Here is a 264,310-nt window from a genome sequence, read left to right on the forward strand (position 1 = left end):
CCCTTGACCCATCCTGATTATGTTGCATGCTCAGCCCATAGGCTGGACAGTGTGAGAGGTCAGTCTGGAAGTTTTTAATGGGTTTATCCCTTTAAGCCTCAGCACGACTGCTTTTAGCCTGTCGTGAGGTGGGCAGCACTGATGCCCACCTGCCGGTCGCGTTCAGGTCCACGTGAGATGGCTTTTTAACAGTCTTTGTCTTGGACAGCACATAGAAACTTCACCATATTGACATGGCATAACATTCAGATGCCTTTCTTGAGAACTAAAAATGTTTTTCTATCACAATCTCTCAGTGTCCCTTATTGTCACTTATTATTAGTTTAAATTATAATATAAATATTGTTTCAAATGTTTTTTATTGTGAAGCACAGGGTAGGATTATACATTTGTTCATATACATGGATTGCTTCCTTTTTTTTCCAAAAACAAATAGACCAAAAAATGAAAAGAATACACTCAAACGTAAGCAAAAAACAAAGGGACCCCACCGCCTCCCTTCCCCAGAAGTGCTGCCCCAAATTACGTACGACACGGGTCATCCATAAGGATTAGCCTTTCAACCTTTGAGACAGGAGACTAAAGGCTTCCAAATCTTTTCAAAATATTTCAGTTTGTATTTGAGTATAAATCTGATTTAAATTATAATATAAATATAGTGAGGCAAAACAAAGTAGTTGTATAGTTCCTTTGTTCTTTCATTTGGGAATTATTTATAAAATGTTTTCGTAAAATATATAACTTTCCAAATAAATATTAGGTACAATGTGTATCATTGTTATATCACTGTGGACAGTGGATTTTGGGGGGGGAAACCAGCATAACAGACTAACAGACAGACAGATCACAGCGCAGATTTCACTCTTTAATTAAAATGGACTTACTTATAAGCAGCTGACACATTATAAGCTCTTTTTTATTTAGTGGATAGACTATCTATCGTTGAATGAGCCTGTATGGTCTTTGCACCATGCGTATTACGATCCGCACTATATGTAGTGATTTCTGGTCTCATGTATACGGTTACGGAGTCCAACTTTGAAACTCGGGTGACAGTTAGGTACTGTGTTTTTCATGAAAGGGCATCCCAAACGATTAAAAAACTGTTTCATATCAAAAGTGGCATTAAAGTACAAAGCATAGGTTTACATCAGCAAAGGTTTGACTCCCCCACTCACCCCCTCTTCCTTTCATCCATAAATTCCCACGCAGGTGAGCAGCTGATTTTACTACTACTCCGGACCAACGTATCACCACGTGACTTGAACCGCCATTGTGTGACCTATGATTCAATTGAAACCAATAAACAACCCATTCAACTATTACCTGTCACCTACGGGGCTCCGTACAAATCTATGTATATACAGTATAAAGATTCCCAATGTGCTATTTGCTATGGTACATGTATGGACTTTTTAAGTCATACATTTCAAGGGTCAATGTTACATAAGAGTAATATTATTTTGTTAATCTTATAATTAGTTTACTTTAGTTTTCAACCCTGGGGTGGTTTTTCACAGATATACTTGCTCTGTGCGACATCATTATCGTTATTCTCAGGGCAATATTTCTGTATGTATTTGAAATCAAAATTTGCATTACATTTGAGTATTTTGACATTTGTATTTCATTGGCCTAAAGCATTGCCCATGTAAGTTGTATAGAATGACAGTGAATAGGAAGTACAGTACTGTATGTCTCTTCCACAAGGAAGTTCTGGGCCCTACTTATGAAATGTATCCAGTTCACATCACCTGACAAGAGTTAGACATCCAGCTGAGTACATTGGGCACATGCATCAGTGGTGTAAATCTAGGGCAGTGGTTCTCAAATGTTCTTGTGTCCAGGACCCCCAAATTAATATGTATTTGGCTGCAGACCCCCATCTGAATATATGTTGTGCCAGGGACTCCCATACAAGATTAAATTGTTATATAACCCTAACCCTCTAAATGTACAACATTTTGTGCCCCCCGTGCCCTGCATGAACTAACATGGCGCTTCATTATATGGCACTGGTTTTCTATCCCCGCCAGGAGGCCGGAACGGCCAAAGGCAAGGGATTATGTTTTCACTCCTGTGAGTCTGTCTGTTCGTCCACCCATCAGTCTGCGTGCCTGTCTGTCTGTCTGTGAACAGCTTATCTCTGGCATTTTTTTTTTTGCACAACTTTGCCTGCACACTTCCAGTAAGCCGAGGAAGAACCTCTGACCCAATTTTTTCAAATTGGCATCATGGTGGTGCTGTAATAGGACAATTCACGTTTTGGCCTATATAGCTCTTGAACCTTAGGTCATACAATCAAAATCTTTTTCCCTTGGATTCCTTGGATCATGACGCAGCTCCAGCGATTTTTGCTGTACTACATTTTCAGCCATTTCACGTTATCTTCAAAACACACTTTTTGCCGCTACTCCCACAAGTGTTGTCCAAAACGTATACAAATCGGTACATATTATCTCTGGAGTCATGTGACCTAGATGTATCAGTCAGATTTTGCAGATTTACATTTCAATTGGTTATGATTGCCTTGCAAAGTTTGCAGGCCCTGGGTGGGTAACCCGGCTTGGCGTTGATCTTTGTCAGAGGAGCGCACTTTTCTAGTTGTATTTTATTTTCATACAATTGTGTTGAGGGTATTTTTATTTTGTACGCAATACATTTAGATGTATTTTTCCCCTTATATTCTCATTATGCACTGTGGGGAAACTACGCTATCCAGAATCTGCAATAGACCATTTTGGTGGATGTAACATCAGGACACACGTGACTTTTGGGGTTTGAATTTTATTCTTTAAAGTCATGATTAGTAATTATGTTCTTACTGTGGCGGATATAAGAAGGTATATAATACTGTATGGTCCTTTTTGAATCATGGGGTCAACAAAAGCCTATAGAGGAAGGCTTTAGGGGTAGGTTTCGAGAGCAGGACAATGCTGACACATGTAACTAAAGCAATACTGAACCTCCTCTCTAATAGGCTCCTGGTACCTTTAACAAAAAACAATCTTAAGGGCCTGTCATAGAGGTCTGACCGGATGGAGCATAGACCAACGGGATCATGATGTTCTCATTTTGATTCCATCTGGAGACCTGTTTGTGTTGTATGTTTTTATCTTTCTCTGTCCTCCTCTTCATGATGCCACATATATTTTGACACTGACACTGACACTGACACTACAAAGAAACATATTTAAACCTGCTGTAGTTACAGTGACATTCTGTGGACTAATGCTAATACTAACACATTTACTCAGATAAAGATATCACAGTGGTCTGATCTGATCTGATTTGAACTGAACTGAAGCGTAAACAAGGTTCTGGCTAGATAGATTGTAGGTCAATATGTCAATCTTTTCATGCCCATGACCCACCCCATTTCTGTCCACGTGCCAAAAGCTTTAATGCTTCCTAATGGGATTATAGCCGAGTCAGGCACTCAAGAGTCAACACTGGAAAAACTGCACTGGATGGATATGACCCGCTCTCCTACAGTATAAGACACTGTGTGTGCATGGATTCATGTAGGATTTATGTAGGAGCATCAAAGTGTGTGTGCGCGCGCGTGTGTGTGTGTGTGTGTGTGTGTGTGTGTGTGTGTGTGTGTGTGTGTGTGTGTGTGTGTGTGTGTGTGTGTGTGTGTGTGTGTGTGTGTGTGTGTGTGGTGTGTGTGTGTGTGTGTGTGTGTGTGTGTGTGTGACATCACGTATGTGCGTGTTTGCCTGTATGCCCACTGAATTTCACAAGCAATGTATTACTGCCCAGTATTTTTATATGAAGGTTTGCCAAGTATGACTTCAGAAGACAAATTAGCTCTTTCATGAGCCTCCTGAATTCCAGCCATTCCGTTTTTTCGTGGTGTGTCTGTATGTCTGTGCGTGTGTGTAGTTGTGTTTAGGTACAGTAGAGTACAGTAAAGGTTTTGTGCAAAGTCTATGCACTCTACAGTGCATGCATACATTTAACCTGTGAAATCCATGGAGGTATATCTATAGGCCTATCCCCAATCTCCATATAGCTCAAAGATTCAGCGAGTGAACTCTACAGAGGCTGTTTCCTAAGTGGCAGAGACTTTTTTGGTATTTAATTTATATTTATCTAGACTGGGCAAAGCCACAGTCTCTAGTGTAAATGTAGGCATATGTACATGTCTTGAAATTAGGGGATTCAGTTGAACATTAAACGTATATCTTTAGGTGCCAGACGTTCACAAAAACATCATTCATCATCCGCAAAAACTGGGGGTCCCTGGAACAAAAAAAAAGTAGATGGGGGTCCGTGGCCAAATACATAATTTTGGAGGTCCTTGACATGAAAAGGTTTGAGATAGCAATTTTATAGCAATTTTTCTGAAAACTGTTGGGATTTAGAAGACTTTTGTAGAATCGGCTTCAGTTCTTAATGGGTTAATTGGCAGCAGTGGCTCAGGAGGTAGAGTGGCTGCTTGGGAATCAGATGGTTCTCGGTTCGCTTCCCGGCTCCCCCTGGTTTAGTGTTAAAATGTGCTTGAGCAAGACACTGAGTCCCTAACTGCTCCCGATGAGCAGGTTGGTGCCTTGGATGGTTTCCTCCACTATCAGTGTTTGAACGTGTATGTGAATGGATGAATGTATGCACTTTGGATAAAGGTGTACAGTACTGTAAACGCACCATTTACCATTTATGAACGCAGAGAGAAACCTTAACAGGCAAGGTTGAATTAATATGTATTCTCCTACAACTCTGCTCTATTTAAATGAACAGGCTTTCAGGAAACTTGGAATGGAATGGAAAGCATTATTTCCAAATATCCCTCCTATTTCTCCAGGTAGATGAATAATGACAAGAATAATGAGCAAGATGCAAAGCTCTTGGCTGTATCTAAAGCACTGCAAAACAAGAAGGGGGCTCGCAACTTACTTTTAAAATACTCCAATTTTATTCTCAGTGCTTTTTATGCTACAGTGAATAAAATTAGAGTATTTTAAAAGTGAGTTGCTTCTTGTTTTGCATGACTCTGCTGTTTGTGCAGTTTGGGGAAGTTTTGGTGAAGTTTAATAAATCTAGCCAAATCATTATTTTCAGCTGTCAGTATGTAGGAAGAAACATGGTTGCCTCTTGCAATACCTACTCATGTGTCCATTGTTTGTGTTATACCAGGGATTCCCAAACTTAACTTCTAGCTGTGGCCCCCTTATACAGTAGTTGACTTTTTAGATAGAAAAAGGAAAAAAAATAGAAAAAGAAAATAGCAATTAATCTACAAGCTCACAACACTCTGCGACGTAATACATAGTGAGCTTCTAGATGTTTTTGTATGTTTAAAAAATATTTTCTAATATTTGACTATAATTACATGCCCAGAATGGGGACGCCGGGTTGAAAGTGGCTAAACGTTCACAATAATCGTATGAATTTGATTTGAAATACACGTCGTGTTTATACAATTATATAATTGTTTATACGCAACAAATATTTCACAAAAAAAAAAAAGAGAAAAAAAATAATCATAACGTATTATGTTAGGATTTTTTATTATCTTGATATGTTTTACCCATCTGCCCCCCCTGGTAACGCCCGTGGGGGCCATACCCCCCACTTTGAAATACAGTATATATATATATTGACAAGAGGCAGACTGCTCAGGATCAGACTGCATATTAGGTCAGATAATAGTGAACCTGCGTTGGCCTAGACAGTTGCAGATTGCAGTCAGAGAGAAGTAGTGTGTCAGATCACGTACAGTACAGCCTGCTTTAAACACACGTGTTCCTAATCCAATTAAATCACATGTTGACTGGGAATATCGACAGCATTAATGACCTGTAACCTGGGATTGAACATTAACATACTGAAGTGACACACTTCACAGAAAGGTCAGCACAGTGCTTCAACACCCCTCTCTCTCTCTTTCTCTCTCTCTCTCTCTCTCTCTCTCTCTCTCTCTCTCTCTCTCTGTCCCACACACAAACACATAGACAGAAAATACATACAAACATGTTGATATGTGCATATATTATATGATCTTAAATGTATGTAAAGCACTTTGTAAACTCTGTTAAAAAAGTGCTACATGCTGCAGTACAGTAGAATAATACAATTATTGCAGTACAATAAAGTTTATTATTACACACATGCATGTACAAAGGACAAGTCATGATGAATGGACTGTTGGATCGTAAACGAACATTTATTACATGAAAATCAGATGAAAAGGAAAATAATATACTGACTAATGAAAGCCCTTACAATCTGCTGTCCCTTTATTATTTCTATGTATCAACCTACAGTACCTTTATATGAATATTATTTTTCTAATATCAAGTCACTTAGTATTCATAGACACATGTTCACTCCTCACCCTCCCTAGATTGAAATTCCATGGCACGGCTCACAAAAGCACATTTCAAGACGCAACTAATGATTTTGTTGTTTACTCAAACACATTCCGCATGTCTCATTTCCTATTTGCCACGCTCCTTTTAGCTTTGAAGTGCCAACTCCTTGTACCCTTCATTCAGTCATCCAAAATGCTTGCTTACCTTGTAACAACTCCATTTTTTAATTCTGGGGACTTTGCCCCTGGTAATGTATTTTCAACCCATTTCATTAGCATTTTTTTAAGTGTAACAAAGCTTTTCTATTTAAATGCACTGCAATTCCTGACTCTGGTTTGATTGCTGTAGGGTAAGCATAATAATTGAGTTGTGTCCTGTTTTTTATGGTAACAAACTATGTATGTCCTTTTTTGTCTGATTACAATGCAATGATGTTTCACCAGGTTGTATTTTAAGAGGGTGTGCGACAGTAACATTTTTATATTTTTGGTAATGTCAAATTACCAAAAGCTGAAATATGATTTTGTCATCTCCTACCGCTACCTGTGTCTGCCATGTGTTAGTTACGGTATGTAAGACCTTAAGAAGTCAGTGCTAAAAGACCAACTGTTAGGTGACAACTCTGTGGAAATGTAGACACTCCTAAATCTTGTTTCAAAGGCCTATGCACATCATAGGTCATCATGGGGCACTTATGGAAGAAAATTATTTGTTCTTGTTAATCAACTGATCTAGAATCCCACACCATCCCTAACAGGCCCTTCACACAGGACGCGCATAGGCGACAAGTTCCATTAAAATCAATGAACAGTGATGTGCACTTGTTCTGCGCGGTGATCGCAGCACATCACCAAATTCTCCTTCAACCAAATTCAACTTTGACCCCTCCAGCCATTGACCTTTCAATGTGCTGCCAATACTAGAGAGTGGGTCGAACTGATTGGACCAACTATGTAAACGCACACACACATGATAAATGTGTGTACCAGTCAAATCAGGAGTCTGACTTCTGTGATTTAAATAGGCTAAATAGAAATTTGCACAGCGAGTCAGCGAAACATCTGTTTTGATTTGAGGCTCCCACGTTTGTAACAAATAAGCACTACTACATTGATCTACTTTACCAGGTGGTGCTAAATTGACACATTAGCCAGCCCAGGATGTTACTATAAACAAAGATGGTTGCCAATATTTATTTTCATGCCGCTATTTTCACATCCTGCAATTCCTTTACCGACTTCCAGTTGCTGCCAGAATCCAATTCAAAACACTTGTGATGACCTACAAGGAAATCATGGGCAAGGCAGGCCCCTATAGCCTATAATAAAGTTCTATACACCCCTCCCCGCACACTTAGATCAGCTAACACAGGACTTCTGTCCCTCCTTTCCATACAACACCCTGTACAATGCTCAAAGTGTCCCAAGATATGTAATGACCTCCACCTCAGGACTACAGACTTATTTCCCACTTTCTGCAGCAGTCTGAAAACTCACCTCTTCAGACTCCACCTCACCCCCTAGTACTCCTCATTTCCTTGTATGGAAGCACTTTAGATTAACTTTCCATTATAAGTAGTTAATTGATAATTCACAATCTGTTAGGTAATGCGTTATTAATGACTTGTTAAATGTTTGTTCGTAGTTGGTTAATATTTCAAACCTGTATCTTATAAATACTTAATAGATCATGAGCTATTAGTTACTACTTATACTTAAATACTGTAATTTTCAATAGTTGAATAACAAATTTCAGTATAAGTAAACTCTCTACAGTATGGCCACTCTTCTCATCAGAACTGGAAGGCATCAACAGAGCCCTCTTCCGTAGTAAATGAGAAATAGTTGCTTTAGAATTACATCCCAATAATGTTTTCAAACTATTGCTAATGGTCTTAACAAATGTATTCAGCAACCTTTAAATAATTATTTGTTACTCAAATTTTCTTAAACATTGATTCATTTTTGAGGCCAGCTGTAGGTGCAGGGTGCATGTTTATGTTACTGAATTTCCTATTTCTCACCTCAAATGCTTTCTGATACATATTTTAGTGTACTGTTTTATTCATAAGGAATTGCTGATGTAATCACACATTATGTTTTTGTTTGACAGGAAATAATTAAGGTTGGACTTTAAATACCAAAAATATATTTTTGGAGGATCTATTGTTAATTATACTGGATCTCCATCAGGATATTATCTCACTACTTCTTAAATGGTTGTTTATTTTGAAAATGTCTTGAATTATTTTGAAAGATGTTAGATTAACTTTTTTTTTTAAATCTTTTAAAATAAGAGGATGATCCTCATGATCCATTGAAATGGGTCAGTGACCCAAAAATGGGTCCCGACCCCAGTGTTTAAACACTGCTGTAGCAGTGCCTGACTAGAGAAGAGAGCTCGTGTTGCCTTTTCCAATACTGACAGAGCAGATGGAGTTTAGTGTTAACAACTGTTAACAATATTTAACATGAGTTAACTCATAGCTTCATGATCTAATACCTATATAAACTATACAAGGCATAGTTTTAAATCGCTGACCAGCTGTTAACAAACATTTAATGAGTAATTAATAACTCATTAACCAACAGTTTGTGAATGATCTATTATCTGTTTATAAGAGATAGTTATTCTAAAGTGTTACCGATGCGGGTTATGTTGTGCAGATGTATGTTGTTACTTGTTTACATATGTACGCTATTTAGGTAAGCATACAGTATATTGTTTGCTTGTACACAAATGCTGTGATCGCAATCATCGCATTTGATCTTTACCTGGTTAGTTTGATCTTTACCTGGTATCCTATTTATATTGTAGCACTAAATTGTTTTCTTTGCACATACCCTGTTATTTGTTTCCTGTACTCTGATCTTGCACCTGCTGTAAATGCCTAAATTGTCTGAAGAACACACCCCCTGAACAGTAAATACTATAGTAAGTAACTAGACATAACCATTGATAATTATGTCAAGTTAAAGTCCATTCTGTAAATCTGTTGATTTGTAGATTTGTCAACAAATTCTGTTTATGGGTGAATTCCATTCAATGTTCATTTTACAGTGGGTCTATTTTTACACTGAGGATTTTACTGTCCAGGCTGCATTGGTGTTAGAAAGGAAGACTCAATCTTGTAGAAGAGAGAAGAGAACCTCGTTGGCTAAGAATGAACACAGTGAAGCACCGGAAGCTCCAGAGAGATATGAACACAGAACTAAAGTCACACCATGACCGTGGCTTTGATGTTAGATCAGAAATGCTAACGTCAGAGAGGGAGAGAGGGATGGAGGAATGTTTCTTTTCATTTCATTTTTGAACACAGGAAACCTTGCATTTGAATTGTATTTCAGATCATGTTTTAGGCAAATGGTGCAGAACTAACAGCATACAGTTCTGTAGTAAGGCCACGTCAAACCCATTCACATCTATTTGCAAGCAACGATGTGGATGACTTGAGAGTCATACGAGGTGTAAGATCTGACAGAAAGAATGATTAGTTAATTCACAGGTAATAGAAAATGTGTCCAGCTGAGAACAAATACAGTAAAGCAGAGAAAAATTCTCAGAGAGATGGTGAGATGACAAGCATGAGAAATAAAGAGTCCTAAAATGACCCTGACATTGATGTTAGATGAATCACAAATGATTGATAGAGCAGAGTGAGAGACTGCTGGAGGAGAAGAATGTTTTATTTTGTAACACAGGGTACCCTGTTCTGTCAGCAAAATAAGTTTCATCACGTATTTCATATCGTTGCTGTCAGGTGGAAACCTTGTACAGTACAAACTGTATGTCCGAAGCCAGTTCAGGAAATGGATTCACTCACAATCTCTTAATACTTTTCATTGTAGTGAAAATATCTATGTTGTGAGCTTATTTAGATCGGCTATTTTTGATACTTTTGCGTGACACTCTTGTTGGATGGGGGGCATTAATCTGTGAAAAAGCATAAAAAGTTGTAATATGGAGATACAAGGTTTCTGCCCCACAGCAACAATATAAACTCTATTTCACTCAATTTCACAATTTTAGTTTTTACATCACAGGCCTAGTATTTGAAGAAGCAACATTCAAACACAACAAGATTAGTAGTAATAATAAGATAAGATAACCCTACCCATCTAAGAATTATAATCAGGCAAAAATAGATCGGAGAGGAACTAAAAGGAGAGGCTGGTTTGAATGCAACTGGAATAAAAAGATTCACTCACTATAGCTGAAAACTAGGCCAGTTCTACTACAGAGTTGACTATAAGGAATTATGCTCTCATACTTTACTTGGTTTTGGCTTAAAACCGTACCCCCTACAGATGCTCTCAAGTTTTACAGCCGAGAAACTGCTCCTTGTGATCTAAGATGTCCCCTCGGTAGTAAAGTATTCAAGTTTGCTGCCGAGAAATGAGCACAGAGAAGGTCAGAAGTACTGAGGGTCCAGGATGATGGACAGACAAAAGAACTAGGAGTGAGGTACAGTGGGCAGGGTCCCCACACACCTGGTTGATTTCTAAATGAAGCCTGTTTCATTGCAACCCTGAAGGTGTCTAGTAAACAAAAAATGTTGATGTTCCCAATGTGGAGAAAAGCTTTTGTGTGTGCTTGTTTCAATGTCTGTTAGTCTTGCTAAATAATGCGGTTGAACAATGATATCTAAATGAGGCTTAAGGCTTGGCTGGGTATTAAAGGAAGACAAGCGTTTTCTTCCTCAGCGTGTACAGACTAATTGGATAGGACCAATTAAGGGTATGATGTTACAAACAATGGAAAACACTGCCATTTATAGTCCCTCCCGGGTAAGCTAATGACACTAATGCTACCTAGCAAACAGACCTACACAAACCTGGGAGGACAAGAATGCTTACTGTAAATTGTATTATAAACAGACTGTATAAACGCATTAAAGTACATATACACTAAATGATTTAATGCAGGTATACGCATATTTGTTTACGCATTGGACTTATGTACAGTATGTATGTATGCACATGCATGCTTGCACTGTACAGACACAGATGAGCTATGCACTTGAAGAGGAATATGGGAAGGAACACTTTGCCTCTGTGATTTCTCAGAGTGTAATGTATGGAGGGAAGTGGACAGATATGCTTTAATTCAATCCCCTGGTCCCTCCACATAACACAGCGCTCAAGGTGAGCACAAACATCTCTTGGTCCAATCGCCTGGTGCAAATTCAGTTTACAGGCTGTACAAATACACAAAGACAGCCGAGAGAGAATGGCAAAGCCTTTCGTTTCAAGTTTTGTTTTTCAACAACAAAGTGATATTGTGCTTTATACGAAACATTCAGAGCAGTACGACAATGAGCAAAAGAAACACACTATAAAAGGACATTTGAACAATTATTAGAGAATAGAACATATGAAGCTATAAATAAAGCTGTGAAGTTTATGCAAGCAATGAATCAAAAGCCTCAATAAGAAAATTCTTCAGCTTTGATTTAAAATAACTGAGAGTTGTAGCAGAACTGCAGTTTGCTGGTAGTTTGTTCCAGATACAGTTATGTGGTGAATAAAAACTAAACACTGCTTCTTCATGTTTAGTTCTGACTCTGGAGACACAAAGCAGACCTGACCTGACCTGAGAGGTCTGCATGGATCATAACGTAGCTGAAGATCAGAGATGTATTTTGGCCCCAAACCATTCCGTGCTTTGATAAATTATCAGTAGTATTTTGAAATCGATACTTTGACAGACAGGAAGCCAGTGTAAAGATCTGAGAATTGCCGTGATATGATGATGAAAGAGTCAGTACCGGGGGCAAAGGGTAAGAGAGATAGAGATTGTGTGTGTGTGTGTGTGTGTGTGTGTGTGTGTGTGTGTGTGTGTGTGTGTGTGTGTGTGTGTGTGTGTGTGTGTGTGTGTGTGTGTGTGTGTGTGTGTGTGTGTGTGTGTGTGTGTGTGTGTGTGTGTGTGTGTATACTAGAGCCAGTCTGTGTCTATGCCTGCCTACTGCAAAAGATAAAACAGAAGATAGAGATACAGAGCAACATATTCTGAAAGAATAAGTGTTATTCTGTGGTGCACGTAACTCCAAGACACCCCTCAAAGACTTTGCACAGTAACATAATAAAACACAATCAAGCTGAAGAGAAATTGGTCCTCTGAGCTGATGTGTTGTGATTTTGCATTCTGCAGCATCAGGCTGTCTTATTTCATTTTTATATTGCATACACTGTGACTATACGCTAGGTTTCCTGCAGTCCCCCCATGGCTCTGAGTGTCTCCGTTCTGTCTAATTTCATACTGTACACGTTGTATTTTGCTCTAGACTGCAGACCTGATATATGCTGCATTCATTTCTGGATTGGAACAAGACACACACACACACACACACACACACACACACACACACACACACACACACACACACACACACACACACACACACACACACACACACACACACACACACACGTGAGAGAGAGGGCAGAGAGAGAGTGTGTGTGTGAGAGGGAGAGAGAGAGAAAGAGAAAGAAAGACTCTTTAAAGTGGCCAAGGTTATTCTTGAATTAAAACTTTTTTGAATTTCCCGAACCGAAAGTTTACGGAGTAATAAATAGCTTGAATAACCACTAATTTATAACAATTTCAAAAGAGGCAAACCATTGCGATATTTTGGTTCAGTTTAATCTCGATTCCGATTACCAATACCATATGTTGTGCATTACCATTAAATGATGTATTTAAGTGATTGCACATTTGACTCTCGTGTAGCCTACATCCAAAGATATTTTAATTGGACATCTGTGTAGTTTATACTGTAGCAATAGTGTGTTGTTGAAAATATTTACTACATACAGCTCTGACTCTCTCTCTCTGCCACTCGATTTCATTCTCTCTCCCTCTATCTTATGCTCTCTCTTTCTTGCTCTCTCCACCCGAGTCTTACACACACACAGACACAAACAAACACATAAATCTGTTTGGCTGGGCATTCAAATTTTACTGCAGTATATATTTCCCTCGTGCACCCACTCTGTGTGACATGGTTTTAATGAACGTAATAAAAGTGGTACTATATATTTGCAACCTTAGAGGGATGTTCACCTAAAAGAATAAACAAAACAGACCAGGCCCTTGTGTCAAAATACCTGATATGACTTCTCTGCATTTATTATTCTTTTGGATGGACGCCCTTTGCTAGCTAAATCTTCTATTGCCGTTTGGTTGTGCTCTTTAATCGCTTAACAGAGATATTGGTGCGTTTGTATGATGTCAGTTTCATAATGGTCATTAACCTGAGGCATATGTAGGCCATGTAATATTACATGTGATATGCTCTGGGTTACTGACAGCATGGTGAAAACACAATCAGTACAGCACTGTAAAACAGAATATGAGAGAAAAGAAAACGTGTGAACCACATTTAGATTCTGGCCTGCAATTATGTTTTTCTCCGAAAATTTCAAAGACCTTTTGATGAAATGTGAAAACCAGACGCCAAGTGACATTATCTTACATTTTATACTGTTGGCTGTATTGGACTCGCTAATTAATCATTACCTTTTAAAATCTTTTGCCGCTTTCTCCACAAATTGTCTGTAGTATAAATAACAGGGAGACTAATGGGCCTGTCCAAATGAAAAATAGATTTCCAAAAATCCATGTCTTTATGTTTTTAAATTGTAAAAGGTTATACAAACTATGTTGGACGTGATTTTCTATTTTCTGTCTTATTCTGCAGCAAACCCAAAATGGAATCCAAAATGACTTTAGCCATTGGGTAAGTTTGACATAGTTTATGTTACCTTATCTCACCCACAGTGACGTGATGAATATGCACTCCGACAGCCCACTGGATGGTGTGAGTAGCATACTGTATATAGTTCATATTGGCAGCCCCAAGACAGCTTCCTCCCTCCACCCAAAACCGGGCTGCGTGTGTGTGGAGTCAATGGTTTCACTTAAGTTACACACCCACTCAAACTGCAGAAATGTGCTGAGAAAACAAGAGAGAGAGAGAGGGACAGAGACAATGAGACAGAGGCAGAGAGAGCGAGAGGAAAGGTGGTATTTGAGTAAAGAACGCATGCCACAGTTCCCGGATGGCGTAAGAGGCTTCAGACGGCTCTGGATGATGAGAGGGAAGAGGAGGGAGTCTCTCCCTGGTTACTACTGTCAGGGCTAATAGCTCATTACTAGTCTTGGCTGTGGGCTCTCAGGCAGTCAGGCAGAGGTCAGGAAAGCTCCAGAGAGGCAGGCTAACAGGGAGACTCTCATACAGCTTAATAGCATAAAAGGGGAAAGGAATGAAGAGCCTCTGAGGAATGGCCTTGAAAGAGGTTTCATGGGCAGATCCTTTCAAAGTTCATCACTTTAATTGTGTGACCTGTATGCAATGCTCAAATTAATATGTACATTATGCAGTATCTACGCATGTTAATACAATGTGTTCAACTATCTCCGCGCTGCTGGGCAGAAACCCTGTATCTCCATATTTAATTCTTTTATGTTTATTCATAAATTAATGCCCATTTTATACTTAGTCATATGACAGTTTCGCACAAAAGTAGCGAAAATTGCCCATCTACAAGCTGTTGTGATCTTGTAGATCTGTAACTTCTTTTTTAATGATTAAAAACATGTTACCTATACGACATGTCCGTATAGGGTAATCAGGAATCAGGAAGTCTGTCTGGGTTTTTATAAATATGTAACTAATATAAAATATTAACAACACTTTGACTAAATAGTAATTACATTGGATCCATTGGAACACAGGTTATTTTTATATTTCCTGAAATGTAACCATTTTGGACATGCCCTTGGCCATCTGACAGCAATGATATGTACTGTCCAAGATGGAGCCTTATTGCCCAGCTGGCGTGTCTGTCTTACTTTAAGGCAAACATTTGGTATGTCATTTGCTTTGGCGTTTCGTGGGAAGACAGCATGTGCTGCCAAACTGCTTTGGCTGGAGATGGTGCTCAGGGAAGTGAGGAGAGGAGAGGAGAGGAGAGGATGGGGCTATCGGTATATTGATGGTAGAGGGTCTAATGGAGCCAATTGCTCAACTGGCAAGAGTGTGTAAAACTACAGGAACGGGAAAGAGGCAGAGCTGGCAAAAAGTAAAGCACGGCAATATGAACGGCAGAGAGAGTGGTAGAACGTTTATAGGACTCTGTCCATATAGACTGACACTGCATCCTATGTAGCAGTAAAATTATCACATTCATGTCTGTTTCATCAACCTGAATCCACCTTTCATGTGCTACTACAAAGCCATATCAATCCAAAATGCCTTTGCCCTTTAGGCTATATTAATAATGGAGTGGAAAAAGCAAGACAGATTTCTGCAGGCATTATAGTCAATAATGGCACCCCGGGTCTCATTAGCAACAGCAAGCTCTCATTTACACCTGCAGGGGGCAGACTCCATCCACTTAGCTGAGCACAGCGGTACTTGTTTGCTGCACTGCCACAGGTTGCCAACGTCTATTTAAGCTCTAATTCCATCACTGTGGCAGAGAGGGTAAAGGATGACAGATTAGCAGGATTTCAGTGCTCGGATCACATGTTAAACATGGAGCACACATCACACAGCATACGCCACGGCTATGAATAAAACAAAAGCTCTGTGGCTGCTTTTACAAGTGGCTTGTGGTCGCTGCTCTTTACATTGAGTGAGTGTGGATTTCCTGCATGTGGAACCGCACAATAAGGACTTGCAGTGGTGAGAGTTCCTCTGTTCCCTCAGCACTATGTTCCCTCAAAACTAACCCTAACCCCCTAACCCCATGCCTAACCCTAACCCTAAGCTAAGGGAACAAAGGGCTGAGGGAAAATAGGCATGACCCCATGCCAGTGTTGATTTTGTTTGATTTAGTTTTAGTCATAGTCTTTTGAATAAAATTCCATTTAGTTTTAGTCATATTTTAGTCATCTTAAATGTTTTAGATTTTGTCTAGTTTTAGTCGACTAAATATCATAAGATTGCAGTTGACTAAATCTACAGTTGATTTAGTCGACTAAAATGTATTTTGGTGGTGCCTTGATGGCGTCGTAATGCCTGATTTTGGACTTATTTGCATGCTGAAAATAGCCGATCTACAAGCTCACAAGCGTCGCAGCTTAGTTTTAATTTAGTTTTTGTCAGTGAAAAAAGGTAGTCAACCAACATTTTTCGTCATAGTTTTAGTCGACGAAATCAACACTGCCCCAAGCATTCACTGGATATCTCTCTCGATATGATCTGTCTGTATACATTTGTTTGGGTTTGCAGGAAAAACATCTCCATTATTTGGAGTGGAGGTTGCACTGCCGCTGTTATCTAGAGAACATCATGTGCACTCTGAGACAAAACAGTATAGAGGTCTTCTCAGTATAGGTTGTATAACGGTTGTTCAAAATGTTTTGGCTCTGTATTATATATACTCCATGAGTTGTATAAGTACAATATTGATTCAAAAATAACCAATACTGTATATTGTACTGATACTTGCAGAATGGACATACTTTGATAAGGTGTCACCACCTAATGTTTTAGTTAAATGTTGTGTTATTAGTATGCTATGAGTATTAAAGTATCTGTACCTAGAAATAAAAAACAAGAAATGACTAAAGTCATAATTTAGCCGCGAGCGGCAGGCTTTTTTTGCCCCAATCTGCCGTTGAGAAATTGAAATTTTAAAAAAAAATGAAAAAAAAAAAAACTTTTTGAAAAAACATAAAAAAAAAAAAAAAACTTAAAAAAAAAAATATATGTCCTTTTGAATATGATTTGACATTCATATTATTAGCAGCTGTATTGTGTGTGTGTCCCCCCCCCAACTACTCAAGTTAAAGTATCAATACTGCAATGTAGAAGAACTCTGCCAAAAAATGGCATACCTCAATATGACATTTTGCGGCTATATTATGACTTTGTCATGTCTTGTTTTTGTATAGTGCTGTAACATGTTATGGCCTAATCACTGTCATTCAAGCATAAATGTCTTAACATTAAAATAAAAATAAGTAACCGGTATAGGACTAGGCTACCTATTGTGGTACAAAACAAGTCCTTCTGCAGTGAATTACAACATTAGGATTGTGCAGAATTCAAGAAGCTTTATTTGTTACTGACTCATAAAGATACAAGCAGCGAAATGTTGTTGGAACTTGTACCACAGATGGTTCTACATATAATTGATATAATGAAGAAAAGAAAATATTAAGCAAGAAAATAAAATGGACAATAATAACTAAATAAAAATAGCCTACAGATATATACAGTTTTAGGAATACTCTGGGACTTGTCTTAGACAGGCATGTCATCAGTGGTGTAAAGTAACTACATGTACTCAAGTACTGTATTTAAGTACAATTTTGAGGTATTTTTCACTTTACTGTGGTATTTCCAGTTTTCAGTACTTGTACTTCTACTCCACTACATCTCAGAGGCAAATATTGTACTTTTGCTCCACTACAATTATTTGAAAACTTGAGTTACTAGTTACTTTGCAGATATAAATTATTACATTATAAAACATACATTAACCACTTTAGCCCTATTTTATACCAAGGCTATTTGAAAATAGCTGATCTACAAGCTCACAAAGTGTCGCATCGCGACACGTTGTGAGCTTGTAGATCTGCTATTTTCAAACATTTGTGTACTTTTACTTTTGGTACTTTAAATACATTTGGATACCAACACTTTTGTACTTTTACTCATGTAAATTTTGAATTGCGGACTTTTACTTGTAACAGAGTACTTCTACATTGCAGTATTAATACTTTTACTCAAGTAAAACATTTGAGTACTTCCACTGCTCCTCAGAGTTAAATCAACACTGAAGCCCTGCGGCTGTTGTAAGTCACAGATGATTAGAAGATTCTCCGCTGGCCGACTTTTTATGACTTAATGACTTTATGACTCTCAGCCTCTCACTCTGTCCTCTCACTATTACGGTTAGCATAGCATGTTGCTAACACATCAACAAAGCAACCACAAACTTTTCGCTGGAGCTGGTGTGTGTGTGTGAGAGAGAGAGAGAGAGAGAGAGAGAGAGAGAGAGAGAGAGAGAGAGAGAAAGAGAGCGTGCGCGCGCGTGTGTGTGTGTGTGAGAGAGAGAGAGAGAGAGAGGGACTTGGGAGAGGGACAGATGGAGACGGAGGGGGGGGGGGGGTGCTGCGAGGGGAGGCGGGTGCTGTGAATGACGGCCGTCCATTGGCCGTCCATGGGCCGTCCATGGGCTTTAAAGTAGTGTCTCCCCATTGGCTGTAAAGTAGTGAAGGACAGCCAGGACAGCCAATAGACAAATAGGTGTCCCGAAAACATGTCGAAAACATGTCGTGTCGCGAGTGACGATGTCTGAGGCTGTCTGTAGAGCCGCAGCGCTTTCAGCTCGCGGCTAAAAATATGACAAAGGTGCAATTTTATTGTACATGATGTATAAGATACCTGTAAATAAGACACATGGGGTTCATTAACCCATTCAATCTGGGAAAGTATCTGTGACATATTTTTATAGATCTGCTATCTTTGAAAAATCTTGAACATTTGTGCAAATCTTTGAATCATTTTAACTCAAATCTTTGCTTCTGGGGGGTCCCTGGAACAGCATATTTTGATGGGGTCGGCGGCCAAAAACATATAATTTTGGGGGGTCCTTGACAAGAAAAGGTTTGAGCACCACTGATATAGCAACAATAGTTTTTCAGAAAAATTAAGACATTTGTTGAGACATTTGACCGTTACAAATGTTCGCTTTAAAAAATATATATTATTATTTTTTTTTAAATAGCAGATCTACAAGCTTGTTGTGCCGCGCTATGAGCTTGTATATCTGCTATTTTTGAATAGACAAAGAAATCTAAAATGACAGAGATACATTCCTGGATTGAAAGGGTTAAGCACATGAAGCCTAGCGTCCCTGTTCTGGGCATGAATGGTAAATGGTGCATTTATATCGCACCTTTATCCAAAGCACTTTACAATGTGTATTAAATTCACCCATTCACACACAGATGGCGGAGGGAACCATGCAAGGCATCAATCAACCTGCTCATCGGGAGCATTTAAAGTTTCAGTGTCTCGCTCAAGGACACTTCGACACTAAATCTGCACAAGGTGCTTGTGTTTGACAGTGTGGAGCCAGCTAAGCTACCCACTTTATCCCTTCCACCAATCCACACGACAAGTTGGACATTAGATGTTTAAAAGGCATATACCTTGTGTTATGAGAATAGTTTCAAGATGTTGAGATGATGAATAAATACCTTTGACTCATTTGTGGCATCAATCAACCTGCTCATCGGGGGTACTTCGAGTTTCAGTGTCTTGCTCAAGGACACTTCGACACTAACTCTGGGGGGAGCTGGGGATCGAACCGGGAACTTTCTGTTTCCCAAGCGGCCGCTCTACCTCCTGAGGCACTGCCGTCCATAATAGGCATGTAATAATAGGTAAACATTCTGCAAACTTAGCTGATCTACAAACTCACAATGCGTCACAACACGACACATTGTGAGCCTGCCCTGTAGATATATGGCTATTTTGGGGTAAAAGATTTGATGTAGACTAGGGAAAAAGGACCCCTCCTTTTTCCCTAGTCTACATCAAATCTTACAGACCCCTGGTACAGACCCTGGGGGAGCCCGGTCTATGAAGTATATAGCATGTATACATTATACAGTTATAGTGATTAATTGTACTTTCTAATTTGATCCTACCTCTTACATTAACCATACCCATAGTCCCCCACCAAACGTCAACATGGTACTAAGGAATAACTGTGTCAGAGAAGAACTAGTCCTCATGACAAGGCTGTGTGTTTTTTCTTTCCTCTCGGGGTGAATAACATTAAAGTCCCTGAAACAAGCAGGCAGCTGGGTGAACAGAGAGGTGAGGAGAGTTGAGCGGGTTGTCGAGTGCATCTCCACAGGACTCAGTGGCTCTCTGTAATGTAAGTCTGGCTGCCTGCGTGTCACTTGTCAATGGCAGCCTGTGTGTTGGTTGGCTGCTTGGTCTGTTGTGTTTTTGCAACAGCACATGTGATTACGCTGACCACTTCTGAAAACCACAAAGGCTGTATGAGAGAGGGACAGAAAGGGAGATAAAAACTGTGTGTGTGTGTGTGTGTGTGTGTGTGTGTGTGTGTGTGTGTGTGTGTGTGTGTGTGTGTGTGTGTGTGTGTGTGTGTGTGTGTGTGTGTGTGTGTGTGTGTGTGTGTGTGTGTGTGTGTGTGTGTGTGTGTGTGTGCGCGTGTGCGCGTGCGTGTGTGTGTTTGCGCGGGTGTGAGAGAGAGAGAGAGAGAGAGAGAGAGAGAGAGAGAGATACAGTACAGAGGCTAGAACAGAGAGAGTTAGGAAGAGGTAGTATGATTGGAATTGTGATAGCAAGAGAGGGATAGGAGAGGAATACGAAAAGAGAAACTGAGAGAGAGAGACCTGCAGATTCTGAACGCAGATCTTCAATAAGCAGACAGTGGGTGGTGATCTAAACTTGTTAGATTAACACTCATGTTACACAGCCACTGATACGGAATGAAAATGTAAACAGACTTCCAACATGGATGAAAAGCTCAGGTTTCAGAAGCACGAAAGGCAGAGTGGATATGAGGTGCTGAGTTTACTGGAGGAGTGAAAGAAAAGTGTGAAATGACTGGCGGTTTAGGTAGCAGCATTACATTATAACAGTCTTAATAAACTCAGAAACACTAACATGGAGCTACAAACAGAGTTACATAATCATATGTTAAATCTTGTCCACGGTCAGCATGGAGGCCAGCTGTGAAGTTTATGTTTAGAATCCTAAAAAGAGACAACGAGGAGTTCAAGACTTGGTTTTGGATAATTAGTGGGAGTGAGTAGCCAAGAGGAAAGAAAGCAGAACCGCACTGTCGCATAAAGATGAGAAATTAAGGCAGAGACGACACAGGATAAAGAATGACTAGGGAGTGGGACAGATGTACACACAGATTGCCAGACTGATGGAGGAATAGGCAGAACTGATATGGAGTAACAAAACGAAAGACAGATTGTTGGAGAAAAGAATGATGGAGAGAGAGGGAAATATAGGCTGATGCTTATTTATAGATGAGCAGATTGTTGCAGTTAGTGTGTTTGTGGTGATGCATAACAATCAGTGTTGGCAACTTGGTTGAGGAATTTCCTCCACAACAGACTACAAACGGCAGAGATTTGCTATCACTGCACTCAATGCCCTTTTAACAAAGGCAGCCTGTTCATTACTTGTTTGTCCGTGTGTGCGCTGGTGTGTTTGTGCGTGCACATGTTTATGCTGTTGATGTATGGTTGTTTCTGTGTGTGTGTGTGTATGTGTGTGTGTGTGTGTGTGTGTGTGTGTGTGTGTGTGTGTGTGTGTGTGTGTGTGTGTGTGTGTGTGTGTGTGTGTGTGTGTGTGTGTGTGTGTGTGTGTGTGTGTGTGTGTGTGTGTGTGTGTGTGTGTGTGTCTGTGTGTGTCTGTGTGTGTGTGTGCATGCGTGCGTGCATGTGGTAGGGTGTTTATCTCACATTCCTGACTGTGTAGGTGAGAACTGGCAGTCCACCCTGTGGGTCAGTTTGTTAGAGTTGGCACCAGAGCCTATGTACAGGGATGGTGTAAAGAAGAACTGAGATCATGTCCCGCATGCTTTCAGAATTATACGCAGATTAAACTGAGTGTTGTAACTAAATGAGAGAAACGTATCCCGAAACGACCCCAATTATTCATGCAAAACACAGACACACACACACACTTGAATAATTTAGTCCATCCTTAAACTTTAACAGCTTGCACATACACACTACTAAAGGATGCAGGTTGCCAACATCATGCCCACGTCTCTGAACAGAAACAAGGCCCTGGGCAGCATGAAGCATAATTAAATCAAGATTAAAATACAGTCCCGACAAATGTTACAAATTACACAATAATCATATTAAAATGTTATGATACGATAAACATGGAGAGACACATAGTGGAACCTGTGCACAGAAGTTTAATAATTCTTTATTTGCTTTGGCTACAGAAAGAAATGTAGAGCAATCTTGCAATATCTCTCTCCCGCTGGAGATTAAAGCCAAAAATATGCAAGACTAAGTATGAGCACTTATGAGAGCTCACAATAATGACAGGTTGGTTGCTTGAGTGAAGCATATGGGGCAGGATTAAAAGACGGAGGCAATGGGGTGAGAGAATACAAGGTGCTTGTGTTTGACAGTGTGGAGCCAGCTAAGCTACCCACTTCATCCCTTCCACCAATCAACGCGACAAGTTGGACATAATTTGTTGTTTTTAAAAAAACTGCTAGGCTTTAGATGTTTAAAAGGCAGAGCCCTATACCGTATGTGTTATGAGAATAGTTTCAAGATGTTGAGATGAGGGAGTGAATAAATACCTTTGACTCGTTTGCGGTTCCAAAATGTAAGACCCATCTCTAAACAGTGAATCACAGGGCTTCCCGAACATGATAATATCAGTAATCCAAATATAAATACCCTGTTTCAAGCACGTGGAAAAAACACTGCTTGAGATATTGTTTTGTCAGTATATTTGCTCATGTTTGGCTTGGGCCATAAGATATTTTCAAATACTTGAAAGACAATGCCAGGTGCCAGAACATCCATTAAGCACATCCATTGACCACAGCTGCCGTCAGGCACAATCCAAATCTTAATCCTCCACTAAATTCCCTATATACAGTATGTTTGTATGTTATTTTGATTCCCAAAGCAATCAAAACAAATATCAAACCTGAAGACGGGACACCGATGTTATGCAACAGCCATAAATCTAGATGCCCATTAGTTGACGTTCAAATAACAAAATTCACAGTCACTTGTCCCGGGCAGCACCATCCACCACCACGACAGAGCCACCGGATTCTTAGATGAAAGGAGGGCCAGGCTTGAGTAATGTCTGCCTATCCCTCAGCCAGTCTGGTTCAGTCACCCACTCCAGCCCACATATAGGTGCAGCCAACACATGACCTTGACTTACATCATTGAATGTTTTCACTTGAATCTCTGAGTCACTCACAAAATGGGCTACAATCCTTAATGTGTCCACTGTTTGCAAATAGACCTCATAAAAATGATTCATGACTACTACTATTATGGAAATATGAAACTATGCCTTAAAAATAGCAGGAATAATATCGGGGCTAGCCAATTCAAAAAACAGATTCTCAAGGGCTTTATTCTAGCCCCCTCCTCTTTTTGCTCTACGCTAAATATCTTTGCTGAAAATAGCCAATCTACAAGATCACAATGCACCGTTGTTGTGAGCTTGTCAATCTGCTATCTTTGCCAAATGTTGCCCCCAGAATAGGCATGCTAGGGTTCAAGTGGTTACGCCTCGGTATGGGTGTGGAGGTGGCGTGGGGGGCATTATGAGTTGTTGTTGGATAGCAATTTGTCTGGATTATGTTTTCTCTGACCGACCAAGCCACAGAGCAGCCTCTGGTACACCTGTCTGACCAGTGGCTGAAAAGCAAGCCTGCTCAAACAGGTCAGAATATGACCACGTTGTTTTTGTAGAGATTGTTTCCATCGTTTCCAGGCTTGTGGTCACAACATTATTGAATTCATTCTCTCACACTGTCTTTTCCTTCATTTCTTCCTCCTGTCTGCACTTTAAAGTCCATTGTATCAATTTAAGTTAGATTGACTCTCCAGATTGTATTTCGCTCTCGCACTGTTTGAATACAGACTTTCCCCCCCCTTTTCTTGTTCTCTTCTTATTCACCCTCTCTTTATTTTCTCTACCAAATGTCCAATCCTTCCCTCTGTTTATCTCTGTACTCACTTACTTTACTTTATTTATTTATTATTTATGACGGGACAGTGCATATTAATGAACACTACAGGTGTAATACATATACACATCAGTAAGTGTAAACATGCCGAATTTAGCGAAAGCTCCATCCGTAGTCCCCAAAAACATGAGAACAAAGTTTGTTCTCATGTTTTCATGTTCATGAGATATGAGGGCCTTGAGGGCAAGGTATTTATGTTAAAGGTATTCACTGCTTCTGTTGACCTGATTACCTGATATGAACTGAAGATCTGTTTTCTTTCAAACCAGATGTCACTTAGGTCCGAGGGTGTGGCTTATTACTCTCATCATTCTTGACTGTTCTTGTTTGTTGGAGCCCCCCACACTCGGAGCCCCCCACCTCACGTCCAAAATACACTTTTTGCAAGGCTGCCAAAATTGCATTGCATTGTCAATGTCAACATTGCAAAATAAACATTCTATACACTTTCACTGGAAAGGGTTTACAACAAAGCTTTTTGTGTGAGTTTGATACTTTTATCAGGCTTGCTGTACTAGCATTGGACAACGATGGGTACAATTTCACCCATTAGACCACTTAAAGTAGGCCTACAGAAATTGATTTGATGACTGAATGTAAGACCCATCTTTAATAATAACCATTCATTACTTAAAAGGGAATATCTCTGTATGATTGCATGCACTGACAACAACCCCCAAGCGGGGGTCCTCCCGCAGAAACTTTTTAACATAGTAGATGTAATTTCCTGTGTTCTGGTGAATTCTGGGAGTGTGAGACCAAATCCAGGAGAAAAGCAGGATACATGCCAATCCAGGAGATTGTCAGGAGACGTGGTCATAATCCAGGCGACTCCTGCAGGATCCAGGAGTGTTGGCAGCCCTGTAACAAACCGACATCACAATATAACAACAATACAACATAAGTTAACAACAACACTCAGATACATCGACAAGAACTCTGTCATTTCTCTACTACTGGCTCAGGCACGTCTCTTCATCATGTGATCGATAGAGCCAATAGAAACTGACCCACTCATTTCACACAGTTCTCCTCTCATCTCCTATTCTGTACACTGTCACCTGTGTATTATTATGGCTGTGTCTTTAAATGGCCTTCCATTCCCCTTTTCTTTTCTGCTCCATTTAGTACCTGTGTCATCAGTCTGAGTCTCAGGTTCAGACATCAGGCAGGTGCACTCTGTTGGTGCCAACTGCTTGTTGTACTGTCTCTCCCATCCTGTTTTTTCCCTTTATCATTCATCTTCAGCCTTTGGCTCAATTTGTTCCCTCAAAAACATGCGATCTGGAGGTCTGAAACTCGTTCCAGAACATTACTCCTGAGTTCGGTTAGAATGTTTAGAGAGTGGCATACGGACTCTGGTTGACACAGGATATGAATTACATAAGAGCAAGTGGCACAGATGGACCGAAATAGGAAAAATACTGAGAGAGGGTAATAAAGTAAGAAAGGGTGAATGCAAGGCGGGCTGCAGTCTCATGATGAAGAGAGAGGAGAAACAAAAACGAATGAAAACAGCATACCAGTCATTATTTCCACAGCCCTCACTGTTTCCAACTTCTCTCTACCTTCCTTCCTTCCCCCGACTTTCTCCTCTTCCTCATATATGCAGCCAATTTTGAATAAAATATAAATCAGCTTATCTTTTCTTGGCTCCCATAGAAGGCTGTCGACTCCCAAACATCCTCAGTCAATATAAACAACTGCAGGGCCTAGGCAAAAATCCCCCCCCCCACATACACTCACTCATTCCCTACAGGCCTCCCTCATGTTCCCTTTCTCTCTCATTTTTCCTCTTTAGTTCTTCTTTGTTTTGTATTGGTGTTCATTTGTGGATATAGGACATTTAATATCTGTGTTGGCAGCAGAGCCTCTGGAAAAGCCTGGTGTGACCACATCACTGACTATACTTCTGCCGCCCCACTGCCAGACTTCTAAGAGGCTGACAACATGTGCTTTCTCTTTTGCCTCGATCCATCTGTATTTTGAGTGGTGCTCCCCATTGCTCTCTCTCTCTCTCTCTCTCTCTCTCTCTCTCTCTCTCTCTCTCTCTCTCTCTCTCTCTCTCTCTCTCTCCCCTTCCGTGAATTCCCCCTATTCTTATCTGCCTGCGGGGTTTATCTTCGTAGTTATGTCTCTCTCAGTGTTTATCTGTCTGTCTGACTCCCGGCCGGCTTGGCCCTCCTATTCTGGTTTATTTACTGTTTGGCTAGGCTCTGGTTTCAGACAGCTATTCACAGGTTCTGGTTGAAAGAAATCTGATGTTGCATATTGCGTAACACTGGGAAACATGCTATAAAGGTGCTGGGATATATACAGTAGCGTGTACAGTCACACTAAATCAAGTTGTATGACTTAAAACACACTTCAGGTGTAGCTGGTATACAACATCACACAAACTTTTCAAATACACACTTATAAAACGTATAACATAACATATAAAACGTACCTTGTAAAAGGTGTGTCAATGAAATCCTTCTCCTCACAAATTATTAGAGATTTGTTATTAAACCCTTCGAGGTGCTGTTCTGCATATTACCTATCAAAGTTACTGTGGTGTATACAAACTCTGACATACGATGTGTGGTGAAATATACCCCCCTCTTTAAAAATTTATGTAATATGAATAGTAACAGGTAAATATGAATTCATCCAAAAGATTATATATGCAACACAGCCCCTTGTATTACCTTAAGAACCCATTAAAACCGGGAAAACATCAGTGTCATTTTAGATTTTTTTGCGCTTGATATTCAAAAATAGCAGATATACAAGCTCACAGAGCGTCACTTAGTGCGAGAAGTGTGAGAACCACTGATTTAGAAGGCATTTGTAGAATCGGCCTCAGGTCTTAATGGGTTAATTAGTTGGTCAAAGCTCCTTAGTTAGGGGTCAAAGCTCAACGCATAGTTGAGCTTTGACTAAAAGCATGACAAATGATCCTAAAACGACTTTTGCACAAAATGACAGGTGCATCAGAGAAGACCAAGGACTGATCAGTGCATAAGAAAAGCTCCCACAAGTGCAAAAATAAAGTTTTAATAGGAAACACAATGTTTCGGTCCAGAGACCTTCATATTATCTTACGTTGTGTTTACCATTAAAACTTTATTTTTGCTTTTGAAGGCAGTGTGCAGGAGTTTTTTTTTTATCTGAGATAACCTGATGAAGAAGGTCTCCGGACCAAAACCTTGTGTTTCCCATTAAAACTGTATTTTTTTTGCCTTTGAAGATACGGTGCAGGAGCTTTTATGAAATTATCATCCTACAAATTCCAGAGCAAATGCTACAGTTGGCCATAACCACTGGTAGTGGGTAACTTGGGGTACAGTACATAAGATTATCAACATTACCTACACCAGTTAAAGTTAGTACAGTTCAGCTATATATAAAATAAAATGACGTTTTTATGGGGAAATATGCAAGATACTCCCCTCATACCGTGCTGCCATTTGCCGATCAGACAAGCAATAAATATGTCATGTAGTTGCTATGGTGCAGGTATACAGTAGACCTCCAGCACAGGCTTTCGCCTCTCTGACCCATTCTTCTCTGTCTCTCTCTGTTTACCCCCTGCCTGTTTTTCTACGTTCCTGTCTCTTCCCCTCGTCTGTTTTTCATAGAGCGTGTCTAGGTGTGTGTGCCTGATGTGAATTTGTGTGTGACTTCGTGTGTGTGTGTGTGTGTGTGTGTGTGTGTGTGTGTGTGTGTGTGTGTGTGTGTGTGTGTGTGTGTGTGTGTGTGTGTGTGTGTGTGTGTGTGTGTGTGTGTGTGTGTGTGTGTGTGTGTGCGCACGCAGAGGACTCGGGGAGAGAGTGAGCTAATAGTTTGGTAAGATTGAATGGGTGGAAACGGCTGATAGCAAAAGAAGGGAGGAGAGTGGGCGAGGGCTGAGAGGAAGAGAGAGAGTTGGGGGGAAAATGGGTGGGTGGGGGGAAGAGAGGTGAGTATAAAAGCCTTGCAGTAAGGAATTAAGAAATATTCCCTGGGAGAAAATACATAGAGAGATATTTCCAAGACTCTTCACACAGTAATCATCCTCTTTGGGTAAGTGCATTCAACATACTATTCTTTATGTTTATAACCTGACAAATGTTTAGACTAGGACATGGTCTCTCCATTATGATCATAGTTATTCTACATTTCAGTCTCCGTCAAAACTGCCAAAAGAGTCTGGGCGTCAGAAAAAGACAATACAAACAACTAAATCTGTTTTTTAGTTTAATCCAACTCCAACTTGCATGGGAAGTCCTTGTTTAATATTTTGTACTGTACACTATTGCTATCTGTTACTGACAAAAAAGTTAAAGTTTAGCTTCAGGCTGACTAAGTGGCATCCTGCTGGGGCTTTTTCCAGTGAGGTGGGCACATTTGGTATGGAGATGCTGGCAGGGGGGATGTTGAACCTGCTGTGAACCTGGGACCCCTACTAAGGCTCAGACGGGAATAAAACTCTAGACACTGTTGTCAGCATCCAACCAGAATTCACACACAGTTACTCTCTCTCTCGCTCTTTCTCACTCTCTCATTTGCTCACTTACTCACACAGATTTCTTTTTGTCCTTGTAAACCCAATATGTAAGACCTTTTAGTGGTTAGAAACATTGCACCCTGGGCCTTAGGCCTAATGTTCCTGTACCGGCAGAGTGCTGAGTATGTGTCTGACACTGCTGCCAAATTGTGCTTAAAGCACTGAAGTTATGAGCTTCCTGAGTGCACGGGTACATGTGCGCGCACATGTGTGTTCTTTGATGAAAGGTGCTATTGACTGTGGCGAGGAGGCCTGCTGAAACAGAATCCCATCCAAATCCTACAAACAGAGGATTGGCATGAGAGCTTTTCTGTGGTGATGGCACACGAATGTGTGTGTGTGTGTGTGTGTGTGTGTGTGTGTGTGTGTGTGTGTGTGTGCGTGCGTGCGTGCGTGCGTGCGTGCGTGCGTGCGTGCGTGCCTGTCTCTGTGTGTGTGTGTGTGTGTGTGTGTGTGTGTGTGTGAGAGCTTTTCTGTGGTGATGGCACACGAACGTGTGTGTGTGTGTGTGTGTGTGGGTGTGTGTGTGTGTGTGTGTGTGTGTGTGTGTACACATGAGCATGTGTGAGTGTCTGTATTGATTTCCTGAAGACATCTGGGACTGCTGTTTGTACAAGTGTCTTACACCTGAATTCAGAGGATTGGCACGACAGCATTTCTGTGGTGATGGAACGTGAATGTGTGTGTGTGTGTGTGTGTGTGTGTGTGTGTGTGTGTGTGTGTGTGTGTGTGTGCGTGTGTGTGTGTGTGCGTGCGTGCGTGCGTGCGTGCGTGCGTGCGTGCGTGCGTGCGTGCGTGCGTGCGTGCGTGCGTGCGTGCGTGCGTGCGTGCGTGTGCGTGTGTTCGTGAATGCGTGAATGCGTGTCTGTGTCTGTCTATCTGAGTGTGAGTGTGTGTATGTGTGCCCGAAGATGTGAGTTTGTGTGCATATCTGCATACTTAACCATATATATTATACCTGCTGCATTACAATTAACAGGCATCCATCTTCCTGCACTAAGTTCAAGTTCATTAGACAGAGGATTAGCTCTTGCGTGGGCTGTGTGTAGTTCCTCAGGAACTTCTCTGAAAAGAGAGTCACTCAAAACACACTAAAAAATAAACAAACACCACCAACAACAACTAAAAACAACAACGTGTGCCCACTTGACATGTTTACCACATGCAAGATCGGTTTTAAATAGAAAGTTGCCTTGGTGTGTTTGCCGTCTCATCTAGAAATATCTCAGTAGCCCTGCGCCATGTATGGATGTGCGTTGCTGCCTTGACAGTAATATGTGTTCAGTGGATAACTTGTATGACTGAACTTGTGTGACTGGTGCTGCATATGCATGAAACCACAGACACACATATAGAAATGCTGCCACTTCTAAACTTCTATCTCTAGTTACGGTTCTTTCCTGTCTGCCCACAGACTCATAATCAGACCTCTCTCTGTGGCTCGCTGCCCCAAATACTCTCTCTTCTCTGTCTTTTTGGCTCTCTCTCTCTCTGGCTCTAAAGCTCCCTCTGTCTTTTTCTCATTAAATGTAATCCTTTCTCCCTTCTCTCCTTTCTTAGGATTTGAGACTTTATTAGGGAGATTCACAGGGGGAACAGTCACTGTGTCCTTGACACTTCATGTTTCACTAGGCAGAACCAACCTCTCACAGTAGTGATCAGGTGGCTCCCTGAATTACCTGTCTCCTTGTCTCTTGCAGACAGAGTGACAGACTGACGGACGAGAGCCAAGATGAGGAATTTCCTGCAGTGTGTGGCACTCTGTGCCTTTGTCTCTCTCTGTGTTTGCTATGGTACAGTTCCTCTCGCATTCCTCCACCTCCAACCATTCCAACATTTCAGTGACCATTTCCCACTCATAAGCTGTAATATATACTAAGTCCTAGACAGCCACTCATGCTTCATTCATGCTTAACCCCATTTCATGTTTTTCCCATAGATTCAAATGAAAGCTCAGAATCCGCTGAAGGTGATTGAAATGCAATTTATCTTTCATGGAAAAACATGCATCCCATAACGCAATATAGTATATCAGATATACTATTATATCTCAACCATTCATTTAACTTCTACCTAGCTTTACATGTTGCTTTAAAAGAGTCATATTGGTGTGCTAAATAGGTATACTGTAGCTACTGTGTCTTTATCCATTATAACATTTTTCATGTGGCCACAGATGTGTTTGTGAGTCCACACCAAGCCAACTCCTTCATCCCACCACAAAGGGGCAGCGCATACAACCCAGTACGAGGGTACCCCTACAGCAGGTTCACCTACACAAGGTAAGATACAGACACATACACACAAAACACACACTGTCGCTCTCTATTGCTCTCTCTATCTCTCTTTCTCACATATACCTGTACACAATACATACGTACACACACACCCCTACATTCAGACCACCTGCATGAGCCAAACTATAGTATGTAAGCACAGATGTGGGCACAACCTATACATGTATGCACGCACACACACACACCCACCCCCACACACGCACACACACACACACACACACACACACACACACACACACACACACACACACACGCACACACACACACACACACACACACACACACACGTGCACACACACGCACACACGCACACGCACACGCACACGCACACGCACACGCACACGCACACGCACACGCACAAAATCGGTTGGAGTAGTGATGAAATACAAAGAAATGCAACAAAAACTAAATCTGCCTGTCATTTTCCCGCTCCTCTACTCTTTTGACTGCCCTCCCCCCCAAACACACACACACACACACACACACACACATTACCCCTCTTTCCAGGCCAGTGAAGTCTCCAGCTGAGAGACGTGCGGAGACATGTGAGGACTACGCTCCCTGCCGCCACTATGCTTATCGCCACGGTTACCAGCAGGCCTATTCGAGGTACTACGGAGCCCGGATTCCAGTTGTAAACCAGAACCCAGCTGTGGGCCGCCGTGTCTAAACAAAGTCTGCCTGCTGCGAAAGTGATTATTATCTTGCGCTCATTCATTCAATGCACCACGGCGTAATTTATGTTTTGCTTTGATGGCCTTACACAATGTGACAGCGCCAGAGAAAACTTTTTCTAGGTACTGTAGGCTCAAGGTGTTAAACATTATAAAGTGTGCGTGGTATACATAACATAAAGACAAATGCAATTTAATCATTCCACATAAATATTGAAGCACTGTGCAACATCACTCATGCATATATGTAGAAATGTATGTCTCATTTCTCGTGTAACCTCAGTAGTAACACTTTTCCACTATTATTAATCTTTGCAATATTTATAAGCTTAATGTGATCTGTGTGAATAAAGATAACTGTTTCTCACACTACCCTATTCATTTTTATAGTATCTGCCTCTCTCATTAACTTGTCCAACACTATTTGCTTTGTCTATCTCCATGTCTTTGAGAAGACAATACATTGTATTGTTGTTGATGTTTTTTGTTTTTGTTATATTACTCTTGTGTAAAGTTTGTATTGTAGAAGTCCCAATAGGTTGGTTGACTGGGGAATCAAGTATTTTGATTTAGTTTCCCCAATTCCAACAGTGCTCTCCAGCTAAACGCCTGTTTTGATTATATCCAGCAGCAGATGTCAAATTCCTATGACCTGGCAGAGTACACTACCAAAAGTGACAAGCCGATGTAAAACACAAACAAGGAAAGGCTAACCCAAGTTATGCAAAGAGGTATAGGCTATTTATATCTTGTTTGTTCAATGTAGTTAACCACTTTCAACCTGACATTCCTATTTTAGTCATGTGACAAAGGTTTCAGACATCTTTGAATATGCACTTTAATTTTCAAGTGCATAGAAATGATTTAATTACATACAGTATATAAGGGAAACCTTTAACTGAGATTAAATACATTGCTGAAAAGTACAAACAAGCTATAAAAAAAAAACAGAAAAAGAAAACAGGTACAGACCTTGCTAATAGTAATGACTGTGGTCAGAACACCATTCTGTGTTTACACAGAAACCATCTGTACAAAATGGCACATTGGTTTCATCTCAGGACATTGGATCTTTGTCACAGAAGGGCAGTCGTGTTGAATGTACTTTTTTTTATATGACCACAAGACCAAAACTGTGCACAATTAAAGTTGTCCTGGGATGAATTCCTGAAGTCTGTCCTGTGGACCGAGACGCGGCACCAGCAGCAGTGACCCAGACTGTGAAATTACACCCCATGTAATACCGTTAAGACCCATCCAACATCTTGGTGTCCAGTGCTCCAGTCTACAGAGACACCAAGGAAAGCAGAAGACAAAAATAAAACAAGAATGACCTTACATTTTATATGCTAAAATAATATCAATGAGGGGGATGAGAGCTATAGAATACCTTTGGCTCCACACAGGTGTTCAGCGCAGTAATACAGGATTATTTTTGATAAGTAATCTTCAAATAAACCAAAACAAACAACTAGAGCAAGCACGCACAAAGAAAATAAATTCTGTACAACAAGTAGCTTCCAAAGTGGTTCACTTTATTGCGTTAATGTCCCCCTTGAAATAAACCAAATCAGAAAAGTTAGAAGTTCATTTGTGGTTGTTTTGATTTAAATTACATACACCATTATAGGTACACTGCCACATTCAGCATATAGGTGCCATACCCATATGTTCTTATGCCTAAAATATTTATTATGGCCCGGCCTATACCACAACTCCTTCATTTATTCTTAAATGTTGCTTTCTCTTTCTTTAGGTAGAAGGAAATCACTGTGGTTTGTAATAAACTACAAAAGCCTCTTATTAAAACCTTGTCACATAATGTGGGACAGTGGTTTCTCCTCTTGTTCAATTAGCATCATATGGGTTTCCCCCAACATGTATTTTGTGGCCAGAATGGCTTGGTGTGTGGGCACACTGTAAAACGCTGACCTCTCCAGGTTGGCTGCAGGTATTGCACACCCACAAAGCCATTTAATGAAACTCTTATCCCCTCTGAAAGGCATTGGTAAATCTGATAGCAAATGTTACGTTGTAATTAAATTTGATACAATCAAATGAAATCATATAGTTCTTGCCTAACACTGGTGGTATGCTGGGCATACCTCTCGTACTTAACAATGTGATCAGTTCTTTCTATCATCTTTCGCTCTGCGTATACTGTGTCATGTGTCTGCATGAGAGGGAAGAAGGAAAAAAGTATTTGAAAAGAAGAGATTATGTCTGACATGGCAACTCGCCCAATTGATGACATCAGCATGCATGTCAACTGAGCCAGAAGCTCAGGAGGATGTGGAAATGCAAACACTATCCCACATTATATGAGCCAGGTGCATTTCACACCTGCTTATCCAATCAGGGCTGGATCAACCTGAGCAACAGGCCAGTTCTGAACACACCGGACATGGACAACTATTTCCAAACAGTTGTCCTTGAGGCTGTGAATCACCCGACCCATGCCTGTTTTCATATCACATAAGGTTAAAAACAAATATCAACCCTTTGGAGTGAATGGACGTTCCCTCTCTCTGTTCATGTTTTTGTATGTGTACGTGTGTGTGTGTGTGTGTGTGTGTGTGTGTGTGTGTGTGTGTGTGTGTGTGTGCACGCGTGCGTGCTTGCGTCCTTTCCTTGCATATCGCCACATGCATTTTTATGGAGGTGTGTATTTCTGCATCTTTGTGGGTGTATGATACATGATGCCCTAACCAATCAAATACTGAAGCCATGGTGAGGGCCACATCTATAAACCCGGTGTGCGTGAGTGTGACACAAAAAGAGCCAGAGCACTGCAAGACTCCAGTCCTTGTTCTGAAGACAGTGAAGAAAGAAGCTGAAATGATGAAGACCTTGGCCATCCTGGTTCTCTGCTGCCTGGCAGCAGTGTGTCTGACCTCAGGTAAGAACACAGATACAGAGACACTATACACAGGCTTACAATATACTGCATGTCCTGTACACAGTAAAATCCTCACTGTGATAACTTAAGTCTGAGAGTGTACACATTTATGTAATACATGGGGTGTTACAAATGGATTACACTAAGGATTTTACTGGAAGTACAGGCAAAAAGATTGAAAAGCTGCTTTTACAAATTTGAATCCTATAGTGGATGTCATTCAAAATAGATGTATAGCCTATCAACGTTTATGCAATATGCCCATGAAATCAAGGTTCAAATCTATAGTATGCTTTTAAAACCAATACATTTAAAGCTGCAATCTGGAACTTATTTTAATAAATAAAATATAATTTGAACCAATGTGTATGGTAGAGTATGTTAACTAGCACATCTGCAGTGGTTAGATGTGATATCCTTACTCCATTGAACAATGTAGATCCCAGTGTTGGGTAAGACACTTACTGGTTAACACGTCGCACTGCCTGAAGCTCATAAGCCCAAAATCTAATATATAAGCCAAGTGGGGAGTCTGTCTTGAATCGGCTGTAAATATTTGTCTCACATGCAGCAGACCGGAGTTCGAATCCTGGTGAGGACACTAAACTTAGGGATTGCAGCTTTAAATAACAGTTTCATTTTCCACTGTAGCCTACTGAATCGATTCTCATGCACAATGTATCAATGTTTGACTAATAGAATACACATGGTTATACTACGTGGCAGTATTAAAATTCATGGTTCAACCTACCAGATTGAATGACTGCTGCTCAATTCAGATTTCAAAAGAAACTAAAAATAATTTACAGTAATTTTGGGGTGAGCGGATTAAAGAATTAGGCTTACCTTTCCAGAGAATAAAGTAAATGATTATGATATAATATTTGTTTGTCCTGTATTCACCAGATGCCTCTACCTCCACCGGCTCACAGCCTGCGGGTGACAACCCTGCTCAGGAGGGTAAGATTAAGATAGTTTCATATAACTTGGTTCTGTTTTCTGTATGTATTGTATATTGATATGCAGAATAAATCTATTAAAAGCGTAATGCGTTTGGCTCAAACCTAATTGAACTGAATTGAATACTGCAACAGGTGCAGGAAATCATTTGTTGTTCTTCAATTGTACAAGCTCGCAACTCACTTTTAAATGCTCAAATTTCATTCACAGCAGCAAGCAGTTCACAGTGTGAATAAAATTGGAGCATTTAAAATTAAGTTGCAAGCCCCCGGAGGAAGTGGTGTTAATTTTTCTTTGAATCTTCTTGAATTGTACATCACAAAAATATACTTTTCAGCTTTACATTAACATTTCTAGGCAACATTATGCAATTCTGTGATATAGATTTGATCAATGATCACTTGTAAATCTGGTACCAATCAGAACTAATTATTGAACAGGGAGCCATTGTATAAATGCAGATGATAAATGATGATACGTGTACATACAGGTGTGTTTGTGGAGAGGGGAGAGGCCTCTACAGTGGTGCGACAGAAGAGAGCTGGAACTGCTCCTGGAGACTTGACGCTGACCCAGCTGGAAAGGTGACCTGTTGTACAGTTATACTGGACTGCTAAACACTAATGTTCTACTTTCTCATTACCCTTTAAAATGCAGAAGCATATTGGAATCCAATGCAATAACCTGTTTATGAGGACAAACACGGAGAACAATATATATTGATCTTTGTTGTTGTGTTGCTTTTTAGCCACTTACACTAATGGTTTGCATGGGTGACCCTGGAGAACTCTAAAGTGAAGGCAGTGGTGTGTAACAGGATATTAGGGTGATACATGCATAGTATTAGAGACAATATTACAGGGGAAAAGAGAATATTACAACCTCAGAATTGCTATCAAGATTATCTGGTAATTATTCTCATCACATCCTCCTGACGATACCGTCTGTTATCAGTAGGCTACCATCTGGGACAATGACACATTATACTTTCTCTCTCTCTCTCTCTCTCTCTCTCTCTCTCTCTCTCTCTCTCTCTCTCTCTCTCTCTCTCTCTCTCTTCAGTCTGAGAGAGGTGTGTGAGGCTAACATGGGCTGTGAGGACATGATGGATACAGCTGGAATCATTGCTGCCTACACTGCCTACTATGGACCAATCCCCTACTAAATGTCAAACCACTTAAGCCAAAGTTGATAATGATGATTAAATGTTCTTTTCATTGAGTCTGACATTGTTTTACAATTAACGTTATAAGCACGCAAATACAAAGGTTTTCAAATGTTTTGCAATGTATTGAAGTCATTAAACAAGTGGCAAAGTGAGAAGGTTAAAGAAGGGACAAAGGAGCAATATGGAGATTATTACTATTATCTCCTCTATAATTTCTGATATTCAGTAGTGTAGTGGGTTGAAACAAAATAAAGACAAACAAAACTCTGCCTTTGTGTTTTATTTAGTCATTAGGAGGAGTGGCTTTACAGAAAGGGGCACGCAACCTTTTTTCTTTTATATCACACAACAAATAAATAAGACATTATAAATGATTTAAAAAATCATACATTACAGACATGAAGGAACAACTCTTCTCTCTTTTTTTTGCAATTCTTTATTTAGGAAAAGTGCGTACATCCTACCTCATAGTTTCATCAATAGTGAACATTATACAAAAACCTTGGTAACCCTTCCAAAAAAAAAAGTTAATATATACATTCTGAGACCAAAAAACAACCACGCATCTTAGTGAGGCAGGAGATATTCCACTTTTTAGTATGATACTATAAAAGAGATTATGGTAAAGGGACCCAATGACTTTCCACTAACCCTGAAGGAACAACTCTTTTCAGACCTTTGTGAAAGCAACCAATTGTGTCCCTGTGCGTTAGCCTGATAAAGCCCCTCCCTCCGGAAAATCTCATTTCACACCTGAAATAAATTACAAATGAGATTTCCGGCGAGGAGGGTTTACCAGGCTACCCGTGCGGGGCAGAGATGTGTAGGACCCGAGCGCAGACAGTGAAGCGGAGACAGAACGATTCAGATGCAGGGGGGTTTATTACTTAAACAGGGAATATAAAGACAGCAGGTAACTGACAGAACGAAGTGACAGCATTAATGAACCAACACAGACTGGAAACAGAGAGGCATATAAATGGACAGGGACTAACTAGGCACAGGTGAGAACAAAGGACAATTAACACATGATTGGCTGTAACAGAACAAGACACAGGTGAACTACATACTGGTGAGACAAGACCGGCAACACCAAGACAACACTATAAAATAAGGTGCACAGAGAACAGGGAACAAAACAACAGAAAGAGTGGCCTAAACAGGCCTAAAGGGTCCAATACCATAAAAGGTCAGTGAAGGGCTAAATAATAAAGTCACAGTCAACAGTCCGAGGAGCGGACCGTGGACAATATGAGACAATATGGCAAATCAGGAGTCCATTATTATATATTAAGGGCTACGCCTATGTGATTCTGGTAATATTACTTTTTTTAAAAGCACATTTTGCTATTTTCACAGAATTGAGGCAGATATTAGCAATCATTTCTTGTAGCTGTCTTGTTGACGATTGTGTGTACATGGTACCATGTGTAATAGGCCTACTAAAAATCTCCTGCAACTCATGTAATGAGCATGTTACTTTACGAGTCACCACAGTCATTCAAACGCATTTTCATATGTTTCTTCATTATAATGAACCGGTCAGATGACTTATGATATCCAATGAAATCCGACAGGAAGTGGAAAACACACAGCCAAGAAACAGGTGGATAGGCCACGGCCCACGGACATAGACATGTCTTGCCACGGACATGTTTATGACCCCTGCCCCTGACCCTAAATTAATGCTCCGGCCCCACCGTGGAGGTAATTTATGCACATAAACGTGCACGTTCGGTGCGCATTTGTAATGTATTTTAGTATGACTTTTGACTGTAGTGTAGGCCTACTACTTGTAGGCCTACTGTTAATAATCTTGTTAATGTAGAATTCAATCAATCACATTTACAGTACCTAATGAGATAGGTAACTATGTACTATTTGTTATCATTTTTAGATTGAAATTCATTGTTACAAATTGGTGTAAAGTAACTTTACATTTACTTAAGTTCTGTAGCCTACTTAAGTTCACTTTTGAGGATTTTTTACTTTACTGGAGTATTTCCCATTTTCAACACATTTTATTGAATACTTGTGTCGTTTTGTACAATAGTTCATGAATATAGCCTCCAGTGAATCTAGAAAACTATAAAGATAGTGTTGTGTTGTGTGAACTTGTGTTCTGTTCTCTCCAGAACTCCAACTTGGTGGAACCTGGTCCGACCAGCAGATGTCAATTTTGATCCTCCTGATCCGTGGCTTCTGCCTTCCTTACCTGAGCGGGTAATTATCCTGGTTCTTAGGATATTATATTTGAAATCTGAACGTTTATGTAGATGTACAGACCAAAAAGGGAGAAAGGTCAAACACTATGTTGAAGTTCATCCATGACGACCGTTGTCTTGTGATCCATGGCTATGAATGCTTATGACTTTGTTTGCTAATACATTATTAATAAGCCATTGTTGAGTTTCAGGCTTGCATCTCGTCTCTGTCTATACAGTGGATGGCTCACTAGCAATAATAATAATAATAATAATAATAATAAACCTGGAGAGGAGAGTATGGGTCTTTCCTATAGCAACCACAGCAACATAAAACCAATGTCTGCTCCACAACCTAAAGTTATACCTTAACCCTCACCTTAAATTATGCCTAACCGTTAGCTCTGGTCCATAGCGTTAGAAGGAGTTATCCTTAACTCCTTCTAACTCTATGGACCAGAGCTATACCTAACCGTTAACTCACACTAAAGTAATATGTGTCGGTATCCACATGGTTTGGATAAATACAATAAAAAAAAAAGCTGCAAAAAAGTTAACTGCAAGATTCAAGCTTGTTATAACAGGTGTAAGAGCCAAGCGGTTTAATGCACCGACACTGTAGACGCTTTGAAATGTCATTATATTACTGTACCAGATTGAGGAGTTAAAATACACATTTGTCCCTGGAAATATTATCAAAACGCATAATAATGCCAACAAAATAGGACCCTCAAGGACCCCTTAGCTGAGATTCAGAATCAGATTCAGATTCACTGTATTGTCACTTAGATGCACTGTTTAGGTACATACATGTGAAAAACGTACGCTCGGAACTTCCAATACAATAAAACCATAAAAACATGATAAAACAACTTAAAAACTCATAGTGCAGAGTATAGGTATAGTATATTGCACATCGCTTTTCCCTGTAAAGCAAAGCAAAGTTTTTTGTTTACCCAGGGTGTCGGACTAAGTACGAAACTTGTTTCCAGCCGGACCCTGCATGGAAGCCTTGCTCAAGGGCTATTCAGCGGTGATTCATGATCGATGTGATGAATTGGGGAATCGAACTAGGGACCTTCCGGTATCAAGGCCGCCCCTCTAACCACTAGGCCACCGCTGCCACTTAAGTCTGACTGTCATTTAAGTCTGAAAAAAACGGTTCCTCAGCCTGCTAGTGCGCGCTGAGAGGATCTTGTATCCTTTTACCCTTTTGGACTTGAGTGGGGAAAATTGCTTTTTATGGGGGTGGGTGGGGTCTTTTATGATCCTCAGGGATTTGTTGAGGCAGCGCTGGGTGTAGAGGTCCTCCAGACTGGGCAGCTCATGATGTTGATGTTGAATAATGTTGATTATTGCTCAATAATAATAAAACAAGAAGTTAGAATGATAATACAAATATTTCATACAGGTTCATGCAGGCCCTGCGGGAGGACAGGAGGGTGCCACAGAACCAGGTTGAGTATCATATCGGCAGCCAGTTGGAGAGGGCACACTGGCACTACATCGACAGGTTGAAGAAGGATCAGCAGAACCTTCCAACCTGTCTACGTGATGACTTTGCAAGAGTTGATATCCTTTGATGTGAATGAGTGAGTGAATGAGGAGGGTTGTCACCAGAGTTAATTTCGTTGACTATGATGAAAAATGTTCGTCGACTACCTTTTTTCACTGACAAAAACTAAATGAAAACTTAAAAGGAATAGTTCACCCCCAAAATGACTTTTTTTTTCTATCAATCACACACCCCATGGAGACTTGAATTCATGGAGATTTTTTAGTTTTTGCCACATTCCAAAGCCAATAATTTCATGACTGGCGGTGGCTCCGGTAGGAGACAAAGTGTCAACTTTGAGTCCCCTACCAGGTTCAAAGTGTTCACAGTGTAATAGTCAAGTAAATGCATTTCCTTATTGTCCACCACTGGTTAGTGTTGTTCTTGACAGCAATATACTCTGTGGTGTCAATCATCTTTTCATGCATCGTCCGGACCTTAGTAACATCGACGCGGTCATGAAAAAGTATGACGACATCACAGTGCAACTCCCCACCTACGGCGCTGTCATATTGAATGACAAACTGACACATGTGAGTAATTGCATTTTAGCGCTGGCTCTCAGTGGTTTCCGGGACCCCCTGAAAAGGTTATGGAATGTTCTCGGTTACCCTTTGTAGTCGAGAAGAGCCATATGATGTCACTCCTACTAACGTCACTCCATTTTAGGTCGTGCTGGTCAAGGAAGGGAGGACACAGACTTGGGGATTCCCCAAGGGGAAAAAGGATGAGATGCCTAGTGCATGCGTCATAAGAGAGGTGAGTCAATACACTCCTGATAATATGAATCCTTCATGGCATGGCACTGGTAAAAGAAATTTAGACAGGAGTGAAGAAGTCCATCTCTGTGTCAGTTTATTGTACGGATCAATCCGAGGAGTTCTCCAAAGAACATTGGCAATACAGGGGTTTATAATTTATATGCTTTCCTCACACAACATTGGTCAGCTCAGCCAGTCACACAGGATTATATGTATTCATCTGGGGTCAACATGTGGTATCAATTACAGGCCAACCTTTACCGAACCTAGGTCATATAAACATTCTATGCAACTAACTGGACAATGAATATCCTAAACTAGACATGGCACATATATAAAGTTTGCATACTAACAACTCCTCTATAAACCCAGTAAGACCTGAGGCCGATTCTACAAATGTCTTCTAAATCATAATAGTTTTCTGAAAAACGTATGTTGCTAAATCAGTGGTTCTCAGACTTTTTCATGTCAAGGACCACCAAAATGTATTTGGCCGCGGACCCCTATTTATATATCTACACACACAGATTGCTAATATTGTATTGTGAAGTATGATGCACTGCTATGCATAAATGTATTGCATTGTCTCTCCTGACAATAATAACAATACATACACACACACACAGTATTCAAAGATTTGCACACATTTTCAAGATTAAAAACAAAAAAATAGCAGATCTACAAGCTCATAGCACGGCACGAAGTGATGCGCTATAAGCTTGTATATCTTGAATTGCCAAAGTATGAAATAATGGTTAAAGAGGTTACACACGTGTGTATAACAACTGAATTCCATTTCGTCTGTCTATCGGGGGAAAACCTCATATGTCCAAAACAGCTACTTTTCAAGATTCAAATTCAAAAGTAGCTCAAAACTCAAAACTGCTTTTGTGTGACGCTGTAGTATGACAGTAGTAATAGTAGTCAATGTAGAGAGAATAATCGCACATCCACTGTTACTTATTTCAGGTGCGTTGGATAGTAGATAATTTGAATCAAACAAGAAGTCCCGCACACTGTATCTTGCTGTGGCAACTCACTTTTTTTAATGACAAACGTTTCGGTCCGTCTGGACCTTCCTCAATAGTGTCTTACAATACTGTTCACTATGTGATCTTATATACAAACACTCCATCTGGTTCACAGGTGTGAGACAATCACACTCCCAATGGGAGTGTCACTCAATGATTGTCTCTAGTGTGTGAGCTTGTCGATTTGCCCAGACTCAACATATATACATCCATTATTTACAAATATTCACAAATGTTTATACAGAAACAAACTTAAGATATGAAAACATCGGCCTTGCGGCTTTCATAAGTCACTCTTAACTTTGCATTAGAGCTTGGTTTTGCCCAGACAATTAATATATATAGTATTACAGAGTTTCCAAATGCATAGTCCCACAATGAATTACAACATCACATGCCATGGAATTTCATCATTCAACCCTTTTGGGAATAATGTTTGTAGTAGTAATAGTAGGACATTAGTTTACAAAAAAACACAAAAAGAATATGGAGATAAAAGGTTTCTGCCCGACAACAACCATTTCTCTGTGACTTCGACCATGCACTTAACAGGTTGAGGAGGAGACTGGGATGGACATCAAAGGTCTTATCGATCCGACTATTAAGGTTCACCTTAATCTTTCCCTACATAAGGTGAGAGTCCTTCGCTTATCCACTCCACTGAATTCCATATTGTCTCTGTCTATCGGGTGGAAATTTTCCTTATTGTCCACCACTGGTTAGTGTTGTTCTTGACAGCAATATACTCTGTGGTGTCAATCATCTTTTCATGCATCGTCCAGACCTTAGAAACATCAACGCGGTCATGAAAAAGTATGACGACATCACAGTGCAACTCCCCACCTACGGCGCTGTCATATTGAATGACAAACTGACACATGTGAGTAATTGCATTTTAGCGCTGGCTCTCAGTGGTTTCCGGGACCCCCTTAAAAGGTTATGGAATGCTCTCGGTTACCCTTAGTCGATAGTCTACCAAAACAGTTACTTTTCAGGATTCAAATTCAAAAATAGCAGATCTACAAGCTCAAAACTACTTTTGATGCTTTTGTGTGACGCTGTAGTATGATTAAGTAGGACATTAGTTTACAAAAAAACACAAAAAGTTAGAATATGGAGATAAAAGGTTTCTCTGTGACTTTGACCGCCAGGTTAAGGAAGAGACCGATATGGACATCAAGTCTTTACTTGTGGAGATGCAAGCAAATGCGAGCTTCCCGCTAAAGATGATAACCAGACCAGTGAATTCTGATGACCGAAAATGTTCGTTGTACCTCGCGTATGACTCATATGGAAAGTACAACTATTCATCCGGATGGGAATTCACGTGCCCTTCAAATGAGATCGAGGTACATACCCACGTCTTCCCATCATTCATCCTCTTGTAGAACATTGAGTGGTTCTCAACATTCATTGTGTTGATGTTTTTCTCTTGTAGGAAGCAAAGTGGTACCCCATTGCTGCCCGCCAACAACCATTTCTCGGTGACTTTGACCATGCACTTAACAGGTTGGGGAGGAGACTGGGATGGACATCCACGGTCTTATCGATCCGGATATACACTGCGACAAGGAATTCAACTTGGAGGGTCTCCCGTTAAGCCTGCTGCTGCCTGCATGTCAACAAAGCAGACACGACTCCAGAACAGTGTAAATAAAGAAAACAAGAAAAAAGTACAATATATGACAGTTGGAGTAGACAAGAAAAAAGGAATGGAAAATGGACAAGTAAAAATAAACATTGTACTGCGTACCCTTCTGACATGGTGCTTCATCAATTCATTTTGTTGCCGTTGCTACAAGTGGTCACTAGATACCAATTTATGAATAAAGGTGCTGCTGACTGACTGACTGACTGATTGGTTGATGTACTTGACTACTTTGCAGTGTTGACCTTCTCTGCGGGGAGGTGGTGGTTAGGGCCGAGGAGGGCAGCGTGCCAGCCGTGTGTCACCTCTTTAGAATATTCACGTGGTAAATCTGGTGGCCTTTGCGCCGGCCCGGCTGCCTCACCCGATAATCGACTGGTCCTACTTTCGCCACCACCTCGTAGGGCCCTTTCCACTGGGTCAAGAACTTGCAGTCGGAGGTGGGGACCAGCACCACCTTCTCCCGGACCTGGAACTCCCGGAGCGTGTCAGCGTGGCCCCCTGGTTATAGGTGCAGCACTGGTCCCTCTGCGCTTGTTCAATGTGCTGGCGGACCAGTGGCCAGACGTTTTACTTTCAACCATTTATATAACAGTGTCATGACTCGGGACATAAAAGGCAAAGCACGTGTCCTGGGGCTAAACAGCATGAAGAGTTTGTGCGCAGATATGGCGACACAATGTCACTCACCCCCTCACATCTCGAGCTCTGTCAGTCTACGGCCACGACTCGCTGCCGGGCCATTTCACGGGTGGTTCGGGGAGTGGGAAGTCATGGGAACTCGGCGTCTGCGTCTGGCTCTGGAGTGGTCTCCGCCAGGGCGTGGGGCACTCTCTCCTCTTCACCTGCCACTGTCTCCTCCCGTGGAGTCGCCGCTTGGGGAGGCGTCGCTGGGGGCTCCGAAGGCGGGGCAGGCCGGACGGGGCTCGGTCGGACTGGGCCGGGAGGTCCGTCGATGCCGGCTTCGGAGCGGCGGTCGCGTCAGACCGGGCTCCCAGTACCGGGTGAAGTTTGGTGAAAACATTTTAAATCAACAAGCTTTTCACCCCTTCGGGGCTCTGTGTCATTAATTGTCCATGCGTTTCTCCTTCACGCCCTCTGGTGGGATTCCAGTCCATGACCCGACACTAGTTTAAACAGTGTCGGGTCCTATGTTACCTAGAACAGAAATATAGTTAGACTCCGAGTCATATAACACCAAGCAATGAGGAGGAGAATAAGTGGAGGCTTGCTTACCGCATGTGCACCTGTCTGGTCAACGTGGAGAGTCAGGCCATACTGAGGCAGACGGGGCTTTTGGTCTGTCTGTGCGCTCCCCAGCTGGGCAACGCAGGTGCGTCACTTCAGGTTGATTCCACAGATTGATAGATTGGCAGTTAGCGCCCAGAGCCTTCTAATACAGTGGTTCTCAAACATTTTCATGTCAAGGACCCCCAAATTGACTCTTATTAGCCCACGGACCCCCATTTGAAAAGATATACCAGGGACCCTAGCTGTAGTATACAACCCTCGTAGACGTATTTATGATTCTGACTTTTTCAATCTCGTCAGAATCATAAATACGTCTACGAGGGTTGTATTCTACAGCTACCAGGGACCCCAATAAGAGATGATTTTTACGGCTCTAGTGATTCTCAACCCTTTTAATTTTAAGGACCCCCAGTTTGACATGCATTAGGCTACAGACCCCCATTTAATGGCATTTCTATCTCTGGGACGCCGTTTTATATTGTAAAACCAATGTTAATTTAACTCTGAGAGTGTACAAATGGAACCAAATGGACCCTAACGGGTCCATTTGGTTCCATTTGTACACTCAGAGTTACAGAGGTGCTTACCTGACAGGCGGTTGCCTATCGAGACTCCACAGTTAGATTTTTTTTATAGTATAGTTTGTTGATTACTTTTGTCGCCGAAATGGTGCAATTTTATTTATTTTTTAATTCAATTTTATTTTAATGGTATAAAAAAGTTCTTAAAAGACCTTAGAAATGTGCAAAGATATAGCCTGTACATTATTATATACTTTATGTTGGTTTGTTTACTGTTGCGTAAGATGAAAACAATGTTGCACATAAGCTAATCATCTGGGGACCCCCAAAAAAATCAATTGGGGTTGGGGACCTCCCTGGGAGTCCCGGCCCATAGGTTGAGAACCATTGTTGTAGACCAGTGGTTCTCAACCTTTTCAGGCTGTGACCCCTCGGTTCCACAGATAAATATTGTGAAAATAGCAGATCTACAAGCTCACAATTTTCTAAATGTTTGCCTCTTTCTTATATAATTTGACCATTTGGCCAATATTTGACCAGTTTTTATAGATTGTTGATTACTTTTGATGCAGTAATGGTCTTTCTTTATTCTTTTCTTTCTTTCTTGAGGTATTACAATTATAAAATAATGTATTATAAAATAAGTCCCTAAATAAGTCTCTAAATTGTCGTCGTCCCCTGGGGGTGTGGACCCCCAGGCTTTTCGCAGATGAGTGAGGCTGGGACCGAGGTTAACCCCCAGGACGGGTTGAGAACCACTATTGTAGACAAGCACCAATCACCATGGATCGGTATCGGTACTATCGTCACATCGGGGTACCGATACTGGAGGTGGCCACTGGGGGCACAATAACATTTTCGGTGTCGTCGGTCTCTTCCGGTGTTGCTCGCGGCAAAGTAAACATGGCGAACCACTAGCTAGGTGCAGTGTGTTCTTTCATTCTCATGAAGATTTGGAAGCGTTGTATTCACAGATAGCAGAAGGTATTACATTTTGTTATCTCTCGCACGGAGAAGTGCAGGGGCAGGGCATTGTGCTCTACATTTTCCTCTTGATAAAAGGTAAGTGAACTCATGACACAGGTCTGTCTCTTCTCTGGAGCGTTGCTTGCTAACAGTTAGCTGCAGTGTACAAACAGTGTTGCCATATTCTGTGAGAGAAATACGCAACCAGGTCTAGGAAAACAAGCCCAAAAGAAACAACTATAGGCCACATGAGCACTTTAAACCTATATGAATTCGACGCGTTGTGAGCTTGTAGATTGGCTGTTTTAAAAAACTCTTGAAATAAAATGTGGAATATTTTTTGAAACATTCTAACAATCACTGGTTTAATTTGTATCTATTTATTTAGAAGTAAGCCTAAATAAGCTAGTACACTTTAGAAACAAGGCCAAAAAACGCAACCCGCTACTACCAATTCCGTACAAGCAACTTTACCGAAAAATAAGCCCAAAGTCGATTATAATAAGCCGACATGGCAACACTGTTGCTGTCACTAGCTAACGTTACCAAGGCTAGCGGTTCAGTCAAAGTGTACAGTGAGCTCACGATCCTGGCTAACCCAGAAGACCACCATAAACAGTACCTAACTCTTACTGGTAAAATGGCACCGTTTTTAGAACTTAACTTAAGTGATTATTACATGGCCAGTTATTTTGTTGCCTAAGCATGCATCGCTGCGATAGCTGTTAGCTTGCATTATGTACATGGATTGTTGTCTTGCATAAGTGATGAAGATGAACTCAAACATCATAATTGGACTGGTATATAAAATACATTTACAAGTCAGGCGTAGAGGGACTGGGAGTGAGTCGCATAATCTCTTTACCCACTTAAACCCCATATGGTTGGCCTGAGGCCCTCAGGGCTCTATACTAGTGTCTTTTCAGTTTCCTTTTATTGTGGGCAAAGCTTTCTCTGAAAAAAGCCGATCGACAAGCTTGTTGATCTGCTGTTTTCTGCTCACTGCTCCATATAGTCATAGCTACCATCTCATCCCTTGTTGTGTAGGTGATGATATCATTTATCTCATAAATAACATGCATCCAGCTGCTGCTAATTTCATTTGTTCATCATCAGGGTGAAGGAGCCGCACAGTCACCATGGGGCGACGTTCGACCTCTTCCACCAAGAGTGGAAAGTTCATGAACCCCACCGACCAGGCCAGTAAGTACAAGCACTCTTTAAGGCACTGTAAACGTAATCTTGACTTCTTATTGAGAGTGACCTGACTAGTAGCACATCTCATATTAATGCCATTGTAATTGACAGACATGTTTTGCAACACTTTCGTATAGACATTTACAAGTAATCAATCAATTTGGGCATGCATTCAATATGAAGGTGCATTGGTTCTATGGTATCACTATCCATAAATGAAATTAACGTCATCAGCCACCTCAGCAAAGTAAGCTGGTTGTGAATATGGAAGTTAGTTAGTTTATTTATTTCGGTCATGATTTCTTTTTACAACAAAACATTTGTACATACAGTACATCTTAGTCAACATGGTGACTATGACCTATCCATACTCGCATATCTATGATAATAGCTAATACATTGTGTTTATTCTCCAGGGAAGGAGGCCAGGAAGAGGGAGTTGAAAAAGGTATTTCTTGATGAATGGGAATTATGAAAGTTTTAGACAGGCTAAGGCGATTTGCCATCATATTACTTGAAGAGACACTGATGCTGTTGCCCTTCATTATTGTCCTTGTTGTCTTTTTTCACCCACAACCAGAACAAAAAGCAAAGGATGATGGTACGAGCAGCTGTGCTGAAAATGAAGGATCCGAGGCAGATCATCAAAGACATGGAGAAGCTGGATGAGATGGGTGAGGATTCATCATGTTCATCACCATTGATAGAGTTTACAATTATGACTAAAATAATGATCCAAATTATTTTAACTTCAAGGACAACTTCACCCATTTTCAACCTATCTTCATATAATTAGTCCTCACTAATCCTCATCATAAGATGGCACCTATTTCGATTCCTTGAAAGTTAGCATGCTATAATAGAAGCCATTGTTCTCGCATTAATACAAAAAATTGAAATCTTGTTTGAAATGACCAAACCTGCCTACCGATGATGTCACTAGTAGGCAGGTTTCTGCACTGACCACAGTCGTCCTCTGAGACACAGACTAGACAAAAATAGTGCCATGTTATAATGAGCATTAGTGAGGACCAATTATATGAAGCTTCAAGAAAATAGATGAAGATGTGAAAACGCTTTTTATATATATTTTTAAGACTTTGTTGCTCATTGTGCACATATTATTATTATTATATTATATTATTATTATTCAAATTATCTTCAGCCAAATGGTATGAAATGACCTCTGTGATTTCATTGCATCTCTGTGAGCCTGTTGCGTGGGGGAAGTGGTCCGAGTACAGTTGCAACGCCGGTCCGTTTAAGTAGTTAAAACAACTTGTGTTTTATTTTCTCTTTTCCCCTGTGTCAGAGTTCAACCCGGTACAGCAGCCCCTGCTGAACGAGAAGGTGTTGAGGGACAAGAGGAAGAAGCTACGGGAGACATTTGAACGCATCGTCCGTCTCTATGAGAGAGAGAACCCTGACACCTACAAGGAGCTCCGCAAACTGGAGCTGGACTATGAGACCAAACGAGGGCAGCTGTCTCTCTACTTTGACTCGGTCAAGGTGTGTTTGTATGGCCGGCAGACATTGTTTCTTTTCTTTCTGTGTATTTGCTTGTGCATGTCCATGTGTGATGTTTGTTATCCTACATTTCTAGGATATGTAAAGGCTAAATCTATGCACATCCCGTATTGAACTTGGTGAAGAAATGGCATGCTTAATCCGTCTGTAGATTAAAATCGTACTTTTAAGTGTGTAGATGATACAAGAGAGGGTATTTCATTTTTTACATAAGCACGTTCAGTTGTGTCTTCTACATTAGGTTTGGGAGGGCGCGTATGCGTTATTATTATTATTCTATCATCCCATCTGTTTTTGTTGGAGGGGCTTAATTTACGCATCCATGATAGTCTTTCAAGAGCAAAATGTCATTATATAGGTTCTGTGTGCCGAGTATATAACTAGGGCAGAACTCTGTTGAGAGAGAATTAGAGTTGGGTGCTGTTGTAAATGTTTTAATACAACGTGCCCAATTCAGTCACGAAAGAGCACATGTCACGTTGCGTGAGTACAGCATTATAATTAACTAAAACTAAGCGAGGGACACAGCACTGCGCATATTGGCAAAACGCACACTTGGACCCGGAAGTTGTTATGACGGGGTGCATACGTCACGGCTTAACAACTGAATGGAAAATACAGCAGCGAATGCTGGCTGCCGTAAAACTCCAAAGGAGAAAAACATGCTTTGATGTGATAGTGTAGTATGCAGGCAAATTAGATTTTCTGAAAATGGCTAAAGCTGTAGAAAGAAAGTGTCACAGTCGTATATGGCACTACTTTGACTACAATCCCATAGTAGATAGTAGTCGTGACGAAGAGCGATGGTGATATTTGTGGAGGATTGCTAAAATGGAAAAATCACACCTAAAAAAAAGTCCACCTCAGAAGCTGTTACAGAGCAGCATAGGAAAATATCCAGTCGAGGGAGCAGGAGACTTGATGACGTAAGCTCACAGTCAGACAAACAGACTGGAGTGAGCAAGGCTCATGGTTCAATATGTGACCTTTAATAACAATAATATGTTTTGTAAATCATATTTGATGTCATGCAGTCTTTCATCCTACGTACCCTTTTCATTTTCTATAAATCAAGACCTCATAATACATGGAAAACTTAGACTAATATAAAACTAAACTGAAATCAAACTGAAAAAGTAAATACAAACAAAATTTTACTTTTTTCAGTATTATAAGTAAAGAGAATTTTCAAATCGAGTGAACCGGTTATATTTTTAGGATGCCCGACATAAATAAATACCTCCATTTGAGTGTAGTTTATTTAAAGGAGGAGGCACAGCCTATATTAGTGAGGTTCTGACCACAGCAAGGGCATGTGGTCCTTAGCCTAGTTTGACCAAATAGACATAAACATTTCAGCTTCTCTAAACAGCAGGTATAAATGGTCTAACAAAGATGAGAAAATACCATTTTCTACCTTGCAATGTTTCTAATTCTGAGAAAGGAACAAAAGCACATCCACATGTTCAGGGGATAGGCGTTTGAGGAGCTTGTTTGTTGACCACCAGCTACACTAGAACTCAGGTTACGGCATCACCAGGTACTGCTTAGCATGTCCTCTTCTAACTATGGGTTTCCATCTGGTGAAATGCATAGCTCATTTAGCAAAAGGTTAGCTGCTCTCCCCTGAGTAGATCATTGGTTGCTGAGAAGCTCATGATCAGTAGCATTAATACCACAAAGTCTTACCGGAAACTTGTGGTCGGTATCTGTCCCACATCAGCTATTTGAAGAGTTGACATTTCATATAGTGGAGTGGACCCTGAGCGGACATCCGCACTGGATGTCCCACATTGTATTTGTTAGGACCTGTCCATGCTACCTGTACGCTCGACTATGAATGACGAAAGACATTCTGGAATGTATCTATTCCCTGTTTACTCTGCTAGAGCCTGGAAGTCTAACCAAATCCTGACCGCAGGCTACAGAAATAAAATGGCATGCTTTGTTTAGGAGGGAATTAAGATTAACCCATGCATTTTTTAAACTCTTTATTTTCAGGTTTACAACACTCTTAATGCTACACAATGTGTAGTTCGCAGATAGATTCCATCTATCGTCGAACTCTGACTGTGTCATCCATCATCCCACCCTTATTGAACTGTACTACTTTTGCAGTAGTGTTAGTCAGAAATAATCCAAATAAAAGCAGCAGATAACATTTTAAAATGTGTAGGATGTAGGAACACATTGCATATACACTGCATATTACCACCTTTATAGCATAGCAGCAGTGACATAAAATAGATTCACTCGTCTTCTTTGTTCAATAGTGTTTCTACATGCTTGGTTGTCTCTCTGTTTCTCTTCTCTTACATACTGTTTTATAATGTTGTTTTTGTTCTTGTTTTTCAGAATGCAGAGTCAGTGGAGGTAGACAGTATCCCATTGCCAGAGATGCCCCATGCCCCTTCCAGTATTCTTGTCCAAGATATCCCTCTTCCAGGCGCTCAGCCTCCCTCCATACTGAAGAAAAGCGCTACATTTGGGTGGGCATTAACTTGTACTGTTTTCTGTGATTTAACTAGCCTAATATAATGCTGTTTGAGTATAACCCATAGTACTACGCATTATTTGTTCTGTCATTCACTACGTAGTTCTTCTTTTAGATGCGTACATCTTTAAATATCCTTTATAACGATTCTGATGATGCGTCATAATTGGTGAACATTCTGCAAAAATACCCGGTCTACAAGCTCATGGTTAGGGGTGGGGTACAGGGGGGGCCGGTCAATTTAATATGTAGGGTTTAAGTGGTTACCTTACCGTTTCTACATTTCTCTGCTACTCTATCCCTTTTCCCCTCATTTTCTCCCCCTCTCTCAGTAAGGGACCCCTGTCATCATCTGGGCCAGTGTCTGCAGCAGTGGCAGGCGTCCCTCGTTTGCCTCCAGGAAAGAAGCCCCCCGGCCCCCCACCAGGCCCCCCTCCACCACAGGTCCTGGCTCTCTACGGCATCCCAGCTCGACGTGCTCATGGCACTGACACAGGTAGCACAAACATCATCAGTTTGACTTGGTTGGTTGCTCTCTAGGTTCACAATACAACGAACATAAAGACAAAATATAGCTGCAAGCAGCGATAATATGGGGCCAGGAGAGAGAAAGAGAAATGATAATTCCTTTAACAGGTCAGTTCATGAAAGTCCTTGCGGTCTTGTTTCCAATGAGGGCCTGTGAGCAATTAGGGGTTAAGAGTCTTGCTCAGGGACAAAGGCGGGCTCACTAACCACTCAGCTATGGCCGACCCTCAGAGAGAGAGAGAGAGAGAGAGAGAGAGAGAGAGAGAGAGAGAGAGAGAGAGAGAGAGAGAGAGAGAGAGAGAGAGAGAGAGAGAGAGAGAGAGAGAGAGAGAGAGAGAGAGAGAGAGAGAGAGAGAGAGAGAGAGAGAGAGAGAGAGAGAGAGAGAGAGAGAGAGAGAGAGAGAGAGAGAGAGAGAGAGAGAGAGGATTGAAGAGACAGAAACATTGAAACGGAATAGATTGAAGATAGAAACGGAATAGATTGAAGAGAGAGAGAGAGCCATGGAAACGGAATAGATTGAAGATAGAAACGGAATAGATTGGAGAGAGAGAGAGCCATGGAAACGGAATAGATTGAGTCATGTTTTTTGCAATTCAACTTAAATGAGTCTGCATCAAGTGAGGCTTGAACCGGCAACCTTGCGATCATGAGGCACTCTTAGGTAGCTGCAACACTACCTATAGTGCTATAGCTTTGTCCAGGCTGATATCGTCTGTTGAGGATCACAAACTCTTGCCTTCTGTCATGACCCAAGCCCCTGTTTCACTAACACAAAGATCACTCGTTCACAAACCATTTACCAATGAAGAAATTGTACATCTCCTCAGAACCAAAACTAGTGAAAGTAGCCGATCTACAAGCTCACAAACCATTAAAAGTTGTCAGATTGTACATCGGCTATTTTCACAATGAAGTATGTTATACATTGAAAAAACATACTCTCATTGCTATCTGAAAAGTTGTGAGATTGTAGATCAGCTATTTTCACAATGAAGTATGTAAAAAACACTCAATTAAGTATTTCATGTTATCTTTAACAATTGCAAATGTATTCATTGATAGTCATGTTGTGTGAAATGCAACTTAGATGAAGTATGCACCAAGTGAGGCTTGAACCTGTGACCTTGAGGTTGTGAGACATACACTTAAGCGGGACGCTATTGGACCAAGAGACAAACCTCTGAAAAAAGAGATCACACTGATCATACAGTTTCACGCAAATAGCTGAAAAATCCTGGGTTTAAGTGTTTTTCAAACTGCTCAAGATTGCGGACAACCTAAGGGCGGTGCTTACTGGTCAACGTGATAGATGTGTTCCTCATTAGTCAAGGCACATGTGTAAGCAGGTCTAATGGCTGTCGGCCAAAAGAGGCATGACTTTTGCCTGTTTAAAGTTTCAATTTTCAAAAAATTGCTATAGCGCCCCCGTTTGACCAATTGGAGTAAGATTGGTTTCAGTGATATTTGGAATGGCCCTTTACATTTCTGCAAAGTTTCAAAGAATGGTAAGTCTGCATGTATGAGTTAGGGGCAGATGAATAATTGTCATAAAACTGCAATATTCATTGGCTCATTAAAGCTTCATTTTTTCACTTATGGAAGATATTTTGCAAACGTTTTTTGGTATAGGTCCAAAGTTCATGTGTAAAAAGTTTCGTGCAGATTACTCAAAAATCCCAGGAGGAGATAGGTTTTAACTGTTTTTCATATAATTCAAAATGGTGGGAGATATAAAGGTCAGAGGTCAAAAGTCAGAGTGTGAAAGTTGTTCAGCATGAGGAGACGCATGTGTGCATCGAAGTTTCATGGCTGTAGGTGAAACAGGGCATGAGTTGTACCTGATCAAAGTTGGCATTTTTCAATTGAGTGCTATAGCGCCACCTTTTGACGAAAGATTGTGAGAATTATTTCTTGATCGTTTTTCATGACCATCTATCATATGGCCGAGTTTCATAAAAAGCGACTGCACGGTTCAGCCAGAACTGCCAAAAGTGGCAGAAGAAGAAACGGAATAATGCGAATAACAATATGGGTCCATGCTGGAAGCCTGGCCCCATAATGAATAAATACAGATCTAATATAGAAACGAAGAAATTAATTGAAAGAATATAATAACAAACAAAACGGGCAAAACCAACACTTTAGTGAGGCTTAAGGTTGCATCATCTTGTTAACACATTGAACAGTGTTTGTTCATTTTAATCAGAGTTTTAATTGAGTTTTCATTTTAATAGAACGGTCAGGAATTATAATTTAGTTCACCCTTGTGTTTCTTATCTAAAGCCTGAACTAAAGTCTTTCTCTTGTCACTCTGTCTCTGCTGCCTGGCCAGAACCCTCTGTTCCTGGATTAGATTCCGTCATGGACCTGGGAAGAGAGAGGGACAGCGGTAGTGAGAGCGAGGTGGACGATGGGGAGGAAGACGACAGCGACTCGGAGGAGGACAGCGAGGGAGAGAGGGAAGCGGGAGGAGACGGAGACAGGAGGATGATTGTGGACAGGCAGGACGACGAGAGGGCAAGAGAGGAGGAGAGAGAAAGAGCCGACAGAGGTGAGTGTTGTGCTCACATCATCATGGAAACTTGGAGAGCTGAATTTAAAAATCCTCATCTGTAAATTTAAAACATTTAAAAAATAACTTTGATGTATTATTCAGACTGGCTGTCACTGTTGGGACAAGAGTTGTAACATATATCACAAACTTCCTGATTAGATCCCAGCTGATAGATGTGTGAATTGCAAGTCCTCAACTTAACCGAAAGAACATAATATTAAAAAACATAGACACTGGATATTGTGCTGTGTCATAAAGTATTAAGTTGTACGTGTATTGCAGTAGATAGCTATTCATGCAAATCTCACACTTCGGGTTTTCAAGTGCTATGAATCGGTATATTGTTTCTGGTGGCATGTCAACAAAAAAAGGTTTCTGTTCTGCAATGACATTTCCATTTGATCAATGTTATTTTCTCTTGCAGGCCGCAGCGTACGTTTTGCAGACATGCCCCCACCAGCACCCCAGGGCCCAGAAGGAAGGAAGAAGAAGAAGAGGATTGTGAAGAAGACAAAGGCTATCACTCCTCTACAGGCCATGATGCTTAGGATGGCAGGTACTGTGGTTCACTTCTGTGTTCACCGGATAGTAATCAGATTATTTGCCAGACCCAAGGGGTCGGCCTACAGGAGGCTTTGTCGGTCGGTCGGCCTGTCCCTCTTTTCCTCTGTCTGTCCCTCTTTTCCTCTGCACACACGTCATGCGAAGTCCGGCCATTCAGATTTCAACCACTAGGGGTCTGGCAGTGCTCCGAGGAGCACTTTTTCTAGTTATTAACCAACTTTGCTAAAACTTCTATAAAAATGTTTTTCAAGAAGAAAAAAAAGAAAAGGAAGGTATTTGTACTCTTGACATTGTATTAGTATAACAAAATAGTTTGTAACCATTGAAATCCTATTTACTTTGCTGACAGTGGTCTATACTACTTCCTCCTTTTTTCCTGCTACACTAAATATCTTCGCTGGGAATAGCCGATCTACAAGCTCACAACGGGTCACAAAATGACACATTCTGAGCTTGTAGAATGGCTATTTTTTCACAGAATGTTCACCCCAGAATGAGGACGCTAAGTTTCATTTGGTCTGGAGGACTTGATAATAATACATCCACTTTATATAGCACTTTTCTGGATACTAAAAGTCGCTTTACAAAACAACAAATAAAAACAACTTTATAACTTGACACAACCTCATTCCAGTTAGATTAGTTAGAAGATTACCACATTATCAGTCATAAACACACCCTTGTTCATAAACACAATTCATGATTTTTTAAATGTTGTCTTTCAGGTCAGTCCATTCCAGAAGAGGACGAGGAAGAAGAGGAGGTGGAAGAAGAGTATACAGATGAATCGGACAACTCGGACATCGAGGACAGAGGACCTCCAGGGGATAACCAGTCTCATCTGATGCCTAATCAGCGTCTCGCACCTCCCGCTGGTCAAATGGGAGGGCCGCAAGGACCTCCACATTTACAAGGTCCACCAATGGCATTGGCAGGCCCTCCGCCACCACTGGGACCACCTCCAGCTCCTCCAATGAGACCTCCAGGTCCACCTTCTGGCCCGCCTCCTGGCCCCCCACCTGGTTAGTAATACATCCAGCGTCCGTACCTCCTTCTAGCTTCACAGTGGCTACAGACGCAGACATTGCAACTGAGCGCCTATATATAAATTTCAGCAGTCTGTGTGTGTCTGTACTCTGTACCGGTCATAACTCTGGCACTGTCTGACCGATTGACTTCAAACATGGCGTGTGTGTCGCCAATGACCCAAGTGGGAGGTCGGTCAGACTGCTGGTCATCCAGAACCGAAAAAATCACACCCTGTGTGAAGGTAGCGGCGCCTTTGATACATTTTGTCATCGATATGTGTTTATAGCCATGTGTCACGTGAAGCTTGACCAATCACTTTGTTGACGGGTCTGACCAATCAGAACGTTGACGGGTCTGACCAATCAGAACGTTGACGGTGAACGCGGACAAAGTCAGGTATAGAGCAGGATCCGCTAGCGCCGCTAAAAACACAAATATCTGTATCTGTCTGTCCGGGTCTGTAGAGGACACACTGAATCTGTGTCGGCCAACCCAACGCATCGGCTTCACGGATTGGCCGAGCTTTGCGTCACGCTTGTGCTGATGCACACAATAGAACTCTGATAATAAGTACGACTACAACGGGTATTGCATAAACGGGTGGGGCATGCATTCCCAACTTGCATCGTACCCCAGTAGGCTGGTGCTCATTTATAAATAACCCATTGATTGTAATATCTAATGTTATTAGGTCATCAAAACACTATTATATTGGCATATATGCTATGTATTGTTTTGTTTTGTTATGTGTTTATATATTTCCCTATCATACTCAGGTGCTCCGCCGTTCTTGAGACCTCCTGGTATGCCTGGTGGTCTTAGGGGTCCGATGCCACGTCTTCTTCCCCCTGGACCCCCACCAGGTCGGCCCCCAGGCCCTCCTCCTGGTCCCCCTCCTGGCCTCCCGCCTGGCCCCCCACCACGAGGACCCCCTCCCAGGCTACCGCCCCCGGCACCACCAGGTATTATACACGTGTGTGTGTGTGTGTGTGTGTGTGGTGTACAGGCCATTCGTTTATTTACAGTGTGTGCATGCATTCATCTATTATGTGTGTTATTAACGCATGTATATGAATGCGTGTGTGTCTCTGTGTGTATTCTGCATTTGGTGGAGAACATGACCTCAGTGTTCTCTTTGTCAGATGTTGGACCATAGGCAAAACATACACTTATTTTACCCAAAATGTTGCTTAGTCACAGCTGAACCCAAACTAACACTGTAAAAAATATACTATACATCAAACACAAGGCCACATTATGTTTGAACTCCATGGAAGGTTTTTCCAGTTATGACGCAACATACATTCAATCCCAAATGTCATCTGTGTTGCATCTTTTTACAGGCCTCCCCCCTCCTCCTCCAAGAGCTGGAGGACCCCCGCGCCCCATGGCCCCACCTCTCACCCTTTTCCCCCCACCCCTCAACGCCAACGTGCTCAGTGCACCCCCCAGCATAGTACAGCGGCAGAAAGGTTCGGGCGCCGCCCAGGAGGGCTCCCAGGCCAGCATGCCCCCGCCCGCCATGCAGATGCCCATGCGTCCCGGGGTCATGCAGATGCCCCCGCCCCCAGGGACCACCGCCCCCACGCCGGGTGCAAATCCCGGCGGCAACCCCCCCAGCCACCACCACGCGGCCACCATCGAGAAGCGAGCCAGCATCACCTCAGTGGCAGCCGGGGGAGGGGCCGGTCTGGCGGCGGGAGCCGGGGCAGGGGGAGCCACCATCTCTGCAAAACCTCAGATCATCAACCCCAAGGCGGAGGTCACCCGCTTTGTGCCCACGGCACTGAGGGTGCGTAGGGACAAGAGCGGGCCGGGGCCTGCGGATAAAGCAGGGGGAGGACGCAAGGGGGATGAAGGCCTGGGGCAGAAGCAGCATGCAGCAGCTGCTGCTGCTATGCCCACACAGATGGGCGCTGTGCCTCAGTCCAACATGAAGACTAAGGATCAAATGTATGAAGCCTTTATGAGGGAGATGGAGGGACTCCTGTGAGACTGGAGAGAGGAGAGCATGGGGTAGGCTGTGTTTGAGAGGAACACAAAAGGCGGAATGGCAGCACCCTGTAAAGCAGTAATATTCATTCTCAGTTTGTCACACCACAGAATAATTTGTTATAAACCACCCAGCCAAATGAGTCAAGTATATAAAATTCGTTTTCAAAATCATACAAAAACAAGCAGTATTTCCTCTACTCACTCTGCTCTGAATGCTAGGGGCGTGTCCGCTGAAGGCACTGAAACAGGCAAAATTCAGATGGTATCGTCACCAATCTGATCTGTTTTCTATCAAATGAAAATTGGAGCTACAGAGCTGTTGGTTATAAGTGTGTGTGTGTTTGTGTAAGAAAATGCTGGTGTGTCCTACTGATCACTCACTGGATAATTACTCCAGTATGTTATCGAGTCATGATTTAACCCTGTCCCCAAAAATACAAACTGAGCAATAGCGATAAACAGTTTAAATGCGTTAACTTCACAATTCAATACATAGTTCACAGACTTTTTACATGCTCTCTCTGTAATTACTTTTTAACATGTATAATGGGTTTAGAACCAAATAATTGAGTTTCCTTTACAGGGTCATCTAAATTACACATTTTCTGTGTTGAATATTGTAAATGAGCTATTTGGTTAGCCTTGAGGCCAAGGTTCAGATCGATCACATTCTCCTCATGGAAGGTTTGCAAGAAAAAGGATTTTGTTCAGTTTGAGTCAGATGGATAGATGTTAAGACAAGAGGGTCTTGAACAGCATTTGTTTGTTTGTTTGTGGATAGCATTTGTTAAATCTGAGATGTGTGCTATCGGAACACATTAATAGGCTTTTACATCAAGCAGCTAAAGGAGAAAAATTCTAATGCTGTAAAAACAGGAACTGTAATTAGAAATAACGATGCCCCCCTCCCTCCATGTTTTTATATTTGTTTCTTCCTATAAAAGTAGAATGTTCTTTTTTTCCAACCAACTGTATATGTACATTGATTTGGCTTTACCTGACGGCAATTCTTTTTTTTTATGACAGTCAAAATGTTTCTTGTATTGTTGATACCTGAAAGCGCTTCGACTTCAAACAAAGATGTGGAATGTGTGTCAATGTGGAATGAGACCGCACAAATATACATGTCTGAAGCTGTTTGGTGTGAAACTAAATAAATACTTGAAAAACAAAGGCCTATCTTTATTTCAAAGTGAATCAGACAACAAGTGGAAATCGGGTCATTATTGCAGCCAGTAGCAGGGTTAGTTGCAAAATACTTAACCTAACTATGTTTTATCTAAATGCACAGATGTGTTAAATAGAAAACAAACATTTCAAAACTGTTGCTCTCAATTGGGGATGAAAGTAGCAGAAACAAATACAGCTGCTTAAGCAAAGTGGTACAAACAGGTCCAAGAATAATCAGAAGATATACAGTACATTTAACAGTATGGCAAATATAGTTATGATCACAAATAAATGCCCACAAGTGTAGCAGCAGTAGTAGTACAGTTTATGGAAGTACGAATATGCATTTTACTAGCCTTGTATCAAGACGGTCATAATAGGCTTAGCATTGTACAGTACTTTATTAAATGCCAATAAGTTTACATTTCCAGCATTGCTGGGCCGTCGATGGCTGAGGCAGACACTACATATAGTACTAATTACTAAATGTTATAATGAAATACATACAAACTGTTTCACTTAACTATATTCTTTTGAATATTCTATTTCTTTGTCTTTGGCGAAAAAGTCTCTGATATGCCGCAATACTAAATCCGAAACTTCAAGTTCCACAATCCTTTGCGTTTGTTTGCGATATACATTTACGCTAGTTTCCGCATTTGCGCAGAGGGAAGTAGATTACACGCGTTGGAATAATACATCAAGCATGGCGGACGAACAGGAGCTCAGTGCTACGACGATAACAAATGAAACACTCGGAGGTTCGAGTAGTGATGATGATAGCAGTAACGATAGTAGCGGTGAAACTGATGAGCAAGTGAAGACCTTCAAGGACTTGGTAGGTGTTTCTGCCATGCAATAAAGGATCATTTTATTTTGACTTTTCATGGACGGCTAACGTTAGCTGCTGCGGAAAAAGAAGTCGGCTAATTTATCTGTGGGGAAACTCGTCTCCCTGACACCTTAAAAACAAACAAATTATAGCAACAACACTTGTACTGTATCAAGCAAATTGTCTTATCATTTGTGTTGTGTTTGGATTGACATCAGTGTTGCCATGTCTGCTTGCTATAAGCGACTTTCCTGTAAGGTCGCTTACATCGGTTATTTTCAAATAGGTTTAAAGGGCTCATGTAGCAGTCGCTTCTTTTGGGATTGTTTTCATAGACCTGGTTGCTTGTTTCTCTCGCTAAACCTGGCAACACTGATTGGCATTACTGTTCTAATGATATTTGCTCAATCAACAGGGAGTCACAGAAGTGCTCTGCGAAGCCTGTGATCAGCTGGGATGGAAGACACCCACCAAGATTCAGATAGAAGCCATTCCAGTGGCCCTGGAAGGTGAGGCAATATGCTGCAAAACATGATCTGTAAGGTGAATGCCAAATGATTTACTTACCCATCCAGCAAATCTCTCATTGTTCCTTCTGTCCTGTCCTCTCCATCCTCGTCTTGTCCAAACTCAGGGAGAGATGTTATTGGTCTGGCAGAGACGGGTTCAGGGAAGACTGGTGCCTTTGCGCTGCCTATCCTCCAGTCTCTACTTTCCTCAGCACAGAGGCTTCATACACTGGTTCTCACCCCCACCAGAGAGCTGGCGTTTCAGATTTCTGAGCAGTTTGAGGCCCTGGGCTCCAGCATTGGCGTCAAGTGTGGTACGTACATGTGTGTACAGTACAGCATCCTTCAGTGACTCTGTGCGGATACAGACGGTGCTGTCAATATATTAAAAAAAATACAGCTGAAAGTATAATCTAAAGATAAAATAAAAAAGTATAATGTAGCAGCATTTGATTTTATGTTTTTAATTGTATGTGGATCAACTGTGTAGTTGTGTGTAAAGAGCTAACCTCCTTTATGTTCATTCCAGCTGTCATAGTAGGAGGAATTGATATGATGTCCCAGTCCTTGGTGCTTGCTAAAAAACCACACATTGTCATTGGTAAGACAACACCTTGCAATGCTATAACTCTCATATCAACGCAGTGATGAAAAGAGTCTTTTGATAACAAATTCATGGTCTGCATTGGGTTTGTTTGTGTGTTTGTCTGCAGCCACCCCAGGGCGGTTGATAGACCACCTGGAGAACACCAAGGGTTTCTCCCTACGAGCCCTGAAGTTCCTGGTGATGGACGAGGCTGACAGAATCCTCAACATGGACTTTGAGACAGAGGTGGGTATTGTAACACTGCTAGAAGAGTTCCCACTATTAACCCGGGTGGGCTACTCGGCTACATTCAATCCCTTTTGCATGGGAAACCAAACATCTAATGCTTCTTGGCCAAGGGAGATTTTAGGCTTCAAGTAGCAGTGTTGTGCAAGTTCACAGTTCACACTTCACAAGAGCTAGCTTGCAGAATAAAATGAACTAGTTCATGTTCATAGTTCACAATTATGAATTTTGAACTAAGTTTGCAAAAAAAATAACTAGTTCACGTTAAGTTCTTACACTTAACACTTTAAAAAAATGCAATCTTTGTGTATTCATGCATAACACTCAAAGCAGAAACACAAATGAGAACACTTAGTCCGTTCAGAACTTGCTGGGTGCACGGCTCAAGAAGCCGGGAAGAAAAGCCAGCCAGCACTCCAAAGTCCTTCTGGTACTTTTTATTTATTTATAAATTATTAAGGCACGGGCAGCATACAGGTTTATGCGTGACTTAATAAATTTAAAAAAGTACCAGAAGGACTTCGGAGTGCTGGCTATTCTTCCCATTTCATGCATAACACTGTCAGGCAGGGCAGAGAAAATACTCCTGTAATAACCTCTGAATATTCCTGCCCACGCTTGATCAATATATCTACGTAGTTAATGTTTCCTTCCTCATTCTTTTCATCCAGGTGGATAAAATACTCAAGGTGATCCCCAGAGACAGACGCACCTACCTCTTTTCTGCCACCATGACCAAAAAGGTACAGACTTCTTGATAGTAATATTAATTTAGGTCTACCTCATGGATCAAATGCTGCTTATTCTTATCAGCCATTCTATGTTTTCAGTCGACTATAACTAAGATTGCATTATACTCTCATTATAATGTATAAGCATGCATCCCGCAGTTGAGCAAACCCAACTAAGCTAAACTGCTCAAAAAAAGTTCGGAAACTTAACTTTGGTCAATTATATCTCCACTTTAATAAAACCAATTGGTATTGTGTTTTATATCATTTTTATCGTTGATTAGTCACCTTTACAAGGAGGTACAGCTTGTAAGGATCGGGCATTCGTGGCATGAGCAACACAGCTAAACGTGTGGGTAGCGCCTCCAAAAAAAATGCCAAAATCACCCAATATGCTTCTGTTGGTAATCGCTCTTGTTTTGAGCAACCTGCCAGCACACACCTGCTGAGAGGTGTGTGCCAGTAGTCACAGGTGTGTGACTGCCTCACAGGTGAGTGACTGGCACCTGAACATGGGTTTTGCAACTTTGTTAAGTTGGAGTGTGTAGCTCCAAGCAGCAACACTGCCCCCATGGAAAGATGCCACGTTTGTCCCTTCAGGATGAGGCCTGTGCAATAGGGCAAGTGAATCAGAGTGACAGCATTATTTGGTGTCAGCCCAGGTACCATTTGCAAACTTAGGACCAAGTTCTGTGAGACTGGTGAAGTCAACAAGGAAGACAACAACCCAAGACCCCTTTCTTAACTGAGGAACCATAGATTTACCGGCCAGATTTGCACAACGGAACCAAAGACAGACGTCAAAGTTGCAGGACCCATGCTCAGGTGCCAGTCACACACCTGCCTGCAAATGGTACCAGTGCTGACATCAAATAATGCGTAATCTGCGTAACAGAACATCAGCTTCACTTGCCCTATTGCACGGGCCTTATCCTGAAGGGACAAACGTGGCATCTTTCCATGGGGGCAGTGTTGCTGCTTGGAGCATACACACTCCAACTCAACAAAGTTGCAGAACCCATGTTCAGGTGCCAGTCACTCACCTGTGAGGCAGTCACACACCTGTGACTACTGGCACACACCTCTCAGCAGGTGTGTGCTGGCAGGTTGCTCAAAACAAGAGCGATTACCAACAGAAGCATATTGGGTGATTTTGGCACATTTTTTGGAGGCGCTACCCACACGTTTAGCTGTGTTGCTCATGCCTCAAATGCCCGATCCTTACAAGCTGTACCTCCTTGTAAAGGTGACTAATCAACGATAAAAAGGATATAAAACACAATACCAATTGGTATTATTAAAGGGGAGATATAATTGGCCGAAGTTAAGTTTCCGAACTTTTTTTGAGCAGTTTAGATGTGAAATGTGCTATTCACTAATTATTATTTTTTTTCTTTACATTTCTAAGTATTATGTAGGCTATTAACTAAACAAACATGGCCGCCTTGTGATGTAATTATTTAATTTTGACTCAGTTTACATCTATTTTAGAACTGTCTTTTTGTTTTTTGTATTCATCTTTCAACGTATTCTGCCACAGGTCCAGAAACTGCAGAGAGCAGCTTTGAAAGATCCCGTGAAATGTGCTGTAAATACCAAATATTCCACCGTAGAAAAACTGCAGCAATACTATGTCTTCATACCTTCCAAATACAAGGTAGTATACAACATTTTATGTAATTAAGGTTGAAAAAATATTGTCTCTCTTATGATAGTAATTGTCCCATCAAATGACTTTGCTTAAATTGCAGTATGCGTTTATAACTTTGTGTGGTTGTGTTTTGGCAGGACTGTTACCTGGTGTCCATTCTGAACGAATTGGCGGGGAACTCATTCATCATTTTCTGCACCACATGTCACAGTGCCCAGCGGGTGGCGCTATTGCTAAGGAACCTGGGAATCACTGCTATCCCACTGCATGGCCAGTTGAGTCAGGTAAAGATCAGGGCACCTTGGAGTCACATACACATAAACACTCTTAAATGCTTTAGATGGTGGATGGATGGAACAACTTAATTACGTTTATTTTTCAATTTCATACACCTCAGGTGTTAATGTAAAATACTGACTGGCAATACATGCAACAAGGAAGTTTAACAAGCAGACACCCACAAACAGTTTGCACACATTTCAGAACATTATGTCTGTGGAGATGAATGCCTTCTGCTGACTAGTATTGCATTAGTAAAAAACATTCAGCCACTGCTATGGCTGGTGTGGAGTAGTCTACTGCATTGCCAGTACTGTAAAAAATGGTGCAGTGTTCCAGTTTTACACTGCTTTCTCATATGGGGCAACCTTTAATGTGGTGTGTAAGCAGTGCCAAAACAATTGAGTAGCACACAAAACAATTTGTTGGAAATAGTTATTTTCTTTTTCTTTTGTTTCTCTGAGTTAGTTTGCCCAGCGGCCATTATTTGCATAAATAAACATGTTTGAGAATTGCCCACACATTTTTCAGCATTACAAACTACCTATGACTGCTTTCGGGAAAACGGTTCTATAACAACCTAAAAGACCTTCTTTAACGTTGTCGGCCCCCAAAAACAATTGCCTCTCTGTCTCTTTCTGTCTGACCTGTCAGAATAAACGTCTAGGAGCACTGAACAAATTCAAGTCCAAGTCTCGGTCGGTGCTCCTGGCAACTGACGTGGCATCCCGAGGTCTGGACATTCCACACGTCGACTGTGTGATCAACTACGACATCCCCACTCACTCCAAGGTACCCGAGTGTTGACGTACACATTATTACCCTGTGTACTGTTCTTTCTCTCTCTCCCCTCGCTCGCTCTCAATACTTCACTAAAAGAAAATGACAGGTCACCGCGCCTAACTATTTGTGTGTCTGTCCATCTCAGGACTACATCCACAGAGTGGGGCGAACAGCCAGAGCAGGGCGGTCTGGGAAATCCATTACGTTTGTCACTCAGTAAGAACCATTTCTTTAATTTAAGTGGTGTCACTGACTGTCCAACATAACTTCTTTCATATTTTCCTGGCTTCCCTTGTATATCCTCATCAATGTCACATGGTTTTTATAGTGGCTGATGTAATTAATGAGCATCTACTTACCCTAGGTATGATGTGGAGCTCTTCCAGCGCATCGAAACCCTGATTGGAAAGAAACTTCCTGCCTTCCCTACCCATGAAGACGAAGTGATGATGCTGGTGGAGAGAGTCAGTGAGGCCCAGAGATTTGCCAGATTAGTAAGTCCTAAAAAAGTAAACTTTAAAGTTATCTACTAGAAGCGTGCCGGTAGCTGACCGTAGTAGACTTGTTGTAACAACCAAAAAAAATACTTCATCTTGAAAAGTGGACTTTCTGGAGATTTTTGAGCGGTGAAGCCGCTCCTATAAGTGGGTTTGGGACCCATCCGTGGCGAAAGTTTTTCTTTCCGTCGCGAAAATGTGTCTTTCGCTGTACTGTGATTGGCTGATTGGCTGTGACGTACTGTGATTGGCTAGCGAGACGCATGATGAAATTAATAACTCATAAATAGCACCACTCACTTAAAAAAAAAATCTTTTTTTTTAAGTGAGCTTCCATCACTGTGATGACCACTGTTATATATACAAGTGTCATAGCAAAGGGTCTGAATACTTATCTTTGCAGGACGTGCTGTGATTGGCTAGCGAGACACATGATGACATTAACTTAAAACTTCGCTCATAAATAGCACCGCTCACTTCACACTGGGTGTGATTGTGTTATAGGTATAATGCATAGTTTTCTATGCATTTTCAGGGGTTTTGGGGGGTTTGAAAAATAATCATATTGGAACTGGGGACCCCCCAAAATAATCATATTTGAACTGGGGAGCCCCCAATATAATCATATTTGAACTGGGGACCCCCCACCCTGACAAGCACTTGGAATTGTAGGAGTTGAAGCCTTCATTTAGTTTTACTTGGTTCCAGAGATAAAGATTTTGAAAATAGCCGATCTTCAAGCTCACAACGCCTCGCAACATTTTGAATTCCAGACTTTTACTTGTAGTATTTCTGTATTGCAGTATCGATACTTTTACTTGAGTAAAAAAAACGTGGTACTTTTTCCACCACTGGCTCACAACACTAGTTGTTTGTCATGGCTGCCAGTTCCCACCTGATGTTGTGTGGGAGTTCAGACTGCTCCAGACCGGACTGAATAACTGCTAGCTTACATAGTGTCTTAAGACTAGGACTTAAGTCTAAGATGTAAAGGTCATCAGAGGTTGTGTAGAAGGGTGTGTAGACTCCTTGTTTGGATCCTACAAAGATGATGATACGATCTCCCATCATGCAACAGCACATACCATTCATTGGACATGGGCCTTCCCCCTTGGGCTCAACCTTCTTCCAGGAGAAGGTCTTTGGACTGAATCTCCACAGATCACTGAAGCTCTGGTTATTGTTGTAACCACCAAATATGTACAGCTCTCCATGGTGGGCAAAAGCTGAATGACTCCTGCGTCCTTTTGGAAGAGGCTGTGCATGTGTGTTCAGCCAGCAGTTGGTCTCTGTGTCAAACACTCTGATGGTGTTGTAGTATTCCGACAGGTACTCATCATATCCCTTTAATACAAACATCTTTGTCCCGATGATGGTGGCAGAGTGACCTGCTGAAGCAGGTGGTGGAGTTCCTCTGGTGTTAATTAAGGACCAGACCATTGTGGTGGTGTCCAACTTGTAGATGTCATTAGTGCGTACAGTCAGCTGGGTGTTTCCTCCATAGATAAACATGACCTTCTCCAACACACAGGCTGAGTGGTGGTACCTCCCCTTTGGAACAGTCCCAGAAACCGTGGGTTTCAACCATCTGTGGGCGTCAACATCAAATGCATAAAGCACATTTCCGAACTCCTCTCCCCAGGAGAGTTGTCCTCCCCAGACGTAGACTTTATCTTCTACCAGCACAGCAGTGCGGCCCCGCCGCTTGGAGGGAACCTTAAGGTGACGTTCTCCTCTTCCAGGTGTTACCGGAGGCAACTTCACCCAGCACAAAGACTCTGTGTTGAAGACATGCACCTCAGTCGGATACAGGTTTTTGTAGGTCCATCCCTCACAGTAGCCTCCAAAGAAATACACCTTGTGCTCCACTGTAACAGCAGCATAACCGGGTCCCCCTGGTCCTCCATTCAGATGTAGTACCGTCCAGCAGAACATGTCTCTCACACCGTAGATCAAACTGGATGGGTCATGTCTTGCTCTGTAAAAGTATAGTATATGAGTCCTGTCGTGGGCGCTTACCACTTATTGGTTCGGTGCCACAAATGTCACGCAAATGTTTGACAAATCCACAAAGCCGATAAGTTGGTTGTTTAGCCAATCAAGGAAGCCGGTGACTTTTTTCCAATATAGCAGATTGAACACTATCCCAATCGCAGCCAAGGCAGTCTGATCCAATGTTGACAAAGTATTTCCAGGGGAAGTCACTAAGTGCAGCCGGATTCGTTGGTAAAGGTTGCTTAAATGACGTTGTATTTATTTGAAGACGCAGTTTTAAAGGACACGGTCGTGATGACGACATTGTGATGTCGTTGCGTGATGATGTCACTACTCGGATTACCCAATGACGTTACTGCAACTGATTGCCGCTGTTAAACACTTCAACCACATTGAAGCCCATCCGGTCAAACTGGTTTTAATTTTTGAGCGGTGTAACTGCTCCTATAAGAGGTTTTAGGACCATCCGTGGCGAAAGTTTTTCTTTCCGTCGTGAAAATGTGTCTTTCGCTGTGACGCCATGCTGTGGAAAACACGCCCATAGGCTAAGCTTTGCAGGACGTGCTGTGATTGGCTAGCGAGACACATGATGAAACTAGAAAATGTGCTCCTTGGAGCACAGGTCTCCGCCAGGCGAGGTGGTAAAAGAAAGTACTGTTCCTGATTAATCCTGTCTTACCTATTTCTATTACATATTGTGATGTCACGTGAAGCTTGACCAATGTTAGCTGTGAGCGGACGGACACACGGACGGACAGAGGGTAAAACATACTCTCCACCATGCCTTCGGCCTGGGGGACACAATTAACTTCAAACTTCGCAGACGCGCTGTGATTGGCTAGCGAGATGCATGATGAAATGAATAATGATGTAAAAAATGTAAGCACGTCACTTCGCAGGACGTGCTGTGATTGGCTACCGAGATGCATGATGAAATTAATAACTCATAAATAGCACCGCTCACTTCACACTGGGTGTGATTTTTTTGTTTTGTTTTTATCTGAATGCAACATGTTTATGTTAATTGGTTTCGCTGTCTTGCTTATTAATGGTTTAAATTCCTTCCTCAGGAAATGAAGGAGCACAGCGACAAGAAGAAGAGGCAGAGAGGGGGAGATGGAGAGGCAGATGACACAGAACAAGCCAGTGGAGTCAGGAAGAAGGTTAAAGGAGGGCCAGGAGGTGGTGCGAGGGGAAAGAACAAGGGGGGCCCAGCATTCCGAGGAGGACGCTAACCTCACCAATGTAATAAAACTGTACATACTGCTTCATACAATGTGACCATATTACAACTCTTGCTCTTACTTCCTACTCGGGGATGGTCAGCTGTTTTGTGTATGAAGTTAGAGCAACATGGCCACCATGTGAATACTATCAATGCCTTTTCTTTTTCATGTAAAATGTGCTAATGGATAGAAACAACTATTTAATTATAGACTATGTTCACCCACCACCCACCTGCCCCCACTGACATATATCCGTTTGTAATAATAAAAAGTTCGCTATAAAACCAAAGCAGAATACTTTGAAATGTTGCCATATTTATGTTGAATTGCATTCAGTTTACTATTATTTGGAGTTAGAGAAAATCAGAAGAAGGCCTACAAATGATCTGGTATTGCTTCATTATAAAGCTAATGTCATAAATTACATTTAGCAATCGCTTAAATTGACTACCTGGTGTTATAGCCTAAGCAACATCATTCATATCGATTATTGATGCGTACATTAATGCATATAAACAAGGTAAATCCAGTCCTCTTTGGGCTTGATGTATTCCAGTAGTTCTCAACCTTTTCAAGCCACGACCCCCCCAAAATAATCATATTTGAAATGGTGACCCCCCCACCCTGACAAGCACTTTAAATTTTAGGAGTTGAGGCATTACATTTAGTTTGACTGTTCCACAGATAAATATTGTAAAATAGCAGATCTACAAGCTCACAACACCTATCCAAATAGTGTCGAGAGGGGAAGAGAGACCGCAGCAATTGTCTCGCTGTCGTATCAACTGTTTGAAATAGATAAGTCTAACCCTAACCCTGGTGCAAATTCTTAATATAATTTGCAGATGTAAGTACATGACATCTTACGTCAGCTTTCACACTGTAGCCTACATTTGCGCCATAATCACAGACCGATACGATCTTTTTTATTTTATTTAATCAATGTCCTATGTCTGCATGCCCTGTCGTAGGCGGGAGCAACAGTGGTCAAGTCTGCATGGTTTAGGAGAGGCCCAATGCAGTGTTGCCATGTTCGCTTATTATAAGCGACTTTGGGCTTGTGATATTGGTAGGCGCGGGTTGCGTTTCTTTTTAGCTTGTTTCTAAAGTGTAGTTGCTCCTTTTGGGCTTGCTTCCTAATTTTGTTTAAACCAGTGGCTCTAAAATGTTTTCATGTCAAGGACCCTCAAAGTAATTATATGTAATTATCCATGAACCCCCCCATCTGAAAACATTTTATACCAGGGACCCCGCCCATACAATATTTGTGTTGTTAAAATGTAATTTTTTTAAATCAACATTTTTCACAAATGTTTTTTCATTTTTTGGGGGGCAAAATAGCAGATCTACAAGCTCATGACGCATTGTGAGCTTGTAGAGTGGCTATTTTCAAATGTGTGAAGGTCTCATGTGGCCTTGTTTTCATAGACCTGGTTGCTTGTTTCTCTTTCAAAACTTGGCACCGCTTAGCCCTGAAACATGACCGCTGGTCAAGTCACTTCTTCGTAGCCTCGCCCAGTGCAGGGCTTCTTTCGCCAAACCCAAACTATTCAAGTCTGACGTCACAAACTCCAGGTTGGTCTATAGAGCTCCATATATGGAGCCGGCAGAGATATCTAGAGCTGACATCATGCCAATGTAAAACTCCATATATGGATATAGCTAACTTTCATCAGTGAGATGTCACGAGCATCCAGCCAACTAAGCACTACTGTATATAAAGGGTGGTCACACTGAGTTCAGTTCAGATGCAAGCAGTATTTACTCCACTCCTCGGTTATCTCTGTGGCACGACTTCTCATTACTATATTCACATCCAACCTTCAAGTCTCTTGACCAGCTCTCACCCGGAGAGACTCCAGCGCCTTCCGTACAAGTCAGGATATTTGGCCTTACAACCAAGATATCTCTGCATTTTACAGGGATCCTCCGATCCACTCTTCTTAATCATCAGGGTTAAACATCTAGGTTAAGTTCTGACCGGACACCACTGCGGCGGGTCCTAGACTCGGACAACCAGTCACTTTGAGCAGTATTTTATACTCTTGTTAGTTTACAGAGCAACAATTGATTAAGCCTGTTTGAACTATTTGTATCAATTAGAAATGTTGCTCTGGACCGTGCATCTATCTTGTCAGTGACTTCTTGGATAACATTGTCAGTTTATCCGCAGGAATGACAAAAACCAGAACATGAATTTTGTTCTCGGTTTCGGGGCGAAGGTTGTAGTAGAGAGGATTGTCATCTGACAACGGTGTATCAGGATTGAACTGAACAAAACTGTTTTTTTTTAAATATTATGGTACAGATTATGACCTTATTTGTCATTAAATATGGTTTGAAATAATGTGCATTAATGATCACATATTAGGGTACGTGCGATCGTCGTTGTACCAGATAACCATCCTTTACACAGCCTTTCATAGCCAATTTAACGTTGTCTTCATTAACTCCATTCGTTTCCTCCAGACCCATGATGTCAATGAACACAAAGTTGTAGTTTTGTTCTTTGGCGTTTCATTTTTTGATTTTATGGGGTTGTTACTGTAAAAAACATGAAGTGAGTGATTGTCGTGCAAATCAAATGTCGCCAATTCAGGCCTCTAGGAACCTTATTATATCAGAGTATTATCATAATTAATGTTATGATATTCACACAAAGGAAACTTCACAGAAACACATCTTAGATAGACACATCTATTATTCAAATATTTTCATAGATTATTTTCGAGAAAGGTACACATACAAACACATAACAAACTACAATAAGACACCACAGACACTAGTACTCAATACCCAATGAAACAAATACACATACTATCCAATTACTAATTGACCGAAAATGCAAGGACATTTTAGTACAATACATTGGCATGAAAAGCGGTATTAAAATCACAAAATTAATAAAGTCAATAAGAGAAAAGAGAATAAACAAATAAATGCAATTAATGTCGTGAAATGTAATGTAATCAAATGCAAAGTTAAAAATTTGTAAAACAAATAAATCAACTATAACTGGGAGGAAGAGGGAATGGGAAGAGGGGGAAAGAATGGCAATTGGCTACATTGCAACAGTAGAAAACACCTCAAAGAATGACAGAAACAGTTAGATAGACACATCTTAGGTAGATAGTTGCAAAGCAAGAATTGTCTAAATGTCAATGTACATGAATGAATGTTTTATGCAAGTGCAATTTCAATATACAATTGTGTAGATCTTCTTTTACGAGTGCTAAAATCAACTCTACAAAATCTCATATTTTGCAACGCACTGTACTAGGAGAGACCAGAATAAGGACCTGCAACGGACCAACGGTGCCAATGCCATTGTATAGTGCCATGTACACTAGACTAGAGTGCATCTAGTAAAATGGTTCAGGTTCAGCCTGAACCTGAACCATTTTACTAGATGCACTCTAGTCTAGTGTTCAGGTGTTGATTTGTTGTTTCTCATATAGCTACAGAGTAAGATGATCATTGATTAGATAAGTATGTTTCACACAATGTACATAAAGTACCTACAACAGTGGTTCCCAAAGTGGGGTTCAGGGACCATCAGGCATCCTTGAGGGGGTTTCAGGGGGTCCCCAGCAAAATGAGGAACAGTTTAAACACTTAAGCCCTATTTATTTTTTTATTTTTTTTAGTCTTTGGGTCGTTTGACTCATTTCTAGCGTTGCTATTTGCGTAAATGTGTACATTTCCACCTTTAGTCGATGCTTGGCAGTGGCCTTAAGGTCAGAGGAGCATGCCTGTTACCGAATGGTTCCCGGTTTGATTTCCCGGACCGCCGGGACCGGTAGGACTTATCTGGGTGGGGGCGGTGAATGGCAGCACACACTCTGCCCTTGTACCTTAGCACCTCCTCCACCACATTAGCACCACCCACCTGTCCTAGTATCTCCTCATCCTCATGCCCACACCTGTTGTGTGAGGGGGAGGGTATATTTTTACTGTCATTAAATGGCTGTTTTTCTATTGGCACGTTTGACCCTCAAGGTTTCAGCCTCTAGGAAGAAAGTGTGTGCGTGTGTGTGTGTGTGTGTGTGTGTGTGTGTGTGTAACTGTGTATAATTAGTGTACTGGTTGCAGCTTTGTGTTGCAATGAGCCGCAGCTGTGCTCAAGCGGACAGACCCACACACAAAGTCAGTCCTTCCTTGGAGTGGCTAGCAACACTCAAAAAATAAGTTCGAAAATATTTCATTTAAAAATATTCAGTATTGATAAAATACTGGATGTAATGCAGGTACATGGATGATAGGCCCTTGGACAAGAGGGTTGATGCTTGTGAACTCTTCTACCATTTGGGCGACAAGCTCCAGGAAGCCCACTGGCATTACATAGACACGATCAGGGGAAGGAAGACCCGACCCTTCCTGAGTGTGATGACCTTCAAGACTTCGGAAAAGCTGATATCCTTCCATATGAATGAGAGTGAGTGAGGAGCGTTGTCACAAGTGTTAATTTCGTTGACTAGAACTATGATGAAAAAAAATGAAAAGTAACTATCAAAGGCAGTTGTCCACCACTGGTTGTGATCTGCCCTCTTCCATTGTCCTTGTTGTCCAGTATTGCTACTGGTGTTCTCCTTGACAGCAATATACATAATACTCCTTGGCACAGGTCAGTTCATGATGAGAGATGTACTTCGACTAAGAGATAGAAATATCAATGTGAACATCCCTGTCCATGTCTCGCAAGTATTGAGGGAATGGAAGAAAAATAAAAATTCACATTAAACTCCCAACCTACGGCGCCATGATCCTGGATCAAAAACTGGAGCAAGTGAGTCATTGCATTATTTACAGCACTGGCTCTCAATGTGGTGTGTAGCTCCTCTCACAACATTGATGACACAGGTCGGGTTCTTTATAAACGGGCATGTAGGCCTATTGCTTCAGGCAGTCTCCTCATCCCTCAGTCATGCCGTGAGAACTATGTTGACACAAAAAGAATAACCATACAATCAAGACCTTGCACAGTAAATAACAGACAAAAGCATACATAAACGAAAATACAATGACATGTAGAAATGCGCATCGCGCAGATTCAATGTGTCCATCAAACACAATGGCAACATCAAAGCGAGATCAAAACATAGAATACCTCGTTGGCCGCTTGTTGTGGAAAAGAGGTTCTTCGTGCTTTGGTTTGTTAAAGTCCTTAGAATGTCCTTTTGACCGTCTGTCCTTGGTTTCAGGCGTCTTTTAATAACTTTAGCAGCGCAATATCACATAAACTGCAAGTTTTACAGAGCTTTAGTCGACCAGTTTTGTTTGCACCACCTGTCAGCAGCCTGTCAGTAATGACATGCAATCAATGCATCAATCAGTAATGGTCCGGTGTGCGCTACAGTTTGTTCCGCCCCAGAAGTTTTAATCACATCATGTTTACATTTTTAACCTACATGAAATCAACTATGACCCAAAACATTTATTTATATCTTGAAATTAGGAATTATACCTTATGAACTTAGTGACCATTCATTTTCTGTATTTTAGCAATTTTAGTATTTTAGTTTGCATTTTAATAACGGCACTTACATGGTGTTTGGGACCCCCAGGGGTTCTCAGCTAAATGATTGATGGTTATGACCTGTATGGGTCTGTAACTCTTGAGACACAAGTGTACAAATGGCACCTAATTAACCATTTCCACCCAAATGGCCAATTTAGTTTGTTCTAGTTATAATGGAAACCTAAACAAAACATGTTTACAGTTTACAGTTTAGGCATTTAGCAGACACTCTTAATCCAGAGCGATTTACAGTAAGCCAGGACACAAGATAATACATCATAATACACATAATACATCAGATGCAAAAAAAAATAGTCATCTAATTGTCACTCCTACTAACTATGATGTCACTCCATTCACTCTACTTTAGTGTGTGCTGGTGAAGAACAAGAGGAACGGGTGGTCATTCCCTAAGCGAAAGAAGGAGATTAATGAGACACCTGAGAAATGCGGCAGGCGAGAGGTGAGTCAAACAGAATGCAGCTGCATGCAGACAGGCTTGGTCTTCAACCAGCCAAAATTTTCACATGTCACCCCCCTTCTCTGCTCCCTCCATTGGCTCCCAGTTACTGCTCGCACAGAGTACAAAACACTGATGTTGGCCTACAAAGCAACCAATGGTATGGCACCTCCGTATCTTCAAAGCCTGATCCAAGCCTACAACCCCTCCTGCTCTCTCAGGGAAGCTGTCAGAACCTTTGCTAAAACATCCAGGACAACGCTCCACACGTCCTAGACTCTTCTCCCTTCTGGCTCCCAAACTATGGAATGAACTCCCCTTAGCAATTAGAACTGCAGACTCTCCCAATCTTCTGCCTTAATCTGAAGACTCAACTCTTCAGACTCCACCTCAACCCGTAGCACTTGCCCTAGCCTTGACGACCTTGCAGGATTATGCAAAGGGTAAAATGTAACTTAGATGGCATGTTATGTGTAGACAGATGCCAGATCATTGTTGACCTGGCATACTATAGTGTGTATAGTTTCAAATGTAGGCTGATGATAGGTTATTGGTTTACATGTATCAGTTATTATTAGATTGTTGGTTTACTTATGTATTACTTTATTATTAGATTACTATTTCTATGCATCTGATGTATTATTGATGTATTATCTTGTGTCCTTGCTTACTGTAAATCGCTCTGGATTAAGAGCGTCTGCTAAATGCCTAAACTGTAAACACTCCTCTATTAACCCAGTAAGATCTGAGGCCGATTCTACATACGTCTTCTAAATCCTAACTGAAAAACGAACTGAGAAACGTATGTTCCTATATCAGACTTTTTCATGTCAAGGATTTATATATATAAATATATATATATATATTTAAAAAAAAGCTAAAAAAAGAAAACCTTCAAAAGAAGGGACTGCACAGTCCTCAGGACTGATTTTGCTTTTTTATTTGTTTGCACAAGGCGTTTCGCTTCCGCTTCCTCGGGGTCCAACAAGATGTGCACGAGTCTTATTTAGTTGATGCAAAGTGATGCACTATGAGCCGTATATCTTGAATAGCCAAAGTATAAAATAATGGTTAAAGAGGTTACACACGTGTGTGTGTATAACTCAACTGAATTCCATTTCGTCTGTGTATCGGGGGAAAACCTCATATGTCCAAAACAGTTACTTTTCAAGATTCAAATTCAAAAGTAGCAGATCTACAAGTTCAAAACTGCTTTTGTATGACGCTGTAGTATGATTAAGTAGGACATTAGTTTACAAAAAAACACAAAAAGTTAGAATATGGAGATAAAAGGTTTCTCTGTGACTTTGACCGCCAGGTTAAGGAAGAGACGGGGCTGGACATCAGCTCTCTGCTTGTGGGGATGCAAGCGAGTGGGACTTTAAGGCAAAAAATCCTAACCGACCACGTAGTCCGCGTGGCCGAAATGGTTCCTTGTACATCATGCATGATGCAGAAGGAAAGTTCAGCCCTGTATCCTGCTACGTCTTCAAGTGCCCTTCAACTGAGATCAAGGTACATACCCACGTCTTCGAGTAGTTCCCATCATTCATCCTCTTGTAGAACATTGAGTGGTTCTCAACATTCATTGTGTTGATGTTTTTCTTTTGTAGGAAGCAAAGTGGTACCCCATTGCTGCCCGCCAACAACCATTTCTCGGTGACTTTGACCATGCACTTAACAGGTTGGGGAGGAGACTGGGATGGACATCCACGGTCTTATCGATCCGGATTTACACTGCGACAAGGAATTCAACTTGGAGCGTCGAAAATGCCGCCTCTTCTTCTTACATGACAGAGCGGGACGTTTCGACGTTAACAACACCGTATTCCGGTTTCATAAATATGAGATCGTGGTACATACCCATCATTCATTGTGTTTTTCCTCTTGCAGAACCTTGAGTGGTTCCCCATCATAATCTTTTGTTGATGTTTGATGAGGACGCCCGGTGGTTTCAGATCGATACGCTGCCTGAGCAAAAGAATATGTCTGATAACGTCTTAGGAGAAAGGTTCGCCTTAATCTTTCCCTACATAAGGTGAGAGTCCTTCGCTTATCCCTGTCAATGAGACGTATTTGGTTTAAGTGGTTGAAATGGTATTTTGCTAAGAGTGACGTATGATTTGCGGTTTGGTAAGCGAACAACAACCGCCACCACTGTTTCATTACCTATGTGCACAGTATTGTTTTAAGTAACAGAAATAATTTCAGGTCATTTTCAACGTTTCAAAACGTATCAGAAACGTGAAAGGTGTGTTCAGCCTAATAACTGTCAAACTGATTTTCATCATTTCACCTAGACAATCATCCACAGCTGGCTGAGAGAAAGACAAAAGAAAAAGCAGTAAGAACAACAGGATGGAGGCCTGGGTGAACCAATCAGTTCAAGTTCTGCAGTTCAAGCAGTTCTCTTTTTTTCACTTATATTTTAACATCACATACAGATGAAAAGTGTATATTTTTTGATTTACCCCCAATGTAACCACATTGATTCAAACCTGCATCTTTTGCATGGGAAACCAAACATCTAATGTTTCTTGGCCAAGGGAGATTTTAAGCTTCAAGTAGCAGTGTTGTGCAAGTTCACACTTCACAAGAGCCCGCTCAGTTCAGATGACAGAATAAAATGGTTCAATTTTGAACTAAGTTCACAGTCGCAAAAAAAATCACTAGTTCATGTTTATCTTTCACTTAACACTTAAAATGAATGCAATCTTTGTGTGTTCATGCATAACACTAAAAGCAGAAACAAAAACAAGCACACTCAGTCAGGGCTCAAAAAACCTTTTACTTGGTAGCACCGGTGCTCCCACTTAAAGAATGTAGTAGCACCAGAGCACCACAAAAGATTAAGGAGCACTGTTACATCCCATGGTATATACTGTGTGTAATGTGTCCAATATGTTATTATGATTTATTTTATTAATAAAAACAACAATATAACAGTGTTTACAAGTAAGTGGTGAAAAGAAACTGAGCAAAAAAAATGGTGAAAGTATACTAGCCTTGATTGATTGATTGATTGATGTACTTTATTTAGTAAGACATGAGAACAACAGTACATGGAAGTACAAATTCACAATACAAGGTCTACTAAACTGGAAGACTCATAAAAGCACAGAGCTTGTTTCAAATGAGTTCCCCATGCACACAAATCATGATGACATATAAGAGACAGACAGATATACACAACTACTATAGAATGTCATACAATCAGTTTACAGGTTACTGGTATGAAGGAGTGAGAAATATGTACAAAAGGAGAAGGAGAGAGGGGGGGGGGGGTAGGGGGGTAGGTTAGGTTAGGACTTAGACAGGGGCCATTTTCCAATTGCGGCCTCCTGAAGGTGTATCTTTAGGGCAGTTTTGAAAGAGAGTAGGGTTTTACACTCCTTTACTCCTTTTGGTAGGGCGTTCCACATTTTTGATGAATAGCATGAGAACGAGTTACTTCCCTTTGTTGAGCCAAAAAAGGGTTGGACAAGGTTTGTGGAGCTGCCTCTGGTATTGTGATCGTGGACATCATTAACATTTTGGAAGTATTTTGACAAATACAGGGGGATCCCAATGTTGTGATATATCTTGAAGACCAGGCCCATAGCAAGTTGCTGTACTCTGTCCGCAACCCTAAGCCATCCAATCCTATCAAAATGATCAGGGGTTAGATGGATTTTGTAGTTGAGGCCAAGAAGTAGCCTTACAAGTTTGTTTTGGGATGTTTGGAGCCTTGTTTTTAAGGCCTTGGTGGTGTTGTGATACCATGAAGTACATGCATAATCGTAATGACCTTGTATGAGGGCCACTGCAAGAGTCTTCAGAGTCTTCTTACTGACTTTACGATCAATACTCCGCAAATAGCGTGTTTTTTTGTGGACCGTTTTGATCGTTTTTTCAGCATTTTTGTCACCAGAGAGGTCAGCCTCCAAGATAGAGCCCAGGTAGGTAATTTCGTTTTTTCTTTTGATGATATCATCACCCGCTTTGATCGTGAAGCTCTCTGCCTTTCTGAGGTTAGGAGTGGACCCAAAGAGGATGCATTCCGTTTTGCCCAGGTGTAATGAGAGCTTGTTGTCGGAGAGCCAGATGCAGATCTTGTTGAGTTCAGAGCTGAGAGTTTTCTCAACCTGCAGCCTGTCCCTGTCCGAGACTAGCAGGGCCGAGTCATCTGCGAACAGGAACAGGTTGCAGTCGCAGGCTGACGACATGTCATTCACATATATCAGGAACAGTAAGGGTCCTAGTATACTTCCTTGGGGAACACCACAAGTCACTGGGAGGGGGGGGGACTGGGTGCCGTTTACTTCCACCACTTGCTCCCTCCCTTCCAGGTAGGATCTCATCCAGTACACTGACGTGTCATCAAAACCTATTGCTCTGAGCTTATTGATCATAATCGGGTGATTAACGGTGTCAAAAGCCTTCTGGAGGTCCAGCATGACCATGCCGCAATATTTGCCCTTTTCAATCTCTTGTTTGATAGAGTCGTTCAAATAGAGAAGGCATGTGTCAGTGGAGTGGTTTGTTCTGAAGCCAGATTGGAATTTGTAGATTAGATTTTTCTCGGCAAGATACTTGTCGACCTGTTCATAGACTATTTTTTCCATGACTTTCGAGATGGAGCTTAGAATAGAAATAGGGCGGTAGTTGCCAGGGTCTAATTGGTTTCCTTTTTTGAACAGAGGGGTCACCCTTGCTTTTTTGAAGTCGTTGGGGACCTGTCCCTGTGTGGTGGAGAGGTTGAATATGTGGGTAATGATTGGAGCAATGGAGGCGGCTGAGTCTTTTAGAAATTTGGGGGGGATATTGTCGAGGCCTGTGGCTCTGTGTTGATGAAGAGCACTCAATTTTTTAAACACCTCTTCTGTTTTCACAGGGGAGAGTTTAAAGTCATCTTTGCAAACACCCTGTTTTTCGTAAAATGAGACAACATACTCCTCACCATATCTCCCAGAGTGTGGAGGAAGTTTTTCAACCAAATCTGAGGCTACGGCCTTAAAAACACATGGTAGGCCACTGGGACTTTATGCAACCAACCCACCTGCCCCCACTGACATATATTCGTTTGTAATAATAAAAAGGTCGCTATAAAACCAAGGCTTGTGTAGTGTTTTTTTGTTTGTTGGATGAGCCACTAAGCATGGCATGATGCAATGTCACTTTCAGACACAAGAGGGAGATGTTTGCGTTTACAACAGTGCAGTCTGAAATACCTGCTAGCTAGAGAATACTTCGAAATGTTAGCATATTTATGTGCCGCTGCTTTTAATTGAATTGCGTTCAGTTTACTTAAGAATTAATCATCAAAATAATCATATTTGAAATGGTGACCCACCCTGACAGGCACTTGGAATTGTAGGATTTGAGGCATTACATTTAGATTGACTGTTCCACAGATGAATATTGTGAAAATAGGAGATTGGAAGGCATTGTGAGATAGTAGATCGGCTATTTTCACAATTTTGCCTCCTATTGACAATTTGACCAATGTTTGACCAGTTTATATTGTATAGTTTGATTACTTTTGATGCAGGAATGGTCTTTTTTGAAAGGTCTTAAAAGTCCTTAAATTGTCATTTTAGTGTCATTTGACCCCCCCCCCCCACCTGGGGTCCCCCACATTCCATCCAATAGTGTCGGGTTGGATTCCATCCAATAGTGTCGAGACGAGAGGGGAAGAGAGAGACCGTCACCGCAGCGATTGTCTCGCAGTCGCATCTAGTGCGTGTCTGGTCTGCAATGCGTAGATATTTTTAAAATAGATAAGTCAGGCGGCCCTGCATTGTGCGTTTGGGTAATTCTTAATATTTGCAGATGTAAGTATTTGAAAACGTATGTCAGCTTTCACGCTGTAGCCTACATGTGTGCAATAATCACAGAGCGATACGATCTGATGAATGCATCTTTTTTATTTATTTTATTTGATCAATGTCCTGTTTCTGCAATGCATGCACTGTCGTAGGCGGGAGCAACAGTGGTCAAGTACGGTTTAGGAGGGGGCCCAATGCAGTGTTGCCATGTCCGCTTATTATAAGCGACTTTTTTTCCCTGTAAAGTCGCTTGTAAATATTGGTGGTTGTGTTTTTTGGGGGCTTGTTTCTAAAGTAATTGCGTATTTTGGGCTAGCTTCCAAATGTTGCTTAAGCTTAAACCAGTGGCTCTAAAATATTTTCATGTCAAGGACCCCCAAAGTAGGCTAATATGTTATTATCCAAGAAACCCCCCCCATCTGCAAACATTTTACACCAGGGACCCCATACAAGATTTGTGTTGTTAAAGTGCTGTTTTTTAATTCACATTTTCTTCCATATTTTTGTTTTAAATAGCCGATCTACGTTGAATAGCCGATGCATATAGGTTGAAGGTCTCATGTGGCTTGTAGTCGCTTCTTTTGGGCTTGTTTTCATAGACCTGCTTGCTTTGTTTCTCTCTCAAAACCTGGCAACACTAGCCAAGTCTGCACGGTTTAGGAGGGGCCCCAATGTAGGGGCTGTGACTGTGTCGTTGGTGCATACCAAAGCCCCAATACATGCCTGCATTTAACACTGTGGAGCAGCAGCCAGTTGTACAAAGCCTGCTTTGGGGGGTCGATCGGAATACTTGACGTGACCATTGATTCGCCCATCGTTTCTTCCCCGAGCAAACCAGGTGAGTTGATGAATGAATGAATGAATGAATGAATGAATGAGCAGCATGTTCACTCACAGTCTGCTAGAATGAATCCACTGACCGGGGAAGGGATGGATGGAGGTCACTTGAAAACTTTGGGTACTCATGTGGCTTATTAAAATTAACGTTTCTAATGACGAGTTGAATTAGAATATTTTTAGTACATATATTTATCACTACGGGTCATTTAGTTGAGTCAATATCGCAACTGCAAACACGACTTTTGGAGCAAGTTTGTCTTCTCCTGTCTTGTGTTGAAGTGTTCGCTGGGCTGCTAAACCAGCCAACTCATTCATTGCGCTTGTTTTACTGCAGTCACGCTGGCCGCTCTTCAGAAAGAGTCGGTCGCACTAGCCGTGCTTCAAAAATGATTGCGCAGCTACGTGGCTTTTTACGGTTAGGCGAACTGATGGTGCGTTCAATGAAATCGTAAATCCCAGTTACTTCAATATATACATGTAAAAATGTAATAAAACAATCTAAAAACATTGTTTGTGTCTAATGTTCTCGTCTGTAATTATTACCGAAATGTTTTACTGCACAAATTATTAATAATAAAATATTGAAATATTACAGAATCCAGTACAGTTCAATGTAATTTTTTGGAAAATCATAAAAAAATCTAAAAACTGAGTTATCACCCTGCAACTAAATGTTATTGTGCCCATGTGTGTCCTTTACAATATGTGAATATTACCAATATATTTTACTGTACCGATTATTAATAATAAAATATTGAAATATTACAGAATCCCATCAAATTCAATGTAATTTTTGGAAAATCATAGAAAATTCTAAAAACAGAGTTATCAACCAGCAACTAAATATTATTGTGCCCAAGTGTCTCCTTTACAATATGTAATTATTACCAATATGTTTTACTGCACCGATTATTAATAATAAAATATTTAAATATTACAGAATCCCATCTATTTCAATGTACATTTTAGGAAAATCATTCAGAAAAACATAGTTATCACACAACGACTAAATGTTAATGTGCCCCATGGTCTCCTGCAAACCATGGATGATTATAAATATGTTTTACTGTAGCAATTATTACTAATAAAATATTGAAATATTACAGAATCCCATCCATTTCAATGTAATTTTTCAAAAAATCATTAAAAAAATCAAGAAACATAGTTATCACCCAACAAATATATATTAATGTGCCCCATGGTCTCCTGTACACCTGTGATGATTATCAATATGTTTTACAGCAGCAATTATGAATAATAAATTATTGAGATATTACAGAATCCCTTCCATTTCAATGTAATTTTTCAAAAAATCATAAAAACTTAAAAGAACATAGTTATCACCCAACAACTATATATTAATGTGCCCCATGGTCTCCTGTACACCTCTGATGATTACCAATATGTTTTAGAGTAGCAATTATTAATAATAAAATATTGAAATATTACAGAATCCCATCCTTTTCAATGTAATTTTCCAAAAAATAATAAAAACTTCAAAGAACATAGTTATCACCCAACAACTATATATTAATGTGCCCCATGGTCTCTTGTACACCTGTGATGATTACCGATATGTTTTACAGTAGCAATTATTAATAATAAATTATTGAAATATTACAGAATCCCATCCATTTCAATATAATTTTTCAAAAAATCATAAAAACTTCAAAGAACATAGTTATCACCCAACAAGTATATATTAATGTGCCCCATGGTCTCGTGTACACCTGTGATGATTATCAATATGTTTTACAGTAGCAATTATTAATAATAAATTATTGAAATATTACAGAATCCCATCCATTTCAATGTCATTTTTCAAAAAACCATAAAAACTTCAAAGAACATAGTTATCACCCAACAACTATATATTAATGTGCCCCATGGTCTCTTGTACACCTGTGATGATTATCAATATGATTTACAGCAGCAATTATTAATAAAAAATTATTGAAATATTACAGAATCCTATCCATTTCAATGTAATCTTTAGAAAAATCATAAGTAATCCAAAAAACATAGTTATCGCCCAACAACTATATATTAATGTGCCCCATGGTCTCTTGTACACCTGTGATGATTATCAATATGATTTACAGCAGCAATTATTAATAATAAATGATTGAAATATTACAGAATCCTATCCATTTCAATGTAATTTTTCAAAAAATCATGGAAAATTCAAAAAACATAGTTATCGCCCAACAACTATATATTAATGTGCCCCATGGTCTCTTGTACACCTGTGATGATTATCAATATGTTTTAAAGCAGCAATTATTAATAATAAATTATTGAAATATTACAGAATCCCATCCATTTCAATGTAATTTTTCAAAAAATCATGGAAAATTCAAAAAACATAGTTATCACCCAACAACTATATATTAATGTTCCCCATGGTCTCTTGTACACCTGTGATGATTATCAATATGTTTTACAGCAGCAATTATTAATAATAAATTATTGAAATATTACAGAATCCCATCCGTTTCAATGTAATCTTTAGAAAAATCATAAGAAATCCAAAAAACATAGTTATCACCCAACAACTATATATTAATGTGCCCCTAGGTCTCTTGTACACCTGTGATGATTATCAATATTTTTTACAGCAGCAATTATTAATAATAAAATATTGAAATATTACAGAATCCCATCCATTTCAATGCAATTCTTTAAAAAATCATAAACATTTCAAAAAACATAGTTATCACCCAACAACTATATATTAATGTGCCCCATGGTCTCTTGTACACCTGTGATGATTATCAATATGATTTACAGCAGCAATTATTAATAATAAATTATTGAAATATTACAGAATCCTTTCCATTTCAATGTAATCTTTAGAAAAATCATAAGTAATCCAAAAAACATAGTTATCGCCCAACAACTATATATTAATGTGCCCCATGGTCTCTTGTACACCTGTGATGATTATCAATATGATTTACAGCAGCAATTATTAATAATAAATTATTGAAATATTACAGAATCCTATCCATTTCAATGTAATCCTTAGAAAAATCATAAGAAATCCAAAAAACATAGTTATCACCCAACAACTATATATTAATGTGCCCCTAGGTCTCTTGTACACCTGTGATGATTATCAATATGTTTTACAGCAGCAATTATTAATAATAAATTATTGAAATATTACAGAATCCCATCCGTTTCAATGTAATCTTTAGAAAAATCATAAGAAATCCAAAAAACATAGTTATCACCCAACAACTATATATTAATGTGCCCTTAGGTCTCTTGTACACCTGTGATGATTATCAATATGTTTTACAGCAGCAATTATTAATAATACATTATTGAAATATTACAGAATCCCATCCATTTCAATGTAATTTTTCAAAAAATCATGGAAAATTCAAAAAACATAGTTATCACCCAACAACTATATATTAATGTTCCCCATGGTCTCTTGTACACCTGTGATGATTATCAATATGTTTTACAGCAGCAATTATTAATAATAAATTATTGAAATATTACAGAATCCCATCCGTTTCAATGTAATCTTTAGAAAAATCATAACAAATCCAAAAAACATAGTTATCACCCAACAACTATATATTAATGTGCCCCTAGGTCTCTTGTACACCTGTGATGATTATCAATATGTTTTACAGCAGCAATTATTAATAATAAAATATTGAAATATTACAGAATCCCATCCATTTCAATGCAATTCTTTAAAAAATCATAAACATTTCAAAAAACATAGTTATCACCCAACAATTATATATTAATGTGCCCCATGGTCTCTTGTACACCTGTGATGATTATCAATATGATTTACAGCAGCAATTATTAATAATAAATTATTGAAATATTACAGAATCCTATCCATTTCAATATAATCTTTAGAAAAATCATAAGTAATCCAAAAAACATAGTTATCGCCCAACAACTATATATTAATGTGCCCCATGGTCTCTTGTACACCTGTGATGATTATCAATATGATTTACAGCAGCAATTATTAATAATAAATTATTGAAATATTACAGAATCCTATCCATTTCAATGTAATCCTTAGAAAAATCATAAGAAATCCAAAAAACATAGTTATCACCCAACAACTATATATTAATGTGCCCCTAGGTCTCTTGTACACCTGTGATGATTATCAATATGTTTTACAGCAGCAATTATTAATAATAAATTATTGAAATATTACAGAATCCCATCCGTTTCAATGTAATCTTTAGAAAAATCATAAGAAATCCAAATAACATAGTTATCACCCAACAACTATATATTAATGTGCCCCATGGTCTCTTGTACACCTGTGATGATTATCAATATGATTTACAGCAGCAATTATTAATAATAAATGATTGAAATATTACAGAATCCTATCCATTTCAATGTAATTTTTCAAAAAATCATGGAAAATTCAAAAAACATAGTTATCGCCCAACAACTATATATTAATGTGCCCCATGGTCTCTTGTACATCTGTGATGATTATCAATATGTTTTAAAGCAGCAATTATTAATAATAAATTATTGAAATATTACAGAATCCCATCCATTTTTATGTAATTTTTCAAAAAATCATGGAAAATTCAAAGAACATAGTTATCACCCAACAACTATATATTAATGTTCCCCATGGTCTCTTGTACACCTGTGATGATTATCAATATGTTTTACAGCAGCAATTATTAATAATAAAATATTGAAATATTACAGAATCCCATCCATTTCAATGCAATTCTTTAAAAAATCATAAACATTTCAAAAAACATAGTTATCACCCAACAACTATATATTAATGTGCCCCATGGTCTCTTGTACACCTGTGATGATTATCAATATGATTTACAGCAGCAATTATTAATAATAAATTATTGAAATATTACAGAATCCTATCCATTTCAATGTAATCTTTAGAAAAATCATAAGTAATCCAAAAAACATAGTTATCGCCCAACAACTATATATTAATGTGCCCCATGGTCTCGTGTACACCTGTGATGATTATCAATATGTTTTACAGCAGCAATTATTAATAATACATTATTGAAATATTACAGAATCCCATCCATTTCAATGTAATTTTTCAAAAAATCATGGAAAATTAAAAAAACATAGTTATCGCCCAACAACTATATATTAATGTTCCCCATGGTCTCTTGTACACCTGTGATGATTATCAATATGTTTTACAGCAGCAATTATTAATAATAAATTATTGAAATATTACAGAATCCCATCCGTTTCAATGTAATCTTTAGAAAAATCATAACAAATCCAAAAAACATAGTTATCGCCCAACAACTATATATTAATGTGCCCCATGGTCTCTTGTACACCTGTGATGATTATCAATATGATTTACAGCAGCAATTATTAATAATAAATTATTGAAATATTACAGAATCCTATCCATTTCAATGTAATCTTTAGAAAAATCATAAGTAATCCAAAAAACATAGTTATCGCCCAACAACTATATATTAATGTGCCCCATGGTCTCGTGTACACCTGTGATGATTATCAATATGTTTTACAGCAGCAATTATTAATAATACATTATTGAAATATTACAGAATCCCATCCATTTCAATGTAATTTTTCAAAAAATCATGGAAAATTAAAAAAACATAGTTATCGCCCAACAACTATATATTAATGTTCCCCATGGTCTCTTGTACACCTGTGATGATTATCAATATGTTTTACAGCAGCAATTATTAATAATAAATTATTGAAATATTACAGAATCCCATCCGTTTCAATGTAATCTTTAGAAAAATCATAAGAAATCCAAAAAACATAGTTATCACCCAACAACTATATATTAATGTGCCCCTAGGTCTCTTGTACACCTGTGATGATTATCAATATGTTTTACAGCAGCAATTATTAATAATAAAATATTGAAATATTACAGAATCCCATCCATTTCAATGCAATTCTTTAAAAAATCATAAACATTTCAAAAAACATAGTTATCACCCAACAACTATATATTAATGTGCCCCATGGTCTCTTGTACACCTGTGATGATTATCAATATGTTTTACAGCAGCAATTATTAATAATAAATTATTGAAATATTACAGAATCCTATCCATTTCAATGTAATCTTTAGAAAAATCATAAGAAATCCAAATAACATAGTTATCACCCAACAACTATATATTAATGTGCCCCATGGTCTCTTGTACACCTGTGATGATTATCAATATGATTTACAGCAGCAATTATTAATAATAAATGATTGAAATATTACAGAATCCTATCCATTTCAATGTAATTTTTCAAAAAATCATGGAAAATTCAAAAAACATAGTTATCGCCCAACAACTATATATTAATGTGCCCCATGGTCTCTTGTACACCTGTGATGATTATCAATATGTTTTAAAGCAGCAATTATTAATAATAAATTATTGAAATATTACAGAATCCCATCCATTTCAATGTAATTTTTCAAAAAATCATGGAAAATTCTAAAAACATAGTTATCACCCAACAACTATATATTAATGTTCCCCATGGTCTCTTGTACACCTGTGATGATTATCAATATGTTTTACAGCAGCAATTATTAATAATAAATTATTGAAATATTACAGAATCCCATCCGTTTCAATGTAATCTTTAGAAAAATCATAAGAAATCCAAAAAACATAGTTATCACCCAACAACTATATATTAATGTGCCCCTAGGTCTCTTGTACACCTGTGATGATTATCAATATGTTTTACAGCAGCAATTATTAATAATAAAATATTGAAATATTACAGAATCCCATCCATTTCAATGCAATTCTTTAAAAAATCATAAACATTTCAAAAAACATAGTTATCACCCAACAACTATATATTAATGTGCCCCATGGTCTCTTGTACACCTGTGATGATTATCAATATGATTTACAGCAGCAATTATTAATAATAAATTATTGAAATATTACAGAATCCTATCCATTTCAATGTAATCTTTAGAAAAATCATAAGTAATCCAAAAAACATAGTTATCGCCCAACAACTATATATTAATGTGCCCCATGGTCTCGTGTACACCTGTGATGATTATCAATATGTTTTACAGCAGCAATTATTAATAATACATTATTGAAATATTACAGAATCCCATCCATTTCAATGTCATTTTTCAAAAAATCATGGAAAATTAAAAAAACATAGTTATCGCCCAACAACTATATATTAATGTGCCCCATGGTCTCTTGTACACCTGTGATGATTATCAATATGTTTTAAAGCAGCAATTATTAATAATAAATTATTGAAATATTACAGAATCCCATCCATGTCAATGTAATTTTTCAAAACATCATGGAAAATTCAAAAAACATAGTTATCACCCAACAACTATATATTAATGTTCCCCATGGTCTCTTGTACACCTGTGATGATTATCAATATGTTTTACAGCAGCAATTATTAATAATAAATTATTGAAATATTACAGAATCCCATCCGTTTCAATGCAATTCTTTAGAAAAATCATAAGAAATCCAAAAAACATAGTTATCACCCAACAACTATATATTAAGGTGCCCCTAGGTCTCTTGTACACCTGTGATGATTATCAATATGTTTTACAGCAGCAATTATTAATAATAAAATATTGAAATATTACAGAATCCCATCCATTTCAATGCAATTCTTTAAAAAATCATAAACATTTCAAAAAACATAGTTATCACCCAACAACTATATATTAATGTGCCCCATGGTCTCTTGTACACCTGTGATGATTATCAATATGATTTACAGCAGCAATTATTAATAATAAATTATTGAAATATTACAGAATCCTATCCATTTCAATGTAATCTTTAGAAAAATCTTAAGTAATCCAAAAAACATAGTTATCGCCCAACAACTATATATTAATGTGCCCCATGGTCTCGTGTACACCTGTGATGATTATCAATATGTTTTACAGCAGCAATTATTAATAATACATTATTGAAATATTACAGAATCCCATCCATTTCAATGTAATTTTTCAAAAAATCATGGAAAATTAAAAAAACATAGTTATCGCCCAACAACTATATATTAATGTTCCCCATGGTCTCTTGTACACCTGTGATGATTATCAATATGTTTTACAGCAGCAATTATTAATAATAAATTATTGAAATATTACAGAATCCCATCCGTTTCAATGTAATCTTTAGAAAAATCATAACAAATCCAAAAAACATAGTTATCGCCCAACAACTATATATTAATGTGCCCCATGGTCTCTTGTACACCTGTGATGATTATCAATATGATTTACAGCAGCAATTATTAATAATAAATTATTGAAATATTACAGAATCCTATCCATTTCAATGTAATCTTTAGAAAAATCATAAGTAATCCAAAAAACATAGTTATCGCCCAACAACTATATATTAATGTGCCCCATGGTCTCGTGTACACCTGTGATGATTATCAATATGTTTTACAGCAGCAATTATTAATAATACATTATTGAAATATTACAGAATCCCATCCATTTCAATGTAATTTTTCAAAAAATCATGGAAAATTAAAAAAACATAGTTATCGCCCAACAACTATATATTAATGTTCCCCATGGTCTCTTGTACACCTGTGATGATTATCAATATGTTTTACAGCAGCAATTATTAATAATAAATTATTGAAATATTACAGAATCCCATCCGTTTCAATGTAATCTTTAGAAAAATCATAAGAAATCCAAAAAACATAGTTATCGCCCAACAACTATATATTAATGTGCCCCATGGTCTCTTGTACACCTGTGATGATTATCAATATGTTTTACAGCAGCATTTATTAATAATAAATTATTGAGATATTACAGAATCCCATCCATTTCAATGTAATCCTTAGAAAAATCATAACAAATCCAAAAAACATAGTTATCACCCAACAACTATATATTAATGTTCCCCGTGGTCTCTTGTACACCTGTGATGATTATCAATATGTTTTACAGCAGCATTTATTAATAATAAATGATTGAAATATTACAGAATCCCATCCATTTCAATGTAATCTTTAGAAAAATCATAAAAAATCCCAAAAACATAGTTATCACCCAACAACTATATATCAATGTGTCCCATGGTCTCTTGTACACCTGTGATGATTATCAATATGTTTTACAGCAGTATTTATTAATAATAAATTATTGAAATATTACAGAATCCTATCCATTTCAATGTAATCTTTAGAAAAATCATAACAAATCCAAAAAACATAGTTATCACCCAACAACTATATATTAATGTGCCCCTAGGTCTCTTGTACACCTGTGATGATTATCAATATGTTTTACAGCAGCAATTATTAATAATAAATTATTTAAATATTACAGAATCCCATCCATTTCAATATAATCTTTAGAAAAATCGGGAAAAAAAACAAAAAACACAGTTATCACCCAACAACTATATATTAATGTGCCCCATGGTCTCTTGTACACCTGTGATGATTACCAATATGTTTTACAGTAGCAAGTATTAATAATAAATTATTGAAATATTACAGAATCCCATCCATTTCAATGTAATTTTTCAAAAAAATCATAAAAGATTAAAAAAACATAGTTATTATAGCGTAGCTTTAAGCAACTGCTTACTATGGGACACATACACCCCAGAGCCCCCAGTTGTGACAACCCTTACCCACACGCTTGCCCAAGGCCTCAGGACCTGCCCCCGGCAGGACCCTGACCTACAGGCACCCCAGACCCCTCGGGTCGGGACGCGCAGGACTGAAAAGGCAAAACCTTGACGGACATAAATCCTGTCCGTCACCAATACTGGATAAAACCTAGATTATCCAACCAGTGACAGAGAAACCAAGGCCTCCTCCTCCCTGGACCATGCCTAGCCGGTCCCAGGAGGGCAAGGAAGGCCAGCCAGGTAGGAAGAGAAGCATGCCCCCGGGCACCCCTCGCATTCCCTACCATGAAACTGGCCACTGCAAACTTACAGGGAGAAGAAACATGCCCCAAGGCAAGTTTACACTCCCCCACCAGTAAGAAAGGTGCAAAAAGGTTGAGAAACGACCAATTAAACCGTGACGGGGAGAGAGAGAGCACGCCTCGCAGACCCCGTCGGAACCCGGCTGCTGCACTCACACAAGGAGAAAAGACATGCCCCAAGGCATGTCCAGACTCTTCTACCCGGAGTCAGCTCCCACACCCAAGACTGTAAGCGCCATCGTAGATGCCGCCACGTCAAGGCTGAAAGAAGATGCAAAGGTCGAGGGAGATGACCAGTCAGCCGCGGAGCAGATCACCTGCATTGACACCCCTTTGTAAAGGGCCCAAGATGCAGCTCCGAGCAGAGAGGGCCCTCAGTCCCAGTGGAATAGGGACCCCTCTACTCTCGTACGCCAACCGAATCGGGAGGCATGCGTTAATCCGACAGACCTTTTCTCCGACTATGTGGCATCCGCGTGCGGTTAGGGAATGGTTAGGGTTGGACTTCAGTGCTAAGCCTTTTTAGAAAGGTCCCCCTTTCAGAAAAAGGCAGAGCAAGGAATTTTTGCTCTCGCCATCTTACCTTTGAAAGAAAGTATTTTTGGGATCCTGTTACTCTTTAATTTTAAGGTCTTTATGATTTCACATTCTGTTTAACTAAGTCTTTACATTCTAAATCTTTGCCATAAGTTCTTTTTGGCTGTTTCCCCTTTCCTAGAGGGGGGGGGGGGGGGGGGGGGGGGATTCCCAATTAGGGTTAACCATTTAACCTTTCTTTAAGGTTTAGGTTTTTAGGCATGTTTACAAACTATAAAATAAAATAAAATTGCCAGTGAACTTTGTGAGAAGTGCTCACTGGGGACTTTGCATGGCAGGTAAGTCCAGTCATCCTGAGTCCCACCTGGACCGCATACCAAAAAATCATCCATAATCTCATTATAAGAATGGTACAGGATTAGGACTCAATAAAAGATTTAAGAAAACAAATATAGTTTTGGACCATGACGGAGGCGCGCCGACTCAACAGACCTTGAGGCTGAGGAGTCGCGCCCGAGCGCCTCCAGGCGCGAGTGCCCGCGACGACCAGCCGATGGGCTGCAAGTCGACTCAGCGCCGTCCGAGTTATGTACCGATAGGCACAGAATCGTAAATGATGTTTGTGGGGACTGCGTTTGCCCCAACTGACCTTCCCAGTGACTGCTGAGGGCAGGATTGTCCAGATTCCTGAGTCTTTTCTATATTAGACCGCATACCAAATGGTCCTATTTTAACTGGCTAAGTTTTCACATTTGCAAAAACATATTCCAACTCTCATGTTGATCCTATTTTAAATGGCTAAGTTTTCACATTTGCAAAAATATTTTATTATTATTATTATCATCCTCTCACCTCTGGGTGTGGAGTTCCTGTTTACAGGGAGGGACTTTTGAAGTACTCTCTCCCCTCTGGGTGTGAAATTTCAGTTGCTCTAATTTCTCACCCCCTTCCTCCCTTTGAAGGGCTGAGTGGGCTGTTTTTTAAGGAAGGGAGTGCCTTCACACCTCACACCTGTGGGTGTGAAGTTCTGTTTTAGGTCTGTTTTCTGGGTTAGGGTGCGGGTTTGGTTCGGGTTTAGTATTGGAAACGTCGGAGCGCTGCGCTGTCGGAGAAATGCGCTGTCGGACTAACGTACTGCACCCAACCGAATCGCCTCCACAATCCACCTGGACAGGGTCGGTTTAGCCATCGCCTACCTCTGACCTCGGCCAAAGGCGACGAAAGGCTGAGACGACCTACGGCCCATAGCTGTCCTCTAACAGTAGAGCTTCAGAGCCCTCACTGGACAGAGACAAAGTAACCGTTCATCCTTTGCCGAAAAGAACGGCGGAGGATGAAAAGCCCCCAGTCCCCGCAACTGCGCCGGTGTGGGACACAAAGGCCAAGTTGGGTTTCAACAAAACCCTCCTGCCGTCGTCCGAAAACAACATGCAGCCCCACTCACCGAGAGCACCTGCATGTCACAGACGCGTCATGCCGTAAAAAGGGCCACCAGGAGCACCGTTTTGAGGCTTCAAGGTGGAGAAGGCCAAGTCGTGGTCCAGCCTGCCCAGCAGGTAGATCAGAACGCTTCTCCCGGGTGCCTGAAAAGCAATCACCGGAGGTGACTACTCCAGGCACCATGTTTCGAACATATTCCACCAGATATCGTACCGACCTCCGGTGGATTCTGCTCTCGCCCCCTGAAAGGTGGCCACCACGTCAGGGGGGCAGCCCTTGCGGGCCCAGACTCGACTCTTCGAGGGGTAAACCCACAGGTCTAGTCCCTGGGGGTCCTCGTGGAACACCTCGTCCCCACCCTGTCTCAGGAGGATCCTGAACCGGGGGAGAGGCCATGGCTCATCACAGAGGAGGGGAGTGATCTCCGACCTCCAAGAGCCCCACGCTGGTACCACCAGCAGGACCACTCCGCCCTGGATCCTGATCCTTTCCAGTGTTGGACGAATCAGGTCTAGGGGTGGAGACACATTTTGCAGAGTAGCATGCCCGGCCAACCCGTGTGCCAAGGCGTCTACTCCTAAGGTGATCGATCGAGAAGAACCGCGAGCACTCCGCGTTCTTCTTGGAGCCACCAGGCCGACTTGGGCCCGGCCGAACCGGGCCCAGATCAGGCCCAACGTCCTCGGGCATAGTGGCCAGTCCCCGTACCGGAGCCCTGGTTTTGGACAACCGGTCTGCACCGCTGTCTCAGGAGGCCCGGTACATGAGTGGCGCGTAGTGAAGCCGAATGTTGTACGCTCCAAGGCGTCAGCACGCGCGCTAATCAGACCAAAACAAGAGACCCCAAGCCTCCTTGTTTGTAGGCAGAACACATCGTTGTGACATTCTCCGTTCTGACCAGGACATGGCACCCCACGATGTGGCTCTTGAAACCCTCGAGAGCGAGGAAGACTCCCAGCAACTCCAGGTATCCTCACCTGAGAAGCTGGCGTCCATGGTAATCACCTTCCAGGACACTACTGTGCCTACCCTTATCCTGACCCCTCTGGATAGGAAGGCCGTGTGTGTTCATGGTTCGAGTGACGACACAAACTGTGATGTCACTACCACTTTCCGTCTGCGGTATCCTCAGAGACCGCATCCATCGCTGGAAAGGTCTCTCGTGGAATCTGCCCAACCGGGTCAGGCGTATGGCCGAAGCCATGAGACCCGCGGCTTGCATGCATGTCCTGCACATGACCCGGCGCCCCAGGCGCAGGGAGCGCACACATGTCAAAGAGCTCGCCGTCCTGTCCTGAGACAGGCGCGCAACCATCGTGGTGGAATCCAAAATTCCCACGAAGGTGGCTAGCTGGGAAGAATCAGAGCGCACTCCTGAGCGTCGATTGTGAAGCCCAGGGACTGCAGGTGCGTAATGGCCACCTCCGTGTGCCGTGCCACCTCCACCCTGAAGTCCGCTGCCAGCAGCCAGTTGTCTACATATGTCGCCAGACGCAGACCCTGCTGCCGCAGCGGGGCTATCGCCGCCTCCGTGCACAGTCACGAAAAAAACCCTGTGGCTTAGTGACATGCCGGACGGGAGTACCGCATGCTCGCACGTCTCGCCTTTGTAACCGAAGCGCAGGGACTTTGCGGTGCGGCGGTTAGATTGGGACGTAAAGATAGGTATCCTTGATATCTATACCCGTCCACCAATTGCTTTTTCGTATCGTCTTCAACAGCGTCGCTGTTGTGAGCATACGAAGTTTAATATAAAAACCTTCAGAATTCTGTTCAAACCCTTCAGGTTCAGAATAGGTCTTACGCACCCCTCTTCTTTTCACCAGGAAAAACTCCGAATAATAACCCAGTCGGTTCTGATCCGGAGATAAATCACTGATTGCACCCTTGCTCAGGAGAGCTGAAACATCTTCCCTCAGCGTTATGGCCGCTTGGCCCGACGCGTGGGAGAACACTATCTTGCCCGATAGTGGAGGTTTGCTCGAAAATTGCAACCTGTATCCTGTTAACATGGTGCGCAGCACCCAAGGATTCGGTTTGCATGCTTTCCATTCGGAAAAGCATCGAGCGAGAGGGTTCGTGGGGATGGTGGGGGCTGCTGACGTCACCTGCCACGTCGGGCTCTGACCGATCGACGGTGGGGAAAGCCCGTGACGTAGACGGGGAATCCCACACACCGTAGACATCCGCCCTGTAGCATTGCTCGGTAGCGCTAGCTGGGCTAATGTCGGTCTCGTCACAGAGCGCGCGCCCGTTCCCATGGGGATACGAGACGCTGTCGGCTCTCCAGACGTAGTCTCGGAACCTTGCCCCGGTGTAGTACTTACCCAGCTTTCTTGTCGTCCTTACGCCTTACGTCCTGGAAACCAAGAGAGCTATCGGGTCGCTCCCAGGAACTAGCTCTGGTGGAGGACGCCCTGGATGCACCACGCTGACGTCCAGAGGTACGTCTGCCGCCCGCAGCCCCTTGCTGTTGAGGCCTGGCCACAGCGGGGGTTACGGGGGTTGAGAGGAGGCCTGTGGTTGTCTCCTCGAGCTGCTTCTCCGCCGCCTTGGTCTTGATGATCCAGTCGGCAGCGGTGTCGAAGAGGTTGTCCGGTTTGAGCGAGAGGCTTTTCAGACCCGAGGTCAAGATGGCCTTGCAACCAGAGGCGAGCTCGAGCCACTGTAGTCTCTCTAAGTCGGCTGTGAGAGCCATGTTGGGCCTACATCCTCCTCCTCGTCCACCACCACGATGAATTCCTCGTCCTCGCCGTCCGAGTCGCTGAATTCCGTGGCATTGTCTCCCCATGCGGCGATGGAGGTGGTGGGGGAGAAGGAGGGGAGGCCCGACAGCCTCGGCAGCGACCTCTCGGTCGGGGGATGAGGGAGCGGCCCTCGAGGCCTGCTCATCCCGGACCTTGCTGATGGCTCCACTGGCGCGTGGGGCCGAGTGGAGCGGAGGGCCCAAGGCCCCCGGGCTAGTGCGAGCTTCCTCGGTGCCTTTGCTGGGGGAGCTTCGGGGCTAGCACCGCCGCTTGTCGAGGCCGCTAGGTCCATAACCCTTTGCAGGCGCCGGTCTAGCTGGGCCTCGGAGAACATCCCGCATGGCCCGCAGCCGCCTTTGTCCTGAACCCGCTCGCAAGTGAGCCAGCCATGGCTCGGGCCAAGGCAGGAGATGCAGAGGCAGCGGTCGTCGTCCGCAGCGACCAGGAAACCGCATCCTCGGAACGCGCAGTGACGAGGTGCCTCCATCTTTTCCCTCTTCCGTCGAGACACGAGACGAACAAAAGGCTAGGCTGCTAGCCTTCGTTGGCTCCGTGTGCTTCGCGTTGGCAGAGAAGAAGAAGCGCTATGTGACGCAGTGGTATTTATACCACTACCGGTTTCCGGTTTGCGTCATACGGCCCTTATCCAATGGACATTGGAGTTCCGTGAGTCCTGTTGTTGCTCTGTGCGATCGCCAGGGGGCGATGATATCCCATAGTAAGCAGTTGCTTAAAGCTACGCTATAATTTTTGAAAAATGACATTGAAATGGATGGGATTCTGTAATGTTTCAATAATTTATTATTAATAATTGCTGCTGTAAAACATATTGATAATCATCACAGGTGTTCAGGAGACCATGGGGCACATTAATATATAGTTGTTGGGTGATAACTATGTTTTTTGAATTTTCCATGATTTTTTGAAAAATTACATTGGAATGGATGGGATTCTGTAATATTTCAATAATTTATTATTAATAATTGCTGCTGTAAAACATATTGATAATCATCACAGGTGTACAAGAGACCTAGGGGCACATTAATATATAGTTGTTGGGTGATAACTATGTTTCTTGGATTTCTTATGATTTTTCTAAGGATTACATTGAAATGGATAAGATTCTGTAATATTTCAATAATTTATTATTAATAATTGCTGATGTAAATCATATTGATAATCATCACAGGTGTACAAGAGACCATGGGGCACATTAATATATAGTTGTTGGGCGATAACTATGTTTTTTGGATTACTTATGATTTTTCTAAAGATTACATTGAAATGGATAGGATTCTGTAATATTTCAATAATTTATTATTAATAATTGCTGCTGTAAATCATATTGATAATCATCAGAGGTGTACAAGAGACCATGGGGCACATTAATATATAGTTGTTGGGTGATAACTATGTTTTTTGAAATGTTTATGATTTTTTAAAGAATTGCATTGAAATGGATGGGATTCTGTAATATTTCAATATTTTATTATTAATAATTGCTGCTGTAAAACATATTGATAATCATCACAGGTGTACAAGAGACCTAGGGGCACATTAATATATAGTTGTTGGGTGATAACTATGTTTTTTGGATTTGTTATGATTTTTCTAAAGATTACATTGAAACGGATGGGATTCTGTAATATTTCAATAATTTATCATTAATAATTGCTGCTGTAAAACATATTGATAATCATCACAGGTGTACAAGAGACCATGGGGAACATTAATATATAGTTGTTGGGTGATAACTATGTTTTTTGAATTTTCCATGATTTTTTGAAAAATTACATTGAAATGGATGGGATTCTGTAATATTTCAATAATGTATAATTTATAATTGCTGCTGTAAAACATATTGATAATCATCACAGGTGTACAAGAGACCTAGGGGCACATTAATATATAGTTGTTGGGTGATAACTATGTTTTTTGGATTTCTTATGATTTTTCTAAAGATTACATTGAAACGGATAGGATTCTGTAATATTTCAATATTTTATTATTAATAATTGCTGCTGTAAAACATATTGATAATCATCAGAGGTGTACAAGAGACCTAGGGGCACATTAATATATAGTTGTTGGGTGATAACTAAGTTTTTTGGATTTGTTATGATTTTTCTAAAGATTACATTGAAACGGATGGGATTCTGTAATATTTCAATAATTTATTATTAATAATTGCTGCTGTAAAACATATTGATAATCATCACAGGTGTACAAGAGACCATGGGGCACATTAATATATAGTTGTTGGGCGATAATTATGTTTTTTGGATTACTTAAGATTTTTCTAAAGATTACATTGAAATGGATAGGATTCTGTAATATTTCAATAATTTATTATTAATAATTGCTGCTGTAAAACATATTGATAATCATCACAGGTGTACAAGAGACCTAGGGGCACATTAATATATAGTTGTTGGGTGATAACTATGTTTTTTGGATTTGTTATGATTCTTCTAAAGATTACATTGAAACGGATGGGATTCTGTAATATTTCAATAATTTATTATTAATAATTGCTGCTGTAAAACATATTGATAATCATCACAGGTGTACAAGAGACCTAGGGGCACATTAATATATAGTTGTTGGGTGATAACTATGTTTTTTGGATTTGTTATGATTTTTCTAAAGATTACATTGAAACGGATGGGATTCTGTAATATTTCAATAATGTATTATTAATAATTGCTGCTGTAAAACATATTGATAATCATCACAGGTGTACAAGAGACCATGGGGCACATTAATATATAGTTGTTGGGCGATAATTATGTTTTTTGGATTACTTAAGATTTTTCTAAAGATTACATTGAAATGGATAGGATTCTGTAATATTTCAATAATTTATTATTAATAATTGCTGCTGTAAAACATATTGATAATCATCACAGGTGTACAAGAGACCTAGGGGCACATTAATATATAGTTGTTGGGTGATAACTATGTTTTTTGGATTTGTTATGATTCTTCTAAAGATTACATTGAAACGGATGGGATTCTGTAATATTTCAATAATTTATTATTAATAATTGCTGCTGTAAAACATATTGATAATCATCACAGGTGTACAAGAGACCTAGGGGCACATTAATATATAGTTGTTGGGTGATAACTATGTTTTTTGGATTTGTTATGATTTTTCTAAAGATTACATTGAAACGGATGGGATTCTGTAATATTTCAATAATTTATTATTAATAATTGCTGCTGTAAAACATATTGATAATCATCACAGGTGTACAAGAGACCATGGGGCACATTAATATATAGTTGTTGGGCGATAACTATGTTTTTTGGATTACTTAAGATTTTTCTAAAGATTACATTGAAATGGATAGGATTCTGTAATATTTCAATAATTTATTATTAATAATTGCTGCTGTAAAACATATTGATAATCATCACAGGTGTACAAGAGACCTAGGGGCACATTCATATATAGTTGTTGGGTGATAACTATGTTTTTTGGATTTGTTATGATTTTTCTAAAGATTACATTGAAACGGATGGGATTCTGTAATATTTCAATAATTTATTATTAATAATTGCTGCTGTAAAACATATTGATAATCATCACAGGTGTACAAGAGACCATGGGGCACATTAATATATAGTTGTTGGGCGATAATTATGTTTTTTGGATTACTTAAGATTTTTCTAAAGATTACATTGAAATGGATAGGATTCTGTAATATTTCAATAATTTATTATTAATAATTGCTGCTGTAAAACATATTGATAATCATCACAGGTGTACAAGAGACCTAGGGGCACATTAATATATAGTTGTTGGGTGATAACTATGTTTTTTGGATTTGTTATGATTCTTCTAAAGATTACATTGAAACGGATGGGATTCTGTAATATTTCAATAATTTATTATTAATAATTGCTGCTGTAAAACATATTGATAATCATCACAGGTGTACAAGAGACCTAGGGGCACATTAATATATAGTTGTTGGGTGATAACTATGTTTTTTGGATTTGTTATGATTTTTCTAAAGATTACATTGAAACGGATGGGATTCTGTAATATTTCAATAATTTATTATTAATAATTGCTGCTGTAAAACATATTGATAATCATCACAGGTGTACAAGAGACCATGGGGCACATTAATATATAGTTGTTGGGCGATAATTATGTTTTTTGGATTACTTAAGATTTTTCTAAAGATTACATTGAAATGGATAGGATTCTGTAATATTTCAATAATTTATTATTAATAATTGCTGCTGTAAAACATATTGATAATCATCACAGGTGTACAAGAGACCTAGGGGCACATTAATATATAGTTGTTGGGTGATAACTATGTTTTTTGGATTTGTTATGATTCTTCTAAAGATTACATTGAAACGGATGGGATTCTGTAATATTTCAATAATTTATTATTAATAATTGCTGCTGTAAAACATATTGATAATCATCACAGGTGTACAAGAGACCTAGGGGCACATTAATATATAGTTGTTGGGTGATAACTATGTTTTTTGGATTTGTTATGATTTTTCTAAAGATTACATTGAAACGGATGGGATTCTGTAATATTTCAATAATTTATTATTAATAATTGCTGCTGTAAAACATATTGATAATCATCACAGGTGTACAAGAGACCATGGGGCACATTAATATATAGTTGTTGGGCGATAACTATGTTTTTTGGATTACTTAAGATTTTTCTAAAGATTACATTGAAATGGATAGGATTCTGTAATATTTCAATAATTTATTATTAATAATTGCTGCTGTAAAACATATTGATAATCATCACAGGTGTACAAGAGACCTAGGGGCACATTCATATATAGTTGTTGGGTGATAACTATGTTTTTTGGATTTGTTATGATTTTTCTAAAGATTACATTGAAACGGATGGGATTCTGTAATATTTCAATAATTTATTATTAATAATTGCTGCTGTAAAACATATTGATAATCATCACAGGTGTACAAGAGACCATGGGGCACATTAATATATAGTTGTTGGGCGATAACTATGTTTTTTGGATTTGTTATGATTTTTCTAAAGATTACATTGAAATGGATAGGATTCTGTAATATTTCAATAATTTATTATTAATAATTGCTGCTGTAAAACATATTGATAATCATCACAGGTGTACAAGAGACCTAGGGGCACATTAATATGTAGTTGTTGGGTGATAACTATGTTTTTTGGATTTGTTATGATTCTTCTAAAGATTACATTGAAACGGATGGGATTCTGTAATATTTCAATAATTTATTATTAATAATTGCTGCTGTAAATCATATTGATAATCATCACAGGTGTACAAGAGACCATGGGGCACATTAATATATAGTTGTTGGGTGATAACTATGTTTTTTTTTAAATGTTTATGATTTTTTAAAGAATGGCATTGAAATGGATGGGATTCTGTAATATTTCAATATTTTATTATTAATACTTGCTGCTGTAAAACATTTTGATAATCATCACAGGTGTACAAGAGACCTAGGGGCACATTAATATATAGTTGTTGGGTGATAACTATGTTTTTTGGATTTGTTATGATTTTTCTAAAGATTACATTGAAACGGATGGGATTCTGTAATATTTCAATAATTTATTATTAATAATTGCTGCTGTAAAACATATTGATAATCATCACAGGTGTACAAGAGACCATGGGGAACATTAATATATAGTTGTTAGGTGATAACTATGTTTTTTGAATTTTCCATGATTTTTTGAAAAAATACATTGAAATGGATGGGATTCTGTAATATTTCAATAATTTGTATTAATAATTGCTGCTGTAAAACATATTGACAGTCATCACAGGTGTACAAGAGACCTAGGGGCACATTAATATATAGTTGTTGGGTGATAACTATATTTTTTGGATTTCTTATGATTTTTCTAAAGATTACATTGAAACGGATGGGATTCTGTAATATTTCAATAATTTATTATTAATAATTGCTGCTTTAAAACATATTGATAATCATCACAGGTGTACAAGAGACCATGGGGAACATTAATATATAGTTGTTGGGCGATAACTATGTTTTTTGGATTCCTTATGATTTTTCTAAGGATTACATTGAAATGGATAGGATTCTGTAATATTTCAATAATTTATTATTAATAATTGCTGCTGTAAATCATATTGATAATCATCACAGGTGTACAAGAGACCATGGGGCACATTAATATATAGTTGTTGGGCGATAACTATGTTTTTTGGATTACTTATGATTTTTCTAAAGATTACATTGAAATGGATAGGATTCTGTAATATTTCAATAATTTTTTTATTAATAATTGCTGCTGTAAATGATATTGATAATCATCACAGGTGTACAAGAGACCATGGGGAACATTAATATAGTTGTTGGGTGATAACTATGTTCTTTGAAGTTTTTATGATTTTTTGAAAAATGACATTGAAATGGATGGGATTCTGTAATATTTCAATAATTTATTATTATTAATAATTGCTACTGTAAAACATATTGATAATCATCAGAGGTGTACACGAGACCATGGGGCACATTAATATATAGTTGTTGGGTGATAACTATGTTCTTTGAAGTTTTTATGGTTTTTTGAAAAATTACATTGAAATGGATGGGATTCTGTAATATTTCAATAATTTATTATTAATAATTGCTACTGTAAAACATATTGATAATCATCAGAGGTGTACACGAGACCATGGGGCACATTAATATATAGTTGTTGGGTGATAACTATGTTCTTTGAAGTTTTTATGATTTTTTGAAAAATTATATTGAAATGGATGGGATTCTGTAATATTTCAATAATTTATTATTAATAATTGCTACTGTAAAACATATTGATAATCATCACAGGTGTACAAGAGACCATGGGGCACATTAATATATAGTTGTTGGGTGATAACTATGTTTTTTGAAGTTTTTATGGTTTTTTGAAAAATGACATTGAAATGGATGGGGATTCTGTAATATTTCAATATTTTATTATTAATACTTGCTACTGTAAAACATATTGGTAATCATCACAGGTGTACAAGAGACCATGGGGCACATTAATATATAGTTGTTGGTTGATAACTATGTTTTTTGAATTTTCTATGGTTTTTTGAACAATGACATTGAAATGGATGGGATTCTGTAATATTTCAATAATTTATTATTAATAATTGCAGCTGTAAAACATATTGATAATCATCACAGGTGTACAAGAGACCATGGGGCACATTAATATATAGTTGTTGGGTGATAACTATGTTTTTTGGATTTCTTATGATTTTTCTAAAGATTACATTGAAACGGATGGGATTCTGTAATATTTCAATAATTTATTATTAATAGTTGCTGCTGTAAAACATATTGATAATCATCACAGGTGTACAAGAGACCTAGGGGCACATTAATATATAGTTGTTGGGTGATAACTATGTTTTTTGGATTTCTTATGATTTTTCTAAAGATTACATTGAAACGGATAGGATTCTGTAATATTTCAATATTTTATTATTAATAATTGCTGCTGTAAAACATATTGATAATCATCAGAGGTGTACAAGAGACCTAGGGGCACATTAATATATAGTTGTTGGGTGATAACTATGTTTTTTGGATTTGTTATGATTTTTCTAAAGATTACATTGAAACGGATGGGATTCTGTAATATTTCAATAATTTATTATTAATAATTGCTGCTGTAAAACATATTGATAATCATCACCGGTGTACAAGAGACCATGGGGCACATTAATATATAGTTGTTGGGCGATAATTATGTTTTTTGGATTACTTAAGATTTTTCTAAAGATTACATTGAAATGGATAGGATTCTGTAATATTTCAATAATTTATTATTAATAATTGCTGCTGTAAAACATATTGATAATCATCACAGGTGTACAAGAGACCTAGGGGCACATTAATATATAGTTGTTGGGTGATAACTATGTTTTTTGGATTTGTTATGATTCTTCTAAAGATTACATTGAAACGGATGGGATTCTGTAATATTTCAATAATTTATTATTAATAATTGCTGCTGTAAAACATATTGATAATCATCACAGGTGTACAAGAGACCTAGGGGCACATTAATATATAGTTGTTGGGTGATAACTATGTTTTTTGGATTTGTTATGATTCTTCTAAAGATTACATTGAAACGGATGGGATTCTGTAATATTTCAATAATTTATTATTAATAATTGCTGCTGTAAAACATATTGATAATCATCACAGGTGTACAAGAGACCTAGGGGCACATTAATATATAGTTGTTGGGTGATAACTATGTTTTTTGGATTTGTTATGATTCTTCTAAAGATTACATTGAAACGGATGGGATTCTGTAATATTTCAATAATTTTTTATTAATAATTGCTGCTGTAAAACATATTGATAATCATCACAGGTGTACAAGAGACCTAGGGGCACATTAATATATAGTTGTTGGGTGATAACTATGTTTTTTGGATTTGTTATGATTCTTCTAAAGATTACATTGAAACGGATGGGATTCTGTAATATTTCAATAATTTATTATTAATAATTGCTGCTGTAAAACATATTGATAATCATCACAGGTGTACAAGAGACCTAGGGGCACATTAATATATAGTTGTTGGGTGATAACTATGTTTTTTGGATTTGTTATGATTTTTCTAAAGATTACATTGAAACGGATGGGATTCTGTAATATTTCAATAAATTATTATTAATAATTGCTGCTGTAAAACATATTGATAATCATCACAGGTGTACAAGAGACCATGGGGCACATTAATATATAGTTGTTGGGCGATAACTATGTTTTTTGGATTACTTAAGATTTTTCTAAAGATTACATTGAAATGGATAGGATTCTGTAATATTTCAATAATTTATTATTAATAATTGCTGCTGTAAAACATATTGATAATCATCACAGGTGTACAAGAGACCTAGGGGCACATTCATATATAGTTGTTGGGTGATAACTATGTTTTTTGGATTTGTTATGATTTTTCTAAAGATTACATTGAAACGGATGGGATTCTGTAATATTTCAATAATTTATTATTAATAATTGCTGCTGTAAAACATATTGATAATCATCACAGGTGTACAAGAGACCATGGGGCACATTAATATATAGTTGTTGGGCGATAACTATGTTTTTTGGATTACTTAAGATTTTTCTAAAGATTACATTGAAATGGATAGGATTCTGTAATATTTCAATAATTTATTATTAATAATTGCTGCTGTAAAACATATTGATAATCATCACAGGTGTACAAGAGACCTAGGGGCACATTAATATATAGTTGTTGGGTGATAACTATGTTTTTTGGATTTGTTATGATTCTTCTAAAGATTACATTGAAACGGATGGGATTCTGTAATATTTCAATAATTTATTATTAATAATTGCTGCTGTAAAACATATTGATAATCATCACAGGTGTACAAGAGACCATGGGGAACATTAATATATAGTTGTTGGGTGATAACTATGTTTTTTGAATTTTCCATGATTTTTTGAAAAATTACATTGAAATGGAAGGGATTCTGTAATATTTCAATAATGTATTATTAATAATTGCTGCTGTAAAACATATTGATAATCATCACAGGTGTACAAGAGACCTAGGGGCACATTAATATATAGTTGTTGGGTGATAACTATGTTTTTTGGATTTGTTATGATTTTTCTAAAGATTACATTGAAACGGATGGGATTCTGTAATATTTCAATAATTTATTATTAATAATTGCTGCTGTAAAACATATTGATAATCATCACAGGTGTACAAGAGACCTAGGGGCACATTAATATATAGTTGTTGGGTGATAACTATGTTTCTTGGATTTCTTATGATTTTTCTAAGGTTTACATTGAAATGGATAGGATTCTGTAATATTTCAATAATTTATTATTAATAATTGCTGCTGTAAATCATATTGATAATCATCACAGGTGTACAAGAGACCATGGGGCACATTAATATATAGTTGTTGGGCGATAACTATGTTTTTTGGATTACTTATGATTTTTCTAAAGATTACATTGAAATGGATAGGATTCTGTAATATTTCAATAATTTATTATTAATAATTGCTGCTGTAAATCATATTGATAATCATCACAGGTGTACAAGGGACCATGGGGCACATTAATATATAGTTGTTGGGCGATAACTATGTTTTTTGGATTACTTATGATTTTTCTAAAGATTACATTGAAATGGATAGGATTCTGTAATATTTCAATAATTTATTATTAATAATTACTGCTGTAAAACATATTGATAATCATCACAGGTGTACAAGAGACCTAGGGGCACATTAATATATAGTTGTTGGGTGATAACTATGTTTTTTGGATTTCTTATGATTTTTCTAAAGATTACATTGAAATGGATGGGATTCTGTAATATTTCAATAATTTATTATTAATAATTGCTGATGTAAAATATATTGATAATCATCACAGGTGTACAAGAGACCATGGGGAACATTAATATATAGTTGTTGGGCGATAACTATGTTTTTTGGATTCCTTATGATTTTTCTAAGGATTACATTGAAATGGATAGGATTCTGTAATATTTCAATAATTTATTATTAATAATTGCTGCTGTAAATCATATTGATAATCATCACAGGTGTACAAGAGACCATGGGGCACATTAATATATAGTTGTTGGGCGATAACTATGTTTTTTGGATTCCTTATGATTTTTCTAAGGATTACATTGAAATGGATAGGATTCTGTAATATTTCAATAATTTATTATTAATAATTGCTGCTGTAAATCATATTGATAATCATCACAGGTGTACAAGAGACCATGGGGCACATTAATATATAGTTGTTGGGCGATAACTATGTTTTTTGGATTACTTATGATTTTTCTAAAGATTACATTGAAATGGATAGGATTCTGTAATATTTCAATAATTTTTTTATTAATAATTGCTGCTGTAAATCATATTGATAATCATCACAGGTGTACAAGAGACCATGGGGAACATTAATATAGTTGTTGGGTGATAACTATGTTCTTTGAAATTTTTATGATTTTTTGAAAAATGACATTGAAATGGATGGGATTCTGTAATATTTCAATAATTTATTATTATTAATAATTGCTACTGTAAAACATATTGATAATCATCAGAGGTGTACACGAGACCATGGGGCACATTAATATATAGTTGTTGGGTGATAACTAAGTTCTTTGAAGTTTTTATGGTTTTTTGAAAAATTACATTGAAATGGATGGGATTCTGTAATATTTCAATAATTTATTATTAATAATTGCTACTGTAAAACATATTGATAATCATCACAGGTGTACACGAGACCATGGGGCAGATTAATATATACTTGTTGGCTGATAACTATGTTCTTTGAAGTTTTTATGATTTTTTGAAAAATTATATTGAAATGGATGGGATTCTGTAATATTTCAATATTTTTTTATTAATAATTGCTACTGTAAAACATATTGATAATCATCAGAGGTGTACACGAGACCATGGGGCACATTAATATATAGTTGTTGGGTGATAACTATGTTCTTTGAAGTTTTTATGATTTTTTGAAAAATTATATTGAAATGGATGGGATTCTGTAATATTTCAATAATTTATTATTAATAATTGCTACTGTAAAACATATTGATAATCATCACAGGTGTACAAGAGACCATGGGGCACATTAATATATAGTTGTTGGGTGATAACTATGTTTTTTGAAGTTTTTATGATTTTTTGAAAAATGACATTGAAATGGATGGGATTCTGTAATATTTCAATAATTTATTATTAATAATTGCTACTGTAAAACATATTGATAATCATCACAGGTGTACAAGAGACCATGGGGCACATTAATATATAGTTGTTGGGTGATAACTATGTTCTTTGAAGTTTTTATGGTTTTTTGAAAAATGACATTGAAATGGATGGGGATTCTGTAATATTTCAATATTTTATTATTAATACTTGCTACTGTAAAACATATTGGTAATCATCACAGGTGTACAAGAGACCATGGGGCACATTAATATATAGTTGTTGGTTGATAACTATGTTTTTTGAATTTTCTATGGTTTTTTGAACAATGACATTGAAATGGATGGGATTCTGTAATATTTCAATAATTTATTATTAATAATTGCAGCTGTAAAACATATTGATAATCATCACAGGTGTACAAGAGACCATGGGGCACATTAATATATAGTTGTTGGGTGATAACTATGTTCTTTGAAGTTTTTATTATTTTTTGGAAAATTACATTGAAAAGGATGGGATTCTGTAATATTTCAATATTTTATTATTAATAATTGCTACTCTAAAACATATTGGTAATCATCAGAGGTGTACAGGAGACCATGGGGCACATTAATATATAGTTGTTGGGTGATAACTATGTTCTTTGAAGTTTTTATGATTTTTTGAAAAATTACATTGAAATGGAAGGGATTCTGTAATATCTCAATAATTTATTATTCATAATTGCTGCTGTAAAACATATTGATAATCATCACAGGTGTACAGGAGACCATGGGGCACATTAATATATAGTTGTTGGGTGATAACTATGTTTCTTGATTTTTTTAATGATTTTTTGAAAAATTACATTGAAATGGATGGGATTCTGTAATATTTCAATATTTTATTAGTAATAATTGCTACAGTAAAACATATTTATAATCATCCATGGTTTGCAGGAGACCATGGGGCACATTAATATATAGTTGTTGGGTGATAACTATGTTTCTTGATTTTTTTTATGATTTTTTGAAAAATTACATTGAAATGGATGGGATTCTGTAATATTTCAATATTTTATTAGTAATAATTGCTACAGTAAAACATATTTATAATCATCCATGGTTTGCAGGAGACCATGGGTCACATTAACATTTAGTCGTTGTGTGATAACTATGTTTTTCTGAATGATTTTCCTAAAATGTACATTGAAATAGATGGGATTCTGTAATATTTAAATATTTTATTATTAATAATCGGTGCAGTAAAACATATTGGTAATAATTACATATTGTAAAGGAGACACTTGGGCACAATAATATTTAGTTGCTGGTTGATAACTCTGTTTTTAGAATTTTCTATGATTTTCCAAAAATGACATTGAATTTGATGGGATTCTGTAATATTTCAATATTTTATTATTAATAATCGGTACAGTAAAATATATTGGTAATATTCACATATTGTAAAGGACACACATGGGCACAATAACATTTAGTTGCAGGGTGATAACTCTGTTTTTAGATTTTTTTTATGATTTTCCAAAAAATTACATTGAACTGTACTGGATTCTGTAATATTTCAATATTTTATTATTAATAATTTGTGCAGTAAAACATTTCGGTAATAATTACAGACGAGAACATTAGACACAAACAATGTTTTTAGATTGTTTTATTACATTTTTACATGTATATATTGAAGTAACTGGGATTTACGATTTCATTGAACGCACCATCAGTTCGCCTAACCGTAAAAAGCCACGTAGCTGCGCAATCATTTTTGAAGCACGGCTGGTGCGACCGACTCTCTCTGAAGAGCGGCCAGCGTGACCGCAGTCTTGTTTTGGGTTCTCGCCAATGCAGTGTCATGTGATTCAGTATGATATTCAGTAGCTATATACATGCCTCATTTAATTCAGAGATATGACCTGGACAAATTGGACAATATCATTTTGCTTTGCGGATATGTACAAATAGTAGCCCACTCCGAAGTGTTGCGACGCCGAATGGGTCTTGAATTTCGAGCCATTCACAGCCGTTCATATACGTCTGTTATGTATTGGCTAGTGCGCAGGGGTTCTCAGTGTTGTTGTATACGCACTATGCGCATTAATGTTTAGAGATCATTTATTCAATCACTCTAGTCCAGGATCATTTGTTTTTTGAGGGTTGATCAACAGAAATTCTTTGCTTTTACTTTTCAACAATGGCACACATGACATACCCATACAAATCATACTCTGTTTGGTGGTAATATAGGCTACATAGACTATAGAATATGTGTGCTTATTCTAAATACTGGTAGTTTTGTGTATGATAAGATTAGTCAAATGTTTTTCATCCTGTCCTCGATTTTCTTCTTGGGAGAAATAGCCCATAGACTAATGTTACCATTTTGGAATACATGATCTAACTCAGTGGTTCTCAAAGTGGGGTCTGGGGACCCTCAGGGGTTCCATAAGGTGTCCCCAGCCAAATTAGTTAATATAGCATCAAAATCATTTATAACACTTTAACCTAAATATACATTCAATATTTGAGGGGCCATTGACATGAACAAGTTTGAGAACCACTAATTTAATTGATAACTTGATCATTTGATCTTTTGCTTAACTATAATAATAATAATAATAATAATAATAATAATAAGTCATATAACTGGCATTAAACTGTTTAAACAAGCACCTTTGTTATTTTGTCAAAATTGTTTAACTCAAGCAAAGAAATAACTAATAAGTCATATAAACTCTTATGCTATATTTGTCCTATCTGCCCCATGCAGGCGGCATCGTTGCCCTGGTAACCCCAAGTAAAGATGTCTCATCGGAGTGGGCAGGAGGACCCAGAGCGGTACCTGTTTGTGGACCGGGCTGTGGTCTACAACCCAGCCTCGCAGGCTGACTGGACCGCCAAGAAGCTGGTATGGATCCCCTCCGAGCGGCATGGCTTTGAAGCTGCCAGCATCAGGGAGGAGCGCGGAGAGGAGGTCTCGGTGGAGCTGGCGGAGAATGGGAAGAAGGCTGTGGTCAACAAAGATGACATCCAGAAGATGAACCCTCCCAAGTTCAGCAAGGTGGAGGACATGGCAGAGCTCACATGCCTTAATGAGGCGTCCGTGCTCCACAACCTGAAGGACCGGTACTACTCTGGGCTCATCTACGTGAGTAATTAGATTTGGAGTCATTTGGTGGCTCTCTGTTTTTTAAGGTACCAATAATAGCAAAAACATCCACTCAGGATGGGAGTAAGAACCCAAAAGATCCTCTGGTTATATTATATTGGTTTATCCGTATATTGTATACTATACACATACAGTATAGTAAGTAAGTAGGTACATTTTATTTATATAGCATTTCTCACAGAGAGATCTCACAAAGTGCTTTACATACAGTGAGATTAAAAACAAAACAAGGTATTAAAGAAGAAAAAAGCCTGTACAATTCACACAACAAGCATGGAAATACAATCATGTAACATCTGCAAACGCTTGTTCAAATAGTAGCGTTTAAAGGTTGTCCTTAAAGATTTCCACAGCGGCTGCAGCTCTCAAGACCTGTGGATGAGCATTCCAAAGTTTGGGAGGCTTTGTCACTTTTTGTTTTTAGTTTAGTATGGGGAACTTCTAACAGACCGTGTTCAGCAGACCTTAAGGCCCTGCTGGGCACATAATGTGTGCCCATACATTGTATTAACAGGAAGCCAGTGCAAAGAGGCCAGGACTGGAGTGATGTGGCACCTTCTGCTGGACCTGGTTAACAATCTGGCAGCAGCATTTTGAAATAGTTGGAGGCGGTCCATGGTTGTTTTAGGGAGGCAGGTGAAAAGTGTATTGCAATAGTCCAAGCATGAGGAGACAAAGGCATGGATGATCATCTCTAACGGGTATGAGACAATTGACTTAAGTTTTGCAATATTCCTAAGGTGGAAGAAACATGTACGGGTTACTGATTTCATGTGTGTGACAAGGTGCATGGACTGATCAAAATGAACGCCAAGGTTTCTGAGATTGGAGCGCACATTAGCTTTGAGGGACCCAATACAGTCAACCACCTTAGGAACAATGCTGTCAGGGGCAACAATAAGCACCTCAGTTTTAGCCTTGTTTAGCTGGAGGAAGTTATTTGACATCCAGGCCTTAATGGCTGACATACACTCCTGTAATACATTAAAATTAAAATCAGCAGGGCTGTCAGTGTTAAAAGAATGATACAATTGGATATCATCCACATAAAAATGGTAAGATTGGTCTTCTTCTTCTCAATACAGTGGTACAGTGTAGCAAAGTAGCAAAATATTAAGAAAGACAAAAACATTTAAGACAAAATACAGACAAGATAGATGCAACAATATCAAAACCTCTTTAGTTTTTAACTGTATCTTGAGTCTTCTGTGTGTTCTATCTTGATCTTCTTACATCAAATGTGAGACCTGTGGTTAACCTATGGGGACCCTCATGTTAGGGAAAAGGCTGTAGTGATATCTGAATGAACACTGAGTGACTCCACAACACACTGAGTGAGTGACAGATCACTCCAGTCTTCTAACCATTACCAGACATTCATCTCCACTGGGTCCTCTCTGCCCAGTGCCTCTGGCGTCCCTCTCACCTCAGCCGGGCTCAGGCCTCTTCCATAAACACTGCCGGCTCCAGTTTGTTTGTCCTGCTCCAATCACCTCCTTCCAGCAGGCCTTGTTTGATCCCAGAGATGGGTGAACCAACTCTACTACTCTAGGCCTTTCACATCTCTACGGGGGTCCCTCTGTGTGTAAACCTGAACACGTTTTGGACCAAGCTGTAAAGAAAGAGTGAAACAGTTTCACCTTGTCTAAAATCTCGAATTGTGTTAATCTACTGTAGTTTGGAAATTCTGATGCTTTCTGTCTGGATTTATTGTGAGTCGTGACTTGGGTTTATGGTTGACGGTTTTGCTGTAACAACCCACTCTGCGTTATAATCCTATTTGACTACAGATGGGGCTCCTTAGCTTTGTCCTACTTGTGATCTTGACCCATTTAGAGACATGCATTCCAGGAATAGAATGTGGGCCGGTTATCACCTGAGAGACTGTGGTGCAGGGATGCTGGCGGAATTGTGTCACTTTTGATTTATCCTCCTTACAAGACAAAGACATAATGGAAGATCACCATTGGCTGTAAGATGTATCCTCTTTTGGCCCAGGTCATTTCAGTCATATGGAGTAAAAGTAAATCTGAGAAACAATTTAAGGTTAGGAAATAAAAGGCTTACCATCTTAGCACCATGGATGTTGGCCTCGTAGTTACTAATTTTCCACTCTCATATTGTGGTGTCACGTTATGTTATGTTTTTTTCCTTTTCTTTTTTTTTTTCCTTGATGCTTCAAAATTGGATTTGGAGCTCATTACTTTCCCCCTTCTGGACAGAGAAATTGAAAACATGTGTCTGTGGTGCTTTGCCAGCACTAGAGGAAGAAATCCACTATGATCCACACTCACCTACATGGATCTGACCAGTTCAGCTTAGCCCATCCAAGTCATGTCATGATACCGGGTGTCTCTCTTAAGGTACACTATAGACTAAAAACCTTTGAATAAAACACAGCCTGTTTATCAGAGGTAGTGATGTATTCATCCCCACTGTGGCCACTGTACTAATAATTTTTATAACCTTGATTTATTCAGGGATTTGGCTGAGCAAGCATGCTCTTTTTCAGCACTGTCTACAGCAGTGGTTCTCAAACCTTTTCATGTGAAGGACCCCCAAATGAATATGTATTTGCGACGCAATGTGAGCTTGTAGATCGGCTATTTTCAAATAGCCACTGTATATAGGGTTTAAAGTGGTAATTTTGATGTTATATTAACATATTTTGAGAACCAATGGCCTGCAGTACCATACAACTTTTATAGCCAGGATCTGCAGAGTCATATTGGCCAACGCAGAAGCACCTGCTGCTGGAGAAATTGAGTTAAAGTGATTATATTTACAACTTTGAATATAGGGCATGATATCAAGTTACCAATGTATTAGTTGTTGTTGGGGTATTATTCGTCACTATGTCTATATATTTGCACATACATTACATACATGGCGTGTGTCCTCTGCATTTACCCGTTCTAAGTAGGAGCAGTGGGCACTATTAATACAGTGCCCAGGGAGCAGTTAGGGGTTAATTAATGCATATACTGTAGAAATGGATTCACCAAGATTCTTTGCCTCTGTGACAAAGAGTCTGTGTTTGGATTTTATCTCCCCATTCACTTGCAATCAACAAGCTATAAACTTACATAAGACAAGTTTCAAATCTGAAGTTTACAACATACTCTGATATTTATACATTCAATAATAAGAGGGTCTGCTTCTGTTAGTTATTTAATGTCTCTGCCAGGCCGAAGGTCTGGCCGAGACTATGTTTTCGGACCTGTCCGTCCGGCCGTATGTGCGTCCGTCTTTCTGTCTGTCTGTGAACAACTAATCTCCAGCACTGTTGGAAAGATTGGTGTGAAACTGTGCACTCCCTGGAGGTCATGTACAGAGCTGGCATACGTAATGCTTGCATGAAATATACAGGTCCAAACTAGTAACATTTTGGGTAAAAATCTGCCTGAAAAATGTTTAAAGCAAACACCTGGTTTTGGATAGGTTCTAAGTGTACAAATCATATATCCTGCAATTTTCATAGATGTAATGCAAATGAAAAAGGAGGCCAAATACAATCACCTCCTCTTTTTCACAGAGCCATGGAATCTTAGTGAATCAATTTTGTCTGTATTAATAGTAACTTGATATCAAGCCCTAAAGATTTTTGAAAAAAGTGCCTTGCAATAGTGAGCGTTGGAGTGCCATCATTTATTTAATTTAATTTAATTATTTTATCCCACGATTTTTGTAAGCCCTATTTTTCAGCCAGTGCCAATGCCTCAGCTTGTAATCCTGGGTGCTACTCTCCCTCTGCCAGCCTGGGGAGAGCCCCGAACGGACCTCATGCTTCGAGTTAGCAGACCGCTTCTTATCACCTGACGGGGGAGTTTCCCCAGTAGGACGTAGCGTGTGGAAGGAACACGTTATTCCAAACAGTTCCTTTCCCCTCCATCAGGCGCCCCGGCTGACCAGGGGGAGACCAGGATTACTGCATGTTTTTTTGTGAGAGTACCTACCCTAGGGGACACAGGGAGAACATGCAAACTCCACACAGAAAGGCCCTTTCGCCAACCCCACCTAGGGTATGGGTACTGATGACGCGGAGGAGAGAACACGCCCATAGCGTTCCCGGCGGGAGTCTGCAACTCTAACCTTTAAGCCTAACTTATACTTTGTCACACAATGGAATCTCTGGACTCACCAAAAATCTGTTATTTGACAAAGTATAAATGAGGCTTTAGGTTCTCAATGACCATTTAAGCCTCTGGCCTATGTGTGGCTATGTCTGTGGCTCCTTGCCCATCTGACGGCTCCATCTATGTGAAGTCATGTCAGCCAGTTGTACCAACTCATTCATTGTAGCAGCTTGCTATCTCTTGGAGCGAGTGAGTCACCGCCAGATAACTGCAGTGCTACATGCTAGGCTGCACTATGCTAGCAGGGCTACAAGCAGGCCTTTGTATCGTTAGATAAGCCTCAGCTGTCAGAAAGCCTCAGCATTCTTGTATGGCGAAAAAACGTCTGTCCGTCTGCCTTTCTCTCATCGCCCACTGCCCCATTGCTGCTGCTGTGTGTCTGTCCTGTTTTTGCCGACAGCTCTTGTTCTTCCCCACTGTCGTTCTTTCTTTCTCCTCTTTACTGGACTCTGGAGAATAATGACATATACTTACTCATCATCTCTTTCTCTCTCTTTTACCCCCTTCATCTTTATTCCACATTTCTTCTTTTCCTGGAAATTACATTTACCTTCCCTCATAGGTCGTTAGGAGTATTGAACATTTAATTCAATCAAAGGAAACTAGTCCTGTCTCATTTTGTGTTGGCTTGAGCAGAGTTGCTGTCAGCCTGTTTGGATAACAGGTTAAACAACTTAAAAAACAAAGCTAACAAATGAGGGACTCGTTACTTTCCTGTCGAAGAGACATTGCGTTTCATTTATAATTTCCTTTTCAGTTATCATTCAGGTCCTTCAATTCACTTTATTTTTGTGTGAATAAATTCACACATTAGTCCTTTCTGCTTCCAGGGAACAATACATTTTACTTGCCTTGTTGCCATGGTTTTTATCATTGGACTGTTTTGAATTCTGTTTGCTTTGACAGTGACCGTGGTTTTGGCAAACACAGATATGCATTGCACCCTGCACTCTCCTGAAACCTGTTGAATATAGATTACTGCCATTTGCTGCAGTTAAATGCCTCTGATGTTTGGTTATGCTCCCAATTTAACTTTGGTTTAAGTATTACCATGTTATTGCAAGTCCATAAAAGAACGGAACCAGTTTTGTACCACCATGCTTATAAACGTAAAACTCCCTTTGCCTTTGAATGCTTGGCATCTCTGTATCAGTCACGTTTCAAGGCCTGGTCTGAAAGTGTTGATTGGTTTTGTTATTAACAACGCCCTCTTTTGGACTTGCATTGTCACGTTGTGAGCTTGTAGATCTGCTAGTTTTGCTATTCATCATACAACAAAGTTTATAAGGCTTAAGTGGTTAAATCACTAGAGCACTGTCAAGGGAATGGTTAAGGTCTAGTCTCTCAAAAGCCTGCTTCTGCCCTGACTGTGTCGTTCCCTCCCAATGTAGTGGCGAGCAACCTAAACACACACACACACACACACACACACACACACACACACACACACACACACACACACACACACACACACACACACACACACACTGACTGACTGATCAGGGATGGCAGATGGGGTCGGCTGTTGTGTCTGCCGTTGCCTGTACGTTGCTCAGCTGTTACTAGGCCATGGCATCCCCTCCCTTGGATCTGGTTTCACAGTGGAAATATCCCCTTCTGCCCTTCTGGACTGGGCCAGGCACAGCGGTTTGGCTCGCCCTGTTGAGTAGGCCTATTAGGCTCAACCTGAGCCTGCCAACTGTCAGCTACAATGCTGCCTGGGTGGCTGGATGCAGTGGTAAATAATTTCCCTCCACCTTTGCAGGGCTTTCAGAATGCCCACACTTGATGATGGAGTGTTATTGGGACTTCCACAGTGGCTGTTTCTGTGTCCTCAGGGACTTTCAAAGGGAGAAAGAAAGAGAGCTTTCCACATTACCCTGTAAGAAATTAATATCCAGTTAAAAGCTGTCAAATACAACCAGATCAGTCATTGCTGTTGCTTTATGCTCCACTCACACGAAACAAATGTAATCAAGTAAGCCTAAAGTTGATACACTACTATCTGATCTACTTCAGTTCTATTCGAGATGAGACCTTTTCTGGGTCTGTGTATTTGCACAGGAGTATGGAGTCAAGCATTATTATATTACAGAAAACCATACGGAAACTTTCGGTTGTAGCCTCTACCTGCACCTTTAGTGATCTCAGGCATCCCTCTGCAGCCTCACCACCTGCCACAGTACTGGATGTCACAGAACAGGACGGGCACCCAGTGTATTTATAGCAGCTCCAGCTTACAGATAAGAGGTAATCAATTTTTCATTTGCACCAAAATGGAGAGTGCGGTTAGAGTTACAGTAGCGTCTCTCTCTCTCTCTCTCTCTCTCTCTCTCTCTCTCTCTCTCTATCGCTCCACAGCCTTCAGGTAGGGAGTATTTTACAGGCAGCATTTCTGAGTGTGTGTCAGAGTTTTACGCCTCCACTTCTCACTTGGATTGTACCTCAGGAGCCCCTGTCAGCTTGATTTCTGGCCTAGACCTCATATCTGTCTTGGACCTTCTCTTTCCCTCCGTTATCCCTCCCCCTGTTCCTCTGTCTTTCTGTGGCTATCTCCCTCTCTTTTATTATGATATGCCCCCCCCCCCCCTCTCTCTCTCTCTCGCTCTCGCTCTCGCTCTCGCTCTCGCTCTCGCTCTCTCTCTCTCTCTCTCTCTCTCTCTCTCTCTCTCTCCCCCCTCCAACTTCTCCCATGTGTCTAGTAGGCAGGCAGCACAGGCCACTACTACACTAGCCTTTGTCAGAGGGCTGACGGAGGGCCCCTACTTCAGCTGTTACATAATGGCTACAGTACACTCTGCTCGCTTGGGGCCCCCCATCGATGACCTACAGCTGCTGAGTCACTCATGTCACAGCGCCCCTCTCTGTGCCGGTTTCGTAATTGACTGCTGTCTTGACATTATTACTACTATACAGTCTTTGATCTTGGGAGACTGACTGACATTGATGATGATGTCTTTTGGTCTGTCCATCACTTTGGCTCGAAACAACATATCTCGAAAACTACCGTCAGGATTGACATGGAATTTGCTGTCCACCTTGCTCCTCATATAGTGATATGAAATAGATTTATTTTGGTATCCTTCCATGGCCTTTCCTCCAGCACCACCATTAGGCCACTAGCACACAACATATCCCAAAATCTAATGGGTGGACTGCCATCAAAGTTGTACAGAGTACATTAATGCACCATGGAGGATAAACTGTACCTATTCTAGTGACCCCATGACCTTTCGTCTAGCGCCACCCTCTGGCCAAAATGTCAAATTTACACACAAGATTTCTCATGATCTAAGTGATTGCAGTATTGCAGGATAAACCCTAAGGAGCTAAGGAGCTGCATGCAGGCTTTTAGACTCTCAAGGCATTTCCACAATAAATCAACCAATGTCGTCCGTCAATGTTATTTTAGTATTTGATGTGTTTTCTTTTGCATTCCCTTACTAGATATTTTAGCTTGGCATACCTATACAGTCGGTTACTTAAACAATTGAAGGTTTTCTACATTTTTCGGTAACAAAAACAGACATGGATTTGGATTTCTATTAGCAATAGAGCAAATGTTCTACTGATGCTTTTATGTCAAGTCGGCTGGACTATTATTTACTGGTCTCCCCAAGAAATCCTTACAGAGACTGCAATTAATGCAGAACTCTGTCTCTGCAGCTAGACTGCTAACAAGAACCAGAAGACGTGAGCATATCACCCCAGTCTTGGCTACTTTACATTGGCTCCCTGTTTCATTTAGAGTCGACTTAACATTTTTGCTTCTTGTTTTTAAAGCACTACATGGTATGGGCCCAGCCCTATCTTAAAAATATTTAGGCCCCCGAGAGTACTTAGATCTTCGGCCGGTCTATTAGAGATTACAGTTTATACCCAGAAGAAAATTCGTGATGCTGCATTCATCAGTTACGCCCCTAATCTGTGGAACACATTACCTCAAGAAATCAGGGAGGCAAGCACAGTGAACATCTTTAAGCGTCAACTGAAAACCCACCTTTTTAGCTTTTAACTAGCATCTTATGAGATGTATTGCCCAGCACCTAGATGTTGCTGCTGTTTTGTTGTTTTAATCTGTTAATCTGTACAGCACTTTGAGCTGCATTTTGAAAAGTGCTATTGTATATAAATAAAGGCTCATTATCAGATGTGTTTTCCTATTACCAGCGTATGATGACTTTCCGTCACACTATGGGTTTTCCTAACCCTCTCCTCATCCCTGTGTGTGTGTGTGTGTGTGTGTGTGTGTGTGTGTGTGTGTGTGTGTGTGTGTGTGTGTGTGTGTGTGTGTGTGTGTGTGTGTGTGTGTGTGTGTGTGTGTGTGTGTGTGTGTGTGTGTGTGTGTGTGTGTGTGTGTGTGTGTGTGTGTGAATTTAATTGATAGCATCGCACAGATACAATAAAAACAATTGCATGCTTGATATGAAATTGGATAATGGTCAACATTGCTATGCATAAATACTTCACAGACCAATCTGCTAAAGCAGGCAGTCATGTATGAAATAGTTTTCTGGTATTTATATTTGAATATAAGATAACCAGTTTTATTCAAAGCAGGCCATATTCTCTTACCTTCAACAAAATAAGATTTATTAAATATTTTATTTTTTATTTAATTTAGGCCCCCGAGAGTACTTAGATCTTCGGCCGGTCTATTAGAGATTACAGTTTATACCCAGAAGAAAATTCGTGATGCTGCATTCATCAGTTACGCCCCTAATCTGTGGAACACATTACCTCAAGAAATCAGGGAGGCAAGCACAGTGAACATCTTTAAGCGTCAACTGAAAACCCACCTTTTTAGCTTTTAACTAGCATCTTATGAGATGTATTGCCCAGCACCTAGATGTTGCTGCTGTTTTGTTGTTTTAATCTGTTAATCTGTACAGCACTTTGAGCTGCATTTTGAAAAGTGCTATTGTATATAAATAAAGGCTCATTATCAGATGTGTTTTCCTATTACCAGCGTATGATGACTTTCCGTCACACTATGGGTTTTCCTAACCCTCTCCTCATCCCTGTGTGTGTGTGTGTGTGTGTGTGTGTGTGTGTGTGTGTGTGTGTGTGTGTGTGTGTGTGTGTGTGTGTGTGTGTGTGTGTGTGTGTGTGTGTGTGTGTGAATTTAATTGATAGCATCGCACAGATACAATAAAAACAATTGCATGCTTGATATGAAATTGGATAATGGTCAACATTGCTATGCATAAATACTTCACAGACCAATCTGCTAAAGCAGGCAGTCATGTATGAAATAGTTTTCTGGTATTTATATTTGAATATAAGATAACCAGTTTTATTCAAAGCAGGCCATATTCTCTTACCTTCAACAAAATAAGATTTATTAAATATTTTATTTTTTATTTAATCACAAATGAATAGCAAAATCTCATTGTTGCTGCTGCTTGAACTTAGTGAGTCCATTTGGTAATGGACATTCAGCCATCAATGGCATTAGTAAAGGAAACAGCAGCAGGAGAACGAGATAGAACAAGTAGAATGACAATATATCGCATTGCACTTGGTGTGCAAATATTCATATATCTGTATCAGATTTTCATGATGGAGCCGGTGTGCAGTAAGCTAAGTGGTGTATTTTAACGATGAAGGGTAACCTAATTAAAGGGGTTAGAGTTGTGGACTCACTTGTTTTGAAGGAAGGGACCCACAGAGACGCAGGTCAAAGGAGCAGTGTTGAGACTGTGGCTTTTTGTAGACATCACATCTGTGCATTGTGGCTGTACCCTCTTTGGCCCTTTCACTGGCCCAGTGCTGGCCCATGGGTGTAACAGAACAGGGAGCTCTTGAAACAATTAAAGCCTTTTAAAACAGAGGCTCAGTCATTCTTTATAGACTGCAGGTCTAGAGAGACAGAGAATGTCTGATGTCGTTTTTATGAACTTTAGCTCCAGGGTGCAAAGATGGCAGTAAAGAGAAACCTGGCAAGTTGTTTTTACATGAATGTACACATGACGTGTTTGGAATTATGTGTGCACAGAATAATGATGGAGGTTTTCAGTGTAACAGGTAAACTGATGGTTTTAGAGTTTAGACTAGTTTACTTCATAACCTTCCATTTTGTTCTTAACAGCTCATTTTCACAATTTCCACATCTTGGCTAGCCTATATGATGCAATGATTTGTCCACTGACTAACGTGGACAAAAAAACAACTCCATAAAAGTGGGCTGGATATTACAATAGAATAGGCCCTGTAAATGATAGAGCCGACTGATATATCCGCATACCACTTTAAACCTGGCGTCCCTATTTTAAGTATGTCATTATAGGCACACATTTTCAAAAAGGTTTTAAAAAAATCAAAATTTTCTCCTACATTAGCAGACCGCTTTGCGACACACTGTGCGCTTATAGGTAGCCTTTTTAATTTTGGGCTTAATTGGTTAAAGAAAATGAAGTTCAGTTTATGTGTGTATTTTATATTTACTTTGTTTGCTTCTTCATTGGATAATGAAAGTTAAATGTTAGTTTCATATATTTAAGATATTGAAGCTTAATATATATACTTCTAAAATCCAGAAGTTATTTATCTGTTTGCTTATTTATAGAAACTTAAATCAAGTTTTTCAAATTGTTTTCAAACATTTGCCCTCTTCTATTTCTTTTCTTTTTTCTTTTTTTTGTTTTACAAATCAGTGGTCTAAGACTTTCCAAAATCGGGATTGGCATCAGACCCAAAAATCTGGCAGCGGTCAGGCCCTACTAAATGATGCAGACCACATACCAAAATGTGGTGATCAGAATTCCATCAGCGTTTTGTTTGTGCTGTATTCTACCATTTGGTCTAGATCTCTCTCACTCATTTCACTAGTTGGCAATGCCAAGAAAACGGAAAAAAAGTAGCACATGTCCAACAGAGTTTAGAAAAATAGCCACGGGCATTTTCAATCATTTCACAGTTCTTGCTCTTAAATTTCCTTTCTTGTTTTCCTACATTTTCCAAGCGGAGCATTGTTCAGGTCCTGCTCAGAGGAGAGTGGCTGCAGGGTCTCAGAGGGACGGTGGACAAACAAACATGGCTGTCACTCTGACCTTGGAGCAGGCCGTCTCCAATCCCCCAGGCCCCCTGCCAGACATGCTTGACTGCTTCTTAATTTGTGTGTGCGTGTGCGTGTGTGTGTGTGTGCGTGCGTCTTTCTGTTAGTGTTAAGTCTACATGGTATATGTTTCTCTGTATCATGTTTCTCATTTTCCCTCCATTTTATGCCTCATTCCTTTATTTGATCAATCTTCCTGGTAAGCTAAACATGTACAGCTGTGTGTAAAGACATATAGTAGTCACTGTGTGTGTGTGTGTGTGTGTGTGTGTGTGTGTGTGTGTGTGTGTGTGTGTGTGTGTGTGTGTGTGTGTGTGTGTGTGTGTGTGTGTGTGTGTGTGTGTGTGTGTGTGTGTGTGTGTGTGTGTGTGTGTGCGTGCGTGCGTGCGTGCGTGCGTGCGTGCGTGCGTGCGTGCGTGCGTGCGTGTGTGTGCGTGTGCGTTTCTGGTAGTATGTTGTGGGTGCTCACAGCCTCACACATTTTGGACATAAAGTTGACTGAGGATGGCATATCGAATTGATGTCCCCAATCAGAGTTTTTCTTGCTGTGTCATAAGGGCCATGGTTAGATTGTTTCTTATGATTAGGGTTAGGGTCTGTTGGTGTGTGTGTGTGTGTGTGTGTGTGTGTATGTGTGTGTGTGTGTGTGTGTGTGTGTGTGTGTGTGTGTGTGTGTGTGTGTGTGTGTGTGTGTGTGTGTGTGTGTGTGTGTGTGTGTGTGTGTGTGTGTGTGTGTGTTTGCACGCATGCGTACATGGACCACCACCCTTGCAGTCCTGGCGTTGTGAGATCTACAAGCTCACAACGCGTCGCATCAAGAGCTTGTATCAGCTATTTCCGTTATTTGTCATACATGACAAAGTATATAGGGCGTAAGTGGTTATGGTAGCAAGATGGAGGCGTGTGTACAGTATGTGTGGGTGCGTGTGTACTGTGTGTAGGCTCATGTGCTTAATGTAACATACTAGTGATGAATGTCATGGTGTCATGGTGGTAAGCAGAGACCAGCCCTTACTGTATCCACTGCAGTGGGAATGCCAAACCCCTACAGCATCTGTAGAATGAGGGAGAGACCATGCCCCACCAGGGCCTCTCTCTCATTCCACAGTGCCTTTCAGCCTGATGGATTCAGCCCACAGCATAGCTGGGAAGCATTCATATACCGCACACGCACACACACACACACACACACACACACACACACACACACACACACACGCGCACACACGCACACAGGCACACAGACACACAGACACACACACACACACACACAGACACACACACACACAGACACACACACACACACACACACACACACACACACACACACACACACACACACACACACACACACACACACACACACACACACACACACACACACACACACACACACACACACACACACACACACACACACACACTTCTGGCTGGTTACACTTCCAAATGTAACACCATCAGAGCGAAAGCAGGGAGAACGTCTGCTGCGTAAACAGTTTTCTGCATTGTGATTCTTTACAACGTTATCCTTCTTTTTATTGACTTTTCATAATGCCATTTTAGATCGAAACTAAATGCAATTGGCCCATGGCTCTTTGGCTGCAGCAGGTTAGACACTGGGACTGTACAAGTCCTTAATTATATTACTATAGAGGTTACAGCTTTGTGTTAGAGACAGTTATGTTTTACTAGAGATGTGGTCAGCATTAGTAAACAACAATTATTATTCTTGATTAAAGATTCAAGAAGTTTTATTTGTCATTAACTCATAGATTTATTTGTAGTGAAATGTCTGTGTGAAATGTCAAATGTGACTGACTGGCATTCTCAAAGAATAAATGTTTGTATATGTCAGAGTTCTTGGATTATTATCAGTTGTGGAAACTAAATCATAAGCAATTAATTGTACAGGCCCATTCTCCTAACAGTCTCCTGTTTATCTCTTTGTTGCATGCTGACTACGGTGACATACGGTCCAGAATTGTGGGTAATGACAGGTCCTGCTGCACAGACATAATGCAGACAGGGGTAATTGGAGCCAGGGCTAGATAATGATGGATTTTGTAACGTTCTTGTAGACTGTAGGTTATTTCAACTCAACATATTGTGCTTGTGCTGTTGTGTCTGTACTTTTACTGCTTGTCCCAGGAGAGGCCCTCCTTTACACTTAAGTATACTGTATGTCTACTGCATTCTGTGTTGTTTAGATGGAAGACCAGCCCTCTCTAGGCCTGTCCAGCTCAGTCATTTGTGTCATTTCCATTAGTAAAAATGTCTGCATGATACAGTGGATTTGCAGGATTCTCATGAATCTGTTGAAATGTTCTCAGATCTACAAAATAAAATTTCAATCCACTTCATGAATTGCCATTTAACAAATTCATCAATTAAAATAATCAGGAAAAATCATCAACAAATCATACACACCTTACACAAACAATACAAATTATGGTGGTACTAGTGACGTTGTGTGCTGGGCCTTGCCCGTATTTGGTAGTCGGTAATATTGCTTTGTGTCTCCACTACAGACGTACTCTGGGCTGTTCTGCGTGGTGATCAACCCTTACAAGAACCTGCCCATCTACTCAGAGAACATCATCGAGATGTATAGAGGCAAGAAGAGGCACGAGATGCCTCCGCACATCTACGCCATCTCTGAGGCAGCATACCGCTGCATGCTCCAAGGTGAGACATCATCATTTGCCACATCAGCACATTCTCCTCACGTTGGCTACAGTAGCTCATCGCCAAGGGGTCATTCAGACCGCTGCCCGTTTGTCTCTGTGACGTCCTCATGCTTAATTTATGGTCCGTCATATGGCGGTGTCGCACCCCAAAAATAGCCGATCTACTGAATGCGACGCGTTGTGAGCTTGTTGATCAGCTATTTTTGGTGTGCGACATTGTCGTTCGACCAGGTATAAATCAGGCTTAGAACGTTTTTTGTCTCTGCGCAAATCTTTTGTCTGAACTAGGCTGAACTCTACTGAGCTTTCCTGGACATTATTATTGACATGTTATGATTGTCTCCAGTGTGCAGTTGAGCATTGCGTGTGCCGCTTGCCCAATAGTTGTCAAATGGGATCAATCACAGAGGGTATTCAGTGGGTTTCTGTGGGTTTTTCGAAGCAACATTGTGGCTGAGGCAGATTATTGGGATTGTTTTGTGCGAGTGTGCTTGCTTGTGTTTTGGTCTCTCCTGGCAGGGAGTTTAGCTCGCTGGTAGACGGCGTGGGGTTTCTGCTGCATATTTCAGGAGATTAGTGTGCAGAGGAGGCGTGAGAAGTGTGCGAAAGGTCAGTAGGTCATGGTGGAAGTGACATCACTGATTATGTCTGAGTGGTGGCCCTCTTGCCTCAGACAGTCACGCCAAGGGGTCATGTGGATGATGACCTGCGGAGACGGACTTTTGAACTGTACCAACAATCTTGTTTTGTTCATTGACAACCCTGTCTGAACATATTAACAGTGAGAGGCCGGCTTGTTGGAGCAGAGGCCGTTGTACAGTGGGTTTTAGAGAACAAATAGAAGAAAACAAACCAAGGGAAGGCATGATGGAAGGACCCTAATTCAATCAATTCAATTTAGTTTAGTTGGGTTGCAGAACTGAAAACAGCAACAAGAAAAAGAAACAATAAGTACATTGTTAACCCATTAAAACCGGGAAAGCATCTGTCTAATTTTAGATTTTACCGTTGACTATTCAAAAATAGCAGATATACAATCTCACAGCGTGTCGTACATCTGCTATTTTTTTACATGTTTGAAAAATCTTGAAAATGTGAGAACTACTGATTTAGAAGGGATTTGTGGAATCGGCCTAAGGTCTTAATGGGTTAAAGTACATTAAAACAACAACATCACAAATCCCTGCATCACTACATCACAGACTAGTATGCCTAATTTATACTTAAGTGAAAATAGCAGATCTACTACAAGCACGCAAACTCACAAGTTGTGAGCTTTTAGATCAGTTATTTTCAGCACGGGACACCATTGTATGACTAAGGAGTTAAATGAGGCCTGCTGGTTCACAGACATCAATGCAGACATGCAAGGCAAACCCTGGCTGCTGGTTGCCAGTTGCCACGGGAACAGTGTTCCCATAGTTAAAAGAAAGCCTGTGTGATAAGCAGGCTCTTCATTTAGACCTATCAGTGTTTTAACAGTGTGTGTGTGTGTGTGTGTGTGTGTGTGTGTGTGTGTGTGTGTGTGTGTGTGTGTGTGTGTGTGTGTGTGTGTGTGTGTGTGTGTGTGTGTGTGTGTGTGTGTGTGTGTGTGTGTGTGTGTGTGTTGTGTGCTGTGGAAGAACCTGTTTTGGAGAACAGATTTGGTCTGACTGACATTCTCCACTTTCTGCCTCTCCTGAATGTTTTCCAGACTTTAGTTTCCACTGACTATAAGGCCAGTGTGCATTTATCTTAGATTTTACTCCACCACATGTAAGCTTTATTACAGCAGCAGTGCTGTCAGTCTGTGTACAGTATCTGTGTACAGTATGTATGCGCCCATGTGTGTGTGTGTGTGTGTGTGTGTGTGTGTGTGTGTGTGTGTGTGTGTGTGTGTGTGTGTGTGTGTGTGTGTGTGTGTGTGTGTGTGTGTGTGTGTGTGTGTGTGTGTGTGTGTGTGTGTGTGTGTGTGTGTGTGTGTGTGCGTGCGTGCGTGTGTGTGTCTAGTTGGCCTGCTCTTTACTGAGGAAGCTATAAAGCTTAGATGTTTCTCTATGAGTGTTTAATTGACCGAAAGAATGAGACCGCGGATACAAGCGGCAGAAATGGTTTGTTCAGTGTGGCTTGCGTCTTCCTTTAGGTGAGAATCTCAGTCATCCGTGAAGGACTCTTGGAGTAGAGTCGCTGCTCCTTTGCGTAGAAAGGATCCATTTGAGGTGGTTCAGGCATCTAGTAAGGATGCCTCCTGGGCGCCTCCACAGCGATGTTTTTCAGGCATATCTACGACCTGGTGGAGGAATTACGCTGGGGTGGGAACACCTTGGGATACCCAAGACAGCTGGGTAACGTAGCCAGGGAAAGGGAAGTCTGAGGTTCTCTCCTGGAAGTGCTACCTCTACTTCAGATAAGCGGTTGAACATGGATTGTTGGATGGATGGATGGACGGACGGACGGACAGATTTTTAATTGACCATATTCACATTCGCAATTTTGGTCTTATATCATACTCGAGGGGTGGTAAACCCCGGTCCTGAGTTAAGAGCAAAATGACCACCATGTGAATATGGTCGGTGGCCTGGAGGCTTTGTGTCATGACATTTGCTCAAGAGTCAGGCTGGTCACCTGCTCCCAGTCCCAAGGCACTAGATGTATCCATTAACATTTGCCTGTACAACGCAGCCTGTTGCCAGTTTTCATCACTATGGTGACAGCATGTTGGCAACTGGAGGTTCTTTGTGCAGCAGCAGTGGAAATGTGGATATCCAAGTTCCAACTCCCCAGCAGTCAACTTTGCCATTCAGGAGTGACGTAAAACTAGCGCCAAGTTTGTAGTAAGCTTTGTCAGAGGTCAGAGTCAGAGGTAAATGTTTTGAACAGGAGCCAATGCTAGCGCAGCTGTTGGTTCATTGCGGCAGTGCTCTGTAACGGCAGCCTACACTGGAGGTGCGTTTGTGTGTTTTGCAATTGAAGACACATCCCCTGCTCTCAGCAGGCTGGATCTAACCACACAGCTGAGGCCTGGACTCCAGCCCTAACCCATAGAATGTTGGGAAATGTTACAGTGTGGTGTTTTTCAAAGGCTGGGTCAGAGCCCAATGTTGGCTCAGTAAAATGGGTAAAGTTGGTCCCCAAATTCTGGTGAAATCCACAGCTATTCACTGTGTAGATTCAAAATGGATCTGAGGATGGTAGAATCTGCTAATCCTCTAGCTTTTAGCTTGCTCGGCAACTCTCAAAATACATTTTGAGAGTAAATTGAGAAATAAATTGACCACTTTCGTGGACCATTTTCACACTCAGAGTTTAATTTGCACTGAGAATTGACTGTGTATTATCACAATGCAGTATGTTGTTTTGACATGAGGCTCCTCTCCTGTGCCCCCATTCCCGCCCTCCACATCCCTTTCACTAAAGATAGGGCTCATTCTTTACGCACGGGGGGGCGGGGGTGTTGAGCTCAGTAGGCAAAGGAATGAGGTCATCTCATCGCTGTCCCAGGATTCCACACCATGTCATGCTAAATTCTCCCAGCTGAGTCATAAAGGTGTCATGGCTGCCAGCACTACCCTGCCATCCGTCGCTAGGGTCTAATGAGTCACCATGGATACCTGTGTGTGTGTGTGTGTGTGTGTGTGTGTGTGTGTGTGTGTGTGTGTGTGTGTGTGTGTGTGTGTGTGTGTGTGTGTGTGTGTGTGTGTGTGTGTGTGTGTGTGTGTGTGTGTGTGTGTGTGTGTGTGTGTGTGTGTGTGTGTGTGTGTGTGTGCGCGCGCGTGTGTGTGTGATAAATGTTACACACATCTACCAAGAAAGGGGTCGATGGATGTGCAAGAAGTTCAGAGGGCTCACAACTCTTGCTCCATACAACATTTTATTGCAATATAATGTTTGGATCCCTCTTGGATCTTGTGAATGTACACAACCCAAAAAAAATAGCTCTCAGTCTGGCATATTAAACAGGGCTGTGGTTCTCCAATCCAGTTCTGGAAACCCAGAATAGCTGGTTTTCATTCCAGCAATCTAAACAGGGTTTAACGGCTTTCAAACTGGCTATTTTGGGCATACCATTTTAGGAAGATAATATATTTCAAAATATTGTGGAAATACCAGATCTACAAGCTCATAACACATCACATCATGATGCACTGTGAGCTTATAGATGGGCTATATCTGTTATTCGTCATACGACAAAATATACAGCTTGGGGTTCAAGCGTTTAGACCCAGGGCACCTGATGAGTGCAACATTGAAATGAGTCTGAGTCAGAGTCTCCACAACTTGAGAAACAATGAACTGTGAAGCAGAATAGAACACCAGCACTACCACGGGGTCCTCAGGACTCAAATAGAGGGCCACTTAAATAAAGATTTCCCAAACTAACTGGGACCTTTGTGAATCTTATTAACCAAATGTCCTCCTTAGTAGTGTGTCTAACATGGATTATGTCCCATTCAGGGTCAAAGAGCCTGTCTCTTCAGATGTTCCAAAGCCATCGTAGACTGTTTAGGATTGCCTGCTGGTTCATAATTGCTCTCTTTCTTCTTCGTCTCAAAAAACGGAGCGAGCTCCTTCTCATTTCCTCTCTTTTTCCTCTCCTTTCAACCTCTCTCTAGTTTGTTCAGTATTTTGTTCTCTTCTCCTTTCTCCATTCTTCCTCTTGACCAGAATGTTCTGGCTTGGACGAAGTTGAAGGGGAAAATTCCCCTTCATCCTACGAAAGGCTTCCTCGGTCCTCTTTCACTTAACATGAAAAATACGAGCGCGGCATCACTGGAGGGTTTTGTGGTGACTTCTTTTCTCCTGCTGCCCGGTTCCTTCCTTCTCCTCCTTTGTGAAGGGAAGGGAACACAGGAGGACAAGTGCGTGGAATGTCCATCTTTTCCTCCTCGCTCCCTCGGCCATCTCAGAATATAGTCGTGCATGGGGGGGGGGGGGGGGGGTTGCCATGGCGAGACCCCCGTTTAACTGACAATGTCTCTCCGTTCTCTGTGCTTCCCCCAGTCTCAACCAGTCAGACCACAACGCTGCAACTCCTGCTGGCACCTTTCCACCTGTGTGTGTGTGTGTGTGTGTGTGTGTGTGTGTGTGTGTGTGTGTGTGTGTGTGTGTGTGTGTGTGTGTGTGTTTGTGGTCGTTCATTTCCATTCATCCTCTCCGCTCTCCATTAATTTATAGTCACCATGTGGGTCTGTGGCTCAGTCCTCTTGTTACTCAGGAAGACTTAGATTAGACTGAATGAAACTCAGGTTTCCTTGCCAACAGCACTTGACTGTAGCCTCACTGTAGCAGTCCAGCTGTCAGCAGCAGGAACGCGTCCTTAGACTGGACTGTTAATACTGGAGTGAGTTGTTATTCGTTGCCTTTTTTAACCACTTAAACCAGGGGTTCTCAAACTTTTTGATTTCAAAGAACCCATAACAAATTGAACCAAATAGACCCTTAAGGGTCCATTTGTACACTCTCGGTGTTACAGACCTGTAATGGTCCATTTGGAACCCCCTCAAGAAACCCTGAGGTTCCCTGGACCCCACTTTGAGAACCACTGACTTGAACCCTCTATCTATATACTTAGGAAACTTGACCTGTGTTGTCTCTGTGCTTGGTCCTCTCGTTTCTCCCTCTATACCGAATCTCTTCCCCGAAAATAGCTGATTGAGGCGTTGTGACCTTGATCAATTTTCGGCGTATATTTCCCAGAGAATAATAAGGATGTTAGGGTTCAAGTGGTTAAATTTAGACAGCGCTATATACTGTATCTTGTATAGTATTGTCATCTATGCATCAAGCATCAGTACACAGTAAGTGTTAATTTGATAACAACTGTCGTACAACTGTGTTTGTAGGCATTATACTCAGTTGTACAATGGCTCTCTGCGTCAAAAATAGTTTATCTACAAGCACTACATGTTGCAACAGTTTGTTAGCTCGTAGATCAGCTATTTTCGGGATAGGACATCATTGTGTGACAGAGTATAAATTCAGCGTAATGTGCTGCTGGTTGTGATCCAGTATGAAACATCTTCCTTGGCTAGAACTCCCTGAAGCTTTTCTGGGACATGTTTTGCAACTTGTTTTCACTGATGTTTAACCACTTAAACCCTCTATACTTTGTAAAACAGACCTGAGTTGTGCTTGTAGATCGGCTGTTCCCCCCAGAATAGGAGGTGCTGGTGGTTCAAGTGGTTAAAGATAGGAAAGTAGGAGTGGTTGATGTGTTTGGTCACCTTTGACTGTGCAGAATGCTGTGACTATGGTTGATAGACCAGGCTTGGGGTTGCCATGGAGAGCAGAGACCAGTGCTCATTACACATTTAGACACGGCCTATCCTCTTCTCTCTGCAATAAGAGGAGCGGTTCAGTTCTGGAGGCCACGCTGTCTGGGACTGAATGGGAAACAGAGAGAGAGAGGCAAGGCAGCCCCCGCCCCCCTAGACCTACCTCCAGCGTCAGTTAGCTTACCAAGTAAATTGCTTTTTAGAAGTGAAACAGAGCAACTGAACAAAGTGTTGGCTCCCTGCCAAAGCAAATGATGGAGGTAAATTTATCTCAGATGACAGCCAATATTGATCTGTACTACTGTGCAAATGGGTGGGGGGGGGGGCAAGCTTGCCACCCAAAAATGAAACTAAAGAAACAACAACAAAATACAAATAAATCATAAAAAAAGATGAATATGGCGGAGACAAATGATTGTTTGACTGTTATTCTCCAGTGATCATTTCAACAGCCCTCAGACAGAGCAGAGGAATGGCTTCTGTGGAACTGCTGCTGACGTGGAGCCGTTGAGGCCAACACATTCTTACTAGAAGATGTAGAGAGGAAGGAGGGGTGGCAAACAGAGGCAGATATATTGGACAAAATTGTTTGAGCGTGTTCAAGGAGGTTTGCAGAGGCAGAGGCAGGGGGGGCGGGGGGGGGGGGAGAGAGAGAGAGAGAGAGAGAGAGATAGATGGGGGTAGCATCAACTGAGGAGGGATACGAGAAGAAGAATGGCAGAGAGGAGGATAGGTTGAACCAGAAGGGGTAAAAATGGAATGGAGAGTGGGAATAAATGATAGGAAGAGAGGAGAGGGAGGCGAGAGGGGAAAGGCAAAGGGGGCGGCCAGCATTGTGCCTCACAATGGGTGCTTTGTGCGATCTGACGAAGGGGGCCGTGGCCAGGGTGCTGTGTGTGTGTGTGTGTGTGTGTGGGGGGGGCAGAGTGGGGAGGCCTGGAAGCATAGCTCTTCCCAGAGAAAGGAGGCCTCACAGGGCTGTGAGGGGAAAGAGAGGGTCTCACTCACTCACTCTGAGTGACACAAGACAGGTGAGAGGACGGTCAGTGGGTATAGGGACCCGGAGTTCCCCAACACGCGTGTGTGTGTGTGTGTGTGTGTGTGTGTGTGTGAGTGTGAGTGTGAGTGTGAGACCCCCTCTTGTTCATTAAAAGGACCCTCTGTGTTCAGTGCATGTTCAAGGGATGAGTGGATAGCGTGAACACACACACACACACACACACACACACACACACACACACACACACACACACACACACACACACACACACACACACACACACACACACACACACACACACTCCCTTCCGTACATGTTGGCAGATGTGTCCTTAATGGCAGGCAGCTGTGGAGTTCATAAAGGATAAAATCATATTTCTGTTAGCGGGCTTATAGATCAGAGTTTTGATGTATGATGACTCCCTGCATGCACACACACACACACACGCGCGCACGCACACACACGCGTATGCATACACACATACTGTATGTTCTCCTTACGTTCCTCTCATACTGGGTGGGGTGATGATTGGTTGAGTTGTTCATTTTTCTTGGAGTGTGTGTTGCACTAGTATGCTTGGCATGCATGTGTGAAAGAAAGAGGATTCTTCCCTGTGTTATTCTAGTGGGAAGTTTCTTATGATTTCAGATGAAGTTCTGTGTGTGTGTGTGTGTGTGTGTGTGTGTGTGTGTGTGTGCGTGTGCGTGAGCTTGTGTGAGAGAGAGGAGGTTCACGGTCAGTGCAGTAAAAAGGGCAGTAAAATCCAGTAGAGTCATAAAGAGCAGACTAGTGAGATCTTGTCAGCCAATAGCTGCCAACGGGAAGATGAGCACAGACCAACTAACACATGAGAGATGACACATACCAAGGGTCTTCATCAGAATGAGTCCCCAAGAGGAGTGGTTCTCACAAACTTTTTTATGTCAAGGACCCCCAAAATGATATGTACTTGGCTGCTGTCGCCCAATCTTAAAAAATATTTTGTGCCATGGATTCTTTTTTAAATAGCAGATCTACAAGCTCATAGTGCGGCACTCGTGCCGCGCTATGAGCTTGTATATCTGCCGAAAAGGTTGCAATGCTTGCAATGTAGCTTATAGATCGGCTATTTTCAAATAACAAAATGATTTAATAGGGCTTAAACTGTTCCTCATTTAGCTGGGGGACCCCCAAGGGTTCTGGAGGGGATTCCAGGGGGTCCCAGACCCCACTTTGAGAACCAATGCCATTAGATGCTTCCCATATTGTGTGTGCGCGTGTGTGTGCTCGTACGTGCGTATAGTAAAATCCTCATTGCTAATTTAACTCTGAGAGTGCACAACTCTAACGAAATGGAGTTACAAATGGTTGAATACGCCGCTGATTTTACTGTGTGTGTGTGTGTGCGCGCGACAGCGCGTGTGCGTGTGTGCGTGCTTGCGCGAGTACATGCACAAGGATATGAATAACCCAGACACACCACACAGACAGAGCTGCGGGTGGGTGGGTGATTTAAGGGACACTGTCATGTCATGTCATCTGTCCAGGAGAGTGTTGTCATTAGTCACACATAGCAGGGATAGCAACGGCTACATCGGGACAGATCCTGTTACCTGACTCATTACTACAGCTAGTGCTTCTCCAATATTAAAATAAGTCCATACAAACATGGGACCATTTTTACACTCTGAGTTACATTAACACTCAGGACTCAGGATTGCGTTCAGCAGGTGTATGCAGTGTATGGACTATGCATTGTCCTCTTCTCGCACAGGAAACAGTGATTCAGTCACACGTCATTCCGTTGATATTCCCTCAATCGCCCTATTTGTGTCGATTCCTGTGGGCCTCCAGAGCTATTAGCACTGTGATATTGGAGGTCCTGTCACAAGCAGAAACTCTCTTCACACACACACACACACACACACACACACACACACACACACACACACACACACACACACACACACGCAGAGCTTCATCCTGTAGGATTACGACAGGGCCAGCCATCACAAAGAACCACTGTGGACCAAACAAGCCGACCGACGGCTGCCATCTGCAATCGATTATATCGCCAAATACTTTTCGCCATGTCTCCTACTCTGTCACGGAGGCAACACCCAGTGGGGCAACACGGGGCTAATTTTACATTCCCCTTGATTGGGCTGTTGTGAGTGTGTGAGCGCCTTTTTCGTTCACGCCTACGTGTGTATGCGTACTGAATGCGCCTCGACAAATTCCTATAGTAATTTCTGTCTGGCATATCAGCCGTCTTACAACAGCGTTGGTGCATCCAGGGCACTGCTGGCTGGGGACCAGAGAACTACATCTCAGCTGTTTTACACTCAGCAGTGTGGAGAGTGAGACGAGCTACTGACAGAGATGATTTGTATTGCATTTCCATGAGGAACTTCAAATGCAGAGGGTATCTGGAGAGTGACAGAGCATGGAGAATTGGTCGATGTGATAAATAGTGACAGTAGCAGAAGTTTCAGGGAGCAGAGGCACAGTTGAGGATGTCAGGAAGGGAGGTGGTAGAGAAAAGATCATTATCGATGTAGTCTATTTTCTGCAGATACAGAAAGTGTCAGTTGGCTGCTGGATTTATGGCTTGACTCTTGGGCGTCGTGGAGGTGTCATGGGCCTAATTAAATAAAACTGTGGCGATTACGGTAAACACTCCACATGGGTCCTGTATGTTCCAAGTACATTCCATCCACATTTTGACATAAGGGATCGCAAGGGGATTACATCACATCCTCTATGTTGGTGAAACATGTAATCTTTCTTTTTATGATGCCAGAATCCTGAGTCTGGATAAAATACTGCGTTATTAATTTCTTTAGGGTTCGGATCGTTAGCACACAAAAACATTTTAAGACCCCTGGGCACATTCTGCGTTAGGCTACTTAGTACTTAACAAATTAAGACTTTGGGATAAACAAATATAATGGCATTTTGCAGAGCCTGTTTATTATGGATAGTCACCTTGTCCAGAAGACTACGGACAAGGAAAGGACAGCCTGGCGACAGTAGAAACTGAACATTATGATGGGTTAATGAGCAAAGTGTCATGATGGAATGCATGCCAGTATTTTTACACTAGGCCAAGGAACAATGGTGCATCTAAATAAACAGGGAAAATGTAACCCCCCCCTCTCTCTCTGTCTCTGTCTCTTGTGGGTGATGAGAATATGAGTGTGTTTTTGTGTTTTGTGTTCTATTTCGACGCTGCTAGTGGTGTGTTTAGCACCACTAGCATGGCCAATGTGCTCAGTGAACCAAAAGGAACATTGCATTTTGCAGTTGCCCTGTCTGGCCCTGCATAACTGTGTGGCCTGCTACGTGCATGATTTTGTGTGTGTGTGTGTGTGCGTGTGTGTGTGTGTGTGTGTGTGTGTGTGTGTGTGTGTGTGTGTGTGTGTGTGCGTGTGCGTGCGCGCGCCAATAGCTACCAATGGTAAAATGAGCACAGACCAACTAACACATCAGAGATGTGAGATTTTGTTTTACTCTGTAGTGTGTCTGTACATATATTACTGTATTGATCCTACTGTCTTTGTAGTGGCTGGACTTGGGAGCTAGCTGCATGGGGCACAACTTTTGCTGTCCATCTCTCTTTTCTCTCTGTCTCTCTCTCCATCACACTTGTCTCTTTAACTCTGCTATTAGCAGGGCTCTAATGTTGTCCGTCGGTTGATCGGTTAATCAGTCTGTCATTAAATCTGTCCATCCACCACTTGGTCCCAAACAATGTACTGTATCTCGAAAACTGTACTGACTGGATTTGCTATGATCCTTGCTAAGTGAATTCAAGTTCCCCAGAGGAAGAACCCTAACCATTTGAGTGACTACTTGACCTTTCCTCTAGCACTCCACTCAGGCCAAAAAGATGAATGCATCTCATAATCTAATTGGCACATTGAACCTTACTGATTTTTGTGACTCTATGGCCTTTTCTCTAGCACCACCCTTTCAGCCAAAATGTCAGTTTGTGTGTACGGAGCAACACAGCCTCAAGGGGCACTTATCTATGTTTAATACAAAATCTTGCACCATTTTAGTGCACCTCTTTCTCAGTTCAAAACTATGAGATTATTACTTATCAGACCCCATCCACACCAAGTCTCCCGGAGGCAATCATAAGGTCCCACTTGCTGCCTTTGAAGTTGAGGAGCTTTAGCTTTCCATTCCACAGACCACACCCACAAACTGCCTGCTATGCTAGTCTGGTACAATTCAGGGCACCAGATATGGATTACACTTAAGGCAGTGGAATATAGACATATTACAAAAAGTCCGGCAATGTTTACATTAGTCTACAGTACCACCTCTACATAAGAAACATGTGGGACATAGTTCTTCACACCAAAGGTCTCTCGCTGTTCTCTTTTTCTCTTTCAATCCCCCTTTCCCTCACAGACTTTTTATTTTATTTCACCCCTGCTTCAGAAGCATTCAAAAAATATGTAGGACTTGAGAAAGGAAAGCCTCGTCTAGAAGAATCTTGCCTGAATGTTCTCCGAGGGCTCAGTAAGCATGCCGCACAGAATAACTCCACTAAATAAGAAAGTGATGACTTATGACCAGTTGCTTTAATGGATAATAAATATCGCTGAGAAAATGACTTCTCAGCCATATGACTGGTAATTATCCTACAGTAGATGACCAGACTTGGCACAAAGCATTCTACAATGCAAAAAAATATAACTAGATCAGACAAATCACATCAAACACAATTCAAGATAATTCATAAACTGCATGTGACTCCTGAAATGCATAGTAAATATGATGATTTATGTGCTGCAGCTTGAAGGAAATGCCAAAAATAGTCTGCCACATATTTAGTGTGGTTGCCCAGACTATTGTACTCTACATACTTTATTCTAGATAAACTTTTTTGTTATTCGCTACTCCTCCCACAGTCTATTTTTCCCAATTTTGTGCCATATGTCATAATGACCGGCTTCACCGGGAATCGACTGCTTGTACCTTGCTAAGAGATTGGTTGCATAGTTTTATTGATATTGATGTATTAGTGCATTACATTTCCCCATCCACTTTAATTGAAAAGTGAAAAAACTCAAATTCAAGTATTTTTTTCTCAGAAACCGTAAGAGCTAGAGTTACCAGATTTGGATGGGAGGTTCATAGTTTATTGCCAAATTATTGAAACTAATATTACACCATTCGGCCTCATGGTGGTGCTATAACAGCCCACTTTACGTTTTGGCCTATAACTCTTGAACCGTAGGTCGTAAAATCTAAATTTCTGTCTGTACTCAAGTACTGGGGTCGAGTACTTTGTCCACCTCTGTGTACATCTATCTATGGAGTATGAAAACGATCAATTATTCCTTGCCAAATGCACAAAATCTCTGCATGTGTGCATGTGTGGGTGAGTGAGTGTCCCCCCTGCATATCTCGAGAACCGCCCACCGCTCGACGTTGAGAAGGCAGTATACCGTTTGTATAGATAGATAATATGTGTATGCTGTTACTGATATGGCCTGTGTTGGTGTTTAAACAAAAAGAAAAAAAGAATACCACCAGCCTTTAACAGCTCACAGGCCTAGTTTGTGATGGAAGTGCAACCCAGCAAGTTAATACTGAGCTCAGCATACAGCCCCTTGTGAAGAGAATCTAGCAACCATATGCGTGTGACCCTCTTCAACCCAGTTAATTAAGCCTGCTGCCTAATGGCATTGCAATGGTCTCACCAACATCGTCCAAAACCATCTTAGCAGAATATAAAGTAATTCAAGCGAGGAATTCATGTGGATGAGACATTCGCATAAAGAATGATCCAATAATGAAAGAGGTCTATAAGCTGGTTATGTAGAGCTGTTTTCTAACCTCTGTGTCTTTCTCTCCCTGAGCCTCAGTCCAATGGGAACCACATGGTCATCCACAAACTCTTGTCTCAACCACCCCCTCCTCCACCCCCATCCCCTTGACTCTCTCTCTCTCTCTCTCTCTCTCTCTCTCTCTCTCTCTCTCTCTCTCTCTCTCTCTCTCTGTCTCTGTGGGCAATTAAATAGGTTCCCAATGTGAAAAGTCTCCCAAGAGAGGGGTGAGAACGACCATTAACCCAGAGATTCTCACCCCTTTAAATCAACGTGTGTGTGCGCCATAGTGTGTGTGTGTGTGTGTGTGTGTGTGTGTGTGTGTGTGTGTGTGTGTGTGTGTGTGTGTGTGTGTGTGTGTGTGTGTGTGTGTGTGTGTGTGTGTGTGTGTGTGTGTGTGTGTGCGTGCGTGCGTGCGTGCGTGCGTGCGTGCGTGCGTGCGTGCGTGATATGAATGAGGGTAACGGTGGTGGAGACTGAAACGCTGAAGGCTAATTTATGACTCGTCGAACAACATAAAAAAGCTACATATTTTCAACTGAAAAGTGTTGACGCGAAACACAAGACTTGTTTTTGTTATATGAGGCAGTCATGAGAGGAAGACATTTCATGTCCTACCTAGCATTTTAACCTTTACTTGGGTCACCCAAGTACCAAAGAGCACCTGTCTGCAATTTGCAACTGGACCTAGACAAGTCTTCTAGCTTGCCAAAATAAATATTATCCCCCACTGTTTTAGTATTGCTCCTAGTATTGATGATTTCTTGTATAGTATTGTCTTTATATGTCCTGATGAATTGTGTGTGTGTGTGTGTGTGTGTGTGTGTGTGTGTGTGTGTGTGTGTGTGTGTGTGTGTGTGTGTGTGTGTGTGTGTGTGTGTGTGTGTGTGTGTGTGTGTGTGTGTGTGTGTGTGCGTGCGTGCGTGCGTGCGTGCGTGCGTGCGTGCGTGCGTGCGTGCGTGCGTGCGTGCGTGGATGGCTTGACTCACCCAGGTACACATTTGGCTCCATTTGTACACTCTTTGGAGTTTTTGATTGATTGATTGATTGATTGAATACCTTATTAGAAGTTTGCAGAAAAAATCACATGTAAGTACAGTTCAATACAAGGTCAGCAAGTAGGAGGTAAACCTACACTAAGGATTTTACTGTGTGGTCTCTGGTCACCTCACACTCATCACACAGTGCTGTCATCTCTGATAAATTAGACACACACACACACACACACACACACACACACACACACACACACACACACACACACACACACACACACACACACACACACACACACATCGTGACAATCTATTTCTGACTATGATCTCAGCTGTCAACTATCATTTGCTGCCCTGAAATCGAATCAGAAGCACTTAAACATCCATAGGATTGCATCTGCAAGTGCAACAGCGGTCATTATTTTTAGTTGTGAAGCTCCTTTTTTCCATCACAGTTCCAATTTCCTGCTCTTATCTCTGTCTCTCTGGCTGTAGTCTCGCGTAGGCCGCTAGGCCTGTCGCAATTATTACATAATCGCCTAATCGCAATTATTTGAGATAATCCGATTATTAATCGTTTACATGTTGATACATTTCAAACATTTTCCAAAAATAGCAGAAATAGCATATCTACAAGGCTCACAACGTGTTGTGCTATTTCCACCATTTTCTATAATATTTTGAAAGTATGCAATTATTCATATATATTTATTTATATTTGTAAGTTATTTGTCATATCTGCCCTGTGCAGTTTTGGTTTGCAAAGCCTAAAAAGGCTAAGTATGTTCCAATGTTCAATGCCAAAACTACTGAACTACTCCTTTAAGCGGCACAGAATGCATACTGTAGATCTCTCTCACTCTATGACAAGCCCTCCCACATGAAATCCGCTCCCACCTTTACCCTCGCCACTGTCTCCACCCTGCACCGTGTTTCCAATTATCCGCAGGCTGCACTATCAAGCCTAAGCCCTATAGTTCAGTGGTTCTCAAAGTGGGGTCTGGGACCCCCAGGGGTCCCTGGGGCGGGGTCCCAGGGGGTCCCCAGCAAAATGTGTCCATACAGCATCACAATCATTTTAACCACTTCCATATTGTATACGTTGGCTATTCGAAAATAGCAGATAGAGTCCCTGGCACAAACTATATTTTCAAATGGGGGTCCACTAGGCCTCTGCCACCTTACCTCCCCCATGCATCCCCTCTCTGCTGCTGCTACCAGCTGCTGCCATGTGCCCAGACGCCGGGGCCTCCTGCTGTGACATCATCAGTGGAATGTTCCACACCCCAGGGGCCCCCACGGTTGGCGGGGCTGGGTACCAGGGGCATCCGAATTCCAACACGCATGCACACACACATGCACGTGCGCAGGCACACAACACATATTTGTCCTTTCAGTGGAACTATGTCTGTATAGGTTCTTGCCTCCCTGGCAGCTGGTTCAGACAGATCTGGAGAGAATATTAGTCTTGTCATTGTCTCCGCCAGGCCGAAAGGCATGGCCGAGACTATGTTTTGCACCCTGTGGGCCTGTTATAGTGCCACCAGGAGGCAGATTTTTGCTAAACTAATTTTTTGACAGTACTCTTACAGATTTTGTCCAAACATCATGCAGATCGGTACACAGTATCTCTACAGTCATTAAACGGAACTGGTCTTTCAGATTTTTCAGATTTCATCCTGATTGGCTAAGATTGGCTTCCAATGTTTGCAAGAGTGCTCCGTTTTGAACAAAATGCCTCAAATCACACAGCGTGCAATGTCTGTGAAATTTTGCACGGACATTCCCACTCGGCCGAGGAAGAAATGCCACTTGAACTTTTTCAAATCAGCCTCATGGTGGCGCTATAACAGGCCGATTGCGTTTTTAACTATAACTGCACCGATCTGCGTAAAACGTTGTTTGTGCAATCCCTAGAGGCCAAGGAAGAACCTTTGCCCTTCATTTTTCACATCTGCCTTTTATAGCCACCAGGAGGCCGACTTATGTAAAACAATTCTTTTCACATTACTCCTTCATTTTATCCAAATTTCACGCAAATCGGTACACATGATCTCTATAGTCAAGTGATCAAGACGAATCTGTTTGATTTGTCATATTCCATCCTGATTGGCTAAGATTGACATCTAAAGTTTGCAAAATCATGAATGCAGCCTCCGATTGCAGTGAAACTTTGCACGCACATCCCTACTATAGCGTCACCAGGAGGCAGATATTTGCACAATTTCTTTTTTTATATTCCTCCTACAAATTGTGTCCAAACATCATGCAAATCTGTACACATTATTTCTATAGTCAAGTGATCAAGACCGTCCGATTTTCCATATTCCTGATTGGTGAAATCCGAGCATTGCTGGCCAACAATAACCTACCTGACCTGGCGGAGACTTTTTTTCTAGTTCAGTTTCTGTGCCTACTAATTGTATACACAGGTATAATTATCCTACAATAAACCATAGTTGCTAATCTTCATCAGATAAAGGTTTTTGTAATTATAGTGAACAGCTTCCAGAGTTTTCACAGTTATATTTCCCCAGATGATTTTATAAACGGGCCTGTTGATTAAATAGCAGAGTCTTTATCTCGTAAGCCGTTCTTCATCATTAGGGCACTGGCACTAAATAGTTCATTATAAATGACCACGGAGCCCATTTTAGACTTGATGAGGAACAGAGGTCTAGGCTGGTGTGCCTGTTGTAATCAGAAATGTGATTCTTATTTTATTTCCCTTTTTTAAGCACAAAATTCCAGTTCATTTTATAGGGAAGACATTAAGTTGCATGCATGTTCCTGTATTCCCAGCCCATTAATGTGTTATGCAAACAACATCTCCATGAGCATTAGAGAAGGTTAGAGCTACCCTCTGTCACTTTGCTGTTCTACCCCGGATTCTAACCAGGATATCCTGCAAATTTAAGTAGAATGTGTGAATTTCAGACCACGGTGGACTGTTGGAGTGTAAATGGACCCTCACTGCTAACTGGCAGAGAGAATCTGTTCAGGGAAACTGAATGAGGAGACACTCCTCAGTACCACCAACCCCAATGAATGTTCTTGTCTGTCTTATCATTATTACTATTTACTAGACCATACCCGGTGAAGGGCGCAGGCGAAAGTAGTTGCAAAGTTGGGGTTAATGCACGTCCTGTCGCGCGGTTTCTCCCCCGTCGTGGCGCCCCCCTATTTTTAAGTATTTTTACTGTTTTTCTCAACTTTTAGGTATTTTTAGTGTTTTTATCAATCTTTAAGTATTTTTACTCTTTTTTTCAACTTTGAAGTATTTTCACTCATTTTCAGTACTTTTAAGTATTTGTACTCATTTTGAGTACTGTGAAGTATTTTTACTCAAGGTATTTGAGTATTGTCTCCGTCCCTCTCTCTCTCTCTCTCTCTCTCTCCATCTCCCTATTTTCACAACGCATCGCGAGGCGTTGTGAGCTTGTAGATCAGCTATTTTCACAACGCATGGCGACGCGTTGTGAGCGTGATGATCTGCTATTTTCAGTAGGGGAATATGAGCACCCAAAATGTGCAGTTTGGCTTATGCGCCGAGAACAGACAGTTTATCAGGGATCGAAAGTGAGTTTGTACTGTGTAGTGCAGTGGTTCTCAAACGTTTTTATGTCAAGGACCCCCAAATTGACACTTGTTAGCCCGCGGACCCCCATTTGATAGATATGCCAGGGACCCCTCCCCCCCCACCCACAGCACGGAGAATGGTGTAGGCATGTTACTCGCCCGGCCCGGGTCCCGTGGCAAACTTATTTATTCAGGCTATTTAGTCAGCCTGTGGCCATGTTTCCCATTCAACCCGAAAAACCCCCCTACGTCCGCTGCCAGTACTGCTCCCGGTTTGGCTCCAATGGGAAACATGGCCACAGGCTGACTAAATAAGCGATTTAAACGGGTAGTTTCGCTGGCGACCTAAAATATTATGCAGCCGACCAAACCTTAAACATCCGTGCGGTTTAGAATCTACCATTAGTTTTGGGATACGATGTATACAAAAGGGTAAACAGCGGAGCCTTGGCGGACGTTCGCCCGATCCTGGAAGAGAACGACATAGAACCTCATCTCGCAGCGGAGTGAGAGGTTCTTTATGGAGCTAATGTGCAGCGTGTGTGCGAAAAGAATCTGGAGTGTTTAGTGGGCGGGGTCTATGGTGTAGCGTCGGCGTCGGTGTTGCCATGTCCGCCGATTGTAAGCGCTGTAGTGGTAATATTGGTGGTGTTGTATTTTGGCGTTGGTTGTGAAAGTGCAGGTGGGTGTGGGGACGCGTTGTGAGCTTGTAGATCGGCTGTTTTCCAATAGGCAAGGTATATGTGTGAAGGCGCTTCGTTTGGCCTTCTTTTCATAGACCTCGTTGCTTGTAGGGTTCGTTTGGTTTGGCCTTGTTTACTGCTTGTTTCTCTCGCGAAACCTGGCAACGTTGAGTCCCCCCAACCAAAACCAACCAAGACTCCACCACCGTGAGGTTACTAGAATTATAGTAGGATGGACATATAACTATCCCTCATTCCCACCCTGTGTCCAGGAGGCCTCTGTCTTATTGCCATTGTCTGATGATGTACAACAGTCCCTATGTTTCCTACAAGCCTAGTGGGTCTTATAATCATTCTCATCTGGTCTACCAGTCTATTATAATCATTGGTCAAAGATGTATATTACTCTCCCTCCGCAGCTGGTCCATTCTCCACGCTGTGTTTGTGTGTCTTATGATAATCATTGTTGAAGGATGTATAACAATCCATGTGCTCCGGACCTCATCCGTCCTTGTGCTCCGTTAGTCTTATCAGAATCATTACTGGAGGATGCATGACTCCTCCCTTGGGCTGCGGTCCTCAGCCCTCCACAAGTGTATTTGTGGGCTTATCATAAGCGTTCGGAAGCTCTTTAGGTGACAGTTACACACTGCAGGTACCAACAGACCAAGAAACCTCGCCAGAACTCAAGAGACTGTTTACCGCATCCCCGTGTCTGGGAATGTGAATGAGCCCACACGCACGCACACACGCACACGTGTGCGCGCTCGCACACACACACACACACACACACACACACACACACACACACACACACACACACACACACACACACACACACACACACAGAGCTTTGTTCCGTTGGGTTTAAGTGGCCCTGGAATCCGTCCCGTCTACTGTGCTTTAGGTCTGTATCAGTAAACAGACCACAGTTCTTTGTATTGCCTCTTTAATAAGCTGTGCTAATATATTTTCCATGCCTCTACACACTATGACTAAGTGTGTGTAGTTGTATAATACATTGTATATTGTAAATTACATTTCATTATTACTATACTTGTGAGGTCCAGATGTCCCCCAAAGTATAGTAGAATTTGAGAAATAGACATTGTGATGACCATCACAAGGAAAATGGTTGTTTTATCATTAAAACATATTTTTAGAGAGGTTGTGTCTAGGGTTAAGATTAGACGTTTAGAGGTGAGGTTTGGGGTTAGAGTTTCCCCTATTTCAAAAAATTGTGTGGTGATATCACACACAATTGTCCAGCTATTTGCAGCTATTTTCAATGGCGTCTTAAAATTGTGATGTCCTCTAAAGTATAGCAATACAAACCTGTGTGTGTGTGTGTGTGTGTGTGTGTGTGTGTGTGTGTGTGTGTGTGTGTGTGTGTGTGTGTGTGTGTGTGTGTGTGTGTGTGTGTGTGTGTGTGTGTGTGTGTGTGTGTGTGTGCGTGGTTTGTGAATGTGTGTAGTCTTAAGCAGCTAACCCCACATACAGTAGATTTTTATGAGAACAGCTCACTGGCGATCACTCAGGAGTTCTGATGTGTGTCAAGTGGTTGCCATAGCGGTATTTTACTGGTAGTTTGCTAGCATTTTACGACGTCTTTTATTAAGCTAATTTCAAGAGCTTTAGTAGCAATGTGGAAAAAACGTGTTACATCCAGTAATCAGGCTGTTTGGGAGGGGGGTTCCCGTCATCCCGTGAGGTTGAGAAAATGTATTTTCGTACCAGCCGACATCCGTTTTTCTGTGTTTCTCACTGCACTCCTGAAGTATAGGATAGGATAGGTTAGTGCTAAGGCATAAAGTGATGAGTGGTTTTGTTTAGTTAATGTTGGGGTATTCCAGGAATAGTACATTTGCATATACCTGGAATTTGCCGTCTGATTTATTTACCCATCTTAACTGTTAGGAGCAGTGGATGCCATTAATATGTGTCTTGCTTATAGGGACACTTCGACACCTAGACTGGGCAAGCTGGGGGTCGAACCAGTGACCTTCCAGTTCCCATGCATAGATATTAGACGAGTTTCACTTATCCTAACCCCTGGACCTTGTGTTGTAGCAACCAGAATGAAATTATTGACCAAGACAGTTCCGTAAACAGAAAGGGATTTTGGGGAATGCAGTATTTGGTATATAGGACAAAATTACGTCAATGTGAAAATAAATTATAAAACATATGACAGACATACATACTACTGTAGATATTCTGAAGTTCAGGCAAAGCAGTGAACTTTAGGTTCAGATGCTTTTGATAGTGGATAGTGGATACTATTCTACATTGCGTGTATGCATGCATGCGTGTATGGATATGAAAGAGGGTGGCATGCTGTTGAAAGTCAGGAGGAAAAGGGGTTGAGTCAGTGTGGGGGTAAATGGGTCAATAATTATGGGTTATGGTTGCGATCAGTGCTCTGTGGATGAGGAGGGAGATGGGGGGAGGACTCTGGAATGTGAGGAATGAGGTGTTTTTTATTCTTGCGTGGGAGATAAATTATTAGTGGCAAAGCAAAGGGAACCCACTGTGAAGGATTGGCCTGTGTCCTACCACAGCCACAGAGAGGTATGTGTATATAGATATGTGTTTAAGAAAGTTTTAGAAAGATAGTGTGTGCAAGACAGAGAGAGAGGGAGAGAGTGTGTGTGTGTGTGTGTGTGTGTGTGTGTGTGTGTGTGTGTGTGTGTGTGTGTGTGTGTGTGTGTGTGTGTGTGTGTGTGTGTGTGTGTGTGTGTGTGTGTGTGTGTGTGTGTGTGTGTGTGTGTGTGCGCTTGCGTGTGCGGTGCGTGTGCGCACAAGGGAAGATAGAACCTGGAGATGGATGGATCCACTCCAGCCTTGAATTGTGATTCAGGGAGATTGATCTGAAGATTACAAGGTTATTCAGCTCCTCTTGTTCATGGGACCATATGGACTCTGTGCAACACAGATGGACAAGTCCAAGTGCATAGCAACAATCCCCTGGCTAACCTGCATAGATGCAGAGGTTTATCACTCTGGTCAGATATGTGTCCCTCTCCTGTTATTTTGTGTCCCCAGACGGCTTATGGGGATGGACACTGTACTCTGTGTGTGCTGTGTGCTGGGGAATCACGTGAATGTAATTATTAGTTCATTTTTGTTCTCCTAGGATCGTGGCAAGTCGACTCCAATCCGTATTTATATTACCTTTAATGGAGTTAAGACAGCTGAGAGGGATAGAAGGCAAGGGGAGGAGTAGCAGGGGTTCTCAGGTGGGACTTGATCCAAGGCCAGCAGAGGGATGTGTGGATCAAGAGACTTGTGTCTTGGCCAATATGAATGAATTTAGACTTTGATGGAACCTTTGATGAACAAGTGAACAAATTAAGAGCGTAGTTTGGGGAAACAGATTTAGGTTGAAAAATGACACTCACACTTTATTGCTAAGTAATAATATCTCTAAGTAATAATATTGCTGTTATTGCTCTGGAATCTGTGTCTTTCATAGAGGGGGGAAAGCAGGAATATGGGGAAAAGAGAGAGAGAGAGAGAGAGAGAGAGAGAGAGGGGGGGGGTAAAGAGAGAGAGAGAAAAAGAGGAGACTTGAGCCTGATTTAAGCTTTAAAGACAAAGTGACGTGACGCAAAGTGTTGCTTGACAAAAATAACATAATTTTCAACTGAAAACCATTGGGGGCTCATCTGTCATTTGGCCGCCCGTGTCGCTAAAGCATAGGGCCGTTGTTTTATCGCGTTGCTATTCGACAATCTTTCCGCTCAGTCAACGCATGCGGCTCACTGTAATACACGGGAAAACATTTTCCGCATTGCAAATGCCAGTGTGAACGCCCTCTCAACCAGGCAGTAATACGCTGTTGGAAAGGAACATAGATTGTTCACTTTGATTAGCTCACCTACAGCACGCAGAGTCAGCATGAAGAGTAAATATATATCCAGGCAGTTAGTTGCCATGACAATGTACTGTACGGTAGGAAGCAGTCATCTGCCAAGGACAGTGGAGGGCCAGGGCTAGGGTGCGAGGGTAGGAACAGATGGATGCACTCACCCACACATTCACACTGACCCGTTATGTTCTTTCAGTGACCTCAAGTCAAGTCGATTATTTTGTTCCTGCCCTCAGGTAGCAGCGAGTACCAAGGCAATTCCCATTTCATTTTTGCTGGTCTTACAGAACAAGTTAACAATGAGCTAAAGATGAGGTTTGTTATGGAATGAGCCGAGTCTGTCCATCTTGGTGGAAGTAAGTTCAGAAAAAGGGATGTAAGGTTGATTGAGGAGGTATAAAAACACATTGCAGATAAGTAGGGGAAATGGAGTTTTGATGAACAGAGAATAAGTTGAGGAGGTGGGAACGTGTGTGTGTGTGCGTGCGTGCGCGCGTGCGTGCGTGCGTGCGTCTTTGCTCTCCTGTTTGTTTTGGTCACCCTTTCACATTGTCAGCAGCCTCCAATTATCTTTTCATCATTGACTGATGACCCAGATGTCAATCACCTCTATAAAGATAGACGTACACACACATACACACACACACACACACACACACACACACACAAACCCTCCACATGCAGTCTTACGGTATGTAGTCAGCATCCTGTCATGCATACTCTCACCTGCACAAGTCCATCAAGCCACCCATCCATCTCTCCTTATAAGGGCAGTGGAAGTGAGATGCTATTTACATCAGTGAATGGTTCGATGAATCGATGACTGATGCGGTCATCTGGATCTCCCCCTGGCCCTGACCCCATGTTATCATCAGATGCCTTTTTTTTTTTACAAATAGCATCAGCTCACTGATGGAGGTCTATTTGAAGAAGTATTAACCTGTGCTTAGTTGCCATCGCAGTGCTTAAATAACCTATGTATATTATTTGCATAGGGTTATCACTGTCTAAACAATAAGTGCTTCAACAGTCTGTTTTACCTGATGTTCAGAGTAGACAGCTTTAGAAAATGCCATTCAATACTTCATCCTCTAGCTCAGGGCTTCCCAAACCTTTCCATGCTAAGGACTCCCAAATAGCTATAGCCTCTGGCTGCGGTCAGAAAACAACCAAAACGAATAGCGAAAATAGACAATTTACAGACTCACAACTCGCCGCACTGCTATATTCACTAAATTTGTTGACGTTTTTTGAAAGACTTCGACAATAATGACATGCCCAAAATAGGCACGTCAGGCTTAAAGTGGTTAAACTAGCATAATAATCTTGATCTGATTTTTGTTTATTTATTTATCTATGAATCAATTCCTTTCCTTTCCAAATGGCCCACCTGGCGCCCCCTGGTAGCTAAGGGCTGCAAACCCACTTTGAAAACTTGATGCCATCACTTGTATCACAGGTTCACTATAGATAATGATCAGGGACTAATTTCAGAAACATAATGAGGTCATGGATATAAGCTGTCTCTCTCTCATCATGAGTTGTTCGCTCAGAGTTTCCATATTGTGGGATCAGAGTCATGGCAGTTTGGTTAGTGTTGCTGAACAGTGCTTCATGGGGGGGCTGTCAGAGTTAGAAAGAAATATGTAAATCAGCACTAGATGATAGGCTGGCTGGACAATATGGACAAAATCAAATGCCACAATATGTTTTACCAAATACCACAACGCATTATGAACTTTTAGATCTGCCATTGTTGAAAATTCTTGAAAGTAGAACATATCCCAAATCTCAGAGGATATCACGTTATTGCTATAATATCAGTATATTGCCCTAACCCTAATAGATGAATCGGATCTTCATCAGCGTGATCTAAAAGGTTGGTGCTGTGAAGAACACACACACACACACACTAGGGCTGGTAACTTTCCTCAGAAATTATATTTGAATATTGGTCTTAAAAATTGGCAGATATTTGAATATATTCGAATACTATTATTATTATTATTTAAAAAAATATTTAAAAAAAAAATATATATATATATACATATAAATTTGTTTATGTTTATTTGACAGGGACAATACAAAAAACAATATATCAAGTGCCCGGATCCAATAATACATTGTTTCAGTTTTCGTGTGTGTGTGTGTGTGTGTGTGTGTGTGTGTGTGTGTGTGTGTGTGTGTGTGTGTGTGTGTGTGTGTGTGTGTGTGTGTGTGTGTGTGTGTGTGTGTGTGTGTGTGTGTGTGTGTGTGTGTGTGTGCTTGTGCACCTTTATTTAAGTTCCTTTTTGTGTTGGATAAGTTTGGTCTGCCATATATTCATCATTTTTTGACAAGAGGAAAATGTGTGACGTTCTTGTTGGCAGGAGAAAAGAGGACATCTTGTGAATGACATCATCTCACTTTCTATCTGTCGTTTTACTCACTCACTCGCACATGTACGCACACACACACACACACACACACACACACACACACACACACACACACACACACACACACACACACACACACACACACACACACACACACACACACACACACACACACACGTCTGTATTACTATACTACAGTAGTACAAGTACACACACACACACACACACACACACACACACACACACACACACACACACACACACACACACACACACACACACACACACACACACACACACACACACACATGGGCATTTGTCACAGACTCCTGACGCCAGGAGGCAGTTCACACTGTAGTGGCAGAACAAAAGGTCATTTCTATAGAGAAAGATAACACCTCGTAGACACTCTACGGCAGTGAGCCCTTTGTGAAAGCTGACCCACATGAACTAGTGAGAGTTCATGAGTTGTGCGTGTGCATGTGTGTGCGTGCGTGTGTATGGGGGTGTTGTCCATGCTTTGGAGCTGGATGTGATGTTCTGTCAGAGTCCCATCCAAACGTGCGGTCTGAGTGTGAGAGATGCACTTTGACAACGTGCATCGTTGGGGAATGATAGATAGCAGGTTAATGAATAATAGAATAGAATGCAATGATTCCATCCATTAATGGGGGGATGACAAGATTGTAGTGGTGAACGGAGGGATAGATTAATGAATGATAAATAGTCTTCTTGCATTGGTTTGGTCAAAGCATAACAGTGAATGAAAATGAAGGGTTTGGGTTGGCTGACCGAGGACCTTAGACTTTGTGGAGTTGCTCATGTGTGTCCCTCTTGCTTTTGGAGCCAACATCCTCCTCCTATCTAGTCTAGTTATAATCTAGTTAATCTCGGTACTTAACCTAGTTAATACTTCTGCTATTCTTTGATGACTCGTTGTAGATTCTTTGTTGTTTGTTGTATGTTGATTAACATTGTTATAATTGTTACTCGTACACAAGATTTAACAATAAAGAAACTTTGAACCTTGATCCTTACACCTTGTACAGATGGTTCACTTCTCACTCATAGGGCTAAATGTAAAGCATTGCTAAGATTCAGTGTTCTCATGGAAAAGGAGTCCATGAGAGTCTGTTAAGAAAGAGTCAGATAATCTGTTAAAAGAGAGATAAGGTCATTGTTTGCTGTAATGCTTAGTTTACTTTGTATACCTTGTTGCGTGCTGGTGTAGCGTGCCGAAAACAGCAGATCTACAAGCTCACACACATTGCATCGTGACACGTGAGCTTGCAGATTGGCTATTTTCGGCACGCAACCAATTATGAATCAGGCTTAACTCCTCTCTACGCCCCTAGTCGCAGCTTGTAGTATAATGATTAATGGTAGGAACATCAGCAGCCGGTGAATTTCTACTATAGAAGCCATATAGACAAAGAAATCATACAGTATGTTTAGAAACCTGGATACGTACTGTACGTATATCAAACAAGCACAACCTCAATCTGAACCTCAGTTAAACTAAACTGTGGAATCAGCGGCCACATGAAGAGCTGCTCAATTGATAATAATAATAATAATAATGTTTTCCACTATTATTTACATCCTCTTCAGTGTTTTGCACACTGAAGAACACATTCTGTATCTGTCCAGTGTCTACATGTATCACAATACCAATACTCAGCTAAATCATGACTTTTGTGGCAGTATGGTGCAGCCTGGGTCTCATGACAGCCCACTGGGTTACTGGCTTCCTCCAAACCTCACTCTCCTTGTCTCCTGACAACCCTCAGCCATAATATGAATTATAGTCCTCTGAACCAGACATGGTGTAATATGTCAAACTATTAGGCTAGTTCCTGTTCCCTTGCTGTCTTCAGTGTAGCTTACCATACATCAAATATGAACTCTTTCAGGTCTGTTTTTACACTCTCAGAGTTAAATGAACACTCAGGATTTAACCGAACTGGGGATGATCCAGAACACATGGAGGATGGAGCCATTTAAAGACAGGATACAGATGTGGACCAAGGTGTGTGTGTGTGTGTGTGTGTGTGTGTGTGTGTGTGTGTGTGTGTGTGTGTGTGTGTGTGTGTGTGTGTGTTTGTGTGTGTGTTCGCGTGCGCGTGCGGTTACATTTCACAATGGGTGGAATTCATTCAATTTCTTTTTTTCATTGAGCTGCAGGAATGTTGAGGTGTTTTTAGATGTTGTTTTCTTCAGGAAATGAAAATCTCCAGACTTCCTGCATCAGCAAAGTACAGAGTTACTTAAAGACGCTAGAGAGATTTGCTCTGCAAATAGTACAGTTGTGATGTCACTAGACATCTTCTGTCTTCACAATCAGTACTACTGACTGCATGACCAGGATCAATATTGCATGTACAGTACACTTCTACATGTGCAGTGATTTGTGTATTGTATGAATGAGCATTAAAATACTACAGAAAATGTAAATACATTTTATTCCGACTTCTACTACAGTATCAGTTGCTTCTTGCTTATACTGTTGACCCCAACTGGGTTTCAGAGACTCATGCCAAAATCTAGCGATAAAATATTTTCTCAATGAAATCTTATATAAAAACAAATACTGTTGTAGCAACAGTGATCCATTGTAATGTTGTACTGTCAGTGGCTTTATCTGTGAGTGTGACAAAACGTTTCCACCTCAGCACAATGAACAGAACCTATTCCCAGGCAGCAGAGTCATGTGCTCAAATATTTTGTCACAGAGCCATAGCCCCCTAGCCTGGAATCCAGACTGATTCGCAAAAGAAACGCTGAACGTTGCAATCAGTCTGGATTCCGGGCTAATAGCCCCCTCAACTCACCTCTAATGTTCTAGACCGCTCTCTCCCTTGTTGTTGACACTTGTGACAGTGTGTTATGTCAGCTATGTCACCTATGCACTAAAGGTGATGTCATAGTTCATATTTCACATGGCATACATTGAAATGGTTGTGGAATGTTCTGTCACAGCTAAAACTGTGCTTTGAATGTTCAGATACAGTACACTGAACCACCAACACATAAACATTTCTAAGCCATTGTTCATTCAGGACATTCTCATCAAGAAAGAAATATACATTTATTGCAATGATATTGCATTGTATTTGGTGGTGGGGCTCTGCTCCCGTATAGCTCCAGAACAAATCTGTGCAAACATGACACAGACAGGAGTTTGCCAGCTCACAGATGAGCTGGCAATAGATGTAGCGAGAGATACTCTGAGCTTGCAGGAGTCGGTCTGTACATTACATGAAACAAGCTCTCCAGTATAGCTCAAGTTCAACAGCAGACATTTCAGCGCTCTTGTGGGGGACCTAGCTTCGGATCCCAAGTAAGATATGATATGAACATTACAGATTGCAGCTTTAAGATGGGGGGAGTATGTGATTGGATGGTGAATAAGCGTGGGACTCGTTCGACTGCGTAGTTGAACTATTAGATTGTGGGTGTTTGTGATTGGAGGGTGGATGAATGAGCATGGGTGATTCGACTTCTGTGCCAGCCTGAACTACTGCTCTGACAGGCCTGCAGACAGAGTACAGTTTCAGTGCAAGCTAATTTTAAACCACTAACAGTGTATGGCATGGGCTAGAACCTTCACTACTGCAGGGCTTTTTCATCAGATTGCTCCATCTGACATTGACTAATGGCCCATTTGATAGGCCTGGCTGTATCCATCCATCATAAAACATCAAGTGTTCTGTTAGAGCCAATGTACAGAAGAGTTGACTCAAGTGTCTTTCACCCCACGTAACAGTCTTGCATTTGGATAGTGTGGTTGGAGAAAGATAAATGAAGTGATTAATTCGCACGCACGCACGCACGCACGCACGCACGCACGCACGCACGCACGCACACACACACACACACACACACACACACACACACACACACACACACACACACACACACACACACACACACACACACACACACACACACACACACACCTTTTTACAGTAGAAAAATAAGAAAAGCATTTACTTTGTAGGGAGGAGACTTGAAGGATAATGAGTTACACTATGTTATACAGAAGTGATCATTATGGATCATTTTGTTCTATTTGACCTAAGCTAACATAGTGAAATATTGTGGAAACGCACACACGCCGCAGACACACTCACGCGCGCGCACACACACACACACACACACACACACACACACACACACACACACACACACACACACACACACACACACACACACACACACACACACACACACACACACACACACACACACACACACACATTTCTATGCACACTGTTATGACCTGTATAACCCCATTATTTTCCTGTGTGCTATTTTGGGATGCTGTGGTTGCAATAGAGTGTTACAGGAAAGTAGCCCAGAGTTTCTGTTGACTGATAAGCAGGTCAGTTCCCTGTGGATGATGGTCTTTGTAGTTATATGTAGTTCACAGCAAGATGCTGAGAGGTCAAATGTCACGTCACCTCAGTGGGCATAACTAATCTGGTTGGCTGGACCAGGGCCTAAATTCCTCTGGGATGAAAGGTATATAGAGTATAGTCAGACTCTCAGCCAGCTTGTGTGTTTGTGTGTCCATCATACTGCATGCCTCTTCAAGGTAGTAGTAGTAGACTGAAATAATTATACCAGCATATCTTGCTGTATTCGGCAGCTTTTATATGAAATTGGGTCTTTTTTTAAATGTTACTAGTTGAAATTTCAGCCTACATTGAGTTAAATTTGTTCTGGTGTTTGTCTGGTTGTTTGTGCCCTGAAGCAGCAAAAACAGTGATTAAAGTTATGTGGAAATGCATGCATTGATGGCATGTATTAGATAGTGCAGCAGCTGCAAATTTGTAAATATTGTCCTTGTGATAAAGACGACAAAATGAGAAATGACTGACTCTTTGTTCCTGATTTCTCTCCACAGATCGTGAGGACCAATCAATTCTTTGCACGTGAGTACTTTACTGTGGACACACATGCACACTTTCACTCATCGTCTTTATTACTCTCCACATGTAATCTCTCAAGAACAGATTCTGACCTGCGGTGGAATCTGTCGGAGCGGTTCGTCATAACGTGTGCGCATTGGCTACAAGTGGGCGTGCCTTCAGATCAGGAAGCGGGCCGCGCTTTACCCAATCAAATGTAGTGGGCGGGATTCACATGTTCATCCACCCTTCCCCCCTCGAAACTAGCCGAAACTAATTTAACAATAGCGTCCTCGGAGCGGACAAAACCACGGAAAGATATTCACATTTTAAATTACTCTTTCATCATAGAAACAAGTGGGCTTATAACCAAAACCATCCATGTTCTCTGGGAGAAGTGGTGTTAGTGTTCCGTGTAGAAATATTGTTATAGTGGGAATGAAAATGTAGTCGCACCAACCGGAAGTGATGCGCTGAAGGCAGACATGAAACCGGTATTTCCCTGCGCACTAGTCTTCCATTATCCTCCGGCCAGACCCCACAGACAATATCAGAAACAGAGGTTTCATTTTCTGTGGGGTCTGGCTACGCGAGACTACTCTCCATGCAATCACTCAAGTGGACACACACACACACACACACACACACACACACACACACACACACACACACACACACACACACACACACACACACACACACACACACACACACACACACACACACACACTAACGTCTAACATAGAAGGGTATACTATAGAAATTCACGATTGGACCGCTCGCATGCAACTTTGCATGCCTGGAGGCCAAGTAAAAACCTCTGCCCCAAATTTTTGATATAGCGCCACCAGGAGGCAGATTTTTGCTAAACATTTTTTTTATATTACTCCTACAGATTTTGTCCAAACATCACGCAAATCACTACACAGTATCTCTATAGTCATGTGATCAAGACGAATTTATCTGATTCTTCATATTCCATCCTGATCCTAAGATTGCCTTCCAAAGTTTGCAGGAACCATAGGTCGTACAATCAACCTCTTTTTTCCCTGGATTCCATTTCCTTGGATCATTCATTACGTAACTTATAGGCCCTGTTTGTGCCAGATTACATTTTCTACCATAGACCAAAACTCACACAAATCGGTACACATTATCTCTGGATCTCAAGATGTGTGAGTTTGATTTTTCAAATCCCTTTCCAAGTGGCTATGACCAAAGTTCTCTTCTCTTCTCTTCTCTTCTCTTCTCTTCTCTTCTCTTCTCTTCTCTTCTCTTCTCTTCTCTTCTCTTCTCTTCTCTTCTCTTCTCTTCTCTTCTCTTCTCTTCTCTTTTCTTCTCTTCTCCTCCGTGGAGGCCATCACTGCTGGAACAGATAGCTGCTCTGTTCTCTTTAAGGTGATTCAGATGATGTACAGTAGCTGCTACATAGACTGGAAAATGAACCTGTATTTAGAGGAAGACATACAGGTTCTATCTTCATAGAGGTATTAGCGGGTATGGATTTATACTTCTTTGTACGGTGGAGTCGCATGCCGGACAAAGCCAATCTAGCCGATCAACGTTTCCCCCCGGCATTGTGGGCTTTTCGATTAGGTTCCAAGTATATATAGGGCTTTACAGCCTAGATCTACTCTCGTCCTTGATTTCTCTTTCCTTTCAAATGCACCTGATACTGAACAAGAAGTGTGTTGAGCTCACTTTATTCAGATTAAACATCTCTACAATCATCCTCATTTGAACTGTCTCAGATTAGCTTGTTTGAGGTTGTTTTGCCACAGTGAGCCACCCTTAATCCTGAGACAGCCTGTTATTTCTGCTCTTTCTAGCCTTCATGTTTCTCCTTACTCTGACTCGCTTGGCAGGCTCCTCTCATCCTGCCGAGTGGCACTTAAAGACTTGTTTCAAAAAGCTTCTTGTGGAAGTCAGGCTTTGCGGCGACTTGAACCAGTGCTGTGGGAGTTATGAGTGTGGTTTGGTGCCATGCCTAAAGTCCTCCATGGCAGTGAGTAATTAAGTAGTACTCGCTTTCTGAGCCTGTCTGAACTGAAGTTTGCTGTAACCAGTGAATAGAGGTGTTGCATAATCTTCCACACATTTCAGAAATCTTCAGAAAACTACGCCCCCTGTTGGTTTGCAGGGGTGCCACATTACCACATATTTTGTTGTTACTGAGTAGGTGTTGAAGGTCATGTTGTCTTAGTGGTTCTCAAAGTGGGGTCCGGGGACCCCCAGGGATCCTTGAGGGGGTTCCAGGGGGTCCCCAGCAATCACCGTCACTTTGTGCCGCGCGCTCTGGGGGCACCTGGCACAAAACATTTACAGATGGGCGTCCTCGGCCAAATACCGTACATATCAATTTGGGGGTCCTTGACCTGAAAACGTTTTAGAAACAGTGGTGTAGGAGGAGCCAACATGAGCAGCGTTCTTATCACTCTGATAAGAACGCTTCCTTTCAGTCTTTTGGTATATTGTGGTAAGACAGAATCAGGAAGATCTCCGGTTGGTTGCTTAGCTGCTGTCCATTCAGGCAGACAGTCAAACAGCATCTAAGGGTGTCACGTAAAGGTCTTGGCTGAGAAAAGAACAGGGAGTGGCGTGCTAGACGGCAAACCTGTAGAATCTCTCAGTAGAGAGTCAAAAACCACAAAGTGGACACTGATACAAGATACACACATACATAGTGAGATACTAGAACTAGCTAGAGGGATGAGAAAATGACAGGACCCCAGAAGGAAACACTGAGTAGGAGTTGAAGGTCATGTTGTCTAGAGCAGTGGTTCTCAGGGGGTCCTTGAGGGGGTTCCAGGGGGTCCCCAGCTAAATTTGTTAATATACCATCAACATGAGTTCAATCACTTTAACCCTAGCACACTACAGTACATCAGCTATTTGAAATTAGCTGATCTACAAGCTTTCAACCCATCAAGATGCGACACGTTTTAGCTTGTAGATCTGCTACTTAAAAAAAAGAAATGTGGCCAAATAATACAACATACATTTGCGGGTCCTTGACATGAAATTGTTTTAGAACTACTGCCCTATATAAGAATTACTAGATAGAAGTACGAGACTTGTTCCAATGTTCTATTCTCCATGCTTGTACTAAGCTACATTATGAAGACATCAAAGCTACACTAGAATAAGCGAAGTTGTCAACTAACAGAAATGACCTACTATACTACACAGACCCAGGTCCAGTGTTCCTCAACAGTCCCATAGAGTGCTAGAGCCGGACCTAAAACAGCCTTGCAATATGTGCAGTGGTGCTAATAGCCAGCTAGTCTAAAGCCACTGGTATGCGTCTGTGTGTGTCGCTGGATGGCTCTGTATCCCAAGCCGCCAGGCTGCTGGCTTCTGGGTTCTGGGACCTGACTGTGGGACATGCGGACAGCCCTGCCTGAACAGAACTATCATTAGAGCTGATCCAAAAGCAGAGTCTGGAAACCCTGGAGACATGCCCAGCAAACCACAGGGCCCTGCAGTTAAAAAAGCCTTGACGGACAAATAGATGGATGGAGAAAACAAACAACAGCAAATAGGCTGATCCTAACTTTCTCTAACTAGCTTGCTTGCTTGCCTCCCCTGGTTTTCCGTCTTTGTCCATTGTTCCCCAGAGGTTCCGTAAAACACTCTGAAACTGACCTGATGACATGATGGTTTGTCTAAAAGCTATTTTGGTTAGGGCTTTCACAGTTTTTATTATAGTAGTTTTGCTGTGCTTGTGCGTTGCAAACATTGTGGGTGTTCAATTCCTGAAATGCTGGCTGCGCCTGGCAACTGACTGAAGGCTGGTGATTTATGATTGTAGATGTTGATTTGTGTAATTATTCCCTGGAAATGATGAGCAAAGCAGAACTGATATGATTGTATGATGCTGTGTTGGGAGTAGTGTAGAGGACTTGTTTGTTTTCACTCCCTCCCTCTCTACAGCTCTCTGACTCTCACTTTTGTCACTTGCTCCCTCAGTCATTCACAGACACACTCACACTCACACACAAATGACTTAGACAACCTAGACATGCTCTCTCAGTCATTCAAACACAGAAACATAGCAAACACACACACAAATGATCAACACAAAACAACGTAGTTGTTGATACACATGGCCCATCGCCTTTCACTTGAATGGTTTAGTAGTTTAGATTGTTTTGGCATTTTCACTCACTCACTCACTCACTCACTCACTCACTCACTCACTCACTCACTCACTCACTCACTCAGTGACACACTCAGTGACACACTCAGTGTTTGTGTCATTACTGTCTCTCTATCCTTTCAGAGGTGAATCAGGAGCTGGCAAGACAGAGAACACCAAAAAGGTCATCCAGTACCTGGCCCACGTCGCCTCCTCTCACAAAGGACGCAAAGACCACAACATTCCTGTGAGCACTCCCTCTGTAACACTCTCCTCTCTTCTCCTTTCTTCAACCACAGATTTATTTATTGAAAAGAAAAACACCTTATACGTTCTGTTTCTTCTCCCGTTTGACAATTTATGAAGTTGATTCCTTGGACCTGTATCTGTTTCCCTCCAAGTGATTTCACATTATCTTAATGTTCATATTTAGTTATTAAAGGCCTGTTGTAAACAAATACTTGTATGATCCAGCAGAACTAAGGCCATACCAAACTTTTGTAATCAGTGTTAATATAACACAATCACTGCTCTCTTCCAAAGTCACATGTTGCCCATTCTATGATGGCATTATGCTAGCAGGCTAACGTTAGACTAATGTTAGCTATTGGACTGCTTGTTGCTTGTGTCTGACACAAGCGCTTCAAGTTCTAACACTTGCATTTGTTTATCCATAACAAACAGCCCGAATCTCCAAAAGCATTCAAGCTACAGGCAAGTGTTTCTCCAAACAACATCAATGTTCACCATGTTTCTGTTGTGTTTGTACGTGTGTGTGTGTGTGTGTGTGTGTGTGTGTGTGTGTGTGTGTGTGTGTGTGTGTGTGTGTGTGTGTGTGTGTGTGTGTGTGTGCATGCGTGCATGCATTTGTGTGTGTGTGTGTGTGTGTGTGTGTGTGTGTGTGTGTGTGTGTGTGTGTGTGTGTGTGTGTGTGTGTGTGTGTGTGTGTGTGTGTGTGTGCGTGCGTGCGTGCGTGCGTGCGTGCGTGCGTGCGTGCGTGCGCGCGCGTGTTCTTGCATGACCCACCCATTGTAATTCTACACTGCAACCATAATGATGCTTCTAAAAAACAATCTTTGCTATTTTAATGAGGGGTTTGTTTATTCTTACAATGGCATTTTTGTCCACTTATTTGGTATTGACTTATTGAGTTGGTTCAGGCTTATTGATAAAAGAGCAGGGAATTGTCAACAATGTAAAAACCATCAGATACAACTACAAACATACAGTAATAGTCATTAAACACAACAGCGTTTCTTATTCATTATCAACAAGTAACAACAAGTGGTATTAATTAAAGTACAGTATCAGTGAAATACTGTATATCCATTTGTAACTCTTGAGAGACTCAGAGTTACATTACTGACCACGCATGGGCTGCATGTGGTTGCCTGTCTACAGCCTCCATCACCTGAGAATACACCCATTGTTTGGGGGAGAGGAGGGACTGTGAAATCAGTGTGAAAACCCATCAAACCATAGCGGTACAGAACATCTCTCCCCAGCTGTAGTCGTTTTCTTTTACGGAGGCAAAAATTAAATCTAATTGAAAAGGGCTGATGCTGTACTTATATAACAACTATAACTTTCTGCAGGCTCATTACATTATCCAGCTAAATTGAAATCAAATCTGTGGCAGTTTAACAAGCTCTTCATCTGTGCATGCTTTCCATTCGTGTGGTGGTGAGAGATAACCACTTGCATGCTGTAGTTTTAGGAACCCTTTCTGATGTGTCCCCCTCGGACATTATTACTACTAATAAGGAGCAATTCCTTGTCCTTCAATCTGTGTGTGGCAAGGCAATAACATGACACTGGGGAGTGGGGATGATGTATGCATGTACAGTATGGGGTTTCTTTAGAGACTTAGCCAGCCTGTCCTCACCTGGTTTCTGAGAATTGAATCCATAGTGAGTATGAGAATTACAGATGACCATCAATAACACATGACTTCTCCACTACACGACTATGAAGGTCAGCTTCATAGGAGTTATTCCCTGCTCAGCCTTCTGCTGCTGGGGGTTCTAAGGAATAAAGTCCTGATATTTTCGGGTCTTCCCGGTTTTCTGCTTGATTTATCTGACAGCAATTTTTCTCTCCTCCTCCTAAACCTGTGCCCAATGTGTCTGTGTCCTTTAGCCACTTAAACCCTATACAGTATACTACATTGACCGAGGTTTCCCAGGGCTCTATACTAGGCCTCCTACTTTTCTCCCTCTATAACAAAGGGACAAATGCTCACAACGCATCACATTGTGATGTGTTGTGAGACACTATGGTTAAAACGGATGCTTTATAGAAGCACACTGAGGATTTTACTGTGCAGATAGATAGATTAAACAACGGTAGGTTGGCTCATTGGTATTTTGCTTAGTTTGACTATTCTACTGTGTAGAGGTTCTGCTATCAAACATGGACCAATTTCTACACAGAGTTCAGTTAGAATGTCTGTGCATATCGGACAGAGAAATGCCTGAATGTGGAGTGAGAGAGATATATAGGTATATCGATATGGAGGAGAGGAGGTAGGGCCGGGGAGGGGAGGAGAGGGCAAGAGAGGGAAAACTAGTGGCTAAGGCAAAGAAGTAAAGCAGATGAGCGGAGCCCGGACATTCATTAGTCTGGAGCACAGTCTATGGTCTGGAGCCCCTGTGCAGGGAGGGTTATGTGTCTCATGGGGACAAAACACAGACAGGAATGTATGTTTATCCCACAGGATACCCAGATCTGTGTATTACATTCTGCATTATTTGCCTAGAGGGAGAGATGAGATGTTATGACAGAGAGGGACCTACAGTACAAGATACGTTGAGGAAGATAAACGAGTCGTGGAGAGATTGTTCCCAGGCCACGTCTCATTCTCTCCCAGGGGATATGGGTTTAACTGAAGGTCTCTCGTTCATCCACCCAGACAGACAGGACAATTATGGACATTATAATGATGAAGCTCACCTCATCACCTGTGCAGAAAGAGCATGGGAATAACATTTATGTTGGCAATCGCTGACTCTGTTACTATTACTGTAAGCACCTTGATTTGGGAGGTAGAGCTAGGTTTGCTGAATGATGGCTATGTCAAGCACCAGTTAGTATCCCCAGCCAAACTTACTGCTTTTTAGCTGGTGGTTGGGTGTGAATTTCCCACCCTTTTTTCCAATCCCATATATACTGTATAACCGACAAAATGCATGGATGTTTAACCAACAATACTTCTCTCCAGACAAAATAAATGTAATCATATTCACTTCAGTGTGATCTGGTATGGCTGGCCATCTACAGTATAAAGCCTCAGTGATTGAAACTGCTGGAGCAGCTAACATGGCTTTACACCCTTGCCGCTTAACACCGTTACAATAATGCTATATATATATTTAACTCCGATTGTATAAATTGACCCATATGGACCCTATTTGGGTCAATTTGTACACTCAGGTTTTTGCAGTGTAGGCTATGTAGGACTGAGGCTGTCCCATATTTCTGTGGTGCTGGCCAGGCACTGACTACCCCAGAGCCTCATCCATCCATCCATGGATCCAGCCAGCCAGCCAGCCAGCCAGAAATCAGAGAGTAGAGAAGTGTTCTGTCTCCCTGGGGGCCCACAGAGCCCAGGCCCCAGTGGACAATCCTGGAGTCAAACCAGGGTGGAGTTCTGCAGTGTCGTGGGTGGTGGCAGCAACACCAGGGGCTATTTCTGTACCGTTGGTACCCTGCCAGCCCAGCCCTGTGCCCTGGAAAGAGATTATGTGTGTGTGTGTGTGTGTGTGTGTGTGTGTGTGTGTGTGTAGAGGGGTGGGAAGTTGCACAGGCCCACTGGAATTTCCCGACCACTCGACAGGGTTTGAAATTTTGGGAAGCAGCTACCACCCTTGTCACAGTGGCAGGTTTTTTTGTTTTCCGGAAGTGTAGGGTGTATCATCTCCACCACAGGAATGTGTAGGCTAGGGGAAGAGCCTCTCGCTCATCACCTGCAAACGTCCCACTTACAACAGCACAAACCGGGATGTGTTGAAACCCCTTTGCTGTGCCTCATTAGTGGCTTCACAAACTTGCAACTTGTCAAACGTTTCAAAAAACAAAGCAAAAAAGACATTATTCTGTGCTTCAAGTGTACAATGTAAATGAACAGAACCATGATTAACCATTCTCCACCTGCATGATTGGTTCAGTGTCTTGGCCACGATTGTCTCTGTCCATTGTGGAGAATGCTTTCAACTTGTCAGATTGTGTATGTTTTGGCAAGGATGGACAGATCCGTCATAAGTAGTTGGTATAATAACTGTTTTGATATCTTAGCTCTGTCTGTCTCCCTCCACAGGGTGAGTTGGAACGCCAGCTCCTACAAGCCAATCCTATCCTTGAGTCCTTTGGCAATGCCAAAACGGTGAAAAATGACAACTCGTCTCGCTTTGTGAGTTTACTCTTCTGTTTAAATGATTATGGTCTTGTCTTGGTTTACATAGGCAGAGATAATGCTGAGTAGGGGCTCCCGTTCCCCTCCACTTCAAACCAAGTAACAGTGTAAATTACATTTCCTTGACCTTTACAAGACGTGTATACAGACAAGTACATTGATGATGACACAATACAAACTTGAACCACCTTTTGACGCTATTGCCTCTCAGATTTTAAACACTGCAGAGAAGATGCCCTTACTTTTTCCCTGCACTGTATCTAATCTATGGCTGTCTGTGTATGCAACAGGCCAGAGGCAGGGATCAAAGGTTTCTCGATTTGTCGAACAGGACCCAAAAGGTGGAATTGCAAAAAAATTATTAACTATTACAGTGTTACTTGAGGCTGCACTGGAGAGTTTTTACTCATTATGTACAATGGCAGCCCCAAGTGGCAGCGACTAGTAACTGTTTTGATACTTGTGCTACTGGTTGTACTATACCACTACCACTACTATACCACTGCTCATTGTGATCCAGCATTTTAATCAGGGATGATAAGCTGATATTATAGGTTTGCGATTCTTTATGTGACTTAGAATGATAAAACATTGTGCAGCGTGCATAGTGCTAATGCCTACTGGCTATTTATTATGTGTTCTGTCATGTACTAGTTTATGTTTCCACTGGCCAACTAAACTGAAATGACAATCAGTATGCCTGAAAGTAAATTAACACTAAATTAAATGATTACATTTAAATGAACATTATGTTAGTTTGATTTGCAAAAACATATAGTTGCAGAAACCTTGTATCTCCATATTTCACCTTTTCAATGTTTTTTTGTAAATCAATGCCATACTTCATCATACAAGAATGTTACACAAAATGTTTAAAAATAATAATAAAAAGGAACGGTTTTGGACATACAAGGTTTCCACCCGACAGTAAAAAAGAAAAAAACATATATATATATATAAAAGTCTTTATTAAACCAGCATGGCAAAAACAGACTGCAAAATCAATTCAAAACTGCAACAGGATATGCACAAAGAAAGAAAAATGTGCACCCGCTCACAAAACCTTTCTGTTTCCCTTGAGCCTATTCCATTGCCTTCAAATTGTCTTGATTTTCATACCAGTCATTTCCTGCCATGCTGATTTAATACATGTTTTTAATATATTTGTATCAGCAAAAAAGGATAGGTCTTTTATTTCTTCAATTGTCAGGTTCCTTTTCTTTAAATTTGACACTTTTTCTTAAACCAGTGGATTATTTCCAAAGTCTTTTGTACTCGTGGATACGTGCCCCAAAGGGTATTTGTTTCAAATGTCATCCAAGCCTTTTCTTCTAGTACTGTGATAGCTTGAACTGTTTCTCTTATGTTTGGCCAGTGAGGAGTTATAGAAGAATCTATGTGATTCTCTTTTTTATTTTAAGGGTTTAGGTTGTCATTGTTTGCTATGATTGTTTGCAGTGGTGGACAAAGTACTCAACCCCGGTACTTGAGTCAAAGAATAGATACACCTGTAAAATATTACTCAACAACTAAGTGAAAGTTGCTCAGTCAAATTTGTACTTGAGTTAAAGTACTGGAGTACTTGCTTTTACAAAATGTAAATGCTTTAAACTTTTTTACAATGTACATTTTCTTTTTAATCAATGCATTGCTGTATTACAATTTAGACATTTTCCAAAAATATCAGTAAGAGTGATAATAGCAGGTCTATAATAGCAGGTCTATCGCAAAGCATTGTGAGCTTGCAGATCTGCTATTTGCTATCTAAAATGCACTCAAGTACAGTACTCAATAAATATACTTAAGCACAGTACTCAAGTCAATGTACTTAAGCACAGTACTCAAGTAAATTTACTTAAGCACAGTACTCAATTAAATGTACTTAAGCACATTACTCAAGTAAATGTACTTAGGGTTAGGGTTACTGTCCACCACTGGTCATACTGTATGTATCATAAATCATTGTGTCACTGAAGAATAAAATAAAGAAGACCAGTGTATTAGAATACAACACACACACGTCACACACACACACACACACACACACGCACACGCACACGCACACGCACACGCACACACGCGCACACACGCACACACACAGGAAACCACATGCATGCCTGGGATACTTTCTGACCCGTAACCTCATGTGGGCAACTTCTTAATATAGGCATTTCCCTGAATACAGTACTTCTGTTTGATCAATCAGGGGGGGAAAAGCTTTTTTTCCAAAGTTCACAGGCATGTCTTGAGAATAAACAGATAGGTGACAGATAGACTCAAACGTGGACATACTCGCTGTAGTATGACATTTTAGTCCACCTGTAAAATTTCACATACGGCAGACTTTAGATCTCAGTATGACCGGAAGAAAAAGTAAATAATTGCCTTGAAGTTGCTATCCTCTCCCATGACATGTCCTTTTCATTGTTGTCTACAGGGGAAGTTCATTAGAATCAACTTTGACGTGACCGGCTACATCGTCGGGGCCAACATCGAGACCTGTATCCTCGATAGCAGGACAGCCCGCGGGAGCTGATAGACAGAAAGGATTGTTTCCAAAAAATGAGGACGGGTGGGAGGAGTGAAAAGGATGGGGAATGTGTTGAGTTTGGAGCTTAAGAACTTAGAGAGCCGTGGTTTTGGCTCTAGGGTTCTGCAGAGCTTTACGCTTTACCACAAAAATGCATTTTTGTACTTTGCGTTCCCCTGATAGGCTGAGACTCGGGGGATTGGACCACTCAAAGAGTCACGCATTCATAGTCATGCTTAGTGTTTGTCCATGTTTATTTATGTCCTGAGAGTAGAGCCATGAGGCTGCTTTCAGGGGGCCAATTAACTTTCTTTTATAATGCTTGTAAGAGGAAAAAGTACAGAATTGATTCCTCACGATTTGGGTGTTTTTATTTCCCTTTCCAATAAGATTGATTGGTTCTGTACTTCATGAGAATTCTTGTCTGAAATATGGTCGTTGCTAAGGTTTCTGGAAAGATTGTACTGAATTGCAAAATTCTTTGTTCCCTCTCAAACTCAGCCAGCGATCACAAAAATAATCTGCTTTCTTTTTTTATCCTTCGAAGTAGAAGTTTTGAGTAGGAATGTTTTTTTTACAGTGTTTTTATACAGTATACGAGTACAATGGTGAAAAGTAATTGTGTTTTAACCACTTGAACCCTAGCGTCTATTCTGGGCATGTCATAATAAGCAAACATTCTGCGAAAATAGCGACATGTTGTGAGCTTTTAGATCGCCTATTTCCGGCAAGGAGATTTGGTGTAGAGGGGAAAAAAGGAGTGGGCCAAGGATACACCCCTGGGGGACCCCGGTCAAGCTTATAGGGTCAAGTGGTTAAGAACAGTAGCATCAGTGGTTACAGTACTGTAGTTGCAGTTGCTTTGTCCCACATCATGCAATATCTTGGTCAGACCTTAATGCCTACTCTCAGACCTTCTGGAGAAGTCGAGGGCCATCAGACAGGCCAAAGATGAGAGAACCTTCCATATCTTCTACCAGCTGCTGGCAGGAGCTGGGGAGCACCTGAAATGTGAGTGTCCTCTCTCATGTTCTATATGGTGTCTTCAGGCATGGGGAGACTTTGAACCTTCCTGTTAATGACCTAGTAGAGATTATGTAGATGAATTTGGACTCATTATTTTACATCCTATGGGCGTCGCAGAGCTGTTCTGCCTAATGTCTCTCCCTCACCAGTAAACGGACAGTATAGTCTGTTCTGTTATTACAGATCTAATGGTAGTGACCTGCATGGATTTATGTCACTTTTCTGTTCTATTACAGTATAAAGTAGCTCACTCACTCGCTCACTGTTTCACTTGCTTGCTTGCTTTCTCGCTTGCTCGCTCACACACACACACACACAGACAGACAGACAGACAGACAGACAGACAGACAGACAGACAGACAGACAGACAGACAGACAGACAGACAGACAGACAGACAGACAGACAGACACACAGACTCACTTAATTACTAAGTCTAGTGTAAATGGATGAATTGTCACTTCTAATGTACAACAGTAGTAGGATGATGTTTCTGTCTCTTGTTGTTCCTCTCTGTCAGCTGACCTTCTGCTGGAGGGTTTTAGCAGCTACCGGTTCCTGTCCAACGGGAACGTTACCATCCCTGGCCAGCAGGACAAAGACAACTTCCAGGAGACCATGGACGCCATGCACATCATGAGCTTCTCCCATGAAGAGATTGTCTGTGAGTCGGCACGGACAGACACATTCAGAAACAGTATACACAGCCAAATCCTGTGTCCATTTAGCTCTGAGAGTGTTAATATGGTCATATTTACACTCTCAGAAGTTGCTTGATTACAATACACTGCGGACGTAGCATGCAAGCGTATGACTTATTTTGGTTCTAAACCTTTTCTATTCTGGTTGCCATGGCAGGTATGTTGAAGGTGGTCTCCGCTGTGCTGCAGTTTGGAAACATTGTCTTCAAGAAGGAGAGGAACACAGACCAGGCCTCCATGCCTGAAAACACATGTAAAGACAATCCATAAACTTAACCACTAGTCTGTACTTCAGCTGTGGCCAGTATGTTCGTCTACGGGTCCGCCACTTTGATAACACGCTACTCTGAGGTCATTTAACTCTGAATATGTATTTTGATGTCAAAACAATGAAAGTGGCCGGTGAATTTTGAGATGTATAGTATTGTTGATGACTAGAATTAAAAAAAAGCTTAGATTCCTGCCCTAAATTCTACAATAGCAGTGCCACTGTAATAAGCCATATAAATACATTTTATCATAATGAACACCTATACACGGTTTCAGGCGTGCTGTGAAGTACCTTTATGAATTTAAATGAGTCTGATGCTGAAAAAGAGTATGCTTGCTCAGCGATACCTTTCCTAGATAAATAAAGTTAAAAAAAACAAACCAACGTGTATCGGTGGGAAGTCTGTTTTGTAATGAGGTACCCCCTGTGTTCCTTCTGGTCCTAACAGCGGCCCAGAAGCTGTGCCATCTGTTGGGACTGAATGTAATGGAGTTCACCAGAGCCATCCTGTCCCCCAGGATCAAAGTGGGACGAGACTATGTGCAGAAGGCACAGACCAAAGAACAGGTGAGATGCTGTCTCATGATAGAAAAGCTGCATGTGGCACACGAGATACACAGTAAATTGACCCTTACGGGTTCATTTTTACACTCTCAGAGTTAAATTAACTCTCCAGATTTTACTGTGTGTACAATGGAGACTCACTGGCCTTTTTTGCTGGTGTAAAATTAGTATACGTATAGAATGAAAATCAACAAAAGAGTACAGAGAAATTTGTCTCTGGCTTTGCTGTGATTGAAGTGATGCTGTCTCATGATGTGTTTGCTATCAGACTCTTGGTTTTTCTAAGCTTTAGCCAGTATTTTAACATCATAACAGGAAAAGTCAGTATCACCCATGGTTTTACGTTCTCATATCTGCTGCCATTAGACTTATGGCCATATGGGTCACATGGTTATTATCTATTATTCATGTCATCGGTCTCTCCTGGTCTCTCTCCCTGGACTTTGAAGTGTCTCTGTCTCTCCCCAGGCGGACTTTGCCATTGAAGCTCTGGCTAAAGCAACATACGAGCGTCTGTTCCGCTGGCTGGTCCATCGCATAAACAAGGCTCTGGACAGGACAAAGCGCCAGGGGGCCTCCTTCATTGGTATCCTGGACATCGCTGGGTTTGAGATCTTTGAGGTGCTTACATCACTGCATTGTGCTTGCAAACACAAACACTCCAACACTGAAACATGAGTTTAGTTTTAACCACATGAACCCTAGCATCCCTATTCTGGGGTGTTACACTAGCAGATCTGACAAGCTTGTAGATCTGCTCTTTTTGGCAACGAGATTTGGTGTAGAAGGAAAAAGGAGCGGACCCCTGTCTACTAAGTATATACTGTAGGGTTTAAGTGAATTTTCTGTCAAAATAAAATTGTAAAATTGTCCTCATTCATCTTTGAATAAGATATAACACATGGGGTTGGACTTATCTGATCACTTGTTTGAATATTTCAAACAATATTATGTACATTATTATTATTATTATTATTATTATATAATATTATGTTATCTCTGCCAGGCCAAAGGCAAGGGGTGAGATTATGTTTTCGCTGCCAGCAGAGTCTGCGGTAGGAAACTTAATTGAGTGTCCTACTGACCAGCCATCCGGTCATCAAATTATTGTCTCAGGAATGTGACCAAAATGTAAAAATCTCCATGAATTCAAGGCGTCATGGGGTGTGTAATTGATAGATGGCCTCAAAGCCAGGAAAAGACAACACTTATGCCATATCACGATATTACAATATTCAAAACCCAGACGATAGATATCTAGTCAATACATTGCCCAGCCCTACTCACTTATTTGACAATGTGACTGAGGGATACATTGATAGTTTGAATAATACCACATTTAACAATACATTAAGCAAACAAAACGACACCCTGATTCCTCTTGTTTCGTCCTTCTCTCTGTCCCTCCAGCTGAACTCGTTTGAGCAGCTGTGTATCAACTACACCAACGAGAAGCTGCAGCAGCTGTTCAACCACACCATGTTCATCCTGGAGCAGGAGGAGTACCAGAGAGAGGGCATCGAGTGGAGCTTCATCGACTTCGGCCTCGACCTGCAGCCTTGCATCGACCTCATTGAGAGACCGGTTAGTGGTGTGTATGTGTGTGTGTGTGTGTGTGTGTGTGTGTGTGTGTGTGTGTGCGTGCGTGCGATGGCGGAAGGTCTAACATGAAGTGAACGTGAACGTCAATTGTTTATTATAATCTAAGGAACCACACCTCACATTATAAGTAAGATAAGATAAGACCTTTATCGATCCCACGAGGGAAATTCAGTCACCAAAGAGCACAGGAGTTAAGATACAGGTTACAGGGCAAGACAAAGTACTGTAGATACAGCATGATAGAAAGACATCACAATTACCATTGTTAATGCAATAGACGCAAAGATGCATTAGCAACTTCTGTGTAGTGTGTGTGGTGCAGCCAGGTACTGTGTGCATTTCTCCATGTACAGTATGCTTGTATATTGTGCAGGTACTGTATGAGTGTTTATAAGTATGCATGTTTGCGTGCATGTAACAAAATTTCCCTGTTGTCCCTGCCTGTGGCTGCAGACCAACCCCCCTGGTATCCTGGCTTTGCTGGACGAGGAGTGCTGGTTCCCCAAGGCTACAGACAAGACCTTTGTGGACAAGGTGCTACAGGAGCAGGGCACGCACACCAAGTTCCAGAAACCACGTCAACTCAAGGACAAAGCTGACTTCTGCATTATCCACTATGCAGGAAAGGTATGTACAGGAGTGACTCTCAACTGTTTTAATTAAAAGGACCCCCCATTTGATACCATTTAATATGTCTTGGACCACAATTTACACTGTACACTCCTGCTTCTATCATTTTTATGGCATGATTCCTATTGGGCGAGCCGTCTATAAGATGGTCTGTCTGTCTGTCTGTCTGTCTGTCTGTCTGTCTGTCTGTCTGTCTGTCTGTCTGTCTGTCTGTCCGTCCGTCCGTCCGTCCGTCCGTCCGTCCGTCCGTCCGTCCAAATATCTTGTGCACACTACCAGTAGGCCAAGGAAGTAAATCCACAAATATGTTTCACATTTGTTTTTATACTTTTTGACATTTGTTATTTCATACTGAAAGTCAATGGAGGTCGGATTAGACTGAAACTTTGCCCAAATACAGAGATGACTGACATCATAGTAGTGACATCATAGATGACCGCCGCCATAGACATGCCACGTGAAATACGAGGAAGGAACAGTGAGGTTCGTTTCTCTGCACAGTAGCTGCTGCTGATGGCGGACTGTGATGAGACGGAGAGTATGAAGATCGATCCCGACACCAATCGTTATCCGTACTGTATCGTGTGGACGCCTATCCCTGTACTGTCGTGGCTGTTTCCATTCATTGGACATATGGGAATCTGCACTTCCACAGGTGTCATCCGTGACTTTGCTGGACCTTACTTTGTCTCAGAAGACAACATGGCCTTTGGGAGACCAGCAAAGTACTGGATGCTTGATGTGAGCAAAGTGTATGCTAATGGCCCCAACGCCTGGGACACAGCAGTTCTCGATGCGTCCGAGGAGTATAAACACAGGATGCACAACCTCTGCTGTGACAACTGTCACTCTCACGTAGCCATGGCCCTGAATCTAATGCGCTATGAAAGTAGTACCTCGTGGAACATGGTCAAGCTCTGCCTGCTCGTTCTCATACACGGCAAACATGTCAGCTGGGCCGGATTCTTAAAAACCTGGCTGCCTTTTCTGATGCTGACAGGGGTCATCCTTACAGTGGCCCTGACACTCAATTTGCGGTGACCACGGCGGCACGGGGGAAGAAGAGGGAACTGCAGTCGGATGCAGGGCTTGACCATTCTAAGCGACATGGGAGTCGTCACTCTGCGTTCTGCTCATTGAAGTTGGGAAGGGGGAGGGGAGGTTGTAAATGAGGACCATACTCACCCAGATATCCAACCAGGAGACGAAGATCACAAAGAAGACGAATGCCAACCGCCTTCAGTCCACACAGTAAACGCCTGCTCTGTTCTCGGGAGGAGGGTAACCCATTAACAGGCACGTAACCTGGTAGCCAGATTATTTGAGGAGAGCGAATAGATTTTAGTGAAGTTTAGTGAACCTTTTAATGAATTGTGAGTTTAGTTCCTTAAAAAAAAGAAAATCGAAAACATGAAGTCCGAGATCCACATGGAAGCCATGCCGTTATTTGACCTCGTTGACCCTTTCAATGATACTTTTTTAAATCGAGGCGTACAAAACAGAGCGTAAGCTTCTTTCTTGTCACTGCTTCTGTTAAATTCACTTTTCTCAAATTAAGCTTACACCACAGACTAATTTGTGCTTTATCACAGAGTGATGTCGCTCGCTGAAAAAGATTTTTGCCATTTAATTTTGGCGAGGGCCACCATCGTGCAACAAAGCATAAATTAGACTTGTAGCACTTGCGTTTCTTCTACAGGACCAGTCCCCCGTTATTACTTCACTAATAGGACATGTATTTCTTAGCTCGAGAGTAATTGGCCAGGTGAAATATTCATTTTTAAACCATTACTCCTATTCAAGTCCACTTATAGCCTCAGATCTTTCCATGTTCGCTGTGTTTTTCTTACTGAAGCGACTCTTGTTTCTGGCCAGTGTTTTTTTGTGGTCCCCTTCCTTGGAGGCAGCAGACCTTCGCTCCTCTGAAAGCGTAATTAACCAGGTCATTGCTTCAACACAAAAGCCCGGTTGTCTTGCTGCTGCAGGAAACCCACATCTGGTTCGCATTGGTGTGACTGTGACTCCACGCTGCCTGGTGGTTACATAACGGAGGCTATTCAACCTTCACCTTGGCATGGTGGTCTGCCATCTGGAGAGAGGAGACACATATTTCAGAACATTCCAGAGGAGGCTCTCCGTCAATCTCCACATGAAAGCTAATATCGACCCCAGAATGATGGTTTAATTAGATTTACCCCTTTTCTCTCCCTCGCACGTACGCACGCGCATGCACGCACACACACACACACACACACACACACACACACACACACACACACACACACACACCCTGACACAGATACACATGTGTACAATGTAAAACCACCAACCTCATTTCTGGACGTGAACCTTATCATGACGAGCAGGGGAAAACCTCATAATCGTCCAGATGCTAAACCTCATCCAATATTCACTTCTGGATCCAGCATTACATTTCAACTAGATCAAATAAATGCTGCAGGACAGAGCAATGTTGAAGTGGAAAATGAGTGTAAACATAGTGGATTATCCATTCCCATGCAATTTGATCAAATCCATATGGAGGACTTTGTAGCCCTCTTATCTTAAATCTTACCTGTTCAGCCGATACAATGAACTCTGCTTTTTAGAGTTCTTGTCAGATGTTTCACATGCACTAAATCAGAATCACAAACACTTGAACTTAGAAATAAATCCATAAAAATGCCACAGAAACTGGTGCCAAAAATGTACTGAAGCTTAGATTCTTTTCAATTTGTTATACTTTATTGTCCCCGTGGGGAAATTTGTCCTCTGCATTTGACCCATGCTAAGGAGCAGTTAGCAGCCACTGTGCATCGCTCAGGACCAGTGTTGCATTGGTGAATCTGTCTCTGGTGAGACTCTTATTTAAAGACGTCACATGCATGTCGCTTTACACCTACTCTACAGGTCACTCAATGGACAATTGATATGCATCTAGGCTCATTCCTATGTTAATTCACCTGGTGTGACACCCGGCAGTCGGCACCCTTTGTAAACTTTGTTGAGGTGTGAACTTAAGCGTTGTTTTTAATCGATGCATGTGGGTGCGCGTGCTCCTGCTCAAAGGACTGCGTGTAACCATGTGCAATGACGTGCAAATCGGCTATTTTCGTCAAAGAGATTTGGTGTAGAGGGAAAATGGAGGGGGCCAAGTATTATAGACCCCTGGGGGATACCGGTCAGCTAAGTATATATGGTTCAAGTGGTTAAGCATAGGTCTTCTGCCTCCTCAGGTGGACTACAAGGCTGATGAATGGCTGATGAAGAACATGGACCCACTGAATGATAACGTGGCCACACTGCTGCACCAGTCAGCTGACAAGTTTGTGGCTGAGCTCTGGAAAGATGGTGAGTCCCATAACGCTGTATATATATATATATATATATATATATATGTATATATGTATGTATGTATGTATGTATGTATGTATGTATGTATGTATGTATGTATGTATGTATGTATGTATGTATGTATGTATGTATGTATCCTATCCTATCCTATCCTATAATAAGATTGGCTACTGGGAGTGCGAGTGGGTGGGTGGGCACGTCACTCTGACACAGCCATAACCATATAAGGAGTTTCCAATGCAGCTACGCCCAAATATGGAGTGTGTTCTCTAAACTCAAGGTGTCGTCATGGCATCAGCCAGAAACAAATAAGTCTGCTCCATATATGGGCACAAAAGGGGGGTATGCCCATATATGGGCATTTACTGATGACATCAGCGATCTCCACATATATGGGCATAAAAGGGACAAGGACTGACAGATACAGAGATCCGGTTGTCCAGAGCCACAGTTCCGACCGCTATGCCCATAATGGTCATGTACATTACACGCACGCACAAACACTACACACACACACACACACACACACACACACACACACACACACACACACACACACACACACACACACACACACACACACACACACACACACACACACACACACACACACTATATAATGTACAGTGTTGTCATAAATATGGACTGTAAATCTACAGAGTAAAAAAGGGAATGTACAGTCTTAACTACAGTAAAACATTAAGGGCAGTTGCCTGAGCAGGCCTCTAAAGTGATGCCAGTGACGAACCCAGTAGTCAAGAGCAAAAACCACCAGAGTCGTGAGTGTCTGTAAGTGTTGCCAAACTAAACAGTGTATTGTAAGAGAGGTAATCCAGAGCCAGATTATTATCTGTCATACCCAAAAGAATGATTGATCAATTATTTTTTCCACTATAGTTGAGCACACAATGTTTTTGTTTTGAAATTAGATGGAAAATGGAAAGGAAGTGATTAAGTGACTGTTTTTGGACTAACCTGTGTCCTAATTAATAACCAGCTATGATAACCCAATGTCAGCCTGAAATATATATATATATAGGTAGTATCTTCTCCCTCACTGTCCTGTCTTCTCTTTCTTGTGTCTCTGCCTACGCGTCTATAGACATTCAGACGTTTCAGAGAGTGTCTTTCTATGACAATGTCTCTGGGCTCCATGAGGCTCCAGGTGAATGTTAAGAAGGCTTCTCTTTGTGTAACACTGGCTTCTCCTCTCTATGTAACACTGGCTTCTCCTCTCTATGTAACACTGGCTTCTCCTTTCTATGTAACACTGGCTTCTCCTCTCTATGTAACACTGGCTTCTCCTTTCTATGTAACACTGGCTTCTCCTCTCTATGTAACACTGGCTTCTCCTTTCTATGTAACACTGGCTTCTCCTCTCTATGTAACACTGGCTTCTCCTCTCTATGTAACACTGGCTTCTCCTCTCTATGTGGCTGCACTGTTAGGCCTCATCGGTTCCCTGCTCTCTCATAGCTGCACTTTGTTCCTCACAAAACCTCCCCTCTGGCTTTGCATGGCTGGACTGTCTTTGTACTGGTACTGATGCTGAAAATATCAGTTCATACAGCTCAGCTACAACAACAGCACAGCTTATAGTACATTGCATTGTAGGAATCAGTGGACCCATGTGAACATTTCGATATATAAAATACAGATATACAATTGCAGGAAAGTTTACGATAATGTGTGAAAGTTTTTGGAATTCTATCTGGCTCCACTCTAGCAACACCATAAGTGTGTATTCTAAAAACTGAAAAGACTATAAAATCCAAACTTAAATTGTGATAGCACAGAAAAGAATAAATTGAATAGATCCCATAGATTCCAAACATAAATTATCATTTTAAAGTTTGAATTACGTTTGTAGGTGAAATATGACCGACTAGACTGGGTGAGGCTGGGTTAAACTAAAGGATTGCTTTCAATTGTGAGGCACATAATAAGGTGACATTTCATCCTATGAAGAGGATTCATGCAAAACAAACAACAATGGTCTTTGTTATGGCATTCTTGTCTTTGAAACACAACTCTCCATTTAAACTGTCTGGCTACCACACACAGAGGATATGCCAGCCAGCCTTAAATGTCAAAATGCTGCTACTAATGCTGTAAGCAGTAATCTTAGATAAGTGCGCTGCTTCATCCTGTTTAAGGACAGTTTGCTATAGGACTAATGTGTCCTATATCTTCTTAAAGCATACGTATCCAAACTGACCCTGAGCGTGCCTGAGTAGACTGCAGGGAGACGGATTGGTGCCGCTGTACTTAAACAACCATTGTTGAATCTAAAGATTATTTAAGTTCCTGCTTACTTTTAGTAACCTGCAGAAGACCGGATATCTGATCCAGCTCCCTGTCATTCATCTTCTTTTATTAAACATGATTGAACAAACAAACAAACAGGAGGACGTAGCATTTCTGTCACCGGCTTTCAATTTAATTGAACTATTGAGGACCAATGTCCTTGACTTGAGCAGGACCTATCTAGTTAAAGTGGTTTAAGAGATATCTCTCTGCAAACAATAACAATTAAGGGATATAGTGGATGCCAATTAAAACTATAAAAACAAATATGAAGTTGCATTGTCCATTGTCCTCACGTTTTTGAAGTGAGTGAAAGACACAGGAAATATTCTTTACAGTAAGTACTCTTCTCACCAGGAAACGGTGACATTTAATGAACTAGCCGAAGTAAATATTAAATACACACATAAACTGTAGCCTACTTTATTTTTTATTTAAAGTGGCACCATGTCATTTTTTTTATGAATAAATTGTAATATTGTCCAATCTGTATTTTAGAGTTTGTTAATATAATATAACTTATACAATTGGGGTGGTTGTATTTTGTCTCCCTGCTCTTCTATTGAGACATTTAGATTGTGTCAAAGGTCATGTCTCACCTAGACACATGATCTGACATGAATTTTGACCTGATGGTCAAGATTCAATTTATCCCCTGAGCAATCAGGGCAGGCAGGCTCTAATTAGCTCAATGGTAAAAATGTCAGCACTTGTGCAGGAAACTGGGTTCAAATGCGGGGTAGAAGAGGAAAGTTACATAGTGGAGCTTTAATAATTTAAGCCCTATTCACATTTTTTCAAAAATAGCCAATCTACAATATCTGGTATTTTTGAAACCTTTTACAAATCGGGAACTCGGGACACATCGGCTGCATAATTGCCAATACCGATGTCGTCAAAAAAGCAAGTAATGGACGATATATTGTCCAAACCGATATCGGCCTGGCTCTAGTCAGGTACAGTATTTGGCATCCAACGTCCTCCATCATGACAGCCATTCTGTTAGATGTTAAAGGTGTATGATGATCTGTCCTAGCTGTGCTCTGGTTTCCAGTTCTGCTTGACTGGAGAGCTTGCTATGGACTCTTCACCTGCAAAAGAGATGGACCCCTGGTTTAACCCATTTAGACCTGAGGCCGATTCTATAAATGCGTTCTAAATCAGTAGTACTCACACTTTCAAGATCTTTCAAAAATGTTCAAAAATAGCAGATGTACAAGCTCACAGCACGGCACGAAGTGACGTGCTGTGAGCTTATATATCTGATATTTTTCTTAATAGCCAACACTGGGTAACTAATGGGTTAAAATTGTTAGTGTGAGAGAAGCAAGCCTCGCACGGATAGTACTGCTGTAGCCCAGAACTACATGAAGGACCACCATCAACTGTCTTTTGACTGAAACAGTAAAAACTGCATCCTTGAAACTTCACATTTCATTGACAACATTCTCTGATGAATATCCATCTTAGATCAAAATGTTGTCAGAAATGGGTATATAAATTGAGTATCAAGGCTTTGCCCTTTTCTACTGTGATTTATTCAAATCCAACATCTTACCTTTAGTGATGTATATTCCAGTCAAGTAGTATCACACTAGTTCCTATTAATCACCACTGTGTCCACTTCACTAACGTTACTCCATCTCTCTCTATCCCTCCAACCCTAGTTGATCGTATCGTGGGTCTGGACCAGGTGGCAGGCATGAACGAGACAGCATTCGGTGCGTCCTACAAGACTAAAAAGGGCATGTTCCGTACTGTGGGCCAGTTGTACAAGGAGCAGCTGTCCAAGCTCATGGCCACACTGAGAAACACCAACCCCAACTTCGTCCGCTGCATCATACCCAACCATGAGAAGAGGGTGAGTGTCATCTTGGTACTCAGACCAGTCATATGTCAGTTACACCATACATTTTATGGTGTTTTGTTAACGGTAACATTGTTAAAAGGGAGAGAAAGTAAATCCATATAGGGCTTATACAAGGTTCTCACCCAAAATAATAAACAAGTAGTAAGTGAAACAGTAATCAAACATAAGACACGACGTCCAACGTGTAGTAGTACCAAGGTGTCTATTTTCAAAGCATACAGAACTGACCGACCCGACTTAGATAACCATATGGAGTGTTATTACTGGGTTTTTTTTCTCCCTTCTTTTTTTTAATTATTAATGGAATATTTAGAAGAGGGTGGGTGTAATTTGTTTTTATCCAACTAGTCTCAAGTCAGCTATTAATCTAACTTTTATTAGACTTTCTTTTCAAAGCTTACAGCCTAAATCTATCACTTACAAATCTTCACAGGTCAAGGAAAGTCCCACTTATTTTCAAATGAAAGAACGGTATTATGATACCATCCAAAAAAACAAGAGACTGAAGTCAAAAGAGAGAATAAAAATCACATTCGAGACAAAATCAAACAATAGCGGAAGAGACAATTGTTGGGGTCTGTGGGCTTCCTCAGTGATTTCTAAACAAAGTATGATGGGGGGGGATTGACTATGGGCGCTTGTTTCTGCAGTGACCACAAATAAGTGTTAGTAACACAGGTATGCTAAAGAAGAGGACAGGCACGCTGCAGGGCTTGTCATGGACACCCCCCAGAGTCATGAATGCAAGTGTCAGCTATTCCAGAGAAAAATAGAAATCGGAAATTCTGGGAAAGTGTCAATAACTTGTGGTTGGTTTGGAAGGAATTTGCCCAAAGTTATCCCACTATAAAATGAACAAAGCTCTGTCAGTCCTTCCATTGGTCCTCATCCATTTTTCACCTCAGTGGGTTGACCAATTGATCTGGACTTACACATGGGCATTGACCATTGGGATATGCAAGGAGTGAAGAAGTCAATTTTGAACTTTTCCCAAATTTAAGCTGTGTATTAGCTTTTTTCCTCAGGCTATGGGATCTGTAATCGCGGTCCCATAGCTCTGCCGGGTGGTGGGTGGAAATTCAGGTGTGGACTAGTACAGTGTTTCTCAAATGGGGGTACTTTGGGGTACTTTGGGGTGATCCTAGAGGTACTCAGAAAGCTTCTTCTTTCTTTTTTTTTTACCAATTGCCAATGAGCCTGCAAGCTTGTTGCATAATGTTTTGACTGGACTAGTACTAATTATGACTAAAGTATTGCACTCAGGCTGAGTGTACTGACTAAACTTTCTTCTCCTAAGAGCTTCGTTATTTGTTCATCCTCGTCTTGTTCCAAATTTGGCTCCTTCTTCTCATCCTCGTCACCCCCCCCCCCCCTCTTCCTCTGTCTCCCCCAGGCAGGTAAATTGGACCCCCACCTGGTTCTGGACCAGCTGAGGTGTAATGGAGTTCTGGAGGGCATCCGTATCTGTAGACAAGGCTTCCCCAACCGCATTGTCTTCCAGGAGTTCAGACAGAGGTACTGTCACACGTTTTTGTCTACGTAGTGATGTCTTCGGTTCTATTCCATTTTATTTTATACTATTCTATAGCATTCTATTTTCTATTCTGTTCTGTCCTATATGGTGTTTTGGAGAAGAAGGGAAGTCCGCACACTGTTCTGTAGCTCCCAGTAGAAAAAGTTTTTATTTTAATTTAATGGACAACGTGTGGACCTGTGTGGGTCTTCATCAGACTTCTACAGGGAGCTACAGAACAGTGTGCGGACTTCGCTTCTTCTCCATTGTATGTATTTTTGTTCAGCACCTGTGGAATTTCTATTGAGATGTGCACGCTTCCCTTCTGGACTATTTCTATATGGTATTTTCCCATCTCCCACTGAGCTGAAAGTATCACTCTGTTCCACTCTTACTGGATATGTCATGATGTATGCGTGTGTGATCCTTAACAGTGACTCCATGTACTTTGATGATGGATGAAAGATAGTTGATGTTTGATCTCCACACTGTCACTGACTGAATAGACAGACCTGTTTGGAGAGGCCTCTTTCTTTCCCTCTCACCCTCTCACCCTCTCTCTATCTCTCTCCCTCTCACCTTCTCTCTCTCTCTCTCTCTCTCTCTCTCTCTCTCTCTCTCTCTCTCTCTCTAAACTTGGATTCTCTCTCTCTCTCAACTTGGAAGTACAGTGAAATGCTTACACTGTGGCTTTTAGCCATCAAACTCTATCTCTCTCTGTTCTTCGGGCAGGTATGAAATCCTCACTCCCAATGCCATTCCCAAGGGTTTCATGGACGGCAAGCAGGCCTGTGAGAGAATGGTAAAGATCTGGATCTCTTGTAATTACAAAAGACAAGTAATATTGTGCTTTGATTACCACTGTAAGACGTAACAAGGACCTAGATAAGTTTATGTTAGTATTCAGGAATATCATATGTCCACCATTCTGAAATCAATAGGATTTTACCAATAAGGATGTGGGATAGATTAGTTATAGTTATTGTAACACAAGCTCCATATTAACACATCCACCCCCCCCCCATCCATCAATCCACCCTTTGTAGATCCGCGCTCTGGAGCTGGACCTCAACTTGTTCCGTATCGGCCAGAGTAAGATCTTCTTCAGGGCCGGTGTTCTGGCCCACCTGGAGGAGGAGCGAGACCTGAAGATCACTGACATCATCATCTACTTCCAGGCCGTCTGCCGGGGATACCTGGCACGCAAGTGAGTCCACAAACATCTGGTAGTGGTTGGTATTGTTTTGTTTTGTTTAGTTTTTGGACAATTTACATGGGTCGCCTGGTGCGGCATGAGATTTTTAATCACAGTCTTGTTTCCTTTTGACATATTGATCTGATATTGAATGAACTGTTATTCAGTTGTGGCGAGGTATTGAACTTTGGAATTGTCACGCACAGCCACGCAATCTTTCAGACTCACATTGTGAATCTGGTGCTGTAAATCTTCAAATCTGCACTCCTGAACTTTTGTTTAATGAATAAAACAAAAATGTTTATGTATTATTTGAGTATGTTAACACAATATAGTCTCCCTGCACCTCTATTGAGAAAATTAGACCCAGTGTTTGGATTGGAACACTGTTGACAAGGTATTGCCTGAAGCTTAAAACGCAATATCTCCCCTGACCAAACGGGCTCAGTGAGTCTCCCACGTGGGAGACCTGGGTTCGAATCCCGGGACATACATTTTACGGATTGCATCTTTAACTTAAAGCTGCAATCTACAAGGTTCTGAGTAGCTTTAAGATAGCAAAAAGGCTAGAGTTAACACACACAGTGTTCTTTCCTGCTCCTGTCTGGCTGCAGAGCCTTCGCTAAGAAGCAGCAGCAGCTCAGTGCCCTGAAGGTTCTGCAGAGGAACTGTGCTGCTTACCTGAAGCTACGCCACTGGCAGTGGTGGAGACTCTTCACTAAGGTAGGTGGGTGTGGGTGTGTGCGTGTGCGTGCGTGCGTGCGAGGCAAGGCACACTTTGCTCCGATCCGCACCAAACTTGCCATAAACACTGGTCAGGGATCTGCCAATCAGAATAGCCACACCAGGGGTCACTGTGTGTCAAGCTCATTTCTATCCGTAGTCCCACATACAAATACACCACAGTGATAACATGAAAAAAAGAGAAAAAACAACAACATACAACTGCTTACAAATAAAAAAATAAAAATACCATACATAATTTAAGCCTAACCAACAAACAACCTAAATACCTACTGTATAGTCTAATACTGTACCTAGCCAATTGAAAATCAAAACCTATTTTGACACATCTAAGATTTAAATGTATCAATAGTCACATGATTGAGAAATGTTCAACCATTGTTTTAGTTGTATTTTAAAATTGGGGCTTTCCCTTAGAGTGACAATAGTCTCACGACTATTCCATCGTAGGCTTCCCTTGATGAAGAGGACATTCTGTCCAAAAGTGGTCTGCCTACGATGGACCTCACAGTCCCCTCTGTTGTCTGACCTAGTGCCACGTCCAGTGTCTCTCTTCCTGTGGATAAAATCACACACTGGAGGAGGTGCTATAGTTCTGAAAATGTATTGCCATGGATGGATTTTAAAAGGATAAAATGGATTTAAAAGGATATTTTTCAAATATAATACTACTACTACTACTGCTGATAATAATAATAATAACAATAATAATAATAAAGTTCCTCTTTGTGTGTTATCCTAGGTCAAGCCCCTGCTGCAGGTCACCCGGCAGGAGGAGGAGATGCAAGCCAAAGACGAGGAGCTGGTCAAAGTCAAGGAGAAGCAAAGCAAGGTGGAGGGAGAGCTGGTGGAGATGGAGAGGAAACAAAAGCAGGTCAGTCCCAGCCACACCCAACCTCATTATAGGTCACTTTATCCAGGCAAATATTTAGCTGTGTTATTGGGTGCTTGAGTTGATTGAGTTTAATTCCCTTGTCGATGTCCATGGGGGGGGGGGGGGGGGTAGCCATGTTCCATATATATTTTTAGTAGTTCATTGATCAGACGCCAGTTGGATAAATGGGTTGCAGTTATTGAACTGCAAATGGAACAAGGGAGCTGTAACACATGCATGCATGCACTCCCGCACGCTCTCTCTCTCTCTCACACAAACACGCACTCACACAAACACGCACTCACACAAACACGCACGCATGCACGCACACACGCACACGCGCGCGCACGCACGCACACACACACACACACACACTGGGACCGTTGTATTCTGACTTGACGCCTGCTCCTCTAGCTGGTGGAGGAGAAGAACATCCTGGCGGAGCAGCTCCAGGCAGAGACGGAGCTGTTTGCCGAGGCCGAGGAGATGAGGGCCCGTCTGGCCGCCAAGAAACAGGAGCTGGAGGAGATTCTCCATGACCTGGAGTCCAGGGTGGAGGAGGAGGAGGAGAGGAACCAGAGCCTGCAGAACGAGAAGAAGAAGATGCAGTCACATATTCAGGTGCTGTGATGGAGCCGCGAGAGGGATGGAGGACGGAGTGGCGTGCTGGAAGTAGTCATGCAGTATATAGTGTCTGGCAAGACGTTACTTGGACCTAAATAACAGTAAAATGCATATTACAAATTATCAAATATTTAAAGGTAGGGTAAGTGATATTTTTGGGTTAAAACAAAAAGTATTTTGTTAAAAGGTTAAAGCACTATATTCTGATAGTAATCATTGCTATAGAGTGTTTGTTCAGTAACAGGAGTCTCCCCGTCTCTCCGGCTCTTTAATAAACAGAAAATACATTTTCCGGTAGGTGTCAAAATCTCAGCCAATCAGGAGAAAGTACCCATTTTAAGCTTCATTTTTATAGTGTTCCAGTTCCAATTTTGCCTGCTCATTTCTTAGTGTCATCACTTCCAATTTCACTTGTTTAATCTGTATCCTGATTGAGTTCTCTATCCTGACTGGATGAAATTGGAAATGAAACTGAAACTGAAAGGAAAATGCATTTTCTGTTTTATAAAGAGCTGGAGAAACAAGGAGACTCCTTTTACTGAACAAACACTCTATAGCAATGAGTACTATCAGAATATAGAGCTATGTAACACTTATTTTAACCAAAGAAAATCACTTACCCTACCTTTAAGTACCCTGTTTGCAAAACAATCTTTAATTTACTGGCGTGTTTTTTTGTATTATTTAGATATGCTCCTAATTCACATTTTAGGATGTTTAATGAAATACTTAGGTATACTTAAAGGTGCTGTAAGGGTTACATTTTTGTTCAAATAAGTGTTTAATAGCTTTATATTCTGATAGTAATCATAACTTGTTTTTGGGCTTTTATGCCTTTAATGGTAGGACAGTAGACTGACAGGAAATGGGGAGAGAGATGGGGAGTGACGCAGCAAAGGTCGAAGGGATTGGGATTCGAACCCACGACACGCTGTCAGGCTGGCATTGCAGCCTAGGGTGCCTGGACCGCTACGCGGCAGCCCAGGCCAATAGTAATCATTACTATAGAGTGTTTGTTTAATGACAGGGGTCTCCCGTCTCTCCATTTCTTTAGTAAACAGAAAATACATTTTCAGGTTGGAATAGCAATTTCATCCTTTCAGGATAGCGAGAACTCATACATTATATAAACAATATAAACAAGCGGAATTGGAAGTGATGAAACAAAGAAATGAGCAGACAAAGTTGGAACTGGAACACTATCAAATTGAAGGTGATGGGTTCTCCAGACGCGTCGCTAGGTCTCTACTAGGTCGGGGGCTTAGCCCCGCAGGCAACGGGCATGTGCCCCTCCTCCCGCGCGCGCGCGTTTTTTTTCCGCGGATTTCGCGGATTAGGGTGCTTTTTTCCCCGTTTTTTGTTACTTTATTTCGGTTTTAGGGTTAGGGGTAGGGTTAGGTTAGGGTGATAGATATATAATTAAAAAAAAACATTTTTTTTTAATTATTATTTTTTTTTTATTGGTGGCTTTGGACAAAACATTGGTGGCTATAGCCACCGAAGCCCACCCCTAACGACGCCACTGGGGTTCTCTCTACTGATTTTGATGGAATCGGAATCCCACCAACCACCAACACTGTTTTTGTTTTAACCAATAAATATTACTTGCAGCACTTTCAACTCAAACCAGTAAAGATACTTACTTGAAATAGTAGTATTTGTTCTTGTTTGTAGGACTTGGAGGAACAGCTGGATGAAGAGGAGGCTGCCAGGCAGAAGCTGCAGTTGGAGAAAGTGACCGCCGAGGCCAAGATGAAGAAGTATGAAGAGGACATTCTGCTCCTGGAGGATCAGAACTCCAAGTTCCAGAAAGTGAGACAGATGGACACTTCGGTCTACTTACATCAGTTTCAATATTATTCTGATGGTCACAGATTAAATGCTAAAATGTATTGTAAAATAACATGACCCTGCTGTGTTTTGAAATCAGAGAGCACACATTATTACTGTTATAAGGAGCTCTGTAGATCTTGAATAAATCTTGAACCCTAGGTCGAACAATCAAGTTTTTTTTTACCCTGGATTCCTTGGATCATGACACAACTCCACATATTGGCCACGGCCAATTCCACCTGATAAGATTTTCTGCCATTTTGCAGAACACAGTTTTTGCTACTGCTCCTACATATTTTGTGCAAATCGCAAATTGGTCCTGAGGAGACATCAAATTTCTCTTTTGGGCCTTGAGCTGAAAAAGGAAACCCTTGATCTATAACTAGTGAATATCAGTTTCTATGTACATGCATTACACTTTTTGAAAGAGTCAGTGTATACCATTTTGCCTTTCTTCCCTCTTCAGGAGAAGAAGCTGCTGGACGACCGCATCAATGAGATGACCTCCACGTTGGCTGAGGAAGAGGAGAAGGCCAAGAACCTGGGCAAGGTGAAGAACAAGCAGGAGATGATGATGGTTGACCTGGAAGGTAAGCGAGTCGCCTAAAGCCGCCCAGCAAACTTAAAAACAGTGGCCACAGGGCGTCCTTGAGAAGAGTTAAGGGGGGTCCCCAGTTAACTAAGCCAAGGAGTAGTTTAATTTCACTTTCGAAACCTTCTAGGGCAAGGCTAAATCATATATAACACTAGAAAGGAGGTCCCAGGGACAAACCTTTATTACATGTGGGTCTGTGTACATGAATGAGTACACAGATGTGTATATGGACTTAAAATGTTTGGCCTAGAGTACAATGGAGAAATAAATAGTTAAGTACAATAAAGTTCATATAAAGGGGTGTAGTAAGTTTGGTAGAGCTTACAAATAAATACCAGGTGTGATTACTAAGTTAGAGTAGAGTAAAATACTGATTCAACGCTTAGGACAGGAGAAATGATTTTCAAACCATACTGTCTCTTCTTGTTCCCATCCAGAGCGACTGAAAAAAGAAGAGAAGACCCGCCAGGAGCTGGAGAAGGCAAAGCGGAAGCTAGATGGAGAGACATCGGACTTCCAGGACCAGATAGCCGAGCTACAGGCCCAGATAGAAGAGCTGAAAATCCAACTAGCTAAGAAGGAAGAGGAGCTACAGGCACTACAAGCTAGGTACTGTTGGACCTCCTGAGAACAAATCAGAGCGGAGAGTCAAACTGACTCCACTTAATCCCCTAGCTATCATTCTTTCTTCTTTCTGGTTATGTTATTTATAATGCTTTCACTAATGCACTGTATTATAATCGTTTTCCAGACTTTAAACCCCCTAAATTAAATCGAATAGAATAACATAGATTATTTGCCTACATATTTATATCACACTTTATGTTTATCCTCTCAAACTCCTGAAACATAACAACAACAAAATGTTTTGATTAAAGGAGACACACCATGAATTAAAAACAAATATTTGATATTTAATATCATATGGTGTATGTCCCTCAAACCATTTTCAAAAGGTTTGAGCCTAAATCAACACTCAGATATACTCATCCCAAGTCAATTCTCTCAGGCTTATAAAGCACTTTCAGCTGCAATACCAAAACGTCCTGTTGGGCAGAGGGGTGCTACTGAGCAATTCTAAATACTCAGAATACATCAAAATACATGGGCAGAAAGTTTGGTGATGTAAGCAAACTTGCCATTCTGAGATGGCCTGTTCAGACACGCCCATTTTGAAAATCTCTGAAATGAGAATGAATGACTGAATGTTAAAAAAAAATATTTTTTGGGGTACAAGAGACACTGGGGAGCCCAAAAAATAAAAAAATAATAAAAAAATGTGAAATTCATGGTGTGTCTCCTTTAAAACAAAGAAGTTTGTTTTGTTAAAAAGGTTTAAAGCACTAGTTCTGTTTCTCAGGGGAGAGTACCCATTTATTTGTTTATTAGAGAGCTGGAGATATGGGGAAACCCCTGTTACAAGTTAACACCCATAGCAAATATTATAATACCAATTTATAGAGCTATTTAACACTAGTGTTGAAATAAATGTTTCACTTCCTACCTTTAGAAATAAAGGATTACATTTTATTAAGAAAGGCAGTCAGATACACATAGCACAATATACTGTAAACAGCCTACTGTATATAGCATTTAATTGAAGTCACAGCCGGGGCTTTCTATCTAGTTTGAATAAGGCTTTGCAAATAGCCTCCTGATATGAACATGCTCACCACACTGATACCCCAGTTGTCCAAAACGATGACATCAGTCCACTGGATTAGCCAGTGACTTCTTAAATGATTGAGATGGTATATAGTCAATGAGGATGTTTTAGTAGAGATTCTGCCTCAGAGTGACTCAGTGGTGTGAGCTAAGAGCCGCATAGCTGTACATAGTCATCATCAGGCCTCACATGCTGGAAGGTACCGTATTCACACCTGGCGTGTTATATGACACATTTAACTAGACTTTATGACTGCACTCCAGGCAGAGTCGCTGCTGTAATCTAGAAACTCCCTGTGAGCATTTACCATTATTATGATCCTGAGTCATGACATAGCAGGCTGACCAGACCACCAAGGCAGAATTTATTTATCCAGGGGATCTCACTTCTTTGGAATGTGTGTGTGTGTGTGTGTGTGTGTGTGTGTGTGTGTGTGTGTGTGTGTGTGTGTGTGTGTGTGTGTGTGTGTGTGTGTGTGTGTGTGTGTGTGTGTGTGTGTGTGTGTGTGCGTGCGCACGCGTGTGCGTTGTGGGTCAAGTCAACATTATAGCGATAAGATAAGTGACCTTCAAAAAACAACAGCTGTCCATCAATGTCAGCTCAGCTTATCCAAAGAAAATGGTAGTGACAGCCTCTGGTGCCCAATGTTTGTAGAATGACGGTGAAAATATGCTTCTACTGCCATCCTGTGGAGTATTTATGGATAGCAGACCATGTCATCAAGTAGGCATGACATTGCAGGGTGAATCCACAAAAGGACTGTGTGGCTATTGCAGCTGGTAAACCGGGCAAATAAAATAAAAATAAACTATAATTCTCAACCCACCCACAAAGGGTGAATTGAACCCCTAACTGCACTGCCAAGCAAATAGTGCTGTGGTATAATTTGCATATATTAAAATAAGGTAATAAAATAGGTAATATCCATACATTAGACACAAAACTCACCTCTTTCTATGCAAATAAGCCTCATCGAAAATAAAAATCATATTCACAAATTCTAGCGCCAATAGCCATATGCAGTTGAGTGGCTATTAGTTGCAGAGAGTTGGTGGTAACTGAAGCGCATTTTAAGGGGTGACACGCCCAGACTTTCCAGTGATCTTGGCAGTAGTGATTGTAGCCAGGCAAAGGCATCATCATGCCAGGCATGCATTTGAGTGGATATTTTGACCCTCTAGTACAGGAGTGTCAAACTCCTTTTAGGTTGTGGGACAGATTCATTAAAATGTGATTCTGTGTGGGGCTGTGGGCCAGATTACTTTTTGTCTGTGTGTGCATGGCATGCTCCCAATGCTGAAAGGTACGCATGCTGTCAATATAGTATTTGGTCACAACACACAAAACAGAATGGGAAACATTCTTAGAATACTGATTTCAGGTCTAGGACTAAACAGGAATGTGTAGACTAAATTGTATTAGCGTTACATATTTTGTCATGTGTGTACAGGAGCCTTTAGCTTGCAGTGTCCAAGCATCTAACAGCCTTTCACCATGCCTATGTTTCTGTGTATTCTAATCATTAGCGCAATATCTTGTGTGAATCTGACCTTAAGATGAGACAGACAGCAGGTGCAAGTGTTAAACAATTAATTTTGTTAGCAGCGGTCACAACCCATTCTTTGTGATTATATATGTTTTGACCCACTAGTGGTAGGGTGCACTTTGGTCCCAAAGTATCACATAAACCGCCGGCTGGATTGCCATGGATTTTGCTGTGCACCTTCATGCATCCCGCTGGATGAACCCCACTGATGTTGGTGACCCCACAGTCTTTCCTCTAGTGCCACCCACAGGACTAAATTTCCACTTTCACCTGATGAGATATCATATCTCAATATCTAATGGGTGGATTAATTGCCACGAGACACTTAGGTCAGAAACACATTTCTTGAAGATTACAGGCTGAGGCTGGATTTCCATGGGATTTGCTGTGCACCTACCTCCTCCCCAGAGAATGAAACCTACTGATGTCTAACAGGACTTTTAGATTCTTGTTTTTAGTATAGTTCATATTGACACATACTGTAATAAATATATCAACTTTAGGTAAAGAATGAGTGTCAAGATAAGCAGCCACCTCAAATGGTACAATAACACATTAAATGTATAAATGAGGAAAAAACTATGTAACCACGCATCTACTATCACAATGTTGCATTATGTATGCATCCATCTCTCACTATGTTCTATGCTCTTCTGTGTTAATGTCTGTGTACTGTGTCTATCGTTTGTGTCCTGTTACATGTTATCATCAGGGGTGAGGATGAGGTGAGCCAGAAGAACAACGCTCTGAAACAGGTGAGGGAGCTGCAGGCCCAGCTGTCGGAGCTGCAGGAGGACCTGGAGTCGGAGAAACAGGCCCGGAACAAAGCAGAGAAACTCAAGAGGGACCTGAGTGAGGAGTTGGAAGCGCTGAAGACGGAGTTGGAGGACACCCTGGATACCACTGCCGCTCAACAGGAGCTCAGGTACTCACAGTTCTGTTTCTCTTCACTTGCTTGTTTATCTTTATAGCATTCAGCGAGCACTGGAGAAAATGAAAATAAGTGCAACAGCAAAACAAGCTTAAATCTGTTTAGTGCTAGCATCACAGGCAGCTAATAATAACTGCGAGACTCGAAGTAGGAACTTTAAATGAGGAACATTCCTTTGTTCAAGTCCGTTGAATGTTCTTGTATTCTCTGTCGCTCTCAGGACCAAGCGTGAGCAAGAGGTGGCTGAGCTGAAGAAGGCCATTGAGGAGGAGACCAAGAACCATGAGGCCCAGATTCAGGAGATGAGACAGAGGCATGGTACCGCCCTGGAAGAAGTGTCTGAACAGCTGGAGCAGGCCAAGAGGGTATGACTATGGCACTTTCAAGTCACCTACTGTACCTTATGCTGCCAGTGTGCCTTTAAGAAAGTTCTATTACTAACGGTGTCTGATGTTTCTATAACAAGTCTTCATAAGAACCAATGCGTGCTCTAAACTTTGAGCCAATTTAAATGTTCAGCCTTGATATCTACTTGTCCATAACTTAGGCGACCCCAAGTTACGTAGGTAGAATATGTGTGAATATAGTAGAAAACAGCTTAGGTTCACATCCCTTATGACCCCTCATAGATTTAAAGTATTACACACATGGAACAAGATATCTCATTGGTCAAGACTAGTTCTTAATGGCACACCATCATGCTTTTGATGTCAATTTCAGTTAATTGTTGATGTCGTATCGTAGTCCACAGAAAAACAACAATATTGATGATATATCCATATTAACAGATGATATTCCCTATTCTGTCTGTTTCTCTGTGTTACAATTATACTAGACCATACCCGGTGAAGTGCGCAGGCGAAAGTAGTTGCAAACGTGGGGTTATTGCGCGTCCTGTCGCGCGTCCCCCCCGCGCGTCCCATCATGGAGATGTCCTAGTGGTCAGACTCATCATAAAATCATGAAATATGTAGGGGTGCAATAGTTAATAGAACTAATCCTTAGATTAGTTTTTGTCAAAAATACATTTTGAAGAAATAGCAGATCTGCAAATGTAAAATGGATGTATTCAATAAAAAAAAGTCAATCAGAATGTTTGAATCATTGATGTATATATATATATATATATATATATATATATATATAAATATATAAATAAATACATACATATATATATATATATATATATATATATATATATATATATATATATATATATATATATATATATATTTATCAAATATATATATCAAATAGGTAATCGATAGAATAATCCCCATGAGTATATTCGATAGTTGCAGCCCTTAAAATATGTGCCATGTGATGCCAGTTCAAGGCTAACCTGGAGAAGACGAAGCAGAGCCAGGACAGTGCCAACAAGGAGATGGCCGTGGAGGTAAAGGGCCTGCAGCAGGCCAAGACTGAGTCTGAGCACAAGAGGAAGAAACTGGAGTCACAGCTGCAGGAGGTCATGGCCCGAGTCACAGAGGGAGAGAGATGCAAGGGAGAGATGGCTGACCGGTCACACAAACTACAGGTGGGTGATTGGGTGCTACGGGGCCTGCATAGATGCATTTAACCTCTTCAACCCTAGTGTCCCTCTTCTGGGGCGTACTTTAGGCGAAAATATCAGATCTACACGTTCACATGTGTTGCGCTGCGACGCATTGTCAGCCTGTAGATCTGTTATTTTCGTCAAATATATTTAGTGTAGACTTGGTTCTTCAGAGGACATTGCTGGTGTTTAGCTGTTATTTTGATGTCTCTGCAGACTGAGTTGGACAATGTGTCTGCCATGCTGGAGGACGCTGAGAGGAAGGGCATCAAGATGACCAAGGATGTTACTGGGCTGGAGAGTCAGCTGCAGGACACTCAGGTGAGATACACAGCAACTACATAGCATGTCTAAAATGTCTTATACATTAACGCTAAGTTATACTTAGTTGCACATCGCAAATAGATCTACAAGCCGTTAGGCTTTACACATACTAACAGAGCTGATTTTGTTATTACATTATATTGTTTGAGCACGATGACTTACTCTACTGTATGCGTTTGTACACGTGTGTGTGTATGCGTGGATATTTTTTGAGCACCTGCCTTACTCTACTGTGTGTGTGTGTGTAGGAGCTGCTCCAGGAGGAGACTCGTCAGAAGCTGAACCTGAGCAGCCGCATACGCCAGCTGGAAGAGGAGAAGAACGCTCTGCAAGAGCAGCAGGAGGAAGACGAGGAGGCGCGCAAGAACCTGGAGAAACAGCTGCTGACGCTACAGGCACAGGTAGGAGGAGAGACTCCTCTCTCCAACACTCACAGGGACATGTTCACATGAGCAAATATTGCTTAGCTTAGAATGAATTCACATTGGATGGCACACATATATGGCAGGCTGCAATATGTGCTATTTACAACTGAATGCTGTTCCATATTATAAAACGAAAATAGTTTGGACCATTGGGTGAATGTATGAAGCAATTTAAAGAGCGCTCTGTTTGGGGTCAGATCACGTGTGATATATATATATCTTTTTTACCATTTTGTACTTTATGAACTTAATTTTACTGTCTAACAATAAATTATTAATAATCATAACTTGCAGCAAACGATTTATCATTATGCATCTAGATCACCATGTGCATATATTGTATTTGTGAATGAATGAATCATTTTATTTTCATGTCTGGCTGCCTCAACACAGCCCATCCCTTACGGGATTATTCAGACACATTTTGAAGAACACAATGTTTCCAGTGCCAACATGCTGACACCAAAATAATAAACAAAATAAATAAATACCACACATACTGTACTCTATACTTTTTTTTCCAGCAATATATTTATTGAATTTTTCTTTTTCCAAACAAACTTACATTACAACATTACATTATTGATCATGTATTCTAACTTGTCTTTAGCTATGTGAGACCAAGAAGAAGCTGGATGATGATGTGGGCTCCATGGAGGGCCTGGAGGAGGTGAAGAGGAAACTGCAGAAGGACATGGAGTTGACCAGCCAACGTCTGGAGGAGAAGACCATCGCCTTCGAGAAGATGGAGAAGACAAAGATCCGCCTGCAGCAGGAGCTGGACGATCTGACCGTGGACCTTGACCACCAGAGACAGATCGTCTCCACCCTGGAGAAGAAGCAGAAGAAGTTTGACCAGGTTGGACTACAGTTGTAGCAGACAAATTGAACTAGATAGCCAGGTATGAGTGGTCCGAGCTTAGTCACTTGCGAGGAGAAGATTGATTATTTGCCAGTGGGCCTTTATGTTTCAAAATGTGTAACAAACATGTATTATGTACATTGTGAAATCATCATTGTGAGACTTGCCCATGCAAAAAGAAAAAAACGGTGTTAGCAAGAATTCAAAAATATTTATATCATGATTTAGATCCACAGCCATACCATGCATTGGAATCCTTATTTAGCTGGCTGCCTTTTTCTTTAGTTCCCTGTCCTGTCTTCAGTCCCCTGAATCCGCAAGCCTCATCACATCCTCGCAAAATACGCATTATCATTTTTGATCCCATCCCTGTCTAGATGCTGGCTGAGGAGAAGAGCATCTCGGCCCGCTATGCTGAGGAGCGTGACCGTGCGGAGGCAGAGGCCAGGGAGAAGGAGACCAAGGCTCTGTCTATGACGAGAGCCCTGGACGAGGCCCTGGAGGCAAAGGAGGAGCTGGAGAGAGTCAACAAGCAGCTCCGTGCCGAGATGGAGGACCTGATGAGTTCCAAGGACGACGTGGGCAAGAACGTGAGTGAACCTGATGGATGCTAAACCTACAGTGTTTAGGATGAGAGAACACATCCAAAACAATCCATCTAGTTTCAAAACACCATAGAACAGAGCTTTACTGCAAATGTGGAGGAATGCTAGCTGGGGTTGGTTAAGGCCAATGGTAAGTCCGAGCTGGCTGGAAGTGGAGAATGCACTCTCTCTATTCCTCCATCATGCTCTCTGTATCCATTCTCTGTTTTTCCATCTCTGTATTCCTTTTGTCTTTATATGATCCTCATCGACCTATTTCTCTTTCCATCTAATCCCTATTTCTATCTTTCTCTCTATATATTCCTCATCAGGTCCATGAGCTGGAGAAGTCCAAGCGCACACTGGAGCAGCAGTTGGAGGAGATGCGAACCCAACTGGAGGAGTTGGAGGACGAGCTGCAGGCCACGGAGGACGCCAAGCTGCGTCTGGAGGTCAACATGCAGGCCATGAAGGCCCAGTATGAGAGAGACCTGCAGGGACGAGACGACCAGAACGATGAGAAAAAGAGAGCACTGGTCAAGCAGGTGAGGACACATCAAAACATCAAAGACTTACCATCAATAATGAATCAATCAATCTCTCTGTCAGTCAGTCAGTCAAGGCTAATTAAGGTGTGTCAGGGGTAGAGTGGCCGGTAGAGCGGCAGGATGGGAACTGCGAGGTTCCTAGTTCGATCCCAGGCTCCCCCAGAGTTAGTATCGAAGTGTCATTGGGCAAGACACTGAACCCTAAATTGTCTCCAATGAGTCGATCGGGGCTAGAATGCCACCATTGGTGTGTGAATGTGGGAAAAGTGAGGAACCTGGCGTCGACTGTTCGCCGCTTCACCTCCCAATGCCCCCCCCCCCCCCTGTATGAATGAATGAACCATTGTTAAGCGCTTTGAGCACTTGGAAAAGCGCTATAAAAATGCAATTCATTATTATCATTATTATTATTCATATTATTCAAGTCATAGTCAGTCAAGGCTAATTCTAAATTAATATGCATAATCAAGCTATTATGGGGGATTAATTATCCTCCGCATAATGCATTATTTTTCAATTATCACACAGCTCATCTTGGATAATCCCTTCCATAAAACATCTCTTTTTCCCATAAATGATTTTATTTCAATGCTTCACCAATGTTTGATGTCCTATATAAAAGTCTAAGCTGTCTAAATGTGCATAATTAATTGACTTGTAATGTATTGACTCAATGATGGGATGAAAAGCAGTTTTCTGTTCTGTCTGTTTTCAAACTGGTGTTTTATTCTGAAAGTTATTCTAGCTACTGTATGCTTTAAATGCAAAACATACATACAATATTTCAATGCTTTTAAGCCTGTCCTTGTTCCTTCCACAAGGTGCGAGAGATGGAGGCTGAGTTGGAGGATGAGAGGAAGCAGAGAGCTCTGGCTGTAGCTGCTAAGAAGAAACTAGAGTTGGACTTGAAGGATATAGAGGGACACATAGAAGGAGCTAACAAGGCCAGAGATGAAGCTATTAAACAGCTGCGCAAGCTGCAGGTACAACACTCACTGATAGTAACACAGTACGTTATGTGTGTAATACATGTGGACATAGAGGCAACCAAATATATATAACAGAATCTCTTCTCCCTCAGGCCCAGATGAAGGACTACCAGAGGGAGTTGGAGGATGCACGGGCCTCCAGGGATGAGATCTTCTCCCAGTCCAAGGAAAATGAGAAGAAACTCAAGAGCCTGGAGGCTGAGATCCTACAGCTGCATGAGGTACAGGGCAGTAAGATAGTCCTGTTCAGACCCGGCAAAGACTGGCTGTCGGATGTCATGATGTCAAAAGACAAAAACAAACTCAGTTTTGGGGCTATGCAACACAAGGCGCAGGTTAACTTTACAAAATTGGAACAAACCCCCCCCTAAATGATCTAATAGTCCTAACTAACTAACTACCTTAGTCCTAACAGTCGGCACCCGGGCATGAGTAATGCTCCCCTCCAGCCACTTATTGTGCCCCCCAAGATCTGCCGCTATACAAACACTCCACTAAGGGTAAATCAATTAAAGAAACAAACAACCGGTACCCTAACGGCACCGGTAGCTCAGGGATTTGTTCCCACACTTTTTGTTTTGTTCACTACCCCCTGTAGTTCACATCCCAACATCTACTTTGTAACACTGCACTTTGGGGCCAAATGCTCTCTCTCTCCAGCTCCTAACAAAAAATCAAACACACTTGTGTGAAACTCCCAACAAATTCCAAATCAACTAAAAAAAACTAAATTTAAAATTTCCAACTAAACAAACTTAACTTTAAGACGAGCCCCCATTTTGTCATGCACTAGGGAATACTACATGACAGAACAAGGGAGTCCACACCAAGTCAAACATTAAAATCTGCTAAACTGTGCAGGACCTGGCAGCATCTGAGAGGGGCAGGCGCCATGCAGAGCAGGAACGGGATGAACTGCAGGATGAGATCTCCAACAGCACCTCTGGAAAGTGAGTAGAACATTCTGAAGCCTGAAAATAGCCGACCTATAAGCTCACAATGCGTCGCAGATGTGAGCTCAGATGTGAGCTTGTAGGTTGGCTCTTGTCGGCACGCGATAACGGAATGGAAATGAGGTTTTATCCATAGTGCAATCTGTTACCCATTCAGTTGAAACTAAAAAGAACAAAATTATAATTCTGTCTTGAGAGATTATCCTTCACATAAACATAATAGAACTATAATAGTTAGATTAGTTAGATAGATACAATTTGAATATCGTTTTCAGAACTGTGTGTGTGTGTGTGTGTGTGTGTGTGTGTGTGTGTGTGTGTGTGTGTGTGTGTGTGTGTGTGTGTGTGTGTGTGTGTGTGTGTGTGTGTGTGTCTGTGTGCGTGCGTGTGTCAGGTCTGCCCTGATGGATGAGAAGAGGAGGTTGGAGGCTCGTATTGCTCAGCTGGAGGAGGAGTTGGAAGAGGAGCAGGGTAACATGGAGCTGCTGAATGACCGCTTCAGAAAGACCACCATGCAGGTGTGCAACGTTACTGGACTAGTATGACCAGGGACCCCTCTATATATAGATCAGTTGTTCACAAACGTTTTAGCTCGAGACCCAAAAGAGAAATTTGATGTCTCCCCGGGACCCAAGCCGATCTACAAGCTCACAACGTGCCGCATCGCGACCCATTGTGAGCTTGTAGATTGGCTATTTTCACTACTTCTTAAAAGTTTACTTTTTTATTAAATTGTTTTTTATTCTTTATTTTATATATGAAATTATTTAAAAAAAATGTTTGAATTATTTTTTCATGTATGTTTTTTTTTATTTATATTTTTGATCTTTTGAAATAATAATTTAAATATAGGAAATGGAGAAAAAAAGGCATATTTACTTGTGACCCATACTGGGTTGTGAGTTGTTTGGGAAACACTGATACTGATGCATGCAAGGATTGGGCCTCAAAAGCAGGGGCACCAACTTTTAAGACTCATGAAAAGACAATATTTACTGTAACCATTTTTCCTCTATTAAAGAATGTCTCTTTAAGAGGCTCTGGAAGAATGTTAAGGCATTATAGATATTACATTTGGAACAAAATAATGACATGCTCCAAGTCTATTAATGGACTGTTGAATTTTGTTTCAGAACCTCTTAGATTGAAGCAAATCATATTGTTTTTCAAAAGGGGGGCATTAACAAATCATCACTGTCTCTCTCTCTGTATGTATGTCTCTCTCGCTCTCGCTCTCCCTCTCTCTGTCTCTGTCTCTGTCTCTCTCACTTTCTCTAGGTGGACACCCTGACCACAGAGCTGAGCGGGGAACGCAGCGCAGCCCAGAAGAGTGAAAACGCTCGGCAGCAGATGGAGCGACAGAACAAGGAGCTGCGGGCCAAGCTGGGCGAGCTGGAGGGCACGGTGAAGAGCAGGTTCAAGGCCTCCATCACGGCCCTAGAGGCTAAGATAGTACAACTGGAGGAGCAACTCGAGCAGGAGGCCAAGTAAGAATGAATATCTCCCCTTTCATTTTGTTCTCACTCCATTCCCATTCCTGTTGTGCTTATAGTAATATAAAAAAAGAATAGAGTCTGCACACTGCTGATGCTGAAAAAGTTCCGCTGTATTTTTATTGCGTTGTCAACGTTTCGATCTATTCCGATCTTCATCAGGACATATACTAGTACATTATATGTGTATAATAATAATAATAATAATACACTTTATTTGTATAGCACCTTTCATGACATGAAATACAGCTCAAAGTGCTTTACAGAGCAAGAATACAATTACAGAAAAGGTACAACTAAATTAACAATAAAGAAAAAAAGAAAAGCAAAAGCATAAAGCAACATTAAAATAAAAGCAAAAAAGGCAGTGAATCAGGCAAAACAGTGAGGACATGAATAACAACACAGAGATTTAAAAATCAACTAAAAGCAAGAGTGAAGAAATAGGTCTTGAGCTGTGCTTTAAAGCTATCCACAGAGGGCAGAGGCTGCCTGTGTCATGATGAAGATCTGAATAGATCGAAACCAGTGTGCAGACTCTATTCTTTTTCATGATACTTTTGCTTGTCTTGCACCTGGGCCACGGATGTGCATGCACTACCTTCTCTGTGCTTATAGTAATACCCTTTGCAAGGTAGTTTTCAAGGGCGAGGTAGAGTGCAAAATGATTATCCAATAGTGAAACGTGATTATTGTATACAAAACCAATAACATGAATAATAATACAATTCTAATTGCTTTCACCACTTTTCCCCTCCCTCCACACCTTCACATTCCCACTGACCTTCCCTTCTTTAATCCTATTGCTTCTCCTTCATTCATAAACTTGGTTTAACCTGTCTTTCCATTGTACAAGGGAGCGAGCTGCAGCCAATAAGATTGTGCGGAGGACAGAGAAGAAGCTGAAGGAGGTATGCATGCAGGTGGAGGACGAGCGTCGCCATGCCGACCAGTTCAAGGAACAAGTAAGTGACCATTTTATTGTACATTTTAACATATATACATTGTCTACAATTATTCCTTGAAAAAAAGTCTATTGAGTGCAATCTTTCTAATTTCAAATATTATATTTTGTGCATATTGCCTATATCTTACCTCACCTTTATTTGTGTTAATTTAATGCACTGTGTGTGTGTGTGTGTGTGTGTGTGTGTGTGTGTGTGTGTGTGTGTGTGTGTGTGTGTGTGTGTGTGTGTGTGTGTGTGTGTGTGTGTGTGTGTGTGTGTGTGTGCGTGCGTGCGTGCGTGCGTGCGTGCGTGCGTGCGTGTGTGTAAGATGGAGAAGGCCAACTCTCGTATGAAGCAACTAAAGCGTCAATTGGAGGAGGCTGAAGAGGAGGCCACCAGGGCCAACGCCTCCCGCAGGAAGCTGCAAAGAGAGCTGGATGACGCCACTGAAGCCAGCGAGGGCCTCAGCCGTGAGGTCAACACACTCAAGAGCCGCCTAAGGTACAGGCCTTTAGCTCTTAAAGTAAATATACAGTATGCCGCATAAATGCTATACTACAGAAAATCCACAGCAGTTTGTGCTCTTTTTGCGGTTATCTTCCTGCCGAGAGGAGATATTGGATGTATATAAAACCACTCCTTTTTTCCCTGCCCTCTGCTCATCCTGTAGGCGTGGCGGCCCCATCAGTTTCTCTTCTAGCCGTTCAGGAAGGCGGCAGCTACAGGTGGAGGGAGCCTCCCTAGATTTAATATCTGACGACGAGCTGGAGAACAGGATCACCGACAACAACGCCAATGAGACACCGGCACCGCAGACAGAGTAGAGGAGGACGTCCAGGTCTCCCCACCGCCTGAAAACCCAGTTGGGGGCGGAAGTCGCCGGGTCTCCTATCCCCTCCCCTCTGCCCATCCTCAACACCCTAAGTAGAGAGACCCCCACCCTGTATAGATACTCCCTTACCCCTCCCCTGCCCTGCCATCCCCACCACCTCCCGTATGAAGCATGGCCTGAATCTGTTCCACCTGTCTGATCCAAATATTTCCTCTGGACCAGGCTTTCTTACCTCTTGACCCCTAACTTAAGCAGACACCAGCAGTGGACCCGCTTCCCTTCCCCCTTTCTCTCTTCGCTGCTCCAGATAAGGTTGTGAGAAGAACCACTACTCTGCCTTACCCTTTATAGTCAAGCTGCAGGGCTGTATAATAGCATCTCCCACCTTCGTCTCCAAATGAATATAGGCTGCTGCAGTATCCAGCCTGAGATTAGTTTTTTAAAGCTCAATTGTATTAAGCAAGTTACACTTTTTTTCTTCTTGATTATTTTTTGTCTGCCTTGTCACAGGTCGGCAACAGCACAAGTAATATTTGAAAAATGTGTCTTTCATGATCGCACAAAATTGAGCCAGAAATCAGGTGGTTATTGGGATAATAAAAAATGCTGAAACAATTCCATAGCAATATTTCAGAGAAACAGATCTGATTGGCAGCAGCTTTCCAACTTATTTTCTTTCCATCATAGCTTACAGTATATGGCTATCATATAGATTTGTTCAGTTATGTTAGTTAATCTGTAAGTGACTACAGTGAAGTGTTGATCAGCTGGACGCTAGGATTGTTTGCTTGCAGATGTATAAGTGAATGAGACTGTAAATTGCCTTGTTGCCTCAGTGCTTGAGATGTTCATCTTTTGACCAGTATTGTGATCTCCAGCTTATTTGACAACGAGTCAAGATTGACTCATTTTTGCATAACTAGTAGCGTGCACCTAATCTTACAGCAGACTTCAATGCCACACATACCATAATGGCTTCGATTGAGATCCCAGTTTCTTTACATTAGGGAGGTTTTAGTTAGAAAATGAATCATTGGCTGTAAATATTCAGCCCGTGTCGAGTATTTGATGTCCACATATCAAATTCTCAAACTTTGCAACGGGTGAAAATAGATGACAGAGAGTGTGAATTCATATTATTCATACTTATTTGAAGCAATGGCCTTTTTTATGTGGAAAGTCCAATGATCATGGTTATGATTATCCTGTTAGAATCTGAATATATTTCTGTGTAATGTCCTTACTATCAAGTATGTTTTCTGTACCATGTACAAAATACTTATCAATTCTTTGACCATTTATGTCTTCTTTGCAGTATTCGTGTTTATAAAATGCCTGAAATATTATGAACGAACATGATTTACAGACGAGTAATAAATGTTTTATTCAGGTTTTAATTAGGGAAACAAGATTGGTTTTTAATGCTGTAGATCAGGTGATCCACTTGGGTCCATTGAAGTGAATGTGTTATACTGTACATGTCAGTTACGAAACATGATGTTACTGTTTTGTAGATTGTGTGCCACATATTTGAGGCCTTTTTCATTTCTAAGCAATCATACATCATTCAAAAAGAAGTCAAAACAGGTTTCTCAAACATCTCTAGGAAGTGCCTTAGCCATTACTTAAGTCAGCAGACAGTAGGATGCAAACGGGAATAATACACTAAAAAATCCAGCGTGAACCGGATTTTACTGTGTATAATACGTGTGTACGTGGAAACCGTAAAAGATAACAGTATATGAGATGTTGAAAAACATTTGTTTTAGCTTGCTTTGTCATGACCACACGCACAACAGTTGTTTTTCCTAGCTTTGTGTCATGATATCTCACCACATGCACATGACACATGACACATTTGTAGTGTGATTGATGGACAGTTTGTTGGTATGAGTCAGTGTTAAGTTTATATTGCCCCAAACTCTGATCTAAGAAAAGAGTTTTGCTTCTAACAGTAGAGGGGTTGTTTTGAGGATAAGCTGATTCTATACCTTAACATAAATTCAGTATCATCCATGACAGTGTTTCCCAAACATTTTAGGTCGAGGCCAAAAAACATAATTTGGTGTCTCCCTGAGACCCGAACTAACACAAATACCATAAAAACATATTAAATATACCATTTAATAGTGAGAGAGAAAAAATTGCTATTGGATATTTTCACTTTCAAGTTTTTTTTCAAAAATGTATTTATGGAACTTTTTTGTTTTTGTTTTTACGACATTATTTTGAAAAATGTTAAAAATGTTGAAAATGTAAAAAAAATACTTGTGACCCTTAACAATTTGTCTGTGACCCAAAAATGGGTCGCAACCCTTCGTTTGGGAAACACTGATCTATGAAGATTTCTGGAAGGGGGGATTTGCCTGCGTTCAAATCTCTAACATCCATATAAGGTTGTTATTACTAATACAGACCTGGCTGTTGACAACCAGACATTATTCATCAACTTTTATTTTCTTGTACTCCTGTATTTCTAGACTTTTTTTGTAAAAGACCAATAAACATATTCATTTAGAAAATGTCTTCTGTTCCTCTTGTATTTATGTGTATTCCGTTCGGCTTTTGAGTTAGATACACAACACATTCATTATTTAATGGGAAATAACATGCTCAGTACATGAGATATGGTGTATAGACATTTTAGTGATTGCATTTATTTAATTGTATTGAGACATATGTTTCAATTTAACACATCATTTTTATACTAATGGTTAATGTAGTCTTAATTGTTGTGTTATTAATTGTCTATATGTATTGGACTTGGACAGACCATTTCTGTCTTATATCTACAAACAAGAGAAAAAAAGATTCTAATTCAAAATCTAGTGAGACTGACATTATGTTATGTATGTATGTATGTATTTATACATTGTCTTAACGTTCACATCCAGATTAGTTTTATTTTAGTTATTTAGCTATCAACCAATGCTATTAATTAGCTAAAGGTACGTCAAGTACTTTTATTGTTGCCTTTTAGTTTGCAATTCAGATAAAAGATACATTTGCTAGAAACCACAATTTCAGTGTCTTAATTTGGCTTCTCAATTGTAAATCTAAGGTTTGTGATTGAGAACCAATTTCACTCTTCCCACTGTATTTTAAAGAAGAGCATCACTGAGCAATAGAAATGGTCTCCAAGTGGCACATATAAAAGATACAGGACTTGCCTTTCAGGCGTGATATCATTTAGTGATACATGATGTTGATGCAAGTTGTACCTGGCCACTGTAAAAAGTAAAAAGTCTGGATGATATGGCTCAATACCCTCAATAATGGATAGCTCAATAGCTGAATTTTAAACAATCGCATGAATGATAGCTTTCTCTACATCTGAAACGGATGCTTTTTGTGGAAATAGTTGTTCTTATCTGATAAAGTCATATTCTCCCCCAAATTAATCCTGGATGATTTTAATGATTTTAATAATCTGATGAAATTGATAATCGGTCTGTGGCAAATCCTTCACTAACTTTATACTTAACTTTGAGTCATTGTGGGTAAATCTTAAATATATACCAAATTAAGGGATAAAAAAAAACAATCCCATTTGAAGTCGTATCTGCTATGATAACTTTCAAATTGTCTTGACTTATGATTGTTTTCTGCTTGACCCACTGAACGCACCGTTAACGGCGGCTCATGAGCGTCATAAAGAACCTCATGAGGTGCGGTGCTGTGGATTCATAGATCTACAACATCTCTGGATAGGCTCGCGTCCCGTGCTTTGTGCAGTGACTGATAGCTGTATATGCTATGCCGGTCTGTGCGCGCTGCACTAACCCTCCGGAGGAGCCTTCCACACTGCACCACCTACTTGTCACCAAAGATGGCGATTTGCTGAGTGCTCATGGATACACACATTTCACGGATGCTTAGAATCCTGACCAAAACTTCAAGTTTAATATCATTTTAATTTGTGTTCTAGTTGTTTAGTAATCAAAGCACAGAGAAGACGGCGTCATCCATCGCCACCATGCAGATCACACTTAAAACGCTGCAACAGCAGACTATTCAGATTGAGATAGACCCTGAACAAACGGTGAGTGGCTACCAAGCTAGCTCGCTAACTTTATTAGCTAGCGCTAATGTGAGCAGCCGTGAACCTTGTGTAGCTTATTTTCGCCAAGTTTCGCTCGTAGGCTTTGTTCCTCAGTGTGTGGGTTTGCGGTCGCTTAAAGGCCCCTGGTTAACGCAAACAGTTTGCATCAACTAAACGTAATATTAGCCTGGCGAGCCACATGTAAACGGGGCGCTAATAGCATTGATGCTAACTAGCCAGCTAGCTAACGTTAGCCAGCTCACTGACAAAATCATCCTACATGTTCATCATTCGTACGTCGTGATTAGCTTTCTGGGTAATGAACTAGAATACCCGATGTCGTTGTATTCCTTCAATCAGAACTTCCACTAAACGTTAGCAACTAGTGGCCAATATTGCTAACATTTAATTGAGAACTAAAGTATTGACTCTAGTCAACTATCCCAACTAAAGTTAGTACACGTTAACCGTTGGTAACCATTAAACTTAGTTAAGGTAAGTACTTGCAGGTAACGCCAGTGTTAAGTTGTCGTGCTTATTTTAGATATTTCAAGGTTCCTTTTAACTCTGCAAACACTCGTAACTGATAACACTACGTTATGTAAGTTAAAACAAACTATTTGCTGCACACACTTCCATGTTTGCCAGCATGAGACCCAAGAATGTAATGAAGCTAGGCAGCTTGATTTGCCATCGGTAGAGCTTCAAACATGGCTAATTTGTACCTGGCAGGTAATGGGATTTTTAAGGCCCCATCCTAGTTTGACACTGTCACACTGAATAATTGACAACCATAATGACACTGTTGTATCTGTTAATTATTATGTTCAACTTCGTTCTTTTTCAGGTGAAGGCCTTGAAGGAGAAGATAGAAGCAGAAAGAGGGAAAGATAATTTCCCAGTATCAGGCCAGAAGTTGATATATGCCGGCAAAATCCTGCAAGATGACACGCCTATTAAAGACTATAAAATTGATGAGAAGAATTTTGTAGTAGTTATGGTGTCTAAGGTGAGATCTGACTGCTGTTAATTACATTTTACATTTAATTGCTTTTAATTGTTCTAAGTGGCTTTGCATACTACTTGGGTTCTTAAGGCCAATACATGCGCCTTCTGACTTTTAGGTTTTCCCCCGACCTATAGTTCGGAAAGTCAGGACATCTGGGGGTGCACAAGTTATAGTTGTATCACTTTAGTCATACCACCAGTAATATTTAAAACATGGGGTAACCTGAGGTCCATTTCTATCAGCCATTCAACCCAAGAAGTTTAACAAAGCCCTGGTGACTTCGGTTCCAACAGCCAAGAACCTTGGTGTTGTCCTGGACAGTCAGCTCTCATTCAAGAGCTGCATCACAGCGGTCACTCTATCCTGTAGGTTTACACTATTCACCTGTTTCCTAGGCTGTGTGTTTTCCACTTCCCGTCGATTTCATTGGATATCATTTGTCATCTGACCAGTTTCATTTGATTTCATTGGATCAAATCGACAGGAAGTGGAAAACACACAGCCTAGGAAACAGGTGAATAACATTCGAACGATCAGACTCTTCCTCACCCAGGAGTCAGCCCAGCTCCCTTATCCAGACATCAGTTGTATCAAAACTTTACTATTGTAAATCTCCTTACTGGCCTCCCGGCATGTGCACTTAAGCCTCGACAAATGATCCAGAATGCAGCAGCACGCTTGGTCTTCAACCAGCCAAAATTTTCACATGTCTCCCCCCTTCTTCGCTCCCTCCATTGGCTCCCAGTTACTGCCCGCACAGAGTACAAAACACTGATGTTGGCCTACAAAGCAACCAAATGTATGGCACCCCCATATCTTCAAAGCCTGATCACACCCTACATCCCCTCCCGCTCTCTCAGATCAGCTAACAGAGGGAAGCTGTCAGAACCTTCGCTAAAACACCCTCCACACGTCCCAGACTCTTCTCCCCTCTGGCTCCCAAACTATGGAATGAACTCCCCATTGCAATTAGAACTGCAGACTCACTCCCAATCTTCTGCCGTAATCTAAAGACTCACCTCTTCAGACTCCACCTCAGCCCGTAGCACTTGCCGCAGCACTTTCCTTGACGACCTTGCAGGCTTATGCAAAGGCTAAAATGTAACTTTGATAGCATGTTATGTAGACAGATGCAAGGTCATTGTTGACCTGGCATCCTATAGTGTATATAGTTTCAATGTACATGCTGATGATAGGTTTTTGGTTTACTTATGTATTAGTTTATTATTAGATTACTATTTCTATGCATTTGATGTATTACCTAGTGTCGTCCTTGTTTACTGTAAATCGTTCTGGATTAAAAGCGTCTGCGCTAAATGCCTAAATAGTAAATTGCTGCGGCCTGTAGCACCCTCAAGCTGTGTCCACTTCATGCCACGCCCCCGTTAGGTTTCTGCCACCATGCTGGCATTGAAAACGAGGCATGCTCACCAACAGACACAAGCTTGAGCCCTGTTGAGGTGCGCCTAAGTGAGTGCCCGCAGCAAACAATGTCCAAGTTGCATACAGTTGTGGTGGGAATCAGTACTAATCTATTTGAATGTGCACATGTTGACAATGACAGTAAATTAGACTATCAGTTGAAAGAGAAGCTAGTAAACAGCTAAAAGGCACGCACATCCCAGACTTACTGCTATCACTTTGGCGTCTTCGTGTAAACGCAGAATAAAAAGTGAGAACACAACGGCACTTTGTCGTTTTCTGTTCTGATCGTTACTGTGTAAACATGGGCTCAGACTATGCCATGTTGAATTGACATAGTCCGCATTTAGAAATGCTCTGAAACGGGATTAAAAATGTCAACATTCAATTGTTGGGTGAGCCGAGGGGGGCATGAGGTGGGCGTGGCTTGAGGTGCTACAGAGGCCACAACCAGATCCTTATGCAATCTAGTATTTTGATGCAAATACGAAGTGCCATTCATACTGCCTGTGAAGCTGAGTATCCCTCCCTAAAGCCCAGAAGGCTAATGCGTATCTCACTTGGTTGTGGGATTCACCGTTGACTAATATCTCATTTGGTAAGGGGGATTCCCCTTTTGGATAAGTGGTAGAATGTTGGTTTCCTATGCGGGAGACCTGTGAATCCTGAATCCTGGTGGTTTTGCACGTAGTTTCCCTAATCACTACTGCTTTTTGTTGTAGGCAAAGCCTGCGGCGGCTGCTTCACCTCCACCCACGGAAGCCCCCAAGCCTCCAGTCCAAGACTCTGGCTCCACATCAACAGCTGCTGTCCCAACCCCAACCCCAGCAGCTGTCCCCATTCCCCCCGAGGAGGCCAAAGAGGAGCTAACCCCTGCAGACATAGAACCACAGCAACCAGCCAGGTAGAAGATGTTTGGGGGGGGTCTCAGTACACTTAAAGCTGAAGAAAGTGTCACACCCCTAAAGAAGGGGAATACTGTAGTGTAGATCAATCTGTTAACTCTGTCCAATATCAGTCATTTAAAATCTAGAGCTCAAGCCAGTGATGATACAACGGTTTTGTTTACAATGTATATTTTCATAGCAATAAAATGTTTAATGTGTGACATGCCACATCATATTTACATTTGTTACCATAGTTTCCCACTCATGCTGTATTGCATTCTTTATTTTATTTTGTAGCTCGAGTGGACTTGGACAGGGGGTGGAGGCCTCCTCAGCGCTGGGTACGTGTGGACCTCTGCCTGACTCAGTGATAACTGTCAACGTTTTGCATGCTCGCTTATATTGGGTGTGGCAAAACATGAAATAAGCTACAGAATCACATAATAATCTGATTTGATGAGACTAGTCTTGGTTCTATGAGACTAGTATTGAAGTATCTTATGGATATATTGGATGGATACATACAGTATTTCTGTAATTTCTTGGGGTCAAATTTGCTATGGCAAAGACAGGCTGCTGTGGCCCATAGAATTTACATGCCAAAGTAGACCATGTTTGTGTCTATATTTAGTATGCAACACCATGAAACCCTCCCTTTTGTCGTGATGCAAAGAGCATTGGGGATTCCCAATGCTCTAAGCATTCCCAAACTCTCTGAATACTCTCATTACCCAGAATGCAAATGAATATAGTCTTCTCCTTACTGTGCTTTCAAGTGGTATCAGATTAATGGGCTACATGAGTTTCTCACAAATAAGTGCCTAATGTTTGGGAAATTGGCATTCTAGATGCATCATGAACTGGCCGAATTGTAAGCACTCTTGCCACTATGACTACCAAGTCAAGATTACCCAAGTGATACCACTCTGGTATTTGTCCTCGTACATTTCCACCATTATTCGCTCTAGATGCACATAAAATATTTTTCACATGGTGAGGAAGAATATTCAGCCCACAATTCCCAATGAATTTCCTTGCCAGACCACAACCATAGACATAGTATTTATGTAATTGAAATGTGTTCTGTACTAAATGTTTGTCACTGGTCCTTGTGTTGTGCCTAGTGACGGGAGCGGAGTACGAGGCCATGCTAACGGAGATCATGTCTATGGGTTATGAGAGGGAAGGGGTGGTGGCTGCCCTACGGGCCAGCTTCAACAATCCCCACAGAGCTGTAGAGTACCTCCTCACTGTGAGTGACAACCAGCACACATACACGCACAAAATGATGATCCCAAAGGTCTCACGGTTTGGACTGCAGTAACAAGAAGTAGAAGTAAAGCACCAGAATATTCTGAGCAAGTGTGGTCTTGTACAGTACAGTACAGTACATCATTACATGTTCACTTGGCATTCAAGATAATTAAAACACCATGGATATGTACATGAGTGTCATTGTCGTATTCTTTGTACTATCAACTTCAGGTTTATTGTCACATTGCAAGCTTACAGCAGGTATACAGGAGTGGGGGAAAACATTTTGTGTTCCCACCGATGACACATACTCTACAAATAGAGAATAAGAAAAGCAAAAAATATCAAATATAAAATTTATGAAGGTGTTCCACAGTCTTGTGTACAACATCACACATCCATTAAATAGATATAACATATTAAACGTATATGAATGTTTCTACAGTCAGATATATATTGCTCAAATAAATTAAGGGTACTAAATGTTCCCTTAAAATGTTTTGGTTGGTTTTGAGTTTGGATAGGGAGTCCAGATCCTTTGTCTTTTGGTAGGTCATTCCACATTTTGGTGGCAGCATGGTAGAATGCATTTTACCCACTTTTGAGCAGAATTTTGGGCAGTACTTATAAATAGAAGATTAAAATAAGAAATTATGAACACAAAAAAGACAAAAGGTGTGTCTTTTGAGGGAAGACGTAGAAAGATGTTTTGGCACATGGCCTCTTCACTGTAAAATGGATATACAGTCTTGAGTTAACAGAATGAATACATGCTTACTGGTGCCAGTAGTGGCCTTTTTCAAATCAGGAAAACTCGGGTCACCCGTGCATATCATAGCAGATAGGGATCAGTTAAGTGGTAGCACTTGAGATAATTGAAGGGATCAGGCCTAAGCCGTACACAGTACTTGATAGAAATAATGAATCGAAAAAAATAATGAATCAAATGCATTTGATTAATTTCGCTGGAGTGCATACTCTGCTTTATTGTGCTATTTCCCATTCCAAATAAAAACTATTGTGTTGTGTTTGCAGGGTATCCCTAGCAGTCCAGTCCAGGAGACTAATCCCCCTGTACAGCCTCCTGCTTCTGGACGTACTACAGAGGCCCCATCATCTCTAGTTGAGGGTATGGCTTGGAACTCTCTTATATTACATACATTTTAACATACAAAATATGTTACTTAAATAATTTAAGGATAAGTTATTTGCTTTATCCAATAGGATTTTTATTATTTATTTGACTGTTAAATCTGAGAAAAAAAAAATGGCATGTTGATTTGTGTTTTCATATGCTAAACACAAATTTTAATGAAAAATGTATCCTCCCCAATTTGTTAAATTGCTTCAAATTAATGTAACAAATGAAAAGATAATATTAAGAGTTGCACCGATATACGTTTTTTCAATTACGATCCGATTTATTCATAGAGATATTGCCAATAATTTACCGATAATTACATGGCAAAACATTTTTTAATACTAAACATGCATTACCAGTACCACTCATTATTTTGTAAGTGTAGGATAGGCTTCAAATAACAAAGTGCAGTCATATTATTAATATTGTTTGTTGGGTAATGTTACACAAAGCTGTAATACACACAGCACCTCTTTAAATGGTAACCGGTTAACGGTTAAATGATTGTATTATTATTTTGTACAAAGGTACTTTCTTACCTCTAAATTGATGCCTGGAATCAGCCGACATGTAAGAAAGGTACAACAGCATTATGATTGCGGGCAATGGCAATGCTTTAGTACCAACAGAAACAAAACCTAAACAACCTTACAGACACAGGTCTGTAAGTTATACGTTAGATACATTTCAAAGCTGTCTTTTTACAGAATTACACCGTATTTTTGCAATATAGTTATCATCTGAATCAATATTTGAGCTTTCCTTAAAAAAAAAAAGAATTCATGGTTCGATGCGATGACATGTGTTTGTATTACTATACTTGTGAGGACATCAGCATTGTAGGACAGGGATTTTGTGTGAGAGCCAACCTCGCATCAATGGTGAGAAGGTTATAAAGAACTTTGATATAAACACATAGGAGCAAGCAGCACACGCATAGCTACTTGTGTGTAGTTAATAAAGGGCAGAAGCATTAATTGCAACACGATCCCATCAATAATGTCAGCAAGAACGCACAGATGTGCTGCAGTGACATAACTCGGCTGCTACTCGGCTGCTACAGTGACATAACTGATCAACAGACGGGACAGTAAATCACTTACTCTAGTCTAGTGGCTGTGGTCCCATTCTCTTGCATTTTGTACCTTGGGGCTAACTGGGGCTAACTGTAGTCGTGTTTGCAGTCTAAAGTCTGCACATAGTTTGGGTTCGCTCACTGCACTGTGCAGGATGGACTGTAGTAAACATTGAATACATTTTTAAAAATCTGGATCGGAACGTGAATCGGTGACTTGATAGCCGATGGCCGATACGTGAAGTAAGTCATATCGGAATACTGTTATGGTATTGGGATCGGTGCAACACTAATTATATTGTTTTGTAAAATTATTCATGGAGTTCAGGAAATGGAGAAATGTAGAGAAGACACTGGAGCAGCTTGGACAATTTTACTACTACCCACTACTACGATTAGTGGTGGGTAGTAGTAACCTACTACCCACGCACCAGGCTTGCCTGCGTTTGGCTGAGGCGTGGCTGTAGACTCCCTTTCACGATAGGAATTATGTTTCATCACGATATATCTAAAATATAAGACGGAATGCTACAAAATAATACAAAACAACTTTCTTTTAATATGTAGCCTTTTGTTTTCACCCCATCAGGGGAGAACCCACTGGAGTTCCTGCGGACTCAGCCCCAGTTCCTGAACATGAGACTGGCCATCCAGCAGAACCCCTCACTACTGCCTGCTCTCTTGCAGCAGCTGGGCCGGGAAAACCCACAACTTCTACAGGTAACACCCATCACGCACGCACGCGAGCCACACACACACGCTTTTTTTTTAAATGTTACTGCACCAAAAAAATTATGTGGGGATTGTTCACAGTCCTAAATCTTGAGTCTGAAGTGACTGGAGCCAGCTCTCAAACTCGAGTCCCCATCTCTGCTACCCACATACTACTCTACACACTCTACCTACACATACACTCAACAGATGATACTGTACATGATGCCAAACCACTACAAATATTAGACACATCTCCCTCCAGTGACGGGTACTATCCACACACATTACAGTAGTAACATTACTAAGATGTACACAAAGTAATAAAGGAAAATGATGCTAAGTAAAATTTGTATTGAATTTGATTAATCATCTAATTCATTTATGTTTCTGTCTCTTTCCCGGCCTCCCCAGCAAATTAGCCAGCACCAGGAGCTGTTCATCCAGATGCTGAATGAGCCGGCGGGGGAGGGGGGAGACGTTCCAGAGGTGGGAGAGCTGGGGGCTGCCGGGGAGGAAGGGGCGCCCGTCAACTACATCCAGGTCACACCACAGGAGAAGGAAGCCATTGAGAGGGTAAGTTAGTTAGACCCCATCCCAAGACTAATGATTAACTCCTATTTAAAGTAAAGTGATAGAGAAGTTCATTGCTCACATTTCATGGCGTTTTAGACGAGAATCGGCTTATACTGTACAGTATTAATTAACCCATTTAGACCTGTTACACCTATATGTTGATACTTTTCAAGTCGGGAACGCCACTGTCATTTTAGTTGTTTTAAAAAGAGAAAACTCTTAAACATTTTGAATAAAAGTTTTTCAGAGAAGGTAGGTTAGGATTTAAAAGGATTAGGTCACAGGTCTAAATGGGTTAATAATGATAATGAATAAAATAATATTGTTTACAAAGTGATTCATGTGATCAGCACTAGGGATATCACTAACGGATAGTTTTGCAATCATTAGCCGACATCAATATTTGGTTAATTAACGGTAAAAAAAAAACGTTGTAGCCTAAGGCTCAACAGTTATGATGACCCACATACACAACTCGAAATGAAACATGCATGTGCACCGACAGAATTAACATTTATCAGACTAGACTATCCAGACAGATCCATTTCGGCTCCTTTAATAATAATTACATCATAATCTGCGCAGATCAAATGCAGTAGGCAACCTACACAGCTTGACCCAACCCATGCTACTAGCTGCTTGTAGGTTAATTTATATTAAGGAATATTAACATGTCGATGTCTTTCGGTGTCAATCTAGTGAGCACTGCAGTCTGTTGAGCATAAGGTTCACTGCCGAGAACACCTGCTCCAATGGCATGGCCACAGACATTCCCGGTACTCTCATACAGTATAGCATAATGGCTAAGGTAGCCAGTCTGGGAAACGGACAATAAGATCACAGACAGAGGCTGTTAACATTACCCCATTTTAATGGATTCATTTCCAGGGCTGGGGAACCATCTCTGAAGTAGTTGCATAGCATTCTTCTAGTGAGTCCACATCTGTGCATAATGGATTGCTTGGACAACATGGGTGCTTGTATTATAAGTGATTAAGTAAATTGTATTACTTGCTATTGTATTTGAGCACTGTTTCGCAAAGTTTACATGCAACTTTGACACCTTCCTTTGTGAAATGGTCCCAAACTGAGCTACTTTTTCATCTTTAGTTCTCGCGCTCTTTCTCTCTGAACTAATAGACCTCCCAGTGTAGAAATGCATAATTATTATTATGAAAATGAACTAATAATCTGATTAACGTATTTGATTTTCTTGTAATATTCTGACTAATCTAAAGAGATAAAGACTAAAACAGACTAGTATAAAACAGGAACCAAACTAAACACCATAAATATCCAGTTGTTTTTCTTCCAAGATTCACATATTATTATTTTTTTCCCCCATCTTCTTTCTGTCTCTTCCCTCTTACTATCTGTCTGGCGGTCAGTTAAAAGCATTGGGTTTCCCAGAGGCTCTGGTGATTCAGGCCTACTTCGCCTGCGAGAAGAACGAGAACCTGGCAGCCAACTTTCTACTCAACCAGGGTCTAGAAGACGACTGAGACGCAGTGTCCCTGCCTTCCTCCTCCCTCCCCTCCATCCCTCCCTCGACCCTCCCCCTCTTCAGTTCAGCACAAGGACTGCGCCCCCCCCTCCCCGATATACTGTACAGTTACCAATCTCAGCTCAACTCTGTGGGAGGGGGAGGGAGAGGGGAGAGCTCGCAGCGGTGGTGGTGGGGGGTAGGGATGGCTCTGGGAGGTGGTTGGGGTTTGGAGTGGGCTGGGTTTACATGCTAGAGTACACAAAGTAAATGTTGTGTGCGGCAAGGGCAGGCATGGGTCTCTTAACGCAGCGGGTCACTGGGAGGACGAGGGACGTACGAACGACATCCACTTCAATTCCAATGGAATTTGTGGGGTTTGTTTAGGGGAGATCTATAATTTGATTTTTGACATGCTCATGGGAACATTAGGACAAGGAGGGAGGGGGAGGGTGGGGGCCTGATGGGTTTGTGGTGAGTGTGTGTGTGTATGTGTGTGGGTATGAGTGTGTCATGTCTGTGCGCCTATACAGGTGAAAGTGATAACAATTTAGTTGAAACGGTAATTTGATTTGCATATCTAAGCTTGATTCATGCTGTTGCTGGATATTACAGGAGCACAATGCTCTTTACTGCACTTCTCCAATGTTATCAGTGTGTGTACTTCTGTCTGCCTCTGTAAAGCCCAATTTATACTCTCACATTGCATCACAGTTTTCACAAGAAAATCTGTGACTTTCGGCGAGCAACACCATCTTGATGAGTATAAATTAGCCTTAAGCATCCTATATGTACATCCAAGAATGAAATGATCAGAGATGGACTTGGCAGGCAGTGCTATGCTCTGTATGTGTGTGAGTGAGATGACGTTGCAGGGTTTTTTGGGCTGTAGGAAAGAAATGGGAACTAAACTGACGATAAAGAAGATTCTGCTTGTGTGTCTAATCTATTCACTTAATTACACAAGTAGCACCCTCACCTGTCATGTTCTGTAAGTGGTGCCTACGTGGGTCATAGTGAAGCCATGCAAATCACACCAGTAGAACCTAAAGAGTGCCTTCCCTCGCTAGGTTTATTGTTTTCTCTATTCTTTATACCCTTTGGTGGTAATTAACACCCACCATAAGAATTTCACTGTCTGACATGCAGTAGAATGACTGGTTCTGCAAGATAAAACTGCTGCATAAGGCAACATTATTGGGAATGGAGGTTCAGTTGTTGCCCACAGTTCAAATATGAATATGCAGTTGATTTGGAGAGCTAGCTTGTATGTTGCACTGTAAGATTCTGGGGGCTTGTCACTAAAGGCTATGAGCATTGAGAAAATACTTTTAAGGTTATTGGGGAGGTGGTCAGATCTCGGCTCTACCATTTTTTTTTTAAATTGTAATTGATACACTGAATATACTTAACTGAATCGTATGGATTACCCCAGCCTGCATTATATTTACCAGTTATAGACCTCTATTCAAGGCAACCCTCATATGCTTCACTATTATGTTTCTTTCTTCGTCTGCTTTTGAGTTGACACTAAGTGAGGTCGCATGTATCGATTCTGTTGAGTAAGGGCCTATGGGAGCAAAACATTTCACCAAAATGGTGCACATGCATGCGCACTGATGTTTGTTAATGTGCGCATGTGTTTGCTTACACATTTTGCAGGGGCAGAACCAGGGATGGGCAAAAATACATCAAAATCTATCAAATGACAAAATACTGAAAATACAATAACATAAATTTACAGGGGAGCATTAAATAGTAGTTCACATACCTTTTACTTGTGTGTATGTTTGATCCATTCTTCTTGCTGACCTGCATGCATTTTGTGCAACTACACAATTCTTGGGCTGCACGTAATACAGGTATGAAATGCAAGCTGAAAACTACGCAAATATTTATTTTAAATCATAATTTTAATACCCAAAAACAATACCATATGTCTATTTGGTATTTAAATGACATTCCTTTTGTGCTTCTGTAACATGAACTATTTAAATGAATCACCAAGAAATCAAGCCCTTCAGTTGAATAAGGGCCTGTTAGTGGTGGAACAGGTCTGTAGCAGCTGAGAAGCATATACTGTGTACTAAAAGGCACAAGCAGAGAGCGCTCCAGCTTGGCCAGCTTGGCCAGCTTTGCTGGGGTTATTGCACTGACAACGCGTCACTTCACAATGCGGCGATCATTGTTTTCAGGTTTCGGTACGCAGCATTGACTGGGTTATTGTGTGGGTGAAATAGACAATCTCTCCCTCCCTTTCCCCCTCTCCGTCTCTTGCCTCAAGCCCTGGTCTCTCACACAAACGTTTCATAACTCGTTGATTTCTGTGTACGTTTATGTCGGTGCAGGGATCTGGGCGTGGGTCCGTATTTGGGCGTTATCCGGGCACAGACAAATCTGCAGACAACTTGAACTTTATATACAGTATAAGCAGTAGTTGTGATAAGTAGAGTATGACATAAAATCAAATCTAGGGGTCTGAAACATCACTGTTGCCACAAATATCACCCAGATAGTTTGATTTTTGAAAATAAAAGTTAGTCTGTTAGTAACAACAGTTGTGGAGTCTCAACTTTCTAAATAATCATTGTACCTTAAAGTTTTACTTTAAACTATTATCAATTTTTTCATACAAATTCAATCAAATCCAATAGTAATTATAAATAGTATTTCAAATACATCTATCAGAAATACTGCCCATCCCTGGGAGGTACTGCATTGCTGCAGTCTACTTTATTTTGAACTAGGTGATCTTTGAGTCAGCTCCAGTCCAAATTGCCCTTTTCTGTTTTGTCATTCTTTTTGCCTTCACTCATTCTTCTTTACAGGTCTCAAAGATTGAATTAATAATCAACCTCTTTAATAATGTCCCTGCCGTATAGAGTTCACGTCAAAATCATTAGTTAAGAATGGCTTGAGTCAACAGAAATTAAATGAGTTGTAGACAATAACACCACCATTACATGATTGTCGGTTGTGTTTGGATTGTCTAAAGTGCGTGTATATAAATATATAGATAGACAGTTAGGTGGGGGGTTGCGCATCATGTGTAGCAATTGGTAGTTCTCATCACCTAAACTTTGAACTGCACAGTTGTTCCATTCACCACAGACCTGAACAAAATGCATGTGAGTGTGTGAGAGAGAAAAGAGAGAAATGGTGGCTTTGACAGACTATTGTCTGCGGTGCCATTTTGTACATGAGAATTGCCAGTGGTGTCTACACAGCATCAGCATCAGCATGACTTCGAGCCCTGCTACATTAAAGGTCTGCAATCTTTCAGGCCTCTCTTATGGCTATTTGTTTCCCAAATAATCACCGCCTTGATCCATGTCAACTCTGGCTCAGTCAGCATACAACACACTTAATGATCTTTCACCAATACATAATGGTATAGGATCGATGTGTTTATGGTTAAATGGAGAGAACAATATTGAGTATCAGGTTTGTATTGCTGTCTAATCAGACACAACTACTTGACCTATTATTTGTGTTCAAACATCACATTTGAACAGGGTAAAGCAGGACTGAAATATTTTAGGATCCTTTAGTGGAGGTTATGAGTTTTCTTTAGTTGTGGAGAGATAATTGAGAAATTTGCTATCTATTGCCTTGAGGTCAGCTATTATAAAGGTTGCAAGCAGGCAGCTTGCAACCGATGTCAATGGAAACCCTATCCAAAAATGCCCCCCCCCCCTCTCATTTACTTTAAATTTAAATAAAGTAGTGAAAATATTTTCAGTACATATGTATTTGTGCTCAGATTTGTCTGGACCTATAGATCCTACAGCTAAAGATGGGTTCAGATACACATTAGCATTCACTGATGACTACTCAGGAGCAGTTTTTGTATATTTCTTGAAATCGAAGAATGACAGTCTACAGGCTACAGAGAAGTACATAGCTGACGTATCACCTTGTGGAAAAATCAAAAGCATTAGATCAGAAAATGGTACAAAATATACTTATGGTCAATTTCAGTCATTGCTAAGTAAAAATGTCATGACATGAGATCTCAGCTCCTTATTCACCCCATCAGAATGGGACAGCTGAGAGAAATTGGAGAACACTGTTTGAAATGGCAAGATGCATGCTAATTGGAAGTAACCTACCAAAAGAGTTGTGGACATTACAGTTATGACTGCTGCAGTTATTCGAAATAGGTGTTACAACAAACGTCACGTGTAGGACAGACTCCATATTACATGTTGACAGGTAAGAAGATTAACCTTTCAAAAATGAGAACATTTGGGTTACCGTGCTATGCTTACAAACCAGCTAAGAAAAAGTTGGATTCAAGATGTGAAAAGGGTGTTTTTGTAAGCTATGATAAGAACAGTCTTATTTGGTGTTCTTTCCCAATACAGGAAAAGTACTCAAAAATAGTTTGGTCAAGTTTATAGGTTAAAGACATCTCAAGCATGGATGTCCACAGTAAGGTGGATTTTTTAAATTGTGAATCAAGTTTGTATCCATTGCCATTGACTTCTAGACTTCTAGAACATCTAGTAGAGCCCAATCAGAGGACCTCAGGTGACGGACAGGCACATGGGTTTCCAGCAGCTCAGCTAGATATTGAGGTACCAGGCCGTTAAGAGCTTTAAAAGTTAAAAATTAAATATTAAAATCAATCGCATTCTGCACTAACAGGGAGGCACCATAGGAAGCACCATAGATGACAGGGAAGCACCATAGATGGCATTTTCTTAATGGTTTTTATATTGGACGACATAGTGTAGCATGGCATTGTTTTTAAATGTTTTTTACATTGGATGACATAGTGTAGCATGGCATTTTCTTAATGTTTTTTTTACATTGGACGACATGGTTGCAAGTGTCTTCCAACCTTCTAGATCTTGTTAAATACAGTCCAGGGGCCTATTTCACGAAAGAAGAATTAACTGGTGTGGTTGTCATGGTTCCTAACCATGTGTCATGTGTTTCAGAATGATTGGAGGGCGGAGTGTGTCATCACTTCACTACGTCCTGAGAGTATAATAATCTTATAGCTTTACTCTCACATCACATGGACTTCACTACGTCCTCGTCCTGAGAGTATAATAATCTTATATCTTTCCGTGTGGTTGTATATTTTCTGTTCGATGTTTTTATTTGATTGATTGAATACTTAACTAATAGTTTGCAAAAAGTACAGCGGCACAGTTATACAATGATGCTAAAAGGATAACACAAAAAGCCCAGAGGGCTTGTTTCCATTGTGGTCCTGTGTATTCAGTTCATCAAGACATAAAGACACACAAAACGATATGATCAATACTGGGAGCAATAAAGGTATATTTACAGAAACAAACAGTGGGGGTGATATCTTTTGACAAGCTAGACTGGTCTAGGTCCAGTTGCAACAACTTGCAAGCAGTGGTGGAAAAAGTACTTGAGTAAAAGTATCAATACTGCAATCTGGAAATACTCTGTTACAAGAATTCAGAGTACAGAATTCAAAATTTACTTGAGTAAAAGTACACAAGTATTAGTATCAAAATGTGCTTAAAGTACCAAAAGTAGAAAGTACTCATTATGCAGAATATGTCCCATTTCACAGGTTTCAAATGTATACAAATCTTTTTGAAAATAGCAGATCTACAAGCTCACAATTGTGAGCTTGTAGATCTGCTATTTTCAAATAGCCGAAGTCTATAAAGGGCTTAAGTGGTTAAAGGTAGGGTAAGTGATTTGCGTTGGTTAAAATAATTGTTAAATAGCTCTATATTGTGATAGTACTCATTGCTATAGAGTGTTTGTTCAGTAAAAGGAGTCTCCTTGTCTCTCCAGCTCTTTATTAAACAGAAAATGCATTTTCGTTTCAGTTTCAGTTTCATTTCCAATTTTATCCAACCAGGACAGAGAACTCAATCAGGATACAGATTAAACAAGTGAAATGTGAAGTGATGACACTAAGAAATGAGCAGGCAAAATTGGAACTGGAACACTATAAAAATGAAGCTTAAAAATGGGTACTTTCTCCTGATTGGCTGAGATTTTGACACCTACCGAAAAATGTATTTTCTGTTTATTAAAGAGCTGGAGAGACAGGGAGACTCCTGTTACTGAACAAACACTCTATAGCAATGATTACTATCACAATATAGTGCTTTAACCTTTTAACAAAATACTTTTTGTTTTAACCCAAAAATATCACTTACCCTACCTTTAATGTATGTTTTGTAAAGATATTTTAAATCTATAAAGTAACGAGTAACTAAAGTTGTCCAATAATTGTAGTGGAGTAAAAGTATTATATATAAACGTTCCTGTTTTGGCTGTTTAAAATGTCTTTAAGTTGTTTGTTGGTTATTATCTACCAGTCTGAGTCAATTACATAAACATAATCTGTTATTAAAACATGAATATATTGATACATGTTGGAAATATTGGAATTTGTGTTTATTCTCTATGTTGTATTGTATTTTTTATAAATCTATTTTATCTCCATATCTCCACCTTCAATTAATAAAAAGCAACTCTGTCTACATGACACCTCTGTGGGCTCTGGCACAGAAAGCCACACGGTGACCGGGGCCACAGGTTCGATTCCCATCTCTGCAAGCAAGGCCACAGGTTGAAGTCCAGCCTAGCACCGGCACCGAAGCCAATACTCACGGATGTACTCATGTACAGTGGGGGCGGTGGGCAGTATCGCCCCTGTTGTTTCCACACAGTAAAAGTGGGGCTTATGGCAAAATAAATAACACCCACTTCAACTTTTTGATGACAATCAGGTGAGGTCACTTCCTGAACTTCACCTCCTCCCACCTCACTGTTTTATGTCTATGCCAGTGGTGGAAAAAGTACTCACATGTCTTACTTAAGTAAAAGTATTAATACTGCATTGTAGAAATAGTTACAAGTAAAAGTCTGGAATTCAGAATTTACTTGAGTAAAAGTACAAAAGTATTTGTATCAAAATGTACTTAAAGTACCATTTTTGGGGGGGAAATAGCAGATCTACAAGTTCGCGACACGTTGTGAGCTTGTAGATCTGCTATTGTGAACTTGTAGATAGGCTATTTTCAAATAGCCTATGTATAAAATATTGTTTTAAAATATAATAATTTATATCTGCAAAGTAACTAACTAAAGTTGTTAAATAATTGTAGTGGAGTAAAAGTATAATATTTGCCTCAGTAGTGGAGTAGAAGTAAAAGTACTGAACATTGTAAATACTCCAGTAACAGTCTGTCCATGACTTCCAAGACTGGGAAACTGCTGTTTGGATCAGCAGACACTACATGTGTCTGGAGATTATTATGGATGCTGTAAATCAGTTGTTCTCAAACGTTTTCATGTCAAGGACCCCCAAATTAATGTATGCATTTGGCCACGGACCCCATCTGAAAAATATTTTGTGCCAGGGACCCCCAGAAGAGAAGATTTATGTTAAGAAATTCAACTTTATTCAAACTTTTCCAAACATTTTCGAGATTTTTCAAAACATTAAAAAAAATAGTAGATAGGCTATATCTGATATGTTTGGATAGCCAAAGTATAAAACGTGGCTTTTGTGGCTTATTGACTCCACACACAAGATGGTTTAGCGTTGATGACAAGAAAGCAGTCTGGGGATCAATTCACTCTGCAGATTGAAGTTCCGGTCACAAAAACGGAAACGGAAATGGTGCGAACGTGTTCAACATACCGGATTCAGTAGCCGGGGCTTTGGACCGGATGTGAATATGGGTCTAAATTGAACGCAGGCACACCACGCCTGCTTGATTTGAAAAGTTTGGGGTGCGAGGCGTCACACTGCTCTGTAAAAGGTATACTGATGTTTGATTTATATCAACATGACACGTTTTTATTCACCAATATTTAACACCATTATTATTTAAGCATTCGAGGTGTTGTAGGACTGTGAATTAGTATGACACCAAACATGGACAAATATGTGAAATATTGTGTTTTATAACCGAGGGAGAAAATGCATCAAACTAGTCATTTTTATCGAGTCTTGACTTTTACTTCATAGATATAATATGCAAATGTATAAATCGATTAAATTCATCTATTATAGTCTTGATCCAAGGCTATCATCAAACAAAATTTGTTCCAAATGATCACTAAACTAAATTGTCACCTAAAGTTTAAACCTTAAACCACACTCACCGTGAGGGGGTTTGGTAGATCTAACCCGGCCATAAATGCATTAATATGCGTTCCGTTTATAATCTATTTAAACTTTGGATCATGACGGTCAGGGGTTTTATCTATGATCGAGTCTGATGTTTGTTGGTAGTTTTAAACGGCTCATAAATCCCCATAAATTAATCGAATCCAACACATAAAGCGTTTCAACCCAAAGACACGGATGTAACTTGTCCATACGGTCGGTTGTGTTTCGAACTAATATCACGTAAAGTTGAATAAAGACGCGTTTTAATCCCGTGTGTGTCTGAACACCGTTCTATTAACACATTTACATGGGATGTAATCTGCGTTCACCTGCTGACACAGCGCCACTTTCCCAAATAGTTTGTAGTTGTGTTTAAAGCTCGTGCGTCTATATTTATGTATACATTGTAATATAAAGTGATTATCTTAAAGCTACAGATGTTATCCGTACACACGGGGTGTTAGTGTTCAGTTAATGTTCAGTATAGTTTAATAAAGAAGTGTTTTAATCCCGCCTGTGGATGAACGTCATTGTATCTCCTGGATTACATGAGGTGTAATACCGGCGTTCACCTGCTGCAACTGCAACAGCGCCACTTACACCCATTGAATGATATATACAGTGATGTTCAGACAGACCAGATTGAAACATTTATTAATTGAATAATACGGAATATTGCTGAACATAAAGGGTCCGTATGGTGGGATGACATCTGTAGCTTTGGGATAAACAAGTTATATTTAGAATGTATACATTTATGGAGATGTTTGAGACTTTAACATGGAACTACAAACACTATTTTTGGAGTTCAAGAATGTCATATTAGATAGGCAGTGCTGAAAAGTAACTAAGTAAGTTCACTTAAGTAACATTTTGAGGTATTTGTACTTTGAGTATTTCCAAATTCCAATACTTTTACTTCTACTCCACTACATTTCAGAGGCAAATATTGCACTTTTACTCCACTACAATTATTTGAAAATTTAGTTACTAGCTACTTTTCAGATATACATTATACAACATACATCAACCACTTCAGCCCTATTTTATACCTAGGCTATTTGAAAATAGCCGGTCTACAAATAGCTGATCTGCATCGAGCTTGTAGATCTGCTATTTTCAAACATTTTAGTGCTTTTACTTTTGGTACTTTTAACACATTGCCTGCCTAAGACGTATATATACGTCATTTAGAAATCAGCTGTTGCGTGCCAATTTATTTTTTTTTTTTGCATTTTTTTATAATTTCAACCCTTGTCGAATTATGAACAGATTAGGAGCTAAAAATGTTCGAAGATTTGCTGCTCCATTCACTTCAATGTTAAAATTCAAACGGACAAACAATTCACTTTGTTTTTTGGTTTAAAACTACTGCTTTTGAGCTATATTGAAACATCAACCAAACATGTCAACGAGGTCAAAATGACCTCGTTGACATTTGTGAAACCACACCTGAATCTCATCTGTGATTAGAAACCATCTGGGGATCAATCATACTGGAGGAAAAAAATCTGTGGCTACGCGAACAGGTACCAAAAACATGGCAAAACCCTGGCAGGCAACAGCTAAAAATCTGAAAAAACTCTGGCAGGCAATGTGTTAAGTATATTTTGATACCAATAATGTTTTACTTTTACTCAAGTCAATTTTGAATTCCAGACTTTCACTTGTAACGGTACTTCTACATTGCAGTATTGATACTTTTACTTAAGTAAAACATTCGAGTACTTTTTTCCACCACTGTAGATAGGATCATAATAATGAAACTTTATTTGTACAGCACATTTCATACTTTTCATAAAATATCTAGAACAAAACAAATGTAAAAGCCTATGGATAGAGATTAAACTGAGCTAAATTGTAACATAAGAAAAATAACACTCAGGCAGGAGAATAAGTCATCTAAACTAAATATCAAAATCGATAAGAAGAAATCTGAGTCTTGATCTAATGCTAAAATGAAACTATAATATGGTCTCTATCGGGAGGAAACCTCAGAATGTCCAAAAACTGTTCATTTTCAGGATTCAAAAGGGGCAAAAGTATCAGATCTACAATCTCAAAACGTGTTGCTTTGTGCGTTTCAAGCTTGTAGATCTGCTACTGTTGATGCTTTTATGTGACGCTGTAGTTTGATCAAATAGGACGAGAGGTTTCTGCCCGACAACAACAAACGTATACTTAACACTATAGCATACATGGGCAACTGGCGGGCCGAGGGCCACATGCGGCCCTCACCTTCACTTAATGCGGCCCGCAGGTTAATAGTGATAGATTATTGATTTCAGCTGTTTACAATTCCACACATGCAATCATGACCCGCTTTAATTACTTCAGTCTACATTATCAGTTTAATGACTATGTCCAATGTATTTGTATTTAAGTTCATAAAGTTAACTTAAGTATAACTAAATGCATTTGAAAATAAATTAAACAATGACTTCAGGATTCCAATAAAAACTAGAAAAAGTGCTCCTCGGAGCACAAGTCTCCGCCAGGTCAGGTAGGTTATTATGGCCTCCTGGTGGCGCTATAATAGGCCAATGTGAAAAGGGTGCCATTTATTCCTAGGCCGTGCACGGCAATCGGAGACTGCATGCATGATTTGAGGCGTTTTGTTCTAAAAATGTGTTTTGATAAATTTGACCTGCTGGTGGCGCTATAACAGGCCAATGTTAAAAGGGTGGCATTTGTTCCTCAACATAGTGTGAATGTGAGTTCAAAGTTTCACCGCAATCGGACGCTGCGTTCATGATTTGTGGCATTTTGTTCAAAACGGGCCACTCCTGCAAACATTACATGTCAATATTAGCCAATCAGGATGGAATATGGAAAATCAAACAGATCCGTCGTGATCACATGACTATAGAGATCATGTGTACCGATTTGCGTGAAATTTGGATCAAATATGAAGGCTTAATATCAAAAAATGTGTTTTACATAAGTCCGCCTCCTGGTGGCGCTACAAAAGGCAAATGTGAAAAATGCAGGGCAAAGGTTTTTCCTTGGCCTCTAGAGAGTGTGCATACAAAGTTTTACACTGATCGGTGCAGTTATAGGTAAACACACGAATCTGCCTGTTACAGCGCCACCATGAGGCTGATTTGAACATTTTCAAATGGCATTTCTTCCTCGGCCTAATGGGAATGTGTGTGCAAAATTTCACGGAAATTGCATGCTGTGTTCATGATTTGAGGCATTTTGTTCGAAACGGAGTTGAAAGACAATTTTTGCCAACCAGGATGGAATATGAAAAATCTGAAATGAGCCGTTTCTTTTAATGACTATAGAGATACTGTGTACCGATTTGGGGGATTTTTGGCCAAAATCTGTATGAGTACTGTTCAAAATTGTGTTTTGCACAAATCGGCCTCCTGGTGGCGCTATAAAAGGCCCATGTGAAAAAATTGGAGCAGAGGTTCGGCTTTGGCATCCAGGGAGTGTGTGTGCACAGTTTCGCTGCGATCAAGACAACGGTGCCAGAGATTAGCTGTCCACAAAATGACAGAATGACACACGGACGGACACACACACACACACACACACACACACACGGACGGACAGACAGGGGGTAAAACATACTCTCTCGCCATGCCTTTCGGCCTGGCGGAGACAAAAATACAGCTATTTTTGCTACTATTGTGACATACTAGAATGACTTGAATTTAATTTAATTTATGAAAAAAGTAAAAATAAGGAGATAAGAGGTTTCTGCCCGACAGCAACAATATGCAATGTGTCCTTCTGGAGTGAGTGTGGAAATATAGTGGCCCTCTACATCATCAAAGTTGTATCACCCCTGCACTATAGCCTACTTAAAAACTAGATTTTCTATTATTGTTATTATTATGCAATATTTTAAATATAATGTTGGTGTATATCTGTGTCTTGCAGGTTAATCATGTGGTGACCTTCTGCAGAGTGGACTAAATCTACTTCATACAGTGAGTTAAAAACGCTGAGTCATGGCTTCTAGCTATGACTCAGCGTTTGACTCGCTGTATGAGTTCTTCAGTGAAGGTCCTGGATGGATGGAGTCATCAGGAGATAGCTGGTAATAGAGTGTCTGTAACTCACGACAAGGGGCAGGAAGATGGAACTTCGACACAGCAACGAGCCCTGAGAGCTGAAACGTATAACGGTGCCAACGAACGTTCTCCGTTGGAGATACAAGGCGTACGGTGCTCGGGACGTGGTGCCATACAACCTACGCGGCTCTATTAATACCAGCTATCTTCAACCGAGCGGCGGGAGACCCCACACGGTACGTACCTGGATCACACCTGGCCAGCAGTGGTGGAAAGTAACTAGGTGCATTTACTTGAGTACTGTATAAAGTACAATTTCAAGGGATTTGTAGCCTACTTTACTTGAGTATTTCCAAATTTCAATACTTTAACTTTTACTCCACTACATCTCGGATCCAAATATTGTACTTTTTATTTCACTACATTTATTTGAAAACTTTAGTTACTTTGTAGATTTTGATTATAATTACAAAAACATTTATTAACCACTTCAGCCCTATATACATTTCGGCCATTTGAAAATAGCCGATATACAAGCTCACAATGCGTTGCGATGCGACGCATTGTGAGCTTGTAGATCTGCTATTTTCAAAAGATTTTAATATATTTTGAAAACTTGTGAAAGGGGATATTCTACATAATGAGTACTTTTTATTTTTGGTACTTTAAGTACATTTTGATACCAGTACCTTTGTACTTTTACTCAAGTGAATTTTGAATTCTGGACTTTTACTTGGCAGTAGTGATACTTTTACTTAAGTGAAAACAAATCAGTATTTTTTTCCACCACTGCTGGCCATTATAAATCAGGGCTGTGTCACCATTACAAAATGGAAGTTGACGATTCATTGTCACATAAATGATTGCGATCAAAGATTTAACTGTGTTGGTCGTTGAGCATTGGAACATTATGAATACAAATGTAATTTATTTTTGGCTTGGTTAGGGCTTCGTAAATAAAAGTTGCACAAGGCAGATATGACAAATAATATACATTATTTAATTACAAAAAAATACATTCATAGTGGGATTAGCAGAGTGGAAATAGCCAATCTACAAGCTCCAAACGTGTCGCATCGCAACACGTTTTGAGCTGGTAGTTCTGCTATTTCCACAAAATGTTTGAAAATATTTGAACATTTTTAACATGGTAATGACTATGACGATTATGCAAAACATAATTGCAAATTAAAATAATTGCAATTAGGCTATTATGTAATAATTGTGACAGGTCTAGTATAAACCCTAGGGTTTATACTCATGGTAACTGATGACTGGTATCAGACCACACTTTGAGAGCCACTGGTCTAGCGGCTCAGAGCTGAACCAAGACGCCTGTGGTTTTATTTTCAAGCCGAATCCCATCCCTCAACATTCTGCCTCCACCAGTGTTATGGAGAAATTGGTGACCTGACAAAAGATGTGTCCATCTTGTGGACTTCACATGTCAAACATCCAAAGTCAATCGCTGTTAGTTTATGAACGGAGTTGCTCTGTTCATAAACAAACAAACGGTTGTTATTTACATTTGGACATGGTGATGTTTTTGTGAAGTCCACGAGATGGTCGCATGTTTTCTGAAGGTCACCAATTTCACCGTAACACAACACCTTGCTGGAGGTAGGAGGCACAAACTGGAGTTTGGAATCAGCGGCCATATTGGAAATAAATTGGGCCTCTTCCTCACTTCCCTTCACAGGTGTTACCAATGGTGCTAATGAAGGCTCTGTTCCAAACGGACCCTTACGGGTGTGTAACTCTTGAGTGTACAGATGTAAACAAATCACAGGTCCATTTGGTTCCATTTGTACACTCAGAGTTATGGGTGTCCTTTGAGAACCACTGTGCTGCACTAAATATTACAGAGCCTTCATTAGTATCATTGGTAACACATGTGAAGGAAGTAAGGAAGAGGCCCAATCCTTGGCCAAATGCATATTCATTTGGGGGTCCTTGATATGAAACTTTTGAGAGCCACCGTCTTTAGTTGTTTCTGGAACTTGATGAAATGATAAGCGTTGTAGACTTTACTTGGTGTTTGATACAGGAATAGACGGCACCTCTTTGCTAAATTGGCAATTTTTCTCCCAAAATGTAAAACAAATGACGAATTTGCAAAATGTTCTTAAAGCAGGGGTCTTCAACAGGGGATCCGGGACCCAGAGTTACTACAGGGGGTCCGCCAAATCGTTTTTACATTAACCACTTGAACCCTAGCATCCCTTTGCTGAGGAGAACAAAAATAGCCGATCTACAAGCTCACAACGCCTCGGGCTGCAAGGCGTAGTGAGCTTGTAGATCGGCTATTTTTAGCAAAGAGTTATAGGTGTAGAGGGAAAAGAGCAGCAAACGTTTATCTCAAACACAATTTTATACAATATAGAGGGGGTCCCTGCTTCATCTCTCTTTCAGCTAGGGGGTCCTTGGCCTGAAAACGTTGAAGACCCCTGTCTTAAAGGGATAGTTTAAAACACTTTTTCCTATGGATTAGTCACCCCATGGAGACTTGAATTCATGGATATGTTTTTGTTTTTGTCTGATTCCTAAACCAATAATTTGATGACCGGCAGCGCTTCCGGTAGGAGACACAAAGAGTCTCCTTTGTGTCTCCTACCGGAACCGCTGCCTACCGGTCCATAATTCAAGGCTCCATGGGGTGACTAATCGATAGAAAAGAAGTACGTTTTTGGGTGAACTATCCCTTTTTAAGTAATGTAAAGTATACATGATGTGAACATGTACGGTTGAGTACATCATTATCAGACCTAAAACGTATTGTTTTATGCCCACAGTGGCTGTAGGCCAGTCAAGCATCTTCAAATCATGTACTTAAAGGAGTAGTTCACCCAAAAAAATACTTATTTTCTATAAATTGCACACCCCATGAAGCCTTGAATTCATGATTTTGTTTTAGTTTGTCTCATTACTAAGCCAATAATTTGATGACCGGGTGTATTTCCGGTCATCAAAGGTAGGAGACACATTAGCCGGTAGGAGACGGGAATATAATTATTGGCATAGGAATGCGACAAAAACAAATCCATGAATTCAAGGCTTCATGGTGTGTGCAATTGATAGAAAATAAGTCATTTTGTGGGTGAACTACTCCTTTAAGTTACTTAATTACTTACTTTGAGGAATAGAAATGGCCAATTACACATTGAAGTGCCCACTTTTCCCGGGTGCCCACTCTTCTGGTTACAAAAATGTTAATTTATTTTCAAACATGTTCAATGTTCATGTACAATACAATTAAATCCTTAATCGCAATTATTTGTGACAATTACGCAAGTAAAATGCCATAATGGTGGCACAGCCCTGTCAGTGACCAGTTTATGGCTCTACAGACCATCTTGGCTTCCAAAATGTCACCCTGTAAGGCCTGCTCAACTCAACGTTTTTGTTTTCTTTTTTGTGTCTTTACAGAACACGAAGAAGACGTCCGTAAGTGAAGATGGCAGGAAGGTAGGAACCTTTTGATTGCAGCTGCTGCTTGTTAAGGGGGCTACATGCTACATGCTACCATACCATGTACAGTATGTGGTCATTTGCGTTGTCTATCGTTTCACGTCATTTGCATCGCGTCATTTGTGGGTAAAGCTTCATCACGTCGGTCCACATCACATAGGACCATGTGGATTTATGTGATTTTATTTATTGTTTCACGTAATTTGCGCCCAAAGCTTTGATCACATCGGTCCACATCACATATGACCATATGTGGTCGTAACTTCTCCTCTTTTTCTCTATTCTTTGCTTCAATAAAGCAATAGCAAAATTATTTGTTTTTATTTACTTTTGTGTCCGAGTTATTTGATCGATTTTTTGTTTTTGTCTTTCTTTCTTTTCACAAACACATTTCTTTCTTCTTGCCTGTCTATTGCACTAGTTCTTCACTAGTAGTTTGTGTGTACAAATGTATGTGATGTGGAGCTATGTGATTTATGTCTGGTATCATTATGGTAGCATGTAGCCCCATTAACACCGTGTTTACGGTCATCTATGCTGTAGGTCTGTGCAAACTAAAAGAGAAAGCAAATGATGTACGTTGTGTCATTTGCTTCTTTCTTAGTGTTTTTTAATTTCATTTGCTGTTTGAGTCGTGGCTGCTGTTCAAGGTAAGTGATAGTAGTGACACGGTCTATCATTGGTTGTCGGGCAGAAACCTTGTGTGTGTATATATATATATATATATATATATATATATATATATATATATATATATATATATATATATATATATATATATATATATATATATATATATATATATACACACACACTCAATTTCTTTACTTGGTCATACCGTGTGACAGTGTCACACACTAAAGCAGTACAAACAGCCGATCTACAAGCTCACAACGCAAAGATCATGATAATTACATTGGATCCATTGGAACACAGGTTATTTTGTGTCCATTATAAAAAGTAACAATTTTGGACATACACGGTTTCTGCCTGACCTCCATACTTTAACTTCCCCTCTTTCTCTTCATTATTTGCTTGAATAAAGTTATAACTTTTTTCTTTTCGTGTGTCTTGTGGTTTTTGTGTGTACAAATGGAACCAAATGGACCGGTCACTGGTCCATTTGGTTCCATTTGTAGTACTGACAGTATACGTATACCAGGCTGTTTATGTAATGACAGGGTACAGTATATGTAGGCCTACGCTAAGCTGTATAATATAGTGACAGGGTACAGTATATGTATACTAGGTTGTATAATATAGTGACAGGGTATAGTATATGTGGCTCTTGGTCACATAGCAAACTCACATAGTTGAACCTATTTGTGCTTTATCTATTTTTGATAAAGTTAAAAATATAGCTTTTTTTGCCCTGTCATAGTATCAACTAAACATTTTTTTAGCTTTAACCGTAAAATTTGCACTATCAGCGCCGTTCGCGTTGCGCCGCTTGCGTTGCGCCGCTTGCGTTGCGTCATTTAACGGGTGGCGGGCCAGCGGTTTGCGTCGTTTGCGTTCAATGCCCGTCATTCGTGAAGAATAAGTAAGAAGGGACTGGACCAGTGTTTTTTATTATTGGGTCACGGCCAGCGTTTGTGTGATTTATGTCTCGTAGCATTTTGCGTTAAGTAATTTGATTTGCGTCGCGTCTCAGGATTTCACGTCACCGTGCAGGTAAGTCTTCATCACGTCAGCCCACATCACATAAGTCCATGGTGTAGTGTAGTGTAGTATGTGATGTGGATTGATGTGATGTATGTGTTGTCATTTCACAACACATGCGGGTAAAAATTACTTTTGATTTCACGTCGCTTCCGTCATATGCAGGTAAGTCTTCATCACGTCAGCCCACATCACATATGACCGTACAGGGGGGCCGTATGTGATGTGCATTGATGTGATGTATGTGTTGTGTTGTGTCATTTCACAACATATGCGGGTAAAACATCATCACGTTAGTCCACGTCACATATGAACATATGTGGAGGTATGTGATGCATGTCGTCCTTTACGTCGTGTGTCGTTTCGCGTAATTTGATTGGCGTTGTACCGTTTCAGGCTATTTGCGAGTAAAGCTTCATCACGTCAATCCACATCACATAATAATAATAATAATAATAATAATAATAATAATAATAACACATTACTGGTCGTATGTGAATTACTGGTCGTATGTGATGTGGATTTATGTGATTTTGTGAATATTTCACGACATTTGCGGATAGCTCGTCATTCACATCGGTCGGCAATTTTTTCTTTTAGGCGAGGTACACGCCGTTGTTTACAGTAGGTCAGAACAGGAAGAGATGTAGGGCCATCATTCATATCATATGCATTTAACCCATTAAGACCTGGAGCTGTCATTTTTAGATTCGAGCTAAAAAACTTTATTTTACACTTTGGCTATTCAAAAATAGCAGATATACAAGCTCATAGCGCAGCACCGAGTGCCGCGCTATGAGCTTGTAGATCTGTTATTTTTGAAAATTTGTGAAAATGTGTGCAAATCTTTGAATATATATATTTTTAGTGAATATATATATATATAATAAAGTGAATATTTTTTAACTCAAATCTTTGCTTCTGGGGGGGTCCCTGGAACAAAATATTTTGATGGGGGTCCGCGGCCAAATACATATCATTTTGGGGGTCCTTGACATGAAAAAGTTTGAGAACCACTGATATAGAAACTTATGTTTTTCAGAAAACTGTTAGGATTTAGGAGACATGTAGAATCGGCTTCAGGTCTTAAAGGGTTAATGACTTTGGTTATTCCTGTTGCTTGTGTTGTATGTTGTGTATTAATGTTATTCATAGTGTTGTATGTTGTTTACTAATGTCATTCATAGTGTTGTATGTTGTGTACTAATGTCATTCATGCTGTTGCTGTATTGCTGACAAATATTGGCACAATTGATTTTGCATTGCGTCATTTGCGTTAAAGCTTAATCACGCCAATCCACATCACATATGACCAGTATGTGATGTGAAGGTGTGTGACGGATGTCGGCATGTGCATCACGTATAGTTGCTCGTTATTTGTGCCGTCATTTGCGAGTAAAGCTTCATCACGTCAATCCACATCACATAATAATAATAATATAATATAAACGATACATACAACCATATGACCAGTATGTGATGTGGACTTCGTTTCACGTTGTTTGCGTACAAAGCTCGTCATTTGGCAGGAGAATAATGAAGAAAATGGACTGATGCTGGACTGAGACTGATGCAGAGAACATGAAGCAAAGAATGCTGCTGCCATTGCGTCATATGCGCCTCGTATAATTTATGTCAATCGTCCAAAAATGATGTAAATTATACGAGTCTCTCTATCTCTGTCTCTCTATCCCTCTCATCTCTCTATCTCTCCCCCTGGTGAGTAGGTTGGCGAATGTAATGCACATTACAAAGTGCTTTGGTTAAAGGTACTATAGATAAATGCACCATTTAAATTGTAAACTTTGAATTGAACTCGTAGGCATCAGCTAGCAGGCACTGTGACACTGTAAGAGGCAGTTCAGTCACTGTAGACTGTATTACTTCTGGAAAATAAAATAAACATTAGTCATAACTGTGTGATTGCATTATAAATATTACAGTCATAACTGTGTGATTGCATTCTAAACATGTGTCATAACTGTGTGATTGCATTCTAAACATTACAGTCATAACTGTGTGATTGCAATATAAATATTAGTCATAACTGTGTGATTGCATTATAAATATTACAGTCATAACTGTGTGATTGCATTCTAAACATGTGTCATAACTGTGTGTTGCATTCTAAACATTACAGTCATAACTGATGTCAATCAAAATGTTTAAGCTCTATATTTAACTGCTACCAGGCATTGAGCCACTGCAGAGGTTCCCAAACCTTTTAGCTCAGGACCCAAACTAGTGAAAATAATAGATTTGCAAGCTCACAACAAGCTTGTAAATCTATTTTCTCTTTTTTTTTTAATATAATGTATTGCTTAGATTTCTTTTGTTTTCATGAAATAGCACATTTTCTATTTTTTCTTTCTTTTAATTCATTTTAATTGTACTATAGACACAAAAGAGACGTGATGTCTCTCTGGGACCTAGTGAAAATGGCACATCTACAAGTGTGGCTTGTAGATCTGCTATTTTCACTACTCTTTTAATATTTTAAACAGAATTTATTTGATTTGTTTTTAAATGTATGGTGTTCTTTTGAAAAACTTTGTTTACTCAAAATTGTTTTATAACAATTTTATAACCCTAACCTTTTATTTAAAATAAATTGTAGCAAACTAAAATGGAAAAGAGGAATATTTAATGACTGTAGCTGGTCTCAAAAACAAAGCAAAATTGGCAGATATAAAGACTCACTTCACAAAAAACTTAAGGAAAACTCCTTAGATGGAGACCAAGAAAATCTATTTTTATTTTATTTCATGTTCATAAAGTGCTCCAAGTGCTCTAAGTGAAAAGTGCAGCAACACACATTTAGGTCATAGGACCATCATCAGTGCTATATCATCTGATCTAATCATTTGCGGTTAAAGCTTCATTACGTCAGTCCACATCACATATGACCATAGTGTGTTGTGTAGTGTAGTGTAGTGTAGTATGTGATGTGGACTTATGTCTCGTATCATTTCGTATAATATGATTTGCGTCTCGTCTTATCATTTCACGTCACTTAAGTCATGTGCAGGTAAGTCTTCATCACGTCAGTCCACATCACATGTGACCATAAGCGCTGTATGTGATGTGGATTTATGTGTTGTCATTTGTGGGTAAAGCTTGATTATTCACGGCGGTCAGTAGGCGAGGCACTGACGATGGTCCTTTGACCCAAACGTTTGTTGCTGCACTTTTTACTTTTAGCACTTGGAGCTCTTTATGAGCATGACAAAATAAAACACTAATATATTTTTTTAGTCTGTCTAAGCTGTTTTTCTTAAGGTTTTTGTGCAGTGAGTCTTTTCTTCAACCGGTTTTCCTTTTGTATAAAGATGTTAACATGGCTACCCATTTATGGTCTGTAAATGATTCAATTATTACAATAAAAAAAAATGTTCGGAGGAGTCAAGATTTTATTTCACACTTGTAAGTTCTGTGGACATTTTAGTTTTTTGATAAAAAATATGATCTATATATTCACCTGATTCAAAACATTATCAGTTTTTTATTAAAACAAAAGTAAAACAATGTCCACCGAGCTTTAAAAAAAGTGTTGAATAAAATATAGTTCCTCTAAAAATGATCTTAATTGTGAAAGTTAATTAAATGTTGCTCATGTACAGAGCGTTAACCGATAGGGTTATGTTTTCATCTGCCGTAGTTGTAGATCTTTGAAATGTGTAAATCAGTGGTCCTCAGCCTTATTCTGGATCTGACCACTTAACATGGCAGCCGTGTTAAGTGGTCAGATGGGTGGGCCTTTTCAGAGCATGCTTTAAAGACTAAAACCAATCAATCCATTGGAACTAACTTAGTATACCAAGTTATTTGGTATAACTTTTTTCTATATTAAATCTTAATGTTTTTGCCAATTATTTAGGTGGAGAACCACTGGTTTAAATGTCAACTAAATGCAAGTTGTATGTTAAACAAATGTTTACCCTACTTTATGGAATTGCTTTTCTTTCTTTTTTATTTACTTTATGAAATTCGTTTGAGCTTGTGAACTTGTAGATCTTCACTCTTGTAGATTTTTATTATTTTCTCTTGATGGAATTTTTTATTTAGCATTTTCTTAAATTACATTTTGAATGTTTTTGATTAATTTTGTGACATTGATCTTGTAGATTGTCCATTTTCACTTTTTATGTTTTTTGGACATCAACAATATTCCAATATGTCTTATCTGCTCCATGCAGAACAAACCAATGTAATTTTCAAATGTATTTAATACATTACAATGTTAAATGGACTGTAATCCACGGGCCAATCACCTGCTGGAAGCTTTGATTGAACACTTAATTAACAAGTTTGGGGGGTGGGGGATTTATTTACTCATGACCCAAGAAAATGTGTCCACGACCCACTATTGAGTCCCGACCCATAACTTGGGAAACAGTGGACCAGGGTCCATGTGGTTCCATTTGTTGCCTTAAATGTATGAGGTTCCTTAGAAAAATAAAGTTTTTATTTCTGTAAATATATATTTTTTTAATTGTAGGAAACTAAAAGGAAAAAGAGGAATATTTAATGACTGTAGCTGGTCTCAAAAACAAAGCAAAACTGGCAGAAAAAAAGACTCCCTCCACAAACTCCTTAGACGGAGACCAAGAAAATCTATTTTTGTTTTATTTGTTTCATGTTCATGAAGTGCTTCAAGTGTTCAAAGTGAAAAGTGCAGCAGCAAACATTTAGGTCATAGGACCATCGTCAGTGCTATATCATCAGATCTAATGATTTGCGGTTAAAGCTTCATCACGTCAGTCCACATCACATATGACCATAGTGTGTGTGTGTGTGTAGTGTAGTGTAGTATGTGATGTGGACTTATGTCTCGTATCATTTCGTATAATTTGATTTGCGTCTCGTCTTATCATTTCACGTCACTTAAGTCATGTGCAGGTAAGTCTTCATCACGTCAGTCCACATCACATATGACCATAGGCGCTGTATGTGATGTGGATTTATGTGTTGTCATTTGTGGGTAAAGCTTGATTATTCACGGCGGTCAGTAGGCGAGGCACTGACGATGGTCCTTTGACCCAAATGTTTGCTGCTGCACTTTTCACTTTTAGCACTTGGAGCTCTTTATGAGCATGACAAAATAAAACACTAATATATTTTTTTTGTCTCTGTCTAAGGAGTTTTCCTTAAGGTTTTTGTGGAGTGAGTCTTTTCTTCTACCGGTTTTCCTTTTGTATAAAGATGTTAACATGGCTACCCATTTATGGTCTGTAAATGATTAAATTATTACAATTTTTTTTTTAAATATTCGGAGGAGTCAAGATTTTATTTCACACTTGTAAGTTTTGTGGACATTTTTGATTAAAAAATATGATCTATATATTGTTTACCCGATTAAAAGCCTTATCAGGTTTTTATTAAAACAAAGTAACAATGTCCACCGAGCTTTAAAAAGTGTTGAATAAAATATAGTTCCTCTAAAAATGATCTTAATTGTGAAAGTTAATTAAATGTTGCTCATGTACAGAGCGTTAACCGATAGGGTTATGTTTTCATCTGCCGTAGTTGCAGATCTTTGAAATGTGTAAATCAGTGGTTCTCAGCCTTATTCTGGATCTGACCACTTAACATGGCAGCCGTGTTAAGTGGTCAGATGGGTGGGCCTTTTCAGAGCATGCTTTAAAGACTAAGACCAATCAATCCATTGGAACTAACTTAGTATACTAAGTTATTTGGTATAACTTTTTTTAATATTAAATCTTAATGTTTTTGCCAATTATTTAGGCGGAGAACCACTGGTTTAAATTTCAACTAAATGCAAGTTGTATGTTAAACAAATGTTTACCCTACTTTATGGAATTGCTTTTCTTTCTTTTTTATTTACTTTATGAAATTCGTTTGAGCTTGTGAACTTGTAGATCTTCACTCTTGTAGATTTTTGTTATTTTCTTTTCTTTATGGAATGTTTTATTTAGCATTTTCTTAAATTACATTATTTTGAATGTTTTTGATTATTTTTGTGACATTGATCTTGTAGATTGTCTATTTTCACTTTTTATAATGTTTTTTGGACATCAACAATATTCCAATATGTCTTATCTGCTCCATGCAGAACAAACCGATGTAATTTTCAAATGTATTTAATACATTACAATGTTCAATGAACTGTAATCCACGGGCCAATCACCTGCTGGAAGCTTTGATTGAATACTTAATTAACAAGTTTGGGGGGGGGGGGGGGTTATTTACTCATGACCCAAGAAAATGTGTCCACGACCCACTATTGAGTCCCGACCCATAACTTGGGAAACAGTGGACCAGGGTCCATTTGGTTCCATTTGTTGCCTTAAATGTATGAGGTTCCTTAGAAAAATAAACTTTTTATTTCTGGAAATATGTTTTTTTTAATTGTAGGAAACTAAAAGGAAAAAGAGGAATATTTACTGACTGTAGCTGGTCTCAAAAACAAAGCAAAACTGGCAGAAAAAAAGACTCCCTCCACAAACTCCTTAGACGGAGACCAAGAAAATCAATTTTTTGTTTTATTTGTTTCATGTTCATAAAGTGCTCCAAGTGTTCAAAGTGAAAAGTGCAGCAGCAAACATTTAGGTCATAGGACCATCGTCAGTGCTATATCAGATCTAATCATTTGCGGTTAAAGCTTCATCACGTCAGTCCACATCACATATGACCATAGTGTGTGGGGTGTAGTGTAGTGTAGTGTAGTGTAGTGTAGTATGTGATGTGGACTTATGTCTCGTATCATTTCGTATAATTTGATTTGCGTCTCGTCTTATCATTTCACGTCACTTAAGTCATGTGCAGGTAAGTCTTCATCATGTCAGTCCACATCACATATGACCATAGGCGCTGTATGTGATGTGGATTTATGTGTTGTCATTTGTGGGTAAAGCTTGATTATTCACGGCGGTCAGTAGGCGAGGCACTGACGATGATCCTTTGACCCAAACGTTTGCTGCTGCACTTTTCACTTTTAGCTCTTGGAGCTCTTTATGAGCATGACAAAATAAAACACTAATATATGTTCTTAGTCTCTGTCTAAGGAGTTTTCCTTAAGGTTTTTATGGAGTGAAAACATGGCTACCTATTTATGGTCTGTTCATGAATTTTTCATGGCCAGTCATTTGGGATCAATATAAGTAGGAAAAAAAGGCTGTTATTCTAGTCCGGACTTGTCCTTTAACATGGCAGCCTTAAGTGGATAAACTAAATTGGTAAATGGGTGAACTGTGACGGGATAGATGGAGGTCAGCAAGAGTTTTTTTTGTACAAATATTAATTTGAATATCTGTTAGTTTATTGTATCTATTATCTGTATTTTGTTTTAGTTTTTCTCCTTTTATTGTTGTACTGTTAATTATTGACATGTATTTTGTGCTATTGTTTTCCTGTTTTCTTCTTGGTCATCATGACTTCATAGGCCTGTCAAAATTACATAATAGCATTAGTCTTTGATGGATAATATCATTGGAAATTATGTAATATCCACACAAAAAAAACTGTTGTAATGTATGTTTTGTTTTAACTTTCATTTACTGGATTTTAATGTGATGTTTTTTTTTGTATTTATTGTTTATTTATTGTATTCCTTTTAAAAAAAAATAAAAGGCGCTATATCGCTAAACATTACCGTATCTAATCTCAGTAGGCTCATTATCTGTAACTGTACAGCTGTGCTGCTTAAGGAATTCTATGTGACCAACAGCGTAAATCATCATTGTTGTCTCAGCCTGTAGCACTTAGACGCATTTTGAGCTTGTAGATCTAAGTTTAAATAGGGTTAATGTTTGTGTGTGTATGTTTTGTAGTAATCAAAATCTATAAAGTAACTAAAGGTTTCAAATAATCGTAGTGGAGTAAAAGTACAATATTTGCCTCTGAGATGTGGTGAAGTAGAAGTAAAAGTACTGCAAATTGGAAATACTCCAGTAAAGTAAAAAATACCTCAGATGCTGGTTTAATTTGTTGACCTGGTTAGTTGACTTATAGTTTCTATGTACAGATTATTAATTTATTATACTGTTTATTAATTTATTATACTGTTTAGACTGATGCTATCTTCTTGGTTTACCTGTGATCCTAGTTTACTGAGACACTGCACCGTCTCTGCATTCTATGTATGTGTTTACTTTGTTTATTGTAAGTCACTCTGGATAAAGAGATTAGATGAATATGTACATTGTAAATTGTGAAATGACTTTACTGTTGAAATGTAAATATGTGAATGGTACCATGTGATTATAAATGACAACAAAACAAAAACAAAGGCTCTGGTGTGGTTCTCCTGGTTTACCGGGATGGGGTTCAATTCCCTGCAGTGCCCTACTCGTAGTGTTGTATTTACCCTTTATATGGTCTGTTTTATTTATGTTCATAGTGTTGTATTTACCCTTTATATGGTTTATGTTTTATTCTTTACGCTCATTGTGTTGTATTTACCCTTACATGGTTTGTTTTATTCTGTGTTCATAGTGTTGTATTTACCCTTTCGTGGTTTGTTTTATTTATGTTCATAGTGTTGTATTTACCCTTACATGGTTTGTTGTATTCTGTATGTTCATTGTGTTGTATTTAGCCTTACATGGTTTGTTTTATTTTTATAGTCATTGTTGTATTTACCTGGTTTATTCTTTATGTTCATTGTGTTGTATTTACCCTTACATGGTTTATGTTTTATTTTTATATTCATTGTGTTTTATTCACCTGGTTTATTCCTTATGTTCATTGTGTAGGGTTGGGATCCTTCATTATAATTGTTGATGACCAAATGGACCATTACAGGTCTAACTCTTTAGTGTACAAATTGACCCGTTATGGTGGTCTTTGAAATGTAAAAGTTTGAGGACCACTGGTATTGTAATGTTTTATCTGACGTGAAGTCCACACACCAGGGGCCTGTTCCTCAAAAGGGAATTAGATCTTAAGCCTGGCTTTAACACCTATCCTGGCTTAATTTAGCCAGGATTAGGGCTGAATCGGTTCCTCAAAAGCTGAATTAGCTTGAAGATTAGTTTAGCCAGTTCACCCTGGCTAAGTTTAGCCATGACCCGATTCCTCAAAAGAGAATTGAAGCAAGCCTACCTTAGTTACCATGGCAATTTAGCTGTGAAGTTAGCCTGGTCAGGAGCAGGCTAACGGCCAAGCTTACTTAATCCAGTGCCTTGTTCTTCAAGTTTTTCCACAGTTAATTCAACACATGTGTTTGAATATGGACTCATTTTAATGACCTTGCATTCAAATAAAATGAAATAAATACAATCAGATATAATCAAATTAATTATATTACTGAAATAGTGTGTGACCATGAATCATAATTGTTTCACAATGACTCATGTGATGTCATTGTCACTCTGTTAACACTATAGTTCATATTGTTGTTAGATGTTTGATAATATATAACAGATTTTTTTCCACTGAATGTAAGTCAATGAGGAGCATATTTTAAATTATCAATTTCTAGTCAATGGAGAAATTATTTTTTATTTCTTGTCCACCTTTGGAGTTACATCATGATGGCAAGGTAACTACACAACCCAAACCTCTACCAAAGTGGTCTTGCAAATGTGGGGTTATTGCGTGTCCCGCCCCCCCTCGTCCCCCTGTCCCCCGCTCATCCCGTCGCGGCCCCCAGTCGCGGTCAACCCCCCCGTCCCGTCCCGTGCGTCCCGTTACCGTCCCGTCCCGTCGCGCGCACACGCACGCGCACACACACACTCTGTGTGTGCTTGCAATACTTTGCCACGCTTTCTCCCTGGATCTATTTATTGCGGTCGCGTTCTCGCTTATAATACATTTTACTTCCTTGTATGATTTCATGAGCTGCTGCAATGCTGCTGTTCAGCCACAGAGAGGAACGCCGCTCTGGTTTTGGACTCCATGATTGGTCAAGTTCAAGGATTCTGCTATCGACTTTCATGGTCTTTTATAGAAATACGTGAAGCCTGGCTTCATTATCCTGGCTGGACATAGCCTGTCGCTCCTTTTCAGCCTGGCTTTACTTCGAGGAACGGAATAAACGAGGCTTATATGGACCCGACTTTGTCAAGTCTGGATTTGGCTTAAGTCCAGGCTTATTTAATTCACCTTTTGAGGAACAGGCCCCTGTATCTCAATCACTGCACCACTGTAATTCATCCTAATTCTGTTCACTTGCATATTCTGGTAGCACTTTACAATAATGACCCGTTATAAAGCATTTATAAACGTTTATAAGTAGTTTGTAGACTATTAACAAATCATTAACAACCTGTTTGTTGACATTTGTAAATGATTACTAAAACCTTTATAACTTTGTAACTGATGTTACATAATATATACAAGCTATTGGTAGCTTGTTCATGTTTAACATATGCTTTGTTAAACATTCCTAAAGTATCTATAAATCCTTAGTACATGTTATTATGTGCCCTATAGTAAAGTGAAGACAGTTCATCATTTACAACTGTCTGTTAATGTGTTTGTTCATGTTTAACATGCTTTGTAAAACATTCCTAAAATATCTATAAATCCTTTGTACATGTTATTATGTGCCCTACAGTAAAGTGAAGACAGTTCATCATTTATGACTGTCTGTTAATGTGGACTTTCTCCTTACCTGTTGCAAACTACCTGGCTTTCATGAATGCAGACACCAAACAATTACTAGAATTATCATTCATGTTAAGCAAATGATGCGTAAGACATTCGTAAAGAGTATGTAAACCATTTGCAGACGTTCACCTACAGCTGTTTCCTTGGAATCTGTGGTTCTGAAACGTTTTGTTGTCAACCCCCCAAATTGACATGTATTTGGGCAGTGGACCCCAATGTGAAAAGATGTAGTGTCAGGGCCCCCCATGAAAAAGATTTATATTTATGCTGTAACACATTTTTTTAAAGTTATTTGTCTTGTTTGTTGTTCAAGTCAAAGCACCAGGAAGGCTGTACTTGTCAGCCATCTGTTAGCTCAATGGGTTGAGACGCAGTATTCATGATCCAGAGGCCATGAGTTCAAATCCCATTGATGTCTTTCCTATGATTCTTTCCTTTGCAGACTGGCTTCCAGAAGATCAACTGAAAACTACCAGGAAGGCTATATTTGTCATCCAACTGTTAGCTCAATGGGTTGAGACGCAGTATACATGATCCAGAGGCCATGAGTTCAAATCCCATTGATGTCTTTCCTATGATTCTTTCCTTTGCAGACTGGCTTCCAGAAGATCAACTGAAAACTACCAGGAAGGCTGTACTTGTCAGCCATCTGTTAGCTCAATGGGTTGAGACGCAGTATTCATGATCCAGAGGCCATGATTTCAAATCCCATTGATGTCTTTCCTTGAGTGGGTTCGATTCCCACTCCGAGTCATGTGTCCCCGGTAACTTGGGGCAACGGATAAATTGACTGATATCCTTAGTGATGCTTCCCTTTGCAGACTAACTTCTAGAAAACAAGTTAAAACCACCATGACTTGACTTGACACACATGACTTGACTTGACTTGAGTGGGTTCGATTCCCACTCGAGTCAAGTGTCCCAGGTAACTTGGGGCAACGGATAAATTGACTTTTATCCGTTGCCCCAAGATACCGGGGACACTTGACTCAAGTGGGAATCGAACCCACTCAAGTCAAGTCATGTTATTGGACAGACGCTCTACCAGTTGAGCTATAATGTTGGCTGAGAGTTACAGGTTTTCTGGTGGTTTTAACTTGTTTTTCTAGAAGTTAGTCTGCAAAGGGAAGCATCAATAAGGATATCAGTCAATTTATCCGTTGCCCCAAGTTACCGGGGACACTTGACTCGAGTGGGAATCGAACCCACTCAAGTCAAGTCAAGTCAAGTCATGTTATTGGACATACGCTCTACCAGTTGAGCTATGCTGTTGGCTGAGTTACAGGTTTCCTGGTGGTTTTAACTTGTTTTTCTAGAAGTTAGTCTGCAAAGGGAAGCATCACTAAGGATATCAGTCAATTTATCCGTTGCCCCAAGTTACCGGGGACACTTGACTCGAGTGGGAATCGAACCCACTCAAGTCAAGTCAAGTCATGTTATTGGACAGACGCTCTACCAGTTGAGCTATGCTGTTGGCTGAGAGTTACAGGTTTTCTGGTGGTTTTAACTTGTTTTTCTAGAAGTTAGTCTGCAAAGGGAAGCATCACAGTAAAGACACCAGTGGGATTTGAACTCATGGCCTCTGGATCATGTATACTGCGTCTCAACCCATTGAGTTAACAGATGGCTGACAAGTACAGCCTTCCTGGTAGTTTTCAGTTGATCTTCTGGAAGCCAGTCTGCAAAGGAAAGGATCATAGGAAAGACATCAATGGGATTTGAACTCATGGCCTCTGGATCATGAATACTGCGTCTCAACCCATTGGGCTAACAGATGGCTGACAAGTACAGCCTTCCTGGTAGTTTTCAGTTGATCTTCTGGAAGCCAGTCTGCAAAGGAAAGAATCATAGGAAAGACATCAATGGGATTTGAACTCATGGCCTCTGGATCATGAATACTGCGTCTCAACCCATTGAGCTAACAGTTGGATGACAAATATAGCCTTCCTGGTAGTGTTCAGTTGATCTTCTGGAAGCCAGTCTGCAAAGGAAAGAATCATAGGAAAGACATCAATGGGATTTGAACTCATGGCCTCTGGATCATGAATACTGCGTCTCAACCCATTGAGCTAACAGATGGCTGACAAGTACAGCCTTCCTGGTGCTTTGACTTGAACAACAAACAAGACAAATAACTTTTAAAAAATGTGTTACAGCATAAATATAAATCTTTTTCATGGGGGGCCCTGACACTACATCTTTTCACATTGGGGTCCACTGCCCAAATACATGTCAATTTGGGGGGTTGACAACAAAACGTTTCAGAACCGCAGATTCCAAGGAAACAGCTGTAGGTGAATGGATAGAGTCACTGACTAGTGAGCCCATTGAGCTAACAGATGGCTGACAAGTACAGCCTTCCTGGTGCTTTGACTTGAACAACAAACAAGACAAATAACTTTTAAAAAATGTGTTACAGCATAAATATAAATCTTTTTCATGGGGGGCCCTGACACTACATCTTTTCACATTGGGGTCCACTGCCCAAATACATGTCAATTTGGGGGGTTGACAACAAAACGTTTCAGAACCGCAGATTCCAAGGAAACAGCTGTAGGTGAATGGATAGAGTCACTGACTAGTGAGCCGCAGGTAACAGGTTCAAGCCTCAGCTACAGCAGCAAGTCAGGATGTCAAATCAAATAGGTATTATTAGGAGTGAAATGGTTGTGTTTCTTCACCCCAACTGCACATGACATCAGTTTACATGTACGTTATTTTCAGTGATGAAGACAAACCGCACAGACTTTCACTGTACTTTAGTACATTTTGTAAACTTATGACTCTGAGTAGAGTATAGCCTGACTTAAACAAACAAATAACAACTTAGTATAGTCAGATTATTTTTTACACAACTTACATTTTGTAATCAAACTACCGAAACGAAAGTTGGTCACCACCGAAACGAAAGTTAAATCCGAAATAATCACTAAGTGTGGAGGCCAAAATCGTCCCCCCAAAAACCTGTTAGGAGTACGTTTCAGGCAATTTAGAGTTGATTGGTAGTACTTTGTAGTGACTTTTTTGGTCCCTAACACCACAAATGGTTTACATACTCTTTACGAATGTCTTACGCATCATTTGCTTAACATGAATGATAATTCTAGTAATTGTTTGGTGTCTGCATTCATGAAAGCCAGGTAGTTTGCAACAGGTAAGGAGAAAGTCCACATTAACAGACAGTCATAAATGATGAACTGTCTTCACTTTACTGAAGGGCACATAATAACATGTAAAAAGGATTTATAGATATTTTAGGAATGTTTTACAAAGCATGTTAAACATGAACAAACACATTAACAGACAGTTGTAAATGATGAACTGTCTTCACTTTACTATAGGGCACATAATAACATGTACTGTACTAAGGATTTATAGATACTTTAGGAATGTTTAACAAAGCATATGTTAAACATGAACAAGCTACCAATAGCTTGTATATATTATGTAACATCAGTTACAAATGATTTAATAATCATTTACAGATGTATTATACATGGCTTATTCATGAATAGTTACTAATACCTTTATAGATGATTTGTAACCGTAGTTATAAAGGTTTTAGTAATCATTTACGAATGTCAATAGACAGGTTGTTAATGATTTGTTAATAGTCTACAAACTGCTTATAAACGTTTATAAATGCTTTAGAATGGGTCGTTACAAATGATTTAATAATCTTTTACAGATGTATATAAATGGCTTATTCATGAATAGTTCACTACTTACTCATACTTTACAAATGATTTGTAACTGTAGTTATAAAGGTTTTAGTAATCATTTACGAATGTCAACAAACAGGTTGTTAATGATTTGTTAATAGTCTACAAACTACTTATAAACGTTTATAAATGCTTTATAACGGGTCATTATTGTAAAGTGCTACCGGAATTTTTTTTCTGTTTCGGTAGTGACACCGAAACGAAAAAAAAATTGCTCCCCCAAAAACCTGTTAGGAGTACGTTTCAGGCAATTTAAAGTTGATTGGTAGTGACTTTTTTTTTGGTCCCTAATCGAGCTCTGGACTTAGTAATTTTTTTCCCGTTTCGGTAGTGACACTACCGAATCGAAAAAAAGAATGTTCCCCCAAAAACCTGTTAGGAGTACGTTTCAGGCAATTTAAAGTTGATTGGTAGTGACTTTTTTTTTGGTCCCTAACATTCATCGAGCTCTGGACTTAGTAATTTTTTTTCCGTTTCGGTAGTGACACTACCGAAACGAAAAAAAAAATGTTCCCCCAAAAACCTGTTAGGAGTACGTTTCAGGCAATTTAAAGTTGATTGGTAGTGACTTTTTTTTTGGTCCCTAACATTCATCGAGCTCTGGGCTTAGTAATTTTTTTTCCGTTTCGGTAGTGACACAATGGTGTCACTACCGAAACGAAAAAAAAATTGTTCCCCCAAAAACCTGTTAGGAGTACGTTTCAAGCAATTTAAAGTTGATTGGTAGTGACTTTTTTTTTGGTCCCTAACATTCATCGAGCTCTGGACTTAGTAATTTTTTTTCCGTTTCGGTAGTGACACTACCGAAACGAGAAAAAAAATTGTTCCCCCAAAAACCTGTTAGGAGTACGTTTCAGGCAATTTAAAGTTGATTGGTAGTGACTTTTTTTTTGGTCCCTAACATTCATCGAGCTCTGGACTTAGTAATTTTTTTTCCGTTTCGGTAGTGACACTACCGAAACGAGAAAAAAAATTGTTCCCCCAAAAACCTGTTAGGAGTACGTTTCAGGCAATTTAAAGTTGATTGGTAGTGACTTTTTTGTTGGTCCCTAACATTCATCGAGCTCTGGACTTAGTAATTTTTTTTCCGTTTCGGTAGTGACAAGAAGGTGTCACTACCGAAACGAAAAAAAAATGGTTCCCCCAAAAACCTGTTAGGAGTACGTTTCAGGCAATTTAAAGTTGATTGGTAGTGACTTTTTTTTTGGTCCCTAACATTCATCGAGCTCTGGACTTTAATGTTTCTATGACCACACAACATAATAAACAACACAGACACAGTCAGGGTACAGTCAAGAACATCCTTTTATTCAATCAAGTAAAGGTGTTGCTCTTTTCAAACTGCTTTTTCTTATTATGGAAAAGAAACTGTAATTAACACATGCATTTCACCATGGGCTCTGGGTGGTGTGACTCTGAGGGAGGGATGCTGTTCTGAGGAGCAAGAGGGGGCGCTCTTAGGTTTGCTCTGGGGGGGTGGGGGTGGGGGGGCAGGCTGGATGGGAGGGGTGTGGCAAGCCAGGGACTCAGTCTACACGTCACTAAATACGGCCCAGCGCCCTACAAACGTGTTAAAAACAAACAAACCCGAAGGAAAATAAAAACACGGATGGCCAGGCACGGGATCAGACTGTGCTCTGCTCTCTCTCAGTGGTGCAGAGACACGCAGGGAGGTTTGTGTTATTCCCTCCCTAAATGCAGCACACACACCATGCTCTGTGCAACCTGTTTGTCTCTGTTATGGCTTCTCGACTGTGGTGCTTTCACTTGTCAAGGCTAAAATTGATAATACTGCTGCTGGCTTCACTCACTTGATAAAGAAAAAAATAAAAGTTGCATATTATCATTCTTTTTTTGCAGGATATAAGGAATAGGCTCTGTAATCAAGTCTGCTCTTGATTCTTTGCTGGTGGAAATACCAAGGTGCTCATAATGTCAGTCACCCATATTCTGGACAGTGTGCTAGACAGCTTTTGGAACCATATCACTTTGGTCAATGTATCTTTCATTCTTTGTGAAATCAATATGACGGTAAAACGGTACAATATTGTGAAGCTATGTGTATGGGTTCTTTATGATTGTACTAAATAAGAGCCTTTCAGTCTCCCTGCTCTGGAACCAATCCGTTTATAAGGTGCTTAGAGTCATTTCAGGTACATTTTCCCCATTAAAAAAAAATACCTGGTCTCATTCAACCACTAGAAAGGTGCATAATTGAAGGTATCGATGCAGCATCTCAACGCTGCCTAAGATGCAATAACAAAAAAAAAAGAAATCAAAAGCAAATCCAAATTCAATTATAAAAAAATAAATAGATAAAAACAAGAATTACAAACAAACTTGCCTATTCTAGCAGCCCTGCTGGCCATCTCCCCTCGCCCAGTCAAAGGGACGTTCCTGTGAGTGCTTCACCCCCCCCCCCCCATCCTACCCTACTAGATGATTGATTTGTCACTGACATGCTCCCGGGGACAACACTTCCTTTGCTCTCGGACAGCCCCTGTCCTCAGCACAGCCCAGAGCCCAGCGGTGCAACTTGTTCACTTACATTAGCTGTTGAATGGAGAAGCTGAAGAGATGGGTAATGGTAATACAATGTGAAGCGTACAGACAAGAATAACATGTGAGCTAACTGCATTCTGCTCAGACAAAAAAAAAAGTTTTTGCGTATTCTTTTTTTTTTTTTTTTTACCCCCTCCGTTCAGAGAAAGGGATAAAGGTGAAGGGGAGCGTGGGGGGTTGGGGGTTTGGAGGGTTGGGGGGTTGGGGGGTTACGCGGCTACAGACTATTCCAGTGTCCAAGAGACAGAAGACAAGAAGGTACAGAGGAAAGAGAAGCAAGACAGAAAATATTTTTTTCTTTTGTGTTTTTTTGTTTTTTTTTCTCTGCTTTTCTTAATTATTCAACAATAAAAAGAGGAACTAAATCACACCAAATTCCTTTAGTACTATGTATACTTGCTTTGAAAAGCTCATAGAAGAAGAAGAGAAACGAAGGAGAGGATATAGAAGAAGTATGAAGGAGGGGACTCTTTTTGTCCTTTTTTTGAGACGGGCACTCAGGATTACAAGATGGAATCTGTGAACAAAAGGCACTTTTTAGGGACAACCTTTAAGATGCTCTGAGTCTATAACACTACATCACCAAACAAATATTTAGAATCATATACAGTTGGGAATTTGGAGCAAGGGGTGGAGGGAGGGGTTGGATGGGGGGAGGGAGGGGGGGTTCACTTATTTGTTATTGAATTGAACACAGCATCCTCTTTGCACCAGAGGTCACAGAGGTCACATATTCCCTCTCACAGTTTGGGTTTGAGACAGGAGTTTACTAGTCAACTACATCTACCATGACAAATCGTCATTTCACAATACGCCTCCCATCTCACCAAACAAACACATAGTTCTTGGTCGGGTCAACACTTGAAAAAGAAAAGAAAAAAGGAAATCCACATGTGATGAATTGGGGTAGATTCTGTCCAAAAATTATGATTACTGCTGTTGGCCAGTCTAAGATGTACCCAACAATGATTGGATATGAGATTAAATAGTGTGGATTAATTGTACATTTGACTCTATAAGGGTTGGCCTGTGCCAATTCTAACATCAGCCACTCAAAACAGTAAACACTATATATTCTGCTGCTCAGGGAAATTGGATTCATGTTTCTTATGAGTCTTCCTCTGCTAAGGGGTAAAGGTTGAAGAAAAATGCCTTTTGTCACAACAACATTTTTATACTATGAACCCCTCCCCCCTTGGTAAATACAAAAAGAGAAAATAGAATAATGCATGTTTTCCTAAAAATTTGCTTTATGATAACACTTAATTTTGTTTATTATTTATGTATAATAGAGTTTGAATGTACTTTATTTTTGTAGAAAGCACCAGTTTTCATAGTGATATATATTTTACGTTTTGCAAAATTGTTCCTTCAGCCCTCCCACATTTTGAAAACAAATCATTACAAATGAATATTCTTTCTTTTAAAAAAAAGAAAAGAAAGAAAGCAATAAAGGAAAAAACAAAAACAAACAAACAGGAAATTAAAAACAATTTCCCCAAACTTACAAAGACTGGGATTTTTTTTTCTCTCCGCCCTTGTATTTAGAGTCCCAGAGCATGTGGACTTAAAACAAAAAACCAGAGGGTTTACCCTCTCTTTTCTCTCAACACCCTCAAACAATCTCTAACAGACAAACACAATTCCTCTACCCAAGGCATTGCACATGGCTCAATCAACATACATCATTTAGTTTCAATAACAATACTTCCCATCAAAACAAGAACAAAAAAACAAAATCTAATGTTTTCTTCTTTTTTAAATCCTCAACTACATTATCACTTACTGTGTTTATCTAAGTATCTATTGTTGTATTTGCCGTGGACTTTTATTTTGTATTTTTGCTAGTTAATGCAAGTGAGGGTATTTGGGGACTGGTACTTTAGCTCAAAATCTGCAGGGTATTTTTGTGTTTTTGTTTTGTTTAGATGCATCCTATGACGTACGCCATGCTTCAAAAAATAACTAGACTGCCACAGAGCTTATCTTGCAAATAAAAAAATGTATATATCTATAAATATATATGTGTATTATATATAAAGATGCTTGCAATTATCTAGTGAGCTGTCATGGTTTTCCTCTCCCGACATAAAATTTCACCATTAACAATAGCTTATATGTGAGAAAAAAAGAACCTGAATTCATGTTTGACAAATTGCATAATGGGAATACAGAGGCACTTCCATAGATTAGAAAAGAAATCACCTTAGCCATCGTAAATCTTACGCAGCACTGCTAGTTCTCTATATGAAGCTGATGAGATGGTTGCCGACAGTCACTCGGCCGTTCATTTCCCTGCAGTGAAGAACATGGCCAGGCAGTCCAGTTATTTTGTGAGGTTGGTTGGGTGATCTGAATTGAATTGCATTGAATCTGACGTTCCTTAAGAAATCATTTTAAATCAAACTGAATGAAGAAATGGGGTAATGGTGGGGTTTTAATTACATGATGATTAAAAGCATAAAGGCCTCCTCAGATTGTCTATATTTAAGACTTCCCTTTAAAATAAATTCAATCTTGCCCGGGGCTGTATATTTGCATGCTGGACGCATTATTGTGAGTGCTGCTAACAATGTCTGATGATTGCTTTGTGTTTTTCAGAAGTGGCGTTTTTCCACTATAAAAGTGTGGCCATCCCAGTGATTCATCTGTAGATGGTGAAAAGGTGGTGAACTGATAACTAACAAAGTGGTGGTTACTCTATAAAAACAATAAGCTTGGCGGGCATGACCTCTCAAGTGCAGTTTTGATCAATAAGGGCAAATTCTAAAGGAATTACACACGTTTTACTCACGATAGCTGGCCGGTGAGGGCAAGAGGGGAGGGAGAGCGGAGTTACCGGTTACCACAGCAACCGTCAACCTCATTCTGATCCTGTCCCGTCAACACCAAAATGGCCACCTGGGTTCTGACCCTTCTATCGCTGGCCTAAGGGTCCTCCTACCCCTCGAACAGACCGTGGACAGACAGATATGTCACATATTCATTTTGCTCCGCAGCATGACTCACTCTGCTCTGAGCAGGGGCCGTCTGGGAGTGTAAACAACAGGGTAAACTTTCAATGAGACAGAAAGAAGAGCATCTCTCTCTGGGTCTCATCTACAGCAACCTTACCTCAAAGGGCAGTCACTTTCTTTGTCACAAACATTCCCCACCGGATCCGCCACCAGCCGACACCACCACCCACCCACCCACCAAACCTCAAGTCAAATGGTAGCTACGAATGATTCTCCTGCATTTGTTTTGACCTGCTTGGAGTAATAGATGGATGTGCTTCACTGCATCATTCAGGACTATAATGACATAAGGTAAAACAAAGCATAAAACCTATTTGCAAATACGATTTGACACACCCTGTCTGCACCGCTTTAACAATCCCACTTCTGACTGCTTGTGTTTCTCCATAAGGTGCTGTCATTCAAATACAAAACAATTATAAAATAGTACAAATTCAAAGGAACAAATTCAAGACACAAGAGTAAATAAAATCATTAATCTACATTATAAAAGGGGGCATTGGAGGAATTGCTAGATGCTGTCTATTGTTGTAATGGTTGTCGATGATAATGAGAATGAATGTGTAGTTTGCTGCACTTTGCGTGTGTGTGTGTTGGATTAAATAGCTAATACAATAGGTTGAAAGGGTTAACTAGGCGTGTGTGCATAGAAAATACTGAACTCATGATACACAACCATACCACCTATATCTCTACTGGAATCTAAACAGTGAGACTGGGCCACTGTGTGTGTGTGTGTGTGTGTGTGTGTGTGTGTGTGTGTGTGTGTGTGTGTGTGTGTGTGTGTGTGTGTGTGTGTGTGTGTGTGTGTGTGTGTGTGTGTGTGTGTGTGCGTACGTGTGCGTGCAGGCATGCGTCCATTTGAGTGTAACCATAATGGACTGAAATAGGATATGCTTGCTGTGGTCATGGCACCGATTGCGTGATAGTTATTTTTTGGATTTCCTGCATTTGAGTGCTTGTTGTGTGGGCAAATGGAACAGTGAGTGGAGGCCTACGAGTCGTTAAACTGAACTGAAAAGTGGGGCTGAGGACATGTAAAGGCTTCTCATACCATATGGTTTTTCCTCTTTAAAACTAATAATAGGCAAGCCTGTTTTTTTACCTCCCATGCCTTGTAGGTAAATAGTGCACATCGTAAGATTAGTGTTAATTGATTCAGCTTGTAGTGCAACCTTTTTATCAAGATATGTTTTGGCATGGTCTCTGTCTGGTTAGTAGTAAAGGGGGAAGGGGGCTTTATAGAGTCAATGGTCATTCAGAAGGAGAGAAACATTGGTCAATATGACAGTGTGTCTGCATTTGTTTTGGGTAATGATGACAGACATCACAGTAGCATGGACTGCAGCTTTCATTGGAGACCAAATTGGCGTCCGTTTTCATTTGATTGGATTGCGGTTTGATTGTTGGTCAGGCTTTGTGGCTTTAACACAATATCCCTTCAAATTCTTAAATTTGCGCCTGTCGTGTTGAGCAGTTGACCATGTGTGTGTGGGTGAGTGCATATGTGGGAACCTGACTGTCGGGCAGCTGGTTTGCTTTGCTTTTCGTTGCAAAACGCAACAGAAGGAGTAGAAGGAGTAGACCGCTTCTTTTCTTCCTTCTCAGGTTCCTCTAGTTGTGTCGCTGCTGTGTCCTGCTGGTCCGGTGGTTTCTGGAGAGATGCCTGCTGCTTGCTGCTGCTCGTCCTCCGACCCTTTTTCTATTTCTGCCATCCTACCATCCATCCGTCCATCTATCCTTAACATGGGGTTTTCCCCTCTGATGGGGTAAATGGGTCCAGAGTTCCTCTAAAAAGCGTCATGCTGCTGTGATTTTCCTGGTTCCGTCGCTCTGCTATTTTTTCTAGGAGAGACATATTGTGAAGGGGCCAGTCGGTGGGTCGTTTGGAGGGCAATTATCCTGCGGGGTGGTTCTTGGTTTTTTACCATGTTTCTATTCCCGATTGTAAAGAAAGAATTCTAGTTGCTGGTTTGCACACAGGTCTTGTCAGAGGAACCAAGACTGGAAGAGAAGAAATGGAAAGGGAAGGCACAAGATTATTATTTTCAAGTTAAATGTAAGACATTTTAATACAGTGCATAAGACCAATTTCACACGTAAAATTAACATGAATGGAAAATGGGAGAGGATACAAGACAGTCTTAAAACCTCTGAGACGGAGTTTAAGACGTTAAATGTAGCTGTAATTAAGACTTTTCAGGGGGGGGATTTAGAACACAAATGTTTTCAGGAAGACAATAAAGAGCATTGGGGCATTCATTTGTGTCCTTTATTTGACCACTAGAGGTCAGGGACAACAGCCACCCGCTGCAGTACAAAAAAGACAGTCTTTATCTGGGCTACTGTCCCAGCTATTACTATTCATTCTGTCAGTATTTGTAGTTGTGTACAGTACGTCTTTAATTTGGCTAGGCAGCTAATGCCTACTCATGGCCAGGCAGCAGCGGGGGGATAGCAGACTGTCGCTTGCACTGTCTTCAGACTGGGTTTCTCCAGCTCAGCGTGAGCAGACAACAGAAGTGGGTCGATGTCGTTGCTGTTGGCTGCCTCGCCTCGCCGGCAGGATTTGGCACCATTGGCTAATGGGCCAACATTCTGGAAGTCAAGCCTTGGAAACTACCCTGGGCCTCCAGGGAGGCAGTCTTTTGTTGTGTTTGACTCTAACAGGTCGCACCAATACCCTCCTCCCCTTTTGCCTCCTGCCCTTCTCAGCCAACCCGCTCTCCCCATAGCTCTCCTGGGCACTGTCCCAGCAGCCCCTGGGCTTAGTAACTTTTGCCTTCTCAGTTACCCCCCCAACCCCCCCCCCCTCTCTTTTTCTTTCTGTCTCTATCCCCCTCGCTCATTCTGTCTCTCTCTGTAGGCTCTTGCAGACACACATACGATCCATCTATCTCCCACTAACACTCCCACTAAATCCTTGGCAGTAGAGAGTGACCACCCTCTTTTCTTTCCTGCCCCCCCACACCGCGTCCCCGGCCCCCTCCGAGCAGCCCCTTCTCAAATTCAAGATCAACTGGCTATGACATCATGTCTGGTTGCCGGGGGTAACGAGACAGCCAGGACGTGACTTCTCCAGGGGCCGAAACCCTGTCGCTCTCCTTCCTTCTGGTTCTCTCCTTCCCTCTCCCCTGCTCTGTTGTTCCGTTAGCCCCCACCCCCTTTTCCACCTGGCTGCAGAATGCCTCATCTGCCACCAGAGGGCACATGGAGCCCACTGTTGCTGAGCTTGAGGAGAAGTTGTTCACCCACCATGCCCCTGCAGTCACAAAGCACAGACCTCTGATGAAGGCTTAATCAATTATTAATGTTTTGGTGGAGCATTTTTCGGAGTGACACATGCTACCAATTGATACGACCCTATGTGTTTGTTATTTCTTTCTTCATGTCCTGTAAAGTGAAACCATGCCGCAGACATCACATCCCTCTGAAGTAGAGTATTGAGTATTAGGGAGCTTTAGTACGAACACAAACAGGGGGAGGGGGTTCTAAAGGGGGGGGGGGGGGGGGTGTTGAATTAAGGAACTGACTGAAACTTAATCCACATTTTTCTTCTCCTACAGTACTGTGCTGAAAAAGATATGGTAGGGAGCTGGGTTCAAAATAGAGTGAGGGTTGTGTACGACAAATTATAGTGAACCTAAGGAGAAGAAGAGAGAGAAGAGAAAAGAAAAGAGCAGCGAATCTAAGCGTCTGAGGTGAAGGTTTAGTTCCAAAGTAGCTAAAACGTATCAGTGGATACAACAAGAAGTCAAACAGTGCAAAGTGAGAAAGGCGATGCAGCGAAAGAGAGAAGTTGAGAAGTTTGGGTGAAAAAGAGAAAAAGAGGGAGGAGAGAGGAGAGGTGAGGAGAGTGGAGAGGAAGCAAAGAGAGGGAATGAGGAGAGGGAAAGGGAGAACAGGCACAAGAGCAGAGGGCAGAGAAATGAGGGAGCAAGGGAGGGAGGGAGGGAGGGAGGGAGGGAACAGCAGAGCAGTTTCAGATGGTTTCCATGTGTTGAGGACCATAGTGGAGCAGAGCGGAGCTGAGCTGGTTCCAGCCGGGTGTGGTTGGACACTAATGAGAAAAGTGCAGTGGGTAATGGAGGAGGCATATGAACGAGACGCAGTGTGGTGAAGAGAAGGAAGAGGAGCGAGTGAAAGTGAGAGTGAGTGAGAGAGAGAGAGAAGCAAGTGAGAGCGAGCAGAGGTCAAGGGAGGGAAAGACAAAAAGCAACTAGTGCAGAGCTGGCAAGAGTGAGGGAAAGAGTGAGAGTTTAAACGAGAGGGATTTCAGAGGAATCGAAGAGAGGTAGCAAGGGAGAGAACGAGAGCGAGGCAGAGGGAGAGGGAGAGGCAGCAAGGCCTGCTGCCTGAGGGGGGCCTCCATATGTGCCAAATAAACAGGGAGAGGGCAGTTGAGCACATATGGTAAACCACACATACACACGGTAAAATATACGCATATACAAATGCACACATTCATGGTGCACCGCGGGACGGAGTGAGTGTAGATGTAGAGAAACAGCAGCAGGTTTCAGGGAGTAGGGGAATAAGAAATATGTTGGCGCTCGTCCATCCACCTAAGTAAGTTTCCTGAGTTTGGCCGATAATCACAATGAAAACAGACAAGTTTCCTCTACACACATACACTCTTGCTCTCACGTTCACACGCACACACGCACGCACACATGCACGCACGCACGCACGCACACAATAATACAGTATACCGTGAGCACAGTTAGAGAGTGTGAGTGTGTATACCCCTACAGTACCTGTGTCTGCTGCGGGATGCTCAGAAAGTTGTTGTCCCGTGATCCGATGCCGACAAACCTGTTGGCAGCTGTGGCGCCTGGCGTGGAGTATGCTACAGAAACACAGAGAGAGACACACAGTTAGCAAAAAGACAGCCAACAATCACGTGATCTCACACACACAAATGTGGGCACAACAAAAATATATATTTGGGGAATTTACATGTTGTTCGTCCACAAAAACAAGTATTTTGGTGAAAGGAGACACTGTGTAGGTCCATAGGCTACATGCATTAAGTCAAAACATTTCTTCGGACCCTCTTTTAAAGGCCATCAAGTTCACATGGAAGTGTGTCCCAAATCGGGTTTGTAAAGATAGATATCCCTTGGTGCCAAGGGCTAAACCTCGCTGCTAAACTCAGTGGGAATTGATTGGGCACATCAGAACTCTCACACTGATGATCAATCAGAGATGTTTTTAAACCCATTGGCTTCAAAGTCTGTGACAAATTTAGGGCAGTCTCAGCTTCCCTATGGACTCCAGCATTAAGGCAGTCAGAAGCACCCCTACAAACACGGCACAGATTCTGCCGTTAATAGTGTGCAGATGTGTTGACGCTGTTTGTGTGTGTGTGTGTGTGTGTGTGTGTGTGTGTGTGTGTGTGTGTGTGTGTGTGTGTGTGTGTGTGTGTGTGTGTGTGTGTGTGTGTGTGTGTGTGTGTGTGTGTGTGTGTAGGGGGGGGGGGTAGAGAGAGATGGGAAGAGAGGAAAAAGTAAGATTTCTTTTTTTAAAGTGATGGTTAGTGTAAAGGACATATACTGTATATACAGTACAGCATACCTCCGTGGTTTAGAGAATCAGTGACATAGATAAGACACGTAAGACTTTGAGACACTGACTGGGGGTAGAAATGAAAAGATAATTCAACACTAAAACGCAGGTAAGCTAAAAAAAAAAAGAAAACAGTAAGTGCTCCGTCCAGTGCCCCTCCTATGGTACGGTAGGTGAGAAACATCAATCTGTTGTGAGGAAAGCCCTAGCCTAGACTGACACTGTAATGCAGTCTTTCAGCCTAAAGAAGACACACACCAGCTACTACTACCCTAACTAACAAAAAACAAAATAACAACCACCAGCATCTGGGCCTATAACTAAAACCCACAGAAAATAGGTATAACAATAACATAAAATTTGGACGTTATATTTAGCGGTCCACGTAAAAACATGCCCCAAGTTTGTGCCCATCGTAAACAGGAGATAAGCGATCATACTCTTCATATAACTCAAAATGTCTCTCACAGAGGCTGCGGATGAGTCCAGAAGGGAAGGAAAATGTTCCAAAGGGTGATAATGTGGCTTCAACACTAGGGAATGCAGAATCACTGGGGCTGGAAAATATGTCCCTCATCAAGTACAACAACTAAGACCGGGGCCTGAGGAAAAGTCAGTGGGCTTAATACAAAACCCTGAAGAATTCCATAGAAAGTCCATAACGAGGGACAGCATCTCTGGTTGTGTTAGTGTATTACTTTGCATGTACGAGTTCCAGAGCAAATTCTAATGGCTTCCGGAATTCTGAGGGTCGGTGAAGGTGAGATGTTGGCTATAGACGAACAATGACGCGACGAGGCGGGAGGAACACATGGTAGGGGTCTATATTTAGCGAGGGGCAGAGTTCTTGGATGTCTCTTTTTGTTTGGTTCTAACTGCGGTCTCTGCGGGGGGGTCACTTACACGGAGATGCGGGCGAGGAGAGTCCGCCGTCAGGGGGCGTGCTGCTGGGTTTAGAGTCGGGCATGGGGAGGGGCACTGGGCGGGCCACTGGGGGAGGTGGAGGCAGCAAGAAGGAGCCCGGCATTTTGCTCTGGCCACTCCCGTTTGGCTGCGGACAACACAAACAGGGTCAGGAGGGCGACATGTGACAGTCCGCAGACACGGAATGAGAAAGGACGCGGCTGGGGGGAGGCCGGGTCCAAAAAACAAGAATATCCATGGGCGAAGGGAGTGGCGATGGTGGAAGGAGGAGAGGAGTGGTGGTGGAAGGGGAAGTTGGGAAAAAAACAACCAAAGGAATGATGTATGTGGACTGCAGCATTTATGGAGGTGTAAAAAATATACAATCACCACAGGGATCGATAGGAGCGATAAGGCTAAAACGGAGGGAAGGGGGGGAGGGGGGGGGGGGGGTGGATCCCACAAGGGTGGTCCGTGGTGGTGGTGGTGGTGGTGGTGGTGGTAGGAGGGGGTGAGGAGAAGGGAGTGAGCGAGTAATTGGTTGGGTTTCGTCCATAACATGGCAACAAATCAAAAACCATGGGAAAAATACTCTTCTACACAATGAAAACGACACCGGCACCAAACAACCAAACTGAAACCAAAAGTCATAGCAACAACTATCAATGAAAACAAAATACACAACAACAACCACACAACACAGAACATGTATGCTGGACTGAAATGTACTGTGACTGCTGATGGTTATCATATCTGAGGGGGTGGGCGGAGCAAAAGGGGGGAAAAAGGGGGGGGGGGGGGGTCTGTGGGTCTGAAAGAGTAGACAGCAGAATGACAAGACAAGACAGTACAAAGATCTGTAAGACCAACTGAATAGCCTTATGCAGTGTAGAGCAGTGGTTCTCAAACTTTTTTCGTGCCAAGGACCCCCAAATTGATATGTATGTGGCCGCGGACGCTCACCTGAAAATATTTTGTGCCCCCAGAAGCAAAGATTTGTGTTAAAATTGTTCACTAATGATCGAGATTTTTGAAAAATAGCAGATCTACAAGCCCATAGCGCAACACTCGGTGCCACGCTATGAGCTTGTATATCTGCTATTTTTGAATAGCCAAAGTATAAAAGGTTAAAGTGGTTGAAATGATTGTGATGCTACATTTTTTTGCTGGGGACCCCCTAGAACACCGCCCCCCCCCCCCAAGGACCCCTCTTTGGGAACAAATGGAGAATGCAGAGTAATTTGAAGCTGGAATAACTTTTGGATATGAAAATACAAGATTCTGGTTGGATGGGTGTTCTGTATCGCAGTGCCATGCAATGCAATGTATGCTTGATAAACTACATCAGATTTGTAGAGTGAGCAGTATTACAGCCTGTTCTGAAACATACTTTTTCCACAAATATTCTTCAAAGGCGCTGTAAGACAGTGGTTCTCAACCTGTGGGCCGGGACCCACTGGTGGGCCCTGAGGATACTGCTAAGTGGGCTCCCAAATAATTGGCAAAACACCAAGATTTTAATGATAATACAAAATGTATATTAAAAAGTTATACCAATCAATAAGAACTCAAAGTACGCTACGTTAGTTACATTTATCCAAGGTGGAAAACAATCGTTTGATTGAGCATTAGAGCCACGAATGCTTTCAAGATTATCAAGTGGGCCCTGAAAAGGTTGAGAACCACTGCTGTATAAGAGATACAAGTTGGTTAAAACAAAAAGTTAATGTTTAAAAAGTTAAAGCTGAATATTCTGAAAGTAATCATTGCTAAAGAATGTTTGTTTAGTTAACAGTGGTCTAGACTCTACCCTTCGCTTACATATACAGGTGGGTTACACATTTCATCCAATCAGGAGAGAGAACCACACAAAGATAATTTATCAGCTTATATGTTCCAATTCCAATTTTATCAGACTTATTTACTTGTTTCATCACTTCACTTCCAACTTCCACTTTGTTTGTCCTGTATGAGGTGTCTCTCTCCTGATCGGCTGGAATTAGTATCCTGATTCCTGACCTGAACATTTATTTTCTGTTTACTAAAGAGCTGGAGAGACGCGAATACCCGTGTTACTAAACCAAAACTCTATAACAATGATTACTGTGGGAATATAAAGCAATTTATCACTTATTTTAACACATAACAAAAGAATAATCACTTACAGCACCTTTAATTTTGCTTTGTTATTGATTGCTAATCTCAATAACATTCAAATTTCTATGAATTTGCTGCACTATTGCTCCACTTCGTAGAGGAACTATGCAGCACTAATTCAAGATGTGTCGAGGGTTCTGTTCTACGATGCAGTACAGCATATAAAACAAGTTATACAAAAGGCAAACGTTCTTCCCTTTCTATTTAAACCTATTCGGCTTACGGCTGTGAGCCTTACCTGTCCGCCGGCCTGCCCCGAGCCGTCAGCACAGACAAACTGCACAAATTCCTTCAGGGGGTCCTGTCCAGGGTGGTGGTGGTAGCGGATGGTGGGGTGGGTGAAGTAAGGGCTGGACTGCTGGATGATGGAGGGAGATGGGAAGTGCAGCGCCGAGGCGGAGGCACGGGGACTCCCTGGGAACAGAGACATATATACAGTACGAGTGAGAGGATGAAGGAGATAACACTTTAAAGAGGAACAGACGACAAGAAAGAGAGAGAGAGAGGGGGGGGGGGGTCAACGCCAAAGCATTTCACAAGGTCTCACAGACGAGGCCAAAGACATCAGGAGATGATAGCTCACAGAAGGACAGCAGGGACAGAAAGGTTCCATTTCATGTTGCACCATGAATGACAATTGACTATATTCACCACAAGCAGCCATTTTGCTCCAACGTCATAGTTGGGGGGGGGGGGGGAGACGCCCCTACCCGCCAAACAAAATGGCCACTGTGTGAACATGGCCAATGGTAAAAGTCGAATCAGGATGAAAATGTACAGTATTAATGTGAAAGAAATATTGTTTCTCACCAAAACATTGATTTCACGTTAACAGGTATCATAGGAACTTGCCATAATGTTTTATGATCACTCCAGTGAAGCTATATGGCCTAAGGCAGACTTACACACATATTGCATTCATACATCAACCCTCACTGAGGCCACTAAAGTTCACATTTCAAATTCATACAAATTCACACTTACACACACATGCAAAGCCATACACAGACAGTCATATATTTACACAGCATATACTGTATATAGGATATGCACACACCCTATGGACGCCGTACACAAATCCAATAGATGCAAGTGCTGTAACTAAATCAGATCCAAAGAGCTTGTAAAAGAGAGAGAAGCACAAAGAGATCATTGAGCGCTGTCTTAAATTAGCAGGTCTTAATGCCTGTGCATCTGTGTGCTGTTTTGAGGGTGTGATTCACTGGCGCCATCATGATTTGGCATTCAGGCGGCCATGCTGTGTTTTTATTTTATTTTTATGACAGCACTAATCTGTACGTTTGCACTGTATGTGTAACTTGCGTTTCTGTTTTGCATCTGTGTGTGTGTGTGCGTGCGTGTGCGTGTGCGTGTGTACGTGTGTGTGTGTGTGTGTGTGTGTGTGTGTGTGTGTGTGTGTGTGTGTGTGTGTGTGTGTGTGTGTGTGTGTGTGTGTGTGTGTGTGTGTGTGGACAGGTGTGGGGATTGAAATTTATCACCACTATACTGTATACAAAGTTCACCCTTTGTGCTCTAACAAGAGAACTAGAGAGAGAGGAGAAAGAGTATCTCACTTCATACCACGTAAAAGAGCTGAATATGGAGCTGTGTGTGTGTGTGTGTGTGTGTGTGTGTGTGTGTGTGTGTGTGTGTGTGTGTGTGTGTGTGTGTGTGTGTGTGTGTGTGTGTGTGTGTGTGTGTGTTTGCGAGGTGTGAGGAGAGCCGTTTGTGGAGCTCCACCACAGAACACAAAGCCCTCTCTGTCAGACCTATATCCATTACTAAATCTCCTTCATTTGTATTAGAGGGGTGAAGCCCTATTCTCCCTACTCTCCTTATACCATTCTACCCTGCTCCCCCACCCCATCCTACCCACACCACTGCCACTGCCACCGCCACCATACCCCACCCCACCCGGGACCCCCAGCTGCCCACATTCGGCTGCCAACACTCTTTGGAGCTCCCATCTTACACGTTGTGTGTATGTGTATGTGGGTGCGTACATGCGTGTGTGTGTGTGTGTGTGTGTGTGTGTGTGTGTGTGTGTGTGTGTGTGTGTGTGTGTGTGTGTGTGTGTGTGTGCCAGTGTGTGAGGGTGCCAACTCCAGTAAGTTACCCCCAGACAGGGCCATGCGCCCCCCCCCCGCCAACCAACCACCCCACCCCACCCCCCTCCAACCCCACCCCTGCCCAGCAGCACCTCTCTCCCCTGCCAGGCTCCCTGCTTCCCCAGTACAGCCGTCCCTTCTCCCATAGTCCTCCCTACTAATCCCATTACAGACTGGGTGAGGGCCAAACGCTCTTAAGGGTACGGGGGGTGGTGGTGGTGGTGGAGGGTGGGATCACAGGGGACTCCCTATGAACCTCATGCCCCCACCGCTACCAGCCTTACCGGGGGGTTGTGGCTGAGACGCACTAACCTCTACCTAACACCGTCACTCCCAGAAGCCACGCAGTCTTCTTCAAGCCTTCTTCACCCCCCCCCCCCCCCCCCATTTGGAATCCCCATTGGATTTGGTGTTGCACACAAAACAACAACAACGCCGAATGATGTGGTAAACACTTTCACACGGGCATGAGAGCAGCCCCACGCACACACACATATGTACACAGTACACACACACACACACACACACACACACACACACACACACACACACACACACACACACACACACACACACACACACACACACACACACACACACACACACACACACACACACACACACACAGTGGGAGCTTGTGTTAAGGAAGAAACAAATCACAGCTCTAGCCACAGAGCCTGACATTGTCGGGCTCTTTGTGTATGCGTATGTTAAGGGTGTGCATGTGTGCATGCGTAGGTGTGTCTGTGCACGTGTGTGTGTGTGTGTGTGTATGTGTGTGTGTGTATAGATGGGGGGTTGCTGCGGCTGCATCCCATGAGGCATGGGGTCTCCGTCAACAACCACGGAGGAGGGTTTAATGACATGGCGGTCAACCTCATTGCCTCACATCTGCTCGGTGGCTTTGACGGCCTTTGATGTAGCCTCGCCGTGGAGCTGCAGCGCATGGATAATCATCTCCAGCAAGCAGGCTCATTCCCTGGTTGCGTTCACGTATTATGTGCTTTTTCAGCCGGCAAAAAAGAAGGAGCATCTATCTCTGCTGTGGCGATGGAGCTGAGAGCCCAGTTTCATAGTCAAGAGTTTCCCTCGGCTGGGGGCTGATATGTGATATTTTCATGAGATTCTCATCTCAGCCATGGGGTTTGGTGGGGCTGGGGGGGGGGGGGGACACAACTCAGACTCAGTGTCTGCTGTTCTGAATTGCGAGCATAAATATACTAAATCATCCATCACCCACTGACGGGCGCGTTTGCTAAAACACCCACACACACACACACACACACACACACACACACACACACACACACTTCAGAAACGCAGTCATCCACAGTCCAATATCAGCCTGGAGCTGCTAAGCAGAGGGCCGGAAGTCAAAATGAATTTTTAAGGAAAAGAGGAGATTGGAGAGACAATAGAAACAGCTACTGTGAGATACCCTATCAGTGACGTACCTTTGTGATTCTTGACACTTCCTGACATAGTATGACTTGCTTAGGCTGGACGATCGAGTTTCTTTGGTTGCGTACAGTGTTTTAGTGTTTGCATTTGACACTTGACACCTTACGAAGGCTCAACCAAGCAACTGGTGTTGGGCAAAAAGGTGTGTTTTCAGGTATACTTCTATATACAGTATCCACACAAACGCTGTTTTCCACATCGCTGTCTTTACTTATATATTTTGTATTATACATTTTATTAAAACAATACATGTCATACTGTCAAATTGTTGATGTTTCGCAGTTTCACACATTTTAAGCACATGGATAGAGTAAACAGAAGGAATGTAGGAGAAACGTTTATTAGATTGTTATTATTCTTACAAGAAAGTCATGTAAGTACCAAGGAAGAATGTTGTAATTGAAAAAAACTAAACAAAAACACAACAGCACACTTTCCCACCAAAAGTTAGACAAACTTCTTCGCACATGTATCGGTGGGAAAAGGCCACATAGCACCGAACTGTCCACTTGGTCCTTTCTCCCACAATGCACAGCAAGAGGAAGAGCTGGAAAAAAGAGATGTGCTGTACCATCGATGTACTGAAAAACCCAACCAAGAGACAGATACATGAAGGACCACACCCGACAGACCAGCTCACCCTGCACCCTATTCAGATGGAACAGGTAGAAGCCCGAGGCAGAAGAGGTAAAGATCTCATCTACACAGCCAGCACACCATCAATGACCCCGTCTTTGTGTCTGGCGGACACTGTTCCCACCTCAGCACCGGGACAGTGGGGGACGTTTGAAGAATGGTTTCGGGGCGGTAAGGGAATGGTGGGGGGAGTGGGAGAGTGGTGGCTATCAGGGGAGGCTTTTGGAGGGGCTGGGTTGGGGTCTCACCTGGTCGCACTCCCGCCAGCATTGGCAGTGGGTGGTGGGTGAACGCCATGCGGGGGGACCTCGTCTGGGAGGACAGGGCGCTGAAATCGAATTTCCCCGACTTCTTAAGAGAACCAGGCGAGGAGAGTCCTGGCAAAGAGGGGATCAACAAAATGGCAGAACAGAGACGAGGTTTTAATGAAACATGGCTGGCTTGTCTTACGGTTTGAATCTAAATAGAAATTAGAAATCATACTTATCAGACTTTACGGTTTAATTTTTTTAAATAAATACGGTAATCTGCTCTAATGATTATGATCGATTTGAAATCAATGGATTGATTGATTGAGCGATTGTTTGATTCACTGATTAGTTGACTGACTGTTTTAACACACAGATGGCGATGGATCTCACAATCAGTCTCTCCATTACTCTCTGTTTATGTACAGTCAGTGGACTGTACCAACTTTGTCAGACTGAGGGGAGGAGGGGGTTGGGGTTGAGGTCAGGGCATGGGTCTGTTTTGAAGCAGCAAGGGAGTTCAGAGTGAAGGGAGGTGACGGGAGACAGGAGGGGTCGGGAGGCTAGGGTTCAGAGTCAGGAGAGGAGGACAGCTGGAAAATGGCATTACAGCTACAGTAACCACTGGGGTATATATATACTATATATATATAAATATATATGCGTATATATGAACGTCACATTTTGCGCACAGCAACATTCTATTCATTGCCTATTCTTACAGTGCAAACGGCTAGGGCTCATTGTACCAGGATGACAAATCCATAGTGACTACTGTATGTTCTCCTCTTTAAGGAAGCCGAACTCCAAACATGACCGACCAACGGTCAATCCCCCAAAAATCCATTTGTAACTACATTTTTGTAACTCAATTTTGTATCAGTTCGATACATTTGTATACTCTCCAAGTTAAATGAACATTTTACAGTGTACACGCTGCACTTGTCAAGATGCCTATTTAGAGCGAAAGGGGTTTTGGACGCCCTCGTAACTAGGGCAGACTCGTGCTTCTCCGACACAGAGACAGCGTGAGCTGTGCAACCACATATATGGCTGCTGGCAAGGAGCGTGCCAGCGCATATATCAATGGACCCTTTGATGTAGTGCCCTTCTGAATATCTGACTGTCAGGTGTTTTATGTTATTGCCTCTTAAGATATATTTCATAAATATATCATCATAAAGAGTATGTGCGGACTCACAGATGTAAGATGCAAGCACATACGCACGTGCACCCCCCCCCCCCCCCCCCCCCCCCCCACACACACACACACACACACACACACACACACACACACACACACACACACACACACACAAGCTGTTCAGGCAGGGTGGCAGGCTTGCGGCCCGCTGCCAATGAAGCCAGGATGGCAGAGTGTAGACCCGAACACACAGAGAATGAGAGAGAGAGAGAGAGAGAGAGAGAGAGAGAGAGAGAGAG

General features: G+C 40.8%; 8 protein-coding genes across 21 annotated transcripts in view; 7 read left to right on the top strand and 1 right to left on the bottom strand.

The window, feature by feature from the left end:
* Positions 1-28,008: 28,008 nt before the first annotated feature.
* On the top strand, positions 28,009-31,950 carry mgp (matrix Gla protein). 2 transcript variants are annotated; one of them, XM_084071408.1, is made up of 5 exons: positions 28,009-28,123; positions 30,308-30,400; positions 30,547-30,576; positions 30,784-30,889; positions 31,412-31,950. In XM_084071408.1, the coding sequence occupies exons 2-5, from the start codon at positions 30,340-30,342 to the stop codon at positions 31,572-31,574; spliced, it is 360 nt and encodes a 119-aa protein (XP_083927534.1). In that variant the 5' UTR covers positions 28,009-28,123; positions 30,308-30,339; the 3' UTR covers positions 31,575-31,950. The 2 variants fall into 2 exon arrangements, with proteins under 2 accessions (XP_083927534.1, XP_083927535.1); XM_084071409.1 differs by having other exon boundaries at positions 31,418-31,950.
* Positions 31,951-34,363: 2,413 nt separating this feature from the next.
* bglap (bone gamma-carboxyglutamate (gla) protein) lies at positions 34,364-36,786 on the top strand. The gene is made up of 4 exons (XM_084071876.1): positions 34,364-34,477; positions 35,384-35,437; positions 35,928-36,021; positions 36,500-36,786. Exons 1-4 carry the CDS (start codon positions 34,417-34,419, stop codon positions 36,600-36,602), a joined length of 312 nt encoding a protein of 103 aa, XP_083928002.1. The 5' UTR covers positions 34,364-34,416; the 3' UTR covers positions 36,603-36,786.
* Positions 36,787-46,486: 9,700 nt separating this feature from the next.
* Positions 46,487-59,604, top strand: wbp11 (WW domain binding protein 11). Its single transcript, XM_084071342.1, has 12 exons — positions 46,487-46,638; positions 47,659-47,745; positions 48,156-48,187; positions 48,320-48,413; positions 49,052-49,248; positions 51,622-51,755; positions 52,093-52,256; positions 54,622-54,840; positions 55,268-55,399; positions 56,133-56,429; positions 57,213-57,398; positions 57,780-59,604. Exons 2-12 carry the CDS (start codon positions 47,682-47,684, stop codon positions 58,427-58,429), a joined length of 2,169 nt encoding a protein of 722 aa, XP_083927468.1. The 5' UTR covers positions 46,487-46,638; positions 47,659-47,681; the 3' UTR covers positions 58,430-59,604.
* Positions 59,605-60,284: 680 nt separating this feature from the next.
* On the top strand, positions 60,285-69,225 carry ddx47 (DEAD (Asp-Glu-Ala-Asp) box polypeptide 47). The gene is made up of 12 exons (XM_084072251.1): positions 60,285-60,439; positions 60,849-60,942; positions 61,068-61,256; positions 61,472-61,543; positions 61,656-61,774; positions 62,446-62,517; positions 64,046-64,162; positions 64,294-64,440; positions 65,090-65,227; positions 65,364-65,434; positions 65,583-65,712; positions 68,781-69,225. Exons 1-12 carry the CDS (start codon positions 60,308-60,310, stop codon positions 68,943-68,945), a joined length of 1,446 nt encoding a protein of 481 aa, XP_083928377.1. The 5' UTR covers positions 60,285-60,307; the 3' UTR covers positions 68,946-69,225.
* A 12,213-nt stretch (positions 69,226-81,438) lies between these two features.
* On the top strand, positions 81,439-201,551 carry LOC311055169 (myosin-10). Its single transcript, XM_084071261.1, has 42 exons — positions 81,439-81,559; positions 110,816-111,193; positions 124,936-125,092; positions 154,589-154,616; positions 158,875-158,977; positions 159,415-159,444; positions 163,046-163,138; positions 165,579-165,642; positions 166,584-166,682; positions 167,216-167,359; positions 167,554-167,649; positions 168,116-168,234; positions 168,700-168,852; positions 169,642-169,815; positions 170,287-170,460; positions 173,700-173,814; positions 177,792-177,985; positions 179,388-179,509; positions 180,240-180,309; positions 180,554-180,714; positions 181,317-181,425; positions 182,189-182,320; positions 182,735-182,941; positions 184,619-184,756; positions 185,244-185,367; positions 185,810-185,981; positions 189,297-189,509; positions 189,736-189,880; positions 190,846-191,052; positions 191,287-191,391; positions 191,643-191,795; positions 192,430-192,678; positions 193,059-193,271; positions 193,598-193,810; positions 194,635-194,796; positions 194,895-195,023; positions 195,664-195,752; positions 196,150-196,273; positions 197,034-197,242; positions 198,105-198,213; positions 198,524-198,696; positions 198,866-201,551. Exons 2-42 carry the CDS (start codon positions 110,849-110,851, stop codon positions 199,017-199,019), a joined length of 5,970 nt encoding a protein of 1,989 aa, XP_083927387.1. The 5' UTR covers positions 81,439-81,559; positions 110,816-110,848; the 3' UTR covers positions 199,020-201,551.
* LOC311055720 (transmembrane protein 222-like) lies at positions 170,977-171,504 on the top strand (the record flags this gene model as incomplete). The annotated part of the gene is made up of 1 exon (XM_084071990.1): positions 170,977-171,504. The coding sequence occupies one exon, from the start codon at positions 170,977-170,979 to the stop codon at positions 171,502-171,504; it is 528 nt and encodes a 175-aa protein (XP_083928116.1).
* A 1,275-nt stretch (positions 201,552-202,826) lies between the features above and the next one.
* LOC311055194 (UV excision repair protein RAD23 homolog A-like) lies at positions 202,827-214,002 on the top strand. Its single transcript, XM_084071297.1, has 9 exons — positions 202,827-203,069; positions 203,917-204,078; positions 206,223-206,404; positions 206,685-206,728; positions 207,512-207,639; positions 208,677-208,770; positions 210,447-210,577; positions 210,983-211,144; positions 212,533-214,002. The coding sequence occupies exons 1-9, from the start codon at positions 203,004-203,006 to the stop codon at positions 212,644-212,646; spliced, it is 1,083 nt and encodes a 360-aa protein (XP_083927423.1). The 5' UTR covers positions 202,827-203,003; the 3' UTR covers positions 212,647-214,002.
* A 31,492-nt stretch (positions 214,003-245,494) lies between these two features.
* nfixb (nuclear factor I/Xb) overlaps positions 245,495-264,310 on the bottom strand; it is a 165,856-nt gene continuing 147,040 nt past the window's right edge. For 6 of the 13 annotated variants that reach the window (XM_084072243.1, XM_084072237.1, XM_084072242.1 and 3 more), the window contains 5 exons: positions 262,868-262,996; positions 258,653-258,828; positions 256,258-256,405; positions 254,544-254,635; positions 245,495-251,790 (listed from right to left, as the gene is read on the bottom strand). In XM_084072243.1, the coding sequence (XP_083928369.1) occupies positions 251,776-251,790; positions 254,544-254,635; positions 256,258-256,405; positions 258,653-258,828; positions 262,868-262,996 (560 nt within the window). In that variant the 3' untranslated portion in view covers positions 245,495-251,775. The remainder of the gene's footprint in view (positions 251,791-254,543; positions 254,636-256,257; positions 256,406-258,652; positions 258,829-262,867; positions 262,997-264,310) is intronic. The other 7 variants (XM_084072238.1, XM_084072248.1, XM_084072239.1 and 4 more) reach the window with 3 other exon arrangements.

This window comes from Gymnoscopelus microlampas, assembly GCF_963454915.1.
Source record: "Gymnoscopelus microlampas genome assembly, chromosome: 11".
Lineage (NCBI taxonomy): Eukaryota > Metazoa > Chordata > Actinopteri > Myctophiformes > Myctophidae > Gymnoscopelus > Gymnoscopelus microlampas.

What these genes read in the sequence shown, in the direction of transcription:
- mgp (XM_084071408.1), top strand. Translation starts at nt 30,340, where the DNA reads ATGAGGAATTTCCTGCAGTGTGTGGCACTCTGTGCCTTTGTCTCTCTC. An exon ending in CTCTCTCTGTGTTTGCTATG is followed by an intron (nt 30,401 to 30,546) that starts GTACAGTTCCTC and finishes TTTTTCCCATAG; the next exon opens with ATTCAAATGAAAGCTCAGAA. An exon ending in AGCAGGTTCACCTACACAAG is followed by an intron (nt 30,890 to 31,411) that starts GTAAGATACAGA and finishes CCCTCTTTCCAG; the next exon opens with GCCAGTGAAGTCTCCAGCTG.
- bglap (XM_084071876.1), top strand. Translation starts at nt 34,417, where the DNA reads ATGATGAAGACCTTGGCCATCCTGGTTCTCTGCTGCCTGGCAGCAGTG. An exon ending in AGCAGTGTGTCTGACCTCAG is followed by an intron (nt 34,478 to 35,383) that starts GTAAGAACACAG and finishes TGTATTCACCAG; the next exon opens with ATGCCTCTACCTCCACCGGC. An exon ending in TGACAACCCTGCTCAGGAGG is followed by an intron (nt 35,438 to 35,927) that starts GTAAGATTAAGA and finishes GTGTACATACAG; the next exon opens with GTGTGTTTGTGGAGAGGGGA.
- wbp11 (XM_084071342.1), top strand. Translation starts at nt 47,682, where the DNA reads ATGGGGCGACGTTCGACCTCTTCCACCAAGAGTGGAAAGTTCATGAAC. An exon ending in TCTACTTTGACTCGGTCAAG is followed by an intron (nt 49,249 to 51,621) that starts GTGTGTTTGTAT and finishes CTTGTTTTTCAG; the next exon opens with AATGCAGAGTCAGTGGAGGT. An exon ending in TGCTCATGGCACTGACACAG is followed by an intron (nt 52,257 to 54,621) that starts GTAGCACAAACA and finishes CTGCCTGGCCAG; the next exon opens with AACCCTCTGTTCCTGGATTA.
- ddx47 (XM_084072251.1), top strand. Translation starts at nt 60,308, where the DNA reads ATGGCGGACGAACAGGAGCTCAGTGCTACGACGATAACAAATGAAACA. An exon ending in TGAAGACCTTCAAGGACTTG is followed by an intron (nt 60,440 to 60,848) that starts GTAGGTGTTTCT and finishes CTCAATCAACAG; the next exon opens with GGAGTCACAGAAGTGCTCTG. An exon ending in CTGCCACCATGACCAAAAAG is followed by an intron (nt 62,518 to 64,045) that starts GTACAGACTTCT and finishes ATTCTGCCACAG; the next exon opens with GTCCAGAAACTGCAGAGAGC.
- LOC311055169 (XM_084071261.1), top strand. Translation starts at nt 110,849, where the DNA reads ATGTCTCATCGGAGTGGGCAGGAGGACCCAGAGCGGTACCTGTTTGTG. An exon ending in GCAAAGACCACAACATTCCT is followed by an intron (nt 158,978 to 159,414) that starts GTGAGCACTCCC and finishes CATAACAAACAG; the next exon opens with CCCGAATCTCCAAAAGCATT. An exon ending in AGCAGGCCTGTGAGAGAATG is followed by an intron (nt 180,310 to 180,553) that starts GTAAAGATCTGG and finishes CACCCTTTGTAG; the next exon opens with ATCCGCGCTCTGGAGCTGGA.
- LOC311055194 (XM_084071297.1), top strand. Translation starts at nt 203,004, where the DNA reads ATGCAGATCACACTTAAAACGCTGCAACAGCAGACTATTCAGATTGAG. An exon ending in GGAGGCCTCCTCAGCGCTGG is followed by an intron (nt 206,729 to 207,511) that starts GTACGTGTGGAC and finishes TGTTGTGCCTAG; the next exon opens with TGACGGGAGCGGAGTACGAG. An exon ending in CTGTAGAGTACCTCCTCACT is followed by an intron (nt 207,640 to 208,676) that starts GTGAGTGACAAC and finishes TTGTGTTTGCAG; the next exon opens with GGTATCCCTAGCAGTCCAGT.